The 275,825-nt window shown below is 35.7% G+C and overlaps 4 protein-coding genes across 4 annotated transcripts; 2 read left to right on the plus strand and 2 right to left on the minus strand.

Moving 5' to 3' along the window:
* Nucleotides 1-472: 472 nt before the first annotated feature.
* Nucleotides 473-31,255, plus strand: LOC137387918 (tigger transposable element-derived protein 6-like). Its single transcript, XM_068074432.1, has 5 exons — nucleotides 473-569; nucleotides 1,638-2,282; nucleotides 29,249-30,181; nucleotides 30,325-30,497; nucleotides 31,184-31,255. Exons 1-5 carry the CDS (start codon nucleotides 473-475, stop codon nucleotides 31,253-31,255), a joined length of 1,920 nt encoding a protein of 639 aa, XP_067930533.1.
* A 15,127-nt stretch (nucleotides 31,256-46,382) lies between these two features.
* LOC137386794 (gastrula zinc finger protein XlCGF8.2DB-like) lies at nucleotides 46,383-66,508 on the minus strand. The gene is made up of 7 exons (XM_068072942.1): nucleotides 66,442-66,508; nucleotides 59,314-59,383; nucleotides 57,735-57,791; nucleotides 57,038-57,103; nucleotides 56,547-56,603; nucleotides 54,999-55,061; nucleotides 46,383-47,100 (listed from the first exon to the last, which is right to left on the minus strand). Exons 2-7 carry the CDS (start codon nucleotides 59,360-59,362, stop codon nucleotides 46,574-46,576), a joined length of 819 nt encoding a protein of 272 aa, XP_067929043.1. The 5' UTR covers nucleotides 59,363-59,383; nucleotides 66,442-66,508; the 3' UTR covers nucleotides 46,383-46,573.
* A 21,001-nt stretch (nucleotides 66,509-87,509) lies between these two features.
* On the plus strand, nucleotides 87,510-193,486 carry LOC137386776 (zinc finger protein 26-like). Its single transcript, XM_068072919.1, has 9 exons — nucleotides 87,510-87,572; nucleotides 103,272-103,370; nucleotides 103,818-103,874; nucleotides 104,023-104,082; nucleotides 104,680-104,736; nucleotides 111,045-111,550; nucleotides 190,851-191,769; nucleotides 191,851-191,988; nucleotides 192,130-193,486. The coding sequence occupies exons 2-9, from the start codon at nucleotides 103,301-103,303 to the stop codon at nucleotides 192,396-192,398; spliced, it is 2,076 nt and encodes a 691-aa protein (XP_067929020.1). The 5' UTR covers nucleotides 87,510-87,572; nucleotides 103,272-103,300; the 3' UTR covers nucleotides 192,399-193,486.
* Nucleotides 193,487-218,943: 25,457 nt separating this feature from the next.
* LOC137386788 (zinc finger protein 678-like) lies at nucleotides 218,944-250,529 on the minus strand. The gene is made up of 7 exons (XM_068072936.1): nucleotides 250,472-250,529; nucleotides 238,706-238,768; nucleotides 237,065-237,121; nucleotides 236,914-236,973; nucleotides 232,558-232,614; nucleotides 219,675-220,233; nucleotides 218,944-219,590 (listed from the first exon to the last, which is right to left on the minus strand). The coding sequence occupies exons 2-7, from the start codon at nucleotides 238,755-238,757 to the stop codon at nucleotides 219,170-219,172; spliced, it is 1,206 nt and encodes a 401-aa protein (XP_067929037.1). The 5' UTR covers nucleotides 238,758-238,768; nucleotides 250,472-250,529; the 3' UTR covers nucleotides 218,944-219,169.
* Between the last annotated feature and the right edge of the window lie 25,296 nt (nucleotides 250,530-275,825).

Genomic DNA, 275,825 nt, shown 5'->3' on the forward strand with positions numbered 1-275,825 from the left:
ACTCGAGTTACACAGTGACAACGGTAGTGAGTATCTCAGCAGTGACTTTCAATCTATTCTTACAGAGAAAGGTATTAAACAAACGACTACAACACCGTACTCGTTGTACTAAAATGGAAAATCTGAATGCTCCTGGCGTACTATTTTAGAAATGTCACGCTGTCTGATAACGAGAACTGCATTACCGAAACTGTACTGGTCATACGTCGTACACCATGCTGTGTATATAAGAAACCAATCGTATCAAAGGAGAACTAAATTGACTGCTTACAAACTATTTACCAACATAAAGCCTGATATGACCAAACTACATGACTTTGGTTCATCGTGCACATTCTACACAGAAGGACACAAACAACAACTACAGCCTAGAGGACAGGAAGTAATCTACCTAGGTATCAATCTTTGAAATCAAAGTCACTACATGCTTGATATACAAACCAATAAAATTCTAACGTCGAAAAATGTACACATGTACAGACGACTCCTCGACAACAACACAGCTGAGGCACAGCTCCTGACTGATGACTATGGTACCGACGACCCGCTACGACTACAACGAAAAGGCAGTAAGCAAATAGTAGTAAACGACACCAAAACCACAACTCCAAACAGTACAGAAAACACCGAGACGCCTTGTCGATCTAGCCGTGAAAAAAGCCACCTACGTGTCTAACAGATTACCAACTGATGACCTCAGTAAATTATGCATATGCCGCATATACCTAAAACTTACGATGAAGCAGTAAGCTCAGAAGATGCTTCAAAATGGAAAGCAGCTATGGACGAAAAAACATGAAAACTCTGACACAAAATGAAACATGGGACATAAAACCGCTACCAAAAGATTATATCGAAACAAAAGGCAAATGGGTGTATACACTCAAGCAAGGTACACTAGCCGATGAAGTACAATACAAAACTAGATACGTCGCCAAAGGCTACTCGCAACAAGCAGAGATCGATTATGACAATAAGTACTCGCCTACTACACGCATGATGTCAATCTGTATACTGTTACAAAAGGCTATTAATCACTATGTATCCATGGTGCGCAGTACTGCGATGCAGTCCCCTCCGAAGTTGAGGGGATTTTACGTTTCCATGCTGCGCAGTGGTTTTCAGCAAATTAGCCAGATAAGAAAAATTGTATAAATCGAATCGCCTGATGGAGAAATAGAATCGATCACGGATACCGAACGTCAGAAACGGTCTTTTTATGCTTCTGTCGTCATTATACTTTTATTTACAATACACATTCACAAGGTTTTACAAACCTTAACACAAATTTTACAAAACAATATATTTTTAACAAGAATTTTTAAGTAATATATTATTTAAAAGTTAATTTAGGACTTGTCACCTTTTTTTCGAAAAGTGTTGGCATTGATAACAAAGTCTAGGAAAGTAATCACCTCATCATCTTCGTGGGTGCAGACCATAATTAAATTTAGGTGAAAGAAGATCGGAAGAATAGAAAAAAAAACAAGATTAGCAGGACAACCTTTGTACTAGTTTATCGCCCTCGAAGAATCCGTCTCCACGGCATGAGAGCTATGCGCAGCCACTGCGCAATCGCTGTTTCCTTGATGCGAATTTGCACTGGCTTCGCACTGATCAGTGCGCAGTGATTTCAGTGCGACGACGCCGTTTCCATGATTCGGAGATAGCGCAACTCCGAAGCACTGCACATCATGGAAACGTAGTGAATGACAGGCTACAGCTACATAAAATAGATGTTAAAGGAGCTTACCTTAATACTCCTATCGGTAAAGGCATTTATGTTGAGCAACCAACCAGGTACAAACAGACTGATGACAGTAAACGCCCAACATGCCATCTTAAAAAGTCGCTCTACGGACTAAAACGGAGTGGAAGAAATTGGCATGCTACGCTGACAAACTTTTTCAAATCCCAAGACTTCACACCGAGTAAAACCGACTTGTGCGTATACATCAAACATACCACCGACAACAGCTCTCTAATTTTATTTTGGGTAGACGACATAATGATCGCCGCCAAAAACATAGAAACCATTAACTCTATCAAACAAATTTTACACAGCAAATTTCAACTGGTTGACCGAGGAGAACTAAAGTGGCTTCTTGGTATCGACTTCAAACGTACTGAAGATGGCAACTACAACATGAGTCAAGAAAGATATGCTGAAGCTATTCTAAAACGCTTCAACATGACATATGCTAAAACAGCAAGTACACCCGCCGAAAAGAGCATACAACTACAAAATGCAACCGATCAAGAATATCAAGCCTTCCTATCGAGTAAGTTTCCGTACCGTCAAGCCGTTGGTAGTCCATTCTACTCGAGTGCCAAACGACCAGATATATCTTAGACTATATCCAAACTATCACAATACCTAGATAAGCCGAGTATGAAGTACATTACAGCATTCAAGCACCTGTTACAGTACATTAAGGGAACAAAATCGTATACACTAGTCTACAAACCTACGGACAACAATCTGAAAGCATATACAGATTCAGATTAGGTTGGAAGCATAGAAGATCAACGACTGGTTACATCAGTACACTACGTAGTGTTCCAGTAAGTTGGAAAACACGCAAACAGCCAACAGTAGCTCTATCTAGCTGCGAAGCTGAATATATGGCTCTAGCTGAGTGTACGAAGGAGATACTTTACCTACGAAGCCTCTGTGTGTCGCTACGCATAACTATCTCTACGCCGACAATCATATATTGCAACAATTAGGGTAATCATAGCTGACAATAATGCAGAGCATCATAACCGAACTAAACACATAGACATCCGCTACCACTTCGTAAAGGAGAAAAATGAAATTACTTACAAATGCGTAGAAACTCATAACAATCCTGCAGATGTGCTCACTAAACCACTTGGCAAGCTGCAACACCATTGTGCAATTAGTCTGCTCCAGATTGAGGAGGCGTATTGAGATACAACCTAAAGCTGACTAACTAATTAGGAGTTACCCTCTCCGTATAGACAACTCCATATCAATATCGTTACACTTATATGCTTATCTACATTAGCCAATCATATTCTTAGACTAATTAGCTGCTGACTAATTGCTCTCTTCCTGTTATGCTGCATAAGCCGATAGTTGTAGAAATAAATTCATGATATGCTAATCTGAATATTACATCACTGATTCTTGTCATCTCTATTCAGAATGAGTACACAAACCAGAAAAATTACTCACCCAACAAATTATGTTGTTTTCATAACTAGAAATTTGGTGAAACAGGTCCAACATCGACAAGTCCGAATCTAGACAAGTCCCAATCTCGACAGAGGTTAGTCTGAATTTAGACAAAGGTTGGTCTCAATATCGACAAAGGCTGGTGCCAGTGTCGAAACTTTGCTACAAATTTAAAAGTAGAGGACAGCTCCAAATTAATATCACAGATAGCAGACCCGTACACTCCTGTACACTGTAGGCTGTATACGCATTTACTTTGTAACAATAATAAGGGTGCAGTACAATAGCCAAACACTTTCATATTTTACAGGTTATACTATAGTCAGTAGTGAAGTGGTTTCTAAATAGCATCTAGGCAAAAATTTCAGAGCCACATTTACCTAGACGTTCATTTAAGTAAATTCATATTGAACTGTGTGTGTGTTTAAAAACTGCACTGACTTGTAGTAGATGTATAATTAACTTAATATATCTGTATTGTAACCATAATACAAAGATTAGCAATTTCCACTCGAATTGCTTACATATTCTTTGTTTACACACAGCTGTAACTCAAACACTTTCTGAATGCGAGAGCGTGTCCTGCCATCACGGAATATAGTACAAATGCAATACACGCTGGCATTTTTGATTTTATTTTAAGCTATCTATTATCACACTAATATCAAGGTTGTATAACAGCATCTTATTAATTTTATGTATTTATTGTGTTGTTATAACTACATTGTAGCACTACTTTTATGGAAAAGATGCAGCATAATTTATGTTGCATATTGTCGTTACACCAATAAACATTGTTAATAGTAAAACATTATTTTTCCAGTAATTTGACTATTTCAGCCATTTGACACTAATTTTCAGTAATTGCTGTAGGATTACATGTAGCTTTAATGTTGTTTGAGAATTGTCAACGGACACCTCTGTTTCAAAATCTTATTGAAATAGTATGAATTCTAAAAGCATTCATAGTACATAAGGGAGACATATCTAGAGAGGAAGACACAGATAAAGAGATATGTCTCCCTCTAGATAAAAAGGGAGACACCTACATTTTATGTTTGAAATCAAAGCGATTCTAGCAGAAATCATAACGAAAGAACTAAGTAATTATACGATTACTCAGTTCATTGCATGAAAAAATGTTATAAGTTACAAATTTGAGTAAAACTACTATAACTATTTACGAAAGATTAAGAGACAGTTATTTGAAGGGTCATGTTTTGTAGAGAAACTGAGACCATTTAATAGTCCTCAAGTTTGCTACAACATCATTAGTTTACCATGAATCTTCGATAGAGAAAAGCTTATATTCTCCTTTGTATCGTTTGCCCTCTTGAAGTTAGATTTCTCCTACAAGCATTGCGATAACTGGTAAATGGGTGCATCGTACATATACTTCAATCAGTCTCCAAACATATAGAGCTGCACTAAAGAAGAAACCACTATTCACTAGAACTCTGATAATTTCCAAAAGGTAAGACCTCAAGCTTTAAACTGTGGGCACTGAGTATGGTGGTTAACAACTAGATTCTAAATGAATGAAATATGTTACGGTATCTGAATTATTAATTTTCATTAATACAATCAATGCATATTACAAAGATAGTATCAGTTGTACAAATGAACACTAGTGACTAATTAATTTAATATATATATCATTCATTGTATACATTGTATATATATTCATTGAATTCATATTATCATTGTATATCATTCAAATATTTCTTAACGATTGAGTTTCAAAAGTGTACAACAACAATTTGTTTTCAGGAGACCTTAAAATCTAGTGAATGTGAAGCGACCTTTGATGTTGTACCAGATAATGCTGGAGAGTTTTCAGCCAGTTTATACCAAAACGCTACTGAGCTTGAGGCAGTGTGGAAAACTAATTATGTCTGTAGCTGAAAACCTCTCAAATCTCATAAACCTTTACTATATAATATGTTAGGCCTAAACTGTCTCAGGCTAAGGTAGAGTGGAACATGCTGTTTTTGCTGTAGCTTTACAATAATTTTATCCTTTATTCTGGGCCCTCACACACTAATCTTCAACAAATACTAATTTCCTTTCGCAATTCTGCCTTCACTTCGAAAAATAAAAATCAAAGCTACTCACTGAAGTTTATATTTCAAATAAAACATACTGCTAGCGGAACAATTAACCATATATATTTATTATTGTTACTTATTTTAGCATTCATTCTATACTTAGGTTGGGCACAATATTGATAGGCCTACATAAGCTGGGGAGTGCTGCATTAATTGGATCACAAAATATTTTTTTGCGCAAATAAATATTTTACTTAAAAATCGCTAATTTACAATGAAAATATTAAAAGTTATTAAGAGCATTAATTTATATACCTGCTTCTCTCACCCTACATTTGTACTAAGTTTTGTGGTTGTATTGGAAGCTCTGTACGTATCCAGTAAAATCAACAGATGGTAAGATATATGTTCTGATTCTTTATTAATCTTAACACATCGTGCTGTCAATCATATTAGTAGAGTATACTAGTAAATTGACAGAACAGTTATAATTATAATAAATTTCAAAGCTAGATAAAAATAAGTAAGTTAGTTTTTATTTACAAAAATTACTGGTTTTTTTAGAGTTTGATCTAATTAAGAAAACTGACCAACAGCTACTGACTTAGGCTTGATACTTTAAAACTGAACAGTGTGAGTACGTTGCGCTTTTCTTCATGCTTTAGCATATCGTTGCTTCACAAGTCTGTTTGAGTTCTGCACACAATGAAGTCTTTATTTAATGAGAATGCTTGCTAGCCTCCAACTCAATCGTGTTGCTAGGTGATGAGAACTTCGTCAATTGGAGATATTACTTGCGATAAAAGTAGTGACGATCGTACGCTTTGTAATAGATTACAGTAAACAACTAAACAAAGTCCATGTTTGGCCTACTAAAAATTCCTCCGAATACAGTGATGAAACTTAAATGATCATTAGGTGCTGTAGTAAATTTACAGAACTGTTATTAGTGGCAAGACAATGACAAAACACAGTTATTTGCTAAATATATTTACTTTGACATAAATGCGATAGATAAATATTTTATACTTCAGCGTCAACTCATGGTAAACAGAATGCACAATTGACACCAATCAGATCTTTTAACAGCTTTCTCGGCTCACCTCTCTACAAGTTTTGATCACCCAGAAACTTTCCAGAAACCGTAAATATTTCTTTATCTTTACTGCTTTAGAAGTTTATTTCCTGCATTACATTATACACCTGTCAGCTGTCATGAAAAATCACATGCATTATTTCACTTTACTGCCTTACAGTCCAGTAAAGTAAACGTCATCATCATCGTTTTTCCATGATGACATTTTACGAAGCAATAAGAATGGGGAGTTAGTCCACTTAGATCATATGTCACTTCAGTTTCCGAGCCCACCATATCTCTCAGATAATCACATGTGCATAGATCATACCTCATTCACCATATTATATGTGTTCTTTATCCCATCTATAACAAAATACTCAATACAAGCAAAGTACAAGTATCTTTTATACAAAAGTAATTCAATCATTATGCTTTGCTCCTGATTTGGCATGCTAAAGTCATACAATGTCAGCCTTTTGCTGACATTGCTCGCATTGCTTGAAAATCTTACACAATATGCCATGATAGTTCTGATAGATTTGAGATTTAAATTGGTCTCATTTCATTTTTAGTTTAACTCAGATTGTGCTTCAGGTTATACACGAACACGGAGAGATAGAAAACATTGAAGTGAAAGCTCAGATGGTAGTTCAGGTTATACAAAGACACGTAGAGGTAGAAGACATTGTAGTGAAAGCTCAAACGGTGGTTCGAGAAATATAGAGTACAAGGCAGCATTCCTCAAGACGCAGGTATTTATTTACAGTCATCCACATCTAATTGTGCAAAATTTTGATGTGAACTGCTTTTGACAGAATTGTAACATGCAGTGTTACAAGTAAACTGTATATCAACTACAATCACACAAATTCTGTGTAGTGTAATAATTAAAGCTAATTATTTATAGGCATATTGATCATTCTAGATAAATAATTAAGAGCACATATCACTGTGAATTATAAACACTGGCACCAATACTAGCATAGAATAACACAATATAATTAATTTAAATATATTTTAGTGAAGAAGACATATGCAGCGCTGAGACAGACATGCCACCAGCATATTATGTATTGAGGGAGGGAGTCGGAAAGGAAAAGACTTACTTGTTAGCAAAGAGGGATTTAGCTACGTGACAAATAAAGAAAGATTTACTCATAGCGGAACTGTTATTTATTGGATATGTTCGGTCACAGGATGCAAAAGCAAGGTAACACAAAAATAAATTGGATATACAGTGAAACATGGATAACTCGCCCTCGGATATAGCGAACACATGGTTAACTCGAATGGATTTGCTTCGTCCGTTCCCACGCAATGATAAATGGCTCTATATAACTCGAATTCAACACTGTTAATTCGAGCTGTTTTTTGCCCAACGGCTACCGAAACAGTTGCTATCGCTTTAGAAAATCACTTTATTCCAAGCCATAGAGGTAAACCTCAACTTTTCGTAATTCATAAGCGTCGTTATTACCTCCATCGGCAAAATATTTTTGTCAACGACTTTTCTAAAGGTTTGGTGAAATTTGATTTATACTGCTATACGATGAATAGCACGGGCTAACCGGTTCACGCGCGCAAGGATTTTCGCCATGCACATACAAAAAAAACAGCATGTTGTTTTTGTTTTGTATTTGCGTGGCGAAAATCCTTGAGTGCGTGACTCGGCTAGCCCGTGATGAATAGTTTTCCGACGTTGATTCCGTGTTGAATCAACGTCAGAATGTTGAATGTTTAAAACGTCTTAAAAATTGTTGTAATTAAACGTATACGTTGTCTTAGCTAAAAAAAACTATTCATCGTTTGACCTAAACACAGAATACGTGTGTACATTCAATAAGTATCTATTAAAAGAGCGTGAGTGATATAGAATGTACCGTAAAACCTCGTAAAACTTTTAATTGAACTGCCTCGGAGTGTTGCTCTTAACGAATCCCAGGTAAAGTTAGGTAATCTTTGCATAAACTTCAAGAAAAATCCGCAAAATTGATCGTGGGTAAAACGCTCAAAAGAAAAAGATGTCTTTTCTTTTGAGCATTTCAGCAACGATCAAGTTTTGTCAATGTCAATCTAAAAAATGTCCTGGCAATAACATCACCTCAAACAACAAACCAATCTCAAGTGATAGAAAAATCTCTATACTTTTTGATAAAAACGTTTTAAACTTTACATTAGAAGCATTTAATTTGAAACAAGCCATTTGTGCTTTTGATTTATATTATAGTTTGTATATGTACATGTATCTACTAATAAATAAGTAAATACATGGGCTTGTGACAGTGCTCTGATAGCTTCAACACTCTGATAATTCGAACACCTTTGCTCGGTCCCTTGAAGTTTGAGTTATCTGAGTTCCACTGTATATAAAAGGGAATTTTCCTAACAGACATGGCACTAATAGACAAAGTTTTAAAAAGACGGATGTTTTCAAAGGTAATTTTTTACAATGCCAATAATTATTGTCTCTGAACTAAGAATGCTGTCAATAATTATCATTCACGAATACTCTAGCAAATTATAGTTTATCAATACTGCATTGCAAGTGACACATCCTACATTTTTTAAAATAGTTCACTGCACAGCTCGTACATGTATTATACATAGGAAAGTTAATTCTACAAGTACATTTGTTGGCCTATTCTATTGCTTGATATTGTAGGTTAAGCAGTCTGCCAAAGAAGATAAGTTTTTTAGTGGAGCAACCATAGTCGATCGACTACTTATGGCAGGTGATCTAAAAGGGAGCGAACGAGAATGTTTGATAAGGACAGCAAATAAAGTGAAGCAGCGACTGAGACCTGCTCATTGAAAATATTTTAATTTTGAGGTACATAACCTAAACATCAACGACTAGTCAAACTAACTATGCTGATTGTGATTTTCACATGCATGGTTGATTTTAAATTGTCATACCACTCAGAGAGTATATTATAATATTTGTTACCTAGAAACATAATCTTCAATTACGAATCATACATTGTTGTTACAGCTATTTCAAACAGAAATACAAGAGAAATTCCTAAAGGCTGACATATCTTGCAGCAGAAACTTGATTTTCGCATCGGATGAACAGCTGAATCATATGTAGAAGAGGCCAATCTGGTACGTTGATGAGCCCTTCAAAGCAGCTAGGAAACCCTTTGTCCAATTTTTTTCGATGCATGTACATGTTTCCCAGGAAACTGCAGCAAAACAAATTCCAGCATGCTTCGTTTTGATGTCAGGAAGAAAGAGGGCAAATTACACTGCGGTAGGTTAATACAAGCATAAATAGAAAGCTCACAATTGGACGCAATAATCGTGAGAAACTTGAAAACCACTTTGTGGCATTAAAGAAAGAATGCATGACCACAATATAGTCGAACTTATTCTATAATTGAACCTATTATATTAGCCAGTATGGTTAATATTGTATGGTGTTTGCAAGAACTCTATAAATTTATGACCATATGTGAGTTTAAAACTCTTTTTAAACCAGTGGCATCAATAATACAGTTGATATGTAGACATAATCTTTTAACATTACTATAACATTTATTTGTTTAGGTACTTCAAAAATTAGCATCCTTGAAAGACCATCCGCCAAAGTTCAAAGATTTGTAGCTGACAGTAGTATAGTAGGAGCAGATCTACACACATTTGCACTTAAAGTTGGATTTTGGGTACATTTTAGCCCGAGAACCTCGGAGAATGGTGTTGTCTGATGGAAAGTTTGGGGGGTAGGTGTGTGAGTGTTGGGAGCTAAGGTTATGAAGTTTGAGAGGAATTGTGGGAAGGATGCGGTGCTGGTCGAGAGGAATTGTGGGAAGGATGACGTGAAGAGGGCGATGGTTTCGGGTTTCGATGCGATGGGTTTGGGGTTTGGGTGTCGACGAGTTGAGCGATCGATCGATCGTCGAATGGTTGGGGTTGGGTTGGCGACCGGTGGGGTGAACGGTGTTATGTCGTTTCGGTTGAATGAACGCTGATGTTGGACGAGTTCGGGCGTGTCTATTCGTGGAATCGGTTAAGTCTCCCTTCGTTATAAAACTCTTTAAAGATGAGTAATAAGAAAGGGGAAAGTCGAATGATTTATTCATTATGAAAAATTTCTTTTGAGAAGACATGAAGAGTCTTTATAGAAAACTAGATGATATAATTCAAATTTCTCCAATACTATTTATTAGTTTTGGATTTTTTTCGGTTAACGGTGAATTTTTACGAAATATAATTCAATTAGAACATAACCCTTCGGGTTGTACTTATGGTATAGCTAGTTATGAAATTATTCAAAGGTTGGGAATTACTGAACGACTTGTTCAATGGGCTAATCCATCTTCACGGTTAGCAAGATATTGTGTAGGCAACTCAGCTCGTTCAAGGTTTTGTGGATGGAGAGCATTGCCTATTAAGTTTGTTTGTCATCATCCACAATTCGAAGAAAATAATGGTAGATTTACAGCTCCAATTAATACTTCCACTACTCGATCCACCATCAGAACTACACACACATCCAGAATTCCTACCACCACCACAACTACACTCGCTAGTACAATTCCTACTACCACCACAACTACACTCGCTACCATCATTCTAGCAAGTGGAATCACAACTCTTCCATCATCTGAAAATCTTAAGGAAAATATAACTAATATCCCATTTGTACCAATAGCCTTAAGATTATATAATCCGAATAATGAAGAAAGAGAATATGGAAATGAAAGTTTTTCTGTAGAAAGATCCACCATCAGAACTACACACATTTCCACAATTCCTACCAACATTGCAACTACGGACGTTACCACTATTCCAGTGAGCAGAATGACAACTCAGACATCATCTGAAAATCTTAAGGAAAATATAACTGATATCTTATTCATACCAAGAGCCTTAAGATTATATAATCCAAGTAATAAAGAAAGAGAGTATGGACATGAAAGTTTTTCTGTAGACAAATTACAGGATGTCGAAATTTTTATCATAATCACATGCTGCTGCTAAAGTTGTAATCTAATTTTCATGCTTTCCTAAATTTTTATTCCACAATGAAAATGATATGTGAATATTGTATTGATTTTATTTTAATAATAGTATCTTAAAATATACAATAAAATATAAATTCTCCATCTTTGGAGATGAAGATTTTATTTCTAAAGGTTCTATTGATTTGCATATATATTCATTCAAAAAAAATTCTTTCTTATAAATACTAATTGCCAGTTTTCTGTGGAGTTGAAGAGCTTGTCACTTCAGAATATTGTAATTCTTTCTTATCGAGATAGAAGTATGTGTTGCTTGACTCGATTTTCTCATCAACTTCTTTTTGTTTTGCATCATCACTGTTTAAATATATAAAACATTGAGGATTGAGAAAGGATGAAATAAATGGATAACTATATATCTTTGGATTTAAAATTCTCAAAATCTACTTACCAAAATATACATTGAGCTAAGCCATCGTATACGTCTTGTCCACATGTACAGGAAGGTAATCCGTCTATAGGATAATCCAATGGTAAATCCAATTGCAACTCCGTTTCACTATTTTGAGAGTTTGTTTCTTTCGAGTTGTTTTTTTCATCAGTTTCCTTACCATCTTCTTGATACCTGTTTAATTTTTTGAAATACCATTGAAAATTGAGAAAAGATGATGTATATAAAATGAATAATTATATATTCATATAAAACTTTAGAATTTAAAATTTCAAAATGTACTTACCAATGTACACATTGTGCTAATCCATCATATACATGTCCACATGTACAGGAAAGTAGTTAGTGTGTACAATATTCCCATGGTGTAGCCCAAATTTGAAGACAACTATCTGTACATTTCCATTCTGACATTTTACCCTTCTCAGAATTCTATTAGCTTATGAAGAGTGTTATGATAATAATGATTCGTTCTCGATTGCTTTATATAGTTGAACGTCTGTAAAACGCTTGAGTGAGTTTAATGAAAATTTATAAATAGATTACAAAACATTCCTCTATGCTTACAATTTCGCGAAAATGAATTTCGCGAAATTACACATATATATTATATAGTCAACTTTCGCGAAATTGAATTTCGCGAAAGTGAATTTCGCAAAATTGGATTTCGCGAAATTTCACATTATATATATTATATAGTCAACTTTTGCGAAATTGAATTTCGCGAAATTTGATTTAGCGAAATTTTACATCATATATGTTATATAGTCAACTTTCGCGAAATTGAATTTCGCGAAAATGAATTTCGCGAAATTGGATTTCGCGAAATTTCACATCATATATATTATATAGTCAACTTTCGCGAAATTGAATTTCGCGAAATTGGATTTCGCGAAATTTCACATCATATATATTATATAATCAACTTTCGCGAAATTGAATTTCGCGAAATTGGATTTCGCGAAATTTCACATTATATATATTATATAGTCAACTTTCGCGAAATTCAGTTTCGCGAAAATCTGTTTACTATTTTCACCTCATTAATTCCTTTGGACACACCCATCATTCTTCAATTCACTATATAAGCGTTGCATGATCTGATGGAATATTCTGCCTCCTTAACCATCTCTTGATGCCTACTTATATACGGACATGAAAATTTGGGTCGATCGAGCGTTGATACCATAAGGCTTGTATGCTTCAGCTAGAATTCTGTCAGCCGGCTACTCGCAATTAAGTTCGTTGAGTGTTGCTGTGTTCAGGCTGTTGTGTGGACAAGCGCCTTGGCATTCGACCTGATTGTTTTTCTAGGTTTACCTATGGAATTCTCCTGTTTGGTTTGGCTTAACCATTCCATAAAAGTCTCTCGGATAGTAAATAGATGAAGATGATGAACTAGTAAAAGGGCATACATGGATTAATATGTGGATTATTTTGAGGATAGCTCCAACTCAGCGTGAGTATATCAATATATAAAACTTATATCAAAAAAGTAAATAATATTCGGTTGTATTTGTTACCAAGTTTATTTCGATATAAAGTATATATGTATATTCAATTGCAAAATATAGAAAAAAATTTATGTCAGTTCTTCTAGTAATTTAACAATTTGGGAAGTTCCTTGAATATGTACATTGTCAATACTTTCATTTTCTTCGTTATTAAGACTTTTACTCATTTTTCCATTCCAATCATATCTATCTAGTATAGTTTTTCGAACTACATGATCTCATGTATCTGTTTCAGAAATTTTTAGCATAACTGTTAGAAAATCTTCTATTGAACATCCTCTGCTCCAAAATATTGCAAAGAGAAGACAGTAATCTCCACATGTTGTTGAAAGAAATCCTTGGAGTAGAACATCATTCCATTTAATTAACTTTATTCCAGAAAGTTTTAAGATTTGAGCGACATCTGGATATGTTGAAGGATCTCGTCCTGTTGAATCGAAATAATTAATTTCGGATTTTGTTTGAATAACTCCTATCCAGTGTTCTCCTGGTTGATAAGAATAGTGTGTGTTAAAAATATATATTCCTTCATTCGATAAAAATTGTTCTTTAAATTCATTTCTTGCACAGACAGCAAAAAAATGATTATTAGTCATGTGATCTTGGGAAAGAACATCGAAAATATTTGCTGTATTCATCCTTAGAATATGCTTCCACCACTGAGTCGAACGCTAAAGTCAGAAGCGATTTCCATCATTCCATCTTTTTATATATATGTATTAAGATAGACATTTTCTGGTGTTGCAGCCCGAAAACCGATATCGATTGTTAGTGAAACATGTCTCATTAAATGAAAACCTTCGGATGAGAGATCTCCTGTCAAATCGAAAGCGTATATTGCAAGTCCAGTTTCATATTCAGTCAGTCCAATTCCACTTCCTTCAGAAGAAAGATCTTTTCCCATTGCATTTAGAAGTTGTACATATGGTCGAGTATACATTCTATTTTCAAAATTTGAAGTATATCGTTTTCCAAAAGGTAGTCCATCAATTTGTAGTTCTACATGACTCACATCGTAATGACCAAATTTGAAAGGATTACGATTGTATGATCCATTTTCTCCATCGTGTGATGAAAGTGAAACAAGTATTAAATTTGGTCTAAGTGTGTTATCAGCAATTTTAATTTGAGTATGGGTTAATCTAGTATTCACATTATAAGATCTGGTGTATACCCGAGAAAGAGGATACTTTGCATTAACACCATTAAGTAGTTTTTCGTTATGTAAAAGCTGAATTGTTTGGTTGATTTTTAATTTTCGAAGATGAAGTACACATTTCGTCAACTTTACTTTTTCCTCTCCTCCAGGAGCAGCTGCTGCTGCCATCAAACAATAACTTGGTTTACTTCGGTCTAGTTCTAATTTACAATTCAATCCTGGAATGAGATATCTTTCCTGTTGAAAAATGCTAAGATAGAGTCGTCCAAAAAACTCAAATGTGTTTGATCCTCTAATAAGATTCTTTCTTGCTGTAGTCGCAGTATTATCGAAATCCACACCATCTTTTGCAAGATTATCATCTTGAAACCATCCTTCTGCTTTTAATTGGTATTGTTTTGCTTCTCTGCTATTATTGAGAAGGGTTTCTATGAACGATCTCATAGGATAATCACTTGAATGTTCAACAACGGATCCATTAATTTTGAATGTTGCTGTTTTGATTAGCGAATGAAAAAACGCATCCCCTGGTACAACATTTACGTTAGCAACAGCATTGTCTAAATTGGAACCATCGTCCTTGACTACTTTTCCTTCGATTTACAAATATGAATTACTTAAATTGATATAGTGATCTACATCTCCAGGTATTTCAATTTCAATTGGTCCATATTCACTGAGTCGTGACGGACCTAATTCACTATAATATCCGTGCTCCACCGAACTATGTGTGCCCGGAACAACAAATATACCCAAACTTTCGTTTATCGTAAAAGGAGAACCCGATATTTTTAAACCTGTTGAACCAATCTCTCCAGAGCTCATCTTTCACTATTGATGTATGTCAATGAAATGAACTAAAAAATATTGAGATAATAATATATAAAACATTTCAAATTTTAAAAAATATTTGGAGTGGCTTTTCTCCGTCGCTTTGCAGGTTTGCTACGGTTATTTAATTTTCTTTTCCCAGGTTTTCTAACTCTTGGAATTACTACTTCATCTGTTTCTTCTTCTTCTTCTTTTGGTCTCTCTACCATGTTATTAAGATAATTGGATGCAGCATCTAACCCTTTTTTCCCTAATGAGATAGCCGTTTTTTTTGCTAGAGGCGCAACAGCTTTTGCTAATTTTTTAAATATTCCTGATAGTCGTCCATTTCCCATCACTCTTTTTCCTTTATATGGTGTCAATCCGCCATTTCCTGTTTGATTAGACGTGTAATATTGAATGTAAAAGTTTTTTGAGTCTTCTGGAGTATATGGAATTAATATGGAATTCATTGTTTCTTTCTGAAATGAACCGTTAGTATAACCTTCCCTCCATCAAATGGTACTTTTTCTCCATCATCACTTGTTATAAGGGTCTCTATCACATCAGTAGAAATTTTATCTACTTCAACGTAATGCGCTTGACTGAATTCTGTATAAACTCGAGAGAACTTCTTTCCACTTACTGGGACAACTCGTAACAATCGTACATTTGCATCTCCAACGAGTCTGTTACTTACAATTGATGAATATACGTATAATGATGTAAATCCATAGTTGATATCCGGAGATGTGATGTTTCCGTGTTTTCCCACATTATAAGTTATCTTCGGATCTAATCCTAAGATATTTGCGAAATCTTGTGAAAACGAAACCTGAACACTCAAATCTCTTACATACAACATAGATTTGTTGGATATTTTGTCGTATTCGAATTCTATAGTTGGATGGAGATTGAAGGATTTTAGAACATCATGAGCTCGTTGAATTACTTCATCTATATCTTCGTATCCTCCATTTCCAATTTTTATGTCGAAACGACGAAATCTCCCATTAAGTTCCGCTTTTGTGATGCTTATTATCCCTTCTACTACATTTGGCCAATTATTTGAAAACGATATATCTTTTAGAGCAACTTCCCATTGTCCTTCTGTAAAATCTACATATTTGGCTAGTCTAACTGTAAAGTTTGAATTAGTATTTTTAGGAAAGTTACTAAAACTAGCATCAGAAGGAAGAGTTACGAACTCCGACATTTTCAATTCTTTCAATGAAGTTCAATTCCTTATCATCCTCTTTTATTTAACAAAATCTCTTTCATTGACCCAGCTATTGAATGAATCAGGATATCCCATCCATTTAACGAGTATTTCCTTTGTTCTTCCTCGTTTCCGAGATTTGAGAATTTTCTCGATTCGAAAAAATGCGGGTTTTTTTACTTTCTGTAGTTCATCTTCATAAAAAGTTCCATCAACCGGTTCGTTTGCCAAATCACGTAATTTATAGATAATCGGTCTTTCAAAATCAAGTACTTCTGTAATTTGAAAAACTTCAACCGTCCAATTTATTGTGAAACCTCTTTCGAAAGCTGTTCTAGCTTTACTAATACGAACGTAATCATCAATATTGAATTCGGGAGTACTGTCAGAACTATATTCTCCATTTTCATAAATCCTATTCCAGATTCTTTCTTGATTTTCATAATTTACATCATTCGGTTTTATTCCTAATGTTGTGTGAATAGTATTGTTATATGCTTTTACCATTTGTGGTAAAACATCAATATATCTACGTTCATCCGAATATGTCATGAATCAATACATCTTCATCCGTAATGTTTTGTTGAATCGTTCTATGATGGAAGCTTTAATTTTCTCATTCTCAGATGTAAACCATTTTACTTTATTTTCTTTCAAAACTTTTTTGACATCTCGATTATTAAACTCTTTTCCTTTGTCTGTTTGAAAAACTCTATAATTAGTTCCATCCAATACTTTTTTAAGGCTTTTGCTACCGATATACCTGATTTGTTAACAAGAGGCTCTACCCATGCTTTTCTTGAAAAAACATCAATGATTGTAAGTAAAAATGTAATTCCATCATTTTCAGCTCGATGAAATCTAGCATCCATTAAATCAGCCTGTAATTGTTCACCAACTCCTGCAACAATTGTAGGTCTTCTTCTAAATTTCGTTTTTATTTGTTTGTGTAACGTATAAGCATCTTCACCACTTAACCAATCTCTAACTTCTTGTTCGCTTTCTTTTCTTCGACGTGCTTCAATCAGTTTTCGTGCTCCACCTAATGAAGATGGTAGATCCGGGGTATAATAGAATTCATTTAGTAAGTCGTCCATTTTCCTCTTGTTCCTACATAAGGTTTTCGTGAAGACGATCTATTCGAATTGGATTTTGATTTATTTGATAAATTCGAGTTCGAATCCTTGATAATTTTTTCAAATAAGTTATATTGTTTCTCAAATGAACTTGGAGAAAAGGGAGAAGATACAATTGAACTATCTTTAACTCGAATCTTTCTTTCAAGAAGATTTCGTAAGTTCTCAGGTTTAATCTCTCCTGTAGATCCTGTTATTTTCCCGGTTAAAGAATCATAATTTCCAGACTTTTCCAATTTTTCCAGAAGTTTTTTCGCTTTAGTTTGATCTTGTTTCGAACCGAAGTCTTCAACTATTGAAGAAATGGAATAAGATCTAGAAGAATTTGACAATGGTTCTTCTTCGTTTAACTTCGGTGGTAATAATGTGTCTTCTTTTTTTGGCGAATCTTTTAAAACTGTAGAGTCTTGAGACGAATTATCTTCGGGTAATTCAGGTGTATCTTTCTTTAGAGTTTCTTTTGAATTTTGTGGAGCTGAAGGTGTTTGTGACATCATTGAAATCGGTTTTCGAATAGTCGGAGACTGTTGAATTGGATAACTCCGAATTGAATTCATTTCATCTAAAAATTTTTGAAGTTCAGCTGCATACAAATTAACTTTGTTATAGTCTGAAATAGTGTTATCGTTATTAATTTGACGCATCCTATCTCTGGTCTCCTTAACCTTACTTACTCTTGGATTTTCTAATGGATTAAAATGAAGTGACGAACTATAGCCATCATTGATAATTTTTGAATCCTGTTGACTTTTAAATTGGTTCCTTTTGTACTCGTCTTCAGAAACCAAAAAAAATTTTTTTGTGTACTTAGGAAAGCTCATCTTCCTGCTGAATGATTAATACAAGTTGAGGGATGGCTTTATAATCCGTTTCAATAATCCTCTTCCCTTTTGCAAAATCTTTCGTTTATATTTAAGCGGTTTGTTTTCATCGATAATATTCATCAACTCCTTTTTATGTTGACTCAGAGAATGGTATTGATTTTTCGTTAAAGGTACATTCCCATATATAATATTTTTAACAATTTCAAGTAATGTTCTAATTACTTCTTCTTTCATATGAGGTAAAGCAGAACTTGCAAGTTCATCGGTAAGACTGTTCAGTATTTGCAGAATTACTCTGTTTTTTTCATTCTCTTAGAAAGTGGAGAATTATCCATGATAATTTAATTATCTTCTTTTTCGTGGTTTAAACAATCCTCCGAGCAATGGTTCAACTAATCCTGGGAGTATAGCACCCGCGATCGGACCTAGTAAAGCCGATAAAAACCCTCCTTTTTGCAAAAGTTGTTTCTTTTCCAAATTCGATGTTCTAGGACTAATCAGTCGAGCGATGTTCGTACTTTGTCGACTCAAAGCTTTATACTGAGCATCAGTTAGTCGTTCTTTTCTTTTAATGAGTAATTTCACACAATCAATAATTGCTAAAATTAAATCCGTTTTAGCATTTTTAATAATTGATTGTTGAGAAGAAATAGAATCTCCAACTAGAAATAATAAAGTTAGTAAATTTCGTTGAATTCTTTTTGTTTCATCCATATCTATGTGATAATTTTAGTGATGTTATAGTAATCACTCAGAGGAAGATACAGAAGTAGTATGGTGATTATTTAAAGAGAACTTGGAATATATACTTGTTTTATTTAATTATGGAATACCAATCAAAATCGTTTGCTTAATTAGGCTTATAAATAATCATAGGCGTAGAGTCAACAGGAGGGAAATTTCCCATAATTCTCATTGTATCATCGGTTTCTTGTCGGAGGTCCAGTCTCATGAAGGAATATGGTGAAGATGTTGCATCTCGGTAGGATTCCTGAAAATATTTAACTTGTCCAGGTAAAACTTGTTTTCCTAAAAATGTGATTGATGTAGAATCCCTGGGGTTTTTTCCTATAAAAAATAGTGACTATTCAACGAAATTGTTCTAAGTTTACCAAAGAATAAGTTTTGTGTAATAGTAAAAATACTAATATTTAGATGGTGACTTTCTCGAGTATACAAATTGTTAGCCATCTTGATATTTGATGATAATTCCTCCATTAGATCATCAATGATCATCCATCTATTTTCTCCATCTTTGGGAAAAGTACTCGGATCTTTCAATCCTTCATGAAATTCCACTCCTTTCATATCCTCAAAAACTTCCTGCCATATTCCATAGCAATATATAATTTTGATCGGAGATGGGGTAGATATTAATTGAGATTGTTCAATCAACCGTTTAACGAGTTGAGTTTTTCCTGATCCTGTTGGTCCTGTTATTATAGATGTGAAAGGAGAATGTAACCCCACATCAATTGATTGTAGTCCGTCTTTCTCCATGTTTTGATAATTACTAACATTGAAGTTTTCATTTCAACTAATTATAATGATGAGGAGATGTTTCAAAAATCACACTTTCATTATTCATAAGATTTTGAAAAAATACTTCTACATAGTTCACAGTAGCATTCATCTTTTCTCCTGTAATCCGAATAAAAAAAATATTCAATCAAAGATGAAGCTACAGTTATTGCAAGTAATATTAAAACCACTCCAAAAAATTGAAGCAAACTTTGTCGAAGCGGTTTTGATGTAGATTTAGTGATGTTATCAAAATGTTTATGTAATAATACAGCCTCTTCAACTAATCCATCTGTATTATCTTTTTCTTCTTCACAAGATTTGTAAACTTTAGAATTATCCTTATGAATAGTTTCCATAATTTTATATATTTTTATATTCCTTCTAGTTGAACTTCTCAATGATATATAATGTTCATATATAAAACTCTTAACTTATAAATAGTGAATGGACAGTTAATCGATTCCACGAATAGACACACCCGAACTCGTCCAACATCAGCGTTTTCTTCATTATTCGGATTATATAATCTTAAGGCTATTGGTACAAATGGTATATTAGTTATATTTTCCTTAAGATTTTCAGATGATGGAAGAGTTGTGATTCCACTTGCTAGAATGATGGTAGCGAGTGTAGTTGTGGTGGTAGTAGGAATTGTACTAGCGAGTGTAGTTGTGGTGGTGGTAGGAATTTTGGATGTGTGTGTAGTTCTGATGGTGGATCGAGTAATGGAAGTATTAATTGGAGCTGTAAATCTACCATTATTTTCTTCGAATTGTGGATGATGACAAACAAACTTAATAGGCAATGCTCTCCATCCACAAAACCTTGAACGAGCTGAGTTGCCTACACAATATCTCGCTAACCGTGAAGATGGATTAGCCCATTGAACAAGTCGTTCAGTAATTCCCAACCTTTGAATAATTTCATAACTAGCTATACCATAAGTACAATCCGAAGGGTTATGTTCTAATTGAATTATATTTCGTAAAAATTCACCGTTAACCGAAAAAAATCCAAAACTAATAAATAGTATTGGAGAAATTTGAATTATATCATCTAGTTTTCTATAAAGACTCTTCATGTCTTCTCAAAAGAAATTTTTCATAATGAATAAATCATTCGACTTTCCCCTTTCTTATTACTCATCTTTAAAGAGTTTTATAACGAAGGGAGACTTAACCGATTCCACGAATAGACACGCCCGAACTCGTCCAACATCAGCGTTCATTCAACCGAAACGACATAACACCGTTCACCCCACCGGTCGCCAACCCAACCCCAACCATTCGACGATCGATCGCTCAACTCGTCGACACCCAAACCCCAAACCCATCGCATCGAAACCCAAAACCATCGCCCTCTTCACGTCATCCTTCCCACAATTCCTCTCAAACTTCATAACCTTAGCTCCCAACACTCACACACCTACCCCCCCAAACTTTCCATCAGACAACACCATTCTCCGAGGTTCTCGGGCTAAAATGTACCCAAAATCTAACTTTAAGTGCAAATGTGTGTAGATCTGCTCCTACTATACTACTGCTGACTTTGAAAAAGGTATCTTATTATTAAAGTTGGTAAAATTTAATCAGAATATGTTGGTGGTTAAAATTTTAGACTAAATAAAAACATGGCAACATTTATAATTATTTTCCTTTGATGTTAATAGTAATTTAAACGTAATTGTTTCAGGTCTATGGAAGGCGATGAGAGATGGTTTTTTGGTATAAGAGGACAAGGATGTCACTTTCAGTACTGCCAAGCGGTGTATAGACATGAAAGGCAACTTGGACTTATCAGAAACTACAAGGAGCATGGGTAAACAACAAGAAATATCATACAGAGAGTGTTTGCCCAGCCAATGTTGCCAAATAAACATATTGATGGCGCACTTGAAGATAGAGTTGCCAATTACACTGATGAGCATTTGCAAGAGTTATATATACTACGTGAAGGAATCATGGATAAAAAAATACACTTACCCAGTAAGTTCGTGGTCATTATTTCGGCAAGTCATCAGTACTAACAATGGCGTTGAGGGATGGCACCATCGGTTGAATGCCTTATTGCCCCATGAACATCCCATATGTATCTACTAATAGGAGTTTTAAGTCAAGAGGCCCACCTCAGTAAAGTCTATACTGATCTGGTTGCGGATGAGATACTGCCCAGAAAACAAAGACAGCTATTTAAAACAAAATACTCGTATTTAAATAGACCGTAGGACGAGTATGAAGATGAAACGATTCGTACAACGGAGTATTTTAGAAAGGTGGTAGATATATTCTACCGGAGTTTTAAATCAATTATGTTCGCATCAAATAGTAACATTTTTATGTCACTCATTTCTGTCTCTACATAATATAATTTCAAAGTTGAGCATTGTCTATTTTTTTATTATATACTCTGGAGAGCATGTATAAATAAAATTGAGACCGCTCATAAAAACAATAAGTAGAGAAAGTGTTTTAACCTTCATATATGCTCACACATCATAAATGCATCAGACATTATTGCTAAATTACCGTAACTACTGTGAGATAATTTATTCACAAATGCTCCATCACCTGTTAATGCTATCATCCACTCGTATCATAACAAAAGACTTTATGGGAACTAAGGAGAAGAGAAAAACCAACTTCTAACTCATGTAAATAGTTTACCTCCTGTACATTTATTTATACAGAAAAAATAAAAACATTATGCTGTATTGTACACCACCAATATCGCAGTGATAGAAGAAATTTTAAACCCACACTCTAGAAACAGCTTCCAGCGTTTATCTGATGAAGCATATAGGCCTAAGCTAAACGAGTTTTAAATTGATAGCACGCCTTTGCATAATCATTATCATAATGGTGATAACAAAATTGTGAATAACTGCTCAAGAGAGGAAATTGAGTAAATTAAATGAACACTAAAATAGTAAGATTATAGGCTGTAAGACTATAAAATTTCCTAAATAAAATAATAATGCAAAAATATAATAGTTAGAATATTAATAAATTTACTTATTATTATTATAAAAAAATCTAAGAGAAACCACCATGACCCACTAAGCCACTATCCATCTATGAGGATGGTCATCAACTGCAAATCTTAATAGGCATGTTTTCACTGTCTTGAATATGAGAATAAGTTTAGATAAAATAAAAAATGTAAGATCTATAATTTACTAATTATTTTTAAAAATTTAGCAAAAAAATTTCAGGATTGTGACCAACCGTTGTCGAGATTGGACCAACCGTTGTCGATATACAAACTCGTCGAGCGTCAAATCTGTCGAGGTTCGGACTATAATCCAGAAATCTGTTGTCATAGATATGCATAACTATTTTCACAAAGCTTTTATTTGTCCACTTTTTGTTTAAACACTCATATCAATCATCAGGTTTAATTTTTATATATTCTTAAGCTCTCAGTTTCAACATTAATATTCTAGTGAGAAAATTAATTAGTTTTTTAGTTAGACTATAGTTTTTTTGTTCTTTTTGTTGCTGTTTTACACTGCTTTTAGTTAGTTTACTCGCTGTGGCCCACGGGGTTCACTCTCTTCTATTCACCCCTAAGGGCAAGTCTGAAATGTTATAAAATGCACCCTTCTCACTGCCTTACACATTAATACAAAACGTTCCCTTATCACTTCATCACCACAGACTAATTGTCCTCTTTTTTGGCTCAATCACTGCTCCTACTTGGTACAGGTGTTTTACCCCTTTAGCACTACTTAAAAAACATTTTACTATTACCTGTGGTGCATAGAAATTTACATGTCAAAATGTTGGCGTGAGATCCAAACTTCCAAGTTCCGCTGCACATCAAATTCATTAACAGTGATGAGTGAGTTTAACTCAAGAGAAAATTTAAGTGATCAGCAGCGTTATGTTGCAACTTTTCAAATTATATCTCTGAAATGAAAACTGCTATCATAAGGGCAGCAATATTGTACCTTGGCTACTGCTTGTTACGACTTGCTTCGCCTATGTACAGTTGTCTATGTATGAAATGCTTGGAAGCATTCCTTTCGGGTAGCCATCACCAGTAGCCATGTCATCGTCTGAGCTACCATAACCATAATGGTTCTCTGTACAGTACACCCTCAGGATATGATTACCTTGATATATGATTTTTCACCTTACAAAGTTGAACATGGTGAAACTATCACCTCGCCATATCAATTTTATTTTACTATACAAATTCAAGATAATTTTTGCCTGAGTTCAAATTTGGCAGTCAATGAACTTATTACCTACTTCGAAATAACAAACGTGCCGAAATGTGGTTTGCCAAAAACACTTTCACAACGTTTAGAAGAAACACGATGACCGACCTTTCTCAGGTGGGCATTCCACGTAGGAAAATAAACTTTTATTCAGCACACATTATAACTACAAGTATCTATATTTAACTTGTGTGCTGTAGAATCTGAGACCGATACAAATGTTACAAAAGGAAGGAAAAGTGGTTTCTATGACAACAAAGTTGGAAGTCATAAATAAATAGGAAGAAAGCGCTCATATTGCTAATATTGTCAAAGAATATGGTTGCAACCGATTAACAACTGTGATTATTGTTATTAAAAACAAGAAATTCGTTAAAGCAAACACAAGGAGGAGCTTAGAAGTGGCGAGTTGAGGGAGTTTGATGCCTCTCACAAGATCTGTATACAAGTGGTGCAACCATTTAGTAGTAGCAAGGAAGTAGAGGACACAGAAAAACCTACATCGGCAGCAGAATTTCAAGTGTTTAATTTACTGGTGTGGACTGGTACGTCAAAACGATACTGTGCAATGTATGTATAATGTATATCATTAATTTATGTTCTTTGTGCAAATACAAATCATTGTATGTATGTAACTCATACATAACTAGCTACTCAAGATTGTTGATGCATCCACATTACTTTCTAGAACTTGCTAAAGCCCTGCCTTCTAGTGTATAAATACGTACAACTTCTGCATGTATGGTTACATTGATTCTTGTGTACATTTCATACAAGACAAACTACTGTACAATTGGATCTACTAGGAAATCTTCTTGTATGATTTATTAGATCATATCAGAAAAACTACTGTACATTGTACTACTGGATTATTTTACAAGCGCTAGCTCGCTAGCAATTTTCTGCATTGCACCAGCACTTACACTGCACCAGCAAAAATGATCCTCAATAAGTGATCAAGTAAGCTATCTTCTACATTGCACCAAGCTAGCTTGTTTTTTTAGAGCACTCTCTGTACCAGCAGGAAAGCTGTGTCTTCTGGGCCATTTCTGCTTTTCATGACCATGACGCGTTAAAATTTTTCTTTGAGGACCAGTCGAAAAAAATGAACAGGATTAGACAATTTCTTTTAGCCTAACAAAAAAGTCCACTTCATTACATATTAAATTAATTTTTTGAGGGTAATGTAACATAATTAGCATTGATACATATTTGCCTCTTCTCTGCTCTACTCACTACATGTACCAGCTCAAGTCACGTTACTCCAAAGGTATGTACGACCTGCATAGTAAATAAAATTTCATTTTCCTTTTCGATTGCCATTAAATGGTCAAGTGTGCGAGAGGCCGCTTTTGATAACCGCATCACTCGGCTTTTTTGTTGAATTAGGTTGAAAAAGGTTTTAACCAGACACGGTAAATGTGAAAGTGAAGACAGCAACTGATGTAGAATAACATTTTCGTGATATTAGGTTTAAATTCAGTGAAATAGTTGAAAAATTTGCTAAAACTTTGTTTCAAGTGTAAGTTTAGTAAGTTAAACTTATTTGAAGTGTACTGAAAGTTTATGTTATACATACGTCTTAAAGGTAAGAGCTTTTTACCGTATGGTACTGCACTTAGTACACACATTATGTTGTTGCATTTTACAGTATTGCAGATCATCATCACTACATGCGCTTAATACAATGCAGCTACTGTAGGTAACTATAGTTACTATAGTTAACATACTACTTTGTTACTAATTTTCAATATGTACAGCATTTTTATATAACTTTAGACGATTTTTACCGTTTTTATTTTGCATTGTATAATTACGATGGTTTCTATACGCCTACATACGATTGTTCCACCATACAATGCCAACCTTGGAACGGATCAACATCATATCTCTAGGGTGCACTGTATATATAAAGTCTACAGAGTTTACATCAATTCCATCATCTGAATTATTTTTTTAGTAATCAGACAAAAACCATTAACGATTGCATAATCAAATAAATTTTTATTTTCCCGATTTGAATGTCGAGCCGTATGTTGACTGGTTTTTCCAACTTCCATTTTTTCAAAGGAGTCGCCGTTTCTTTAGCTTTTAACGCAAGGCGACTCCTCTCAGATAATCGTTTGATATTGTAACTTATTGACTAATATCTTGTTGATAAAATTTAAAATTTACTAGCGTTTATATCTTTTGTTTACTGTTACTAGGCAACAGCTTTATAAACGTCTACAGAAAGCGACAGAGAAGTCGTTTCCCTATGCAACAAATAAACCACATTTTGCTCGGTTCCCCAGCCAAAATGTTAAAAATGCTCAAAGCAGTATGTTCTCCCAAGATTGACTTCAACAGCCCTTAAGCACTACACTACAGCTCATGAATACCCCTTTTCACTGTATGGAACTCAATGAGGCAGGTGTGGCCCCTAACCACTTTCCCAAGCTAAAAGAACATACCTTTTTTATGAAAACACTCTAGAGTGTCTGGCCATCAGAAAACATCCCTAAAACGTTCTTTTTTTTGTCGAGCCCTTGAAGATGAATAAAAGAAAGTAGACCTCCTGAGGCTGTGGTACCTTGTGGAAAATGTGTTGTAAAATATGTCTATTGATTACCACAATAAAGATTGCTCACATATATATATATATATATATCATATATACATGTATATATATATCGTATATATGTGTATATATATATCAAAAAGGGTCAAAGTGGCAGTCAAATAAAGGTGGTGTTCCAATAGAGGGTGGCGCTCTATTTCTAACCCTCCTCTCATAGTGGTGATCAAATAGAGGTGGCGCTCAACTAAAGGTGGTGTTCAATTAAAGGTTGTACGGTATATTTATACTAGCTGCGTGCCTGACGTCACCCGAATAATAAAATATTCTTCAAAGAAAATCTAATTTTCGTCAACATATAAAACATTTATCATTGTTTTTTTGTCTGACCAAACAGAGAGAGAATGTAAATGCCCTTCCAATTTAAAATATCACAAACTTCAACTCTACAAGTGAAAACCTTTTAGTTTTTCACAATTTTCAGTGATTGACCTTGAGATTTGTTGAATTCCAAATTTGAATGCAAGTTAAACCACAAATTGAAAATATGAAAATAGAATTTAAAAAACAAATGCTTGATTATAAAAACATTAGTTTCAATTAAAATAAATGAAGAAATAACTTAAAAAACTGTAAATAAAAGAAAGAGGCGGGGCTTACAATCATTAATTGTGGCATTGATGTGAAGCAAAGCGCCCATTGATTGCTTGGTGTAGCAAAACCATAGTATAGCCACTCAGACGGTAATGAAATGATTAGTACACACATTTGTTGAGCTGGAGATTCCGAGTTCAAACTCAGTGCAAAGTGGATTATTATTTGCTAGATTTCAACTGGTAAAACTTGACAAATGACAGACACTCATGCTTAGACCTATAGATTAAATATGTATCTTTAAATACTACCGATGCATTATGGAGCGACAGGTAAGTACTAGTGTTGAGAAATAAAACAGCTCATACAAAATGAGTATGATAGCTGGGACATATGGAAGATGTGATTGTGTCTTGTTATAGGACGAGGTGACAGCACTGACAGGCGCTCTATACAGTGTATTTATAGAAAAGTGCTGTTTTAGAGGTAAAAACTTGTTAGCTGATTACTATATCCTAAAAAACAAATTCCTACTTCTCTTTCATATGTTGGCTTAATCTTACTCAGTGGATGCAGATTAGTATAGACTAAAAGGTTCAGAGGTAAACCTTTATAACAGTTATATATTTATAGTCTGACAGCGCCAGAAATCTGCTGAATGTGAACTAGAGCAATCTTCAGAGCCGTTATACAGTAAATTTCACCTACCATTTTGTCTGCCTAGCTAAGTGATGTCCTGGGATTTTTGTCATACTTACTCGTATGTCATCAGTATTGTTTTAGGCTTCATAACTAGTGATAAGTATCATGTACATACAATTCAATCAGCGTTATGATTTGCTAGTGCAGATAATCACATTATGTAGTACCCCTAATACTTACATGACCGGTGTTTGTTGGTAGCTAAGGTGGCTAGTCTTAGTGAGTTATTAGATGTAGATGAGGTAGCATGGTATATGCTTGCAGTCCAATGAGTATCGATGTACCTGTATACGCAATTCAAAGGTCAAAACAGGTTCAAACTAAAGAGACCACAATTCCACAAAGAGCAAATAACTCAAAAAATTGTACTTGCTGGAAATTTTTGGTGAATTTACTTCGTGTCTGAATAGCCTTGATAAACCAATTTTTACAACTACAGTGAAACATGGATAACTCGCCCTCGGATATAGCGAACACATGGTTAATTCGAATGGATTTGCTTGGTCCGTTCCCACGCAATGATAAATGGCTCTATATAACTCGACCTCGACACTGTTAATTCGAACAGTTTTTTTGCCGAATTCACAAACGTGGTTTCCGCTCAATTTATTTCGAAAGAGTTTCCCTAGTCGCGGAGCTGAGACTACACTGCTTTCTTAACGAAAGCGCTTTCAGTACGCGTATAGTGTACGTATAATTTCCCCCGTACCGTATAATAGAACTGAAAAAGAAATCGTATAAAAATGATTAATAGGGTCGCTAAGACGTTCGCTTAGTTACGGCCAAGCTATACACGTTAGAAGGTATTGGCGATAAAAATTTAATAAAGGTAGGCACAGAATGCAAAATACATGTACATATTGTAACAGCGATTATATGCGGATACATAAAGATAAAATGTCACAAATAGGCTCGTGGCTTGGCGACCACTACAACAGACATCCACTTTACGATGGCATCACGCAAGCAAAGAAAACCGTGGAAACCTTCTGACAAACTTAAAGTACTCGAGGAAATCGAAGCAGGACAAAAGCTATCAGCATTATCAAGAAGAGAAAATCTTCCAAAAAGTACAGTGTCAACATGGATTAAACAAAAAGAAAGAATAAGATCGTTATGTGACCAAAATTCATCAAGACTAAGAGATCGTTCAACGTCGCACGATGATTTGGATGGTGTATTATTGACTTGGTTTAGACAAGTGCATAGTGAAGGCGTACCTATCGATGGGCCAATTTTGTTAGAAAAGGCTAACAAGTTTTTGCAGGGTTTAGGAAAGGATACTACTGTTTCTCGCGGTTGGATCGACAGGTGGAAGAAAAGGCATTCTATTGGCAGTCAGATAGTTGTTGGAGAGTCAGCTGCAGTAAATGTTGGAGAAGTGGAAAAATGGAAAAAAGAGGTGCTTACTCCATTACTTCAAATGTACACTTATGATAACATATTCAATATGGACGAAACCGGGTTGTTTCACAAGCTCATGGTCGACAAAACGTTGCACTTTAAAGGGGAGAAGTGTAGTGGAGGGAAGTTGTCAAAAGAAAGACTGACTGTGGCACTTTGCGCTAATATGTCGGGCACCGAGAAGGAAGTTCCTATTGTAAAAAGAAAGTTCAAAAATCCCCGTTGTTTTAAAAATGTTACTAACCTTCCATGTCAGTATTACCACAATAAGAAGGCTTGGATGGTGAGTGACATCTTTCAAACATGGGTAAGAGATTTTGATCGCCAGATGACCAGAAAAAACAGGAAAGTTCTTCTCATCATTGACAACTGTCCAGCACACCCAACTTTGAATGGGCTTATGTCAATCAGGCTTCTATTTACACCAGCCAATACCACAAGCGTGCTGCAACCTATGGACCAAGGAATCATTCGAACTTTTAAATCTTACTATCGTCAGCAAGTTTTGCAATTCACTGTTGATTACATTGACACTTATGGAAAGAAGCCAGATGCTTCTATCAATGTTTTGCAAGCAATATGCTGGGTGCACAGAGCATGGAGCCGTGTCACAAAAGAAACGATTGCCAACTGTTTTCACCACGGGTTTGGTCATACCAACCTTGATCAAACAGGTGCGACTTTAACTGCTGATGATAATGAAGAAGGTGACACGGTGAGAAATCTAAATCTTCTACTACACACCATAGATTCTACATCAAATGTGACAGCAAGTAAGTAATCTTGAAATAGCCAATGCTGTTACATTATTATGAACTCGACCTAATAAAGGGCTAAATTTATGACTGTCTAAGGTGCCTAACAAATGTTTTAAAAATAGTGTTACTTTAGCTTAAATTCAAGTTTGGTTTTGCAGATGAGCTTTTAGTGGTTGATGCAGACATTACTGTTGCTGAGCATTTGAGTGATGCAGAGATTGTGCAGTCCGTGACATATTGTGGTACTCTTGATGAGTCCGATAGAGAGGATGAGGCTGAGATTGTTGAACCTGATCCACCTACCTTGGCTGATGCAAACAACGCTTTAGATGTCCTAAGACGTTTTATAGATACGAGAGAGTGCAAGGACTATAATAACTGTTTAAAATCTATTTCTACAACAAGTCACACTGTTGATCTTTGTCAAAAAAATACCTTGTCACAGAAAACACTCGATAAGTTTTTTAAATGAAACAACTGATCAGATGTAAAGCATGCTTTTTTGCATTGGTCATAAATGTTTACTTATGTCCAGTTTTAAAAATTATCAGAAAGAATAGATATTTTTCTATTGGGTTGAATTTGTTTGCAGTTTTAGGTGATGTGACTGAAAAGACGTTTTAAGATTAAAATTGGCAAAATTGATCTCGAGTAAAACACTACGAAGAAAAAATGTCTTCTGAGCATTTTAACCGCGATTAAGTTTTGCCAATTCTAATCTGAAAAAGTTCTGGCAGTCGCATCACCTAAAACAACACACAAATCTCAAATGTATAAAAATATCTATACTTTCTGATAAATACTTTAAAACTCTACGTCAGATGCCCTTTAACTTACAACAAACAACCTATACTTTAGTTTTATATATACATGTAGTTTGTATATGTATCTACTGATAAATACATTCACTTGTGACTGTGCTCTGATAACTTGAACGCTCTGATAACTCAAACACTTTCGCTCGGTCCCGTGAAGTTTGAGTTATCCATGTTTCACTGTATTTTTCATAATTCTTAGCCTGACCACCTATCATTTTTTAAAATTGAAAAACGGAATCCTTCAGATCAAAGTGACTCCAAGCAAATTTGATACTTAAAATTAATGTGCCTTTAGGCAAAATTTAGTTGCAGAACTAAAATGTGCGGCACATTACACGGAACAGATACTTTATCTTTTGCTAGTCAAATGACGATGGACAAACAATGAGATATAGTGAGATATAGTGAGCATTGAAAGATAAGGGATGATTCAGTGTAGTCACACATTAGATACTATACTTCAAGGTTGAGGAGTAACTCTGATTATTCTTACTTTACTAGTACATATACAGTGATACTTGATGCTTTCTCCTTCATTCTTCAACACTAAGGCTTTTTATTTGTGAAGATTTGTTTAAAACTAAAGTTTAGGCTACTTTTAGCAAATTTCTTCAAGAATCTTTGACAGTAGAAAAAGATGATGTCGTAGCAACATGCTACTTGCATGGCACCATCAGCTAAGTTGCCAATCAACATGAAGCTGTGCACATTGCTAATAAATTAATGTGAATCAGCAGGTATATACAAGTCTTAAATAAAAATACTAAATAATTAAAAAGAGAACACAAAATCCAGAAAATGTCAAAAACCAGTCTAAAAATAGTAACTAAAGATAATTAATTCATGTGATTTATAGTATTATTTTACAAAAGGTGTACAAATAATTTGCTAGATGTTTGTTTATTGTTGCGGTGTATGAAGGAACATACAATGAATGAGGTAATAGGTTATTTCATAAAGTTATAAAACTTACCAATATTATTTCTATAATTATATGCTGAAACTGTAGTCATCACTTGTCAGGGAACACAACTGCTCATACATCTTCCTAAAAAAATCAGCGTTGCAACCATTTAGTTTTTGAACGCCAAGCCACTGGTCAAATTTCCGCTACAAAGAGAAATAAATGTACAATATCAATAGCATGAGGTGTGAGTAGTCTCAGAATTCATTTTACCTCCATGCTACTACACTTCACGGCGTTTTTGTGTTTAAATTGAGTACAACTTGCTTATAACCAATACTTTGCTCAAAAAGATTATGTTGGTCAAAAGACTGAGTGTGGAGAACTCCAACACCATCTGTTACTACATACTATCAATTCTCAAACTTAATAGCCTTTGATGATAGATAAATATGTTGATGAGCTTATAAATAGGATAAGTTTTAATCTCCCTACAGTTACCTATAATATAGATGTTGATAAAGACAACTCTAGAGGTTGATATCTGTTGAAACTATTGGAGTGATTGTCCTGCCACTGTATGTAGAACGCAGAACTTCAACACCATCTAGTACTACTATTTATTCTCTAACTTGATAGCTTTTATTGATACCTAAATATGTTGAAAAGTTTTAATTTCTTTTAGGAGGGTCAAAGGTACCATAAAATCCATAAAACCAACTCCAAAGGTTGATATCTGTTGAAACTATCAGAGTAATTGTCCTGCCACTGTAGCAAGGATAGTTTATTTTTATACTTTAGAAAACTTGATCATTTTAAACTGTCATATAGACCTGTAGCTTGTCAGTGACTATGAGTCACAACACTCTACCGAGTGTTTGAGCCACAAAACTGACAACATAAGCACAGAAGACAAAGTAAGCTGTAGGCTTTTGCTGTTACTGGTATAAATTAAAGCCAATAATACGTAAGTTCATGGAAGATTAATTGTAATGTATTGTAACAATAATTGCAATGTCAAAGCAGATTCCTCAAATACTGCATCTTGTGGAGTGAGTTGGCCATGAAAATTAGCTATTCTCAGAAGGTGTTTAAAACCTATGAAAAAACCTCCGCTTTTATTATTAAAATGTTTGAACACACATTTTTAGATAAAATGGTTTAATAAAAAAGCCACTTGAATATAATTGAAAAAGATTGCAGCTGTTTTGGTCAGTGTTTTGTGAAGGTCGTACATTTTAGTTTTGTGCACTTAGCTCTTGTATAAATTATTGCGATTTAGGTATTAAAATAATTTATGTACTATAAAGGTTAAAGGTTAAAGCTTTGCTAAAAAATTTAATTACAGATATAATCTATCTAATGTTTCTAGTGTTAAAGGCTTTGGTTGAAAGAACTAGTCCAAGAACATATACCCATTCGTCAATCATGTTCAATTTGGTTCAACCAGACAGTAGCAAAGCTTGTCATTGATCGGACAACATCCTTTCATCAAACATGAAACTATTTTTTAAATAGTAAAATTCAGTATTTTTCATTATATACTTCTATTTTGATATAAACCTGATTCAGCATGCAACATATGTGATCATACAGCAAGGGGACAATTCACTACATAATTTTTACAAAACCAAATCTATATATATATTTCTAAAGTTTTGTTTGTGTATCGTGTCGATGTATGTCCAGTTATAGCTATTAAAATCTTGGACTTTAAAATACTGCAGTTTGATGGAGTTAAACACATGGAGATTGCAACCGCAAGTTTTAAATCTATGCGCTCTACTACTGAGCTATACAAGGTGTATTGATCATAGAAATTATCATATACCGTATAGCGTATGCAGGTGCTAAAATTTGTATCATTTGAAACTCTATGAATTTTATTAACTTTATGAAACACGATCCTTTTTTGTGTTTCCTTGAACTTCTATTTTTAGTTTTTGCAAGGATCAATTGCTATATCCGTGGTCAAGGCCAATTTTTTCACATGGACAATTGTATTATCTGTGTAGAAAGAGCCTCGACATTCTCTTTCTGTTCGGTCAGACAATGTCTGTACGATATCTTATTTTTACATTTGTACTAGTATAAAGAGGTACAAGTATTGTCATATTCAAAGTTTTGATGGATAGCTTCTAGTGGAACAGTAACCTTTTCTATACATATACACCACACCCACTTCTATGCACAAATTGTTATTATTAATTCAACATCTTGAGGATTTTTAGTTTGTTTTCTCAGTTCGTATTAATTGTGTCATTACCAAATCATCTTTTACTGTAATCGTAGCAAAACAGACTTAATTTAACTATTATTTGCTAATTATTTCACCTTTACATTTAATCCCTTTTATTTATTTTTTCTAAATTTATTTAACCTGCGCAAAACATTTTCTCATGATATGAAACTTGAAAATTACAGTTGTTTGACAAAATGTGAAAACCTGTTCAGTTGTTTTAGTTTCTCTCCTAATTAGTTTCTACTACAAAAAACACTTCTCTCATAATAGGTAGTTTAAACGTTAAAATGGCAAATGCCGTTATATGCTAAATACAAATAAATTTTCTGTCTAAAGACCTTTTTATTACCTGGGCAACGCTGGATAGTGCAGCCAGTTAAAGTATATATATACATTCAAATACATACCAACATACCAACATGTATACGACCACATGTTTTCCAATGAATTGGCTTCTCCAAAGTAAGAAGTGTTGTTTAAAGATACTACATCTAATCTTAGGCCTACATCGATATGAATTTTATCCAGAGTGAGTAATCATGTGTCTAGTTAAATGTCAGCAGGGAGCAAACCTACAACTGCATAAATCACATTGAAATGGTTTCTTTCCAGCATGAGTCTTTATGTGACTTGTTAGAATATTACAATGAATAAACCTACTACATCAAAACTTTCACCACAATGGCATCTCTAGTGTGTGTTTTCATGTTTGTCACTCAACTAGTGTGACGATTCCAGCTTCTACTGCGCATCTAACACTGAAACTACTTCTCTCCAGAATGAGTCCTCATGTGGTCTGCTAGACCCCTGCAATGAAAAATTTTGATACTTACCGAACATCTTACATCAAAATAGGTTTTCTACAGTGTGAGTCCTCAAGCAGCTTTTTAGATTACTGTGACGAAAAAACCTGCTACTGCACACATCACATTGTAACGCCTTCTTTCCAGTGTCCGGAGTCCTCATGTGGTTTGCGAGATTGTTGCGCTGAGTAAACCTACTACTGCACATCTCACATTGGAAGGACTTTCTCCAGTATGAATCTTCATGTAACTTGCTAAATCACTTTAATACGTAAACCTACTACTGCATATCATACACTGAAAAGATGATTGTTGAAGAAATGGTGTCTTCAAAGCACTAATATATAATGATTTTTGTAGTGGAACATTTGGTCCCTCTGAAATGATTTTGGTCCACAATATTAACCTACAATGCAAGAAAATGCTTACTCATCAAAAAATGTAAACTTTTGGATTACTACATGAATATTAGAATTTTTACCTTAAAGCAGCAGTTTCATAGATGGCACAATTTCTTTTACACTTTCAGTCAGAAAAGCTAAAACATTGATGCTGTGAAACATCTTAACAGTTTGGGGGCACACAGCTATGTATTACCACACACACGAGTTTTATCATGTCACAAAAGTATCTTATGAACCATATGAATAATGGAAGAAGATTTTTGAGTGCCCATCTCATAGTTGTGTAATTTGGGTAACAATTCAAACATATAGTCTAAGTTCAGCGGGAAAATATCAAAATTTACTATTAATGTCCAAACCAACCATCAAATGTAAAACATTTATTATGAAGGACTATTTTGGATGACTAAATTTAAATGTCACTACTTTTCTACACATATTTCCTTGTGCTGCAACAGCCACACATGTTACAGTTAAGCAACAATTACATTACATGTGTTTTGAGGCAAAGACTTTTTTGTGTGTCAGTCAGTTGGATTCATTCTTTTTAAATAAGTTGAAATAATTAGCACTGTTATGTCAGATATGTACTTGCACTTAGCTGTTACATATTATTAGTTAGGCAAACTAAGAAGTTTATAATAAGTTTGTGCTTGGTGAATTCTAATATAAAAATTGCAAATAATGTCAATAAGAAATTTTAAACTGACAAAAAATTGTTCATAAAGTGTTTCAATGGAATTTAATCCAAATACAGTCCAAAGTAGAGTTGCCTCGATTTTGATATTGGAATCGGTATTGGTGCCGATAAGGGCATCAAGTATCTGAATCGGTATCAGCCGATCTTTTCTTAAAAAATTTGAAATTTCAGATACTTTGCACAGATCAATTATTAAACAGAAAACAATAGTTTAGATTGTTACGCAGATAAAGATCATCAGCTGCAAGCTCATTACCCTTACCTAATGAATTCCGGACCTGCCACACTATTTATTTCATGTGTATAGCCTGATCAACATCGACGCAGCTAAGGAACCTTTTTGCTTTAGTCGGGACGTGATCGCAATGTGTGGTATTTTCTAATTACGGCAATGGGACTTATTGCAGTCAATCACGAACAAGATAGCAAAGAAGGGAAACAAGAATGCAGTGTATTATTACTATATAATAACATTACAAAGGTAATTTAAGCCGGCAATGCATAAAGTAATCTATCTCTTGTCATCCTGAGGATACATAGTTTGGTTGTTTTTCTCTTTTATTATATTTATTCACACATTAACTTTTGAAATTTGTCTAAACAATTATGATCCTACAGACTAAAAATTCCCCTGTCATACAGCCCACAACTAAAGTGATATTGGAAAAAAGAAAGGGAACTGATGGTTGAGAAATGCAATATTAGCAGTCAAATAGCACTGCAGTGCAATAGGATAACCGCAATGGTAGCTGTAATATACTGGGTGTGGGTGTTATTATATACAACAAACAGCAATAATAAAAAGAAAAAATTATATGTTTATATCTCTCCCCCTGCAATAGGAGAAATGCAATATTAGAAGTAAAATGCACTGATATTATTAGAATAACCAATGTTATTAGTATAGTAATACAGTAATAATAGAAAACCAATGCACAATTTTGTTTACATTTCAAAACGTCATAGCTAACAATTTCAAGAAGTTGTGACATTTATATAGATTTTTAGAAAATCTATTTAATAAAACTATTTAGGAAAAATAATAACAGTAACATATTGTCCAACATCTATCACTATATACTTCGATCTTGTAAATTCGAATGCTTATTCTTATAATTAAATCTTATAAAATCGAATAATTATTCTTATAATTAAATCTTATAAAATTGAATAATTATTCTTATAATTAAATATTGTAATAATCTCATAAGAATCGTTAAAAAAATATCATCGTCCTTTACTTTACTTTCACTGCTTTGGACATCAGTTAGAATACCAAAGTACTCAAAAGTGTCCAAAATGTCAGTTACTTGGAAATCGGCAAAAAAACAAACGATTATATTTCTGTACTTCTACATTAATTACAGAAACTTTCAGCAATTCGACAATGCTATAGACTGGTGAAATGGGCATGTTCTTTTTTTGTGAAATGCGCACGACTTAATGGTTCTATTCTCTGTCGCTCGGCATTTCGTTTGCCGATCTTAATTTTGATAAAAATAAGGCTTGGCAAGTTTTAATAATGATTTTAGGCCAAATTATTCTGTCTATTTATGTATAATCCGGTCAGATGGGTAAGGTTTAGGAAATTTTCTACAAATAATAAAGACTTGGTAACATATTTAAATAGGTTTATGTGTTTTGTATCGTTATTATACTTAAATGAGTCCATTGAAAAATGGTTAAATTTGCTGATGAGATTTTGGTAAAAGAGTTTGCGACGGCCGTTTATGAATAATTTTCATGAGTTGTGTGCACATGTGCGTTTATCATAAATCTCCCAACCAATCGTTTCGCTCGTGTTTAGTCGTGGGATCATTTGATGAGCTAGTTCTTGTGAGTGAACTATTGGAGGTCTTCCTATAAATTAAACAAACGCTGTTCTTTCACAATTGCTAACTGTTATGTTTCTGCACAGAAGCAATTAAATAGAGTATTAAATTAGAGGAATGGTTTATTGCACACTCCAGAGACAACTGATTTGATAACAGAAAACCCAAGTATTTATATGTTTGGTCATAGAAAAGCTTTGTAAAAAGCTACAAGCATTATTAATAGCTATAATGAGACAGTACTATATAATATTAGCTTGTATAAAGCTTTAGCTAAAAAGCATAATGTTTGTTGGCAAAGTACCAGTAATACTTGGCACTTGCATGACACCTCCTCACTAAGCTAAAGGTTCTTTCTGGTTCTCTTAGACCTTCGGGGTTTGTCTCTGCTATACTCATCTCCATCAGGTAGACGAGGGTTGCGTGGTCTTCTTCTAGACGGAGGTTGCTCTGTTACAGTTGTAGGGGCTGGTAGTTGCAGTTTTGTCTCCTCTGTTATATCAGGTTTATCTCTAGGGTCTTGATCTTCTTCTGTTGAGTATCTTGGTCTGAGTTGTTCAACATGTCTTCTCCAAGTAGGTCCCTTTGGTACCACTTTGACATTGAGACTACGAGTTCCATATATCTTAGTAACAATGGCTGGAACCCATCTAGGTTGTCTGTTGCGTCTAGGTCCATGATACAAGGCATAGCATGGTGCTCCAAGATTGTAGCTGTGTATCTTGCTAACTGTCTTTTCTGCCGATCGGTTGACTTCTCTGGATTGATGAAACTGTGCTATGTGTGCGGGTGATGGCAATAGGGTGTCAATCTTGCATCTCATCTGTCTTCCATTCAGCAGCTGACTGGGAGAGTATCCTGTAGGAAGTGGTGTCCTTCTATAGTGCATCAGGAACTGTTGTAGTGCAGATTTAGGTGAGAGTGACGATTTCTTCATGGCTTGTTTGAAGGATTGTACTAGTCTTTCAGCTGCGCCATTTGTAGCTGGATGGTAGGGTGCTCCAGTGAGGTGAACAATGCTTCTCTCTTGACACCACTGCTGAAACTCTCCTGAGGTGAAGCTGGTAGCATTGTCAGTGACTATGGTGTGAGGGTATCCAAAGTGTGCGAATATCTCCTCTAAGATGTCTGTGGTAGCTCTGGTAGAAGTAGATGACGTCCTGTGTATGCATGGATACTTTGAGTAGGCATCTATCATCACTAGCCATTGGCTGCCCATGAAGTTCACTGCATGATCTAAGTGAAGACGACTCCATGGCTTCTCAGGTAGCATCCAGGGATGTATAGGATACTTCTGTGGAAGCTTCTGGTGTTCAGCACAGGCAGTGCACTGTCGGCTTGTCTCCTCTATATCAGAGTCAATGCGAGGCCAATAGACAGCCGTTCGAGCTAGCTTCTTCATTCTTTCCCTTCCAAAGTGTCCAAGGTGAAGGATCTTTAATACTTCCTGTTGTAACTTGACAGGAATGACTACTCTGTTGCCATATAGAAGACAACCTTCAGTGATAGAAAGTGAATCTGAGATCTTGTGGAAGAGTGACAGCTGAGTCTCCTTCATCTCTTTGTTACCAGGCCATCCTTCTGCTGTGTAGCGCATTACTGTGGCTAGTGTTGGGTCTTTCTTTGTCTCCTTTGCTAGAACATTGTAGTCTGTAGAGTTGAGCTGTTGTCCAATAGTGTGAATAGTGCATACCGTATCAACATCATCCTCATCTTCTCTTGCATCAAACTCTTTATCAGGTCCAACTGGCAGTCTTGAGAGGACATCTGCATTTTGATGATGCTGGGTAGATCTGTATTCTATGGTGTAGTCATACTGATTTAGTACCAGTGCCCATCTTGCTAGTCTGTTGGCTGCTAGAGCTGGAACTCCTTTGGTAGGTCCTAGAAGTGTGAGAAGAGGTCTGTGGTCAGTTACCAAGATAAACCGTCGACCATACAGGTACTGGTGATACTTCTTTAGAGCAAATATGATTGAGAGAGCTTCTTTTTGTATTTGTCCATATTTCCTCTGTGTGCTGGTCAGTGTTTTTGAAACATTGGCTATTGGTCTCTCACTTCCATCAGGATAACGATGAAATAGTACAGCTCCCAGTCCAGTTTCTGAAGCATCACATGAGATTCCAATGTCAAGATCTGGGTTGAAGTGTGCTAAGACACTATCAGTTGATAGCATATCTTTCAGTTTGTTGAAGCTCTTTTCTTGTTCAGTGCCCCACTTCCAGGTCTCTCCTTTGCGTGTCAGTTTGTGCAATGGTCCTGTGAGTTGTGACAGATTGGGTATGAACTTGCTGTAGAATTGTGTAGCTCCTAAGAAAGATCTTAGCTGAGTTAAGTCTGTTGGGACTGGCATCTGTTGTACTGCATCTGCCTTCTTTCCTTTAGTGATTCTCTTTGAAGTGAGTTTGTGTCCCAGATACTCTACTGTAGGTTGAGCAAAACAGCACTTGTCTTTTCTACATCTGAGCCCTCTTTCTTCTAATCTTTGAAGAAGTCGACGTAAGTTTTGTAGATGGCTCTCTGCATTGGCTCCACTCACTAGTATATCATCTAGGTATACTGCTACTCCTGGGAGGTCTTGTGTCAGTTGCTCCATGATTTCTTGAAAATACCCTGGTGCTGAGCTTATGCCAAAGGGCAACCTCTTCTGTAGTAGTACTCCTCGGTGTGTTGATAGTGCTAGTCGTCGTTGACTTTCTGGTGCCAACAATATTTGATTGTAGGCATCTGCTAAATCAATCTTTGTGTAGCAATAGCCTCCACCTAGTTTTCTGATTAGATCTTCTGGTAGTGGGATAGGTTTCCTATGTGTTTCTAGCTGATTATTGATAGTCTTGGAGTAGTCTCCACATACTCTGATCTTCCCTGCAGCTTGACCTGTTGTAGATTTGCGTACAGGTACAACTGGTGTTCCATACTGGTTGAATTGAGTTGGTTCCCATATGCCTTTAGCTACACCTGCTTTGTATGCTTGGTTGAGCTCTTCTGTCAAGGCAATAGGAACTGGTCTGGGTCGGCAGAAGACTGGCTTTGTTGAAGGTTTGAAGTTTATCTCTAGTTCAAAGTTCTTGAGACATCCTAGCTCGTCTTTGAATATTTCTGGAAATTCTTTGCACATCTCCTTACACTTGATTTGTAACCTCCCATCTGGCTGGTTCTCTGTGATTGTTGATACAAGGTTCTGTTGTAGCTTGTCATCAATAGAGATGCCTAGTTGCTGTATAGCAGTTCTTCCTAGTAGGTTGAGATCTTGTACAGCACTAATCACAAATGGTAGTCTGACTTCTTTCTGTGCATCCAATTGGGCAGTTAGCTCACATCTGCCAAGCGTCTCTATGAGATGTCCTGAGGCTGATTTGTAGTTAACTGTAGTAGGTTTTAGGTTTGGCTTTCCTAGCTTCTCCCATATTGATTTACAGATGAATTTGTCACATGCTCCAGTGTCCAGTTCAAGTGTGAAGTTGTCTCCCTCCAGTTTGATGTTTTCAGCAAGTTTCACCATCTTGGTTGATGTGCATTCTATCATCTTTACTGGTTTTTCTGCTGCAGATGATTTCTTTTTCTTGCATGCTCTTTCTATGTGACCTTGTTTAGAACAAAAGTTGCAGGTGGCTGCTTTGAATCTGCAGTCATCCGCTGTATGGTTAGTTCGGTCACATCTGTAGCATAGCTTTCCTTCCTTCTGCTTGTCAGGTGTAGAGCTGTTTTTCTGGATTGGTTTGTATCTTGATTTCTGTTGAGCAACCTTGTTGACTTTAGACGAGTTTCCATAAACTGTCTCTTTGGCAACTTTAGCTGCTTCTTCTGTTTCCTGTGCTACCTGTATAGCTTTGTTGAAGTTGAGTTCATTGTCCTTGACCTTGAAGAGAGATTTTAGAACTGCTTCATTGTTTACAGAGCAGATAAATCTTGTTCTGAGAGCCTCATCTAATGGATCTGTAATGTCTATGAAGGCACATGTAGTTGCATCCTGACGAATTCTGGCAGCTAACTCTTGAATAGTTTCTCCAGGTTTCCTCTGCATGTCACTCCAATACTTGTAACGCTCTCTAACAATGAAGCGCTTAGGGTCATACTGGTCTTTGAGAAATTCCAGTATTTCATCCATGTTGAGGTCGTTGATCTGCTTGGGTGTTGAAAGCTGAGCTGCCATATTACTAAGCTGCTTGTAGAGTGTAGGCTGTTGGTTGGTGAGAAAAGTGCCAGCAATCTTGTCTTGATGAATAGAATTTGCTGCAATGAATGTGTTGAATCTGTCTATGTAATCTGTTAGTAGCTCTGCTGTTGGGTCAAAACCTGGGAAGGCTGGAACAGCGGTTGCAGCTGTTTCTTGTTTCCGTTGTAGGTTTTGTAGTAGTAGCTCCATCAGTTTCTTATTCTCCTCCATTCTTTCATCTTGCTGACGTCTGTATTCCTCTTGTTGCTGCTTGAACTCCTCATGCTGCTGTTGTCTATGCTCTTCTTGCTGCTTTCTCTGCTCCTCTTGCTGCTGTCTCTGGTCCTCCTGCTGCTTCTGCATTAGTTTGATCAGGTCTGCTACTTCTGCCATTGTAGTGGTGCAATTTTGAACAGTTACTCTTGTAATAAACTAGAACTCTTTGTATCGATTTTATCAATGATAAAATCTGAAAACTCTTTGTAACTGTTTAAAAGAGAAATCCTTGTCGCCAATTAGCTTCTGTTATGTTTCTGCACAGAAGCAATTAAATAGAGTATTAAATTAGAGGAATGGTTTATTGCACACTCCAGAGACAACTGATTTGATAACAGAAAACCCAAGTATTTATATGTTTGGTCATAGAAAAGCTTTGTAAAAAGCTACAAGCATTATTAATAGCTATAATGAGACAGTACTATATAATATTAGCTTGTATAAAGCTTTAGCTAAAAAGCATAATGTTTGTTGGCAAAGTACCAGTAATACTTGGCACTTGCATGACACTAACGTTGTTGTTGTTTTTGTTGACCACAACAATAAATAAATACAAACAAATAAATGCATTATTATTTATATTTTCTATAATAAATAAACAATTATCTGAGCAACACAAAAGATCTGAAACAATATCTGAATCGGATTATTTCTCAATAAGAATCGGTGTATCGGATCGGTATCTGAATCGGTATATCGGATAGGTGTCTGAATCAGCTGGTGAATTTAGAATCGGGGCATCTCTAGTCTAAAGCCAATCCGCTTGGAACAAATAGGTAAGTTTCATCAATTGACAAACTTTCAAAGATAAAATTTTATGTTTTGAAGCGAATAATTATTTTTCAGTTTGAGCCATGAGTTGGTTGTTCATACTGAATGATTGGACTAGCTAAGTAAATCTACAGCACTCTGACAACTTATATCAATAGGAACATCTGTAAAAAACAAGTCAATGCTGAACTAGAAGAATGACATGACAAAAAAAGGAAAATTGGCTATTAGCAAAGGTTTTGAGATGGCAAAAACAAGGTTAGAGTCATCACCAAGTTGGTGCAATTGCAAAAACAAACTGGTTATGTCTGCAAGAGGTACTACGACGAAGGAATTCATTACTGTATTGTTATTTTGTGATGGAGTCAGGGTTCAAAACACACTTAATGTCATGTAAGGATGTGACCTTGACATGGATAAGAAAGCACGAGAGACAAATGAGTATTGGAGACCGGTGAAAATGCAGCAAAACAGAAGGAGACAAAAAAGAGATATACTACAAACCTGATTTACCAAACAATACATGGTATCAGGACCGGGAATAGACAAAGAGCTTTTGGTTAAGTGTTAGTTGAGTCCAGAATATGCTGACTATAAGTGAGAGATTGATTTATTTAGATTCTTACAAAACCACCATTGAATTCCTCAAAATGGGTCTATGACGAAAAAATCTAATAGTATTTTGTGATGGATTAATAGTTTAAAATGCATTTAACAAGTCAATAAACTGAAAAATGTGTTTCTTAGCAAAATGAGTTGAATGCAATTGTCTCATACCCTGCAGCATGTTACCAATGAGACGATCAACTTTTGAGAAAAAAGGATGTACATGTAAATCATGTGACAGCGAGCGTCCTGCAAAATATGGAACCAAATTTTGATGAAGCATCTTAAAAAAGAATGTTTATCTAAGAGAAGATCTGCTAATCTGATTTGACTAGAGAAAACCAAGCTGAATCACAAATTATTTCTAATCTTTATCATTTGCTCAGAAATACACAAATCACAACCAAGTTTTAACTGCTGCCGTTTAGGAGTAGCTAAATGCAAAACAATTGTGATGCTAACTTTATAGAAATGTGGTGTAGAAAAAAAAACAGAACGGCGATTCTCTTTTTCTACTGCCCACTACTCATGCTTTAAACTGAAAGCAATATTACTATCGATAATTTACACCTAGTCATACATGATTATGCTATGAACCACTTTTATAGGCCAATAAAATATTTGAAAATAGTTTAGCGTGAGTTTTAAAAAGTAATATACAATCAAGAGATTCATCTCAAAGGTATGAAAAATTAAGCACCCTTAACTAAATGGAAAACGGACTAACCACTCACACAAACACAATGATTATTAATTAGCTGCTAACAGCATGATACTATACATGTAGTTGTTACCTTGACGCCTAGAAGAATAAGTGTGTTGTGTGTTAGAGCAAGTATATCTGTGCATGAATGTGCATAAAGTTCCGCCTTTATGAAAGCAATTGAATGGATGTTTTAAACGAATAGTTAGTAGCTATTGCTCAAGTGGTATACTTAGCCGCCGGAGATTTGTGGATATTCACTGTGGTTTTGGCGATTATGACTTATGGACAATTCCAAATAGTGATGTGCAGACCTAACAAATCAGGTTCCATGCCATGCAGGTAACATTGAGACAGTTTAGCAAAGAATCTCCTGCATTGAGATGATTTACAAACTAGAAAGTAAAACACGAACTCTGAAAACAAGTAACCGATATGTCATCATTAGTTGTATTGATAGCGAAAAGCCTCAAATGAAGAGTTGCATTCTCTTTTAAATCCGATTGTATCAACAAAGAGTAGACAATCCCCCAATTTATGTTGTCATACTTGAGTTTATGCAGGCATTTTTTATAATTATCAATGATACAACACAATTTTACTCTCAGTGTGTAAGTTAGTATATACATAAATTATATATACAAACAGTCAATTTTTTAGTATAAGTGTTTAGTGATGAATAGTAACTTCAACTAGCTACACTACTCCTCCAATAAAAATGATGCAAGCACATTTGTCAACAATCTTCAGTGGGCAAACACCACTACTTACAGTTCACTCCATACACTGCACTACATACACTGCACTACATACACTCTACTACATATGCTCTACTACATACACTCTACTACGTAAGCTCTACTAAATATGCTCTACTACATACGCTCTACTACGTAAGCTCTACTAAATATGCTCTACTACATACGCTCTACTAGGTACACTGAACTACATACGCTCTACTACATACGCTCTACTATGTAAGCTCTACTACATAAACTCTACTACATCCACTCTACTACATACACTGCACTACGTACACTGCACTACATAGACTCCACTACATACGCTCTACTACGTACACTCTACTACATACACTCTACTACATACGCTCTACTACGTAATCTCTACTAAATATGCTCTACTACATACGCTCTAGTACGTACACTGAACTGCATACGCTCTACTACGTAAGCTCTACTACATCCACTCTACTACACACACTGCACTACGTAAACTGCACTACATACACTGCACTACATAGTCTCCACTACATACGCTCTACTACATTGACTCTACTACATACACTCTACTACACACTACTACATGCGCTCTACTATGTAAGCTCTATTACATGCACTGTACTACATACGCTCTCCTACATACGCTCTACTACGTAAGCTCTACTACATGCACTGTATCACATAAAGTCCACAACATAAGCTTCACTACATACACTCTACTACATACACTCTATACATACACTGCACTACATAGACTCCACTACATACACTGTATACTCTACTACATACACTGTAAACTACTGCATATAGTCTACACTCCATTACATACACTCTACCACATACACTCTACCACACCTACTGAACTTGCATGAATAAGGATTTTGAACCAACAGCTTTGACATCAGGTAGTCCAAAAACAAAGCGATTTGACCATGATTAAAAAAGCATCGCAACTGCTTTCGGTCAAAATTTTGTGAAAGTCGGAAATATTTATTTCATGCACCAAGCAGTTGTGTGTAATTAATCCACTATAGAGATTAAGGTTTTGCTAAAAATAATTAATTATAGGAATAACAAATCCGATGTTTCTAGTGTCAGAAGCTTCTGGTCGAGAGAATCAGCCCAAGTGCCTATATCCAGTCATCAGTCATATTCAATATGGTTCGACTAGACATAACCAAAGCTTGAAATTTATTGGACAATTCATTCTTACCACACACAATACTTTATTTTATAAAAAAGTTAATTTACTCATCATTGCGTATGCAACAGATATGATCAGACAACACAACGACAATTACTTATAAAATTTTTAACAAAGCCACATCAGAGCCCGTGTGGATTCAGATATATGCTAACATGTACAGTCACATGTTTTACAAAGAAATGGCTTCTCACAAGTATGAGGCAATGAGCAGAGCTACTACAGCAAATCTTACATTGATATGACTCTTATTCAGTGTGAGTCCTCATGTGTTTAGTTAAATTACTGCGTTGAGTGAAACTGCTACTGCATATTTGGCATTGAAATGGCTTCTCTCCAGTATGAATCTTCATGTGACTTGTTAGAGTGCCGCTGTGATTAAAGCTACTGCTGCATATCTCACATTGAAATGGTTTCTCTCCAGTATGAGTCCTCATATGAATTGTTAGCGTACCACTGTGATTAAAGCTACTACTGCATATCGTACATTGAAATGGCTTCTCTCCAGTGTGAGTCCTCATGTGAATTGTTAGAGTACCACTCTGAGTGAAACCTCTGCTGCATACGGTACATTGAAAAGGCTTCTCTCCAGTGTGAGTCCTCATGTGTCTTGTTAGATGACTGCGATGAGGAAAACCACTACTGCACATCTTACATTGAAAAAATGTCTTTGTAGTGGGAACTTTTCTTTTTGTCTGTACAGTGGTCGTAGATAATGATCTTATCGGTAGAACATTTTGGTCTCTTTGTAAAGATTTTAGTCCACAATATTCACCTGTAATGCAAAAGAAATGCTGATTCACCAAAATGTAAGATCTCTTCTGAAGACTACAAGATGATGGCCTTTTTTATCTTGAAGCAGCAGTTTGATAAAGCTAGCACACTTTCCTTTTTCCTTTACACCTAAGGCCAATCAAGTTAAAACATGGACACGGTAGAACCTTTTCACAGTTCTGTAGCACAGACACTGTAGTACCACACACACATGTATTGTCATATCACAGAAGTGTCATTTAAACCCTTCAAGTAATAAAATGGAATTGTTTAGAGTGCTCATCTCATGAATGTCCAATTTGGACAACAATTCAAACATGGTCTAAGTTTAGCGAAACAATATTGAAACATACTTATATTGTCAAAATTTATCATCAGATGTAAAACATTCATTATGAAAGAATATTTTGCGTGGTTAAATTTAAACATGTCGCTATTTCTGTACACGTCTTACCTTATATGCTACAACAGTTACAGTCTTGATACAGTCAAGTAATTATATCAACCTCTACATGTATTTTGGTGCAAATAATTTAATGAGTGGTACTCAGGTCTATCTATCCTTATTGTTTAGGTTGATATATTAAAGATTGTTTTGTCGGGTATGTACTTGCAATCAGCTTATATATACTATTACCAAAGTAAACAGAGAGGTTTACAACTAAGTACTCAAAAATTATAATATAAAAACTGCAAAAAGTGCCAACAAAAGATATTAAACAAATGCAAAATTAATTTCGGTGTTTCAACAACACTCAACTCAAATACAGTCAGAAACTGACCAACTTGAACCAGAATGGCAAGCTTCAAGTGAAAAACTGAGAGCGATACAATTCTATTGTCTTAAGCAAACAGCTACATTTCAGCTGGAGCTATCAATTGGTCATCCAAGTTGAAAAAATAGACTGGCTATGTAATTCTACAGCCCTCTGACAACTGGTACTAAAAAGTGCATATGAGAAAAACGAGTCCATGATGAGCAAGAAAACGATATGTTAAAGTGTGAAAAAGAAGCTTAAAACTCTCTAGTAGTTTTTATGTCAAAATTGGCTATTAGCGAAAGTTTTGACAGAGCAAAGTTAGAGTCATTACAAAATTGGTATAATTGTGACAACGAAAACAAACTGATGATGTCCCTAAAAGGTTCTATGAAAAAGGAGTTAATTACCATATTGCTATTTTGTGATGGAGTCATGGTTCAAAACACACTTGATGTAGATTAAAGATGTGAGCTTAACACGCATAAGAAGGACGTTAAAGAGGCGCAAAGAGAAAACACTGGAGACAAACCAGTAATGGAGACTGATAGAGACGCGGCGAGACAGGAGAAAAAAAAACAAAACACAACAAATGTGAGTAACCCAAAAATACACGCTGTCAGGAGTAAAATTAGATAGAGCATTTTGTTCAGTGTTGGTAAAGTGAAAAAATTGGCTGACTGCAGGTAAAAGATCAATTTATTCGTTAAGATTTCATTGTTGCACAAAAATCATAAGTTACAAAAACGTTTTCAAGTTTTGCGTTTTAGGAGTAGCTAAATGCAAAACAATTGTGGTGCTAAGCTCGGAGAGATGTGATGCAGAAAAAGAGATTTGTGATTTCAAATTTCAAAGCCTGCTACCTTCTAAGATGCTGTGACATGTTTTTGCCGGAATAGACTAATACTTACTACAATATAAAACAACTAGATACTACAGGGTGACTATCCTTCTTATGAGTGCTTGATCACCACCATTCTGCATTTGGACAAAGAACCACCAGATGCTATAGCAAAACTGTCCGTCTCAACTTGCTGTCAGGCCAGACCGTCTAACCTACTACCCTTTCAGATGCCATGTGTTATTCTTGCTGGTGAGGCAATGACTACTGGAATAGATAGCCACCGGATAGCCTAATTATCCTTTCTATGACTGCTGGAACACTACCAAATGCTATAGTCCAGTTTTCCTGCAATTTTGTTTCTGGACAAAGAACGTCCATATGGCTATAGCTGAACTACCTGATTCAAGACTGGTAAAAACCCCGCATATGCTAAGGTCAGACCTAAAAATCTTGCTCTTACGGAGACTGGCTAACCTATCCACCAACTTCATCTCTGGAACAAGCATCATCAGATGTTGTGAGAGACAGGAAAAAGGAGAATGAGAGATAGGGGAAGGTGGGAAAGAGAGGGACATGAAAAAAGAGACAGATAAAAAGAGAAAAAAAGAGAAAGATAATTTTACCATGACAATTATATTTCAGGATGGAATACTCTAACCAGACTTTTAGATTGCAATTTGGATGCTCATGAACGCCAGGTTTCTAATTGATGAATAATATAATAGCAATAGCTGACAAAGTGTATGCACATTAGTGCTACTACACTGGTGTGCTTGGCTTTAACTAGCGAACGATGAGCAGTTACGTCAGAATTTTACTCTCAACCTCTAGAATCTGTCAAATGGCTAAAAGTCTGCACGCGTCCTAGTACTTGGTTTGACATCAAGTTTGCAGACTATTCAAAGCAACTTCAGGCTATTTTACCACTACCCACCCATTATACTAAATATTGTGACACCATCACCTTGTCGATAACATAAAAAAATTTATTGCCAAAGCATCTCAAAAATGAATATTAATTTAAGAATAGATGAGTGAATTGACTCTGAGCAGAGAAACCAAGCCAAATGATGAGTAATTCACAACCCGCATCATTTGACAAAACTTGTAAAATGCAACAGTTTCTCGAGAGTAACCTGAGAGACTACTAACTAGTAAATCTAGGAAACCAGACACAACTGGTAAGTCTTGTCTAGGAGAAATGTAATGGTATAAAAAAAGAAAGTATTAATATCACAATAGAATTGTTAAACCTCTCATTGTATTGTATGATGGAATTTGGTGGGCTCAGACTACATTAACGTCAGAGATCACAGTGGTTTTGCGTAGACATGGCAGTTAAAACAAGTAAATAAATCTAGGAAACGACGTAGCATTACACGGTATGAAGGCAAGTAGAAAATCCAGTTTTCCTTTACTACAATAATTGTGAGTGCCTTTCTTTATACAAAGATCAGTCATTTCCTGAGAATCATAGTAAAGAGATGCCAGACCCCAAAGCACCGGTGAGACGAAAGGGTACATATAAACTGTTAGGGAAAGCAGTGTCTGAAGAGGCAGCAGTATCTGTCACTGCTAGAAGAACCACAGTCATTTAGGCCAGCCTACCATGCTGCCTGTAGTGCTCCTTATAGGAACAAAAAAAATTGTGGAAGTGTTAGGAGAGAAAGTGCATTCGGATCCCATGAGAAGGTCAGACCCTCTAATATATTGAATGAAAAAAGTTATACTAAGTGAGTGACCGTGCTAAAAACGTACATGTAGCTGGACCAGTATCCATAATAGTAAATTTGTGCTCTTTTTAACTGAGCTGCCCAACAATGAAATGTTGGACAAAGATAGTTATGAGAGGAAGATAGTGGATATTGAGAAAAGTAAAGGATATATAAAGGAAGGTCGAAGAGAAAATGGTGAGAGTGACAGGAAAGTGTGAGTAGCAGTCACCGAATCACAGAAGATATTCAAGGTAGCTATACAGCAATCAGTCGAAATTTGGAGGCTTATATAAGTAGGTCTGGGCCTACATCATCACCTACGTCTGCGGCGCCACCTTCTGTGCAGTCTTAGATCATCCAAGAGAAGCATTGTCATGAGATGCCTGTCATACCCACTTCCATTAGTGAGAGCAAGGTTAAGACAAAATAGATGTAGCTGAAGATGAAAAGTCATTATTGACCCAACCAATAGGCTGCAGGCTAGGCAGTAGTCACAACAATGACGGTAGTGACACTAGTCATGGTGGCAGTGTTGGTAGTGACGGTTGTCACGGTATAACTTGGTAGTGACAGTTGATCCTGTGGCAGTATTGGTGGTGACGATCAGGTTGATTAAGAAAAGAGTGCATACTGGCTAAGGTGCTGGCTCTAAAAATGTATTTTTGGCAGTGGCAGCGAAATGAACGAGACAGAGGCGCAGCTTTGGAGACAACCCAATGGAGTCGGGTAACGAGCATCGCAAGTCACTATGCATGTTCATCACTAGCTCTGGTGAGGCCAATAAAAAAAGAAAGTACGTGATGTACGATGAGAATTGAGGAGGTTCAAGCTGAATTGACACCTGAAATTACAGCAGTTGCGGCTAGTCCCAGCAGTTATGATTAGCAGATCAAGTCAGAGGATAACCTAGTATCACACGATAGAAAAGCGACAAGAAATACAGCTTTTTTTGCTAGATAAATCTGATTACATGTCTCTAAACAACACAATAAAATGTAAAGAAAACTGATGTGTCCCTTTACTACTTCACAAGCAAACATACCACTTAAGTACAATGGCAATTTGTATTTCCCAATATATAAATAATACAGTTGAGATTATGCAATAAGCAACAACAACTGCATGGTTTGAGACTCTCGGCCCCGACCCTAACATCTCTTGCCACCACACCATCTCCCAGTAAAGGGCATGGGCCCTCCAACTTACAGACATGGATGAGATAAGTTAGGTCTAGAGCCAATGCTTTCGGGTGCCTTGCTCGAGTAATCACACCTCTTTCACGGTGAAGGCTTGATCAGAACTGTTAGGCTTCAAGACCTGGATCAGATTGGCTATCTATTGGACCATCTCTTGCCAGTGGCGGCTGTCCCCATGAGCTGCCTGAGCAGTGAATCCGCAGGTTGGCAACCAAGTATTCACGCCAGTCAGTTCTTGTCAAGCTCTAGGAGTCAAGGAGCTAGTACAACAGTCTTCCTCAAGCTGCCGGGTCAGTCCATGTGTATTTGTGAGATTGCCGAGTCAACACTGGCTCTGGCGACTTGGCGATGTTCCAGAGGGCTGCATAAAGAAAACAGAGTAGGGTTGTCAAGTCAGCACTAGCTTCAGTGACTCAACTGATCTCTTCCTCCGACTCCAGGAAAATGAGCCACTTTGTCACATCTACATGGCACACTGTGTTTCCGCATTTACCAACTCCAGGTAACCCTGGTACGGCAAGACTTGATCATGCGACTCATGCTGCCACCAGCACAGGCACACAAAGATGATGAAACATGGGAGGATATGTTAGCGACTCCTCCTAAAGCTCTTCGTGAATCTACATAATTTGACCGGTTCTGCATGGCCTCCTTCCTTTGGCCCCAAGTTTCTTGCGCAATCAACCTTTCGGTCTTCACGATGGCGTTCTGCTCCATTGGTCAGTCACCTTTTCTAGAGCTTGGTGGAACAGAATTCTTAGTGGCAACCAGGAGAATGATCTGGGTCGACTCGTCTGCCTGCTTGGTCTCCATAACTTGAGAGACCTGAGCCAACTCAGATAGCTTTGCATTTTCCAGCTCTGCCTTTTCCACTTCCGCCAGGCAGTTGAAGTTTTCAAGATTTTCGGTGCCAATGATTCATTGAAACCTGACTGGCTGGTGGCTCAAGATCCCTGCCTTGGGAATGTACCATAGCTGCTAGTTTAGGTCGGCTAGTCGAGGAAGTCCGAGCGCCAAACCAGGTGTGACTCAACCCAGGTTTCTCTACAATTATTACCAAAATCGCTTGTAGAGGCAGCCTGACCAAGACACACCTCAACTTCTTTTACATCCTCTGTGTAGGACCACCCTGCATCGTTTAGGTATGCTGCATCCATGCTTTGACTCGCGATGACAAGTTCCTTGTTGGATTCTAAAATACATTATTAAGTGTTCCTTTTCACTCGCCCTAAAGGCCTCAGCTGGCTCAACATTTCTTTTAATGAGTTGTTATACTCTTAGCTGAGACTCCATGGTGACAGGTTCATAGGTTGTTGTTCGTAGGTTCGAATGTTGTAAAACATTCGGTGGAGTAATATCGATATAGGTTTCAGACAAAACTTGCTCGTTAGCCATCAATTGCAAATGACCTTTCACAGCTATATTTTAAACTTGGTACTTTCCCGTGGCCTTGATATCGCTCATACGGAATCGTATATGATAGGTTATTGTCGTGCTAAGACACGCCCACTCTCACATACCAATCTGGCTTTTTAGCTATGCAAGCTAGCTGAGAGTTATTCTTGATAGCCTTAAAGGTGAGTTCTCCAAGACTCTGGGGCTGCTCTGGCTGTCCCGAATTTTCTAAAGTTTTGTCATTTAGATTAGTCTTTTGGATTTCTTCCAGAAGAGTTTCGGCCCAATGTTTCAGCTCCCCAGTTTTTGTGGCACCTTATTTTGGACAGGACAGATCCATCTTAGCCTCTGGCCAGGGCTCTGGCTCCGCTTTTTGTTCTCTTGTCCCTTTTATAATGGAGCCTCTGTGGTCACTGGTGCTTGTTCCAACTACTCTGGGCATGCATGGCAAAGTTTCAGCCAGCCTTTACTTTGGATTGAGAATTATCCCTGTCATTCCAATAAGTATGTGTAATTGAGCCATCCTTTTATAATTTGGTATGGTTTCATAAACCTCGTTTGTAGGAGGTTGGAGTTGTCCCACTGATAGCAATAGCTATCGAATTATCAAAGAGCAGACAGAGTTCAGCAATAGTTATCACATGACTTGGCAGCTGGTAAAACTATCGTATTATCATGCCTGAGAAGATCAAAGATTGTGGGAAGGGATAGAAAAAGGAGAAGCTGCAGAAAAAAATCAGCAGAAAAAACAACAAAAACTACAGGCAAACTCGGATAACTCAAACTTCACGGGACCGAACGAAAGTGTTCGAGTTATCAGAGCGTTCAAATTACCAGAGCACTGTCACAAGTCCATGTATTTATTAGTAGATAAATGTACATATACAAACTATATATAAATGAAATGCATAGATGACTTGGTGCAAATTAAAAGGCTTCTACTGTGAAGTTTAAAAAAATTTCATCAGAAAGTATAGAGACTTTTCAATCACTTGAGGTCGGTTTGCCGTTTTAGGTGATGTGATTGCTAGGACGTTGTCAGATTAAAATTGGCAAAACTTGATTGCTGTTGAAATGCTCAGAAGAAAAGACATCTTTTTCTTTTGAGTGTTTTAATCAAAATCAACTTTGCCAGATTTTCTTTAAGTTCATTCAAAGGTTAGCTCACTTTTCCTTGCTTTCAGAGGGCCATTGCTAAGCAGATGTTTGATAAAATTTGAACTTTTTGCAAAATTTTAGAAAAGCCGTTAACAAAAATATTTTGCCGATGATGGTAATAAAGACATTTATGAACTACTAAAAGTTGAGGTTTATCTCTATGGCTTGGAATGAAGTGATATTCTAAAGCGATAACAACCGTCGCAGTAGCCGTTGGGCAAAAAAATGTTCGAGTTAACCAAGTTAAGGTCGAGTTATCTGAAGCAATTTATCATTGCGTGGGAGCGGATCGAACAAATCCATTCGAGTTAACCATGTCTTCGAGCTACCCGAGGGCGAGTAATCCGATTTGTCTGAATCTACAAAACTATCGGGTTATATTCTTTTTTATTATTCGATAACGATATATATGTTTTGGATGTTTTGATAGGCTAAAAATAGGCAACATATTCATATCGAGAAGATAACTACCGACTATCACAGTCGACTATCGAGTTATTGTGCAACCCTAATCTATACTCAGTCTGCAGAGGTGTAGATGGGTGGTTCCTCCCAAGGCTTTTGTCAGATCTCCAAAAACCCAGTGTTTTTCCGCAGTTACAGCTAATAATCTTTTAAAAATGACTTGCGCTTTTTCAACTTTGTGTTTAGCCGATGAAATCATTGAGCCAGTTAACTTCAACAGTATTTATATCCTGTAACTTAATCCAGTCAACTTGTTAATATTAATTCATTAGTCATTCAGTAATTCATATTCGTTTAACTGGGAGGCATCTGACATCAGAGCTAATCAACAGAAGTTATCACTACTATATGATAAATCTTTAACTAACCAGTTGGGTAGAGATCCTCAGCACCACCATCATATCCTGGTTCTATTTTCACTTCTGTAACTCCTACAGCAAATATGAGTGTTCAAGAGGAAAAGAAAATAAAAAGTTTCGTGTTCGTACTGTAAAACCTGTATTTGAACGTCACTTTTCCTGGAACATCACATTTATTTGAAAGCCACCTCTATTTGACCGTCGCTATAGGAGAATGGTTGAAAAATAGAACGCTACCCTTTAATTGAACATTCCTTTTATTTGATTGCAACTTTTACATTATTTGATCTTTGTCAACTCATAATAGCAAGTGACCAGTAGAAAAGTGTCCCCTAAATTGAACTAATAATGACTCGGTCACACCAATAACTATTAATTATTTTATTGGTTTCGTTCGTATTGAGGTCTATTTTCTAACTCCAAAGCTTAATGGTTTTTCCGTTAAAACTTTTGAAGAAATACCATAAAATAATTGAAAACTGTATCAGGCTAATATTAGTGCCTTGTTTAACACGATCTTGATCCTGCGACGTAAGTAAAAGACGCTTAGCAATTATGATTATTGAAACTATTTTCAGGCTAAAATTTCTGCTTAGCACGCAGCAAGTTTTATTTCTGTAAAAAGTATATTCTAAAAGACAAGTAAAAATTGTGCTCTGCTAAAAAATTGATTGAATATAATTTAAAATAAACAAAATGAATACATGAATAATATTTACTAGTTCAGCAGAGCTGAAAAATGTTTGAGGTCAGAAGTCACTGTGGAAGGTATTGGACAGAATAAAGATGAAATGGTTCCAAATGAAAGCAACAATCAAAATGCAACTGGCAAACGATGCAAATATTGTGTAAAAAGTTTAAAAAAATTCCTTTGCATGTATTATAAATATGGTTTGTCACTTGTTCTTGAACATATATATTCTTACCATTCAATAAATTGTTATTATATAACTTATAAACATGCAGATTTATAGCATACTACTTGATTGCATCCTTGTGGTGATTCAAACTCGGCCTACAATGGATTAACGCCCATAATTCCTATTATATTGCAGAGAAAAACCCAGTTTTGGCCGCAAACTGTAGCAAACATTTCGATGAGTGCAATGAGCTTTTATGCTACATAGTTAAATGCAGTTACAAAATATGCATTCAAATCTATAAGACCATCGTTGGTTAATTGCAAGCAATAGATATCAACTGGCAGTGATAATTCTCAGCTTCTCAATGCATATTTATTTGTAGATCTACGACAAGATGGAGTTAAGTTACAGCAGATTTCTTGCATCTAAAAAGGATTAATGTCGCTTCACCTGCAGGAGAGTGCAAAATATGGGAGACATTTGCTTAGCCTGTAAAAGGGTTGAACCTTTCTTTTTAAAATTCTGACAAGTTATTTGAAATATGCAACCTCTAATAAAGTATCGCTATAGGGGATGGGTTAAGAATAGTGTCATGGACATTCAAATCAAAGTTTTACAGTATGTAACAAGTTTTCATGGCCAATGTAAAAAAATTCTTCCATTATTACATCAATTATAATAATGCCATATTTACCTCCATCACTGTGGATGTTGTCTGGGCAGCTCTTTGGTTCAGAATTAGGTTCAATATCTACAACATAGACTAGTTAGATACACAAAGATGCATTGAATAATTATACTTATACAAATTATCATAAATAAATTAAATATATGCGACTAGAAACTCAGTTGAATATATTTAATTTGCACAATTTTGTCACAGAAGTCAAAATTTTCTAAAAAAAATGACTCACACTTTTTTAGCACTCATGAATCTGTGTTTAGCAAATAAAATCCGCCAACTCTTCAACCTCCGAACTGTTTCATTGCACTTATTCTTAACCTTGTAACTCAACGCAGTCAACCCCCCCCCCTTCTTCGACACTTCACTTCCACGAAGTGTAGATTGTGCAGATTGATTTCAAATTGATCATACTGGTTATTGTATGCATTTGGCTTGGAGGTCCCTGACATTAGAGTTAAGCAACAGCAGTTATCCCTATTATCTGATAAATCTTAACTAACCTGTTGGGTAGAGAATATCAGCATCTCCATCAGATCCTTGTTCTGTGTGCACTTCTGCTGCAGCTCCTAAAATAAAGATGAGAGTTTATCTAAAGCGGATGATAGAGAAAAGCTTCTTGTACATTGGTATTAAACCATAACTGTCACATACAACTTTTATCGTATTTACTAGGTAAATCAGACACGCTGATTTCGACTTTGTACTCAAAATAAAGATTTATCTACTAACCTTCCACGTCATGAAGGCTTTTTTAAAGCGTTCCAATATCCGTCTCAAAAACAACACAATCGGCATAACAAGCTCCGCCCATAAATATGTGACGTAACCTAGCTTTTTAGGAACGGAAGTTGGGGATGTTTAGTCCGTTTTAGAATAATAGAGATGGGTGCCTTAAAACCCATTATTATCTAAATTCAGCCTGTACAATAATCTCAGTCTTTTATGAAAGGTATATAAACTATTTAACATTGCTCGTAGCTTGCTAACATGATGTTTAATAAGCTGAATGCAGAAAAAATGAGCTCAAAAAAGTTAGTGAACTTTTGAAGTTTGAAAGTTAGTGAACCAATTTTAATTTGGATTGGAAAATCGGAATCAGCGTGTCTGATTTACCTAGTAAGTACAATAAAATTTGTACGTGACAGTTATGGTTTAAGTTGTCATGGTAACTATAAAAAATCCTTCTAATATAATTACCTTCATCACTGTCTGTGTTCACTGACGAATCACCAGGCTCTACTTGAATCTCAATAACTACAATATAATGTAATGATAATTTACTGCCTACAAACACAGTTATAATTAGACTAGACATTAGGGCTAACACCAAAAAAAATGTTTGCTCTAAATGTGTTGGTTAAAGGTTGACTTGCAACAAAATTCACATTGCGTACAGTTATTTGGTATCATAAGATTCACCATGTCTTACTCTGTTGTGTTGTAGGTGCAAATAATGTGGAAATGTGATTACAAGCTCTTAAAAGCTAAAAACGAACAGTTAATCGCAGCCACGCGAGACCGCCGTAGTTTGGATTCGCTTTCCAAAACGGCTCAAATGGGATGTAGTTGTTACAGGATGGTTTCTGTTTACACTTTCATGCAACTTAATTCATCGAAATATTTTCACAAATATACTTCACGCTTTCAATAAAACCATGTCTATTGTTCTTACGCGTCTGTTTTATCGTCATTGTAATGCTGTCACTTTTAGCACTGGTATCTTACTGTAAAAAATCGTTAAACTATTTAACCTTAGCTCAAAGGAGTACATATCATTGTCTGATAATCATGACGAGCCTGTTGGTTACCTGTGATAATCGAAAAGTGCTGCAAAAGTTATTTGCGAAGTATTGGGTCACATGATCAGATTATGACTTGCCAATTAGACCAAACCGAAACAAAGCTGTAAAGTAGCGAGCATCTATACTTGATCCGGGGTCTTCGGTAAAACCCGAAGTGTTTGTCATAAACTAGTGCTACGATAAGTTTTATATTGAGCTTTTTATTGGCCTTTCAATTCACGTGAGAACATCACGTGACAAGACGGTAACCAAGCTGTAATGACTACGTCAGAGAAATAAAGAGATTCCAATCAAAGGCGGCTTTTCGTTTTTGAGCTTTTAAGAGCTTGTAATCACATTTCCACGTATTTGGCACCTGCAACACAGCAGAGTAAGACATGTTGAATCTCTTGATACCAAATAACTGTAATGTGAATTTTGTTGCAAGTCAACCTTTAAATCAGTGTGACATGTTTTATATTACAATATAAGAGATAAGAACTGCCTGCTTAGCATCACCGGTCAGCATTAGCCATGACAGCAATGCTTTAATTGTACCACCACACTATATATGAGAACAAACCCTAAAAAGCCACGCTTACTCTAAACTTGCTAGTTAAAGCATCATAATAGATCAGTATGAAGTTATAATAACCATGGCTATAGCAGGTACGGTTATACTAGACACAGCAGACATGGGAATATAAAACGTGTTTAAAAGGAACATAGCTATAGCAAACATGGCTATAAAGGAAATAATAATAATAGTGGGCAAGCTTATAGAGGACATGGCTGAAGATGAACCAAAAATAGAGAAAATACCAAAAGTAAGCATGACTACAGATAACATGGAAATAGGAAATGGGTACAGAGAACATGGACCACAGAAAATACCTACATGTAATGCTAAAACCCTGAAGGGCAATTACTCTTTACCATATACATACAGTTTGGTAGCACTAACGAAACAGTTGGATAGACACTGTGACTCTCACCCTCTGTTTCTGGATCAACCTTTATTAGCATAGCTTCCATGACAGACATTAAATAGAGAGTTCAGTTTATCTAAATAAGAAACAAAATGAAACTAGATTAGGTACAAATCCATGTTCATACAACACAGTGATTGCAGGGGATGATTTTTCATCAACGACATCTAATTCTAAATGACCAAATAACAAATTAACCCGTTTTAGTCAGATTATAGCAAACATCAAAGTAAAAATATATCATTACATAAAGGACAAACAAAATAAATAGATTGATTTGACGATCATTGATGGCGATTGGTCAGACTTAACTTGTTGAAACTATCAGCAAACTTTATTGATGTAAAATCAAAAACTGACCTTTCTTACAATGGCAGGTTGTTACAAAGCACTAACTGGTAAAATTAAAAAACATCTCGGACTCTGAAAGCAAAATGCTAAGATAGCGATAAACAATCTCTAGAAATAAATCTCAGTTAGTCATCTAATCAGATGTCTGCCTGTCCAGCTATGACTATGAAAATATTGGAATGGAAATTCTGTATCGCAGAGGATTTGAGCTCAGGCCCTCACATTCCCCAGACAATTTGCTAAACCATTGAGCAACACGACATTGATGGATTCATTGGGCAATATATGTCGCTATGTGGGTGAAATTACGCATACCATTTGTGTTACGGTGCATCATCATTTTTTGCTTGCCCTCACGGCTCATATTCATAAGTTTAGCAATATTAGCTCACTCAAATTAGCCATTGGCAATGTGCCGGGCTAATGGTAGGCAACTACATTACATGCAACTGTTTATAAGCTGTTTTTAATACCCGTGCATCCCCGGAAAATCGGCTAGTATTACAATAAAGTCAAAGTTATGTACACTTTACAATGACTCCACTACCATTTGGATTGCTTGAAAGCTGCAAGTTTTGAATGATAAACAAAATAAGAGAAAACCGCATTTGGACCTAACAAGACGTAAAAATAGCACAACCACTGCAAGAAGATTGGCCTGCCACGACATCGGTGTTGGTCAAAACACTCGTGATGTTCTTAAAGTTTCATTAATGACTCAATTCAATTCTCATCGACGTATTAACAAACCAACTACCAATTCTCTGCATCACAAGTAGTGTGAGAATTAATTCAATAAAGTATTTAGGTGCAAAACACCTCAATTCGAGTCTCAATTCTTTAGCTATCCAAACTTAAATGCAACGGTTTGTTTCAATTCAATTCATCCTAATATCTGAAAATCAATTCTCTATAAATTTTTACTAAAAACGAAATATGGCAATATATAAAAATAATAATAAACCACAATTACTAACTTGACTACACAAGTCAAATAGCTGATGAGAGAGCTTGATAAATGGCTGCAGCCCTCAATTGTCTTACATAAAATGAGAAAATATATTTTAATGAAAAAATTGTAAAACTTGTACACAGTTTTCCGACAATCGTCACCTGTGAGTTGAGTATTCTGATAATTTTTTGATTGTCTTTTGGTACAAGTAGGCAGTCCCCAGGTAGAGGTGGAGCAAGACAGGTTTTTCCAGTTCGAGACGAGACTCGAGACACTGTCTTGTAAAAATTCGAGACTCAAGACACGAGTCAGTAAAATAATGAGCATTTGGTGATGATTTCACTACACAAGTACTAGCATACTTGATACATATAAAATTGATAAACCTCTTTTTAAATTGAATTTTTACCTGGTGCAAACGATTTAAATACAACATTTTAATAGTGATATGCATGTATTTTTTGTAAACAAAAGTGACACAAACAGTTCTAAAATAGCGAAGTTATATATTTTTAAGAATTTTGAGCTTGGTTGATAATAATTATTATAAACATATTGCTTTGTATGTGTATATTTTCACCATATATTGAATAGGTCTTACTTTTAATGTAATATGTCATGAAACCGATAGCCGTCGCTCTACAAAGAAATACTGCAACTAAAAGAACACAAGATAACACTTTCATTCTTATTGTTTCATTAATGTTAAGCTTTGTTTGTGTATTAACTGTAGTAAGTGAATTATATTTAAATTGTACTCATGAAATTATATGAATTACTGTATACATGTACATGTATATTCTTATATTGAACTAACAATAATGTCATTGTTAATTGAACATGGACTATGATCGACACAGCCTTTCGTTCGTTTCTCCGTGTCCGGGCAAGTTTTACCCGCAATTGGTATTATATAAAAGAGGCCCGAGTTTTATGAAGGGCAGTAGGTGTTTGGACACGATACGATAAAATACAGACATTTTACCCACAATAGTCTTGTTCATTAAATCGGATTATCCGGAGGGTAATTGGATACGACCCGGTATCTGTTTTAAGGACACAGAACTGAACTACAATATATTAACAGGGCCGTTGTCCGGACTACATGATTAGACTCGGTGGCCAACATAATCAATAGCAGCAGGTAGTAGCCATGTTTTAACAACCGTGTGCAGGCGCTTTAGTACTATTTCCTGTTTCGAGTTTGGCAATAGTTAAGTCGAGACGAGACCGATACGAGACAGGTCGATACTCGAGCGTCTCGTGTCTCGTTCCACCTCTATCCCCAGGATACCAATTTAGGACCCGTTTTATGACTGGTTTATGTTGATGATTTGGAAGTTGATGGCTTTTGTTTTTAAAATAAGTGAATGATACTACATTTTACAAGTCATGTTCAAGTATGAAGGGCTGCAATTAAATAAATAGAGCCATACTCGGTGCGAGCCAGTGGTCCACAAATAATTCCATGCTTTTAAATGCTGATAAGACTGTAATTGTGAATACCTTTTTATCTTTGTCTACTCAATATAATAATGATGTTTTAGTAAATAATGAAGTAGTCATCTCCAAATTACAAAAACAAAGTTTTTTTTAGTAGTTTTTAATTTAATTTAAATAGCCATGTAGACCAATTGATCTCTGAATGTAATGGCTGATTCTTTTTAATGAAAATGAGACAGCTGAAGGTTTTAGATTTCAATGGCGATGCTTTGAAAGTATTTTATACATCTAATATCAGGTCTTTACTATTGTATAGTGCACCAGCTTGGCAAGTGGTTTTATCACCTACGTGTAAACAAAAATAAATTCAAAATAGCGCATCAAGAATCATCTACTCTGACATGTGCTGTGAGGATAGACTAGCTTTGTTTTCACTACGAATGTTGAAAAAACTACTTTTGGTGTTAATGAAAATCATTTTGAACATAGTAATAATCCTGACCATCCGCTGAATCTGAGCATTGTTTTTAATAATCTCAGGTCTTCTTGCATAACAGACAATTTATGTCTGCCCAGCTACATTTAAAGGCATTTACGCTCTATAGGTATTCTCTATTTACCGCTCTAAGATAGCACACACTAAGAAAACATCAAACAGTTTTTCAAGTTTCCATGAAATTTATTAACAATGGCAACATGTATACATAATGAAGTGAATGAGCACAATAACTTCAATACTGTCAGCCATATAAACGTTTTGTTAGATGTGTGGATAAGAAAATAAAATAAATTATAATAATAATGAATGTCTTTGACAAACAAAAAGAACGTTTTACATGTTTTTGTGGTTTAGTGATACTGGTTGCAAAAGGAAAATGCTCTTGTTTATGCAGTTTGACCAAAATGTTGACACATTCTCTAATATAAAAATATTGGTGTCAGAAATATCTTAGGTCCAGTGTTTAAGAATTTAACTAGCAGAAAAATGTTTAGGTCTATGTTTACAATTTTTCTTTTCATTCATACTAAACCAAAAAAAATGGAAACCACATATGTATGCTGTGATTTCCAAGTAAAAAGACAACTGTTTCGTTTTTTGGCTAAAAGATGATCCAATATTCTAAATTTATTTCGGCAAAACTTTGGATAGATCTGTTAGCTCTGGGATCGGTGATTAATGTTTTTGTATAAGCACTAAAGCGAGTTGTTATAAAGGCATTCCAGCAGAATGACTGATATACGCAAACCGTAATTAATGGTTTTCGTGGCAAAAAAGTTAAGGCAGGTACTTATAAATCAAACAAAACAATAAGAGTAAATATAACAAAATAAGTGTGAAAATGAACATACTTGTCTGGATGACTAGCTCGTATATGGTAAAACACATTCAATTGTACCACAATAAAAACGGCATAAAAACATATGGCCAGTGCAGAGGCAAACCATAGAGCTATACTATATTATTGCGTAGTATATATTACTGACCAATGTAAAATACACTGCGATATTGAGCCCTTGTAGAAACATGCCCGGCTGGCAATGTTGAGCTGCACTGATTTATCAGTTTTGGGGCACATTAAAAAACACGTTGGTTCACTTAGGATATCTTTGTCCATGATGGATTTTACATCAACACAGTATTAACCTAAGGTACCAGAAAATCGATTCAATTTATTTGTGAGTTAAGCCTTAAGGCTTACTTAAGTAAGCATGCTAGCTTGAATGCCTATAGCTGCAAAACACAATCTCAGTGCAAATGTGGTGCATTTGCTCATTCTTGTAAACAGAGGTATTATATAGTTAGCACTAAAAATAACCATGATCACCTTAGGTGCTCACTCGCTATTTTACATCAGCTTATATGATCTGCTCACACCAGAACATTGTTTTTCGTGCGTGTCATTTGTTTATATGCGGTTGCAGTGTTGTTGGGAATCTCTTATAGAGTACTTCCAATTAGGTGGGTAATCAGAATAGATGCATTATCCAAATATAGCTAATTTAGGTTTAGTAATATTCAGCTAGTATTCTGTTATTGCTATACAGGCCTTGATAACTTTTGTTTGTATTTTCATCAAAGAATCAAAAAACATAATAGAAAAATCAATCTATATTTAATGATGAGGGCCCACGTGCACAATAGCATAGCTGGTCAAGGTGCAGAGCCCGGGTAGACAGTCAACAAAAACAAAAGTTCATTTACTGCAAAAAAAAGCTATGTCAGAGAGTCAAGGAGCCATTGTTTCAGAGTAGTTCGAAAAACAGTCTTCAGAAGCTGTTCTAATAGCCTACTCTTATTGTTACTATTTCTGTGTGTCTAGGTCATACAACGATTTCAGTTAGCGTTAACCTTCTCTAGACTGATTGTATTAGTGATTGAAATAAATGTCAGAAATAAAATTGGAAGGAACACCTCCCTTGTTGAGGTGTTCTGCAGATGTCATCCAGGTCACTTTGATGAGCTTTGCCCTATCTAGGCCTCCTATTACTATTATAAACATGCTTTTGGAAAAGAGAGCGTTTACTGCCAATCTCGTCGAAATGCTGTTTGAACATAGGCCTTTGAAAAAGAAAGCACTACACCTCTGAAACAACAAGCTGCAATTAATCACCAACCGGAGAAGTCTTGACTTATGAAAACCTAATTATCCGACACCTAAAGGATCATTCCCATTGCTAGGAGATTACACATGCTGCAACTTCGTGAGAGCCAACACTACCATAACCTGCAATTCTACTATCTCATATGCGGTAACAAGAACCGTCCCTTCAAACACCTGAGCTACCAGACCAAGGGTTAGGAGAGACCAAATCCAGTTAATAAAGAATAGCCAGCGAAATACACACCTGAGACGGTGCCTAGGGACTACCTCCCCTAAACGTCCGAACCAAGACCAAACCAAAGCAAGAAATGACCAGCCAGAAATGACAATTTAATATCAGACACAGCCACAAAAGTAACTATTTTTGAAATTTTAATATTCATAATTTTTCCACAGGATCTTTCAGAACATGTTGTAATCTTTTGCACGTCACATTTCTTTTAGACAATGATACCCTGACTTATTTTTATAAATAGTAAAAACAGAATAAATACTGCAGCATTTTTCTAAGTTCAGCATTCAGTAACTGGATCTACACAGAGCAAGGCAAGTTGAGATATTTTACAATATAAAGTAAAGCAGTTGCTGAGTCCTACAATTTTTGGGAGTTATAGACTTATTTTAAAACTTATGTATTCAAGTCTTGGATTTTAATTAATCGGTTAACTTTTTCTCCTGCCTTAATGATTTTTACTTGATTAATTTTGTTTAAACTACTTAATTAGTATCTCACACTTTATATTTTGTGACTGATTGTTCTTTGACAAATTCTGTCTTTATTAAAAATAGAACATTGTGAACTTTGCTGAAACAGTTTAATTATTGAGCTAGTAGGTTACCCCACAAGTTTTGCCTTGGTGGTAATTCGCAAGGTCAATGAACTTTCATGCAACTATGTCGATGCATCAAAATCATAACTGCATGTCTTGAGTTCGGGTTGTTGGTATTTAAAATCCAGACATTACGCAATAGAACTAAGGTTCGTTTTTGAACATTAGTGGAGTAAATGACAATCAGCGCACACCCTCAAACAACTTCACCGATGTATCAGAGGCAAATTCTTTACACTATCATACTTACTAAACCTAATTTTTTAATCGTTTTTAATATGAAACTAGGCAAAAGTTGCAAAGCAGTGCGTGTCGAGTATGTTTAATCTGCAATAAAATATAACCATGAACCACATTTGCAGAATTTTGTTGCATACGTTAACATAACAGGTACATCACCAACTCACGTAGTATCAGTGACTACTGACTAATATGTAGGCCTAATGTATGCAAGAGCTAATACAGTGAACAACATATGACTGGGTCATAGTATAAAAAGTGGATCAAAATATGCAAACCTAAGCTTAATTTTGATACAAAATAAAACAACACTGCCCAACATTTAAATAATTCTTATAGCACTCAGATTTTAGTATGATACGTGATTACTGGCAATACATTAACATAATTACATGTATATGTAATTTCGTAATACGATTTAAGAAGCATTTGCAACGACTGACGTAATGTTCTTCTTATTTGCTGTATATATGTGAATTATCTTCTAAAACACATAAAATTCGTTGCATTTCTGGCCAATACTTTTGTATTATATAGATCAAGACATTTATGATAAAAAATTTAAAAAGGTGTAGAACGAAGACCATTTTAATAAGTGCAAAGGTATTGCCAATTATGCGTACTGCATGCTAATCAAATTTAAATGCACCCTTTGAAATTGAAAAAAATTACTTTAAATTCAGTTTTCCACTTTGTCACGCACCACTGTCCCTACCTTTGTTTTCCTAAATAAATTTACTAAATTTATTCGGTGTTTCGAAACGCCTTTGCGTCAAAATAACATAGACGAGTGTTTGGCTCGCTACGACGGCAAGCTGAAGCTTAATATAGACAGTGCCGTATACAGGAAAGTCGTGCGACCAAAACCGGAAACAGATGTGCTGGCTCTCAAACAAACGGGCTGCAGCTACTGTCTTCATGAAATTTTCAATGATGAGTTCACAACATTAACAAACAAAACTAATTTTCGTTTGCTTCAGCTTTGAAATTAGAATATGAACTATCACAACAAAGTCTGCTTCTGGAAACTCTCAGTTTATAAAATTTTCTTAGCTAATAATAATTACTGGTATTCAAAGGTTAACACAGTCTGTGGTCCTGCATCAAGCTGAGCTTTGTACATATATGGCGGGCTCTCAGTGAAAATAGTATTTGTCATATATAAATGAGCAGCAATAAAAAACACAAAAAACTTGCAAAATAACATAACATAAAAGCATAAGTTATTATAGGTATGCTGAAATAGTTACTACAAAATTGTTTCAATATGCCGAAATGATATTGTTCTGACAGAAAACCCTTTAAAGCTAAATATTGATCAGATTTAGGTGGTGAAGGAATAAGTTCTAAGTGAGCGATGTGGCAAATAACAATAGGTATGAGAAAAAAGCATGACTGATTGAACATATACTCGCAATGAGAGGGCAAGTCCGCATCAACACTCCGCATAATCACCCATTGATTACCTCCATTGATTGACTGGTTCTTTATCAGGAAAACCACTTTTCTTGCAGGATGTTCTAGCTTTTTGCTTGAAGAGACTCCAACCTTAGCCGCGTCCTTCCGCACCCCTTTAGCTTCATCAGTTAGTGCCTTGCTGATCCATCCAAGCTTCCATTGACTGCAAATAAATGTTACCATTTTTAATTATGACAACATCACCTAAAGCTAAGTTTTTTCTATTTCTTTCTTTCTTACAAACTACTAAGATAACCAGTTTTACATTTGTTCAACTATTCATTAGCTGAATTCACTGATGAAGCTCACTCCGCCAAACAGCGCTGACTGTAGCATAAGTATTTCGCTGCCTTACCACAGTTTGGTTGAGCTCGCTGTGTGAGGTGTGACAATATTGGCCTTGGTGCAGTGCTCATTGTTGTATAATCGAGCTGGTGGGCCGCGGGCTACACTAATGCCCGAGGTCATGGAAGGTACGAGAGGTTACGGGAAGGTACGAGAAGTCAAGGCGAGTATAAAGACGTCGGGGGATTTGGAGGGAGTTCTTCTTTGCTTCAACCACATGTGAGTATGCACATTTATACTACATGGCGCAGTTGACAAAATTTTGATTTTTTTTTTAGTGTTAACGTTAGCGATAATTTTTCTGGTTACGGCGTAAGTTAAACGGTTGATTAGACCCTTTCACGGGCGTGCAAGCGAGGTGACGTGAGGTAGGGTGGTGTTGTGAGGTGTTGTAGCGGTGAAGTAGCGGCGCTGTTGAGGTGTAAATATTTATTGCATATTCGGAGGTGGGAATTACACTTATTTTATACGAGTGGGGTAGAGTGGATTGGTGGCGTAAGATATATTGTGTTGGGTAGAGATGGAGAGTGGGTTTCCGAAGCTGGTATTTGGTGAGCACGGTGATGGGTCGTGGGAGAGATTCATAGAGGAGATGAATTTATGTATTGAGAGTGCTGTTGAGAAAAGAGGTTACGAGGGTGAAGGTGTCAATAGATGCCCTATTATGAGAGGTAGAGGTAGGTTAGTGCCACTATTGAGAGCTATTGGGCACAGTGGTAGAGAGGTATTGAAGAGTGCAGGGTTTGACGTAGATGGCGTAAATTCTACTTATGAAGGGGCAGTGGAGGTTTTGCAGGATTACTATGGTAGACAAGAGAGTATGTTCGTAAAGGGGCATAAGTTCCTTACGGCTAGGCAGGCACTTGGGAAAATTGATAGAGAATATTTACAACGGGTAGAGAGTTTGAGCAGATATGCAGAGGTGACTAACAATTATGATAGGGTAAGGTTTGCCCTTATTGTGGCGGTTAACGGGTTGAGAGATAAAGAAGTAAGCAGAGAGTTAATGAAGAATGCCAATCTTACTTGGGCGTTATTGCAGGAGGCATTGAGGGCTCGTGAAATGGCCAACAACTCTGATAGATTTTTGAGAAATGAGAGTAGAAGTACCGATTTAAAGAGTGAGGTTAAGCAAGAAGTAGCAAAGGTATCAGAGTTTGATAGTCGAGCACAGTACAGGAGTAATGATAGAGATAGAAGTTATGATTCAGCAGGTAGATTTTCCCTAGGGGTAGCCCTAGGAGTAGTAGAGAGTATTATGGTAGTGAAGAGCACGATACCAGTAGATATGGGACAAGAGGCCGGGAGTATAACAAGGACAGTGACAGTAAGAAGTATAGAGATAATAGCAGGGAGAGGCATGTCTCTAAATATAGAGCAAGCAGTAGAGAAGGCAGTGAAGGTAGAGTATGCTACAATTGCAAACGTAGTGGGCATGAGATGAGGAGTTGTCCCTCCATTAAATGTTTTTCTTGTGGACAGCGAGGACATGTATCCCGTTATTGTAGGGATAGGAGAGAAGTAGGTTATGACAGGCGAGGTAGTAGCAGGAGGTCAGGAGGTAGCCGAAATAATAGCAATGAGCGATATGGTAGCAGAGACAGTAGTAGGGAGAGGTACAGGGGCCGAGAAAGCCCCCGCGAGGACAACAGTATGGATAGGTTTGAGGGGGAGAAGTATAAGGAGAGGCGCGCGAGGAGCCAGTATGAAGGGTACCAAAATAGTAGTAAGGGCAGAAGTGTTAGGTTCTCTGGTTCTAGGGATAAGTATGAGAATGACAGTTGACTAGAAAGGAGAATTGTACAGGTTTTGAAGGTCAATGGGAAGAACGTTGAATTTACGTTTGATACTGGGGCAGAGGTGTCAACTGTAACCGAGGGGATGGCCGAAAGGCTGAACCTACGGCTAGAGGAGCCATCTACTGTTTTGGCAGGAATAGATGATCGTAAGCTAAGAGTAGTTGGTAAAGCAGGTGTTCAGTTGGAAAATAAATATAGATTTATGGAGACAGAGGTATGCGTGATGAAGGGATCTAGGACAAACTTGTTGGGTATAACCGAGTTGAGGCAGCTGAATTTGTTGGCTGTAGTCAACGCGGTGAGCAACAGCGAGTTTGACCCAGTAAAGGAGTTCGGGGAAGTTTTTAAAGGTCTAGGCACTATGCCAGGTATCTTTAAGATTAAGTTGAAGGAAGGTATAGAGCCAGTGAGGCTGTACTCGCCTCGACCTATAGCAGCAGGGTTAAGAGAGCAGGCTAAGCAGGAGTTGGATAACATGTTGGAAAATAAAGTGATTGAGCAGGTTGAAGAACCTACTGAGTGGTGCTCAGGGCTAACTATAGCGCCTAAGGCTGAGGGGAAGATAAGGATGTGTGTTGATTTAACTGGACTGAACAGATCTGTCAAGCGAGAGGTTTACCCTTTGCCTAAGATTTCAGATCTGCTCAGTGAATTGTCTAAGGGAACGATGTTTTCGAAGTTAGATGCGAATTCAGGGTTTTGGCAAGTTCAGGTGGAGGAGGGACCAAAGTCATTGACGACCTTTATCACCCCTTGGGGTAGATATAGGTTCAATCGGATGTCGTTTGGTATCTTCTCAGCTCCTGAATTTTTCCAGAGAGCAATGGAAAAAGTTATTGGGAGCATGAAGGGGGTAGTATGCTTAATGGACGATGTCCTAGTATATGGAAGGGATGCAGATGAACATTGGTCAAGGTTGAGGGAGGTGCTAGGAAAAATCAAGCGTTCAGGCATGACGTTAAGGAAGGATAAGTGCGAGTTTGGAAAAAGTGAAATTAAGTTTCTGGGCCATTTGGTTAGTGCGGCTGGCATTAAGCCAGACCCATGTAAAGTAGAGGCAGTTCTAGGCTTGAAGTCGCCGGTTAATAAAACTGAGGCTAGGAGGTTTACAGGGATGGTAAATTATTTGAGCAAGTTCAGTAGCGAGTTGGCAGAGTTGTGTGCGCCTATATATAAGGTGTCAGGGAGTAGATCACAGTGGTATTGGGGTCCAGATCAGGAACAGGCTTTCGAGAAGGTTAAGATAGCTTTGTCTAAAGCACCTGTTTTGTGTGCCTTTGATTTGAGTAGGAGGCATAGGGTGTCTGCAGATGCCAGTAGAAACGCAGTAGGGGCAGTATTGCTACAATTGACTGAGGGTAATGTGTGGCAGCCAGTGGAATATGCGTCGAGAAAAATGTCTGAGGCAGAGGAAAGGTATGCAATGATAGAAAAGGAGGCATTGGCAATTACATGGGCATGTGAGAAGCTTGACTACTATCTAGTAGGCAAAAAGTTTGAGGTTGAGACTGACCATAAGCCACCTATTTTACTGTTAGGTGAGAAGGACTTGTCAGCCTTACCAGTCAGGGTTCAGAGGTTTAAAATGAGGTTAATGAGGTATGACTACACAATAGTTCATACACCCGGGGAGCAAATGTATTTGGCCAACTCTTTGAGCCGGCCTAATGGCAAGTTGGACAGCGAAAATGAAATGGGTAGGAGTGAGGATGTAAATACTGCTGTAGTTAGCAGCGTGACTACTGACAATTTTACGGACAGTTTAACGATGGAATTAAGGTCGGAAATGTTGAAAGATGAGGCTGCTGAATGTTTGAAATTTGTTATGGAAGGTTGGCCGAGAGGTGGCAAAAGGTTGGGCAGTGAGCTCCTAAAGCTTTATAGTGCAAGGGAATGGCTTACTGTACGGGATGGTTTACTCTTCTTTAGAGACAGGGTATACATACCTAGGTCTATGAGAAGGTTGTATCTAGAGAAGTGTCATGTTGGGCATCAGGGAATTGATAAATGTCGTCGGAGAGCTAGGTGCCACTTCTGGTGGCCAGGAGTTAGCGTAGATATCTATGAGTTCATAGGGCAATGTGATACCTGTGTCATCCATGGGACAGTCAAGCACCAACCCATGGTTGAATATGAATTGCCAACAAAGCCTTGGGAAGTACTCGGTAGTGATGTGTTTGTATTAAACGGCAAGTTATATTTGTTGATAGTTGATTACTATTCCAGGTGGATTGAGGCACTGCACATCAACGTTCAAACATCTAGGGAGGTAATAGCGGTTATGAAGAAAGTGTTTGCTAGATTCGGTATCCCTAGCATTCTGCGGTCAGATAACGGGCCTTGTTATGATAGTCAAGAGTTTAGAAAGTTTGCAGATTTGTACGGTATCTGGGTAATTACTAGTAGCCCTCGATATCCACAAAGTAATGGTTTGGCAGAAAGTGCAGTTAAAACAGTAAAAAGTTTGTGGAAAAAAGAGCGGGATAAGGATATGGCATTGTTAGTGTATAGAACAACCCCTTTGTCAACTGGGTACTCACCCGGGGAACTAATGTTTGGCAGAGCGGTTAAATCGAATTTGGGGGTGAGCAGTAAAGGGGAAGTAAATTACGAGGAGTTCGAAAGTAGAGAAAGGGAAAGGAAGTTGAAATTGAAAAGTAGTTGGGATATCCAGCATAGGGTATCAAAATTGCCGGGATTAGAGCCAGCACAGGTCGTCTACGTGAAAGCGCCTACTGACACAGGAGCAGCAGGTACGGTGGTAAGGAGAGACAGTACACCAGAGAGTTATTGGATACGGGTTGGTTCGAGTGAGATCAGGAGAAATAGGAAACATCTTTTTCCTCTTAATAACAATCTCTCCTGGGGTTCCTCTAACGATACTATCACCGGTAGTCAGGGTGCTAACCATAACATCCCTAATGATTTCTGTGAGTTGTTTGAGGATAGTGAAGAAGGTGAAACGCAGTACTGCGTAAACAACCAGCCTAGGCCTGGTGGAGGTGGGGAGAGAATAGGTGGTTTAAATGATGAATCGGAGGAACCACCCGGTGCCACGGTTGGAAGTGGCCTAGCCAGTGGGGATCCCGATGTGAGTAGTCGAGATACCCAAACCTCGCAGGGTACTAGAGAAGGGGCAATAGTCAAAAGCACAGTTACAAGGAGTGGTCGGGTCAGTAAACCCTGGCTAGATAAAGATAGTTTTTACTATTAACCGTTGTTAAAAGATGGTTGCCTTGTTGCAGATTGTTGTAAAGAAATTTAATCAAAACTACAATCTCAATGAAAAGCAGTTCAGGTGGCGATGCTAGTGGTGACGGACGACCGAAGAAGAGCATTGAGGAGAGAGTGGGGGAGAGGAAGGACGGTAGTGAGGCTAAGAAGCCTGTAATGTATGGCAGTAGTGGTAAGATTTGGTGCATGATCTGTAGAGTTAAGCGAGATCACTTAGCGGTGAATTGCCCTGGTAATGCTTGCAGGAGGTGTGAGAGAAGTGGACACTGGCAGAAGGACTGCAAGGTACCCATCTGCCAGTGGTGTGGCGAGACCGGGCACGCGGTTAGTGGATGCCCCCGTCGAGGTACAGGTGGTCCAGTGAGCACGGAGGCGGGGAAAAGGAAGGGCAGTGAGGAAGTACGAGCGCCTCAGAGGAAGGTGAGGAGTTATGCGGAAGTGAGTGGCGGTGCTAGGCAAGCTGCTGCACCGGTACCCATTATGGGGAAGGTGAGCTCTTTTTTAGCAGACCTGACCAGTGGTGGGATGATGGACATGAAAGGTTGCCGGAAGAGGATCGCTAGTATTGAGCGAGAGGAGGCGGAGGTACGTAGGAAGTTTGAGACAGAGTTGGTCAGACTGGCTGCCGAGCGCAGGGCAGCGGTCAGTGAGTTTGAGAATGCAGAGGCATTCAGGGCGGCCATTGAGCAGTTGGCCGAAGTTCAGAGGAGGATTGCGGGTAGTAGGCTTGCACCGAAGGAGGGTCAGGTCGAGGTAAATAGGTCTGGGCCTATACCAATTCCCAGCTCTGTGGCGCCACCCCCTGAGCACCCGATTACGGCCCAGGGGGAGACTTCCCAAAGAATGTCTGTTAAGCCCGTCTCCACTGGGGAGAGCGTGGTCAAGACGGAAGGGGCGGAATCTGAGGTTGAGGAGTCGTTACCAGCCCAACTACCAGTTTCTGAGCCAGTTGAGAGTAGTGGTGGTATTGTTGGAGGCAGTGTTGTTGGTGACAGAGGTCACGGTGGTGGTGACAGAGGTCACGGTGGTGGTGACGGAGGTCACGGTGGGGGTGACGAAGGTCACGATGGTGGTGACGGAGGTCACGGTGGTGGTGAAGGAGGTGGAGGAGATCAGGAGAGTAGTGCGGCCGAGTACGACAGCAGCCCCGGGTTGCTCGAGATCGATGGTACGCAGGATGTGTTGATGGACGAAGACCTGGGTTAAAGCGTAAGGTAAACTTCACCAGCAAGGTGAGTCGCTGAATGAGTTCCAATGTATTTCTGGAAGGTTAGTGGCCCATACAAAAAAGAAAAAGAAAAAGGGCATGTTGTATAATCGAGCTGGTGGGCCGCGGGCTACACTAATGCCCGAGGTCATGGTAGTTACAGGTAGTTACGAAAGGTTACGGGAAGGTACGAGAGGTTACGGGAAGGTATGAGAAGTCAAGGCAAGTATAAAGACGTCGGGGATTTGGAGGGAGTTCTCCTTTGCTTCAACCACATGTGAGTACGCACATTTATACTACACTCATCACTTTTGTATTTTGAGCACTATTGTGTCTATGCTAGCATCTGGGTATCTAGTATATTGTGTGATACATTGACTTTCTCAAAATCTGGGAGACAACATAGTTGTTTTATGGCAAGAGGTCAACTCTCATTGGTAATGAGAGTTTTACCCTTGCTTACTCTAAGCTGCACATATGAAGCTCAGATAGCCGAAACAGTTGTCAGATATCAACTCTGGAAAAAAAAACTGGAGGACTGATTTTGCCAAGGAAACCAGAATCTGCTATGACCTATGGTGACAACAATACACGCAAAAAAGAAATTTAATAAACAGATGTGCCTAAGACGAATCTATTCATCTTAGGCACAACACACAGACTACCCTAAGAATGTCAGATGCTAACTGAATGAGAAACCACAAATCACTGTATCTTACCATAATATTATAGGGCCTACATTTATTTATATACTTATTCAGATTGAACAGCACATTAACCACAGAATATTGCATAAAAATCGAAAGGAGAGACGTGAGATGGGAACAGCCATCCAATCCTATAAAAAGCTTATACAGAGTGGAAGAGAGCATACATCCCCGAGCTACAACGGAAAGATTGAGTATGTCACATAAACAATAACTTCATGGCTTGAGCTTACACTTTAATCTTTATATTTTATGCTTTTTACTTCATGTCAGTTTTAAATTTTATGTTTTATGCTTATTTTTACTTTATTATACATTGGCAATGTCAAAGAAATTCTCAGAAACTATCAAACTTATGAAAAACAGTCCTTTTAACAATGTCTTTACGGGATTTCATTTAATCATGGATTTTTCCAAAAAGCTGGCTTCTTGCAGCGATAATAATTGCAGCTTTAATAATTTTTCACAGCTAAAATAATTTTTTTTTAAATATGACATTTAAAAAATTAGAAAGAATAGAGCAAAATACATACTTCAGAGTTTTTCTAGAATTTTAAAGCTAAAAAAAGAGATACAGACACTTTTATAAATTTCATGCTAAGAAAATTTATTAAGTTTTTCAAATATCATGGGCTTCCCAAAAAGATGAGCTCAGAAGCTCCACCGCGGCTGATCAGTTGCGATATGTGTAGTCAGCAGTTGCACAAAAGTTTGTAAGATGCTAACAAGAAACCAATTAAAAATTATTATTCTCAAAGGGCTTGTACATGAAGAGCCTCTAAAAGTGATTAAATCATGAGCAGGCCAGGGAGGTCACATGGGTAAAATTGTGTACCCATTTTACCATTATTTTACCACTATTTTACCATCATTTTACCACCAAAAGCCTTGTCTCCTAACGGAAAGACAAAGCTTTTGGTGAGCACTATGATTATACTAATCATTTCTGATGACACCTTTTTCATCGCTCATTTTGACGAGGTATTTATTTATTGTACTGCCAACAATTTGAATGTTTTTTCTTTATTCGAATTATGCTCAAGTAGAGCTTATTATTGATAAATATACTTTATATAAAAGCCTGAGATAGGCCAATCTATTATTGATATGACGACAATATTCGAGTTTGCATACCGTATTTGAAATTGATCCAAGAGAGAGGCTATATACTGGTAATACAGCCATGGCTAACAATCATACTACAGAGGAACAGACATTGGTGCCCAAGCGAGGCAAGACAACTGCTGAACTGAGAGATAAGTATACAAACAATGAGGAGAAAACAACTTGTGTCAGAATTACAACTAGGGTATACAAATAGAAGTACCTTTCGACACTGGAACAAGTGTAAAAATGGGATATCAGACTACTTTTGGTCTGACTAAACGGAGAGAGAAGGTAGAAGCGATTCCTACTCAAAATAATACAATTGTCTGCATGCAAAGTATTGACCTTGACCGCAATATAACAATTGAACCTTACTAAAAAACAAAAATAGAAGTCCACGAAAACTCGAAAAAAAGCATCGTGTCTCATAGAGTTTGTAGAATTTCAAATAATATGTCATTTATGTGGCTCATGCAATTGGAAAAAGGATGTATAGAGTATATAGTAAAAGATATGACTCATAAAAGTGATCGTAGTCTAGTGGTTAGAGAATTCAGGTGCAAACCTGTGGTTGCAATCTTTGCAAGTTCGAGTCCAGCAGAATGCATAATTTTAATATCCAAGATTTTAATAGCTATAGCCAGACAGACGAACATATATCCTGACAGATAATGAAGACATGCTTTAAGAAATATATGTGTAACAAACTTGGTATATACATACATATATATAGAAAAATCTATACACCGACCTATATAAATATATTTATATATATATAAAATTGTTTCCTCACCCCGGATACCCCGTATGGGTGGTAAATTCTGCTCTAACTCGGGTCTCCTACCAGAGACCTGAGAGTTTGAGCACTCGCCTCAAGATCTTAGCTGTTCTCAGTAGCGCACTTTTCTGCAACTCACCTGAGTCGATTGTTCTTGGTATTTGGGCAAGCCACATTTTATGCGCCGGTGTTATTGCGCCCAGTGCCCCAATGACTACTGGGATTACAGTTGTTCTTACATTCCAGCATTTTTCAATCTCTTCTCCAAGAGGGAGATATTTCTCTACCTTTTCTTTTTCTTTGCTGGCTATATTGTAGTCATTGGGTACTGCTATATCTATTATAGCAGCCCTCTTGTTTTCCTTGTCTACCACCACTATATCTGGTTGGTTTGCTAGGACATGCTTGTCAGTTTGGATGTAGAAGTCCCAGAGGATCTTAGCGCGGTCATTTTCATTCACCTTACCAGGAGCTTCCCACCAGTGTTGTGGTTTATTCAGGCCATGCTCATCACATAGACTTCTATACACAACACCTGCGACATGATTATGCCGCTCAGTGTATGCGTTCCCTGCTAGCTGCCTGCATCCACTGATGATGTGTTGGATGGTCTCAGGTGCATCTTTGCACAGTCTGCATCTAGGATCGTCTCTAGTGTGATAGATTTTCGTTTGGAGTTGCCTTGTTGGGAGCACTTGCTCCTGGGCTGCCATGATTAGCGACTCTGTATTGGCCGTTAGGTTTCCTTTGTTCAGCCACATATATGTCTAGTGAAGATCGCCAACCTTAGATATTTGTTGGTGGTAAGCACCATGACGAGGTTTCGTGTGCCAGTCAATTTCCTCATCATCAGGGCGTAGGTCCGTTGTAAGAGCAGCCGATTGAAATTCAGCTAGCAACTTATCTGAAATGGCCATGGAGGCTGCATATGCTTTGATGCTTTGCTCCTTCTCTTTTACTGTCTGCCGTACACTTTTGAGTCCTCTACCGCCATCTTTCCTATCAAGATACAATCTAGTAGTATCAGATTTTGGGTGGAGTGCTCCATGCATGGTCAGCAGTTTACGAGTTGCTATATCTGTTTCTTTGATGGCTTCCTCAGTCCACTTTATTATGCCTGATGGATATCTTATTACTGGCAGTGCATAGGTATTTATTGCCATGATTTGGTTCTTGGCATTGAGCTGGCTCCGTAAGACCTGCCGAAGGCGTTTCTTGTATTCGGTAATGGCTTTGTGACGTACCTCGGCTTCGTGGTTGATGGTGCTTTGCATAATCCCCAAATACTTGTACCCTTCTTCTATATCTTTGATGGTACCATTTGGCATTCTTAGGCCATCTGTGAGCATAGAATGGCCTTTCTTAAGAATTAGCCTTCCACATTTCTCAATACCGAAGGTCATTCCGATGTCCTTGCGGTATACCTGAGTGAGGTGTATTAGCGAATCAATGTCCCTTTCTTTGTTAGCGTACAGCTTGATGTCATCCATGTAGAAGAGGTGGTTTATCTTGATGCCACTCTTAAACTGGTACCCATATTGAGTCTCCTCCAGCATATTGCTTAGAAGGTTTAGGCATATGCAGAAGAGCAGCGGTGATAAGGAGTCACCTTGATAGATGCCTCGCTTAATTTGTACACTCGCCAGCTTTTTGCCACTAGCCTCCAGTTCCGTCTTCCATTTGGTCATTGACATCTTGATGAATGCCACAAGAGCAGGGTGAACATTGTACATACTGAGGCACTCAAGTATCCAACTATGGGGAATTGAGTCATAGGCCTTTTTGTAGTCAATCCAAGCCATGGCAAGATTAGTTTGCCTTCTCCTGCTGTCTTGACAGACCGTCCGAGCCACCAGTAACTGATGTTTAGCTCCTCGGGTGTTGCGCCCAATTCCTTTCTGAGCACTGGTCATATAGTGACTCATGTGCTCTTCCAGTTTGTCTGCAACTATTCCTGAAAGCAGTTTCCAAGTGGTGGGCAAGCACGTTATTGGTTGATAGTTTTTGGGAATCGGCCCCTGCTTTGGATCTTTTATCAGAAGTACAGTTGGTCCTTTGGTCAGCCATTCCGGATGGTCACCTTGTTCTATTAGGCATTCCATCTGCTTAGCCATTCTAGTGTGAAGTGATGTCAATTTCTTTAACCAGAAGGCTTGAATCATGTCATGGCCAGGTGCTGCCCAGTTCTTCATACGCTGCACTCTGCACTTGATGTCCTCTTTGCTGATGGTGAGTCCTTGCTGAGCCACAGTGTGTTGATGGTTCTCTTTAAGCCTCTTCAGCCAATTTGCAGTGGTGTTATGAGTAGTCTCTTTCTCCCAGATGTCCTTCCAGAACTTTGAAGTGCTAGATCGGGGAGGCTCAGACATTGGCCTCTGCAGTTCACCTTTGAACTGGAAATACACTCTAGATGGATTATTGATGAACAGTTTGTTCATTCTCTTGTTATCCCGCTCTTTGGTGTACCGCTTCAGTCGTGCCGAGAGTGCTACTAGCTGCTGTTTGGCAGATTCTAGAGCTTTTAGAATCTACTAGAGCTACTAGCTTCTATTGTGGCTTCCCTTTTTGGACGCTCCAAACTGTGGTTAGATCTCTCACTGAGCCTACTAACTTTCTTGCGCAAGTCCTTGATCTTATTTTGTAGCCTCAGCTGCCAGGATGGAATGGCTTGAAGCCTTGTTGGCATTGGCTTAACATCCATAGATTAAGGCATTAGTCTCACTGATTGATCCAGTTGAGATCGACTCCAGTGCCATGTTAATGTTTTCTAACAGCTTCTTAGGTATGGCCTTGCTAATTCTTCGTAGTGGTACCCTGCTTCCATAATCATTAGCAGCTGACATCTTGTTGATGATATTTTCCGCAAGCTCTCTCACCCTTGGGTTAAAGTCCAAGTGCGTGTCTTCTTCAACCCTTGCGTCAACACATGATCGTGTATGCGTGATATGCACTCCTCGATGGTTGAGGTTACATGGGTGAACTGTTCCCTAATTTCATCTACCTCAAGTTCCGATATGAGGTGCCGCTTGATTATGTTACTCCTCTGAGCTACAAGTTGCTCAGCGGTTAGTGGCAATTCAGGGCGCATGTCTATCCACAGTTGCCGCATCCTTCCCATATAGCCCCATTTTTGAGGTTCACTCATAAAGTAGCAATGCATGAGGTCCGTGTTATCAGTCCAAGTCCATTTCATTCGTTTTGAACCAGTAGCCCATTTTTCACTGCCTTGTCCTGGTTCAGCTACAGGCAGCGCGGACCTTGTTTGACCGGACGACGTTCGAGCTGGCATGGCTTTGGTTATTGCACTCATCATAGAGGTTGTAGACATTATACAAGCAAGGGTCTTGTCCAAGGACCACCAGAAAATGCAGTTGATGGGGTTTGAACCGAGGACCTAATGATCACGGTCCCGATACCTTACCAACTGCGCTATCTGTCCTATATATATATATATATATATATATATACAGTCAAACATGGATAACTCGAACTTCAAGGGACTGAGCAAAAGTGTTCGAATTATCAGAGCATTCAAGTTATCAGAGCACTGTCACAAGTCCATATATTTACTTATTTATTAGTAGATACATGTACATATACAAACTATAATATAAATCAAAAGCACAAATGGCTTGTTTCAAATTAAATGCTTCTAATGTAAAGTTTAAAACGTTTTCATGAAAAAGTATAGAGATTTTTCTATCACTTGAGATTGGTTTGTTGTTTGAGGTGATGTTATTGCCAGGACGTTTTTCAGATTGACATTGGCAAAACTTGATCGTTGTTGAAATGCTCAAAAGAAAAGACATTTTTTTCTTTTGGGGTTTTACCCACGATCAATTTTGCCATTTTTTCTTGAAGTTTATGCAGATTACCTTACTTTACCTGGGATTCGTTCAGAGCAACACTCCGAGGCAGTTCAATTAGAAGTTTTACGAGGTTTTACGGTACATTCTATATCACTCACGCTTTTTTAATAGATACTTATTGAATGTACACACGTATTCTGTGTTTAGGTCAAACGATGAATAGTTTTTTGTAGCTCAGACAACGTATACTTTTAATTACAACATTTTTTAAGACGTTTTAAACATTCAACATTCCGACGTTGATTCAACACGGAATCAACGTCGGAAAACTATTCATCACGGGCTAGCCGAGTCACGTACTCAAGGATTTTCGCCACGCACATACAAAACAACATGCGATTGTTGTTTTGTATGTGCGTGGCAAAAATTCTTGCGCACCTGACCCGGCTAGCCCGTGCTATTCATCGTATCGCAGTATAAATCAAATTTCACCAAACTTTTAGAAAAGTCGTTGACAAAAATATTTTGCCGATGGTGGTAATAACGACGCTTATGAATTACGAAAAGATGAAGTTTACCTCTATGGCTTTGAATAAAGTGATTTTCTAAAGCGAAAACAACCGTTTCGGTAGCTGTTGGGCAAAAAAACAGTTCAAATTAACAGTGTTGAGTTCGAGTTATCTATAGCAATTTATCATTACGTGGGAACGGACCAAAGGAAATGTTCGAATTAACCATGTGTTCGAGCTATCCGTGGACGAGTTATCCATGTTTGACTGTATATATATATATATATATATATATATATAATCCTCTGCCCATATTGCTTAGAGGGTTATTTATTAACCCTCTAACCAATATGCTGGAGGAGACTCAATATGGGTACCAGTTTAAGAGTGGCACCAAGATAAACCACCTCTTCTACATGGATGACATCAAGCTGTACGCTAACAAAGAAAGGGACATTGATTCGCTAATACACCTCACTAAGGTATACAGCAAGGACATCGGAATGACCTTCGGTATTGAGAAATGTGGAAGGCTAATTCTTAAGAAAGGCCATTCTATGCTCACAGATGGCCTGAGAATGCCAAATGGTACCATCAAAGATATAGAAGAAGGGTACAAGTATTTGGGGATTATGCAAAGCAACATCAACCACGAAGCCGAGGTACGTCACAAAGCTATTACCAAATACAAGAAACGCCTTCGGCAGGTCTTACGGAGCCAGCTCAATGCCAAGAACCAAGTCATGGCAATAAATACCTGCGCACTGCCAGTAATAAGATATCCATCAGGAATAATAAAGTGGACTGAGGAAGCCATCAAAGAAACAGATATAGCAACTCGTAAACTGCTGACCATGCATGGAGCACTCCATCCAAAATCTGATACTACTAGATTGTATCTCGATAGGAAAGATGGCGGTAGAGGACTCAAAAGTGTACGGCAGACAGTAAAAGAGAAGGAGCAAAGCATCAAAGCATATGCAGCCTCCATGGCCATTTCAGATAAGTTGCTAGCTGAATTTCAATCGGCTGCTCTTACAATGGACCTACGCCCTGATGATGAGGAAATTGACAGGCACACGAAACCTCGTCATGGTGCTTACCGCCAACAAATATCTAAGGTTGGCGATCTTCACTAGACATATATGTGGCTGAACAAAGGAAACCTAATGGCCAATACAGAGTCGCTAATCATGGCAGCCCAGGAGCAAGTGCTCCCAACAAGGCAACTCCAAACAAAAATCTATCACACTAGAGACGATCCTAGATGCAGACTGTGCAAAGATGCACCTGAGACCATCCAACACATCATCAGTGGATGCAAGCAGCTAGCAGGAAACGCATACACTGAGCGGCATAATCATGTCGCAGGTGTTGTGTATAGAAGTCTATGTGATGAGTATGACCTTAATAAACCACAACACTGGTGGGAAGCTCCTGGTAAGGTCAATGAAAATGACCGCGCTAAAATCCTCTGGGACTTCTACATCCGAACTGACAAAGATGTCCTAGCAAACTAACCAGATATAGTGGTGGTAGACAAGGAGAACAAGAGGGCTACTATAATAGATATAGCAGTACCCAATGATTATAATATAGCCAGCAAAGGAAAAGAAAAGGTAGAGAAATATCTCCCTCTTGGAGAAGAGATTGAAAAATGCTGGAATGTAAGAACAACTGTAATCCCAATAGTCATTGGGGCACTGGGCGCAATAACACCGGCGCATAAAATGTGGCTTGCCCAAATACCAAGAACAATCGACTTAGGTGAGTTGCAAAAAAGTGCGCTATTGGGAACAGCTAAAATCTTGAAGCGAGTGCTCCAACTCCCAGGTCTCTGGTAGGAGACCCGAGTTAGAGCAGAGTTTACCACCCATACGGGGTATCCGGGGTGAGGGAGCAATTTTATATATATATATATATATATATATATACATATATATATATATATATATATATATATATATATGTGTGTGTGTGTGAGAGGTGCGGCACTATTAGCCTTTGTGCAAAGCTCATCACTTGTGTGATTTGAGCACTCTGGTGCCAGCACATTGGCTTTCTTAAAGTCTGTGAGGCAACCTAGTTGCTTCATGGCAGGAAGTCAACTCTCATTGGTAATGGGATTTGTGTCCCTTGCCTAAGCTCTGAGCTGCACTGGTGAGGCTTCAATAGCCGAAACAGTACTGTCTGTAGCATGATGTATATATATGGGTACATGTATATATATATATATATACATATATATACACTATATATATAGTGTGTATATACATGTATATAGTGTGTATGTAACAGACACACTATATATAGTGTGTCTGTTATAATGTCTGTGATGTCTGTGTCTGTTACACACGTCGTGTGTAACACACCTACGTGTGTTACACACTTACACACCTACGTGTGTATGTAGTTGTTTCATAGCAAGAAATCAACTCTCCTTGGAATTCTCACTTGTCTCCCTTGCTTTCTCTGTGCTGCACTGATGAGGTTTCGATGCCCACAACAGTACTGTCTGCAACATTAGTACTTGCTCCCTTACTATGGTTTGGTTGAGTGCTCTGCGAGAGGTGCGACACTATTAGCTTTAGTGCAAATAGTGATTTGAGCACTCTGGTGTCAGCACATTGACTTTCTTAGTCTGTGAGGCAACTTAGTTGTTTCATGGCAAAAAATCATCTCCCATTGGCCATTGGATTTGTGTTCCTTGCCTGCTCTAGAGGGCGGCTTGATTTGCTGAGGACAAATGATGATGTGAGGACACGAGGAACAATTGTGCCAGAGATACATAGCACCTTACTCCCTGCAAACCAGCCATCTGTCTAGAGACACTGAGTCCAATTACGCTACAATGATACGACACTTTACATCCTCCCAGACTGGTTGCCTTCCATGATGACAATGCTAGTCGGGCTAACCGAACTCCAATTCAGAACCTTGTTAGTATTGTATCGACTGATGATAATTCAGCCTTTCTATATGCCCTATCTGAAACTCACTCCAGCTCAACCGATACCTGAATTATCTCTCACCGTACAACAATCTTGTCAAACACAACAACCACCTGTTCATCTTAAAGATCATGTATTACAGAGTGTTGCCTGTCAGAATCTTGTATGACACTTTCCTAGGAGAGGGAGAAATGTTATGCGCTTATCATCTTGCCTTATTCATGTTATTTGAGTTACATTATTTTTTCATAGATACGCACTCATGCACTATTTAGGGCTTCCATATTGTAGAATAAAGGCCAATAAAGGCAATCACAAGACACAATTAAAACAATCATTTTATTTAACCTGACAGCCTTCAAACACATCTATTGACTTACACCTGTTGACTGTTTAGCAGCAGCACCTCAGAGTTTTACACAGACATCAAAACGTATAATTCTACCAGAAACACAAACCAGACACTGGTAGCAGCTACAAAACCTATCAAAGCTTAAACTATATGCAAATTTAGGCAAAACTCGTGCTTCGACTTGAGCTTTGAAAGGGTTATCTCGCCTTAAATTATCAAAATGTGGGCAGGAAAATGTAGCAAAATGTTGTTTTCTTTCAAATGGTGTACATTAGAGCTAGTAAATGCAAAACTAAAGCAAACGAAAAACACTTTTAGAAAGTGTTTTTAAATTGAGAAACGAGTTAGCTCAGACCAATGATGTCGATAGACAAGCAACGTTAATTGAAGAATGGGTTAATTCTCTTGTAGTTGAATTATCTCCAATTAAACAGTTACGAGTTCGTGGAGACTCTCCACCTTGGTTAAATTCTGATCTAAAAAAACTAGTTGCTATGAAAAATAGGTTTTACAAGAAAGTGGTCAGCTCCGATAGACCTAGGCAGTGTCTAAACAGTGGATGGGCACAATATAAAAAATTCCGAAATTTTGTTCAGCAAAACATCAAACAAGCAAAACGTGATTACTATAACAAACGTTTGAGCACTAATGCCAAGACATTTTACAGTGAAATAAACTCACTACTTAGAAAATCTAAAAAATGTGCTTCCAAAATTTTCCTAGACAATGACGGAATTACTGAAAAAGATCCAAAAAAGGTAGCTATGATTTTAAACAATTTTTTTTCAGATATATATAGCCCAGCAACTAATATTGCACTAACATCGTTACAAACATCTGAGCATAATTTTAAATTCAAATCTGTAACTGAAAGAGAAATCCAATCTGCCTTCAGAACCCTTAAACCAGGAAAACGAGGCGATGTCTTATCTATTCCTTCTGAAATATACATAAAGCATACATAAATTTCCTAACATTTACAAAAAAGCTATTGTCACGCCTCTATTTAAAAAAGGAAAACCTTTGAGCTGTAATAACTACAGACCCATATCTTCACTTCCCATTTTGTCTAAGATTGTTGAAAAGATTATATCTTTACAGATTGAATCATTTTTAGATACAAACCAAAAACTTTCAAGTAGACAATTCGGTTTTCGAAAGTGGACCTCAACATCACAAATGCTTCATTATATATTTGACATTATTGCTTGTCACCTTGATAAAAAGATTCACAATATGTAGCCTTGGTGTCTCTTGACATAAAGAAAGCATTTGACACGGTTGACCACTCCCTTCTAGTTGACAAACTTAGTTATTTCTTTTCATTTAGTTCATCAGCTACTAAATTAATTCAGTCTTATTTGACCAACCGAAGCCAGGCAATGAAAATTGGTAATACTCTGTCAGACTTCTTAGCTATTCGTAAAGGTGTCCCTCAAGGATCTATTTTAGGGCCTTTACTTTTTAACATGATGGTTAATGACATGCTAGATAAAAATCCAAACGCTTACTCCTATGCAGATGATACAGTAATTATTTCTTCAGCAAGTACTCAGATAGATTCTCAGATGCTATCAATAGAACAATTTAATAGAATGCAAAACTGGCACCTATCTAATGGGTTATCTCTATGTGTTGAAAAAACACGATTTATTATTTTCTCGAATCGAGCAGTTGATTATAATAGAACTTTGAAGCTATGCAACACTGAAATCCAAATTGAACACAATATAAAATTATTTGGGGTCACAATTGATGCAAATTTTGGTTTCAATACGCATATAAAATTAACAGTGACCAAAGCAAAACAATGTTTATATGCTCTTCGTAAGATTGACATCTTTTGTCTGTTGAAGATGCTAAATAAATATATACTTCAATAGTCCGAAGTCGTCTTGAATATTGTGCTACTTTGTTTATGTTTCTTGGTAAATGTCATTCAGACCAAATTGAGGCTTGCCAAAATAAAGCGGTGCGAATAATATGCAAAGCGCCTAAATCCTTCTCAGTAACTGATGGTCGTCGATTATTAGGCCTACATACTCTCGCCAGTCGGCGTTCTTTCTTTTACAGGCAGTTGATAGGCAAAGTGGAGGTAGCTACAGTGGCCAGTGCTCTATACAAATATATTCAACAGGATAGTGAGAGACACCAAATCTTAGACAGCCTAAGATCGCAATGCTCATTAATAACACCATCTATTAATAAGAACTATGGCAGACAATTTTTTAAATATAACGCTATCAAGATTATGAAAGAAGAGGTATTAGATCCTGTGAATGAGCTGTCATTTGATATTGATTAACTGGCTGTACTGTGACTACTGACCATTCTATATTTTATTTACTAACACTGATATACTAACAACATTGAATTAAAATTATTAAAAACCATCGGTTGTCACTTTACAACCATAGCTGACATAAGAATAGTAGAGTATTGTGTCACCCGCGTTAAAATTTTTTTAAAAATGACTATATATATGTATGTATATATGTATGTATATATATGTGTGTGTGTATGTATGTATGTATATGTGTATTGTGATGGAAACGTTATGTTGCCATCCCCTTTTTCTTTATATCATTTGGAGTTGTGCTCCCTTTTTCATTTGTGTAACCACGCCCCTAAAGGAGGCTGGCCTTTGCTACCTTATTTGCATAATTGAATGTATTTAAGGCAGAGCCTCGGCTCTTTTATGTTGTTCAAATATATGCATTGCATTTGGAACCATACTTCTTCTGTTACCTTGAGCGATAGCAGAACCACACTAAGCATATAGCTAACTCCAAAGACCTAGTCTATGGACTGTGCTGTGGTGATAAATTCATAGAAGCATCGTCGACCCCGTCGACCTCCGGTCGACCTTGTCGACCTGGTACAAAACCCACTCTGGGAGCTATCCATTGTGCAAGGTGGTTGATGTTGACCGGTGGTGTAAGTCGACCTAGTCGCCTCCGCGTGTTGGTCACGGGCAACCCGCACACAGCCCCTGTGAAGGGTGAATGCAGACCGGTAGAATAAGCCGACCTAGTCGCCTCTACGTGTTGGTCGCAGGATCCAACACAGTATGTATGTGTATGTATGTGTATGTATGTATGTATGTGTGTGTGTATATATATATGTATGTATATATATACTCAGCTCAATCAACAACCTTATTATCCTCTTATTGAAATCATATTATCCAGTATTATTGATAGTAGCCACTATCAATTTTATTCTCAATTATCATATTATACCACATTATATTAGCTTTAATTTTTAATTATGAGGTCAACAGAACACTATTTTTTCATGAAAACCTCAATAAATAATATTCACAACAACAACAACAACAACAACTTTTGTTCGTTAATTTTGTAGTCGTTTTATTAGACATTAAATAAATTATTGGGCGCAGCCTGTTTATTTGGAAACTAGCGTGCCTGCTCCGGTTTGGCTTGCGCGACTTTCCTACAAAGGGCATTGTCTACATCAGGCGTTCACTCTGACGTCCTAACGAGCCAAACATTTGCGTATGTTATTTTGTTGTAAAAGGTTCTCCAAAGGCCGAACAATTTTTAGCAATTGTTTTTCAGTAAGAAAAGGTAGGGAAACTAATGCTCGACAAGTTGGAAAACAAAATTAAAATTTATTTTTTTAACAATATTCGAAAACCCACATATCATTTTATTAGCGTGGGGGACATTGAATTACTTTTGCATTTCGTTCTACCCCTTTTTGAAACTTCTTGTCATTGATCTCCCTTTTTATATAACACAAAAACAATGACCAAAAATGCAACGAGTTTCACGTTTCCTTTTGGTAAGTTCATTCGTATGCATCTAAAAATGAGATGAACATGATATTAGGCATTGCAAATGCTTCTTAAATGGCATTACGAAGTTATATTATTGTTATTCAGCAATCTTTATTTTGGTGATGAATAGTTATATCTTACCATACGTTTTCCACAAGGTACCACAGCAAATAAACTAACTAAATAGCAGTGTAAAAAAGCAAAAAACTACTAAGTGGTGTAGCTAATATAATAGTGTAGGAACTGAAAGCATAAAATATGGAAAAGCAAGATTGAAGATTGATATGAGAATTGTTTAAACGAAAAGTAGACAAATAAAAGCTTTGCAAAAGTAGCTATGCATATCTATGACAACTAATTTCTAGTTATGAAAACAACTTATAATACAAACATGTTAAAGCAGGTGCTGTTGTATAAATCAATGTACTCACAAGTACTGATGTGAAGATGAAGAAGAACCTCTGTCTTTCGTTACACTTCCTTATATCCTCCCCCATACTGCCTTACACTAGCTAATCTACTAGCTAATCTACTACTATTTACCCACTAGCTTTATTCAGCTTTATGCACTCACCGTAATTACCAAGGCCACCTGTACTGCCTTGAGCTCAGACACCAATATAGCCTGAGCCTAACAAATCCCATAATACAACAAGTGCGGCTAGATGGTGAATGGTATTAGTCGTCAAAGGATAGTCAGTGTAGTTTGAGTTTTGTTTTAAAATATTGCAGAGGAGTACTTAAAGGAGCGCAAAAACTATGAAATGAATTTAGCGGATTACAATTGAGTTTGTATTGGTTTATGGCACAAAGTAATTTAAATCTATCCTGGTTTTGTGATCATGGCTTATGGTTTGAAAGCTGTAGCTTTCTGCAGCATGTTCTACCTAGTAATTAAGTAAATCTCCTACAACGATAATCTTCAATATCACGGACAATACGTTTTACAAGCGATAGCACTTATTATGACCCATACAAAAATTGTGTGCTGATGAGTGGCTAAAGAAAAAAGTAGATTTATCGCTCACAGAATCTTTCATATACGTTCAATATGCACCTCACGAATAAAGCACCCATTTGAATTTGAGCGTTTCAAAAATGATCTCGTTTAAACACTTACATCTCTGAACAAGACTTGTCTACAAAGACAAAAATGACATCCAATTGTAGCTCATGTTTAGCCTTATATTAGCCTCAATTTTATTTGAATGACCTCAGTGGTGTGATCACATCTTCAAAAGGATAGTAGCTGCTATCATGTAGGTTAAGGGTATGTACTTTACACCTTATAAATAAATATATATAATATATATTTGAAACCAGAATACGTCTTTAATACCGAACACTAACTCGACATTGCCATTGCGAGGGTTGCATTGACATTGACATCTACACTGAACCTTACAGCCTTAACTATCAATAATTAACCATCTGAGTGGGATTATACACAACAGAGATAAATTATGTAGTTCCACAGTCATAAAGCAGTCGAGGGGTGCACAAATAATTAATTATTTGTCCTGTGCAAGAGCCATCGTGTCAGGGAACTCTTTGAACTAACCACACAACAGTAGTAGCTGTTGCATACATTAGGCCCACATATTAGTCAGTAGCCTAATACCTACTCCTTGAGTTGCGAATGTACTCGTGATATCAGCATATGCAACAAAATTCTGTAAATGTTGGCTAGGTTATATTGATTTTCAGCTAAAATGTACTCCTTTGCTTTTTAAAGTGTTTTGCATTTTTTTACAAATATTTTTCATTTAAAAAAAACCATTATTAGGTAGGCTTGTTTAGTTTTTCAACTGCTGCTATAAAGTTTATCATAATAGGCTGCTGCTCATGTTCTGCTAAGTCTTTAGCGATACGTTTGTTTTATTTTACATTGAATCATGACATAATAAGATTACAGAAAAGTTAGGTGCAATGTGGCGCATATGCGCGATAGTATGGCTGTTCGAGGCGCAGAGCCTGAGTTAGCAGATGATATTGATTGTCAATGAAAAAAACATGGTTGTCTAAGCAATAGAAATCGGAGCAAATCTATCCCAGAGAGTCTAGCAAGTACTGCTTTAAAACTACTATTAGTTCTAGTGAACCCAATATCTTTTGGGGTCATGAGTGGAGAGCTAGAGTTTCTACATGTACAATCATGTACAAAGCTATTTCGCATATGAGTTTGAGGAAAGCACACTACTACAGACTTTTTAGATTTATTTCTTATGCTATGTTGATGATGTTTGGAGTAATTGTAATGTTTATCAACTCCGGCATTTTTATCACCATGCCGTTGAGAGATTTGTTAGTGTGATGTGGTATACTTTGAATGTCTACAGACTTATTTAAAAGAACAAGATCTTGTTCTTCTACTTTATTTTTGATAGCAGGCAAAGACTCCTTGATTAAGCTAAATTCAGATTTAAGTTCATCATTAGATCTAAAATTGTAAGCTATTCTCTTTGATATGCCGGTAAACTTTTCCTCGAGCTGAGTAATGCGATATGTAAAGCCTTGTCTATCTTGATAGCAGACAGTTTGGTAGAACATCATGGGTATATTAATAGCAGACTATTTTGTAAAAAAATGTCTATCGAGATGGCAGACTATAGCACTCCATATCTATATTTCTAACTGACCATATGATAGAATACCATGTCTATAGTGAGAGCTGATTATATGATAGAGCATCATGGCTATATTGATAACTGACTGTATGATAAAACATCATGTCTATATTGATAGCTGACTATATGGTAGAACATCATTTCTATGATGATAGCTGACTATATGATAGAACATCATGTTTATATTGATAACTGACTGTACGCTAGAACATCATGTCTGAATTGATAGCTGACTATATAATAAAGCACCATATCTATATTGATCACTAAGTGTACTATAAAACCCCATGTATCTATAATTAATAGCGGTCTATATGCTGGAACGCCATATATACATTGATCACTGAATGTATATTAGAACACCATGTCTCTATATTTACAGGCCGACTGTATGATAAAACACCTAGTTCTTATTGATAGCTGACTGTATTATAGAACATCATGCATATACTGAAATTCAATTATATGATAGCACATCATGCCTATACTGAGAACTGGCTATATAATAGATTGTCATGTATATATTGGTATCTGGCTGTATGATAGCACATCATGCATATATTGAAATCTGACTATATGATAGAACATGATGTCTATATTGATAGCTGACTATATGATTGAACACCATGTTTATATTGATAGCTGATTGTATGATAAAACATCATGTCTATATTGATAACTGACTGTATGGTAGAACGCCATGTCTATATTGATAGCTGACTATTTGGTAGAACATCATTTTTATAATGATAGCTGAATTTATGATAAAACATCATGCATATATTGGCAACTGACCATATGATAGAACACCATGTCTATATTGATGGCTGACTATATGGTAGAACATTATGTTTCTATTGATAACTGACTTTATGATTGAACACGATGATTATATTGATAGCTGACTATATGATAGAACACCATGTCTATATTGATAACTGACTGTATAATAGAACATCATGTTTATATTGATAGCTGACTGTATGATAGAACACCATTGTCTATATAGATAACTGACTATATGATAGAACACCGTGTCTATATTGATAGCTGACTATATGATAGAACATCATGTCTATATTGATGACTGACTGTATGATAGAAGATCATGTCTATATTGATAGCTGACTATATGATAGAACACCATGTTTATATTGATAGCTGACTGTATGATAGAACACCATGTCTATAGAGATAACTGACTATATGATAGAACACCGTGTCTATATTGATAGCTGACTACATGATAGAACATCATGTTTATATTGATAGCTGACTGTATGATAGAACACCATGTCTATATAGATAACTGACTATATGATAGAACACCGTGTCTATATTGATAGCTGACTATATGATAGAACATCATGTCTATATTGATGACTGGCTGTATGATAAAACATGTCTATATTGATATCTGACTATATGATAGAACACCATGTATATATTGATAACTGACTATATGATAGAACATCATGTCTATATTGATAACTGACTGTATGATAGAAGATCATGTCTATATTGATAGCTGACTATATGATAGAACACCATGTTTATATTGATAACTGACTGTATGATAGAAGATCATGTATATATGTATATTAATAGCTAGTCATATGATAGAACACTGTGTAAATTGAAAATTGACTGTATAATAGAACACCATGTCTATATTGATATCTGACTACATGATAGAACATCATGTTTATATTGATAGCTGACTATATGATTGAACACCATGTATATATTGATAACTGACTATATGATAGAACATCATGTTTATATTGATAACTGACTGTATGATAGAAGATCATGTCTATATTGATAGCTGACTATATGATAGAACACCATGTTTATATTGATAACTGACTGTATGATAGAAGATCATGTATATATGTATATTAATAGCTAGTCATATGATAGAACACCATGTAAATTGAAAATTGACTGTATAATAGAACACCATGTCTATATTGATAGCTGACTATATGACAGAACATCGTTTCTATAAGGATAATTGACCGTATGATAGAACATCATGTGTATATTGACAACTGACTGTATGATTGAACATCATGTCTATATTGATAGCTGACTGTATGATAGAACATCATGTCTATATTGATAACTGACTGTATAATAGAGCATCACTTTTATATTGATAGCTGACTGTATGATAGAACATCATGTCTATATTGATAACTGACTGTACAATAGAGCATCATTTTTATATTGATAACTGACTATATGATAGAACACCATGTCTATATTGATAACTGACTGTATGATAGAAGATCATGTATATATGTATATTAATAGCTAGTCATATGATAGAACACCATGTAAATTGAAAATTGACTGTATAATAGAACACCATGTCTATATTGATAGCTGACTATATGACAGAACATCGTTTCTATAATGATAATTGACCGTATTATAGAACATCATGTGTATATTGACAACTGACTATGATTGAACATCATGTCTATATTGATAGCTGACTGTATGATAGAACATCATGTCTATATTGATAACTGACTGTATAATAGAGCATCACTTTTATATTGATAGCTGACTGTATGATAGAACATCATGTCTATATTGATAACTGACTGTACAATAGAGCATCATTTTTATATTGATAACTGACTATATGATCGAACCCACGTTTATATTGATAACTGACTGTATGATAGAACATCATGCGTATATTGATAGCTGATTATATGATTGAACACCATGTTTATATTGATCGCTGATTGTATGATAAAACATCATGTCTATATTGATAACTGACTGTATGGTAGAACGCCATATCTTAATTGATAGCTGACTATATGATAGAACGTCATGTCTGTATTGATAACTGGCTGTATGATAAAACATGTCCATATTTATAACTAACTATATGGTAGAACATCATGTCTATATTAATAGCTTACTATATGATAGAATTTCATGTCTATATTGATAACTGACTGTATGATAGAACATTATGTCTAGATTGATAACTGGCTATATGATAGAACCAGGCTTGCGGCCACTAGCAGTGCAGTGTGCACTGCACTAGTGCACTGCACTAGCGCAGTGCATAGTGCACTGCAATTTAAAAATAGAAATGTCTAGTGCAATGCTAGTGCAAATTTGAGATGAGTCCCTGAGTGCACTAGTGCAAGTGCAGTGCTTAGTGTGACATGGTATGTGCTAGTGCAGTGCCTAGTGCGGATTAGAAAATTTCCATAAACGCACTAGTGCAAGTGCAGTGCACAGTGCAACGTAAAATGCTCTAGTGCAATGCCTAGTGCGGATTGGAAACTTTTTCATAAATGCACTAGTGCAAGTGCAGTGCCTAGTGCGACATAGTATGCACTAGTCTAAACTAGATTTAAACTGACTGACGCCAACTTTGAAAGGCTAATGTTCCTTCGGTTTAATAAACATCTTCTCTGAACAATATTGCTTATCAATTTTGCCATCAATATGACTTACTGTTTACATGATACTGGTTTATCCAAGGGTAGATTTTCTTGTTGTACATAGTACATTTATGTAATAAGAAGTGAATTCTTCCATTCTACGCTTGCTTAGTATATTTAGTTATTGTAATTGTAATACATTGCACTATTTGATATCTGTTGTCATCTGCACTATTTAATATTGAGCATTATTGTAGGTCTATGGTTTGTTTGAAATTTTAGGTGAGGCTAGTTTATTTGACAAATACATGACTGACATCCTTTGCACGGCTATAATTGTACTATTGCAGTGGATAGCAGTAGATATCTGTTGATTAGCAAGCAATTCTTGCAGCTGCTATAGCAAAAAAGCTCATTGGTCTAGTGCCTAGTGAAGTTTAATAGGGAAGTGCCTAGTGCATTTATGATTTTACACTGCACTAGTGCTGGTGCAATGTCTAATGCACAAGAATTTTTGCTATTGCAGTGTCTAGTGCATTTTTGACTTCACTTTTCGATGCACTAGTGCTAGTGCAGTGCCTAGAGCACAAAAATTTCTGCTAGTGCAGTGCCTAGTACAATTTATATTATTACTATGCCATGCACTAGTGCTAGTGCAGTGCCTAGTGCACCTTACTGTCGTCTAGCCAGCAAATAGTGCAGTGCGCTCAATACTCACTAGTGGCCCCAAGCCTGGATAGAACATTGTGCCTATAATGATAGCTGACTATATGGTAGAACATTGTGTCTATATTGATCGATGACTGTATAATAAAACATAATGTTTATATTGATAGCTATATGATAGAACATCATGTCTATTTTGATATCTGATTATATGATAGAACATCATGTTTATATTGATAGCTGACTGTATGATAGAACATCATGCGTATATTGATAGCTGATTATATGATTGAACACCATGTTTATATTGATCGCTGATTGTATGATAAAACATCATGTCTATATTGATAACTGACTATTTGGTAGAACATTATGTCTATAATGATAACTGACTGTATGATAGAACATCATGTCTATATTGATAGCTGACTATTTGGTAGAACATCATTTCTATATTGATAGCTGACTCTATGGTAGAACATCTTGTCTATATTGATAGTTGACTGTATGATAGAACACCATATCTCTATTGATCACTGAGTGTACTATAGAACCCCATGTATCTATAATTAATAGCTGTTTATATGATAAAACACCATATCTACATTGATCACTGAGTGTGTGATAGAACACCACGTCTTTATATTTACAAGCTGACTGTATGAGCCAACGCCTTGTTCTTATTGATAGTTGACAGTATTATAGAACATCATGCATAAATTGAAATTCAACTATATGATAGAACATCATGTCTATACTGATAACTGACTATATAATAGAATGTCATGTATATATTGATATCTGGCTGTATGATAGTACATCATGTCTGCATTCATAGCTGGCTATATAATAGAGCACCGTATCTATATTGTTAACTGACTATATGATAGAACATCATGTTTATATTGATAACTGGCTATATAATAGAACATTGGGCCGATATTGATAGCTGACTATATGGTAGAACATTGTGTCTATATTGATCGCTGACTGTATGATAAAACATCATGTCTATATTGATAGCCGGCTATATGATAGAACATCATGTCTCTTATATTGATAACTGAAAATATGATAGAACATAATGTCTATTATATTGATAACTGACTATATGATAGAATATCATATCTATATTAATAGATGAATATTTGAGCGAACACCATGTTTATATTGATAGATAACTATATAATAGAACGTAGTCTCTATATTGATAGCTGACTGTATGATAGAACACCGTGTCGATATTGATAGCTGACTATATGATAGAAGACCATGTCTATATTATTAACTTTCTGTATGATAAAACATCACATCTTCAGTGATAACTGACTGTATGATAGAACGTCATGTCTATTTTGATAACTGGCTATATGATAGAACATCATGTCTATTATGTGGATAACTGACTATATGATAGAACATAATGTCTATTATATTGATAACTGACTATATGATAGAATATCATGTCTATATTGATGGCTGAATATATGAGCGAACACTATGTTTATATTGATAGCTGACTATATAATAGAATGTAGGTCTATTTTGATAGCTGTCTGTATGATAGAACAACATTTCTATAATGATAAATGACTGTATGATAGAACATCATTTCTATATTGGTAACTGACTGTATGATTGAACATCATGTATATATTGATAACTGACTGTATGGTAGAACACCATGTTTATTTTGATAAATGACTATAAGATCGAACATCGTGTCTATGTTTATAACTGACTTTAGGATAGAACATTATGTCTATATTAATAACTGACTATATGATTAAACGCCATATCTATATTGATAAATGACTGTATGGTAGAACACCTTGTCTATATTGATAGCTGACTGCATGATTGAACATCATGTTTATATTGATAGCTGACTCTATGACCGAACATCATGTTTATATTGATAGCTGACTATATGACAGAGCATCATGTCTATGTTAATAAATGACTGTATGAATCATGTCTATTTTATTAACTGACTGCATGATTAAACACCTTGTTTATCTTGATAGCTGACTTTATGATGGAATATCATGTTTATATTGATAGCTGACTATATGATAGAACACCATGTCTACATTGATAACTGACTGAGTGATAGAATGCCTTGTTTATATTGATAGCTTACTGTATGATAGAACACCATGTCTATATTGATAGCTGACTATATGATAGAACATCAAATTTATATTGATAGCTGACTATATGATCGAACACCATGTCTATATTGATAGCTGACTATATGGTAAAACATCATCTTTATATTGAAAGCTGACTATATGGTAGAACACCATGTCTCTATTGATAACTGACTATATGATAGAACACCATGTTTATATTGATAGCTGACTATATGATAGAACACCATGTCTATATTGATAACTGACTGTATGTTAGAACACCATGTCTGCATTGATAGCTGGCTATATAATAGAGCACCATATCTATATTGATCACTAAGTGTACTATAAAACCCCATGTATCTATAATTAATAGCGGTTTATATGATAGAATGCCATATCTACATTGATCATTGAATGTATGATAAAACATTATGTCTCTATATTTACAAGCTGACTGTATGATAAAACACCTTGTTCTTATTGATAGCTGACTGTATTATAGAACATCATGCATATATTGAAATTCAATTATATGATAGCACAACATGCTTATTCTGATAACTAGCTATATAATAGAATGTCATGTCTATATTCATAGCTGACTGTATGATAGAACATCATGTCTATATTGATAACTGACTGTATGATAAAACATGTCTATATTGATAGTCGACTGTATGGTAGAACACCATGTCTATATTGATAGCTGACTATATGATAGAACGTCATGTCTGTATTGATAACTGACTGTATGGTAGAACGCCATATCTATATTGATAGCTGACAATACGATAGAACGTCAGCTATGTATTGATAGCTGACTATATAGCAGAACACCATGTCTATATTAATAGCGATCTGTATGATAGAACATCATGTCTATATTGATAACTGACTGTATGATAGAACATCATGTCTATATTGATGGCTGACTCTATGATAGCACATCATGTTTATATTGATAATTGATTGTATGATAGAGCATCATGTGTATATTGATAACTGACTGTATGATTGAACATCATGTCTATATTGATAGTTGACTGTATAATAGCGCATCATGTTTATATCGTTAACTGACTGTATGATAAAACATCATGTCTATATTGATATCTGACTGTATGATAGAACACCATGTCTATATTGATAGCTGATTATATGATACTACACCATATTTATATTGATTACTGAGTGTACTATGGAACACCATGTCTCTATTGATAACTGATTATATGATAGAACATCATGTTTATATTGATAGCTGACTATATGATAGAACATCATGTTTACATTGATAGATGGCTGTATGTTAGAACATCATGTCTGCATTGATAGCTGGCTATATAATAGAGCACCATATCTATATTGATCACTAAGTGTACTATAAAACCCCATGTATCTATAATTAATAGCGGTCTATATGATAGATTGCCATATCGACATTGATCATTGAATGTATGATAGAACATTATGTCTCTATATTTACAAGCTGACTGTATGATAAAACACCTTGTTCTTATTGATAGCTGACTGTATTATAGAACATCATGCATATATTGAAATTCAATTATATGATAGCACAACATGCTTATATTGATAACTGGCTATATAATGGAATGTCATGTCTATATTGATAGTCGACTGTATGATAGAACACCATGTCTATATTGATAGCTCACTATATGGTAGAAAATTCTGTCTATAATGATAACTGACTGTATGATAGAACATCATTTCTATAATGATAATTGACTGTATGGTAGAACATTATTTCTATATTGGTAACTGACTGTATGATTGAACAACATGTATATATTGATAACTGACTGTATGGTAGAACACCATGTTTATTTTGATAAATTACTGTATGATCGAACATCGTGTCTATGTTGATAACTGACTTTATGATAGAACATTATGTCTATATTAATAGCTGACTATATGATTGAACGCCATATCTATATTGATAAATGACTGTATGGTAGAACACCTTGTCTATATTGATAGCTGACTGTATGATAGAACATCATGTCTATATTGATACCTGACTATATGATAGAACATCATGTCTATATTGATAACTGACTATATTATAGAACATCATGTCTATACTGATACCTGGCTATATGTTAGAACATTGTGTCTATATTGATAGCTGACTATATGGTAGCACATCATGTCTGTATTAATAGCTGACTGACTATATGGTAGCAATTATCCCAATAGCTAATTTATGCTTTTTATCCGAAGTTTTACTTAGTTTCAAACCTTTTTCTTTTTTCAGATGATGGTTATTCTTGGTAATATGGTTTATTTTCAGGACATCAATTTAGTTTTATCGGGTTTTTAGGACTATTACAGTTTTTACTTCTGAGCCAATCTTTCTTTGGAAATTTAGAATATGTTTTTATTTGTATTAAGACCGTTTAAAAATACAGTTTTGTTTTAACTTCCTTTTGATGTGTAACTCTATTAACTTCATCATACAAAACTCTCACATTGCACCAGCAAAAATTTCTTTGTGCTGAAAAGTTTCTTTTCAGCACAAGAGTGTTTGTTGACGGCACTGATTTATGATTAGTGTTGAAGAGTAGGTCCTAATGCCCTAGACATGCGCTCGCCAAATTAAATTTAATTAAACATGTTTGTATAGATCTGAAACTACTTCTCCATCTATATATATACATGTATTTTTCAAAGTATGTGGATCTGTTTGTCATTCCGGCCATAGCTATAGCCCACACTGATTATTTTACTGATGCGGCCACCCGTTACGATGCCTCTGTTAAAAATTCTTTTTCCTCAGGTTTAAGTACTATATCTGGGATCAAGGCCCATTTTCCTCACACGGGTGATTATATTGAAATATTTTGGAACCTGAGTATATGCGACATGATGCTGCTCCATATATTTTTCTTCAGGGCATATTTGTTCGGCCTACCGAATCAACAATAATTTATCTCGAACTTGAAATTTGGCGATCAGGGTACTGATTATATGAGTTATTAACTCATTTGCACCCGACCAATTTCTAGGCGATTACCCCCAAATACCGCTAATTTTCCGAAGGTTGTCGTAATTCAAGTTACCACTACAGGAGACAGACTTGAGATAATTTACTCATTCGAATTTCACAAAAACAAGCCGTCTCCTCTTCCAAATTATATTGCATTCATATAGTCAACTCATATCCCTTTTATGTAGATCTGTGCATCAAAGAAGGTAGTTTCAACAAATTTCCAAATTTGAATCAATTGTTTTCTGCTAAAACAAAGTTAAATTTGCACCATAAAGATTGCAAACTAAACAAAGTTTGACTGAAATTACTTATTTATTACATACAATACATAGTTATGAATATTATTTATACATATGCAGTTAGTTAGCTCAGACTCTTACCTCAGACGAAGTAGAACTTCCTAGCGATTTAATTTAAATCTAAAGGGAAGCCTCTATTTATTGGGTTTGTTTTGAGTCAGGGTATAATTTGGAGAGTAGCACACTGCTGCTTAGGATTATTGAGTTTTGGTCGTGTGCCCTCTGATGTCTCGAATTGTTCGAGGCAAAATCTATTGTGGTATATATTTTTGTTTGTTGTTACAGAGTTAAGTTTTTCCCTGGAGGCTCTTCTTGTTGTTATTGCCATATTTTCTCTGCCTTGGTTGATTTCATCATATGCTACAGAGAGGGAATGGTGTTTTTCTCAAGGTAAAGAATTCTAATGAGCAGACAGAGTCGGTGGCTTTTTTGCCTGTCTTCCAGTGATTTTATACCTAGCTGGTTTCTTGCTTTCGAAACACTTTCCCCACGCCCTCTCATGTTACTTATGAACTGTATAACATCATTTTGCACTAGTTCTATGCATTGGATTATGTTTTTATTGGTTGGGTCCCAGACTGCATCTTCATATTCTATAATTGGTCTACATAGACTTGTGTATGCGAGCAGTTTAGCCTCCTTTGGGGCATTATACATCAGATGTTTAATGCCCCCAGTGTCTTCCTTGATTTACTACCTTTGCTCTTTATGAGTTGATCGAATTTCAGATCCAACTGGATGATCACACCTAGATATTTTGTGTCCGCTGTCCAGACAAAAGGCGAGTTTCCTAGATTACACGTGAACTGCTGGCTCATTGTACCAAAGCATATTGCTTGGCACTTCTTCTCATTGAATGGCATTTTCCATTTTTTTGACCAGTTGTACACTTCGTTAATGTTATTTTAGAATATTTTGGCATCTTTTGAACTATTAACTACTCGATAAATTAGTGTGTCATCAGCGTAAAGGTTAACATTGCAGAATAAACTCTCGGCTAGATCGTTAATGTAGCATAGGAAAAGAGTAGGTCTCAGTACCGAGCCCCATGGGACTCCAGATGCTACAGCACATTTTTGAGAACTCTTTCCTTTGAGTACTACAGATTGTTGCCTGTCAGATAGGAAGTCGTGGATCCAGTTAATGAGTTGTGTGTTTATCCCTGGTATGCTTTGTAGTTTTTCAAGGGGCAGTAGATGTAGAACTTTGTCAAAAGCATGAACATGAAAATCATGAAACTCTAACTTCAAACTTTTCCTAATGAGTATCATCCTTCAAACAAAAGCATAGCAAATCTATATGCCAATATATCTCAAATAAAACGTCACTAAAATGTTTCAAATAATAAAAATATGTTCAATAACTCTGTTCTTGACTTTTCAGACTTCATAGACAGCTATAAGAATCAATATGATTCTTATAGCTGTCTATGCCTATAATGTTAGTCTGACTACAGCTGCCAGCCTGAAGAGTGCATTTTATTTGAGATTACCGATTCAAATTGGCAAAATTAAAAGTTAATAAAAACTTTAAAACATTAAAAACAATGTTTTAATTTGATTTATGCAATCTTTCAATGTCTCACCACTTTTGAATCTGCATATTTACTTTGGAGTTGAAAAGAATTTATCACAAAAATTTAGATAAAATTTCAAGTCGGCATGATGATTTCCGGTTTTGGTAGATATTGAGATGGGTGTACTAATTTGGTTATAACTTTTGCCAGAGACGTCATAGAGGTATATTTTTAAAGTTTGTCTGACTGGCCAGAATTTTTTCTTTCTAACTAATCAAAAATATTCTTTTATAATTGGAAAATAACGATGCAAGGAGCTGGTAAATTTCAGACGCGGGTTAACTAGCGTTGGGTGCCTAGAAACGTTATAAATACGCGAGTTAACTCGCGCCTGGGTGCTAATGAGTTGAAAGATACACGTCACTGAATTCGCCATCGTGAGTTATCTGTATCTGTTATGTTCGGTGTTTGTTATAATAAACACGATTCGCTAATGTAAATGATAAAAATTCAGTTGAAAGTTGGAACTTTACTAGAATACATCCTAAAACTTCCTTCAAATATGTTTTTAGTAAACAAAATTCATTTAAGTTAGTTCAGCGTTTAGGTTGCACTTCTGTCTCGAAGGTAAGAACTCTCCACATAGTACATTGCAATGTTATATCTTGCAGACCATAACCACAAAATGCACTAAAGTCATTGTCAGTACCTATAGTTACCAAGGTTAACATAGTATTTTGGTACTACTTGTAATGATGACGATTTTTACCAGGAGGTAATTGCATTAGATAATGACTATGAGTACTATAACACTCTATGTATGTCTATAGCCTACGATATTTTTGCATGAAAATTTTCACATGCCAACACTGAAACGAACTAAAATCGTATAGTGGTATACTAAATAATTTTTGATAGTATTCGTAACCAAGTAAATTATGTTTAGTCCTTAATCTCTAATGGGTTCACATTTACATTTAAACACCTTAACATTTTTTTCCTTCTAATTTATTTCAACGAAACACTTCTTTCAAGTTATGAAATTTTAATTTTACAATTTTTTGAAAATCTTTACAGCCATTTATTTATTTTTAATTAATCAATTTTCGATTACTAACAACACTGCATCCACATAGATACATAGATACATATGACACACATGGAAAACAGGTTATGTAGATTACTGCACAGTAGGAAGGGAAGGAGATCATGGTTATTCCGGATCCTCACTTTATTATACTTCTATGTACAGGGTTTAGCAAATGCGCCACAATTTTACTGAGATTTTACATTTTGGTCCACACTGATCTCTCGACAAGTCAATTGTTCTGCTTTGGTCATGTTTGTTTTCTATTTGCTAAAGTCTGAGATGGTTTTAATTCTACCCGTTAGTGCTACAAATCAGCTTGCCATTGTAGGGAAAGTCAGATTGTGATTTTTTGCTTGTGTATGTATAGCTTACTAGAAAGCCTGGTAACTATAATAATAACACGGGTACAAAACATGGAGGCTCCCAAGATATTGAAAACACGACAATTTTATATTACATCACTTCAAGTCTGACCAGCCATCATTGGTTGGTCACCAAATGTTCACCAACTCAATATAATTATCACGACTCTTCTGTAATAATATATTTTTACATTAATGGTTACTATCATCTGGCCGAATACAAGTTAATATGTTTACATTTATATCTTCATTTACATATGATTTTCATTAATAATAACTACTTCTCCACAATCACTGTGTTATATGAACATAGATTTTAACCTGATCTAGTTAGACGTTATTTTTATTTAGGTAACCTGATCCTTTATTTAACGTCAGTCATGGAAGCTTTGCTAGTAAAAACGGACCCAGACACGTATAATAGTCCAAGTAACAGTCTCTATCCAACTGGTAAGTAGAGAGTATTACCAAACCATGTATATGTTGAAGAGCATTGCCCTTTAAGGATTTTTGCATTACGTTTTCTCTGCATTTCATGTTATCTGCATCCATTTCCCATTTATCAATCTTCTATGTAGCTATTATGCTTGTTTTTGACATTTTCTCTTTTTCAATTCTTCTTTAGCCATATTCTCCAAATGTACCCACTATTGTTACATTCTTGACATTTTGTAGCCATGTTTGCTACAGCTATGTTTCATATAAGCATGCATTATATCCCATGTCTGGTATAACTGTGTCTATTATGCTCATAGTGTATTATGACTGCATAATGTTCTATTATGATGGTTTAACCAGCAAGTTTAGAGCAAGCGTTTCTCTTTAGGCTTATTCTCATACATAGTTTAATTATAATTCTGTTTGTAGGTAATAAATTATCATTACATTATATTGTAGATATTGAGGTTAAACTAGAACCTGGTGATTCATCAGTCAACACGGACAGTGATCAAGGTAATTATATTGGAAGTATTATATCGGTATTATAAGGTATTATATCGGTTTTACATTTGTACAACTTTATACATTTTACAGCTTATTACATTTTCACAAAATCCTGTAATCACTATTTTCCATAGATAGACTCTCATCGTTATTGTAGGAGTTGCAGAAGTGAAAACAGAGCCAGGATCTGAAGGTGGTGATAATCTCTACTCAGCTGGTTAGTTTCGGATTTATCAGATAATAGTAATAACTGATCCTGATAGACTCTGATGTCAGGTTCCTCCCGGTTAAATTAATATTATTAATTACTGTTACTGTTCCTGAAAAGTCTAGGAAAGTGAAGTTCAAGGAAGTGAGGGTTGACTGTAAGTAGATTAATTAATGTAATTAGATAATCTCTACCCAACTAGTTAGTTGAAGATGTATCAAATAATAGTGATAACTGTTGTTTATTAACTCTGATGTCAGGTTCCTCCCAGTTCAATGAGAATGATATATGATAATTATAAATGTCTGGTCAGCTGAAAATTTTGGGAAGTGAAGTCTGAAGATGTGGGTGTCGACTGTATTCAGCTACAAGGTTAAGCATAAGCACAATGAAAACATTTGAAATTTGAATATTTCATAGGTTGAAAACAGGTTCATGAGAGCTGAGAAAGTGTGAGTCACCTGTTGAAAGGTTATTGCTTTTGACTGCAAAAAGCGCGCTAAATTTTTAGCCACATGTAATTTCTATTGTAAATTTGTTTAGGATAATTTCTATACATAAGATTTATCAATGTATCTTTGTGTATATAAGCTGTTTATATTGTAGATAGTAAACCTAATCAAGAACCAGAGAGTGGTTCAGTCAGCATACACAGTGATGAAGGTAAATATGGCAGTAGTATAATACTGGATGCAATAATAGGTATTTAAGATCCTAATGTCATCCTCCACTACGTAAACTTGAAAGTTGTAACCAAGCTCACCACTTCCATCCCTCGAACATGTGCTTTCCTTTGCAGCTAATCTCCCTTACTCAGCGTCTACATCTTCTCCCAAGTAATTTCTACTACCACTCTGTGCACCTCTCTGATCCTCAACTATCATTCACACGCTAGTTTGATGTGCCCTCTGTCTCTCACAAAGAAAATATGACAAAATATTTGACATCTCACTTTATAACTGTGATCTAATGTAGGCTTGCAGTCTCCCAAAGTTGAAGAATGGCCTCCCGTTATAGACTGTTACAATTACCTTTCCAAATAATAGTAGAGTTTTCTCCTCTTTCTCTGCATTCAGTTGACATGTTCACCTATAAATACCCAATATATTCTGTCACTGATCATCTCTTACTGGATTGAGCTAGCCTCATCAAGATATTCACATGTGAGGAGATGATGGGGCCTGCCATCAGGTGAAAACCATGATCATAAAGATCTGGGATTCTGCTGACCACCAACTTCAAACCTGCAGTCGATCTCACCATACTTTTCAGCGTAGCCCCTCTCAGGCAAACAACTCTAATGCGCTCTATCTTCAGGTACCCAAGAATATTATTTCCAATTAGAGTTATCTGACTCTTCATAGCCATCATTCATTTAATCTGGCACCGATCAATATAATCCCTCTCCTATCTATTCAACCATACCTATCTCTCTGTCTACTATCAATACATTTTGTTATCACCTCCCAACTGCCATCACATAAAAACGCCAAATTAATAGCAATGATTGTTACTGTCAGACAGTTTGCTTCACGGGCTAGCCGGGTCACGCACTCAAGGATTTTCGCCACGCACATACAAAACAAAAACAACAGGGTAGACACACTTTTCGCAGTCTTCCGCATGAATATTCAAAAATACTAACAAATGTCAATTCTATCGGCCAAACACAGCCTACTAATGGATGAGCAACTTATTAATGTATCCGAATACTTCATATAAAATAAGCCTACCATGTTAAATAATAGTTAATACCCACTTTTTCTCTGGAAATATGCCTGCCCGCGGTTTTTGGCCAAGAATAACCAGGGTTCATTATACACCAAAATGTCTCTCACGGGTTCCGGAGGTAGCCCGTATTGTAAATTAAGTTCGGGTGTCCATATAAAGACCCGGCCCCAAATGGAGGCTACAATATAAGCCAATCACAACACAGTTCAACAACCATACAATACCCAGATGCTCGTCTGCTTGAATTTACCGCAAACTAATGTTTTGACCGCAGTTGAATATGATTGGCTTAAAAATAGTTTATGTTTCGGTACGGGAGCAATGGACCCACCCGATAATGCCGATAACGGGCTACCTCCGGAACCCATGAGAGACATTTTGGTGTATAATGAACCCTGGTTATTCTTGGCCAAAAACCGCGGGCAGGCATATTTCCAGAGAAAAAGTGGGTATTAACTATTATTTAACATGGTTGGCTTATTTTATATGAGGTATTCGGATACATTAATAGGTTGCTCATCCATTAGTAGGTTGCGTTTGGCCGATAGAATTGACATCTGTTAGTATTTTTGAATATTCGTGCGGAAGATTGTGAAAAGTGTGTCTACCCTGTTGTTTTTGTTTTGTATGTGCGTGGCGAAAATCCTTGAGCGCGTGACCCGGCTAGCCCGTGGTTTGCTTTCTCTATCTCGCTTACTACATTTATTCACATTAGTACTTTCCACATGGCTGGTATATTATTATCAGCCTTGATAATCATGATTTCACCATTATTCCAACCATAACTGACTCTCTTCCTCAAATGATCTCTCGACCTCCTCAACAATCCACTAATAAACTTCTACGTGGTGCTCTATCCTCATACTTGACAATCCTCTTTTTTCCCTGTTCCTTCTTTTTCATGTTGTTGTGGGTTAACTTGACCTAAATCTCATTTTTTGGTTAGGTAGAGGACCCCCAGGCCCGTGGCTTCTGACGAAATCCTTTTGTTTCAACTTCAATTACCTTTCAGTACATTACAACTTTAGCTCCTAGCACTCATTTCTAAACACACCAAACGACACTTCAACTTTTGCACAAACATCAGTTTGTCAGGCCTGTATGAACACCCTGGTAAGGTTGTCTTATATGACAAAAAAATCTTTTCGTTTATTCTGTTCCTTCACATATATTTCAGTCTTCATTGCTTCCCCACCATCACGTTACTCTGGTGGGTATTGGGACTAGTAGTCACTTGCTTGATCTTACACTCTCCCATTAGCTTTTTTCACTCCTTTGACACGAAACAAGGGCCATTATTTGATCAAAAGCAGGGAACCATATCATGCTAATATAGGACTACATTTATTCACTAATGAAGACCCTGTTTGATGAGCCGTCCGTCTGGATGACCTTTATTCCTCTCGAAAAGGTAATCGAGAAATAATGTGTACCACATTGTTTCAAACTCAAACAAGTCAGTGCCTAGCACTTCCCATAATCTTTTTGGAAACTTGCTATTTTAGCAATGGTACATAGCTCATTCTCTGGTATCATATACATGTATCACTATTTTGTACTAGATCTCTAATTAATACTTGGTCACCACGCCATATCTCTTGTCCAACTGGTAGTCTTAATAATAGGCCTATCGTGATACCCTTCATGCAATGGTCTAAAATATCCTGAAACATCACTCTAGATAGATAAATTCTTGAAATTATCACTGTCAGTTCTTCCACTTTGCACAAGCTATCACTCATTGCCTTAACTCTTCTTTACCTCCTTTCGGATAGCTGGCTTGGTGCCATGTATAACTTCTAGAATCAGCTAATTCTCATTATCCTGTTTAGCAAATTCTTTTGCTCTCTCCAGAGACTGGTTCTTTAATGCCCTTATCTGAAAGCATGACAATAAACTTTAGTGAGTAGCACCTCTTCGTTTTCGAAAGGGGGTCTTGACAAGAAATCTTCTATAAACATTTTCGGATCTGGAGTGTGAAAATTTTATAGTCGTTTCTCCTTTTCCACATTTTCAAGCATTTAACATGTAATGGCAGGTCAGACAAATGGTACCAACATCTCATGATCTGTTTTATTTTCAAAAACCTCATCACCAGGTAGAAATCACAGGCCCGTTTTAAAGTCAAAACTTATTTTTTATCTATTCATATTTTAATTAACTTTCTTTGGGCGTAAGTTACTGGCTGCCATGAGCCGGATGGAGGCTTCCGCTGCAATGCTCCTTCCAAATAACACCGCCAAAACAGTGTACTTATGAAGACGTAATGACTTTGCAGCTTCAAAACTTCTGCTGCTTCTGTAAAACACCAATTTTTTTTGTCCAATTCCCTAAAAAAAACCTGAAGTTTATAATAACTTGAGGTTTTATATCTGCTCAAGTAATTGATTATCACCAAAAACTTTTTCAAGCTCTTTATTTTGTTGGGTGCAAGCAACTCATTTATCGTTCACTCTTTCTTTCTGTTCTACCTAATACCTTCCCTACTCAAGACCTGCTCAAGAAACTTAACACCTTTTTTTCAACTTATACAGTACTTGTCTTTATTGAATTTCATACTTGCACCAGTCATTTACTACAACACCAAGGTCACTCATGCTCATCCTTGTTATGCTTCACAACCAGGACAGCATCCATCATACAAATAGCACCGCTCTCATTGCCCAACATCTTTGTCGAGCCTTTGTCATCTGCCTTTAACCCTTTGAACCCTGGTCATTCTTGTCAATGTGTGTCAGTAACCCTCTGCAATTTGTCCACCGATCCAGAGTTTTTAAACTTTTAATAAATATTTGTAAATGTGCTCATAATATAATAGTATGTGGTGAAGCACTTGTAAAAAAGTCGGGCAACGCATAGCAAAAGTCATCAAGCAGAAAAAACAGTACTTCACCATTAGTCGGGCTAAAACTATAAAAGTCGGCACAATTTTAAAAACTTATTAGAACACTTACAGTATCGTCATATTCATTGAGCGCATGTTCATCATCATTTCATGACATAAAATCTACTGGAAAATTATAGTTGGTATCATAAAATTTGTTATTTGCATCACAATTATTTATGAGCTACCAACAAACGAGTTATATCAACTTTTTTCGATATCGTTCTAATAAAATATGTTATTATAATGAAGGAAGTAGATGGTGATATTTGAAAACTGTTACAAACGAAAGTGCAATTTTTGGTCTTACATGCTGTGCAAGAGTTAATTTGATTGGTTTACGCTGTTATTTGGAAACAGCTTTTGTAAACAAAGCCATGTAAATGCCAGAATTCCAGCTGTTAGAGATTCTGACACACCATACGCAATGCCAGCAAACCGGCCATCAAGGCTCAAAGGGTTAAGAAAACCTCTGGGGCAATCAAAATTCCAAATAGCATTGCTTACTACTGGTACCTGTCAAATGGCATGATAAAAGCATTGGCTGTATAATTCCTTCTATTCCTTAATCATCTTCGTCTGACAAAACCTTAAATTGGCCTCCATCCTGCTAAAGAACTGTTCAGCTCTCACCCATCGCAAGCTTGTCCTCCAAACGAAGTAAAGGAAAATACTATCTAATGACACTTTCAATAAATCGAATCAGATCTATGCTCAATCTCTCTCCGCTGTTAGATTTAGGGGCTACCACCATTCTTTAGCACCAAACTGCGAGCATTTCTATCTTCCTTACATATCCTAAACTTTTCATGTTTTCTAATTCATGCCTTTAGCATCTCAAAGCCCTGGGCACATTCAAACATTGAGAACAGCCCCTTCTTTCAAATTTTTTAAACGCATCCAAGAGTACACCAAGTTTTCCAGATAACTGATATGATGCTTATCTCACACCTTATCAGTCACTAGTCCCACAGTTTTTACTATACCTCAACACAGCACTTCCTGTTTACCTAACAAATTCCAACTCACTTTAAGGACATTAAGCACAGTTTCAATTGAGGCTCCTTTCTCAAAAGCCGAGGTACTTTTGTCTTTTTCATCACATCCAATCTCTGTCTATCTGCCCCAATAATAATCTTTGAAGTTCTAACAATCACAGCTAGTCTTCTTGCAGCTAATCTTCTCAGCCAACATCAACACATCTGCACAAGTATCTACTCTAAAACATACATTCCTATCTGCACACTCCATCCCACCTCAAACAACATCTTTCCAGAAAAGTTTTCTCCCTGTTCGTCACAAAAACTTGGTTATGTCTTATAAGTCGACACATTTACTCTCCCTGAAGCCGCTTTTCCTCGATCATTCTTCCGACATACCTTTGATAGTGAGTGCCTCCACACAGAAAAACAGCTTGAAATTGTCACTTTTGAGTGTCTCGATGCCTTGCCAGCAATTTCTAGCCAAGTGGTAACTTTCACAGCTCAGGCAGCATCTATAGCAAATATAACAAAGTTAACTATTTCCTTAAGACAATAAAATTGCATCTGTATCAGTTTTTTTACTTGAAGAATCTTGCTGTTCTGGTTCACGTTGGTCATCTTTGGACTGTATGCAAATTAAGTTTTGTTTAAACACTTGAAGTTCATTTGTAGCCTGTTGTTAGCATTTTTCTAGTTTTTATATTAGAGTTTCCTGGGACCATAGCTCTAACCGTCTAGATTTACTTTGCTAATAATTTGTACTAGCTGTTTGCGAGTACACCCATGACAGAACAGTGCTGCCTTTATCAATTTATTCAATAAGAATAGGTAAGCTTGAGCACCACACAAAAATATTTTTTACGCAAAAATATATGTAGAGATTGCTAGTATTACTTGACTGTATTCAGACTGTTGCTGTTGTACAATGAGGTAAGATGTGTACAGAAATACTAACATATATAAATTTAGCCATCCAAAGTATTCCTTCCATGTTTTACATCTGATGGTTGGTCTTGACAATATAAGTATGTTTCGATATTGTTTGCTGAACATGCACCATATATTTGAAATGTTCCCCAAACTAAACATATGAGATGAGCGCTCCAAGCAGTCCTCTGCTTACTCGAAGGTTTAAATGAGACTTGTAACATGACAATACTTGAGTGTGTGTGTGGTACTACAGTGCCTGTGGGCCACAGAGCGGTTAGAATGTTGTGCAGCATCCATATTTTAGTTTTTTGGCCTCAAGTGTGAAAGAAAGCATGCCATCTTTATGAAAACTGCTGTTTCAAGTTAGGAAACAGTCGTATTGTACATGTAGTTTTCTCAAAGGTTTTTAGACTTTGATGTGTAAGCATTTTTTTGCATTATAGGTGAATACTGTGAGCCGAAATCCTTTCAGATAGACCAATATATTCTACCGATAAGCTCATTATTAATGAGCCCTGTGAAGACGAAGAGAAAAGATCCCACTGCAAAGACATTATTTCAATGTAAGATGTGCAGTAGTGGGTTTACTCATCGCAGCCATCTAACAAGACACATGAGGACTCACACTGGAGAGAAGCCATTTCAATGTATGATATGCAACACTAGCTTTACTCAGAGTGGTACTTTAACAATTCACATGAGGACTCATACTGGAGAAAAGCCTTTTCAATGTACGACATGCAGCAAGAGCTTCAACCGGCGCAGTAATTTAACGATTCACATGAGGACTCATACTGGAGAGAAACCATTTCAATGTGAGATATGCAGCAGTAGCTTTAATCACAGCGGCACTCTAACAAGTCACATGAAGATTCATACTGGAGAGAAGCCATTTCAATGCCAAATATGCAGTAGGAGCTTCACTCAACGCAGTAATTTAACTAAACACATGAGGACTCACACTGAATAAGAGTCATATCAATGTAAGATTTGCTGTAGTAGCTTTGCTCATCTGTTCATATCTTAGAGACTCCATTTCATTGTAAAATTTGTGACCGTACATGTTGGTATGTATTTGAATATACACTTTTACTCTGATTTTGCTTTATAAAAGTTATATGATGAATGGTTTTTTTGTTGTGTGATTGCATTTGCTGCATATTGAACGATAATTAAATTACCTATTTGTATAAAATAAAGTATTATGCTTGATAAGAATAAGTTGTGCAATAAATGACAAGCTTTTGTTTCGTCTGGTTGAACCAAATTGAACAGGATTGATGACTAGTCATTGGTATTTAACTTGGGCTGATTCTCTCCAAAAAACCTTTTCACCCTGGAAACGTTGGATCAGTTATTTATGTAGTCAAATATTTTAGCATATCTTTAATCATTAGTCTCATTACAGTGCATGAATTCTGTTTGACACAATGTTAGACTTCACACAACAGCTAAGTGCACTATATTACGATTTCCATTACAATATTGACTGAAAACAACTACACTATTTTTTAATCATAGTCAAATTGTTTGTTGTTTTAACTACATTATCTAAATGATGTCGGCTCATAATTCTTGTTTATGAAAGCATAGCATACATCAGAGCATATGTTGATAGGTTCTAAACGCTTTCTGAGAGTAGTTATTTTTAATTAACAGCTCACTTCATAAGATGCAGTATTTAAAGGTTGACTTGCAATAAAATTCACATTACAGTTATTTGGTATCAAAAGATTCACCATGTCTTACTCTCTTGTGTTGTAGGTGCCAAATATGTGGAAATGTGATTACAAGCTCTTAAAAGCTCAAAAACGAAAAGCCGCCATAGATTGGAATCTCTTTATTTCGATGGCGTAGCCGTGAAATTTGGTTATTGTCTTGTCACGTGATGCTCTCACGTGAATTGAAAGGCCAATAAAAAGCTCAATATAAAACTTATCGTAGCACTAGTTTATGACAAACACTTCGGGTTTTACCAAAGACCCCGTATCAAATATAGATGCTCACTACTTTACAGTTTTGTTTCGGTTTGGTCTAATGGGCAAGTCGTAATCTGATCAAGTGACCCAATACTTTGCAAATAATTTCTACAGCACTTTTTGATTATCACAAGTGACCAACAGGCTCGTCATGATTATCAGACAATGATATGTACTCCTTCAAGCTAAGGCTAAAAAATTAAACAAATTTTTACGGTAAGTTATAGGATATCACTGCTAAAAGTGACAGCATTACGATGACGATAAAACAGACGCGTAAGAACAATAGACATAATTTTATTGAATGCGTGAAGTATATTTGTGAAAATATTTCGACGAATAAGGTTGCATGAAATTGTAAACAGAAACCATCCTGTAACAACTACATCACATTTGAGCCAATTTGAAAAAAGAATCCAAACTACGACGGTCTCATGTGGCTGCGATTTTCTGTTCGTTTTTTAGCTTTTAAGAGCTTGTAATCACCTTTCCACATATTTTGCACCCACAACACAAAAGAGTAAGACACGGTGAATCTTTTGATATCAAATCACTGTAATGTGAATTTTGTTGCAAGTCAACCTTTAAAGGTTGACGAGCAACAAAAATCAATTCAAATTCAATTTCTTTCAAGCTATCAAAGCACTGTCATAAGTCCATGTATTTATTAGTAGATACATATACATATACAAAATATAATATAAATCAAAAGCATGAATGGCTTGTTTCAAATTAAATGCTTCTATTGTAAAGTTTAAAAATTTTTTATCGGAAAGTATAGAGACTTTTCTATCACTTGAGATTTGTTTGCTGTTTTATGTGATGTGACTGCCAGGACGTTTTCAGATTAAAATTGGCAACACTTGATCGCTGTTGAAATGCTCAGAAGAAAAGACATCTTTTTCTTTTGAACGTTTTAACCAAGATCAATTTGGCTGATTTTTCTTGAAGTTTTTTTTGAATTGTTTGAGAAAAATCAAATTTCACCAAACCTTTAGAAAAATCGTTGACAAAAGTATTTTACCGATGATGGTAACAACGAAGCCTACGAACTACTAAAAGTTGAGGTTTATCTCTATGGCTTGGAATGAAGTGATATTCTAAAGTAATAACAACCATTTCGGTAGCCGTTGGGCAAAAAACTGTTCGAGTTAACTAACCTGAAGTTGAGTTATCTGAAGCGATTTTTCATTGTGTGGGAACAGACCAAATAAAACCGTTCGAGTTAACCATGTGTTTGAGCTATCCTAGGATGAGTTATTCATGTTTGACTGTGTATTTTTATCTCTCTACTGCAATACGAGAAATGCAATATTAGAAGTAAAATTTCAAGCTGCTGTGTAATATACACAGCTTGAAAGTTGGTTGTGTTGAATGTACAATTATGGCGCCTTACAGTGCCTCGGGTTCCGTGTTTTCAACTCGAGTTGTATAACTCGAGTTGTATTTACAAACTCGTGTTTGTAAAATTAAGGTGCAATATTAGGGTATTACGGTAGCATAACTGTAGATCTGGTTATATTAACAATGCTACACCAATAGGCACCCGTTAGCTAATAGTAATTAAACTATGTATGTATGTACTGTAAAACTAGAGCTAATGGTGAATTATAGTGTCCCGAGTTTGCAACTCGAGTTGTACAACTCGAGTTCATCAAAACCCAAGCCGAGTTCTTTCAACAGCAACTGGAGTTCAACAACTCGGCTTGAGAACATAAAACGCGAAGCACTGTACGGTGCCATACTAAACAACTCATCATTTCATTTTCTCTAGCTATATTTTTTACATGGATTTTTTTTGATGCATCATTAAACGTCGTTGTCATAATTTTTATGTTTGTTCATTTTCGGTGTTCATTCAGTTTCTTTTCAGGCTCTAGGAAGATAACTCTTTTTTTCGTTTGAAAAAAAAGTAGCCCGGCCCCCACATAGATTGTTTTTTTTAGTTTGCTTTTTACATTCTAGAATTGTTTTTGTCTTTTTATATATATATATATATATAAATAAATATGCGCAAATATCGCCAATATATATAATTTAAATATGTATATATATTTAAATTGAATAATTTAAATATGTATATATACAATTTAAATATGTATATATATTTAAATTATTATTAATCTATTAGTAAATTTTATATAATATGCGCAAATGCAGTTCTGTAAATGAGACACCCCAATTACTCACTTTGCGTTTTTACAAACCCGGGTTAGTTTTGCGTAACACAACTCGAGTTTGTCAAAAACCTAGGCCAAGGTCTTTGAACAGCAACTCGAGTTCAACAACTCGAGTTGAGAACACGGAACGCGAGGCACTGCAAGGCGCCATAATATAATGGTTTTGACAGCGATATGTAACAGAAAGCAAGCATTAGCATTCACGTATGTCTGGAAGTTTTGTGCAAACCGGAGCAAAATAAAGAAATGTTCTTGCCATAAAGGGGCATTGTAGTTTAGTCCTAGCTTGTACATAAGATCTAAAAAAATTTGGCTAATGTTTTAGATAATTTAATAAAACCTTCAGTAATTGGACAAAAAAGACATAGGCTGATAAACTGTATAACACATTTTTGTACCTGTAAATCTGTCGGCGGTCTACATCTCAAACTGTCTACGTTTATTACAGAATCCTTTGGCAATTGGACAATGCCATAGACTGGTGAAATGTGTACGGTTTTCTCGAAGAAATGCGCACGGTTTTATGGTTCTACTATCTGCCGCACAGCTTTATGGGCGTTTTGTTGGCCGGTCTTAATTTTGATTAAAAAGACTTTTCAAGTTTTAACGGCGATTTTAGGCCAAATTAATCTTTCTAGTTTTGTATAATCCAATCAGATGTGTAAGTTTTAGGATATTGTCAACACTTCAAAGACTTGGTAACATATTTAAATAGGTTTATATGTGTTTTCTATCATTATTATACTTAAATGGGTCCACAAAAAAATGGTTTAATTTTTTGATGGGATTTCAGTACAAGGGTTTGGGTATGCCTGTTGATGAATACTTTATTGGAGTTGCTTGCACATATGCATTTATCATAAAGCTCCCAAACACTCGCTTCGCTTGTGTTTGGTCGTGGGAAAACCTATTACTTCATTCACTGTTCTTCTCTTCAGACACCACAACAATAAATAAATTGTCATACAGTAATTCAACACTTGAACCCTTGCAAAACAATGCCATAAATTATATGAAATAAAAACATTCAAAGTCATTCATAGCTACTATTTTCAGTAACCGCTTCTTGCAGTTCTCTGAGTTTATGTTCCCTTTTTGTAATAACTTGTTTTCTTATCTAAAACTTGTATTTATCAGTTCATTCACATTATTGTTTTAGAACACAGCCTCATATTGATTGGCAGCTTAATTGATGCTGTCATGTAGATAGCCTGTTGCTGCCACATCATTTTCTGCCTTCCATAATTGTTGGAAAACTGAGTTAAAAATAGCCTATGTTTCAGTTAAAAAAATTATAGTCAACAAAAAGTCGCAGTGTTATTGAGATGAAAAAGCATCAAGTATCACGATAATCTGATGAAGTAACTAAGTACAGTAGACGCTCCTAGAATGTATACCTCCTATAACATGAATTCCAGATAAGCTAAACTGTCAACTCGAGCGAGTTCTCAAATTCAATTTGAACGTTAACTTATTTCACCACACTTGCAAAAGAAAAACCATCGTGTGTGTAGCATTACATTTATTATATATACAACTTTAGTGACAACCTAGCTCATTGCAATAGATTGTCAGATGTGTCAACAAAACAGAGTATAAGATAGCTGCGCAATTGTTCATAAATACCAAGGCTACCAAAATAAAATTTTGGGTCAGGTGACCTTTGTCACATGACACCAGTCATGTAAGTATTAGAGGTACCACATAATGTGATCATATGCACCTCTAAAGCATGAAACTGATTGAACTCCGGACACATAATACTTATTACTAGAATTGAAAACTACAAATACACTGGAAGAAGCCGGCGTGACAGCAGCACAAATCAAATAGCAGAAGACATCTAACTAGTCCTTAGCAACAGTATCCTGGTATCCTAGTATCCTGGCAACAGTATAATTTTATATAACTCACAAATTAAACAAAGATGCAATGAACTGAGAAACAAAGAACTGTCTTTCTAGAATTTTAGAATGTTCTTAGCAGTGTTACCTATTAATCGAGTAATAGCTTGTTTTTTAGCTGCCAAACCTAACTTTGACCAATCAAACAAACAAAATAATCAAGAAGAGACTCAGCAGAGACCAGAATAATAGTTTTCTACAGCAATTTTGATGACATAACAAACCAAACTACCCACTGATTATTAATCATCTAAGGTTAGCTTGTAAATTACCAAGATATAACATTATGATATAACACTGCCAACATTGATAGCTGACTATATGATAGAACACCATGTCTATATTGATAACTGACTATATGGTAGCACATCATGTCTATATTGATAACTGACTATATGGTAGCACATCATGTCTATATTGATAACTGACTATATGATTGAACACCATGTTTATATTGATAACTGACTATATGGTAGCACATCATGTCTATATTGATAACTGACTATATGATTGAACACCATGTCTATATTGATAACTAACTGTATGGTAGATCACCATGCCTATATTGATAGCTGACTATATCATGGAACACTATGTGTATACTAATGGCTGACTGTATGATAGAACATCATTTGATAATTTAGTAGAAATGTACCTTTTGTACCTACGCTTACCTAAAACCAAAAATATGTCAATCTTGTTCAATAATTTACTCAGTATTCTTCTAGTACATAAGAACACAACTGGCAAATGTGTACTTATAACAAGAAGACATTTGAGTTTTGGTATAATCCCTTACAAATAAATCTATAGGATTGACACAGTGGTTAGAAATGAATTTCTTGTTAACAAGGCATTGTGTTGTGCGGAGCTAGTTACTTTTACTATCAATTTAGATTTGAGAGTTTTGGTTGATATCAAACGTTTAATATAAATATCATACCTATAATATGAATTACAGGTTTGATATTTATATTCACCAACTACAAGCTTTTTGTCATAGGTCAAATACTATAGAATTTAAAAAACCCTTTGGTGAAATTATCTCTAAAAACCTCCACATCTATGAAGCTTGGATTTATTCTCAATTTGTCATTGTTACAGTTAGGGTTACTGCATAGATATATTATGAGTTTTTGTATTATCCATATAATAAATAACATACATCGATGGTAAGGAATATCGTCAGCTGTGGTAAACAAAATGAAGTCAATCAGGTGAATGAGAGAAGCAGATCTCACGCATGAAAAAAATGGCTGTTTGTTTTGTAAAGTGAAGTTAACAAAGTAAAGGTATAAAAAACTAAACATAAACAATAAGCAGAAGTCTGTATAAATATTGGTCAGGTTCACCAAAAATTATAACTAAGAGTTTTACAGGTTTTCCTCTACTATAGTAATACTTGAAATTAATTGTCAGAAAACCGAAGTTAAATATTTCTGTTTTCTCAAGCTCCGAGCAACTGCAAGGATTATTGTGGAATATCTAGATAATCATCAATTACCTAAATCTTAAAGGTTGACTTGCAACAAAATTCACATTACCATTATTTGATATGAAAAGATTCACCATGTCTTACTCTGTTGTGTTGTAGGTGCAGAATATGTGGAAAAGTGATTACAAGCTTATAAAAGCTCAAAAACGAACAGAAAATCGCAGCCACATGAGACCGCCGTAGTTTGGATTCCCTTTCCAAAACGGCTCAAATGTGATGTAGTTGTGAGAGATGGTTTCTGTTTACACTTTCTTGCAACCTTATTTGTCGAAATATTTTCACAAATATACTTCACGCATTCAACAAAACTATGTCTATTGTTCTTACGCGTCTGTTTTATCGTCATCGTAATGCTGTCACTTTTAGCAGTGATATCTTATAACTTACTGTATAAATTCGTTTAATTTTTTTGCCTTAGCTTGAAGGAGTACATATCATTGTCCGATAATCATGACGAGCCTGTTGGTCACTTGTGATAATCGAAAAGTGCTGCAGAAATTATTTGCAAAGTATTGGGTCACATGATCAGATTACGACTTGCCGATTAGACCAAACAGAAACAAAACTGTAAAGTAGCGAGCAACTATATTTGATACGGGATCTTCGGTAAAACCCAAAGTGTTGGTAGTAAACTAGTCCTACGATAAGTTTTATATTGAGCTTTTCATTGGCCTTTCAATTCACGTGAGAACATACGTGACAGGACGATAACCAAATTTCGTGGTTACGTCAGCGAAATAAAGAGATTCCAATTTACGGCGGTTTTTCGTTTTTGAGCTTTTAAGGGCTTGTAATCACATTTCCACAAATTTGGCACTTACACAACAGAGTAAGACATGGTGAAACTATTGATACCAAATAACTGTAATGTGAATTTCGTTGCAAGTCAACCTTTAAGATCACCAACTCATTAGCTTGAAAACCGAGTCTTGCCAAGATGGCCAGCAAGGAGTTAGGAAACTTAAGAGCAGCTCTCACAACCCACTAAGAGTTTTTATGGATTAGTCAAAAGGAACACAATTTAATCAGAGAGAGAGACTGCATGCATTTATTTTCACCGCCAGGCAGAATGATGAGCGAAACTTGTGTTGATTGCATCAATCCACTCATACAACCCAACAACTCTAAAAGAACGAAGTACATAATCCAATCGATCCATAAAAATAGGTCCATAATCCTATTAATCTTGCAGAAGGAAAGGCCTAATCTATAATAAATTCAGAGAGTACAGTAAATATCCTATACAGTTTACAAGTGAATGCATGTACATTATTGGTCATCACTGGTTATAACTAGTCATTAGGCCACACATTGGCTTACAGCGTAGGTGAAAAATGTGTGAGGCAAAGCCAATCAAAAAGCTTTTGTTGGCTATGATGGTCTATCACTCTTTTTACTGCTAATCCAACTAGCTATTGCCAGTCTGTGTAGGCTAAACAAGATTAACCCTTTGAACCTTAACGGCTGTCTACCGACATTAAAGCACATCAATTACATACTTTTTTATTATATATTTCAATACATCAGAGTCTTGGCTTTCGATTGAGCCATTGTTTGACATGGTGAGACAGACATTGGTTGTTGTTTATAGGATTTCTCCGAGCTCTGTCGCAGAAATGTTCAATGATATAGGCTCGAAAATTGTGGCGTCACAATTTTCATATTCAATGTTGTGTGCTCTTACCGCTTATTTTATCGCTTACTGCTTATATTTGTCAACTACGATAATGACGCCAGTGACAGGCAAAGGTAGGACAACTCCAGAGAACCAATGAAAATGACAAAGGAATCAGTGTCATTAGCTCTCTGTGTACAGATTATTTCTATGATAAATAAATCAGATTCCAAGCACCATACTATGTTTTCTCGATGATATTATGCACTAGCCCTCTTTTTTATTGTGATGTTGAGGGGCACGATTGAGACTGATTAATTTCGAGCATTGCGTGACCTCAAGAAAGTGCGACTGACATATAGTTCTAGGGCCACGCAACTGCAGGTCACAATTTAATTGGTATGATTTTATTACCTTTATCAACGACAGTATATTTATTGAAGCATAATTAATTAACCCAGAACATGTGTTTGTATTGGCCGAGCGTTATCGCTATCCTCTGGCATTGTTGATTATCTAGAAGCCTAGTTTATTAATAGTGCTCTCGGTGTTTAACAGAGTCGATTGCCAAAAAAAAGCGCAGCTTCAATGGCAGCGAAAGGGATCGATGATTTAAGGCTAATTGATAATTATGACATCACATTGTGGGAACCGCAACCAAGTGTTTTTTATTGCAGGACATATTTTTGACACCCTGTTTTTCATAGTTCTATTATTATTTGTGTATTGAATACAGGCTCATTCGAAAGCCGAGACTCTGATGTATTGAACTATATAATACAAAAATTATGTAATTTATCGCTTTAATATGGCTCTATTTATAAGCACTGTTTTTAAGTAACAGGATAAACCTATCAAATTAATTCTTGCACAGAACTTTAGATAACTTTACTTTTATGTGTAACCATTTTCAAATATCTATATCTACTTTTTTTCGGTATAATAACAGTTTCGCTGAAACGATATCACGAACAAAATTGATATAGCGTGTTTGTTGGTATGCCATGGATTTATGTGATGTAAATGAAAAATTATAGGATACTAAACATAATTTTGTAGATTATGTTTTGTATCATTTTATACTATTATATTTTAGTCATAGAACAATGATGAACGAATGCTCGACGGATATGAATGCTACTGAAAAAACTTTTTGGAAGTTTTTAAAACTGTACAAGTTTTTATCGCTTCAGCCTGAGAATCCTGAAATATTTTTTTCACTTGACATCTGCAGTGTGTTTTTAGACTTTTTACCAGTGATTTACTAAATATCATTTGAACATTACCATATTTAAATATATTTATTAAAAGTTTCCAAAACTTCCTATCATTGGACAACTTGCCCAGGGATACTGACATACATTGACAAGAATGGCTAGGGTTTAAAGGGTTAAAACTGATCTCAAATGTAGTCTCTGTGATTGTAGTCAGTTTTTGTCTTCCATTTTTGTTTTTGCTTTTTTGAACTACTACTCTGCTGCAATTATTTGCAATCCTTTTTGTGTGCACATATAAAGCTCAGTGTCCATCTGAGATTTGATCTGTATATCTATAGCTATTAAGATCTTGAGATGAAAAATCCGTATAGCAGAAGATTTGTTTCATAATCCCCGTTTTCCCGACAACTAGCTAAACAATCGAGCTAGGCAAGATGCATAAAATCATGGGCAATGTAAGTCGCTATCTAGGTTAAAGTACGCATAGGGACTGTGTTAAGGTTCAAAGTTGCTAAAGCCTCCTTTCACGGCTCTTATTATTAAGTTTAGCAATACTCGCTCTGTCAAATTAGCCATTGCAATGTGCCAGACTAATAGCAAGTGGCAGACAACTATATAACCTGCAACTGTTTAGAAGCTGTTTTAATACCCGTGCAACGCCGGTCATTCCGCTAATAGCTTTGTATAGCTTAGTTGTGTAATTGTTTGCTAATTATAATCTACATATATATAGAAATCTCTCTGTTTGTCTGTCATCATTCATCTGACTAGTTATAGAAATAAAACTTTAGTAAGGAAAAGTTCGTTTCACTCAGGATTTGAACTCCCAATATTTAAATCATAAGTATTATGCTAATAAGCAAGGGAAACGAATATGCTAGTCAATCCTTAACATTCTGAACTCTTGATCTATCCTTAACATGATTGCACTTGCTAAATGTGTACTTTTTATTAATAAATATTATTGCCTTTTGCGGTTTTTTCTTTAAAAATCTTTTTAAAAGCTCTTTTTACCATTATTCATTACCTATTTCTTAATTTGTAATTTTAAAATGTCCAGTTTCAGTTTCAAATGTGCCATTACACTCCTACTTCCGGTTTTTCCTAAGGTTTGATCGCTAAATCTATAAAGGCAAAATATATTTCACAAAGACAGTTGTATTATCTCTACTAGGAATTGCCTCTACTTGCTTGCCCTTTTTGGTCAGACAAATTATCAAACAAAGACAGCCCTATATCTAACTTTTACACTCGTATCAGTATCAAGGTGTACCAGTATCATCATATTCAAATTTTGATGGATAGCTTTTGCTGCAACAAAAACCTTTGTGTGTCATGTATAGTCATGTCAGTGTCATGGACTGCCAGAGTACAAGTAGCAATAATATTGAGAGCAAAAACAAATTTTTATTTGGTGTTTTATTGTGAGAAAATCTCTTTTTGCTGGGTAGTGACAAACGGCTGCTCAAATTTCTTTTAAAGAACTTTTATCGAGTACTTGGTTAACGTATCATAAACTGTCCTATTGCTGCCTTAGCATATCATTCTGTTTAAGGACTTGAGCTAAAACAGCTGTGCATACTAATAAGGCTTTTCAATGTAAGTATTTACAGAGTATAAGAACCATTTATTTATGCATCTATGATAAAATAAATTATTGTAAAGAACCATTGATGAGCTGGTAGCTACCAATAAACAAACAAGTCAAAGAGGTGATTGTTCATTTTGAATCTTTCAGGGTATTTGCCTGCTCTACTTATTCAGACTTGACCTAATCTACAAGTAGTTGAAATTAAGGAGAATACAGAGGCTGATTACACAAAAAGTCGGCTAAATCACGGGGTAAATCTGTGTAAGCTTTTGGCAACTCGATGCCACAAAGAAACTCTGTCAATGAGTAGCAGGTACCTTTCAGGAACACTCCCAACTTGTTCATACTGTGTACCCCTCTGAGATGATTGGACAGTGTTTTACTTATTGGAGAGGTGGTATACAGCGTGTCTGTAACCATATGAAGATAGAAAAATTGTATGGTCTCACTAACAGTTCATACATGTAGTTGATAATTATGTGTGGCATATAATGACCAAGTTTATTCATGTGAGCAGAGAGAACGAAAAGGCATAGTCAGTGGATATGTTAGATTGGTAATATTTTAAATTTTTAATGAGGGAGGCAGCATGATTGTGGAATATGATAGATATAGTTTTTTTTCTGAATCAGTAACAACTTTGGTAAGTTTGTAGTTGATGATTCATTTCAAACTTTTAAGAAATATGCAGTTTCCCTTTGAAAAAACTATTGTAAAAGATAATTAGTAAACGATATAAAAAATAATAAATTTTGATGGCTCAACCAAAAGCTTTGCCTTGAAGGTCCTTGAAGATGTGCAATAGCCAATTTAATTTTCCTTCAAATTTCATACCAAGAAAGTTCATGGTCCTGGTCTTAAGCAGAGTATCAGATATCTAAACTGTTTAAAACTTCTACCTCATGCTGGTTGAACTACCGCTCATAAATAAAGTCAAATAATGTGGACTGTCTTACAGTGGTTACTAAATTATTAAGTGTAATATATAAAGAAAACTATGTGTAATGTTTAAAGTGGCATACCTTGGACTTATGAGTAGCAAATAATCTGAAATTCAAAAAAGAATGTTCGTTAGTTTTTTGTTTTATTATTAACTCTTTCTCCATATTAATAATTACATTAAAAGGTAGCCAAATTTTTATATCCTTTATTTAATTGTAAATAGTGTTTGTTCTTTAAAAAATAACTGCCAACTTGACCTACAAATTGCAAATACGCTTAACCACCAATCATATATTGTGTTTGCTTCTGCTCATTTATATGAAGAGTTGTTTCTGCATTTGAGAGGCAGTCAGAATTTTGGTTAGTATGGTGAGACGTATAATACTATACTATAAAAACTTTATTCATCTTCTTCTGTAACTTAGACAGCTTGAATCAGAGGGTTGCGCTAATATATACACAGTCCGCTATCAGCTGTGATATATATATAGCCTGAATTGCGGGCTCTTGTTGAAGTTACCCTGTTATTGTCAGTTTGTTATCAGCTGTGATATATAGAATGGAAATTTTTAGGTCTTGTTGGGGTTGCCTTGGTATATTCACAGCCTGCTATTGGCTGTGAGATATCGAGAATATATTAATGGCTTTTATGCTGGTAGTGCCAAAGTATAGTTAATATTTCAAGGTGCCTCGGCTACTATAATTCCATGCATTAGTTCCTGCTTAACCTGGTTCGAAGATTGCCCTGATTTTACTTGACTTATTTGAATAATTTGTTTTTAATTTGTATAGTTAAAGTACACAAAATAGAAATAAACAGACTCACTTTTTCAGTTCAACTCACCTCTAAAATTTTATCTAACTTCTCCCCCATTGTGTTTGAAATGCATTTGTTAGACAATATCAATGCAAACAACTCCAGAAAACCCTTTTCAATTTTTCTTTCCTTTATTTCTTCTGGAAACCTTTTTCTCACTTTAGTTGATGCATAGTATTTTATTGTTTTCTTTTTTGTATGGTTAATGCTTTAACCCTTTTACTGGAGAAATCACATAAACATCGTTTTTAGTAAAAGTTTATAAATTAACCATAATCGGACTGATCGGGACCTGATCGCTGTTAAGCTTGTAGCTGAAATATTTATTTATAAATTATGATAATAAACAATCAGCTGAAGAGCATTTCTCTTTTCTACAAGCCAAACAAATACGAAACTGTGATGCCATTACAAAACGTAATATGGAAAAACCAGTCAGTAAGCAATTAGGCCTTCCGTCGAAAAAAAAGAATTAAACCTTTATTTAGTCCTGCGATGGTCAGTGATCATTTGACTGATCAATACAATAAAAAATTCACATGATAGTAAAGATATCAACTCTAAAACTTTAAATACATAGAGAAAAGTCATAGTTATGGTTGCTTGAACGATGATAATGCTATATCCACTTCTGTTGTTGTTTTTAATACTAGAAAAGTGCTTCATAATAGCAACTTCAATACAAGCAACACCTGTACTACTAGCTTTAATACACTGGCTACTACTACTGAAAGATCAGAAAATAAAGTTTATATAGTTACACAGATTTTTAATAGTTGGAAAAATGCTAATGACTTAAGCGGTGAAAAGCCTTCATCGCTCTACAATTTTTTCTTTCAATCAGGGACCAACTTCACATCACTTGTGGATACTCAACTATAAGAATAATTTGATAACTCCTTCCTTTCTACTGAGCAAGATGGAAGTAACTTGTAAAAACTTATAGTAGCGGAATCTAATAAGTATTACAAGCATACATGGGCGAAGATTGGCGTATCTGCAACCGCAGTCCAAACTGTTTGTATGGGAAAGTGCTACAGTAAAGAAATGAAGGGCAACTATAGGACTGTATCTGAACCAAGGTTTTTGAAAAGCTACAAAAAATGTAACTTGCTCTAATAAAAAGCATCACATGTAGAACCATTCAGTAAATATCGTCTCGAGCCAGGTATGTTCACTGAATGCCAACTTTGCCGAAATGTCAACAAAACATTACATGACTTTCAGGCGTTTTAAGAAGGCATTTACCTGGCAAAAAGGTTAATATGGAATACTTCTATTTTACTTCAATGTTTTAAATAGTGAGGAAAAGTTCAGAGCCTAAATTTTGGTTTGTAAAAATGGCCGCATGGCGAGAGCTGTTTTTGGCATACAACTTGACAAGACTCCGAAATGTAGTAACCATAATAGTTATACTATCTACTAATTCATTAGGCAGTCTATAGTGTTACGTATAATTTGTTAAAGGTCAACACAGCTTCCTGTAATTAGTAATGAATTCAAAAAACTAAACTTGCTCGCAAACTATGGCAACTCTACACTGAGTCCAAATACCATTAAACTTGATAAGCTAATTAAAGGCTTTCAAGACAGGATTTCTTACCTGAACCTTTATCCTTCTTCAGTAAGAAAAACTGAATTCATCAGACCATAGCAACTACAGGCAAAACTGAGTTCTCAAAATTATTGTGGTAAAAAACGGATGGTATATTTTGTTTGTCAGCAATAACTTTAATGAAGAAACAACAGTTTTGAAGAGAGAAAAAACACTTGTGATGCAGGCTCCGAGCTATAACATGAGGCGTAATTTTCAACAAACAGACATAGTAAAGACGTCTTTGGTCAATACTTTGTGAAGGTCGGGAATCTTAAATTTATGCATTTAGCTGGCATGTGGACTATTTTGCTGTAGGTAGTAAAAAACTGGTGAACTGTAAAAATTAAACTATGCAAAAAATATTTGACTACAAATATAATCAGTTTAATTTTTCCGAAAACTGAAGGTTTTGCCAAGAAAATTAACCCAAGTAGCTATAGCTAGTCAGCAGTAATTTTTATTTTAGTTTAACCAAACAGAACCACATTTTGTCCTTTGTTAGACAAGTTATTTTTATCAAACATATTATAGTGTTCTTTGACAAATAATTTATTTGATCACTATTCAAGATGCAACAAGTGTAATCACACAACAAAAACACAACCCACTTGTAATTTTTACAAAGCAAAATCAGAAGATAGTGTGTGTGCATTCAAATACTCACAAACATGCAGTAACTGGTTTTACAATGAATTAGCTTCTCTCAAGTATGAAATGATGAGTGAAGCTACCACAGCAAATCCTACAAGGACACGACTTTTATCCAGTGTGAGTCATGATTTGTCTAGTTCAATAGCATTGGCTAGTTGCATTAGTTGCAGTAGTAATGACATTGTAGTAGTTGCTTTACAAGAAACTACTACAATTTATGCTGAAACTACTTCTCTCTATTACGATCTTTCATGTGGTCTATTAGACTCTCGCGATGGAAAAGTTCGCTGGTGCAAATCCTACATTGGAATGGTTTTTATTTAGTGTGAGTCCTGATGTGTCTTGTTAGATGACTGCGCCGCGGAAACCTACTACTGCACATCTCACACTGAAATGGTTTCTCTCCAGTGTGAGTCCTCATGTGACTTGTTAGATTATGGCATCGAGCAAAGCTGCTACTGCAAATCTTGCATTGAAATGGCTTCTCTCCAGTGTAAGTCCTCATGTAATCTGTCAATTGAAATGACTGAAAATTTATTGCTAAAAATTGTGGACTGAGAAGAAAAAAAAGCTGCTTTCCATTATTAGAGGAGCTTACCGATCAATTAAAACAGCTTCAAGCTATTTTATCGACACCTATCTCCTGATTGTACCAGATATTTTGGCATCAAACTTTTCTCAATAGCACAGTAAAACTTGCTGCATAGGCATCCCAAATGAGAACATTCATTTAAGAATAGATGGGTGAATGCACTCTGAGAAGGGAAACTGAGTAAATGACGATTAGTTTACAACCCTTGTCATTTGGCAAAACTTTAAAAAGGGGCGCTATGCCGGGATTAGTCTGAGAGAATGTGTTGGGGAAAAAAAGTACTAATATGGTTAAATACATGTTGAACGTCCCGATGAACGATCTGTTATCTATGGATGTTTATATGGCTTTAAAAATGACTTGAATCAATTCAGTTCTCATTAAAAAACAAACAATTCAACGCCCAGTTTATTTGCATCATATGTTGTGTAGGATCAATTCAATTTACAATTCATTGCAAGAAACATCGTAATTCAATTTTCAATTCTCTAGCAATCCTACCTTTAACAAAATGATTCAATTCAGTTCTTACAAATAGACAGATTTAAGTCTTTATCAATTTTTACCTCAAATTGGCTCAAGGTAATATATCAAAAAACAGCAAACCGCAATCACATATCTACACACATTAGCTCAGTGCCTTGAAACTGTTTTTGTAGCAAACAACAACTAATTCAGTATGGATTTCATTGCTTGTTCAAATAGAATTACGTCACACTGACATTTTTTTGCGGAATTATAATTAGCCCTTTTGTTGTTAGACCTAGAGTGTGTCATTAAAAATTAATTTAAACTTTCTTAGAATCAGCAAAGAACTCTGCACAAGAGTTAGTACACTGTACAAACAAATGGAATGTTTGATATTTTTGTGTAGTTTAGGAAAACTGGCTGCAAAAACAATGCTATCACCTTTAAATTTGACCATAGTGCAGTTACACACTCTCTACTATAAAAATGTAGTTGATGGAACCATCTTATGTCCAGTGTTGAAGAATTTTACTTGCAGAAATAGGGTTAGGTGGCTGTTTACAAACTTTCTTTTCATCCAACCTAAATAAGATGTTAAAAAATTTGAAGCCACTATTTATGCAGTAATTTTTTAGTAAAAGAAAACATCCTGAAATTTATTGTGGCAAAGTTTTGGGTGGATCTGTTAGCCCTGTGATTCGTGATCAATGTTTTCGTGTAAGTGCTAAATCGAGCCGCCATGAAGACTCTCTATAGGGAAGGAGTTAATGCTAGAGTTAATGTCAATATTCATGAATACAAAACAAATATAAGCATGAAAGTATAAACATAAAAATAAACATACTTTTCTGGATGAATAACATGTATATATGCATAATAAATTACCCCATTGCATTAAAATGGCATAAATAAGCTTATTGTCAGTGCGCAGGCAAATTACAGAGCTATAATATATTAGCGGGTAGTCCATATTATCAATAACATATATGCAGTGATGTATGCATGTTGTGGAAACGTGCGTGACTGGCCAAAATGATCTGCTCTGACATATTCACTTTGACGGACATCAAATAACATATTGGGTTACTTAGGATATCACTGTCCGTAATAGATATCCGTTAACGCAGTAACAGTCATGGAGATAGTAACAATAAAGGGAGCAATAAGTGTATTTTGACTTGAGTCATTTTGTTTATTGCAAATAGAGAATTGAATCATCATGTCTTTGGTTACAATAAGGAGCTGATTTAATTCAATTTTTACTGGTAGGATGTGCCAAGTCATTCCCATCTTACAGTACGTAAAAATACAAAATAATCAATTAAATTTAATTCTTCAGTGAAATGAGCCTTAAGGCTCTAGTGAGAGTGTTAACTCGAATGCCCTTTTTTAATATTATCACATCCATTATACTGCTACCATACTTACCTTCATGACTGTGTGTGTTGACTGAGCAACTTTAATTTTTGGATTAAGTTCAATATCTACAAAATAAACAACTTATATACGCAAAGATATATTAAAAGATCTTATGTATACAAATTATCCTAAACAAATTTACGATAGCAATTGTACATGACTAAGTCTGTGAATTTCCTGCAGTCGTAGGTCAAAGTTTTCCCACACAAGACCTATATTTTTTCAGCTCTCATGACTCTGTGTTAAGTCAAGAAAATCTTCTAACTCTTTAACTTTGCAGTTTTTTCACCGTGCTTATTCTTAACCAGGTAACTTATAAAGTTGTCAACCACTTTTTCGTACTTCCCTTCCCCAGACTTTCAATTGTCCAGACAATGATAATTATCATATTAGTTTAACTGGGAGGAACCTGAAATCAGAGCTAAAAAACAGCAGTTATCACTACTATTCCCACGACCAAACAAGAGCGAAGCGATTGATTGGGAGATTTATGATAAATGCACATGTGCTCACAACTCCCGAAAAATTAGCTGTTAACGGCCGTCACCAAACCCTTGCAACGAAATCCTATCAACAAATTTAACTATTTTTCAGTAAAATCGTTTAAGTATAATAATGATACAAAACGCATATAAACATATTTAAATATGTTACCAAACCTTTGAAAGGTTACCGCAAAATCCTAAAACTAACCCATCTGATCGGATTATACACAAATAGACAGATTAATTTAGACGAAAATCGCCACAAAACGCTTGAAAAGCTTGGTTTAATAAAAGTTAAGAACGGAAATTTAAACGCCGAGCGACAGAGAATAGAACGATAGTCTTGCGCAATTCACAAAAAAATAACGTGCACTTTTCACCAGTCTATAGCATTGTCGAATTGCCGAAGGTTTTGGCAATTAGCATAGGAGTACAGAAATCGTGTCATTTTTGCCGATTTCAATTTTTTTCATTTTCATTTGCCGACACATTTGAATACTTTCGTATTCTAACTGATGTCCAACGCAATGTAAGTAAAGCAAATGATGATGATATTTTTTTAACGGTTCTTATGAGATTATTACAATAATTAATTATTAGTTTGGATGACTACAGAACAATGACTACGTAGTACAGATTTTCTATTTTTAAAAATCTAACGCAGTGTAAGTAAAGGAATGACAATGATATTTTTCTAACGGTTCTAATGAGATTATTACAATAATTAATTATAAGTTTGGATGACTACAAAACAATGACTACGTAGTACAGATTTTCTAAAATTCTATATAAATATTTCAACTTCGCGATATTGTTAGCTATGACGTTTTGAAATGTAAACAAAATTGTGCATTGGTTTTATATTATTACTATATTAATAATTTTGGTTATTCTAATAATATCAGTGCATTTTACTTCTAATATTGGCCAATATTGCATTTCTCGTTTTGCAGGAGGAGAGATATAAACATATAATCTTTTCCTTTCATTATTGCTACTTGTTGTATATAATAACATCCACACCCAGAACATTACAGCTACCATTGCAGTTATCCTACTTGACTGTTAATATTGCATTTCTCAACCATCAGTACCCTTTCTGTTTTCCAATATCACTTTGGTTGTGGGCTGTATGACAGTGGAATTTCTAGTTGATAAATATTTAACTAATCAGTTGGATAGAGATTATCAGCATCATCATCAGTTCCTGGTTCTGTTTTCCCTTCGGTATCTCCTACAATGAAGATGAAAGTTTATTTATGGAGAATGGTTATGACTGGTTTATTTTACATATTTAATAAGTCGCCATGGTTATTATGTAAAACCCTTCCAACATAATTACCTCTGTCACTGCAAGTGTTGAATGATGAATCAACTGGTTCTACTTTAAGTTCTATATCTACGATATCATGATAACTTATAAACACAGTTGCAATTAAACTATTATCTATCTTATATTTCTCAAAGTATGTGTGTCCCTCCAGCTATAGATCTTAAATTCTTGGTATTAAATTTTTGCTTTCTAATAGATTTGAATTCACGGCGAACGCATCGATAAAGCTCTTACACGGACTGACACTCTGCCACTGAGCCAGAATGGCCTGGTGATCAGTTACGTTATCATATCCCGAATACCCCATGCGCGTGCTAATTATTTTAGCTTTGCATTACCGATTTACGATGCTTCTGTTCAGAAATATTTTGGGACCAAAGTATAAGCAACGCGATGCTTTTTCATCTTTTTTTGTTCGAGCTAATTTATTTGGGTCGACGATATTGAAAATAATCTATCTTAAACTTAAAATTTGGCGATTTGTGTACTGATTATATACGTTATTAAAGATATACGTCACATAACTTGCCATGGTGAGTTATCCATGTCTGTTATACAGTATATCCAGTATCTATTAAAATAAAAATGGTTTGCAGTGATAAAACTAATGTTAAAAGTTTAGGGTTTACTAAATTACATAATAAAGCTTTTTTCAAGTATGTGTTTAGTAAACTAATTTCCTTCAAGTTAGATTCAGCGTTGATGCTACACGTTTGTCTCGAAGGTAAAACTCTCTACATAGTACATTGTTATGTTATATTATCTTGGGCATGCAGATCCTAACCACAAAATTTACTAAAGTCATTGTAGGTACCTATAGTTACTAAGGTTAACATAGTATTTTGACACTATTTTTAATGATGATGACGATTAGTACCTATATAGCCTACGATAATAGCCTATACAAGCCAATTTTTGCTAGCCAACACTGAAACGACCTGAAATCATATAATTGTATACAAAATAGTTTTGGATTTTAATCGTAGCAAAATAGACTGTATTTAGCCATTACTTGCTAATGATTTTACATTTACATTTAAACACCTTTACATTCTTATTTTTTCTTCTAATTTATTTCAATGAAGCACTTTTTCAAGTTATGAAATTTTAAAGTAACAGTTGTTTGAAAACCTTTACAATTGTTTTATTTATTTTTAATTCAGTTGTTCTGTACAAAAACTTTTCTTCATAGCATGAAGTTTAAAAGTTACAGTTGTTTGAAAAGGTTTGAAAACCTTTAAAGTTGTTTTTATTTCCTCTCTTAATTTATTTCAACTACACAAAACACTTTTCTCATGATATGTACTTTGAAAGTTAGAATGGCAAATGTTGTTATATGTTAAATACAAATCAATTTTCTATCCAAAGACTTTTTTATTACCCTGGCAGCGCCGGGTGGCACAGCTAGTTTTATATAGCTCAGGTCTAGCCGTATAAACTATGTCGGCTCTTACCATGTCGGCTCTTACTATGTCGGCTCTTACTATGTCGGCTCTTACTATGTCGGCTCTTACTATGTCGGCTCTTACTATGTCGGCTCTTACTATGTCGGCTCTTACCATGTCGGCTCTTACCATGTCGGCTCTTACCATGTCGGCTTTTACCATGTCGGCTCTTACCACGTCGGCTCTTACTACGTCGGCTCTTACTATGTCGGCTCTTACTATGTCGGCTCTTACTATGTCGGCTCTTTTTATGTCGGCTCTTACTATGTCGGCTCTTACTATGTCGGCTCTTACTATGTCGGCTCTTACTATGTCGGCTCTTACTATGTCGGCTCTTGCTATGTCGGCTCTGGCCGAAATAATTGTGCTTAGTCAGCAGGCTAATTTCTTCTTGCTTGCTAGTTACAGCATCATAATAGGGCAGTATTTAGTTATGATACACGATGGACATAGCAGACATGGTTATACCAAACATGGGAATATAAGACATGTGTACAGGAAACATAGTTCTAGTGACAGTTACATAGTTTCAAAAAAGGAAGTAAATATAAAGAAAATAACAAGATTCAGCATGGCTACAGATAACATTAAAATAGGAAATGGGTACTGAAAACACAAAATACAGAGAATACATACATACATACATGTAATGCTAAAACCATGAAGGGTAATAATCTTTACCACATACGTAGAGTTTGGTAATACTTTCTACTAACCGGTTGCATGGAGACTGACACTCAGGCCATCTATTTTTGGCTCCATCTTTACTACCAAACCTGCCATTATTTACGTTAAATGGAGAGATCAGTTTATCTAAACAAGAAACAACATAAAACTGGATTACGTCAAATTCATGTTCATAAAACATAGTATTTATGAGAGAATATTTTTATAAATGAAATGCACTTGTAAATAAAGAGACAACAATTTAACTTGTGATCGACCAGATGATAACAAGCATCAACTAGTATTCTCAAAAAAGATATTCATGATAAATAGGTTGATGTGAGAATCACTGATGATGATTGGTCAGGCTTAACCTGATGAAACTACCATCAAACTTAATAGATGTAAAATCATACTATCTTTCCCTACTATGGCAGGCTGTTAGGGAGCATTAACTGATAAAATTCAAAACCATCTCAGACTTTAAAAACAAATGATAAGATAGTGATAGACAATCTATAGGCATACAATATTACAATAAAGTCATCGATTAGTGTACAGTCTTCAATGGCTCTAGTAACAGTTGGATTGTTTTGGAGCTGCAAGTTTTGAAGTACAAGTATAAAACAAATAAAACAACTTTTGGATCAAAAAGGTAGCAACTAGAAAAAAAGCATGACTGGTGTAGAAAGATTGGCATGCCATGAGATGGGTGTGAGCCGGAAACTAAAATGTCCGTATAATTGTGGCACATCTGTTAAATCCTATCAACAGCCATAGGATAAAGTTAAACCAGAAACAACCATAATCGAGTTAACTAACTCCCTAGCGTACATCAGTTTAAATGATCTGTTTACATCATAATATGGTTTTCTAGCATCTCATATGTATATATGTAGATGCTAGAAAAGAAAGTAAATACCATCTCATATGCATATCATATGTATATATGTAGATGCAGTGTTGTTAGTGATCTCTTATGAAGTACTTCACAGTTAGGTAGGTAAGCAGAGCAGGAGTATCATCGGAATATCAGTAATAATAGTAGTAATAGGAATAGTAGGAATATCAGTAATAATAGTAGAATATTATTCAAATATTGTTGTTGTTATTTTGTTTGTTTAATAATTTTGAATTCCAAAAGCATGGACTATCTTAGTGTATGATTGAATGGAGAAGTAGTTGTGGTTTTATCCATAAATTTATAATGATTCAATGCTGTGAGTAGGTTTCGAGGCCGGTAAGAACTATTTTTCACCGCTAATCATTAGCTATGGTAATCCATGAATATTCTCACACTGAGAAGAAACCTGAACAAAAGTAGGAAAACCTGTTGCCGACGCTGTTCTTTCTCAATCCTCTATTTTCTATTTAGTTGCTACATTGTGAATTTAAATGATCAGCCACAATAAAATAAATCGTGGCTGATCATTTAAATTTAAATTAAATTAAAACTAAGTAATATTGTTACTTAGTTTGAAATTATGTTTATTCCATTTCTTTTAAAAATAAAGTCACCTGTTCAGATTTTGATAGGTTTTGCTGAAATTATTAGTTAGAACTTGCCTTCATCTACCTTTTTAGTCTTAAATAATACAACACATCTTCAGCGATTCTGTTTCACAATAAAGAGTGGTCTACTACTTTACTATAATTACAGTCTCACATTCTCTTCGCTTAGAAGTTTTGTAGAAATATAGAAAATACAAATTTTGCACACTCGCGGATAGTGATTTCAGTTAGAGTTAACCTTTTTAAGACAGATTGCATGACTTATTAAAATAAATACTGTCAGAAATCTGATTGGCAGAGCTCTTGTCGAGGTGTTCTACAGATGTCGTCAAAGTTGCTCTGGTGAGCTTTACACGCTCTGCTATCACTATCATAATTACTGAAACTAAAATTAACATACTCATCGTCAAAAAGTAAGACTACGATGAACGGCTGTCTAATATGATAGCTATTGTTGTAATAGGTATAATGTTTTATTGCAGCACTTGAAAAACTAAACAAAAATACCAAGTAAATGATTTTTTAATTGTTGTTAATAAAACTTTTGACAAAAATACACAGCAATGTGTGCAGGGTATGTTGTAGCTCCAATAAAAAACTAAAACCGCCTGTGTTCCCAGATTTTTGTGACATACAAAGTATCACGGGTACACTTGCAACTCGCTTAGTATGCATGACTAATGACTAATATGTAGGCCTAATGTAAGCAAAAGCTACTACGCAGTGAACAGCCATTGACTAAGCCATAGCAAAATAGGCGAACCAGAAATGCCATTTTAAACTTGATTTTGACACAAAATAAAATTATATCCCTCATACATGTAATTTGCATATTTCTCATATCACAATGAAAAACTTTCAAAAAGGCTCAAAGCGAATTGCGAAAGTAATCATGTGAAGCGTATGCTAATACAATATATGTGGGCTCACCAATGGGGTAAAAATAAGTGTTTATTTGAATTTTCAATTCATCGAGCTTCAGCTTCCCTAACTTTGCCTGTATTTTCTCATCTACTGTCTGCTCTGTGCCAGGTGTGACAGCACCTTCCTAATTAGGTCTCTCCCAGAATTTACTGATATTACCTATCCAAACAAAGTGATGCCATTTATTTTTTATTGTAACTCACATTCTCTATCCACGCAAATCTTTCGTGCATTTTACCAAACTAAAAATTTCAAATGCACCTCTAATGAAAGAATAGCCCTAAACTCAAGGCATCGAGCTTAAGCTTTGAGTTTACCCAACCTAACCTATCTATGGAGGCTTCTCACATTATCTCAAACCATAAATCATCGGAGTATCTAGAAGCATTTGTTGAGGGCTAGTTGGTTAGGCATAAAAATAACTCACTTCAATAGTTTAAGTAGTCCAGTTATTTTACTAGCTAAGAGTTAAGAAAACACTTCAAACACCACACTGAAAGAATATAGAGAATTAAATGGAATGTCTACTAGTTAAGCAAAATAATGTGTAAGAATTTAATCAATTTGTGAAACCATTCTTAGCAACTAGTTTTACTGCCAGTACATAGGGAATGATTACCTTTAGCCTAGGATACCACAAACAGTAGCTTCTTGTTATGATAGGTTGCATAGGGTACCAAACCCTAATAATGAGCAACCATATTCTAGGTTTAGGATATATTAAAACAGTAACATCAATGCTATCTGCTTAATTAACTATTACTAACAAATGATTTTCTGGAAAATTCTTGGGTGTCATGAACGCTTTACTCATCCATGATGGTTACCAGTTGAAATTTATTTCTTTGCTTATGATAAGGTCATGACTCTCCAGTTAAGAAAACTTCAGACAACCAAGCAGAAAATAAATAAAAAAAGGTATTTTGACTTGCCATTTTATTAGAACTTACTGGAAATTGGCTACCATGAATTAGTTATTAATGAAGCTAAATGCTGAAGTTGGAATTTCCATGTTAGCTATGAACGCTGCCAGCAAGGACATTGCGTATGAAACATATAACGATTTTACCAGCAAGTATTTGCACTTGTATCATTGAGAGTTTTTAATCATCTGAGTGAGAAAAAATATCTTGAAAATATAAAAAATCGTAAAATTCTCTTGAATGGTTTTAAATGGTTCTTTTCAGCCAATCATCAGCGCGGAAATTTTATATAGGTCATAATAAATGTTATCGCTAAAAAATTGTTTATCTGTGATATTAAAATTACCGCCGTTAGGGAAATTATCAAGGGGGTTCCCTCTCATCTACTCATCTCCAAGGCTTAGTCTGAGATGTTACAAAATGCACTATTCCCACTGACTTACAAATTAATAAAAAACTACCCCTTATCACTTCATCACCACAAACTAATTGCCCCCTTTTTTGGCTCAATCCCTGTTTCTTCTAAGAACAGAGGTTTTACCACCTTAACGTTACTTAGTAGCGTATTTTATCCCCTTAGCACTACTTAAATGCCATTTTGCTACTGCCTGCAATGTATAGCAAAATATACATGTCAAAATGTTGGCATGAGATCCATACTTCCAAGTTCAGCCGCACATCCATTTTTTAACAGTGATGAGTAAGTTCACATACAAAAAGAAATTTAAGTGATCAGCAGCGTTATGTTGTAGATTTTAAAATTATATCTCTGAACTGAAAACTATTATCATAGAGCAGTAATATCATATTTTGGCTACTGCTTGCTAGACAGCGAACTGTAATACAAATACAAAAACCTTTGAGCAACATATATAATGAGATTTCAAGTTATGTCATGAATAATATAATCGAGTTCATATAAACGAAAAAGAGGAGTAAGATAATATATACTTAGAACAATAGGAGTGGAATCATAAACACTGTGAGCCATGGGAGTGAGACCATGTACATTATGAGCAATAGGAGTGAGATTCAAGAAACACCATAGACATGTTTTAAATGCAGTATTTAAGAAACACTAAGTTATCCACACAACCTACAAGTGGATAGAGTAACGAGTTCTAATTGCCTTTAATATTTAGCTGTAGTATTATGAATATGTTTTGGGAAACTTTATCAAATTTTATTTCTAAAAGCTTCATGTTTTGTTTAAATGCAATCATCAGATGTACAGTGATGATGTCGTTAGAGAACATGATGATATATATCAACAAAATCATAGTAAAGCCTGTACTTTTATGTATATATGTCCTCATGTTCTTTAACGGCATCATCACATTATATCTGATGATTGTATTTAAACAAAACAGGAAGCTTTTAGTAATAAAAATTGATAAAAAAGTTTTCCCTCAAAATATCTTAAATCTATATATAACGATATTCATGTCATGAAGTATAGCACGCTTCAAGTGTTTAGAACGAGCCCCAAGCTGAAGCTCTACTGAAAAGACCAGAGTTCCATTGCCGTTAGTATTACTGAGCTGAACCACCTGTGCTTCTCAATGATATAAAGATTGGGTTGTGTCTTTTTGACGCCTTGTGTTCAGAGATCGACTTTTCATAAGGGCAGTTTGCAATGCATCATCAGCCACATATGTCTTATTGCCAATAACATAAGAAAGATTAAATGCACACATAACATGCTTTATTGAGATTTCTTCAATGTTACTGGTCTTGTTAAGTTGAAACTGAGAACTAGGCAGCGAAGAATACTTCTTGACTGTTAATATCAGACCAGGGTAATGGTTTGATGTGTCTTCTGTAAACTATATAGGCTTGGTATAGTCTGTACTGCATCCTGTGGTGAATCCGTTAATGATCTTGGTGACATTCCCTACCTTAGCACAGATTTGATTCTTGAAAACAACCTCACAGAAGAGCCTGATTGAAGGCGACTCTGTGGTTTCAACTGCTCCTCTCCTTCTTTGATGTCTAACTCTTGCTCTTCTGAGCCTATCAGTGGATGGCTTGACACCAGTATTGAGAAACGAGACAATAGTAGATCTTTGTGACGTTCCTATTAAAACCAAAAGCAAGGCTAAATGTTTGAAAATTACTAAATAATTTGTAATTTTGTTTAGTCCAATGAATTATTTTCCTTCAGCTGCTCAGTAGGGCCAGGCCATTGACTGGTGAAATAACAGTTACACAGAGCAATTTACTTATAAGTTACATAAAGATATCTTTCACAGCTCCTTCATGTGTTATCTTGGGTGTAATTGACTTTTTCTGACTTGCTTTAGAACAACTTTAAGTGTGATTGGTTGACTATCTAGTTCTGCTTACCTACACTTGGTACTGAGCAGGTATTTTGACATTAGAACTATATTCTGCAATAGAGCACATATGAGAGCTCATTTTTGTGAACTCTACCATTGATCTATTTTCATCTGCAATCAAAACAATCTGCTATGTTTTAGAAACCAAGAAATCTGTGAGCAAACACATTGCTAGAACAACTACGATCATAAATGCAGGTAGTTGCAATACCAAAATTAGATTCTTTGTGGTTTTTGTTCTGTTGCATATTATTCACAAACCTACCTACACTAGGCTAAACAATCACTGCATCTGCTTCACCTAGACCACGACCATCGCCATCATGAGATGTATCAGCAAATCCACTCACAGGATTTGACAACCAATCGGGCCAGTTACTGCCTGATACTCCTACAGCCACAAAAATTGTTGCCACATAATTTGGAGTTGTCCAACCAATTATAAGGAAACTGCCTCTAATCAATGATATACAGCCCCCCACGGGTGGGGGGGGGGGAGGCTGTATATCATTGCTCTAATCAACCACTCTTCATTTTCTGTTTGATCAAATGAACAAAATGAAACGTAATACTTTCCTTAGGGACAAAGGTTATATCAGCATGTCTCCTACAATTGAATGACATCAGTTCTGCTTTGTGACAGCTAATACAATGAATATCTATATTTTTTGAAAATATTACGAGTTCATACATGTAACTTTAAAAACAGTTGTTTTATTACTTAAGAGCAAGGGAAATTTCATTAAAGTCTGTTTCAATCCCTGTGTTCGATGTGCAGAAAGTTTCTCATCAGTTGGGCTGTCTGTGAGGTCGGCTGCAACAACAACACATTCTTTGATTCTCTGCCAAACAGCCTCTTGCTTCTTGTGACGTTTCCTGAGAACCAAACCATTTCCCTCAGAGGTTATCTCATTTAGTCTTTTCATCTTGCCGGTGTTGTACAATGTATCAAAAAGGTTGTATGTATGTTTGTTAACTACAAAACTATCATTGGGTGAAAAGTAGTTTTCGCAAACATCAGATCCTGATTTCTTGAACAGCACAAGTTGACCATTAGCAAAATCACAGGGGGACTTGATCAAAACAACTGCAGAATGACAAAAAATCAATACATCCGTGTAAGTTTCCGTGATATGAAGTCCCGTTTCAGATTCTATGAGGCATTATTGCAGATGGAGGCTCTCCAGATACTGAGGAAGTTTGTGACATAACCAGCCTGCTCAACTCTCATAAGCAGGGATGCTGAATCTGATAAGAAAATGTCAACAAAGAGTCAAGCCATGGTCAAGTACACCCTTGCACCAAGAGTGTCCTGAGGCCTTGAGCCTAAAACAGAGCCGAGGACTTGTAATTCTAGTCGAGCTATCAGTGGCAGCAAAAGTGCCGAGCCTTTGTGACTGAGTTACAATTCATGTGTCTCTAAAGAAGCATAGAGTTACATTAGCCAACACAAGCCTGTACCTCTATGCTTTTCAGGGCTACAGGTTTAGAGATTTTAGCTCACACTGGTATATTAAAGGTACTTTTACCTACAATCTTGAAAAACAGTGCTGGTGGGCAGTTGAAAATATCAAATGTGTCATAGAATTATTGCAAAATGACATCAATAATAATTATTGGTGGCATCTAAATTATTTAGATTAGGACCCAACTTGTTTAATCTAAACAACTATTGTGCACGCAATTCACAAAGACCAAGGTACACTGTAATGTAAGGAAAAACGTGGCAGAAATTTCTGCAACATATTATTACTGATTTTTAAACCTTATGGGTGTCTTACTTAACACTCCTTATAACTTGCTGACCACTTTCAAGTAATTTGAGACAGTTTGTAACAGATGGGGCATTAATGTCTGTGTTTTGACGATCTTTCCTAATAGCATCTTTTATTCTTAGTTCATGCTCATGTACATCAAACATCTTCATTACTAGATGTATGTGATTCATGGCCACAAAATGTTCAACTGTAAAATTATGCGCTTGATTGAAAAAATTACTAGTACATAATCATGTAAGAATTTGATTTGAACAAGCTAATTAAAGCATGATCTGACTGTGGAACACCGGTGGGTATCCTGTAAATTTGGTAAACTTGAAACTACTCACCTATATGTAGGTCTTTGGCAAATGAGTCAGAAATATTGATAATTTTTTGTTATTATAGACAAAATCTTTAACCATGAGTCCTTGTGTCTTCCTATCATTGAACTCAAAGTGAGCGGTGAAGTTGAGATTTATAATAGTTTGGACCTCTATCCACCCGATCGAAAAATGGCATCATAGAGCACCTTCTTCTGGCATATCCATCTGATGCATGACCTGAGATTATGTATGAATTTCGACATTATTACTGGATCAGAAGAAATCAGCTTCGGTGTGCCCACCGTTTTTGTACTCCTTCGTGTATAGCACCTGAAAAAAGTGTCCACATCACACAGCAAACCTCCAGTGTGATATATTCCTGACTAGTTAAACCTACATATCATCATGGATAGACCAATGATTAAAACTATTGACATCATATTATCACTCATCTTGCTAATATTTGGGAGCAGATACAACGTGATATAACTGCATAGCATGCATCAATGCATCTACAGCTATAAATAATATCTGTAATTAAAACCTACCAGCTAGTGGGCTGAGAGCAGGATAGAGGTATTGGTCATACAATGACTAGATTGTTCTCCAATCTTTCTTAACAGTATCTGAGGTGAACTTGTTGCAAGTTGCTGTGATATACACAGTGGTAGCTGGGAGAAGATCATGACTACTCATGCCATGAACGTTACTTTTAGGGTGTCAAAACATCTGTTAAAGTGTCATGTGATTCACCAACGGTCACAGTACAGTCATTGACAATCACACGGTTTCCCTACGTTCTGCCACAAAAGTCAACATGAGTATCAGTCTGAGCAGCTCAATGAATAATCGGCTGGATAGCGGTCTCATCCTTCGCTGTCTGAACAACAACTGGTCCTGTCATAAAACAAAAACAATAACTAAATAAACTCCCATCTCATAAATTCGTATTATTTTATCCAGTGATTTTTTAATTAAGGCAGATGAGCTGCGATGGGTTGCTTTCAAACTAGATGAACATAATCTAAGAGGGCAATTTGGGGTTTTTAAATTCTATCTTTTGTGACAAAATGTTTTAAGTTTTGCTATAGTAATACATAATAAACCTGTGATGTCAAACTTGGTTTTGATTTATCTATACACCTCAGCAAGTTCCTTGAATTGGTCCTCTGAAGACACTCTTTGTTTGATTCTATAGTTGGACTTGGGCAACCAATTCTTCATGTTAGATAAACCAGTCAAGAGAATTGAATATTGATTACTATAATGATTGTATGTGTAGATCAGAAATTGAAAATAAATGCTGGTTTTTTGAGGTTTTAAATAGATGCCACCCATTGACATAGTACAGGGTAAGTTGCAGAACAGACTGTGAATGGCAAGACTGTGACGCCAAGTCATTCTCTTACCCAAAATAATTAGCACAATCTGTAACAAATAAACTTGGCACACAGAAGAGTGGAACTTTAGACTCATATGTCCAACATAACTGTGTGAATGATACTTTATTGTTTATTGTTACATCTAATTTTAGGCAACTCCTAAATCTAAGGCTGTATCACAATGATTGTTGCAGGTTTTTTTAATGGCATACCTGGTCCATTCATGTTGTCAGACACAAACTAAGGTACTCTCGGGCTTCCGATGGTTAGTAGTAGTGCCTCATAGAATGGTTGGGTGAGATTGTCATATTGCTTTCCCTGACTTTTGCACAAAAGGTTGGCTGATATGTTGTTCATTAGACGCAGAACTGTAGTTTTATCATTAAGATATTCTTGGTGTCTTCATGGGCAGTAGCCTCAGCAATAATACTAGAAAGTCTTGTTTTCTCTCTTTTCACCTCGTTGAAGCCCGTTAGAAGCATCAGCTTACTTTTGTGACATATTGTATATTGCTGGCGTAGACGACTGACACACTTTAGCAGACATTTCCTTGATAGATATTTGTCATTAGTACAGTACTGCGACTTGTTCATATTGGACCGCTTTAGCGTATGAAAAAACTTGCCATTCTTTTGGAGCTGTTTGCATAGTAGACATATTACATCACCACCATGGTTGAGTCTGGTACAATGTACACTTCTAACACACTTTCCAGTTGGTGAGTATTTGTAATAGTAGTGTAGGTTAAGATTCTCTTTTTCATACAATTTATCTATATAGTAGTGTTGTTTTCTGATGCGAATCTTCCCTTGAAGTCCAATGCACAGGGTGGTTGAGGATTCTCAACCTAGTCATCGGACAGGTTTAGATGGTTGAGATGATTCAGTTGGTTTGAAAAAAGAACTCAGTGACATTTGAGTTTTGTCCTTGTCTTGTGTTTTCTCACACCTCCCTGACTTTTCAATATGTTGTTTTATATTTAATTCTAGGGACCCTCATTGTGGGGATAACGTAAAGAGCTGATAGCAGTGTTAGCGTTGGAGTTTTTCAGCTCTCTTGAGATGACGAAGTTGATATGATAGAAATCGATTGTTGATAGTTGAGGCCAAAAAAGCATCATCAATGATTTTTTCTCTTCTGTCCTTGGCATCTGATTTACTGTTGTATTTGCATAAGCAGTTTCTATGACCTTGTCACTTTAAGTGATCTCTCAAATTTTCCATAAAACTCGACTTTTCTCCACACACAATATTAGCTCTACAGGGCACACAATGTACTGTCAGTTGAGAATACTCACTCAGCCTGAATTCAAAAAGATCTTCTTTGGTGTCAAACTCACCAGCCAGCTTGGTCAGCCTTGCTTAAAAGCAATAGTCTGCTGCAGCTAAAACACAAAAACATAACAATTCGAATGGCTATCAACTATGGCAAGTTACCAATACCAAGAGACTAACAAATCTTGCGTGAGTTATCATTGGTTCAGTAATCCGAATGACAACATTAGTAATGGCTAAAATTGGTGATAGCGATGCTAGATACCATAAACATAGAAATATGTGTAGTAGTGTGCAGTGCTCGGTTTGTTCAAGATCTGTCATGTTGAAGTGAGTAAACTAGGCACAAGTAAAATATTTAATATTTTAGTCGGTTTTCATCATGATCCTTATTCATCATATTGTTTTGGGCAACTATTAAGTTAAGATAATGTTAGCCATGTATTCTATAGTGCCATCACTTTTTCATCAGGATGTTTTGTCACTCAAACATTATAAACAAATAATTACTCAGAAACGTAGTGAGGTGGCCTTGAGCAACTTGAGTTTTATCCTGAACGATAACCACTCCTGGCTAGTGCTTTTCTCTATTCACTCAACTTGACTCAAAGCCGATTGTGAGCTGACTTCTGCAGGTTGAATCTGAAAACAAAAACCAATGAATCAAAACCCTCAAAGAAGCTGGAAATTAATTCTTGTCTGCCTTTAGTAGAATATAGTGCTGTAGTGAGAGAGCGACGCAGAACTTTTTGCTGAATAAAAATCATATAATGGTGTCAATTTCTGGATCTATCAGTCTCCTCACACTTTTGGTGGCCGGAGGCGCTCTTTGAATCATCCATTTCTGAGCCAACTTTTGTATCTGGGCGCATTCTAGGCCTTTATTGTATTATTCACATATATATGTGTATTAAAATTATTTGAGCAAGAATTAATAGCCTATATAGTGAGACTTAGTTCAAATTAGCTTAATATGACTGTTCACCTTCCTGGCATTGAGTTTTCTGAAATGAGAAAGCAGTGTAACCTTTGATCTGATGGAGGTCACCATTATCATCACTTCTCCCAAATTTTCATCCTCAAAAATATGTACCATGTCAAACGTGATATTTTGGTTTGAAAAATAAAGGGTATTAAATTTATCTAATGGGGATTATATGCCGATTAGATGCCAATCAAATGACAACAACTTAGACAAACACACAGGCAATATGAATGCTGGTGGTTAAGGAGACCAACTCAACAAACTGGAGTTGCCATGTGAGGTAACATTACCTACTTTTCAACTTCCCAACTTTTTCCAAGCACACGTGAATCACTCTCTACAGTCACCCAGAGACTCAACCAAGGGAGGGCCACACAGTCACTAAGCATGGCAGTACAATCAATCAAACTAATGATGACATGAAATTGAAATGAGACATAAAGTGTAAACAAAAGAACAACAATATATGTATAAAATATTATATAAAATTTAATGCGAAGTAAGAAAAGAAATATGGAAATAATTGAAACAGTAACTTTAAAAAAATTAATAAATAAATTATTTATTTAAATATTATTTATGTATTAAATTATTTTTTAATATAATTATTATAAGTTTATTACTTATTGATAATCAGAATTTATATTTTTTTATATTATTTATATATATAGTCTTTAACTACAATATAATATACAGCAAAATATTTTCTACTGTTTACATTTGATCCATGTACATGTATGTGTCATCCATGTGTGTGGTGATTGTGTCATGTATTGATTGTATGTAGTTGTATCATCATCATATATGTATGTGAATGAATGAATTCATAACAATGAATTAATACCCTTGAAGTTTCAATTACCAGTCCTTCTCAAGAGTTCCTCTCTAACTTGGAGCATACACGTACATGTACTTACAAACATCCTACAAACATGAATTCAACCACAAACCTGAAAACAGTTTGATAATTTCATCACATGATTTGTGATTGTTCAACACCTTTCTTGTCTCAGCATTCATTTTGCCTAGATCAAACTTGCAGACAGCGTAGAACATGAAATGACATTGAAACTTTTGATAAATATACAGAACAGTGACATACTTGATCTACTTACCTGCATGTTTCATTGTGAGAGGTCACTGAAACTTATAATATGTAGCTTTCTGCCTCCATGCGCAAAAGAGCCGTGTTTCCGGAATGTTTCGTGACAACCATATCTAGCTTATACATAAGTTGAGGAAGAAATAAAAACTGAATCCTGATGGCAAGCTGGCAATCCCCTTTAACCCTTTCATTGACTCTCACTTTCTTATACAAAGTTAGCTATCGGCCTACTGCCAGCCAATTTACCGAAAATTTCCGATTCTGCTTCGTGATATGTATACAATTTTTTTCAACATGAACCTCTATCCAGAACATTTTATTATATATTTTATTTTGTCAACGTGTTAAAAATAGTGCTATGCAAAAATTTCAATGTATCTATACTTTGTGCATTGCTTAAGCTATGTGAAACTACAATTGCTACAAAGCTAAAATGATCCTCTCCAATGTTCCTTACTTTACAAAACTATTACTTTAATTATCTGTGTGATCATAAAAATCTGAATTGGCTAAAACGCCATCAAAATAAAGGGAACATGTGTAATTCTTTGTTTTCTAACTTGCAAAGTATTTACAAAAGCCATAATAGCACTAAAAAATTCAAACATCAGAAATAAAAAATGTTCGTTTTCAAGTGGGAAAGTCTCAATCAAAAATTTTAAACTGCTTTATGATTTTAGGCTAATTTTACAGATAAATCTTTGAACAACACTGTCAATACTATAAAAATCTCAAAGATCGTTGGTTATGTTGTCAACAAATAATAAAGTTAAGTTACTACGCAATTGCTGGAGAGAATAGCAAAAATGCGTTTACAACAGTGCACCATAGATTACGCATAAACACGCCTACGGCAGTGAAAGGATTAACAATTTTCAGGGCAGTATGACCCTCAAGATTGACTTCAACAGTCCCTAATTACTAGGGCTCATGAATACCCATTTTCACTGTGTGAAGCTCAATGAGACAGGTTTGGCCCAATGCACCAAGCTACAAAGCGTATCTGTTTTTATGAAAACGCTCTAGAGCAATGGTTCTTAACCTTTTTTGCCCCATTCTCCTTTTTCCAAAACTAAAGACAAAAATTACCCCTGCCCAACTCCTTCAAATAATGCACTGCAACTAGATAGTGAACTTTATTTACATATGTAACTTATATACATATATATATACATATATATATATGCATTTATTACAGTCATATTTACATGGAATATTAAAAATGAATGTATATTGACACTCAATATATCTATCATTGTAAGACAGTCAGCAGATGAGTGCAATTTCTGCGTTTGTTTGGAGCTGACCAGAATTTTGATGTTAGGAGTTGTTGTAGATAGGTAGGTCAGCTTCTACTTCCAGACGGTTTCTAGACTTGCTCTTTATGGTTAGCATTGCTGAAAATGCTGACTCGCAAAAATATGTGGAAGCAAATGATATGAGCATCCTAAAAGCGGCCAAGCTTATGTTGGGATACAATCTTTGGGCCTGAACCCAAAGTGCTCTATTGATAGCTCCTTGAAGTCATCATTTAATGCAGAGTTGTTTGTCAGCTCCAAAAACTCCTCCTGAAGCTGTTCCCTAATCTTGTGGACATTGCGCCTGAAAGGGTTTCGGGTCAGGCTCATCAATTGCTCTGTCTTAGGATGTAACTTTGAAAAATATCTGTCAAACTCTGCTATCAAGCTGTTCAAGTGATGCTTTATGTCAATTAGCAAAGAAACGGAAAGAGCTTTCTTGTCAACTAATGAATGCAGAACTGGAAATGAAACTCTTACATTCCCAGTAGCTAGTCTTTCCACCCAGAGTTTGAACTTGTTCTTGAATGCATTGATACTATCAGTTACATTCAACACATTTCTGTCTCAACCTTGCATTTTTGTGTTTACTTCATTGATTGAACCAAATATGTCAACCAGGTAAGCAAGACACTGATGAAAGCTTTCCACCTGCATTGAAGCCAGTAGTTTGGGTTTGTTGTGAGTTTTCAAGAACTCATTGACCTCTGCTCGTAGATTGAAAAAACGCAGAAGCATGTTACCCTTTGATAGCTATCGAACTTTGGTGTAGAATAATAGTGATGAGTGCACAGCATCCATATCTTTGCATAACTTGTAGAAGAGACGTGTTTGCAAGGCAGAGCCTTTGATAAAGTTTACTACTTTAATCACTGAAGAAAGGTGTTCCTTCAATCTTTTGGGAAGAGTTTTTGCTGCTAGCGCTTGTCTGTGAATGAGGCAATGGGTACTCACCACTAAAGGATTCTTTCCTTTTACCAACTGTGCAAATCCAGCACGACTGCCAAGCATGGCTGGAACACCCTCAGTGCAAACTCCAATTAGTTGGCCCCAGTCCAGATGTTCTTTGCTGAAGAAGTCAGAAACCAGGTTCATAACATCAGCAGCTGTGATGGTCTCTGTTAGAGGACGGCAGAACAGAAATTCTTCTTCAATTGTCTCTCTGTGTACATGGCGTGCAAACGCCGTCAGCTGTAAAATGCTAGCAACATCAGTGGACTCATCAAGTTGAATGGCGAACATGGGAGATGACTTTATCTTTTCAATAACTTGCCTTTTTATGTCCGCAGACATATCATCAATCCTCGATTTCACTGTGCTGTCTAAGAGGGATAAATCAGCTATCTTATGAGTGACTGTGTCTTTGAAAATAATCTTAGTACACTCCAGCAGACAAGGTTTAACTAACCTTTCACCAATGGTGTGTGGCTTCTTATCTCTGGCGATATGGTAAGACAGAGCATAGGATGCTTCGGTAATAGCCTGTGCCTGGATATGAAAGCTGCCAGAGGAATCCAGTTTTGCCCGCTTGAGTTCTCTCTCTTTAGCTTCAAAGAACGGCTTTGATTTATCCATGTGTTCTGCATGTTTATTTCTTAAGTGTTGCTTAAGTTGATATGGTTACATAGAGTCATTAGCGAACACTTTCATGCATAAAACACACTGTGGTACTTCGATGCCACTTTTAATCATACAAGTGAATCCATAGTTAAGGTAAGAATAATCATATGTTCGTCTTTTTGTCTTTGATATTTCTAACACCTACAATATGGGATATGCAATCAAAATATTTGAATACGTTCAATATCTATATGAGCAAAACATCATACATATGTTAGGCTACAGAGCAAATTGTCAAAATGTTATACGTTTATGCAAACCAAATCGGTAACTAAACAATTAATATTGCTGGTATGTATATGCATGTAGTGTAGCAATCCTTGCCTTTTCCACAGTTTTAGATCTTGGCTTTATTGAAACTACTGAAATTCATTCACTCCTTGCTGCCTTTTGTATAAGACAAATTGGTGCCACCAAAATCCCCTTTGGCAAACTGCCGAATTCCCCCCTTAAAATCCCAAAATTCCCCCTTGGGGGGAATTCCCCTGGTTAAGAACCACTGCTCTAGAGTGTCTGACCACCAAAAGACACCCCTGAAACTTGTTTTATTGTCAAGCCCTTGGGGATGAAAGTTGAGAATGAAACTCCAGGTACTTATAAAGAACATGGGAATAAACGACATGCTTGTAGAGAACATAGGTCGGAAAAAAGATGGTTTGAGAGAACATGATTAAAGAGAAGAACATGACTATTGAGAATATGGTTATAGAGAACATTGCTATTGAATATGTGGCTATAGAACACTTGATTGTCGAGGCTTTGGCAGCAGAGAACACAACTGTAGAGAAATTTGACAGACAACATATTTATGAATACAAGAGCTGTCCCTAAAATCACCTGGCTCTGTGTCCGATGTTGCAGAAAATGGCTGTAGGGAACATTGTGTAATATCCTTTAAGGCGGTAATTGTTGAAACTTAGTATCATCAATTACCTGATGGGTGAAAAGAAGCTGTCCCTAAAATCACCAGGCACTATGTCCGATGTTCCTTCCAAAACGGTCATGACAGTCATTACCTGGAGAGATTAGAATACCTAATCAAACAAACATAGTAGAAACTGACTGCTGTATCTACATGAAAAATCTGATTCCACAGTGACCATGACAAACAATTTGTTTTCATAAATAAAATCAACTTAAAAATTAGAACATAACGTTTTACAAGAGGATAGCAAACATTAATCTGGAAACAGCATGTTAATAACAAAACTGAATAAGGCTACCTTGAAAAATGTGAGACATCAACCTGGTGTGACCTGTTAAAATGCATTAATATTCATCACTTTTGCATTTTTACTAATACCAACTGTGTCTTGTTGCTGAACTGGCATGTGCGTGCGTTTAGTGTTTGCGTGTACACACCTGCACCAGACATAACCGCACCGGATGCGCCTGCGCCAGATGTGCGCTCACACATATATCTATATACATATATAAATCTCAAAGTTTGTGTCTGTCTGTATGGACGTGGGTGTGTAGTTCGACATGTCTAGTTATAACTATTTAAACTGGGGGTCCTACCATACAAAGTTGTCGTCAGAATAGTCACTTTTGAAATCCCTTATGTTACTTTTAAAATCACTGTCACCACAATCGTTACATGATTTCTTAGATAAACCAAATAACCTCTTTCTTCAAATTTGTTTGTTATTTTAATATAAATATCTATTCTGGTGGCACTGGGTTGCATTTAAAACCTGAAACTTGGTCAGCTTGAGCTTCTGCTAGTCAAAAGCATGACCCAAAAATCCACCTTTACAAGCTCATGAGTGATGCTTGGGAGCATTGCTGATTACTCTCAGAGCCATATAGTTTCACAGAGTTTTGCGATCCAATGGCCAGCGGAAGCGTAGATGGGAGTTTGCTCATTCCAAACAAACAGCCTACTATTTTTATATAAGTTATAATGAGAGGCTGCAACATTAACCAACAAAATTACTCTCATTGGCAGCCACTTTAAAATTGATTGCTGTATCATAAACTGTTTGAAAGAGGACAAAATTCCATTTGAAAAAGCTACCAATAATTTTTTTGTAAAAATGTAAAGTAACTGCAGAAAAGAGCGATATTGAGAGCGAGTTATGAGCATTCCATTAGAGATCAGTATGTCGATCGGGTTTTTGGAAACAGGAATTTTTGATTCCGGGTTTGTTCGCGAGACTTTGTACAGCTATGCGACTCTAACGGTATAGAGCTGCACAACTTCACAAAATTTTTCGATTAGCGGAAGCATATATCGGAGCTCGCACGGCTTCAAACAAACAAGCCGCACCCACTATTATTTATATAAGTTATAATGAAGAGGCCGCGACACTTACCAACATAAATTACTTTCATTGGCAGTCCCTCTGAAATTTATTGTTGTATTATACGCCATTTGAAAGAGGACAAAATACCCTACAGGAAATTACAAATAATTATTATTGTGCAATTGTAAAGTTAATGCAAAAAAAGTGAAATGTTGAGAGCGAGGTAAGAATATTACATAAGAGATCTGTATGTTGATTGGGTTTGATTGGAAACAAACATTTTTGTTTCCGGTTTTTGATGCGGTACTCTGTGTAGCTATACGGCTCTGATTACTCCGCGAAGAGTGACAGGCATTTTAGAGCTACACTTCCTGTACTAAAAATAGACCGACATTGTCTTCAATAATCACTGACAGTCACCGACTTAGAAAAAAAGTTGCTGTCAGTGTATTGTAGCATTTCATAGCTGTTTACATAAATTACCTGTCAGTCTACAAATGCTGAACCAGATGCTTTAAACCGAAACTAGTGAAGTTTCATTTGATTGTGCTGATTTATGGACAAATGATAACGTAGTTAGTAATCCTATTTACACAATCATTGTCACCTCGTCAACGTCTCCCAGAGTGATAAATGGTCGTCTCGTCTGTCACTTTTGACAATCGTGATAAAACATAATAGGACCACCAACGTTTTGGAATTGTAAGCTCGCATTCTGCTAGATTTTAACTTGCAAAGAATGCAACCGAGAGTTGGTAATCTAATTGTCTAACAATGAGTGTACAAAGACTCTTACCATTCATAGGTCTTACTATATACTGTATACACCCTTTTTTCAATTGCACACGTTAAATGGTGCACTAAACGAAACTCTATGAACTCTAACTTTACGAAACATGACACTGTTGTATAGGAGTATGAGCAAAAGCAGATAGCGTAATAGAGAAACGCCTAAACACCAGAGACTTATGCAATATTACAATGAATATTGAACCTAATACATTAGAAGACCAGCAATGAAGACAGTCATCATATACTTATCAACAAGTATCTTAGAAACCTCTTACAAAAGTAGCTCATGCCTATGAGAAAAGGAACATCAATTGACATGCCGGTAAACCATTAAAAGATATCAGACCTGTACCAGACACGACCAAAACAATTGGAGTTGGTCATCATTTCTAATCATTACACTACCATGACGGACCTAAAACAAGTTCACTCAATTGCTAATCCTATGCAGCATAAAGAACAAAACCTGAACGCCTTAACACTTCCTCACAGGCTAACAGAGACATCTATAAAAGAGAACTGCTTCAACAACTCAGCGTGTATCTATAGATTTATCTTTCTCTCTCTCAATGACGTGCTGAGGCTATCTCCGCCTGCTGAGGCGTGTTTCTCTGCTTCTGGAGCCTCCATCTCTCTTCCCTCTGCTTCTGGAGACTCTATCGATTTTCCACCTATGGAACCTCCTTCTCCATCATCAGCTGATCCTCTCTTACTTTTCTATCTCACCTACCGAGCCTCTATATACATTGTATAAGGACTGCCATGACTCTTGTTTGACTGTCGAAACTCGTAGCCACTCGGACCGAACAAGCAAACAAGGACGACTGTTCGAGTAAGGGTGTGAGTTTTATTGGCTGTGTTAACCTTTTGTCATTGATATTATTGTTTAGAATTTTGTTAGTTGTGTATTTTAATTGTTGAACTTTTAAATTAAGAAATACTTTTTGCGGGTAAATATCCATATTGCTTACAATAGATTAACAGCTTCACTAGTCGTTGAGCGAGTGATAATCAAATTAATTCCCACGTGACAAATCAAAAGTAGGCTACACAACTGAACATACTCAAAAATAGAACGAAATGACAAAGCAAATTCAACACTGATGTTGTGTGTGGATTCGGATTAATTATGCATAACATAATTTTTCCACATCCATCCATAACAACACTTTTTTGTCCTTGCGGTACATCCCTACTAGGACTAATTTGTTTTTCGCAAAACGATATCAACAATAATTTCTCTCAAAATTAAAATTTAGTGATCGTATCTCAGGTCGGCATCATCTGTTATGGTAAAACGGGTTTGCAAACAGATCAGTGATAAAATTGTGGTTGAAAGTTTACTAAATAACATTCTAAAACTTCCTTCAAGTGTGTTCCTATAGTAAGCTAAATTCATATATGTTACAATAGATTTAGCGATTATGTTCCACGTCTGTTTTGAAATCAAGAACTCTGTATGTAGCACATTGTAATATCACATTTTCTTGCAGATCATAACCAAAAATTCACTAAAGTTATTGTAAGTAACTATAGCTACTAAGGTTAACATTTTGTTTTGTTACTATTTTTTAATGATGATAATTTTGACGATTTCACCAGGCAGTGATTACATTAGACAATAAATATGGGTTTCTATACCACTCTATACAACTATAGGCTATTTTAGCCTAATGATGCCAAGACTGAAACAAACTGAAATCAGATCAACGTATACCAAATGATTTTTTATTGTAGTCGTAGCAAAACATGCTAATGATTTCACATTTATATTTAAAAACCTTTACAGTTGAAACCAACACATGGGAACACAACTCTTGCAAGAACAATAGCTCTTTCGTTATCTATTCATGTATCACAGTTTTGTCCGAGCTCGATGCTATTCTTTTAATAACAATTAGAAATAATATTACCCCAACAAATAAATGTCTTTATTACAATAAGAATATCTTGTGTTTCTTTCAAGAGCAAAACACAAGCTGACTTGCAAAAAAAATTGCAGCAGTATTTATATTACATAAGTGGATAGCCTAGAGATTACCAGTTATTGTTCAAATTGGCCAATCACATTGCCTTCCCGGCTGCTAATTTTGGTACCCTAAACTCTAATAAAGAGTACTTTGTTACAGTGCTTTTACATGTACTTTGAAGGGGCCAACACTCTTGGGAAACAGTAAGACATATTTTGACTACGAAAAAGACTAAATACAAAATATTATTTTGAGAAAACGCCCCAACAAAAATGGAAAAATATTACTTAATTGACTTTAACAGATAGTACTTGATTGAAACAGATACCTAAATTATTCTGACAAATAATTATGAACATAAATAATTTTTTTAAATATGCAAACAGTGAAAATATTATTGTTGGAGATTTTTCATTGCTTACAAGTTTTCTATAAGTCTTGATAAAGGGCATCTGTTGTCTTTCCTTGTTCAATCTCTGCTGCCGAAGTCTTTTCTCGCTGCAGTATATATCGGATTGGTCGCCACGTCTTTTCATCAATCCGATGGAAATTAATCCTTATGGAGTAGCGAAAAATTATAGTTTGTATTGGAAAAAGTTTATTTCCTGTTACAACGGTTCCTTAGTTGACTCGCTGATTGCAGTGAAATATAAGATACTCGCCTGAGTAGTGAACCTACATGTAAGTTACTGTTGGAGTGTCTGGAAACTATACAATTGAAATTTAGTATAATCTTTCAACAGAATCAGATTGAGTGATGATAGAGAAAGTCTGGCAGGCAAAGGAGAAAGCAATAAGAAGGGATGGTGAGCGAATAATGTAGTAGACACTAGAAGTTGTCAATCTCTGTAGGGGATCTACGGTAGCGTGGTTAGTTTGTGTAGACAAAATGGTTCAATTTTTGGAAAATGGAGGAAAAAAGTTAAATAAATTGTGAAACTTTAATTCTTTGATAAAAAATAAGTTTTTTATCGCGTTAGTGCTTATAGTATGCCATATGTTGTTGCGTCTAGTAAAGTATTGAGAGTTGGTTTGTGTGAGCCGATGTCTTTAAGATTGTGAGATTGGAATTTATAGAAAGTTTGCAAATCTTTCAGCTCTCGTCTATGTTTAAGGGATTGCCAGTAGCTACTTATCATTGTAATGAAAATATTATTAAGTCTACTAAAGCCATATATGTTCATATAAAAGCCTTATGATTAATTTTCTCTAGTTAACTAAGTATTTTAGATCAGGGTACCATATCTCTGATGCGTATAAATTATAGGCAAGCAGCTATACCAAGTAAGCAGTTTACTAGCTAGCGTGGAAGCGTCTTTGAAGGTCAAAATGGGTGGCAATTAGTTTGTTTATAAGCGGACTCAAGTCTAAAAATCTGCACATACACACACCCGGCTAAACAAACTTGTCTATCTCTTGAATGACCTCTATAATTGATTAGGTACTATTATTATGACTTGTGTGTGAGAGGTGTGTAATAACATGCATAATATATTGCTGGGTTATAATCTAGAATGTTGTTACAATATTTTGTGGCTAATAAATGAATTTGACATCGGAATGGAAAAGTATTACTGTATATCGCCGCATTTTGCCCTATTTCACATGTAAGCCGCCCCAATAAATTGTAAACCGCCATACGAAACTTGGAAAAGAAAAAGGTTTTAGCAATGGAGTGGCTTTTGCAGACTTAACAAGATACGTTTCTGATTGGTGAGTAGTTGCACAATTAGCCTATCGTGTCTCCGTTTAATTGAAAAGAAACAATCATATGCGTGCTTTGAGTCAATGGAAAACAAGTTAGCATTTCTTGCTGACCTTCAGTTTCGCTTTCTAAGAACACATTAGTAGTATGTAGAAGCAGATCTACACAAAAAAGTGACGGATCCAGCGGGGGGATAGAAAAAGGGGGTTGCGAATTAAATTGGCTAGGGGTGTAGATTGAATTGCGTGGAGTTGAATGAGATGTTGGGGTTTGGGGGGAAATTGTGGTGTAGAGTAGGGGGTTGAATTCGAGGGGGTATGGATCCGCTCCTGGCGTAATCGGCGGATTATCTGTGGATGAGTCATCCGATTAGTGGGGGATGAGTCATCCGATTAAACGTGGATTATCGCGGGATTAGTCGGGGGAATCGTTGTGGATTAGTCGGCCGAATCGTAGCGGATTATCGGTGGATTAGTGGGGGTGAATATCTGGGACATCGAGGGCTGGTTGGTTTTCCGGAGTGGATCTCGCGGATTATCGAGGAGAGCGAGGGATTACCGGATGAGTGAGGGGGTTAATATCTGGGACACCGAAGGGTTGATTTTCTGGAGATTGTTATATATTTGAAACATTGAATATATATGAGAAAGTGTTTATGTACAAAGTTATTTTTTTGAAGATTTGATGTTTTTGTAATGTTGAAGCTCTTGAATGGTTAAGAATTTTAAGGATTTTATTTTCGGTTTTTTTTTTGTATATATGTAAGATTGAAATTTGTTGGAGAAATTAATATGTTGAATGAAAGATCAGTTTTATTACAAAATTATTCACTTTAAAATTGAGAATTATTCCATGAAGTGGTAAAGCACCCATAGATCCTTTAATTAGATTAAACTAGTAGACTTGCTAGTTCCATGCACTGTGAGAGATCATCATGAGTAATCAGTGCATTGAGAATTATTCCATGAAGTAGTAAAGCACCCATAGATCTTTTAATTAGATTAAACTAGTAGACTTGCTAGTTCCATGCACTGTGAGAGATCATCATGAGTAATCAGTATATTGAGAACTATTCAATGAAATGGTAAAAAACCCATGGATTCGTTAATTAGATTAAACTAGTAGACTTGCTAGTTCCATGCACCGTGAGAGATCATCATGAGTAATCAGTATATTGAGAACTATTCCATGAAGTGGTAAAGCACCCATAGATCCTTTAATTAGATTAAACTAGTAGACTCGCTAGTTCCATGCACTGTGAGAGATCATCATGAGTAATCAGTATATTGAGAATTATTCCATGAAGTAGTAAAGCACCCATGGATCTTTTAATTAGATTAAACTAGTAGACTCGCTAGTTCCATGCACCGTGAGAGATCATCATGAGTAATCAGTATATTGAGAATTATTCCATGAAGTGGTAAAGCACCCATGGATCCTTTAATTGGATTAAACTAGTAGACTTGCTAGTTTCATGCACCGTGATAGATCATCATGAGTTATCAGTATATTAAGAATTATTCCATGAAGTGGTAAAGCACCCATGGATCTTTTAATTAGATTAAACTAGTAAACTCGCTAGTTCCATGCACCGTGAGAGATCATCATGAGTAATCAGTATATTGAGAATTATTCCATGAAGTGGTAAAGCACCCATAGATCCTTTACTTAGATTAAACTAGTAGACTTGCTAGTTCCATTCACTGTGAGAGATCATCATGAGTAATCAGTACATTGAGAATTATTCCATGAAGTAGTAAAGCACCCATAGATCCTTTACTTAGATTAAACTAGTAGACTTGCTAGTTCCATTCACTGTGAGAGATCATCATGAGTAATCAGTACATTGAGAATTATTCCATGAAGTAGTAAAGCACCCATAGATCTTTTAATTAGATTAACTAGTAGACTTGCTAGTTCCATGCACTGACACTGAACTACTTGGGAGACTTAATGAGTCAGAGCTGATAACAAATCCAATTGATAAAATTCTGAAATAAGTATATCTTGAAGTGGTGTTCGAGATTTTGCAAATGCTCTATTCGGTTATAAGTCGAAGTTACAGATTATGATTCACCATTCATAAAATGAAGGTCTGAACTTTCATTCGATTGGAGATGAATGTGTTTAACATGTCTTTTGAGGATTGATTTTTTGTTAAATGAAGTCGAACATTCTAAGCAGATATATTTATTAGCTGAAACGGATGATGCACTTCTTTCCCTACTTCTGCTTCTTTCTCTATTATCAATTGAAGTGGAAGGAGTAGAATTTTCCGATGAAATTAAATTATGCTCTCGTGAAATCTTGAACATCTTTGAGGAAGATTTCCAGCTGCCAAGGATTAAAAATCTCATTTTACTATTCTCTCTACATTTATTCATTCATTAAAAATTTTTTCCACCAATTATTGTAAATCAACTTACCGCATCAGATTTGCTCCAGTCTCCTTCTGAATGGGAAGATGCCGGATACATTTCCTTGTTGTATTCAAATTTCGGAGATATATAATCCGGTGAAACAGAGATAATCCAAAGTTCTGAGAGAAGATTATACGTAGATATCCAAATTGTAGAATTAATCCAAACTTTTGTGAGATATATAATCCAGTTAGTTCGGAGAAATATAATCCAAAGTTCTGAGAGAAGATTATACGTAGATATCCAAATTGTAGAATTAATCCAAACTTTTGTGAGATATATAATCCAGTTAGGTATAGAAATAGTTCGAAGTTCTGAAAATTTCATGTATAATAACTCCAGGAAAAAAAAAAAGTCTCGATAATGGTGAGCCCATCAAACTTGGCTGTATTTATACTAGTCAAGTTCAAGAAGGTGGAACCCGGACAAAAGCTATAAATCACTTCTAATCCATCTTGTCTCACTCAACTTTCGCGAAAATTGAATTTCGCGAAAGTGAATTTCGCGAAATTGGATTTCGCGAACTTACACATTATATATATATTATATAGTCAACTTTCGCGAAATTGAATTTCGCGAAAAGTGAATTTCGCGAAATTGGATTTCGCGAAATTATACATTATATATATTATATAGTCAACTTTCGCGAAATTGAATTTCGCGAAAGTGAATTTCGCGAAATTGGATTTCGCGAAATTATACATTATATATATTATATAGTCAACTTTCGCGAAATTGAGTTTCGCGAAAGTGAATTTCGCGAAATTGGATTTCGCGAAATTACACATTATATATATTATATAGTCAACTTTCGCGAAAGTGAATTTCGCGAAATCCAATTTCGCGAAATTACACATATATATTATATAGTCAACTTTCGCGAAATTGAATTTCGCGAAAGTGAATTTCGCGAAATTGGATTTCGCGGAATTACACATTATATATTATAAAGTCAACTTTTGCGAAATTGAATTTCGCGTTTTTCAATTTCGCGAAAAGTCTTCTGATATTATGGATGATGCAGCTAAATTTATCAAAACTCATTAATCATTTGATGAGGAGAATTGTATATAACCAGCAGAATTTTACTAAAACGATATCAATTCTTCATTCAAACTCAGAGAATTAACACACTACACAACTATGGAGGATAATACACAATCTGGAGTGATAAAACCTGGATCGAATAGTTCAGTGAAGATGTCGAAAAAGAAAATTTCACCTGTAACTCTTTCTAACACGACTCCTCCAACGAAGAAGAAGAAATCCAACCAAATCGAAACGAATTTGGAGCAAAGGGCAAAAGATGTGGCAGACAAGTTAAGAACATTAAGTAAGGATACTTTAATGGAAGCAAAATCACTGCAGAAAATGACAGACCTTTCAGTAGGATTGATTATGGAGGTGACAAAAACGGAAGAAGCTCATTCGATCCATGGAGCGTGCTGTATCATTCACTTCAACTATGTGGAAAATGGGATTAGTAAATCTACTGCTGTATTTGCTCCAAAACGATTTCTAGATGAATCGCTGTCTTATCCAAGTATTATGGTATATCTTGGATTAAAACCTAAGAGTAATGGACAGGGAAGTTACCATGACTTAAGACGAGTAACAGAAGGAACCTCAACTCCCTTGGACATGAAACGCACTCTAGCCATTCTGAGAACGAAGAGACTTGAAAAACTTATACAACTTTTCAAGACTCGTCATCTCAAGGAGTTCAAAGCACCATCTATTTTCTACTATCACAATGTTGGAACAAGTGAATACAAAGATGCTGAAGGCAAGGTGAATGTGGTACCAACTGTAGCATTTTTAACCAAAGTTGATGGAGAGGAAGTTCAAGGAACTTTAACGATGCCTTCGAGATATGCCCTTTCGTTGAAAGAAAATTATCCGGGTATCATTATATACAAGGGACTAGTAACATCTCACAATACTTGCGAATACTACGATGTAGTAGTCATGGGACATGAAGAAGCAAGCAGATTTTACGAGAGTTCGGCACAATGCAAACAGGATCCTGCTATCATAGATATTTCCGATGACGATGAGTGATTGATGAACAACTCGATACAAACTTCGTTTTAAAGATTGTACATGATCATTTTCTTATTTATATATTCAATGTTTCATTTATACTATATTATCTTTATTATGACCTATCTACTTGAACATTTTCATATATTTCAAGTTAAACATAAACTATTTTATTTTTATTGAAACAAAATGATGATGGAAATAATGAATAATACATATAAATATATCTTTTAAAGTGAATAATTTTGTAATAAAACTGATCTTTCATTCAACATATTAATTTCTCCAACAAATTTCAATCTTACATACAAAAAAAAAACCAAAAAATAAATTCCTTAAAATTTTTAACCATTCAAGAGCTTCAACATTACAAAAACATCAAATCTTCAAAAAATAACTTTGTACATAAACACTTTCTCATATATATTCAATGTTTCAGATATATAACAATCTCCGGAAAATCAACCCCTCGGTGTCCCAGATATTAACCCCCTCACTCATCCGGTAATCTCTCGCTCTCCTCGATAATCCGCGAGATCCACTCCGGAAAACCAACCAGCCCTCGATGTCCCAGATATTCACCCCCACTAATCCACCGATAATCCGTGACGATTCGGCCGACTAATCTGCAACGATTCCCCCGACTAATCCCGCGATAATCCACGTTTAATCAGATGACTCATCCCCCACTAATCGGATGACTCATCCACAGATAATCCGCCGATTACGCCAGGAGCGGATCCATACCCCCTCGAATTCAACCCCCTACTCTACACCACAATTTCCCCCCCCAAACCCCAACATCTCATTCAACTCCACGCAATTCAATCTACACCCCTAACCAATTTAATTCGCAACCCCCTTTTTCTATCCCCCCGCTGGATCCGTCACTTTTTTGTGTAGATCTGCTCTCTACATACTACTCACATTTTATAGCCATTTGTTCTTTACAACGATCAGACGCATTACAGTTACATAGGTCTTGCAATTTGTTATAACTATTAATAATTAAACTACTACTATTGCCCATTAATTATCTATTGGGCAACAGTAGTAGTGAGAGTATCTATGTTTAACAGTAATAATAACGATGTAAGTTATAGTGGTAACTCGTCTGATTCGGAACATGTATAACTTGTCATCCAAGGTATAGTATTAGGAGAACAAAAAGTATCCAAACTGATTCTGAAACATATTTGTGACCTTTTTTTAAGCATAAAATAATTTAAAGTTTTATGCTAAATTATTTGGTCAAATGTTATGACAACTTAGATGAGCGCCAATATCAAATATTTGGTTTACTAAATATTTGTTTCAATAAAAAATTATTTGGTAGCGAAAGAATTAATGGTAACAGTAAACATTATTGGAATGTTTTACTGTTATTAATAAAGTTAAGTTTTTAAAGGATTGAGTTCGAGTTGTTTAAATTAAGCTAGCAAATTTTCATTTTGTTTGTTTTCAATCAGAGTTAGGCATCATGACCAGTTTCCATCGGAAGCCCTTTTATAAGCCGAACCAGCTAGTTTGGTAAAAAATTGAATTCTAGAATGTAGTTTCATGTGGAGATATACAGTACTCATGAAATTTGTGTCTGCGTTACTGTCAGTTTCTACTCACCATCAATAGTTAAGAAACATGAATTTAGATTAACATCTGCATCTGCTAAGCTGCATTCTATTTGAGCACAGATCATTTATGCATATCTGTTTATCTGGCCAATGGAATGGTGCAGTCAATAGATGATGATATGAAAAAGCTAATACATCAGCTAGTTACACAAGGTGTTTCTATGTGCAGGAGACCTCAAACCCCATCTTGAGACCTACAGGAAAGAGCGATTCAGAGGGCAACAGATACCTGACAGATCCAACCAAAGATTCTGACCTACCGATCACGATTCCAGGAATCATATGCAAGCTGCACTCAAAAATATGCTGTGAGTAAAATTATTAACAACATTTCGTCCAATATTTTACATACATTTGAATTTCAGGAAACTAATTTTGTGTGATTAAAATATCTTATGAGTTTTGCTGAAAAGTTGTGGTGACTGGCATAATTTATACATGATTAATTTAAAACAGTGACCAATTACCACACTGGAGAACTTCTTAGTAGCAGGGCACACATTGTGTTGCTGTTCTGCTATCAAATCGCTTCATGCATTAGTGCTAAGTGCTGTGATTATACAGGACTCTAAAAACGAGCTAAATATTCAACCAATATGATTGGTTTGCTTTTGTTATCATTCAAAATAGGAATGATGCAATCTACTTTGCAAAACCATTATTCTAAAACCATTGACCAACTAGTCTCTCACGTAAGGTCGGGTAGATCGTATATGTACATGTATGCACACATATTTTTATACCAGAAATTTGAATATTATTTATAGTCTATACATATATAAATATACATCTATATATATATATATTTGAAAAATTATTACGAAAAAAGTAAACTTTTAGCATTTGCGCTACAAATTTGTTTCGTGCGAAGCACTCATCAGACGCGATTGTACTAAAAATCTGTTTTAGAGATTTTTAGTACAATCGCGTCTGATGAGTGCTTCGCACGAAACAAATTTGTAGCGCAAATACTAAAAATTTACTTTCTTCGTAATAACTTTTCAAATATTTCATACTCCACTAATTATCTTTTAGGTTTTTAGTGTAGAGTTCTCTTTTTATATGCTTTTGCACTTGCTTTTAGTTAATATATATATACATATATATATAAATATATATATCTATATATATGTTATATATATTCTGCGACATATATGAATATATATATAACATATATATTCTGCGACATATATGAATATATATATATATATGTTATATATATAGACCTTCATTGTTGAATAGTCATCAGAATGAAAAAAAATCATTCAATTATACCTTTATACTGATGCAGTACAAACCTACGATTAGCATATCACAGTATGATTAAATCAATTAGTAAGAGTTATTTTAATACTGATTTAACAGCACGCAACTCTTTAGTCACATGTTACTCTCGGAGTCTAGTCTAAGTTGTATTCAAAGGCAGTTGACTAGTATTTAGATGTGATTTTGACGTAGTTTCTTTTTTGACACAATCATAAACCAAAACAGAATTTCACGTCATCTAGCAGTTTCCAACGCTGCAAGCCATCTTGCACATGATCACATAGAAACTGCACGAGAATCTAACATAAATATTATATGCGTTAAATACTGCAAAACCTCTAAGTTAACGGCGCCTTTATTTGACCGCCACTATAGGGAAAGGTGAAAAAAAAGTGTTATGGCTTTCGAACAGAGATTTTACAGTAATCACTGTGAGTTTCTCTATACTCTTCTATACAAAATTTTTTCTTTACAATGCCAACATGTACATGAATTTATGTGGTTTGGCAGGGTTCCATATACTTTGAAGAGATACATGTGAGATACATATGGTCACAGTTACAAGTAATTAACTCAAACCTTCTCTCTAGATGATAATTACAGCTTGATTTGTTTTTTTAGTGGAAGCATTTTAGACAAGGATAACTGTCAGAAGATGTTTGAGGAATTACAGTTTAAATTTCTAAATGACAAGTATTTATTCCGTCCTTTTATTAGAGATAAACAAATCTGTTGTTCCTACATGAAACCGCAAATCAACGGCATCTCTTGAAGTGGTGATGAGTTTTCTTGCTTGGATGGGACATACAGAACACAAAAATTTGCCATTCAGACATTCTTCATGGTCGTGATGAAGAAACTCAGATTACCAATTACGTATAAAGTTTACTCATGTGCATAAACAAATAATAATAATGCTTTCAGCAATGTACCAGACATTTTATCATTTGACATGGTTCTATTGGATGTGCTACTTGGGATGTCATGATTTGATTGGGATTAATTTCAACAGACAGACATGTACATTTATAACATACAGCATGACACATTTATTTTTTAGGTAGTTGAAACCTTCATCTTGAATGATGAGAAAACTGTCAGCATTCAGGAAGCTCTTGAAGTAATTGAGAAGTGGAACGACTCATGGACACCCCGGACATGGATAGTTGATTATACAGATTAAGAACTTGCTGTCATAGAACACGTGTTTAGTGGTAAGTGTTGTATCTTGTGCCGGATCAGCCAAATGTAGTATTGTAACCATTTCTCACTGTAACCCACTTCAGAGAACATTTGAATCGCTTGAAGCATGATTTTCCTATGTTTAACAAACTCAGGTTGGTGTAATGGCTAAAATGTCTTGTATTTTTTGCTACTCCATATGAATATTTTCGAATTCATGAATCAGCCAGATGGATACGTATTGCATTGTTATCAAGTCTTCCATAGACTAACTATATGTATAGCTGTTAGTAATTAAGTTAATTTAGACGTCTGAATATGTGACAGAGACTAAAGTAATGCTGTGTAATTTTTACTGGGAACAAGCTTGGGAGAGAGCAATCAAGAGGAAAGAGTATAAACTTAGCTTAGTAGAACAGCAAGTTGTTCTCAGTGGCCTTCGGTGAGTTGCCCTTTCAAGGTTAGTTTTTGACTCGCAAAAATTCTTTTATGTTTATTACAGCATCAAGGTTTATTTTACTGGACACAACCAACATAAATTTTCACATGCTCTCAAGCGCACATAGTTTCATTTGATATTAAAGACTGATATCCACCCATGTTTAAGCACACCTGGGAAGATCTGAAACATTCCACCAAGTCATGTAGTCATGTGTGAGAGTCAGTCCTAAATATCCTTGATCTAAAATCTATAACACCTTGATTAGCTAAAGTAGCTAATCAAGGTATTATAGATCAACCTACTAACTGGTTACTTCCAGAACCGAAGTAGAATAAATCATAAACAAGATGGCCGTTGAGAATTCCAGCTGGTTGACAAGAAATTAAAAATAGGATTTTAGAGAATATTTGAAGCAGCACTAGTGGTTTCAAGGCAATTTACTAAATGCAAGTCAAAATAAAAACAGATTGAATTCTAAGGAAAGGAAATACATTTGAATTTTTTTGCTAGCAGGCTTTAGTTAAGTACAGTATAAAAGTTAAAAGTGGTGGAATTTAGATATGTGTATGCTATATTTAGAACCTATCAGTCTTCCTTAGAAAACCATGCTGGTTTCAAACAAAAATAAAAACACATTATTTGTTTTTTTTTATTCATTGCACCTCATGATGTCTTTTCTTCAAGATGGTTTTATCAAAAGCTAAATTCCCTTGTATGTTTCAATCTGGCTTTAACCTCGACATTTTTAATGGCTGCGCAGCAATGCTGCTCAAATGCCTGGTTAATTTGGTGAATGAAACGCATTCAATGTGTGTTTGTGACCTCAAAAGATTTTGTTGCATGAAGTTGTATGATTGTGCATCTACACATGAAAATGTGCAACATGTTTCGTAGCGATGGGTTGAACATTACTGCAGAGATAAATTCCTCTTCTGCGTACGAACCAACAATAGAATTGAACGAATAAACCAATGTTTCAAGCAACAATATTTGCGATACAAAAAATGTAACACACATTTTCGTGTGTTGCACATTCTAGTCTCCCAATTCATCCTAGAGCTTGTTAAAAAGTATGTTCATAAAACTACTGTTTTCAGTTAATTCCCTGCAATGGGCTTCCATTTTGGAAGTCTTACAAGCTCCCCTCACTGGTAGTCAATAGATAGCTCCAAGATTGAATGTGACCACAAAAGACTATTCTTAGTTTTTTTTGTGACGTCATTATATCGTTGTCCTTCAACTTTATGAACAACTTTTATTGTTAAAAAACAGCTTCTGCAATGAATTCTTGCAAACAATATTTTTGTTTGCAAATTTTTTATTTTAGTATTAAAACAACACCGAAAAATACTAATAATCAAGAGAATGACAATCGTTTTCTACAAAGATGGCGGCTTTTTTGGAAACGAGCGCGTGTGCAAACAGGGTGGTGACGTAAAAAAAGAATGCGATGGATTAAGAGCACTGACTGAGACAGCTTTGTTAACAGCTGTGAAGAAAATCATTGGAAATATTGAAAAGTCTTAGCTCTTATGTGTTTGTAATATGGTGTTGAAAGCTTTTCCAGCATTTCTACAGCGATGACAAAAAATCTCTTTTACTAACTCCAAAACCCTGAATTTCTGAAAGCCATGTGCTGCTGCTTTTTTTAGCAACAGTCATTACATGCACATTGGCAATTTGATCTGAATACAGCAATACGCTCCTTATATAACCCCTTACACATCCCTATTTTCTGTGTGGCAAATCTAACAATTTCCGCTCACCTGAGTTTGCCTTTTGCTGCGCGTGTTATTATCATGAAGTTTTGTGATTGAATTCAAAAGGGATTGAAATGTGATATGTTTATCCAGATACAGGTTAATGTCCAGATCTGTTGTTTTAACTTTTGTTATGGTTGGCAAATTTCGGAATGGTATATTAAGTAAGTAATTGATGCTATGCATGTATTCATACATACATACAATGCACTGATATTAACTTTTACATATCATTTCATCACTCTACTGATCATCATATTTTTTAAATTATATAGTATTTATAATATGAAACAAAACATATATATACAGCTTATAAAAATGATATGTACTATATATAGTATATACTGTAAAAGTATAGGATATTTTATATGGTGTTTTGTCCGGATGCACCTAAATCAATTAGTATATTGGAGGAAGAAGTGGAAAATAACTAGTTAACCCTAAAAAACACCAAAAACCCAGACAACCCGAATAGCTTTCCGCAACTCTGTTGAATGTGTATATTTTAATCTCTTGTGTGTTGGCTACTCTAACTTCATGATTATTTTCTTTCTAGGCACCATATCAACAATGACATGTGTTCTAGCTTGCGACGAATGTACAGCTCTGACATACTAGAACACCTTCGAAATCGACCCAAAGAGATCGTCAAAGCGTTTCAAACCAGGAAAGTTTTTGCCAAGGCACTTGCTGGTAATGTGCAACTATTGAGTTCTGAAGCCGGCCCGTACGAGGTTCTGGGTGATTTGGAAAAATAAGGACATAGTTACTCTTGACTCTTCATGTGAATGCTATGACTTCGAGCCGCATCTGTATCCATGTAAGCATGTGTTTGTCATTTTAGCCTATACAATGGAAAGCTTTATAGACCAGCATCATGAATATGTGTGAATTCAATGGTTTTCACTTGATGAAGACATTATGTCATGCACAAAATTCTTTCTATCAAAATGGCTACCATCCTGTTATTCCGTTCCAACAAGCGCATCTACATCTTTTATTGAGAGTGCTCACACTGCCAAACCACTAACATCGCTACCAAGAAAGGTGAAAGGGCAGCTTACGATAGCCAGCGAATGCAGAGAGCTGTTGAAAATGTTGTTGTCAAAAACCTGTCTCACCAGTGACATTGCTGCCCTAGAAGATCTTGCTGCATGACTGAAAGTGCGCTTGAGCTTGATGACTCTGTAGAAAAGGAAAGGGTGGCCTAAATCTAGAGGTGAGAGAGTGCAATTTCAAGTATCATAAGGGTAGGAATAAACGCTATCAGAGAAAATGGAGAACCAACCATGAGTCGTACCGCCATTAAGGCAGATACTTTCCAAACCCAACCACTACCTACAAAGCTAGATTTAAGTCACCCAATAACTTCATACCAATTTGATATTACCTGCATATCTCGCAGGTAATATCAAATTATTTTTATCATTGAAATTTCAAATTGAAAAATTGAAAATTCATCAAAGTTTAGGAAAAGCATTGCTTCTGTAACCAAGATCTGTTAGTATAGTGTTCTTTTTTCTTATTTTATATAAGGGAGATCATCCAACGAGGATGATGAAGCAGAAATTTTCTAGCCAACTGCCAATGATACTAAAAATCTGCCAAAAAGCGCTTTTGGTCCAACAAGTGGATTGGATGTGTTGAAATTGCTGCATCACAGAAGCAACCAGTTAACATGGCTGCATGCAAAATACTTGCTGCTGCATGCAAGACAGCCAATCAGCTGAGAGGAACAACAGCTTGATATGGTATGCCTAATATAACAATCAATCAGCCGATAGTGTTATTGTTTAAATATGTAGTTGCGTCAAAAAATTCAACTTAATGAAATTAAGACCAATAAAAGGCTAAACATCAAAGCTCTACAATTTGATCTCATTTTTGTCTTTGTAGAATCACCCTGTTCAGAGGTGCATGTGTTTGAATGATACCTTCTTTTATAAAGCTCAGATTCTAGCGGGTGCTTCATTCGTGACGTAACTAACGGAGTGATACATGTGAAAAAAGTCCATAAGCGATAAATATAAGATCTCTTCTTTAGCCAATCATTAGAGCAACATTTTTATGCAGTTCATATTAAATGCTCGTAAAACGGGTTGTCTGTGATGTCGAAAACTCTTGTTGTTAGGAAAATTACTTTATTACCCGTTAGTTGCACATCGGCCACTAGTAGATTCTAGTAGCTACATGCATCAACATATTTATTTTACATTAATCATCAGACATGCAGACAGGTTATGGTTAAAGCTGACAGGTGTCAGCAAGTATGCTGCAGAGAAAGATAGGAGAATGGAGGTAGATTTATCTTCAATTTTCAGCATCCTATACATAATATATTCTAAGTTAATGGAAATAATTTTAGTACTCATGAACTTTTCTACCAATAAGTAAAATAATAACTTTTTGCTATCACGAATCATCGTTGCATAACTTTTAATCGTTTCACAGCTTTTTATCATTTCACCTAGCTTTAGCATTTTTTTTGGCATTTTTACCTAGTAAACTAGATTTATGATTAGAATTTATGTTCAGTGTGTACACAGTGAGGAAAATTGAATGATCAATGCTCATCTTCAACTCTCAGAAACAAAGCTCCAAATTGTTGGTTTGGCATATTTTGCTTTTGTTAAACATTTATTCGTTTTGAAAATTACACTCGCAATCTATCCAAATCTCAAATTGAAAGCTTTCAGTAGATACGCTTTCTTTAGAACGAAATATATATACGAATTACATTTATTACATTTGTTTAAGTGTTGCAGGATGTTTATGTTTACAGGTTCACTAGCCATAACTTAGAAGAGAGGCACAATTGCGTGCTGCACAAACCATAGTATGTTGTTTGAGTATACTGGAGTAGCTTAATTTGTCCTATTATATGAACTGAAACTATGTGAATGGCCACGACTTGGCTGGCTGTGTTTAATAGACTTTTGAGCTGGGATGAAAACATTTTGGCTTATAAAATTATATAATAAAATAATATTGTTGAAGACAATGCAAAACATGATTTGCAGAACATATTGAATACATTATAGACCTGTTATCATTAGTGCTGAAATCTCCTCTGATAGATGGATCTATGAAGTGTAATCAGAGCTGTATTAAAAGGTGCTTTTGAATAGCTTGACTCAATTCTAACGGCCCAAATATTAAGCTCAAAATGATTTATGCTTCACTTTACTAAGCAAAAACAGCTGAGTGTACAAACCGCCAACGAGGTGCTAGAATGGTTTTATTAACCCTTTGTCAGAATATGTGGGTTAATTGATTTCGACGAATTTGTTGTTGTTTTCCATTCGCTATTTTGCTAAACTCATAAAGTCACTTGTTTTGTACTTGAATTAACTAATTGAATGGGAACAGTAAAGTTTTCTACAAATTGATACTAATGACTAGAAAGCATAGACTATACATTACTTTTTGGGATGTAGCTGGTTTCGCCATAATTATATTCAAACATATTATTTTCAAAGATGATGGCAGCGTGCCTATTTGATTTAGTAGCTAGTTTCTGGTGTGCATGTAGCAACTGAGAACTTATCTGATGCAAAGGTCGTCATAAAGTAAGTCAACTTGATGACCTAATTACCGCAGACCAGTAGAATTGGTAGTCGGCACTCAAATGTTTACACAGCATTTAGAGAGAGTTAATATGATAAGCTTTAAATTCCTCTTGTTTGAGCCGTATGAAACATTCATAATAATGTATCTGTAGCAGGATTTAAAATGTTATTCTAGCAAACATGAGCAAATACAGAATGGAATATAAGCCAATAAAGCTGGAAAGGACTAGACTTTTATCGCATTAGCCGATGTGAATACGAGATATAGAGACAGTTTGTATCACGCATTATATCATTTTGCGCAAGTCAGGGTTTGTTTTTTTAGCCTGAGCGTTTTTACGGCAATAAATTTTTTTTCGATTTTAATCTTAAAATCTGTTGACAATAAGATCGTCTAACACAACAGACAATCTATCAACTGATAAACAAAAATACCTTGTTATAAAATCAACTCAAATTTGACGCAACCACATCTTTAAGGAAATATTTGACTTATTTAGGAACTACATTTATTATCATATCGCTTAAAGAAAGTGTGCAGCAAGCCTGTACACAATCAGTTTTATCCTTAAGTTTTCTCATAAACTACTTGAGCACATTTGTAAATGTTCAGAGACATTCTCAAACAGTTTGAGGGAGTAGTTTGTTGTGAGGTAAAAGAGAATGCAGCCTTCTGTTGAGGATATGAGTTATAGGTAGTTATCAGTTTGGAATTTGCTTTCAGGGGTTCCATAGGTCAAAGGTCAGACGGATTAGAGCCCACACTATCCGTGACAAGGTTAGACGTTGTTGTACAAATCATAGAAAATAATCACATCACGCTTTTGATGACATAAGCCCAGCCGTCGGACAAAGTGGCACATTATATAAAACACAACTGCACACTGAAAGAACTGTCTATTTTGCAAGATTCTTCCTTGCTACTACTTTAATCTAACAGGCTAAATTTCAGTTAACAAGTTTGCCTTTGCTCAGTGTTTCCATTGTGCACATCTCGTATACCTCACAATGACATCTTTTTGGAAACACCTGGATGGTGAGATTATTTATTGTGGTTCATATATTTTATACCGAGTATGTTTTAGGTTTAGAGTGGATCACTGGCAATACAACAAACATCAGCTTTAGAATGATCGTCATAGAATAGCACATCTATGGTTCAGTGCAGTAATTATGACAAGTGATACCACAGGCAATGTATAACTCTCGAGCCAACATATATCTTCACCTTTGCACTAACAAATAACCTGATGAATATTACTGTAGCTCCATATTGACAAGGACTAGTGCTTGCAGTAGTTGTTTTCATTTTCTTTGGCAGATTTTTTGTTTGTTATCGCTAATCTATACTTTTATGCCTGTCTTCTTGTTAAAACAAATTACATATATTCTGTCTTATGTACCCACTGATAATAAGTGCCATTGTGCTCTATGTCTATTGTAAATGGTAATGCCATACTCAGTGTTGTGCATGCACACCTATTGTGAACAGGTATCAGATACCCTGTGTTAAAGACATACTGTCAATCGTTAGAAGTATTACTTTGTGTTACACATACAGTGCAACTTTGCGTTATACACATACAATGAACGTGTATCACATACTGTTTTGTTGTATGCCTACTGTTACTAATGAGTATCACATTGTCATTTTGCGTTACAAAAGGTTATTTTTGCGTGTTGAAATGAAATTGTGAACAGTTATCACATACTTTGTATTGTTTTACAACTACTACTGTTTAGTAATAGGTTACCAACTACTGCAATAACTACAACTATACATAATAGTTTTCTGTTACAAAAGAAAGGGAGCTTTTTTACTTTCAGAAACCTGTTAAACTTATTGCTTAGCCCAGTACATAGAAACAGGCACACATTTTTGGTTGAATTTTTTAAAATTAAATCGTCGTAACAAGAATAGCGTCTGCTATAAGAAAAAAACAACAATAAATTAATACAATAGGCACAATAAGACAAAATTAGTAACAGTGAATTTCAATTCAGTTTGCGTTTTTGCAGGCTATAGCATTTACAGGTACCTGTATCCATAACAACTAGGGTGAAAAGTGAGTCGAGTCAACTCAGAGCCGTATAGCTTCACAGAGTCCTTTATCAAAAACCAGAAACAAAAACGCTTGATTCTAAACAAACCCGATCAACGTAGAGATCTATAATGGAATACTCTTACCTCACTCTCCACACCACTTTTTTGCATTTACTTTACATTTTACAAAAAAATTATTTGTAGTTGCCCGTGCGAAATTTCGTCCCCTTTCAAATGATGTATAATACAACAATCAATTTCAGAGCGACTGTCAATGGGAGCAATATTTGTTGGTTAGTGTTGCGGCCTCTCCATTATAACTTATATAAAAATAGTAGGCGTGGCCTGTTATTTTGGAATCGAGCGAGCTCCCATATGGAGTGTCGTATAGGGAGAGTTGCGCCAACTGGAGTTACGTCATTTTCAATAGTTCCAAACAAACTCGCTTTGCTATATAAATTTTTGTTCTGTTGAAAATTAAGGTATCCAATCAGAAATATGACTTATACACAGCCGAAATCACCATTTTTTAGCTTTTTTATATACCACAAAAATCATCAGAATTTTCTGATTTTTTTCATGTATAACACGAGCATCTTATCTGTGGTTAGTTAGATTTACACCAGGCTAAAATCAAAATTCCGTTCATCTGACAGCATCGAGTTATTTCGATCTTTGCGTCAACACATTTTCCCTTCATTTTTTATAATTTTAAATTTAATTGTGATTTAAACAGCATCTTCATCACAATGGTTAATTGTTGGGCTGTAAGATGCTCAGGCAGATCAGAGTTAGGCTTACAGGTTTTTCAATTCCCAAAATATCTTGAAAGAAGGAATGTATGGATTGTTAAAGTGGGCAGGTTAGATTCACATTGTTTTTAGTGTTTGCAATTGTATAGATTTAGATATTACTATAAGTTTAATATTGAACTGATTAGTAGGAAAGCTAAGGATAATTGTAGACTATTATTCACAGCCATGTCAGGCCAATGTGAACGGAGTCATTTTTTATTATTTTATTTATTTAAACAGTGTCAATGTGAAAATTACACGTTGGATTCTGGAAGTAGCAAAAGGAATCCAAAAGTTTTTGCAGCCAACTGCTTCTTCTAAACTTTGTGAGGTTAGTCAAAATATTATTTAGAATTATCTTGTTATACGTATATACGTACATGTATATCAGTTTTTAAACCATATTGGTATTCTTATTGTCATTGTAATTATGGCTGCTAGTTGTTAGAATACATTTTACAATTATAATAAATGTTATTCATAAGTTTAGTTGTTTGTATAGTACCACTATTTTTTGTCATGCTTTATTATTATTACCAAAGTTTTCTTATCTGTTGTATTGCTTTGCATTTGTTTTATTATTGAAGTTGATAAAAATAGCATATAGTATGTTGCATTCATTAAGAGAAAGCTGGTTAAAAGTATTGGAAAAAGTTGTATAGGAATAGTAGTATTCATATTACTGTTTCCCTTGCTTACCTCTCCTCTTTTTTGTTTACTTATAGAGTCATTTTGAAGAAAGGTGTTTTACACTGACTAAAATGGAAAAATGTCGACTGACAAGTGATGCCATTCCTACTCTGTTTGCTCACAGGCCACCACCTGTCTCTGAAAGAAAGACTGTTGTAAAAAATACTATAATCACAAGCCGGAGCTCTTCTGCATTCCCCAGAACAAGCCAAAATATGGGTGAGGAAAGTTTTGTCATTAATTTCTATACAATTCAATTTCTCGTTTATTGCTTATGGTATATCAAACTGTGCAGCAGATTTTTGCAAAAGTAATTTTATATTACAATCAGTTTCAGTTATTAATTTAAATGTATGTTTTAACAGGTGACTACAAAGAGGTATGGGAACAAAATAGCTGTGTGATTAACAATTGTATTCTTTATATATGTAGCTTTCTTACGCACTCTAACTTTCCTAATTGACACTCACTTCTATAACATTTTTCCTATTAGCGGTACAGCAGTTATCTTATCAGTTGTTGTGGCCAGTAGAACTTAGGGGCTCAGGTATAAGTTATATGTATGATTTAAATATCTGTCTAACATACACGCATTTACTAATGAATTCAATCCCTCATTGCCAATGATAATGAATTGCTTGCTGCACAATTTTCAATTCACTCAGGCAAACGTTTCTCACATTCTATTCATATTTATTTGCAAGTTTATGCCCTGTCCAGAAAGTAACAGTGCTCCCCATTTGCTGATGCTTAAATATTAAAAGTAACTATAATTGTCATTATTTTAATATGGTATATTTGGGTTTTTAGAAATTGATTCACCGAATGTCTTGGAATCAGAACTAGCAACAAGTAAGCCTACAACTTTGATCACATCCGAAATCGAGAACATAGAACGAATGTTATGGAAGAAGCTTAAGAAAGTATGTTATTAGTGAAAATTATCGAAGACTATCATTTGATATAGATTATTTTTAAAAATATAAACTGATTTACGCTATTATGCATTGAGGTAAGAGCAGTTCATAGTGGTATAGAACAGTTTTATGATGCAGGAGGTGCAGGTAAGATGCAAGAGTCCTGTGCCAACAGCTAGAGAATTTAAATATGCTCTAAAACTGATCACTGTGGCACAGTATCTCAAACCGACCAAAGCTTCTAACTATGTAGAAGATGAGCGAGAGTACTTCGGAGATTTATTGCCATCTACCATAGAAGTACCAACTGCAGAGCCTTTGCTCATAGATGTACCTCTGGCTTCACTTGAGGAAATCAGCGCAGCAGAAGAAAAGTTGTTATACTATCTTGCTGGCTATTGTCTACAGAGTTTGCTAAAGTTGAAGCAAGTATGTGAAGGTTGTTGCACTAGCCTATCTAACACATCTGGTGTTCCGCACTGTAGGTCTGGTTTTCTGCAATTTAAAAACTTTAAAGAGGGTGCTTTGTGTGAAGTTTCTGGTGACACATTCGCTCTGTTCAAAAAGTGGAAGTCTGTCGTGAGAAGCTTTAAACCTCATCTTAAGAACAACCATATAGATACTTTGATAGCTTCTAAATGCATGGAGAATATTGATATTTCACATGAGCTGCCCACTTGTCATGCTATATTGCAGAAACTAGTGAGAAAGTTTGTGAATGTTAGACTTCATATTTTATGTAAAAATCATACCTCCATCTCAGAGTCAGTGCAGTTTGGTAGCAAAAGCATGGCCATGCGAACACTAGTTCAGAATATTCATCATTAAGTGTTATTAAAATTTGATGCTTTCTGTATTTTCACAGTACTCATTCTTGTTGACTAGTATTATATTCATATATGTTATAAACATGTGTAAGTCAGCCATTGCACACAAAATACTATGTTGGCGTATCTTACTATTAATAGTACTAGTACAACTTAGCTTCTTTGACTTGTTTATTCGAAAATAATAATTTTTATTGTAACATTACTATGAAAGATTTTCTATGTAGTATAATATGCCCTTTTAGTATTCAGTTTTTATTATGGAAAGTTGTTCAATTTTTATGTTGTACCTCATACCTCTTGCACGTTTAGTTGAAATCATTGTCCAAAATAAATTTGTGGTTGTCCATTAATTTGCATAAAACAAGCCTGTTTACAATTTTTATGAACAAAAAAATTGGCAAGTGATGGTATTATAAATTTAGTTATCATTGTTAATACATTTAATTGTTTGTTTGGGCGCCCAAAGTTGTGAAATTGCAAGTAAACACAATTTAACTAAAACATTCTAGTGCAGATAATAGGAGGTATTTACTATGAAGTAGCAGAAAACCTGTAAATATGGAGTTGTCACTTTTATAACTGCTATGTGAGTTAGAACAAAGCCTGAGCTTTTTTGTGGTATACTTGATAGTGCTCTAAGGTTAACCAAAGCAGTTTTATTAACTGATAAACAAAGACAGGTAAGAGCAGTCCATTGTAACTCTATATAAAAGTAGGCGTGGCCGATGTTTGTTTGGAACTTCGATGCGTTTGTATAGGCTCTGTTGGTGGCGTAACTTTCCCTATACGACACTGCCCATATGGGCTTCTGTTGGTTGCGGGACTCTGAGAAACATTAATACGGCTCAGGGTCGACTAAAGGAGTCGTTGTAACAAGAAACGAACCTTTTGCCAATACGAGTTACGAACTACTCGTACAGTTTTTCCGGAGTAGCTCAGACGGCCCTTTGATTGATGATCTGTTATTTTTTTTAGTTTACTCGCTAAAATAGCACTAAAGATATTTTGGGCTTCAGGGTCCTTATCGGTATTTTAAACAGTGTATAATATAGCAATCAATTTCAGAGCTTCAGCAAACAGAAGTTAGTTTTGTTTTATGATGTAACAATTAAAAATATGAACAAAATCAGGGCTCAGCTTGTTTGTTTTAAAGCATTATCCAAGTTCGGTCGCACGACATTTCTATACCCCACCCTGTGTCCAACAAGATTTACCTTGCCGTCGCAACGAGCCAAACGCATCACGTTTGTTATTTTACGATGAAAAGGCGTATAAAAGTGTATAGTTCATGGAAAAAAGTGCTTTTGCTTGGAAAGCAAAGGTAAGGAAGCTGGTGCCTGACGAGTTGAAAAAAATCTAATTAACGTTTGTCTTATTGCTAAATCTGAAATATAGAAACAGTATTTTTCTTGAAAAGCTAAGGTAGAACAATGTTGCTCGACAAATTGGAAAACTAGATTAATATTTATCGTTTTACTGTCTCAAGGAGCATGTAAAACGATGTGGAACAATGTAAAACAAACATGTAGGAACATGTTTGTTTTACAGGAATTTATTTTGCTCTACGTTTTACATTTTTAAGATAATTCAAGCGTTTTTTTCGGGAAACAGTCCCAACATCGACAAGTCCGAACCTAGACAAGTCCCAATCTCGACAGAGGTTGGTCCGAATCTAGACAAAGGTTGGTCCGAACATCGACAAAGGCTGATGCAGTTTTAAAATAATTTAATCTTCAACAAATAATAAATGTCTTTTTGCAGTTCTATCCTCATTTCAAAAAAATAAAAATCAAAGCTACTCACTGAAGTTTAGATTTCAAATAAAACATTTTGCTAGCATAACAGTCAACCACATTTATGATTGTTACTTGTTTTAGCATTCGTTCTATATTTAGGTTGGGCAAAATATTGTTAGGCCTACATAAGCTGGGGAGTGCTGCATCAAATGGATCACAAGATATTTTTGCGCAAATAAATCTTTTACATATAAATCGCTCGTTTACTATGAAAATAGTAGATGGTAAAGTAGTAAAACTGCTGTCGAGATTGGACCAACCGTTGTCGATATATAAACTCGTCGAGTTTCAAACCAGTCGAGGTTCGGACTATAATCCATTTTTTTTCTTTATAATACAAAAATATTGGCCAAAATTTCAGCGATTTTTATGTTTGATTTATGGAAGATAATGCAGAGGTCTAGTATAGGCTATGTGAAGACCATTATATTACTCGCTACAAATACTTCTCTTTCGTTATTACGAAGGTAGCCTAAATAAATTTATAACGAAAAATCAATAACTTTGTATCATATCAAAATAGTGGTTATAAAGGAATTATACAAGTTCTGCACAGTATAAATTCATTTTTTTGTCGAAATCACGTTTAAAATGGTATTTCTAGACTGCCTTTTATGCTACGACTTATTCAATTGCTGCTCACTGCGAAGTAGCTGTTGCATACATGTTAATCAATAGTCACAGATAGCTACTACGTGAGTTGCAAATGTAATCGTGATACCAGTATTTGCAATGAAAATCTGTAAATGTGGACTAGGTTATATTGTTATTGCAGCTAAAATTTACTCTTCCTACTGTTTTGTAATTTTTTACTTTTTTTTATCAGAATCTCAACTATTATGTGTTGTTTAATTTTCTACTTTGCCGCACTAAAGTTTATTATGATAGACAGCTGCTCATGGTAAACTTATGTTTTAGTGATGCGTATGTAGATTATAGATTCAATTGAATGGTATCAGTACATAACACGTTGTTTGCCAGATTGACCTTGAAGATATATGAAGAGCAACTTGACAAGAGAGCTTTGCCAATCAGATTTATGACAGCTTTTATTTCAAACAATAGCGCAATCAGTCTTAAGCAGGTTAACTTCAACTGAAACCACTGTCTGGCCAGGCACACAAAAATAATCAGAAAAGTGTTTGCGAACTTTGTACACATGAAATGCAATACATAGGCAGATATTTTGCAATAAACAAACGGATCGATAGTCGTGCAGCACAATACACCATGAATTGTACGCTATTTAGTGCCAATATTATCTAATGTGTAGGGATTCTTGCTCATGTGAAGACAACTATAAACTTCCTTCGACAGGTAGCAATATTTGTATTTTTCTACAAAATCTCCAGACAAAGATAATGTAAGACTACTAGTGCTATGCTTAAAGCAAGAAGTTGTTCCTTTAGCTCAACCAACATCTAATTAGATACTTACAGCAATTATCTTGTACCAAAAATCCTATAGTCAAATGTCACCTTTATTTAAATGCCACCTCTATGTGACAGTCACTGCAGCAAAATGAATGAAAATATAGCGCTTCCCTTTAATTGAACATCACCTTTATTTGACAGCCACTTTGACAATCTTTAGTTTTTACGAACCTAGGATAGTAGATAAGTGTTCACAAAATCTTGCTAATAATGACTCAGTTGCATCAATAACAAATAATGATTTTGTGTTATCTGTTCATTTTAGTCTAAAATTTGTGTGGCAAATAGTTTATCATTATTTGTGCGAAATTTAGCGCGTTAAAGTTTTGCTCTATTAAAAAAATGCTTAGGCGATAATATCAACTAGTTCAACTGTTCAAAAAAGTTGACTTCAGAGGACTTTGTGCGGAAGGTATTGAAGAGCCAGAAGATAAAATCATTCCGTCGACAGCAGAAATCGGGACGCAACTGACCGAGCAAACGATGGAAATATTTTTTGATTAAAAATTTAATTTTTGAAGGTTGACTTGCAACAAAATTCACATTACAGTTATTTGATATGAAAAGATTCACCATGTCTTACTCTGTTGTGTTGTAGGTGCAAAATATGTGGAAAGGTGATTACAAGCTTTTAAAAGCTCAAAAACGAACAAAAAAATCGCAGCCACACGAGACCGCCATAGTTTGGATTCCCTTTCCAAAACAGCTCAAATGTGATGTAGTTGTGCGAGATGGTTTCTGTTTACACTTTTTTGCAACCTTATTCGTCGGAATATTTTCACATAGATACTTCACGCATTCAATAAAACTATGTCTATGGTTCTTACGCGTCTTTTAGCACTGATATCTTATAACTTACCGTCAAAAATCGTTAAACTTTTTAACCTTAGCTCAAAGGAGTACATATCATTGTCTGATAATTATTACGAGCCTGTTGGTCACCTGTGATAATCGAAAAGTGCTGCAAAAATTATTTTCGAAGTTTTGGGTCACATGATCAGAAAACGACTTGACGATTGAATAATGCCGAAATAAAACTGTAAAGTAGCGAGCATCTATATTTGATACGGGTCTTCGGTAAAACCCGAAGTGTTTGTCATAAACTAGTACTACGATAAGTTTTATATTGAGCTTTGTATTGGCCTTTCAATTCACGTGAGAACATACGTGACAAGACGATAACCAAATTTCGTGGTTACGCCATCGAAATAAAGAGATTCCAATCTACAGCCGCTTTTCGTTTTTGAGCTTTTAAGAGCTTGTAATCACATTTCCACATATTTGGCACTTACAACACAGCAGAGTAAGACATGGTGAATCTTCTGATACCAAATAACTGTAATGTTAATTTTGTTGCAAGTCAACCTTTAAACAATAATAAGTAATATAAGTGTGGTTTGTTAATGTCACATGTTTTTTAATCTATATTTGATGGATTATTATTATACAACTTATAAATTAGCAAAATTGTAGCGTATTATTTGGTAGCATCCTTAGAGTTATCTTCACTCAGCTTACAATATTTCAACGCTAGTAAATCCTCTTTCATTGTTCATAAAAAGCCAGTTTTGACTGCAACAAACATATCAATGAGCGCAGTGAGTTTTTATGCAACTTCGTCAGATATAGTTAGGCTATGTGAATTGAAACAAAATTCACATTAGGTCCTGCAGCTATTTGGTGTATCAAAAGATTTATCATGTCTTACTTCGCTGTTTTGTATGCGCGAAAAATGTGGCAATGTGATTAAAACCTTTTAAAAACTAAAAAAAAACAGATAATTGCAGCCATCACGAAAACACAGTAGTATGGAATCTATTTATTTTGATGACGTACTCAAAAATTGTTGTTGTTGTTTTGACACATGATGTTACCACGTGAAATTAAAGGTCAATAAAAGGCTCAATATGAAACGTTTCGTATCACTAGTTTAGGTCAAACGCTTCGGGTTCTACCGGAAAGCCTGTATCAAATACTTTACTAATCGCCATAGATCAAAACCCTTTCTAAAACGGCTCAAATAAGGCGTAGTTGAACACGATGGCTTCTGTTTACAATTTCATGCATTTCATTTGTCGAAAGATTTTCACGAATAAATTTGTTGCATTCCGTAAAACCATGTCTGTTGTCATTATGAGTCTATTTCATCATCATCGTAATGCTGTCACGTTGAGCACTTATATCCTAAAGCTTACTGTAAAAGTTGGTTTAATGTTTTTACCTTAACTCAAAAGAGTGCATATCATTCTCTGATAAATGTGATGAGTCTGTTGATCGTCCGTGATGGTAAAAAATGCTGTAGAAATTGTTCGCACCATTTGGCAGGAAGTATGGGTCACATGATCAGGTTATGATTAGACTAGACTGAATCGAAACTGTTAAGAGCCGAGCATGTATATTTGATATGGGCTTTGCGATAGAAATTGAAGTGTTTGTCATAAAATTAGTGCTAAGAAAAGTGTTATATTGATAAGATAGTGATAACATAGTGATCATATAGATATTGGTAGTGATAACATATAGTGATAACATGTCGTGTTAAAAATACTGTTTGGGTTCATCATCAAAATAAAGAGTTTCAAAACTACTGCGTTTTCTCGATGGCTGCAATTACCTGTTCATTTTTTTTACCTTTCAAGAGTTTTAATCACATTTAGACATATTTTGCACCTACATCACAGCAGAGTAAGACATGCTGAACCGTTTGATACCCAATAACTGTAAGGTGAATTTTGTTGCAAGAAAACCTTGAAAATAAATTAGAAATTAAAAGCCCTAACAAATTGCTAAGCAAGTCACAGGCTATAATATAATCACATGTTTATTACAAGCAATATATATCAACTGGTAAAGATATTTCTCTGCTTCCCAATACATATTTATTTAGAGATCCACGACAACTTAAAAGTAAGTTAGCAGATTTGTTGCATACAAAATGGTTAATGTCTCACTGTTCGGAGAAAAGTGCAAAATCTAGGCAACACTTGCTTCGTCCGTGAAAGGATTAAATTTATTTTCCAAAAATTTGACGAGCTGTTTAAAAAATACAACGCCAACCTCTATTGGAACGTCATCTTTATTTGACCGCCATCTCTATTTGACCACCATGATAGGGGAGGGGTTGAAAACTAGAGCACAATGGCGTTCAAGTATAAGTTTTATGGTACCTACAAGTACCTAAATAAAAGTTCTTTAGTTTAAGTCAGACCAATCATCATCAGTGATCCTCAAATCAAGCTATTTATTATGACTGTCTTTTTTAATAGTGTGTCAATGTTTGCTGTCATCATGCTGAATGCCAACCAAATGGTTACCTCTCTATTTGCAAATAGATTTAGCTCATAAAAATAGTTATCCAAGATCAGGGACATAGATTTCAACCTCGTATAGTTTGATGCTGTTTTCATTTAGACCAAGTGTTCTCTCTATTTAATATCTATCATGGAAAATATGCTAGTAAAGGCGGAGCCAGAAACATATAGTCCAAGTGAGAGTCTCTATCCAACCGGTAAGTAGAGAATATTACCAAGCTATGTATATGCTTATTGTCTTTGATGATTTTTACATTATGTATTCATCCTTTTCATACCCATGTCCTCTTTATTTGTTTAGTCAATAGTCATTTTCTCTATACTCATTTCTTGTTTCTTGATGTTTTCTGTAGCCAAGCTTATTTGCCATTTTTTCCTTTTGTCATTTTTACCTTTCTATGTGTCATAACCAAGCTCTCTATGATCTTGCCGATTATTATTATCGGTTCCTTAATACTGTTTACTATAAACATGTCCGTTATAGTCTTGTCTGTTATAGCCATGTCTGTTATAGCGATTCTGTGTCATAACTACATTCTCATTGTGATGCTTTAACCAACCAGTTTAGAGCGAACATTGTTTGGGGTTAGCCCTAATGCCTAGTCTAATTATAACTCTGTTTGTAGATAGTAAAATATCATTTCGTTTTATTTTAGATATCGAGGTTCAAGTAAAACCTAGTGATTCGTCAGTGAACACAGACAGTGATCAAGGTAATTATATTGGAATGATTTTTATCATTACTATGACAACTTATTATACATACACAATGCTTGTTATTATCATTCCCTTAAGATGAACTCTCATACTTATTGTAGGAGAAGCCGAAGTGAAAAGAGAACCAGGATCTGTCGGTGGTGCTGAGAATCTTTACCCAACTGGTTAGTTAAATGTTGACTTGCAAAAAATTACATTGCATTTATTTGGTATCAAAAGGCTCACTGTGTTTTACTCTGCTGTTTAGTAGGTACAAAATATGTAAAAATGTGATTACAAGCTCGTAAAAGCTCAAAAACCAACAGTTAATCGCAGGCCTCACGAGAACGCCGTAGGTTGAAATATTTCTCTAAAGAGACTCAAATGGGACGTAGTTAACACGGTGTGCTTTTGTTTGCACATTCATACAACATCATTTATCGAAATATTTCCACAAATTTACTTCAATTCACACATTCAATAAATCTATGTTTATTGTCCTTGAATGCGTCTATTTCATTATTATTGTAATGCAGTTCCTTTGAGCATTGATATCTCAAAACCCAACTTGAAAATTAGTTCAATCTTTCAACCTTAGCTCGAAAGAGTGCATATAATTATCTGAGAAACATGAGAAACCTGTTGGTCACCTGTGATAGTCGAAAAGTTCGGCAGAAATTGTTTGCGCCATTTGACAGAATGTACGGATCACATGATCAGATCACGGCTAGATGATTAGACTTCTGAAACGAAACTGTCAAATAGTGAGCATCCATATTTGATGAGGGCTTTTCGGTAAAACTCGAAGTGTTTGTTATAGACTAGTGCTGCGAGACATTCTATATTGATCCTTTTATTCACTTCAATTCATGTGATAACTTCCCGTGTCAAAACAATAACCAAGTCCTGCTGAGTACATCTCTGAAATAAAAAGATTACAACCTACGGCGTTTTGGTTATGGCTGCGATTAACTGTTCGTTTTTTAGCTTTTAAAAAGTTGTAATCACGTGTCCACATATTTGCACCTATAACACAGTAAAACGTGGTGAAGTTTTCATACCAAATAAGTGTAATGTGGATTTTCTAGCCAGTCAACCTTTAAAGATTAATCAAGTAATAGTGATAACTGCTGGTGATTGTCTACGATTTCAGATGCCTTCGAGTTGATTATAAAACATGTAGTTACCTTCATCTGTCGTCTCATGAACTGGTTTGTTATTAAAGGTAAAGTACTTAATACAAAGTTATGTTCAAGCTCAATGAAGAAATTCTGAATTTTGTGTAAATTTTATTGTTTATACAATGACTGATTAGAGCTGGTTTTCCTACTTACAGCCTATTCACTCCTTTAGTCCTAGATAAATACTCTGTTGTGAGATTGATGAGCAATGAGTTTTCCTGTGCTATGGAGTAGGTCATGGGATAGCTAATAAAGCAGACGCTCCTATAGTATATTCATCCTACAACTTAAATTCAAAATGGTATAAATAATTTGTGTAAATGTTTTGCTTCGAATTACATAAAAAGCTCTATGAATTGTAAAGCGTCAAATGTATGCAAACTTTTAAGTCTGTTTTAAACAAATAGAGTTCACATCCTATAGTTAGCTTTAAAAGTATTGGTTTCCTTCTTGCCACGTCTGCGAGAGAAGATGATGTATAGGTTTATCCTCATATGTAAATAATAGTATTATAGTATGTACTAGTAGTATACTTTTATATCACTCTTTTTCTTCTCTATCTTCATCAGTCTACTTTTTAGAAGTCATTCATCCCCCTCCCGCGTTCTCTCCTTATCTGCAATTAAAATAAAAACGTGATGCCCCCTTCGGATCTGAGTTTCAGGTCTCAACCTTACACAATTTAAGTGCATTTTTAACAAGGACTCCATCACAAAGTAGTAATATAGCAAGGGATTTTTTCATAATAGTACTGTTTTGAGGGCGTTATAAAGTTGAAGATATCACCATGGTGTTGCAGTTTAACCCTCGTGGTAATGACTGTGACTGTATTTTTGTCCTCCTAGAACATTTAATAGTAGCAAGTTTTCACAGGAAAGCTAATAAAAACTGTTAGGCTTCTATTTACCTTTTGTTGCGACATTCTCTTGCTCATCATAGACCCTTCATTTTCATTAATGTCCTTTTAAATCTAAATAGTTGGAGGGCAGTGTATTTACTTTGCTAGTGTAATTTTTTAGCATAAAATACGAGCTGATAGCTAAAGTTGAAAGGTAACTAGATGTTTAACATAACAAATTGTATCTCTATCAGTTTTTCACATGATGAAGTTTGCTCGTCTGGTGCAAGTTGGTCAGCTCTAAACTGAATTAAAATAAGTTTTATTGAAACGCTTTTTGAACTTTTTTCTTCGTATGTTTAAAATGTTTTTATTGTAAGTTTTAGCAGTTATTATACTATAACTTTTTTAGTGCATTTATTTACTATATAAATGGCAATCATTATCTGTCTGTGTGTCTATCGGTGTATGTGTCTGTCTGTGTGTCTGTCTATCTGTGTGTGTGCATCCATGTGTGTGTCTGTCTATCTGTGTGTGTAGATGTGTGTGTGTGTCTGTCTATCTGTGTGTGTGTGTGTGTCCGCCTTATAGAGTACCGTACTTTTCGGACTATTAGCCGCGACTATGTATCTAGGACGCATTAATGGGAATCTTCGGTTGGTGTGTCTCTATACATAACGTATTCATTGTTTTTACACAAAAGTCACATGATCTCTGGTTAGCGCGTAGTAATTTACATACAATTAATATTTACTGCCAATGTGTACCGAGAAGGTCACGTAAACGTTAGTTTCTTACGGTCACTGGAAAAAAACGCAGATCTCACCTACTAAATTTCCGCATCAAAAAGGTAAGTACTTCCTATTCAATAATGTATTGTCTATGAATTGCCACACTTCCAATACATAACCCTTTCACTAGCGTCCGTGTACAAATTTAGCTATTGACCTACTGTCAGCCATTTTGCCGATATTGCTTCGTGATATTTTTCCAATTTGAAACTCCATGTAGATGTTAGCAAGCACTGTTATGCAAAAAAATTATTGTATCTATACTTTGTGCATTGATAAAGCGATGTGAAGCTACAAAGCAAAACAATCCTTTACAATGTTCTTTATTCTTACAAAACCATTACTTTCATCACCATCAGAGTTAGTGCTGCTATTGTTATTTTAATTATCTGTGTGATCACAAAAGTCTGACTTGGCTATAATGTCATCAACATAAGTAGTTATTTGTTTTCTAACTCGGATGCCTTTGATGAACTTGCACAAAAATGTTCGTTTCTATGTTGGAAATCCCCAAATGAAGATTAAAATATTAAACTTTAAGCCAATTTTAGAGAGAAATCTTAAAACAACACTGTCACTACCATAAAAGTCCTAAAGACCGTTGGTTATGTTATCAACGAATAATAAAATTCAGTTACTAGCAATTCCTGGTAAAGTTGCAAAAATGCGTCTATGGTGGTTGTGAAAACGCATAAATGAGTCTACTTCAGTGAAAGGGTTGAAAACATTGGATTTGCCACTTTTTTTGATAGTAAACATGTTCATTTCCTTCTGAGTTACTTTTACTTTTTCCAGCTATGAGTACTACAGAACTACAGCTGCTACAGAACTTGCACGGGTACTGCTACTGCGTTTTACCTACTAAATTTCTACGTCGAAAATGTTTGTATTGTTGTATGTTATTGCTATTTACTATGTTATCGCTATTACTGCTATTGATATTTTAATTACAGTGCACCCTCGAGATACGATGTAAATCTGTTCTAAGAATGGTATCGTATGACGGACAAATCGTATGTCGGGGTATAGAAGCCATTGTAATTATACAATGGAAAAATGCAAGGTAAAAATCGTCCAAAATTTGTAAAAATGTGGTACATATTGAAAATTAGTAACAAAATAGTATGTTAATTTATGTTTTAGTATTTATTTTGAATTAGTTTACTGAATTTCAACTTATTATCACGAAACTTTATTCTTCGTAAGTTTCTGTTTTCACTTTCAATAAAAATTTAGCGTGTCTGGTTGAAACATTTTTCAACCAGAATTCAATAAGAAAAGCCGAGCGACGCAGTTATCGAAAGCGGCCTCTCACACACCTGACCGTTTAATGGCTACCGAAAAAAAAAAGAAATTTTATTTACTATTATACAGGACGTACATACCTTTGGAGTAACGTGACTTTAGCTGGTACATGTAGCAAATAAAGCAGAGATGAGGTAAAAATGTATCAATGTTAATTATGTTGCGGTACACTTGAAAGTTAATTTACTACGTAATGAAATAAAATTTTTAGCAGGCGAAAGAAAGTTGTCTAGTCCTGTCCAATTTTTCTTCTGATTTAAAAGAAAAAATGCTGGTGCAATGTAGAAAACTGCTAGCTAGCTAGCTAACGCTTGTAGAAGGATCCAGAGAAGGTGCTACAGTAGTTTTTCTTGTATGAAACGTGCACAAGAATCAGTGTAACCATACATACAAAGTTTGTACATATTTATACACTAGAGGACAAGGCTTTAACAAGTTTCAGAAAGTAATGTGAATGCATCAACTATCTTGAGTAGCTAGTTATATGAGTTACATACATACGATGAATTGTATTCACATAGGAGATGACAAGCCCATCTGCAAAGACATGGTTAAACAAGAAAATACAACATAAAATCAAAAGGAAACAAATAAAATGAATAAAATATGAAAAACGTGCCACAAAAGAAATAAATAATACATATATTATACATGTATTGTTTTAATGTACCATTCAACATCAGTAAATTAAACACTTGAAATATTTCTGCCAATGTGGGGGTTTTCTGTATCTTCTACCTCCTCGCCCTTACTAATTGGTTGCTCCTTTTGAATGCTGATCGCGTGCATGGCCTAACTCCTTCAAATCTTCAATCGTAAGCCTCTTTTTGTGCTTGATTTAATAAAGTTCTTGTTTTAATAATAATTGCAAATGCTGATTGGTTGCGATCGTATTCATTGACAACGTTAATAATACAGGTGCCTTCTTCTTATTTACAACATCCAACTTTGTTGACATAGAAATCATTTTTCCTTCGTTTTGTATCAGTCTAAGATTTCATAGCTAACGGATTAAATGTAGATACTCGTAGTTATATACGTAAGCTGACTAAAAGTTTATAGTAAAAGATATTATAACGTGACAAATGCATATTTCCTCTGCCTTGAGTATTTTACACGAAATTTTCCACGCGGAATTCTGACATGAGAGAAGTCGATTCTCGTGTCTCTTCTAAACATTCTGAAAATGTTTTCGACACACTATGTTTCAGTGTCTTTTTTTTTTCGAAGTGCGTTATGAGCACATCGATCGCCAAATTTTAACTCGGGCGAAACTTTTCTCACAATTGTATGGTGAAATAAAATTTGTATAGCGAGTAGAAGATCTCACAATGTTTGACTTCGTAAGGTGAAAAAATCGTATATCAGGGTAATCGTATCTCGAGGGTACACTGTATCTGTGTAATCACAAAAATCTTAATTGACTATAATGTCATCAACATAAGTAATTGTTTTCTAACTCGGTGGGGTTTTCAAAACTTACACGAAAAATGGTTGTTTTCAACCACTTCGGGTACCATTGCATAATCCAATTTCGCGTTCAGGTACAATTAAATCATGATGCTCTATAGATTATGACATGGGTCAACAAAATGTCATTTTAACCATAGAAGCACTCACATTTTTACATAAAACCCCTATACTTTTTGGAAAGCAGAGAAAATCCTGTATCTGATCATATTATCTTAATTGCAAAAATTAAAAATCATAAATATTGAAAGGAGCATGATATAGCGGTTTTATTAAAATTTGTGTTCTACGAACATATTTGACTAATAAGGGTAGCATATAAATGTATAAACGTATATATAATAACAAGCAATTAAAACATTATACTGTGTATAAAATGCAATCTACAGTCTCTTCTATAGCTGTTAACTTATCTTCGTCACCACTCCACTGGAAGTCGGTCATTTCTATCGCTGAATTGAAACCTATATGCATCCACTACTAGCTACTATGAGTTGTTACTAACTGATCGCGATGTTGAACTCTGAACGCAAATTACTCGCATTTGACCATAGCTGTTTGACCAGTCCAATGTCTGCAAACATGTTTGAAGGTCATGCTTAGCTTTGTAGATATAGTGTTACTGTAAGTAAGCTCTAAATATAGATGGATGAGTAACATAACTACGCAAAGCCTAAAAACCGGCTGATGAACTTGAAAGGAATATACTCGAAGGCGCTATAGCGGCGCATCCACTCGAAGTGGTAAAGTTGGAAATTCTCAAACAAAGATTTAAAATTAAATTTTAGGCTAATTTTATAGAGAAATCTTTGGACAACACTTTCCTTACCATAAAAGTCTTAAAGATCGTTGGTTATGTTGACAACGAATAATAAAATTCAGTTACTAGCAATTGCTGGGAAAGTCGTAAAAATGTGTCTACGGCGGTCGACTATAGAAAGCGCATGAATGAGTCTACTTCAGTGAATAGTGATAGTAAACATGTTCATTTCCTTCCGCAGTTGAGTTACTTTTACTTTTTTTCAGCTATGAATACTACAGAACTACAGCTACTACAGAACTTGCATGGGTACTGCTACTGCGTTTTACCTACTAAATTTCTACATCGAAAAGGTTAGTATTCTTGTTCAATTTTCTATTGTCTATGATTTGCCACACTTAAAAGTCCGCTCATTGAAGTCATTTAATAAATCACGTAACACTACTTAAAACGTTGGATTTGCAACTGTTCGTGATAGTAAGCATGTTCATTTCCTTCCGCAGCTGACTTACTTTTACTTTTTTCCAGCTACGAGTACTACAGAACTACAGAACTTGCACGGGCACTCCGAGTGTTGCGATAGGCGACGGTGAGAAGAAAGCGAGCAGCGTATATTACAAAAAAGCACACCATCTCATTCAATTTCAGAAATGCTTGAAGCAGTACAATGCCTCCCAAAAAGCCTACTGCCCAAATGCAAGAACATATTGATTCCCGTAGAGAAAGGGACCGGAATTCGCGAAGCAGCAGCTAGGCGAGCAGAAACTGCAAAGCAAACACAGCTACACCTACGATGAAACAGAATAGCTACTGCTTCTGCTAGAAGTTCAGAAACTGCAGAGCAAACAAAGCTACGCCTACAACGACATGGAATAGCAGATGCTAGAAGAGCAGAAATGGCTGAACAAACACAGGTACATCGGGAGCAGGCCAGAATAGATGCTGCAGCTGCTAGAAGTGCAGCGACTACTGAGCCGACCCAACAGCGACTCAAATGGCTCAGGGCAGCCGCTACAGCTGCATAAATCTCCTAGCAGATGCAGCGGCAACATGAACATGATGCACTAGCTACAACATCTGCTTTTTCAGAGCAGATGAAACTGCCACAAGAGCAACATGCACTAACTACAGCAGCTGCTACCAGCCGCTGTGTATGGGCAGAAAACTTCGCATTTGACTACAGCCCTGCAACGCAGTATAGGGCCGAATTTTTCTATGGGACAAATGTCCAGAAATGCCCCAGATGTAATGCTTTACGCTCGAAAAGCGAGAGGCCATATATGTAGTTTATATAGTAGATTTTATTGATAATAAATTTTATCAACACAACCACATTGCTGCTGCACAGTTTGTATATACCATGTCAAAACACAGGCTATAGATGAAGAACTAGTGAGTCATGATTAGGGTTTTAAGCATGTAGAAGTCTCAATTCAATAAATGCTGGCGATAGCTTAGCAGTGTAATAGCAAAATACTTTCTAGAATTTCTTCAAATATTTAAATCTTTTCAAAATTAGGACAACTCCGAATTGAGCGGTTAAAGACTGACGCATTGTAGACTAGCTGTAAAACACATTGCATATTTCCATTGTTCTCTCCAACATTATTGACATGTACGACTGCATATGTGTATGCAGTCTGATCGGCACAAAAATTTCAGTAGATTGCATATTTGGAGTTGTTTTACAGTATGACAGACAATTCTCAATAAAACTATTGCTTTACGTAAATCTGTTCCGAACACGGATAATGCAGCTAGTATACTTATAAACCTCCTAGGTTTAATTATATAATAATATGCAGATGCTGATTACAAGCAAATTTCAGACAAAACAATCATTAATATATCAGCTTATATAATGAGAATAGGTAAACCAGAGTATCATACACAGATTCCTTGCACCAAAATACATGTAGAGGTTAATGTTATTGCTTTACTGTATCAAAACATAGGATGTTGTAGTTTAAAGGAAAGCGAGTACAGAAATATTGACACATTTGAATTTAGCCTATCAAAATATTCGTTCATAATAAATGTTTTACATCGGATGGTTGGTTTTGATAACATTAGTATGTTTTGATATTTTTGCTGAACTCGGACCAATGTTTAAGACTACCCAAATTAGACATTTATAAAAATATTGCTTCAAAAAGTATTCTACAGTTAGTTTTAGGGTTTAAATGGGACTGTTTTGATATGATAATACTTGGATGTGGTACTACAGAGTGTGTGCAACAAAACTTAAAATGTCATGGACAAGGAAAGTGTGCCATCTTTATCTTAAGTTTCTGATAGACTTTAAAAGAGATTTCACATTTTATGATAATTGAGAGTTTCTTTTGCGTTTTAGGTGAATATTATGGAGTGAAATCTTTACAAAGAGACCAAGATGTTCTACCAATAAGGTCGTTATTTATGACCGCTGTAAAGACAAAAAGAAAGTTTTCCGCTAAAAAAAAGTTATTTCAATGTAAGATGTGTAATGGTAGGTTTACTCATCGCTGTCATCTAACAATTCACTTGAGGACTCACACTGGAGAGAAGCCATTTGAATGTGAAATTTGCAATCGCAGGTTTGCTCGCCGTAGTGTTCTAACAGATCACATGAGGACTCACACTGGAGAGAAGCCATTTCGATGTGAGATGTGCAGTGGTCGGTTTGCTTACCGCAGTGCTCTAACAATTCACATAAGGACTCATACTGGAGAGAAACCATTTCACTGTGATAAGTGCAATAGAAAGTTTGCTCATCGAAGTCATTTAGTAAGTCACATCAAGACTCACACTGGAGAGAAGCCATTTCAATGTGAAGTTTGCAGTTGCAGGTTTGCTCGCCGAAGTGCTCTAACAGGTCACATGAGGACTCACACTGGAGAGAAGCCATTTCAATGTGAGATGTGCAGTGGTCAGTTTGCTTACCACAGTGCTCTAACAAGTCACATGAAGAGTCATACTGGAGAGAAGCCATTTCACTGTGATAAGTGCAGTAGAAGGTTCGCCCATCATAGTAATTTAATAAGTCACATCAAAACTCACACTGGAGAGAAGCCATTTCAATGTGAAATGTGCACTAGTCGGTTTGCTAGGAACGGTGATCTAGCAAGACACATGAGGACTCATACTGGAGAGAAGCCATTTAAATGTGAGATGTGCAGTGGTAGATTTGCTTACCGCAGTGCTCTGACAAATCATATAAGAAGTCATACTGGAGAGAAACCATTTTACTGTGACAAGTGCAATAGAAGGTTTGCTCATCGTAGTAATTTAACAAGTCACATGACAACTCATACTGGAGCGAAGCCATTTCACTGTGAAATATGCAGTAGTCAGTTTGCTAGGAGCAGTGATCTAGCAAGACATGTTAGGACTCATACTGGAGAGAAGCCATTTCAGTGCGAGATGTGCAGTAGTAGGTTTGCTTACCGCAGTGCTCTAACAAGTCACATAAGGACTCATACTAGAGAGAAACAATTCTGCTGTGATAAGTGCAATGAAATGTTTGCTCATCAAAGTAATTTAGCAAGTCACATGACTACTCACACTGGAGAGAAGCCATTTCAATGTGAAATGTGCAGTAGTCGGTTTGCTCGCCGCAGTGCTCTAACAAATCACATGAGGACTCATACTGGAGAGAAGCCATTTCAGTGCGAGATGTGCAGTGGTAGGTTTGCTTACCGCAGTGCTCTAACAAATCACATAAGGACTCATACTCGAGAGAAACCATTCCACTGTAATAAGTGCAATAGAAGGTTTTCTCATCGTAGTAATTTAACAAGTCACATGACCACTCATACTGCAGAGAAGCCATTTCAATGTGAGACATGCAGTAGTCGGTTTGCTAGGAGCAGTGATTTAACAAGGCACATGAGGACACACACTGGAGAGAAGCCATTCCAATGTGAGATGTGCAGTAGTAGGTTTGCATACCGCAGTGTTTTAACAAGTCACATGACCACTCACACTGGAAGCAAGCCATTTCAATGTGTTATTTGCAGTAGAAGCTTTAATCAGCGATGTAATCTAACAAAACACGTGAGGACACACCAGAGAGAAGCCGTTCAAAAGTGAGATGGACAGTAGTAGGTTTTTTCGCCGAGCTGCTCTAAAAAGTCACATAAGAACTCATGATGAAGACAAGCTGTTGTAGCACAATATATGCAGCAGTAAATTTGTTCAACATTGTTAGCGGCCAAGTTACACGAGGAGTTACAAAGCTTAAAAACATTTCGATTCCAAGATGTGCAACAGTGATTTTTGTTATCACAGAAACCTGAGAGACTATAAGAGGGCCTTACTAGAAAGAAGCATTTTTGGTGCAAGAATTGCAGTATTAAATTTGCTCATCACTATCCACGAAGCTAAGAAGTCACATGAAGACTCCCTAAGAAAACCAACAATTATAATGTAGAATGTAAAGCTGCAAGTTTCTTCATCACAGGGCTTGACGGTTTACTTGAAACAAAATTCACATTACAATTATTTTTGATATCAAAAATGTTCACCATGTTTTACTCTGCGGTTTTGTCAGTGCAAAATATGTGAGAATGTGATTACAAGCTCTTAAACGCTAAAGAACGAACAGTTAATCGCAATCATCGCGGTGTTTTGAAAGGAGATTCCAATTTTCGGCGTTTTCATGATGGCTGCGATTAATTACGTTTTTGAGATTTTAAAAGTTTGTAATCATATTTCCACATAATTTTCACCTACAACAAGGCAGAGTAACACATGGTGAATCTTTTGGTACCAAATAACTGTAATCTGAATTTTGTTGAACGTAAACCTTTGAGAGACCATATGAGGCTCCATACTGGGAGAATTTGTTTCTGTGTAAGATGAGTGACAATAGCTATATTAATTACAATAGTCTAACGCGATTCATGAGAACACACATTGGAAAAATACTATCCGAGTGTAAGATGTGCAGTAGTAGCTTTACTGAACTCTGTCATTAATTAAACACATAGACTCGTACTGGATAAATGCCATATAAATAGAGTACTTTACTTGTTGTTTGATACTGTGAAGAAACCATTTTATTGTAAAACGTGATTGTACAACAAGACCCGGCATTCAATCGGTTTTGTTATATATTTAGGCGCAGAAATATAATCTGACTTGATTCTATAAAAAGTACATAGTGACCTCTTTGTTGTTGTGTGATCACATCTGTTCTATACCAAGTGATGATTAAATTAAGTATTTGTAAAAAAATAAAGAATCATGTTTGACAAGAATAAATTATCCATTAAATGACAATGGTTTAGTTGAACATGGCTGATGATATGTTATATGTAGTTGTGCTGATTCTGTCGACAAAAGCTTTTGACTTCATGGAATGTCAGACCGGATATTTCTATAGTGTCATATTTATAGCCAAACTTTAATCTTCTTGGTATTTTTGGTTTTAATGCTTACATCGTAATGGTACACACAAGAACTACCTTTACAGAATTAAAACTCCGACCTTCACAAAATATTGACAAAAACAATATTTTAATCATATTTAAGATGCATGCCTCTATAACTAAATTATCTAAAAGCTGTTAGCTCAAAATTCTTATTCGCGATGGTAGAGTGAATTTTGATAGGTTAAAACATCTGAGAACAGATAAGTTGTGTGGACAACACACTCCACAAGACACAGTATTCGAGGAATCTGCTTTAGCGTTGTGTTACCACTATCTTACTTTTGGGTAACCATAAGGATGTAGCATGGCAAGTAGATGTGGAAACAAGTTTAAAAATGGTTGCCAACTGAAGTACTTTTGTCTCACGTTCATGCATTGTTTAACCATCAATATAAAAATATGGATTCATAAATCCCTTTTGCACATGTATGTATATCTCTTCAACACTTGGTGTTGCATGGGTAATGAAATAATTAGCCTAAGGATTTAACTAACTGATCTCGTAAACTAGTACGTTAGATCTTTACTAAAACAATAGCGGTGTTTGAAATCAGCATAATAATATTTATGTGTCACATGTAACGATTTTCAATGGTGTTGCTTAATAACGCCAAGTGCTGTAACGCTTTCGCTATCGCAAGCGGTTGCATCGGCTTTCGCGGTAATGTAAGTACAGACAGTAAGCCGATGTATCGGCTTATCAATAGTATTTCACTTTTCTTTTCATAACAAAGTCTACACATTAGCTAGATTAATCAAATTTGGTCTCCAATGAAACAGTCTTGTTGCCAATCATGTGCAACCAACAGAAACACTTTTGGCTCAACAATTCCATTTCTAAGTACTTTTTAAAATGGCAAAAACAGATCGTTATCGTCATTGCAATAAGAAATGCACCGCATTCGTTCAACGCAAAGAAAGCATTAGAAAAATTTTGAGAGTGAGATTCACACAACAATGTTATACTTTTCTTGAAGAGAATTTTTTTGAACACGATGCATGTTACAGTTAAACGATATCTTTTTTTGTTCTCGAGATATTGCTTACATACCAGCGATATGTTGGTTTTTCGAAAATCTGTTTGAAATAAATTGGCAAAATAATTGTATGGTCAGAATTTAATGCTGTTGCGAAATATTTAAGAGTAAGTAATTGAACATTTGAACATTTATAAATGTTCTCAAAATGATTAATTGCTACAGTCCGTTAAACGATTGTTGTGTAGTGTTAAATTGATTGCTGGTTTTCTGACCTAGGTGTTCCGAGATCAAATATTCTGCGAACTGGATTTTCTATCGCTAGATTTTAATTGCTATAACTGGAAACATAGAGAAAAGGGCAACATGACCAGCAAAATACCAGCAAAAGTTCAACAGAAGATCGACTCTAACATTGATACCATATGGGTTGCGATCTCAGAAACCATGGTTACCTCGCAAATCACTAAGTTGAGTTATCGAACTGTGAAGCTGCACTAACTGAATTTATAATATTGGTAACAATTTTTGAAACACGTTAATCCAGACCAATAACAGAGTTTCCTCCTGAATCTGAAGTCAGTTTAGCCAATAGAAATTTCCAACCCTCAGAAAAACCTCTTTAAAACCGTTGCTACGCTAAACAGGATGTACTGAAACATGGAATTTGGTCAAAGCATAGATATATAAACATAGATTGGCCAATAGGGAAAAAGCCTGTCAGACTTGAATAGCATGACGTAACGTCATTGTATTGTACCTCACGCTTGACTGCACTGTTGCTAATAATGGAGCTTATGAGGAGAATTTGACAAAATCACATTTATTTTCACATAAAAACCTTTTTGGATACATAATCCAGTAAACTAAAGCAGTTCTGTTATAATATCTGATAACCACCTTAGATTAAAACTATAAAAGTTATGAATTGTTGCGAACAACTCATGAGCTATCAGGGCTTTATTTCCCACCCTCTCCTATCCCATTCTCTCTTTTCCCCTTCTCCAAAGAAGAAGTGAGAAGGGGAAAAGAGAGAAGGGAAAAAGGAGAGGGGGCAAATAGCCCAGCCACTCAAAGATTCAGACCCTGGCTAGGTAAATAGACTAATATCATGTTGAACAAAACATGACGAAATATATCACGAGCCTGTGAAGTTTTGATCTGATCAGGGAAATGGAATCAATGGCTTTCTTCGCTAGAGCTGGAACGAGACCAAGGAATGCAAGGTCGGACCAGACTCGGGGTCAGCAATGAGGGCCAAGATCAGGTCGGACCGGGTCAGCACGTGCGATTTTTTATTCATTTAAGGTTAAGAGATAATTCCATATCAGCCTAATGTTGTGACATCAATAAACTAAGATAAAAGAAACCATTATCACACCAATCATTATATTTTGTGGCTTGGTTTACAGATGCAATCTACAATTTATGGCTAGACATTGGTGGATCAATGCTATTCAATGAGTGATAGATTAATGGCATGATTTGGCTAGTGTTTTTATTACAGATTTTATTTTCAACTGCTATTATAATCAACAAGAGATTAGTTGAGAAATACTTTACAAATAGAAATAGTAACCCAGCATAGTGGAAAGCGAAAATCCATCACTTCCCTAAAACTTCTGGTATTAGTGAAGGAAACTAAAAATAAAATAAATTTGCTGGATTGTAGGTTCTTAGACGCGCTTTTAATTTCCTCAAGATGCCCTCGTTGTAAATGCCTCAATAGTATTGAGGTGGACCGTTCTTTGTAGCTTAAAGGTTGACTTGCAACAAAATTCACATTACAGTTATTTGGTATCAAAATATTCACCATGTTTTACTCTATTGTGTTCTAGGTGCCAAATTCGTGGAAATGTGATAACAAGCATTTAAAAGCTCAAAAACGAAAAGCCGCCGTAGATTGGAATCTCTTTATTTCGATGACGTAGTCATTACAGTTTGGTTATCGTCTTGTCACATGATGTTCTCACTTGAATTGAAAAAACCAATAAAAAGCTAAATATAAAACTTATCGTAGCACTAGTTTATGACAAACACTTCGGGTATTACTGAATACCCCGTATCAAATATAGATGCTCGCTACTTTACAGTTTTGTTTCGGCATTATTCAATCGTCAAGTCGTAATCTGATCACGTGACCCAATACTTCAAAAATAATTTTTGCAGCACTTTTCGATTATCACAGGTGACCAACAGGCTCGTCATGATTATCAGACAATGATATGTACTCTTTCGAGCTAAGGTTAAAATGTTTAATGATTTTTACGGTAAGTTGTAAGATATTAGTGGTAAAAGTGACAGCATTACAATGACGACAAAACAGACGCGTAAGAACAATAGACATGGTTTTATTGAATGCGTGAAGTAGATTTATAAAAATATTTTGACGAATGAGGTTGCATGAAAGTGTAAACAGAAACCATCCTGTAACAACTATGTCCCATTTGAGCCGTTTGGGAAAATGAATCCAAACTACGGCGGTCTCGTGTGGCTGCAATTATCTGTTCGTTTTTAACTTTTAACCCTTTAGCGACCGGGCGCTTACGGCTGGGAATTCCCCAGCGTTCCAGAGCATTTACTACGGCGATCTGAGCCTTCGACTCGACTGCGTAAAAACTGAATATACGTCCAGTAAACTTGAGGTAGATACATAAATTAACATGCATAGGAATGCTGAGAAATTTCTCTACAAACTGATATATTTTTTATGTAAATAGCTCGCAATTGCTATCCTGCAGAAGTCTCAACTTGTTGAAGCTCCCAATATTTTATTTTCGTACGTCATTTTCAATTGTGTTTTCTAAATGATAGAAGTAATTGAAAATTTTGTACAAACAGTAATTCTATGGATTCATATGTCCACAACAATTTGCAAAAGAAATTGGTCGCCCAAGAGCAATGAAAGTGGAGTTATGATCTTTGATGCAATGCGGGAGCGCCGCTCAAAATGCTCAGCGCGTGGCCCTAATGACAAGAGAAAAATGGAGGCTTGACATGGCCGCCTAAAATTGGTTATAACTTTCATGCTAACTGGCATACAGCCACAAATAAATATGCATTAGAAAGCTTAGAAATTTCTCAAGAGGCTGCCGTTTATTTCCTGCAAATTAGCTGTAAAAATTTTGGTCAGTGTCCTGATTCGACGAAGCTGTCAGCTTTTTACCGTAAAATATCGATAATAAATATTTTTTTACAAGCAATAGCTCTAAGAAAATAGTTTATGATAAGCATCTGCACGGCGGCAAATATGTTTGCTACACACAGCAAAAAAAATTGGTTGTCCAAGTGCATCAAAAGCAGAGTTAGGCGCTCACATGCATTGCGCGTGCAGCTCTTAGAAATGCTCATGACGCCATGTCTGTAAGCAGAGCACGAGAGGGCTGACAAGACCTGACAGCCTGTGCCATCAATGCTATAACTTTCGTGCAAATTGGCATTTAGCTGCAACTGAATATGCATTTGAAAGCTGAGATTATTTTCTAGATATTATGATAGATTTCTATTATTAGATACCATTTCATGGTTTTACGCGCAGCATTATAATAATGCAAATTTTGATCCGATTTGTCAACTCCCCCCATGTATTTGTTGTAATCCAAAACAACAGCTGGTTTGCAAACTTTATCCACTTTATAATTTACTTTGCCTGTATCTGCGACATCCATGTTTTTATGCATAGTTGAAATTACAGAAATATATTTTTTATCTCTCCAACAGCCAACCATACTTTACCCATTAGAAAAGCTTGTTGTCTGACCTTTTTTAATTAATTTTCCATTATACATTTTCAAATCTTTGGGGACACCTTTTCTGTTTGGATGCAAAGTTCCACAAACATGAGTATTATTTTTTACAAGTTTAGCTGCTAACTCTCGCGAATTATAAAAATTATCCATAAATAAACAATGACCTAAATTTAGTAAACCACTTATTAATTTCATGACAATGTTGTGAGTGACTCCTCTACCAGTTTCTTCGGCTTGCTCCTGCTCATCACCAATGTACACAGACAGCTTGTGCACATAGCCAGAGACAGCATCGCAGAGAGCAAACAGCTTTATTCCAAATCTAGATCTTTTAGATGGAATATACTGTCTGAAGCTGAGTCGCCCTTTCCAAGCCAGCAAGCTTTCATCTATAGATATAAATTTACCAGGCAGCAAAACAGAAGATAACCGGTCACATATCATGGCAAAAACACTTCCTAATTTGAACAATTTATTGCCAGCAGGGTTTTCCGAATTGTCAGTGAAATGCAAACTGCTTAAAACCATTAAAAACCTGTTTCTTGAAATCATTTTACTAAACACTGGCGTAGATAACAAAGGATCAGTAGACCAGTAAGACGACAGAGTAGGCTTTTTGACAATACCCATAAGCAAAATTAAACCAAAAATTCGCCAAATATCTTTTTCATCGACAAGCTGCCAGGCATCGCCATGTTTTTGAAGGCCATATCTATTTGTTTCATTAACTATAATATTCATGATGGCCGATGTAATAAACAGCTTTAAATAGCCAAAAATACTTATCTGACAAGGAATTCGGCTTCTTACACCTGCCAAGCTGTCATCAAAATGAAATTCTTTGGGTTTTAAATCGGCTCCTCTCTGAAATCCGTCATGACTCCCTCCTTCAACGCCGGCCGTTTCACTCTCACTTTCGTACTCCGATTCACTCTGTCGAATTTCTTTTTCACTTTCATCTTCTTCTTCATATTCTTCTGCACTGAAATCCTCTGCTTCACTTTCATACCAGTCGATATCTTCCTGTAAACGAATCTTTTTAGCAGCGCTTGAAATATCACGTCCGTTCATGATGATAAGCTTTCCAAAAAGAACGATCAAAGTTTAGCAAAGTGTTCTTTTTGCACATGCGTATAAAGGACTAATTATTGCCTCAAAATAGTAGTGTGATATCTTTTAAAACTCCTAAAAATATTAATTAAAAATTTTAGTGCCGTTTTTAAAATAAATAAATGAATTTAAAAAATACGTATCGAAGACTCAGATCTGACGGGCAATTACGGGTTTGGTACGCTGAGACTGCGCTCTCAGCCCGTCAGATTACGAGAACGGTATTCAAAAGGTGAAGAGCTTGTAATCACATTTCCACATATTTGGCACCTACAACACAACAAAGTAAAACATGGTGAATCTTGTGATACCAAATAACTGTAATGTGACTTTTATTGCAAGTCAACCTTTAAACAATAGCATGATGTTGAACCTCAGCAACTTCTCCATGGTAGCACTTAGTGCTAGCCTGGGAAAGTTTTTCACCAATCTAGCACTACTAAGCAACACTCTCGTCGCTTTCTCATTGTGGTTGCAAACCTCAATCACCACAGGCGAAGACAAAGTCAAGCCACCACGATTCTTAACTGTGATTAGGGAATTCGTTGCTTGGTTTACATCATAGTTGGTAACATCTACGATGCTAGTGATACAATCATTACATTTCAGCTTTGGTGACCTAGCCAGCTACATAGCCAGCTGTAAAATAATCATTCTGTCTCATTTTTGACTTAAGACATACTTGCATACTCATCATATTTAGTCATGTTTAGTTCAGCATGATATTAGTCTATTTACCTAGCCAGGGTCTGGCTCTTTGAGTGGGTGGGCTAGTTGCCCCTCCTTTCCTTTCTCCCTTATCTCTTTTCCCCTTCTCACTTCTTCTCTGGAGAAGCGGAAAAGAGAGAATAGGGATAGGAGAGGGTGGGAAATAAAGCCCTGATGGCTCATGATTTGTTCGCAACTATTCATAGCTTTTATAGTTTTAATCTATGGTGGTTATCAGATATTATCACAGAATTGCTTTAGTTTACTGGATTATGTATCCAAGAAGGTTTTTATGTGAAAATAAGTGTGATTTTGTCAAATTCCCCTCATAAGATCCATTGTTACCAACAGTGCAGTCAAGTGTGAGGTACAATACAATGACGTTACGTCATGCTATTTAGGTCTGACAAGGCAACCGATAGGAATAGCTACTATTGGCCAATCTAGGTTTATACATGTATATCTATGGGTAAAAGTAAACAATATTTTTTGCCGGTTTTAAAAATGACTCTGATATTTTGGACACTTTTAATGGGTACTTTGGTATGCCAACTGATGTCAAAAGCAGTGACAGTGAAAGGAGTGATGATGACATTTTCCTACAGATTTTAGTAATCTTAGTATAAGATTAATTTTTTGATTTTATATGATAATTATGAAATTTAATTATGTTTAAGATTAATTATTCGATTTTACAAGATCAATGTTTATAGTTTTCGATGGCATGCATTATGTTACTACTCTATTTCTAAAAAAGATTTTAAGATTGTTATAAGATTATTACAGGACTTAATTATAAGATTATATAAGATTATTATGTGATGTAATCATAATATTAATTATTAGATTTTCTAAGATCGAAGTTTATAGTTTCCGATAGTGCACGATATGTTACTGATATTATTTTCATAAAGATTCTGTTAGTGATACTATGGCTGTGCTCAAAATTGACAATACTGCCAAGCCGTTTTTAAAGTGAAAGTAAACACATAATTTTAACATTGTTTTATATGATTGGTAATGCATCATACTATGTTAATTGAACGAGAAAACAAAATTTTAGCAGATATTTCTACTAGTTTAGCAAGTTCAAAGTAGAAAATATATTTTGGTGCCTTTACTTCGGACCATCATTGAATCCTAATAGAGCTCTTTCTCGTAAAGATTTCTTTACTTATTCGTTAGTAATTCAACGCATTTTATTTTATTCACAGTCAGTTAATTACGATTGGTAGACATCTCTTTGCTAGTTGTGAATCTGACACTAGAAGTCGTAGCATAACCTTTTTAGAGTTCCTGTCTCTCAGTCGCCAAATTTAGAAAAAATATGGCTGTCTAAGGCTAAGCGCGCCGACTCAACTTTTTGCTAGTGTGCTCATGTGCATTAGACACTTCCATAAGATCCAGCTTTATTCGGAGTAATTTGGGACAACTACAAGATTAAGAGTGAAAGAGGGAGATGTTCCATTCCCTAATGGTGTTGTACCACACAGCAAGAGAGCATCGTCAAACAGGAAAACCTCAACCGTAAGTAATTTATGAAGAATTTTAAATAAATTTTAATAACAAATATATATAGTTATTTTATAATATAAATTAATAAATATAATAAGTCAAAATATGTAGCATTGCACATTAGTACAAAGAAATGGTTTGATATGACTGGGTGACAATGAGACTCAGGCTGAGTTGCATAGGCTACGTTTGATGTTGACCTGATTCACTTGAATTAACTTGGTTAACTGAGTAAAACTTAGTAAGGGAATTTTAATTTTCTATTTGGTCTGAATTGTCAGAAATGCTTTAATTGTTCATAAAATATATGACTAATATTATCATAAAATTTGGATTCCATTATTATTTATGATTCATGCTACCATTACTAATATAGGCTTTACAGATCACTTGAAGCGATTAGCCCGCATCATTATCTTTGTAGTATTTGTGTTGTTTTTAATGTTGTTTCATCAAAAGAAAACTTAATTTCTACAATCTAATTATACAATAATCAATTGCAGATTTAAATTAGGCCTCGGTTTGTTATTGTTTGTGTTGGCATTTATTTTTCCTTTATACTTTTAGCAATCATCCCATGCAAGTATACAAACCATGTCGCTAATATTCACAGGAGCTTTCCAGGACACAACAAGTTCATCCAGTCCTCTCAAGAACCAATTGATCCATGAGTGATGAAAAAATATATACTTTTACCCAATGTTGGCATGAAAGCTGTATGTTGAATCTAAAAATATATTCAAAAATATCAAAGCACAGGGAGATGTGTAATATAATATTTTATATATCACTTAGAATGCCTTTGATTTGGGATATAAGAATATGTAGTCATTTGTTGCATAATAGTAAACAGAAATTGTACAAATGGTTAAATATTCTGCAGCTGGTTGACATTTGAATAAACAAAAACTTTGCAGATTTATAATATCTTGAAAAATAACAACGAATAATTTGATGTTTACAGAGAAATAAAAAGAAAGGTGAAATGGTTAATTCCAGTAAGTGCAGGGCACAAAGTCCTTTGTGATGCGTTAGGACATGCGAGACTGCTAAACACATTGCGTCTGTTGAACTATGGTCAACACACGGGTGCTTTAGAAAACCTCCACAGCCTGTGCAACTTTCTGAAATTACTATGATGGTGTAATATACAAATATTTGAATTGCAGGACAGAGCAGCTCCACTTTCAAAATATCTTATAAAACCAGATGGTAACACAGCGAAAGAAATGCATAGGTGAAGATTTACATAAAAGTTAAACTCAATCCTAGTTTTATGCGAGATATTTTTTGATAAAATTAATATAACAGGCTATTCAAATTATAAATATTATGCAGTTCTTTGTATAACATGATTTAGATTTATGTAACGTAAGCTGTTAAATGTGGTGTTTTTATGTCATGGCGCAAGTCAAATGATTGAAATATAATTATTTCTCAAACCATACATTATTCACTTATTCACTGTACAAGTCATGAAGATCAGCCAAGTAACGTTGCTGTCAGATTCAGTTAAAAGATTTATAAAAACCATATTTTGCTCAACTCACAACTGAACTTACATTAATTTCCTTTATCCATAGTAAAAAGCTCCACTTCATCTGCATAATTCTGATCTTCATCTTCCGATTCCACATTTTTGAAGCCTACATAACTCCAATTTGGATCACGCCACATTGTGCGAATGTAGGCAACAACGCATGAAGGAATAACTTTCTGGTTTCTTCTTCCAAGGTACCCATAGACAAAATCTACATAGTTTCTATAACCATGGTACCTGGAGTTTAAATTAGTCATGTTAGTAAACAGAAGAGCATCCGCTCTGAAGCCAAGATACCTTTGATGCTTGAACCATGAAAGTTGTATGGCAACTTTCCCCAATATCTGATGTATTAGTAAATTAGACTGCAGGATGCAGCTATTTATACCGGAATATACTGATCATCCTGAAAGTTTGTATTAGCCAAATTTTCAGTGTAGCAACATAGTTTTTCAATAGCTGTCGGCAAGTCAGAACAATTGCCACACTTGTAAAATTTATCTGGAGTTGGTAAGACGTCAGTGGAAGTAGTTGTAGGCGAAGCAATTGTAGTTGAAGCAGTGGTAGTAATAGTAGTGCTCGTGGTCGTTGCTTTACTAATCGTTGTTGAACATGACGATGATGAATCTGACTGTCTGTTTCGCTTGCGCTCATTGAATAGTTCACCACTGATATATTTATATTTTTGCCCATCTTCAACTTCGTCATCAATTGGGTAGCTTCTATAAGGAGTGGTTGTTTTAGCTGTGAGTCTTTTAGCCATTGTATTGTAAACGTAATAGAACAGCGACAGAAATAAATTTAAGTAGAAATATTTTAGCGATACGTGTATTAGCAACGACGGTCAAACACGTGTTCTAAATGTGAACTTGTTTCCGGATTGCCACAATTGCGAGAGACGTGCGATGTCCCTCACATTAGATCACGATTCAAGTCAAACGCTATGTGTCTCGTGATTGGATGAATGATTAGGATTCAGTGTTCCCAGTGGCGAGTCCGTTTCACACTCATTTTCGCAATGGCGTTATCTATCCGATTTTTGCAAAATATGCGATTGAAAAAAGAGTCTGTACTCAGTTATATGTGAATGCACGGCATTTTTTGTTTTTAAAATATTATTGAGTATTTATCTGCTGTAAGAAATAGTTTATGTTTTGCTAAACGCAGTAAATTACACAAAACAAATAGGGTAAGAGTTGGCCTTCATCAGTAAATTGTGTTTACTTTCCCTTTAACATATGCTAAATTTAAAATAAGTAACACATTTTATGATAGATATACAGCTATTTCTATGACAGCAAACTGAAATCTGTTTAGGTATTTGAATTCAGCATAGTTTTTTGTTTGTAAATACCGAAATCTAGATAAATATCACAATTCATTGATATTGGTTGCTATGACGTTTTGAAATGTAAACAAAATTGTGCATTTGTTTTTGTTTCTCAAATTTTCACACCAGTTTTTGCAGAACTTGGTTTTTAGCACTAATGGTAAGTGTGCATTCAGTTTATTGGCCATAAAATTTGCTGTACTTAAGGTGAAATAAAAAGTTTTTTCGCAAACTAACTGAGCAATTTCTCCTTCTGCTATTGTAGATAACTCCAAATCGTACACACCCGACTTAACCATGGTTTCTGAGATCATGACTCATATACAGGGAAAATAAATCTTGTCATTTATTAATGAACAGCCAAATAAAATACAGAAAATTGCAAAATAACATAACATAGAAGGCACCAGTTATAATGATGCTGAAATAAATACCACAAAGTTGCTCTAATAGGCTTTTGTCAACCTGAAAACTATCTAAATTGAATATTAGATGTATTCTGTGACGGAAGAATAAATGCTAATTGAATAATGTAGCAGGAAAATATAGGTATAAGAGAAAGAAAGCAATATACTTGCAATTAAAAGGCAACTGTTGATCAACATTTCCAATCATCTGATAATTGCCTAATTTTCACGTTCAATCTTTATCAGAAGAACCGTCGTTTTAGCATAATGTTCTAGAATCTAGATCTCCGCCTGAAGAGACTCCAACTTTAACCATGACCTTTTACATCACTCCATCTCTGTTAGTTGGTGCTTTGAGGAAGCATCCAAGTTTCCATTCTTATTTCTTCCATTTATTTATCACTTGCACTTTTCTCCATTGTTTGCAAAAGTGCAAATCAGCATTAGTCAAGTCTCCAAATAGATGAGTGGTCTCAGCAGACGTTCTTGTCAACAGATGATTTCCTGTAATGTCTATAGCTCGGCATCATTCAAACTCGAGGGTGACAGTGGCCCGCTATTGACAGTCATTATTGCCTCATACATTGCTTGTATGTATTGAAAAAAAGTGTTGATGATGTATGATCACCACATTTTCTAATTGCAAGTTATTGCACAATTCTCAAACAAACAAATGTTAAGGAATTTTGGAACAAATTGAGAGCAAGTCACCTTAGCAATTTTCAAGACAGGAAGAAAAATAGAATTAGATGAAGGAACTTAGCTATAATAGGTAATGTTGTGGAATTTAAATATGCTAACATTTCTTGCAGACAATGGAAATTTAGATGCTAAGCACTAACTTACAAAGAGGTATTGGTGTAAAAGATAATAGTTGTGGTTGGAGTCTTTTCAGATAGAGAGCAAAAAAGTGCTGCGAAAAATGTTATTTTCTTCATAAAGAACAAAGATGAAGTTTAGTTAGTCAAGGAATGATTGGAGAAGTGTTGATACAAAGTAGTTCTTTCATTGGGAGGGATAAGTTCAACCAGCCATAATACTCTAAAATATTCGATGGTTATAAAAATTCGTGATTTCGCAAAGTCAATTCCGCAAATTATTGAATTCCGCGAAAACTTTGTTTCATTTTTATTCACAAGAGAGAATAACTACTGCCTCAAAATTAAAAACTAGCCGCTAGGCATAAATACTAAACGTAGTTGTGTTCCAAAATCTTTTTAAAATCATTGCTGGGGCTTTGAGTAAACCCCATTGCTTATGCATCACATTTCTTAACCAAATTATTCAAGGTTGTCACAAGATGTGCAGAATGGCGTCATTGCAAAAATAGCCGCTAGGCAGAAGTACTAAACGTAGCTGAGTTCCAAAACTTCTTTAAAATCATCGCCGGGGCTTCGAGTTTTATTGCCATTGCATCGAACTTCTTTACAAAATTATTCAAGGTTTTCACAAGTTATTCGCCATGGCTTCGTCATCGCAAAAACCTCTCCTACAGTCTTTTGACATTGAAATCAACTCCATCAATCTCTATTACCATAGTTAAGGACGATAATGATTCTGATCTGGACATTATGGCATGTATTTGATTTGCAGTGCAGATACCTTTTTCCATAATTAACTGTGTTAGTTAGTTCTTTTGTTTAAAAACTTATCGCATTCATTAAATACTTCAGCTATTGTTTTTGTACTTCCTTAACACTTATTAATACTTTCTCGTATTTGTGTTAACAGCAGATTGAGAATGAAATATAACCTATTCTGATTACGAAAACTAGAGACAAGTAGTAATATTCATCAAGGCAGGAATATTGGCAGAGAAGCAACCAGTCAGCCTATAGACCCCTTCATCGACAACAACTTGATATCGCTGCAGCAAACATGATTATATTATATATTTCATTTCATCTATAGATATATTATAATTTATTACAAACTTGGGTGTACAAATAAAATATTTCGAATGCAAATAATATTTTACAAACGATGAATGGAGTAAATATAAACAGTTTAGTTCATATGGCGGTTGTCTAGCAAAAAATTAAACTGGTATACCTACTCTTGATAAGTGAATACTATCGTGTAATGGTGCTCTCTGACTAGTTATTTCGGTAATAGCAGCTCTATATTGCTGTCATTGTCTTGGGTAGATATTAAAGATGATTATTTTGCTACTACATATAGCTGGTAAGGAAGTTATCTTCAGAACTCTCCCCGTGCCTTACTATTGCAAACTTCTGCCAATTGGCCAAAAAATTGGGCTCGTGAAGGCGTTTTTGTTCCTTTTTTAAACAGATATATTCTTCTCGTTAGCAGCTGCGGTCACTTCTACCTAATTTCAAGACCTCTCTGAATGATTGGTGATCTTCTAAGAATGACATATACCACCCTTGCAGTCATTGTGCCGGTGTATGATGAAAAATCTTTCCCTCTCACTAAAACAAATATCGAAGCTGTAGGGATGAAAAAAATAAATATTGCGTTTTACCGAAAAAATAAAGTAAAACTCAACTAATTTAGTAAATGGTTTAAAAAAACTCATTACTTACCACAAGTTATTGGTTCATCAAAGGCCTCCAAATCTATGAATATTCGTGAAAACCTCAGAACGCAGCAAAAAATTTATAGCTTAGCGTGATCTACCCATTGTTGTAAGCTAAATAGAAACTGAAACACGCAATGCGCGCATGCGTGGGGTTAATTCTATTGCTAGAGGCAATAGAGTTAACTCTTCATAGAGAGTGACAGTGTTCAGCCGCAAATAAATTAATCCGTGAATATGCATGAAATGGCAATTTTCACGAAATTTAACTACGCAAATGAATTCATCCTGTAGGGTAGTAGTTTGTTGTTTAATGCCGTCTTGTTACTTTGAAGTACATATATAAAAATGGATTAAATTCACAATGGTATAGGAAATATGAAAGAAACGCCATAGACATACAGTGGTGATACAAATTATGGAACCGCCTCTAATTTTTGTTACATAGCAATGAACTCTGAGTTGTGTTTGTTTTTTTCTATAATCAAATTTTTACATAACTATACAAATTATATATCATTTGAATCGTCACAATGTTGGCTTTTTGATAAACCTAAATTAAAACCACATCGTGTTTTCTATAAAAATATTATTAGAAGTTTTCTGAAAGCTGTCAGAGAGTTACTGTACAGTTGTCATTTCTATTAAACAGTGTCTGACCAAAAGTCATAAAATAACAGATTTATTTTCTTTGAAATGGTTTTTATTGTGAATTAACTTAAAGAATAGAGAAAGCATAATATCATTATGCTTTATTAGTTATCTTGAGGTGTTGACTGATGCTCTAAAAAAAAGAATCAAGAAGATTGACCCTCTAGAAGCTGAGATATAGCCAGCCAAACACAGGTCTACCTAATAAAGAATCAGAGGAAAACCCTTCGAAAATCCCGAAAACTGTGACGTATAAAATCGACTCAATGTTCATGTGCCGGAGTTGTGCACCCTTACCGCCGTTACGTATAATGATTGTTTTGGCTACAAGATGGGAAACGCTTCTCGCGATAGTAAATAATTTACAGACTAGCTCTGGTTTCTCAGGAAAATCAAGCAAACATTGTGTGGTAAAGGCATTTGCCCACAACCCCTCGCCGTGATTTTTCAAAACAAAAGAGCAGATTTTGACTATTGTGCTTCAAATTTTAACTCAATCTCCACGGATATGCTCCGAAGATCCTCTGTTCAACGAACGGCGCCTGTATAGTCTATATGCGACATCCGCGATTGCAGTTCGTTTAGAATAAGAAATGAAAATGTGAATTTTTGTTCATTCATCATTTTTTTATTGTGTATCTACTGCAGCATTTAGTTGATTTTCATGATTATCGTCACTATTAACAGACTGTAAGTTCACTACAGCCATAATCTTAAAAAAGAATAACTTGACCGTGCTGCTCTTGCTGTAAGAACAAAAAACGACAACTTTTGATTTGATTTTTCTATTGATCTATTATCTTATCTATGATTATTTTTTATGATTAATATAATAATCATGATGCATATTATACAAAATAATAATTTAACTGCGTATAGAATAAATGATGTAACTAATATAATTTGTAGAAAGTGATAGCAGAATGTTGCGAAATAATAGATGCATGTAATTATTTTATTCTAAAACTAATCTACACGTCAGAGGGACTGGTTCGGAATTCTCAGAGCAATGATTTTTAGGCCCAATTTGATTGTTCTATACTTCCAGGAATTAAACCAATTAAAACGCCGTGATTGTTATAGGAGAGCGCATTAGTTGGCTTAATTGACCAATGGCACACAAGTCGATTTCATACGTCATATATTGATGATTACCAAAACACGTATGTTTTTTGGGAGACCTGTGTTTGGCTGGCTATATCTCAGCTTCTGGTTGGTCAATCTCCTTGATTCTTTTTTTAGAACATCAGTCAACACCTCAAGATAAATAATAAAGCATAAAAATATTATGCTTTCTCTATTCTTTAAAGACAAGGTATAGTAGCCTTGAAAAGAGCTGTTTTGGTCCTTAAGATGATCAATACTTGGTTGGCCAGCCTTTGTTGTCAATCACTGCTCGGCAGCGCCTGGGCATACAATCTGTTAGCGTCTGAAGCTCTTCAGGTGTAACTATTCGATGCCAGAATTGCAAAATAAACTCCATCAATCTTCTTTTATTTGTTGGTTTGTCTTTAGTTACGAGATTGCCTATTCGGCTACATAAATTTTCAATTGGGTTAATGTCTGAGTGACTGAGACGGCCAAGTCAGAGTGTTAACGTTATTGTCAGCAAACCACTTCTTTACTCTTCTGGCTGTGTGGCATGGAGCATTATCTTGCTGAAACAGCCACTCTCTATCAAACAGACTTCTAGCAGATGGTATCATCACACTTTGTAGTACTCCACAATGTTTTTCTGCATTCATCATACCATCAACAAAATGTAATCTATCAGGACCAGCAGCCTAGAAACAAACCACATCATTACTGAGGTGGGATGCTTTATCGTAGGTAAAATACATTCTGGTTTAAACTCTTCACCAGGTCTCCTTCTTACATAATTGTTGCCAGAGTGATTTTGAACAGTAAATGTGCTCTCATCGCTGAATAATACTGCTCGCCAGTCTTCTGGTGACCAATTCACATGATCTTTTGCTCATTGTAGACGAGCCATTTTTTTGCCAAGATGATAACATATGTTTTCTACGAGCTTTACAGCCTGGTAAGCCATTATCTCGCAATGATTTGCAAACAGTTGATGGTGATAACTCTGTACCTGTTGATTCTTTTAACTCACTGGCTAACAGAGGACTGGTTAGATGTCTATTAACCAAAGAAAGTCTCACTAGGCGTCTGGTCACTCGATATGTTACTAGCTTTTTCCTTCCCCTACCAGCCCTTTCTTCAACTTGACCAGGTTCCTTCCATCTGCAGACTGTTGTAAATACACCTTTCTTAGAGCAATCTACCTTCCTTGCAATTTCCCTCTGCGATTTCCCTTGCTGATGAAGGTGAATTATTACAGCATGTTTTTTTTTCGTGAGATGTTGAGGCATGACGATGAAGTTATTAGAATGACTTTTACTGAGAGCAGAAGGACTTTTCAATACTATTTGGGTTACATTGCGTAATGCACAACGTCTCACTCAATGCAATTGTTGTCTTAGATGATTGTTAAACTGAGCAGATCAAAGAATTTGGAAATTCTAGACATCATTCACCAGACTACTGTTTTTGAAAAAAGTGACTTGTTATGAGACACCCTGACTAGTTGCACTTTTAATAGCACTAGCGATGGAATTATGTTTTGATGCAGAAAAAAAAATTAAACAATGCGACAGCTGATAAAATTCCCTTTCTAATGATATATAACTTTTCATATTTGGACTGAATATAACTAATATGAGAGCCATTATAACGCATTATTTACTAAAAATCAAAGGCGGTTCCATAATTTGTATCACCACTGTAATTAATAGCCATTTCAGGCTAATAGTAGTTCCTTGTTTAACGCGGTTTTGATCCTTCGAAGTACGCGTATATAAAAACTGTTTTCAAATTTTGGGCAAAAGGTTACGTTTAGCAAGCAAAACTTTCACGTGTTGCATTGCTGCTAAATGCAACGCGTAAAAATTCTGCTCTACAAAATTTGTTTGTACGCTAATATCGACTAGTTCAGCAGCGCAGAAAAAGATTTGAGGTCACATGGCATTTTGGAATATGTTGGACAACCCAAACATTTTTGTTTCATCGGAAGCAACAATCCGAACGAAACTATCCTAGCAAACGATGAAAGTATTTTTGTTTTAAACACGTTTATTTCTGCTTCTGCTTGTAATGTCAGTATGGTTCATTTATGACATTTATGGTTCACTTGTTCACAAATATATATTTGCAGCATTTGATAGTTTATCATTATATAAGTTATAAATTTGCAGAATTAGGGCATATTATTTGATAGCATCATTCCGATAATCTGATCTTACATTTGATCAACGCTCGTAACTCCTCTTTTATTGCACAGCTTTTATTTAAAAAGCTAGTTTTGGCTGCAAGCTGTAGCTAACATATCGATGAGTGCAATGATTTTAATGCAACATTGTTAAATATAACTATACAATAAGAACGTTTTCAAATTTAGAATGAAATAAAAATCGAAAGCTCTAACAAATTTCAAAGCAGGACACAGGCTAAAATATCATCGCAGGTGATGGCAAACAATAGATATCAACTGCTAATAATATTTCTTGGTTTCTCTATGAATATTTATTAAAAGATCTGTTACAAGTTGGATGTAAGTTAGCAGATTTATTGCATCCAAAAGGTTCAATATCGCTCTACTGGAATAAAGAGGGAAAGTATAGGCGACATTCGCTTTGCCAGAAAAGGACTAAATTTATCTTCTGAGAAGTCTGACGAGTCATTTGAAAGAAAACACTGCCAGCCTCTACTTGAAAAACGCCTCCAATTCACCACTACTACAAAATAAGGGTTGGAAATTAGAGCGCCTCGGCGTTTAATTAGAGGTTTTACGGTAATTTTAATACTGAATATTATTACTTGTGAACCCCAGAAATTGCCCCTCTTGAATGTCAAAAAATTCTTGTAGCAGCCGTTAGACAGTTATTATAGATGCTATATATATAAATTGGCAAAATGCAGCCTTTTGTTTATGTTTAGTCTGTTATCTCCATGTATAAGTGAATTAGTCCAAATTCAATCCTTGCTCAGCGCATGAGTACAGTGAATGCTGACTAGTGTGTTTAGTAGTGATTGTTTACAATGCATTACACGCTGGACCGGACTACCAGGTTTTGGCCACCACCTTAAAGATGTGATTGCGTCAAAAAAGTTGATCAAATAAAATTAAGGCCGATAAAAGGCAACAAGATCAGCAACAATTTGATGTCATTTTTGTCTTTGTAGACTAACCCTGTCCAGAGATGTAAGCCTTTGAATGAAGCCATCTTTTGAAATGCTCAGGTTCGAGCGGGTACTTCATTCGTGATGTAGTGTGTGATACATGCGATAAGAGTCCACGAGCGACAAATTTAACATATTTTCTTTAGCCAATCATCAGCACAAATTTTTTATATAGGGCATAATAAGTGTTATCACTCGTGAAATGCGTTGTGTGTGATCTCGAAGTTAGGGATTTTACTCTATTATTAGATCGCATTGACATAGATATTTATTAAACTAAATAACATCGTTAATTTAATGCATTACTCGATTGACATGTTTTATTAACAACAGAATTGTAATGATGCTTCCAGCTTTTGCGAAGATGACTCTGAACTGAGTTTGCTGAGCATCTAGTGGCTAAAGTTTGTGACAGACAGCTAATAGTTAGAGCTGACAGGCATCAGCAGCGTTATGCTGCAGAAGAAGATAGGAGAATGGAGGTAAATTTATCTTTGAATTTGAGTCTCCTATAGATATACTGTTGTGTTTACGCTCAGATTATATTTCCCTGTTTGAGACTATAGTGTAATTTCCTGTGCACGTAAGCAAGATGCAGTTGCACAGTAAGTTATTTTTGGCTTCTTTTTGATCTACAGAATCTAGCAATACAATAGGGTGGAATGATGAACAAGTGTTAAACATACGGAAGGTAATAAATTTATTACTCATGAATATATTTACTAATTAACAAAATTATAACTTTTTGCTATCAGCAATCATCGTTTCATACGTTTTTATCGTTTCAACTAGCTAAAATATTTGCTTCAAATTTACTATGGCAGCTTTACCTAGTGAATTAGATTTATGATTAGACTTTATGTTCACCTCTCACCTGTAGAAAGTGAGGAAAATTGATTGATCCATGCTTCTTTAACTCCCAGAAACAAAGCTTCAAATTGTTAGCTTGGCAAACTTATTATTTTGTTAAACATCTATGCATTCTTAAGATTACACTCGCAATCTATCTAACTCCCAACTTGGAAGCTTTCAGTAGATACGCGTTACAACGACATATCTATAAATGACATATGTTTATTACATTTGTTTTATTGATTACCGGATATTTATGTGGTCCCACCAGCGAAGCAGCTTTGCCAGCGTGGAAACTGCCATAAATAGGAAGGAGAGACATGAATACATTGAATACATCATAGCCCGTTGCCTCCTGTGCTGAAATCTCGTCTGATAGGTCTATGAAGTGTAATAAGAGCTGTATTGATAGGTACTTTTGTATAGCTTGACTCAATTCTAACAGACCAAATAAAAAAGCGCAAAACTTTTTATGCTCCACACTACTAAGTGAAAACAGCCGAGTCCACACACTGAGCCAGGTGCAATAATGGCTTTATTAACCATTCTCCAGAATCCATGATTGATTTGATTGATTGACAGGGTTGATTTATTTCAAAGAAATGGACGCTCTGCGTTAACTATTTCGGTCAACTCATTAAACCATTTGTTTAATACTTGAATCAACTAATCAAATGTGACCAGTGAACCTTTTCTACAAATTGATAACAATAATGTCTCGAGAAAGTTGACTATACATCAAAGTTTTATGGATGCGATTGGTTTCGCCCTACATTCAAACAAACTCTTTTTAAACATGTTGCTTGCTTATTTTACTTAGTAACTAGTTTCCGGTGTAGGTAGTGACAGAACTGAGCTGGTACCAAGACCTTATTCTACATAGTTTGCTTGACAGAATTACCGTAGACCGGTAGAATTGGTAGTCGGTATTCAAATGTTTACACAGCATTTAGAAGAAGCTAATATGGCAAGTTTTTAATTTCATTTATTGGAGACATTTCTAATAATGTATCTGTAGCTGGATTAAAATTTTTTATTCTAGCCAACATGAGCAAATACAAAATGAAATATATGCCAATACAGCCGCATAGGACTAGACATTTATCACAATAGCCGACATGAATATGATATATAGAGACAGGTTGTATCACTAGTTCTATCATTTTGGGCAGGTCTGGGCAAGTTGTTTTTTCTGAGCGTTTTTGCCGCAATCAATATTTGTCGATGTTAATCTTCAAATATCTTGACAATGAGATCACCTAACACAACAAACAACTTCTCAACTGATGGACAAAAAAGTACTTTCTTTTAAAAGCAACTAAAGTATGATGCAATCACATCTTTAACCTAGCAGTTGTAAATGCACTGAAGGGTAACAAGGCAATAGAATAAGCCTTTTCAAGCTGTTAAAAGGTGGCGACACACTTTGCTCACTCGCATGGAAAGAGCCATTTTCTAAATGCTACTCAAGATGAAATCCATATGCCAAAACAGCATTTGCTAAATGAATGCTCTACGAGATCGGGCTCAAAATTTAGTGATGATCAATAGCTTTCTTCACCTAGAGTTTGCTGTGAGGAAAGGGCTTTTAGTCAATGAAAAACATACATTTAATTCCAACAGGAGAGGATTTGGCTACCTTGGAAGCCACCACAAGTGCTTTAAAACATGCTGCACTTTTCACTGACACGTTATCAGGTGAGTTCTCTAAACATGTGCTGTCAATATGAGGATTGTCACTACAATCATAAGCATCTACTATAAATGTGTTTTAAAAATTACTACAATGTATACGACCAAATGTAAATTAAACGTATTCTCTGCCAGTATAATTTTCGAAGTCTTTTATTAAAAATTGGATGTTCAAATCACAGACTTTGTGGCCAAAATAACATTTAAGGTTAATTTCAGGAAAAAAACAGAATTACAACATTTTAGTGCTGTGGGGTTGGGAATGGCATGACTATGCCTACTCTATCTCCTAAACTGCTTTTAGAAATATATTAGCAGGTGGTCCTTTAGGTTAGCGACATTGATGCCATACTGTGATAATCACTTACGGAATGCCTGACTTATAGGTGAAGATGCAGTCACCTTATCACTCGTTCAACCCAACATCATACTATTTAACAAACTTGACCTGACAGATCATTCTCTGTCTTAGAATACACATATGAATCAGCACCATCAGCACAATGCTGATTATTGGCAATTGATGTCAACAAGATAAACAAATTCTACTAACATATTAGTGTAAAATGGCTACAAGATACATAGCATACGCTACAGTGCAAGTACAAAGCTTTTGAAACAGTTCTGTATAATACCCTACAGAATAGAAATAAGATTTTTCCACTATACTTTAATCATGAGTACAAAATACAGCATCATAATTCAACATCTTGTTAAGGTTTCTTTTGAAAATTTTAGATTCAAAGCTATCGACAATGAGAGCGTGGCAGAAATAAGACTTGTTGAGTGTGAACAGCTGGCTCCGGACCTACAAGAAAGCATCGCACTAGAGTCGGCCACCACCAGCTGTACTGCTTCAGCAAAACGAAAAAGTTGAGCTTCTCTTAAAGCAATGACTACTCCAGCTCTCACTACAGTAGTGAGAGCTGGAGGTAGTAATAACTGTAGCTATATGTGAGGCAGTAGTAACTGCCAGAGATGACCGGCTTAACAAAGAAGTATCATTGTACACAAGTTTACTGGCAGTGGTGAAAAAATACTTTGACCCATTGACTTGGTGGAGCCAGCATGAAACTTCTTTTTCATGCCTTACAGAGCTTGCTAAAAATTTGTGCATTTTGTGCATTCAAGCTTCCAGTGTAGCTAGTGATAGGCTGTTTCAACCGCTAGAAACATCACATCAAGGTGAAACACCGTAAATCCTACCAAAGTTAACCAGATATGCTTTTTATTCACAAACCTGGCCTCTCTGTCAAGCAAATTCTATATCTGAGGTGTTTATGGAGTTAATGGTGTTTTGAATGTTAGCAAAATTGAAACAGATGCTTTGTCTATAAAGTGATTGTTCATTAACCATACAAAATTGAATTTATAAAGTAAAATGTATTGCAATCGTGCATTTGCAGGTAGTATGGTTTAGTCAATATTAATTGCTCAACTGAACATGGTGTAGATCAGTGAATTTTCTATTACATTTTTAGCCTTTATTATCTGTATGAAGCTTTGGCGTATACCATCAGAGTTTTTGTAGCTGTAAGGTAGAAAAAGGTTTTTTGACTTATAATTTCAAATTAAGTATATAAAAGAAGATTAGCTGGAGAGGAAAATGCTCCACATATCTTGAACCATAAAACAGCACACTATCTAGTTATGTTGATATTCTACAAGTTACTGCTCCTAGTTAGCGTCTATATCTGAAATACTATAATATTTACATGGAATTGTCCACTCTAATCGAAAAACTTGAGTATGGATGACAGTAGATATGAAACCCGTATCAACAAACCCTATACCCGAAAAACCTGTTGGACAAGAAGCACTTGTACCCACTACTACCAACCAAGGTTGGCAGGAATATCGATCTTTTTAAAAATATCATATCACGGATAGATATCATGATATTTATGATATTTTTCAAACAAATGACATGTTTTTTTTAATTTGAAGCTAGGTTGAACTTGTATGGTGTTTACATTGTGATTGATGCAATTTATAGGTTGTATGAGACCAGTCAGCAATGTTTAATACCAAACACTCAAATTATTGTAGTCCTAGTATAATAATAATATTTATAAATATGAAAATGTTAATCAAGTATTAGATTGGAAATCATGACATGAGTGCAAAGTGCAACCTAAATAGTGCAAATAGTGAATACAAACTATGATAGTCCAAGCATGTTCTAATGTTCTACTTTTGTCTAGTTTAGGTATTTGTAAACAAACACCAGCTTGCCAGCCTTCACCACATCGAGACAATATCTCAACTTGCTGTGAACCAGTCCACATGATGAAAACACCCACTCAACACCAGCAGTCAGAGTTATATCATCTTATATATAGATCTTATACTGAGCCAGAATCCTTTGAAGCTATTCATTGAAAGATTTTTACAGAAAATGATGAGATACTCTGACATCTCAGTGAGTCAGTGTAATGTGCTTACAGTTCTGTTTTTGGATGTTAGATTGTTCAATTCAAAATCATGGATTATGAAGTTCAAAGGGTTTTCAACAGGTTGGTCTTCCAAAAAGGCAATAAAATATAACAGTTTAACATGAGATGAGATAATCAGGTTAAGGTGATAGTACTGGAATGAAGGAATACAATTTAGATCTGAAAAACTCTTCTCAACTCAAACGCTAATTAATTGGTATAACCAAAGTCACCTTGGTTTGGTTGTATTTTTTTATCTGTGTTGGGTAAGCCTAATAGGCCCCCCTATACATGTATTTAATGATTTAGGTTTTATTTTGTATTTTTAGACTTGGCAATAGTTTTAAGGTAAAAACGGAATGATAAAATAGCTATTTTTCAAAATCATCAAAATATCAACTTTTTTGACCCAACAATAACCTATCGACGATATATATCAATGATATATATCAAGCAATATATATCAAACCAACCGTGCTACCAACTACTCGATAAACTTGAATAGAAATGAACGAGTCTGATCTAGTTGGCCAAGAAGTACTCGTGCCCAGCGCTAATGTGTACACACACCAAACACGCACACACCAGACACACAGACACCAAGCGCACACACACCAGATGCGCGCATACCAGACGCGCACACGCTAGACAAGCAAACACCAGACGTGTACATTCCAGCCAAGCCCACACCAAGCGCATGCACACATCAGACGCATGCACACATATACACATCTATATTTCTCAAAGTTTGTGTGTATGTGTGTCATTTTGGCTATAGCGCATGCCGATTTGATGAATGAAGTCAGCATAAATACCGGAACATAGCATTCTAGAAATGATAGCAAAGAGTGAGATGGAAACAGCTTGTTACTAACAAACTGTGACAAGCTTAGTTTGAACAATATGAAACACAAGCCAAACGTGACTTGGATAAATACTGATCAATTTTGTAGTTCTATTAATCCCAACAGTGTTTTGTTGTTGGACTGACTGGATTACGGACATAGATATGGAGTTCATGATTATGGAGAGAATAGCCTTGAGTGCCAAAGTAGTGAGGAAAATAACAAAAGTGAATAAGGCTGCAGAGAAGATTGCTATTGAGAATACAAAAACAAGGTTATAGAGACTGGTTATAGAGCAACTAGCTGTAGAGAACTCGGTGATGGAGTACCTAGTTATAGAGAAGATGGTTATGGAAAACATGGTTATGAAGTTTTGTCCATAGAGAACTTGGTTGTGGGGTTGTATAAAGATAAGGCTATACGGAACACGAATATAGAGGTCATCACTATAGAGAACATGGATATAGTGATCCTGGCCCTGGAAAACAAGGCTACAAAGAAAACACACCTGGCTAAGGACATACATCTACAGAACATGACAGTAAACAAAATACTTTTAATGAGTTATATTAAAATGAACAAGACTACAGAAAACATGACTATAGAGCAGCGAAAAGTTGAATTAAAACAATCATACGTACATTCCTAAAAACATTTCATTACAATAGTAATCAAACAGATGTTTCCGACATCGGAGGCTTTGCTCGAGAGAATCGCCCCGATAACCTAAACCCAAAAACCTACAGTCGTCAGTCATGCTCAATTTGATCTAACCAGACTTAACGAAAGCTTTGTCATTATTGAACACCTTACTTTAAAAACTATATACTTAAGGATTACCACTTTGTATTTAAAGATCGAAATGGCTTTTCTCCAGTGTGAGTCCTCATGTGACTTGTTAGAGAATGTTTACGAGTGAAGCAAGTACTGCATATCTCACATTGGAATGGTTTTTCTCCAGTATGAGTCATCATGTGAACAGTTAGCTCCCTTTGACGAGTAAACTTACTAACACACATCTTACACTGAAATGGCTTCTCTCCAGTGTGAGACCTCATGTGAATTGTTAGAGAACTTTGACGAGTAAAGCAAGTACTGCATATCTCACATCGAAATGGTTTTTCTCCAGTATGAGTCATCATGTGTCTTTTTAGATGACTGCGAGTTTTAAAGCAAGTACTGCATATCTCACATTGAAATGGTTTTTCTCCCCTATGAGTCCTCATGTGTACAGTTAGATCCATTGGACGAATAAACCTGCTAACACACATCTTACACCGAAATGGCTTCTCTCCAGTATGAGTCCTCATGTGTACAGTTAGATCATTACGACGATTAAACCTACTAACACACATCTTACACTGAAACGGCTTCTCTCCAGTGTGATTCCTCATGTGAACTGTTAGAGAGCTTTGACAAGTAAAGCGAGTACTGCATATCTCACATCGAAATGGCTTTTCTCCAGTATGAGTCATCATGTGTCTTTTTAGATGAGTGCGAGTTGTAAAGCAAGCACTGCATATCTCACATCGGAATGGTTTTTCCCCAGTATGAAATCTCATGTGTACAGTTAGAGCACTTTGACAATTGAACCCACTAACACATATCTTACACTGAAATGCCTTTTCTCCAGTATGACTCCTGATGTGTCTTGTTAATTGAGGGCGACGAGTAAAGCAAGTACTGCACAATTCACATTTGAATGGTTTTTCGACAGTGTGAATCCTCATGTGTCTTTTTAGATGACAGGGATAATTAAACTTACTAGGACACATCTTACATTGAAACAATGTCTTTTTAGTCGGAACCTTCATCTTTGTCTTTACAGTGGTCGGAGATAATGATCTTGTCGGTAAAACAATTTGGTCTTTTTGTAAAGATTTTGGTCCACAATTTTCACCTGAAATGCAAAAAAATCTCACTTATCATAAAATGTGGAATCCCTTTTGATGACTAAATGCCAATTATGACGTTCACCTCAGAGCAGCGGTTTAATCAAAATGGCGAACTTTCCATGGCAATTTAGGATAAGAAAGCTATAGCATTGCTACTGAATGACATTTTAGGTTTTGTGGCACACAAACACTAGTGCCACACCCTAGTATTTTCATGTCACAAAAGTCTCATTCAAACCCAAAAAGTAACAATACCAGATTTTTTTGAAGAGCTCTTTGCATAAATTTCTAATTTGGGTAAAACCTCAAACATATGTGATAGGTCGTGTCATTTTCAATAAAAATGGCGTGAGATAGCAAAATTGTTTTTTAGCCCGAAGTAATAGAGAAACTTCTCAGCTTTCCAAAGCTGTTTTTACAATTGAAATCAAAGCAATTTAACCTGAGATACAGGTTTTTATCGAAGAATGTGTATGTCAATATGGTCGACGCAGCAAACTGAGAAATTAGTCTTTAAAGATGTAGTTGCGTCAAAATTTAAGTTGATCTTAAAAGAAAGCATTTTTTTTTCTCTATCAGTTGATATGTTGTTTGTTGTGTTACGCGATCGCATTGCCAAGATGTTTGAAGATTAAAACCGAAAAAATCTGATCGCCGTAAAAACGCTCAGGCCACAAAAACGTGCCCAGCCTCGCCAAAAATGATGTCACGCGTTTGGCAACCTGTCTCTATCTCTCGTATTCACATCGGCTATTTGCGATAAAAGTCTAGTCTTACGCGGCTCTATTGGCATATATCTTATTTTGTATTTGCTCATGTTGGCTAGAATAAAATTTTAAATCCTGCTACAGATGCATTATTATGAATGTTTAAAAGGCCTCAAATAACGAAAATTGAAAATTTGTTCTACTCACTTTCTACAAATGTTGTGTAAACATTTGGGTACCGACTACCAATTCTACCGGTCTACGGTAACTCTGTCAAGTCACTTTTGTAGAACGCGGTCTTTGTATCAGCACAGTTCTGCATCTACCCATACAAACGATATACAGCCTCCCATAAGCCCCGCCCACATTATGTCGCCTATTACCTATTGCCTACGTACTCGTTTCTTGCTAGTAGTATTCTTACCGAATACTAGATAAGTGAAATAAGCAAGCCACCTCTTTGAAAAGAATATAGACAGGGATAAAGTTTTAAGAATGAGAAGTCTGCTGCAAACTGGATTTGAACTCACATTCTCCAGTTCTGCGGACACCCATATACCTTATCCGATTCACTACAATATTCTGCAAATCATGTTTTGCATTATCTTCAACAATATTATTTTATTATATAATTTTTACAAGCAAAAATATTTTCATCTCGGTATAAAACTTTTATTAAAAATATTCATCAAGTCGTGGCCACTCAGGTAGTATTAGCTGATACAATAAGACAAATTCATCTACTGCAACAAACTCAAACAAAACATCATGGCTTATGCAGCACGCGTTCAAGTCTCTCTTTCCACTTTATGGCAGTTTCCACACTGACAAAGCTTCTTCGGCTGGTGGGACGACATAAACATTCTGTAATCAGTAAAAAAATGCAATAAATATATGTCATTCTAAAGCGTATCTATCGACAGCTTCCAAATTGGGAGTTAAATAGATTGCGAGTGTAATTTTAAAAACGAATAAACATTTAATAAAGGCACAAGTACGCCAAGCCAACGATTCGAAGCTTTGGTTCTGGAAATTAAAGATTTGCAATGATCAATCGATTTTACCCACTTCCTACGAGTGAAAATAATTTGTAATCATGACTCTAATTTACCAAAGAAAATTCGAAAAAAATATTACAGCTAGGTAAAACGGCAGATAAGCTATGAAACGATGATTGGAGATGGCAAAGAATTATCATTTTATTAATTGGTATATGTATTTATGACTATAAAAATATTACATTTACTAAAGTATAGAAGACTCTAAGTTAATTTACCTCCATTCTGTCTTCTTCTGCAGCAAAACGCTGCTGACGCCTGTCAGCTTTGGCCATAGGCTGTCTACTCTAATCTTTTACTAAAAGTTGCTCAGATAACTCTGAGTAGCGGTCGCTCGAACTTGAAGCCATTTTAAAACTATGTATAACTTAGTAATTGTTGAAACGCGTTGAATCAGTAACGAGTAACGAGATCTAATTAGGAAAATCTTCGAGATCACAGACAACGCGTTTTACGAGTGATAACATTTATTACGACCTATATAAAAATTTCGCACGCATGATTGGCTAACGAATCGACCTCATATTTATTGCTCGTGGTTTCGTTTCAGATACCTTGCTTGTGACGTCACGAAATAGGCACCCGCTGGAACGTGAGCTTTTTAAAAGAGGGCCTCATTCAAACGCATATATCTCTGGACAGGGTTGGTCTACAAAGACAAAAATGGCATCAAATTGTAGCTGATGTTTTAGCCTTTTATGGGTCCTAATTTCATTTTTGACGCAACTACATCTTTAAAGTTGATGAATTGAATTTTAGACAGTGTTATTTGTTGACGTTTTGGAAGGTCATAGACACCGCACGCTACAAACATTAAATGTTCATGAATATTGAGATATATAGTGAAGAGAATATGGCGAACGATATGAAATGGGTCCCAATGATGCCACATGAACTTGAATACATGAAACAGGGAGGTCAAGGTCGCACGTTGTGTCATTGGAAAAGAACACATTAATACACAGTAAAGGAGCTACTAACAAATTGTGTTGCACATTAAACTGATTGTTTTCAGCATAACATTGCTGTGAATGTGTCAGTGTTAGAATAATTACTCAATGCACTCACAGAACTTTTACTGAGATAAATGAGTTAGCATTGTCAGGGTAGGTGATTCAGGGCATCTGAGCCGACGGAGACAATTTGAGATGAATGTTACCTGTTTAGCACATATATTAAGTTTCAAGTTAAAGTAAGTTAAATTTGATTAAAATATTATCAAAACAACATGAATATACATGTAATATAATCATATGAAATAAATAAAAAACAAACTAATATCGCTGCTGGTACTAGCTATGACTGACGTTTAAATTTCCGTATCAGGGCGGTAGAGCTAGCCTTAGTAGATTTTTTAGTAGTCTTTTTGGATTCTGCAGTCGTTGCAGCAGACATATTGAGCTGTGATGGCTGTTGAATGGGCGCTTGGCACACGATATCTCTTTTGCTCTCATCACAGAACTCTCTGATTTCTTTGAAAAGATATTGCTGTCGTTCAACACTCAGACCAGGCGGTGGAATGATTTTGGGCTGCCCTGACCTGGCTGACTCTGCAGACATAAGCTTGATATCTTCACTCTCCAAGCTATTGGCATTCTTTTTTACTCAGACACTGCCTGCAGCAAAACAACGATTACTGCACACACTGTCCATTAGTCTCATGACCAAACACAAGCGAAGCGATTGGTTGGGAGATTTATGATAAATGCATATGTGCACACAACTCATGAAAATTATTCACTAATGGCCGTCGCAAACCCTTGTACCGAAATCTCATCAACAAGTTTAACCATTTTTCAACGAAGTCGTTTAAGTATAATATCGATACAAAACACATACAAACCTACTTAAATATGTTACCAATATGTTACTTAAATATGTTAGCAATGTTTAAACTTAAAACACTACATTCATAGCCCTTATAACCTTGTAATAGTCAAGTAATTATTGTTATATTTTGGGCTATGTGTGTGTTTTTGACAAAAATATAAAATAAGGTTTGCATTTTGTAACAAGCAACAAAAAATATTTTAAAAAATGTTTTTGACCTACCTGCTGTGCATAATCAAATCTCTAGTGAGCAATGGGAGGTCCAATAAGAGGAGTGTAGGCACCGAGCTTCAAACCTTGTGTTAGATATTGTCGTGATGACAGGATGCACTCATTAAGGTATCCACGAGCCTGTCTAGCATGTTCAAGGTGAATCCGCTGCTGATTGATCTCTGCAGCTCGTTTATGTAACTGTTGGCTTGCAGACCTGTTGTAACAGACAATAATGAAAGGTAATGGGCAGCGTGCAAAGAACACTTGCCAGAATATCGAAAGTGCTCAAATTTCACTAGGACTCAAACTGTAAACGCACATACCTCAAGTATGCCAAGTTGTTTTTTTTCTGGCAGAGCCAACACAGATCTGTACTTGGTTTGGTGATGATAAAGTATGGCCGAAGCTCCTTCCAGATTGCTCTGAATGTCAACTTACACTTGAAGTTAAGCGTAGCCTCCTGACACTTTTGCTTATAGAGCTCACATAGTGACTCAACTGTGAAGCTACTAGGCACAATCTTTAGTTCCTCACGTCGAAACCCTATTGGAATATTTTTTATGAATAATGTTCAACATAGCTCTGACACTATAAATAACTTAGGTTAACTAATCGCAAAATAAAAATAAAATAACTGTAATTAAGCTTTAAAAGCATTTTATTTTCAAATTTCAAAACATAGTTGGCTTACCTGAAACTCGGCCAGGGTGGTCAAGAGAGTGAATAGAGGCGATGTGGTCTAAGAAGTATGCAATACGCTTACTGTCATCTTATGTGACAGCCCTCTTATTCCTACCTTGGTAATTGAAACTCCTTGGTACAGCTCCTTCTGTCCTATAGTGTCACTTCAGTGTTTGAAACGTGTTTTTCCCTATTCCGTTGAGAAAAATAAATGTTTCACGGCATATTTTCGGACATACATACCAGAAGGCATTATGTAGCGGTGTGTAATCACAATAACAGCTTTCGATCACAGATTTTCTATAGTAACGCATCAAAAACATCTTACCTTCGTGAGCAAAGTTGCAGCGGTCTCGCTCTGGCCGCATCTATTTGCGTTTGTGCTTTTTGCCAGTCGTTTCTGACATGTCAACTATAGCTGAAATCTTCCCAAAAATGATAAGATCTCTGCTCTCCTCGGCTAGTGATTGATTGACTGCGCGGATCAGGCGTATCTTTGACACTTCGAACCGTGTGATGCAGCCACATGGCGGTTTACATCCTTAAAAGCAAAAACAACTCACAAGCTTAACAATTATCAGTCGGGTCGATAGTCATTGACGGTGCTACCTGATTTGAGGTAGCTATGAATTCATGACACTAAATACATGTATCACACTGAGTGTTAGATTGGTAAGGGAAAGACAAGTTGGTCGTTTAAACCAAACTGTGAAAAAACATAATAATATTACATAATAATATAATACCTACAAATAAAATAATACATAATAAAATCATAATAATACATGCAATACTTTTTAGACTACACCTACCTGCTTGCAGTAGGTACTCATCATCACTGAGATGAAACTCTACATCTGCTGGCAGAGCTGTACCTGTATCATCTGAGGACGACTGAGCAGCAGAATTATTTGTAGAAGATGTCTCTAAATCACGAGTGTTATCCGTAAAACTCGGCTGAAAATTCCCATCTAACCCATCATGCTCAAGATCTAAATCGATCTCACTGCTTCCACAATAACTATCACTTTCTTCTCTACACTGTAAATCTAAATAATCTACATCTACCTGCTCAAATTCTTTCCAAAAATCCCCATCGACATCGCGATAAAACATTTTAAAATGCAATACGTAGACCGAATAACCGGAAATAAAAAATCGCCATTTTTATCGTCCTTATCAACCACTTTAAAGCCTGCAAAACAGTCTAATAAAGCATCCTAGTTAATCAAACACCTCAGAAATCAATTCCTGACATATTATTCGCCCTAGAAAGTTCATGACCACATAACACAAAAGTCTAAGCCGCATGGACAAGTTTCAATTTGAAATGTTCACTTGTTGAAATATTATTGTCTTTTTTGTCAAGCTTTTCATAGCTTATTTCTAGTGTAATGTAATTATAGCTGGTTATTAATTACTGGTTTATGTGTTTACTGTTTAATTTTTTTGCTTTTCTAGCTTGGCTTGCCAGCTGTTGATAATACTTGTTATGGTGTGATTAAAAGGTTGGACACTCCTGTTGTAGCTGACACATTGAACTGATATGAAAAATATACTGTCTCAACTGCCGCTATAGTAATTTATGTTTCAGCTATAAGACATAAACAAACAACAGGTTATGGGCCCAGTTACCAGATTGACTACTGCTTGACTCTTTGTTGGAAAACTGGATTATTTAGTTGCAAAGACTATATTATACCTCCGGAGTAATCACTGAAAATGGCTGAGGAAAAATGGCCGATAGACAAACTGAGTGGAACCAACTACTCAACATGGAAATTAGACTCAGGTGCATCTCGTCACATGACCTCTCACCGTGGTTTAGAAAGTACCATACTTCAGATACCGCGGAGAAAGTCAGCCTGGGTGATGGACACATAGTTGATGCCGTAGGCGTTGGTAACATTCATGTAATGCTCAACCTAGGGCGCAAAGTTTGTAGGACGGCTATTATCTATGACATTTTACACGTGCCAAAGCTAGCTGGAAGCTTGTTTTCTGTAAGATCAGCCACCGAAAAAGGAAAAATTATCCGTTTGGTAAAAGTAGATGTTGGTTAAAGGATGAACAGAAAAGAGTATGCGCTATGGGTACTATGAGGAATAAACTTTATTATCTGGATTGTGAGCCAGTATGAAGAAATACAGACAAAATTGCAGCCACAGCTATCGACATTTGGCATAAAAGCTTTGCCCATGCAAATGAAACAACTCTAAGTATGTTAAATTATAACAATGTATTAATGGGGACCAAAATTCCAAGTGACAGTATTTCCTTCTGTGAGAACTGTGTGGAAGGAAAAATGACTCAAAAACCATTTCAATCAGTGAGAGGTATCAGATCTAAACGTAGATTAGAACTAACTCATTCAGATGTGTGCTCTTTTGAAACTGAATCGATTGGTGGCAGTAAATATTTTGACTCATTCATTGAGGAAGTTTCTCGACATTCTGCTGTGTATTTTTTACGTTATAAATCTGAAGTGCTTGACAAATTTAAGGAGTTTGAAGTTCTAGTCAGAAACTTTTCATGGGAAAAGATAGGTACTCTTAGGTCTGATGGTGGGGGCGAGTATATGTCAAACGAGTTCAATAGCTATTTAAAGACACTAGGAATTCATCACAAAGTAACTTCAGCCTACTCTCCAGAACAAAATGATGTGGCAGAAAGGCTCAATCATACACTTAGTGAATCTGCTCAAACTATGATGTCTCATGCAAAACTTTCAAAAGAATACTGGGCTGAAGCAGTTGCCACAGCGGTATATGTTAGGAATCGTCTTCCCACTAAATTACACAATGACAACATAACTCCTTACGAAAAATGGTATGAACGGAAACCAGATGTTAAGCATTTAAAAGTGTTTAGATGCGCAGCCTATGCCCATATCCCAGATCAAAAGAGGCAAAAGTTAGATATCAAAGCGGAGAAATTACGCTTTATTGGATACAGTATCACATCGAAAGCTTATAAATTGTTCAACGAGCAAACTGGAAAGGTTATCATTAGACGTGATGTTGTATTTAATGAGTCAGACTTCGGAAGTCCGATAAAGATATCATCAAGTAATGTAGCAATAGCCACTGTAGACGTTGTTGTGCCTGCACACTAAGAAGCTAACAAGGACAATATAAGTGAAATCGTTGAAGAGCCGAGGCGATCTAATCGTGTACGAAGAGCACCTGTATGTTACGGCATAGACGAATATGCGGATCAAACATTACAAATTTTTCATACCGCATATCAAGCTTGTCAAATTATTGAACCACAAACATTTGAGCAAGCAAGAGGTAGTTTTGAGGCTAAGGAGTGGCTGTCTGCTGGTAATTCTGAATACCAATCTCTAATAGAAAATGATAAATGGGACCTTGTACCATTACCTCCAGGTAGAACGCCAGTAAGATCTAAATGGGTGTTTAAAGTCAAACTCGCTGCTGATGGGACTGTAGACAGGTTTAAAGGGCGTTTAGTCGCCAAAGGATATGCGCAAAAGGCTGGAATAGATTATGAAGAAACATTTGCATCAGTTGTCAAATTCACATCTATTCGTACGCTGTTGGCATATGCGCTACAGCGCAAAATGAGTATACATCAGATGGATGTTGTCACTGCATTCTTGAACGGAATACTGGAAGAGGATATCTATATGACTCAACCTGAAGAATTCATTGAACCACAACAGGCCGGCCTAGTATGCAAACTTCGCAAATCGCTGTACGGACTTAAGCAATCACCAAGATGTTGGAACACTGTCTTGGATGAATATCTCAAATCAATCAATTTCAGACGCTCTGGCACAGATTCCTGTGTTTATGTTCGAGATAATGATAGTGTTAAAACAATTATAGCTGTGTATGTTGATATCATTATCAGGAGTGACACTGAACAAGAGATGAGCTTGATCAAACAAAATTTGGAAACACGTTTCAAAATGAAAGATCTTGAAAAGCTGCATTACTGCTTGGGCATCAACATTAACCAAGAGGAGGAAAATCTTAGTTTACATCAAAATCACTATATTCTACATATTCTAAACGATTTGGCATGGAAGATTCAAAACCGGTGTCAACACCAGCTGATGTGAATGTTAAGCTAGTAAAGGATGATGGTGTTAGCAAGCCTGTGCAACCGGAGTGCTACTAAGTTATGGTCGGAAGTCTTTTATATTTAACTATAGCAACTTGTCCAGACATTTCTCATGCAGTGGGAGCAGTCTCTAAATACTGTGCGGCCCCAACAAAAGCTCATCTAACAGCAGCAAAGTGCATATTACGCTACCTCAAGGGATCACTTGACATCAAAATCACATATCACCGATCTAGTAATAACAAAGTGTTTGGCTACACTGATGCTAACTGGGCAGGAGATCTGGATGATCGACACTTTACGTCTGGAAACATATTCTTACTATCTGGGGCGCCGATCAGCTGGTTAAGCAAAAGGCAAAGCGAGGTAGCAGTGTCTGCGGCTGAATCTGAATATATTTCACTCTTCCATAGTACTAAAGAAGCAATGTGGCTGAATAAACTCATCACCGACATTGGGCTATCAGAGTCTGCTGAACCAACCAAGATGATGGTTGACAATCAAGCCGCCATAAAAATCGCACAAAATTCTAATGGACATGGCCGCATAAAACATATAGACATCAAGTTTCACTTCACGAGAGAAGCTGTAGTAAACAAGCAGATTAGTTTAGAGTATTACCCTACTGATAGTATGGTAGCTGACATCCCGACTAAAGCGATACCACGTGAGAGATTCACAAAATTACTAAATCTGATGGGACTTACTTGATATTACAAAACCAGTAACCTAGTGGGAGTATTGAAATATTATTGTCGTTTTTGTCAAGCTTTTCATAGCTTATTTCTAGTGTAATGTAATTATAGCTTACTGGTTTATGTGGCTTTTTTTTGCTTTTCTAGCTTGGCTTGCCAGCTGTTGATAATACTTGCTATGGTGTGATTAAAAGGTTGGACACTCCTGTTGTAGCTGTCATATTGAACTGATATGAGAAATATACTGTCTCAACGTTCACTATAGTAATTTATGTTTCAACTATAAAACATAAACAAACAACAAATCAAACACCTCAGAAATCAATTCCTGACATATTATTCGCCCTAGAAAGTTCATGACCTCATAACACAAAATTCTAAGCCGCATGGACAAGTTTCACTTTGCTAGCCTATTGTGCCCTATATGAAATGTGACTTTTGTATTGAAAAACATATGGTCAGAGTTTAGTAAAAACATCCAAACACACTAATGTTATCAAAACCAACCATCCGATGTAAAATATTTATTACAAAGGAATATTTTACATGGCTAAACTTAAATACATCGCTATTTCTGTACACTATTTACTTTAAGCTACAACGACGACAGTTTTGATACAGTAAAGTAGTTATATCAACCTCTACATGTATTTTGGTGCAAGGAATTTTTTGTGTGATACTCAGGTTTATCTATTATTATCATATAAGTTGATATATTAAAAATGTGATTCTGCCAAAAAAAGTCGATCAAATGAAATTGAGACCAATAAAACGTTAAAACATGGGCTACAATTTGATGTCATTTTCATTTTGGTAAACTAACCTTGCCAGAGATATAAGCGTTTGAATGAGGCCATATTTTAAAAAGCTCAGATTTAAGCGGGTGCTTCATTTGTGACGTAACGAGTGATACATGTGAAAAGAGTCCACGAGCGATAAATATAAAATATCTTCATTAGCCAATCATCAGTAGGAAATTTTTTATATAGGTCATAATAAATATTATCACTCGTAAAACGGGTTGTCTGTGATTTCGAAGATTCTCGTTGTTAGGGATTTTACTCTGTTACTAGTTAGTTACGTACATCGACTAGTAGTAGATTCTAGTAGCCACAAGCATCAACATCGATATTTAACTTACTAACCTAATTGACATCGTTAATTTACTGAATTACTGCATTGACACGTTTTATTGACGAGCAACCGAATTGTAACAGTGCTCAGTTCAGCGACGGTGACCTAAAGTTTTCTGAGCGTCAGGTGATTAAAGATGGTTAAAGTTTTAGGGATGCAGTTGGTTTCGCCATATATTCGAACATATTATTTTCAAAGATGGCAGCGTGCTTATTTTGTTTAGTAGCTAGTTTCCGGTGTTAGGAGTAACTGAGAGCCTAGCTGATACGAAAGTCACGATGAAATAAGTTAACTCGACGACGTAATTCCTATACACCGGCAGAATCGCAGTCAGTACTCAGATGTTTACACAGCATTCAGGGAAAGCTAATATGACAAGTTTTTAATTTCCCATAATTGAGGCGTTTGAGACATTTATAATAATGTATTTCTAGCTAGATTTATAATTTTATTTTGGCCAACATGAGCAAATGCAAAATAAATTTATGCAAATAGAGCCGCATAGGACTGGACTTTCATCGCAATAGCTAATGTGAATACGAGAGATATAAACAGGTTGTATCACTCGTTACATCATTTTGGGCAAGTATGGGCATGTTTTTTGGCCTGAGCGCTTTTACCGCGATCAAATTTTTTTCGATTTTAATCTTCAAATATCTTGACAATGGGATCGCCTAACACAACAAACAACATATCAACTGATGGACAAAAAATTATTTCTTTTAAAATCAACTCAAATTTGACGCAACACATCTTCAAGGACTTAGGCTGTAACAACAACCCAGTTTGTGAGACAACAGATTAAGGTAACTGCATGTACTATATTCAACTCGAAGGTATCTAACATCAGATAAATCACTAGCAGTTATCACTGTTATTTTATAAACCTTTAACTAACCAGTTGGATAGAGAAAACCAAGTCAGGACTAACTTGAAGGTTGACTTGCAACCAAATTCACATTACAGTTATTTGATATGAAAAGATTCACCATGTCTTACTCTGTTGTGTTGTAGGTGCAAAATATGGGGAAAAGTGATTACAAGCTCTAAAAAGCTCAAAAACAAACAGAAAATCACAGCCACACAAGACCGCCGTAGTTTGGATTCTCTTTCCAAAACGGCTCAAATGTGATGTAGTTGTGAGAGATAGTTTCTGTTTACCCTTTCATGCAACCTTATTCGTTGAAATAATTTCACAAATATACTTAACGCATGCAATAAAACCATGTCTATTGTTCTTGCTCGTCTGTTTTATCGTCATCGTAATGCTGTCACTTTTAGCAGTGATATCCTATAACTTACCATAAAAATTCGTTTAATTATTTAGCCTTAGTTTGAAGGAGTACATATCATTGTCTGATAATCATGACGAGCCTGTTGGTCACTTGTGATAATCAAAAAGTGCTACAGAGATTATTTGCGAAGTATTGGGTCACATGATCAGATTACGACTTGCCGATTAGACCAAACCGAAACAAAACTGTAAAGTAGCGAGCATCTATATTTGATCATGGGTCTTCGGTAAAACCCGAAGGGTATGTCATAAACTAGTGCTACGATAAGTTTTATATTGAGCTTTTTTATTGGCTTTCCAATTCATGTGAGAACATCACGTGACAAGACGATAACCAAATTTCATGGCTATGTCAGAGAAATAAAAAGATTCCAATCTACGGCGGCTTTTCGTTTCTGAGCTTTTAAGAGTTTGTAATCGTATTCCCACATATTTTGCACCTACAACACAACAGAGTAAGACATGGTGAATCTTTTGATACCAAATAGCTGTAATGTGAATTTTATTGCAAGTCAACCTTTAAGAGAAACGTGATGGTAAAAAGAGAAGTACTAATATGACTACATAAGTGTTCAACATCCGGTTGAAGGACCTGATATTACATTCGTTATATTGATGCTATATTTACCTTCAACACTGTGTATGCTGACTGAACCACTCTCTGGTTCTAGGTCAAGTTCAATATCTACAATATAAATAACTTAGATACATATAGATACATCGATAAATCTTATGTACAGACGGTTCCCAACCTACGAACGAGTTACGTTCCGAACGATTGTTCGTAAGGTGAATTTGTTCGTGAGTTGCTTCAGTGCTATATTTTGTATTATAATTTATGTTTAAGAACTGTATAAGTATATCGAAGGTTTATATAAGTATGTTTAAGGCTTGTATAATATTTATTTGTATATAACATTTAATAAAATGGAGAGAATACGTACAGTATGTATTTGTATATAACAATTAATAAAATGGAGAAAATACGTACAGTATGTATGTATTTTTATATAACATTTAATAAAATGGAGAGAATACGTGCAGTATGTATTTTTAAATAACATTTAATAAAATGGAGAGAATACGTACAGTATGTACGTATTTTTATATAACATTTAATAAAATGGAAAGAATACGTACAGTATGTACGTATTTTTATTTAACATTTAATAAAATGGAGAGAATACGTACAGTATGTACGTATTTTTATATCACATTTAATAAAATGGAGAGAATACATACAGTATGTATTTTTATATAACATTTCATAAAATGGAGAGAATACGTACAGTACTGTACTACGTATTCTATATCATGAAAGGGTCTTCGTCGTCGCTGGAATGGGCTTCAAAAGTTACTTCCTTCTCCGTAACTCCAATGCAGGAAGAAGATGAGGGTTGATGAGTATCTTCCTTAGGGGATTTACTAGAAACTGGACCAAAGAAGCGATCTAACGACGATTGCACCGTTTTCTTATTTTTTTCATCAAAAATGATGCGGTAGCACTGTATGGTATCATTCAATTGATTTGCAACCTTTGTGCAGCGTTCAATAATTGGGTCTTGCAGCTCGAAGAGTGCGATGGCTTTATCTATGAGCAAAAACCCCTCAGCCAAGAGTTTCGTTTCGAATTTCTTTATAGGGACAGGCGTTTCTTCCTCCTCCTCTTCGACGCGTTGCTGAGCCTCCAACTCCATGAGGTCTTGGTTACTCAATTCCTCCCCATGGGACTCAAACATATTCTCGAAGTCCTCCTCCTGCAGGTCAAGCTCGAGTTTGTCACTTAGGCAGACAAGCGTGCTGAGAATTTCTTTATTGATGCCCTCCTGATCAAAGCCACGAAAGTCGTTGACGAACTGAGGGCATAGGAGCCTCCACACGGCGTTGAGGTTGACCTCGGTAACCTCACGCCATGATGCATCAATGTTTTTTACGTAGTTAAAGATGTTATACGACTTCCAGTAGCTCCGTAAGGTCATCTCGCGGTCAGAATCTACTGCTTTCAAGGCCATCCTGTACGTCCGTCGGGTGTAATATTTCTTGAAATTGGCAATAACACCCTGGTCCATCGGCTGCAGAAGAGAAGTTGTGTTTGGCAGCAGGTACACAACTTTGACATCAGGATGAAAATCATCCAAGTGCGGGGGGTGGCCAGGAGCATTGTCCAACACTAGCAAAATCTTGAATGGAATTCTATTATCTCAGCAATACAACTTCACTTCTGGGATGAAATGGTGGAAGAACCAGTCCCCAAATACAGCGAGTGTCACCCATGCCTTTGTGTTTGACATCCATATAACGGGGAGAGAGCTTTTCGTCACATTCTTCAGGGCTCGAGGGTTAGCTGCCCGGTAAACTAGCAGCGGCTTCAGCTTGTAGCTCCCTTCAGCATTCCGCCCCAAGCATTAAGGTTAGGCGGTCTTTAGCCGTTTTATATCCGGGCATCGTCTTCTCCTCACGACTAATGTAGATCTTCTCTGGCATTTTCTTCCAAAAAAGACCCGTTTCGTCGACATTGAAGATCTGCTTAGCCGAATAGCCACCTTCTTCAATGATCTCCTTCAACACTTGGGGGAATCGCTCGGCAGCCTCTGTGTCCGCAGATGCTGCCTCTCCGGACACAGACACATTGTGGAGATTCTTACAATTTACATTTATTTTTAGTCACTTACAATTAATGATATAAATTGTAAGTGACTAAAAACTCAGTACGTTGCCTGCAGTCAAAGGTCAAAGATTTCTTACCACTGACTCATACTTTCTTAGCTCTCATGAATCTGTGTTTAGCCAATAAAAACCTCAAACTTCAGAATTCTTTCACTGTGCTTATGCTTAACGTAACTTAAAGGTAGACTTGCAACAAAATTCACATTACAGTTATTTGGTATCAAAAGATTCATTATGTCTTACTCTGCTGGTTGTACGTGCAAAATACGTGGAAATGTGATTAAAAGCTCTTAAAAGCTAAAAAATGAACAGTTAACGCCGCCATCGCAACACTGCCGTAGATTAGAATTTCTTTCCAAAATGGCTCAAATGGGATGTAGTTGTACAATATGGCTTCTGTTTACACTTTCATGCAACCTCATTCGTCGAAATATTTTTCCGCAAACATACTTCACGCATCAATAAAACCATGTTTACTGTTCTGACGTGTCTACTTTATCGTCATTGTAATGCTGTCACTTTTAGCACTGATATCTTATAACTTACCCTGAAAATTTGTTTAATATTTCAACCTTAGCTCGAAGGAGTACATATCATTGTCTAATAAACATGACGAGCCTGTTGATGACCTAAGATAATCTAAAAATGCTGCAAAAATTAATCTCAAAGTATGGGTCACATGATCATATTACGACTAGACGATTAGACCAAGCCGAAACAACACTGTAAACTAGCGAGCATCTAAATTTGATACGGGGTCTTGGGTAATACCCGAAGTGTTTGTCTTAAACTAGTGCAGCGAGAAGTTTTATATGGAACCTTTTATTGGCCTTTCAATTCACGCGAGAACATCACTTGACAAAACAATAACCAAATGTAATGACTACGTCAGAGAAATAAACTGATTACAATCTCCGGCGGCTTTTCGTTTTTGAGCTTTTAAGAGCGTGTAATCACATTTCCACATATTTTGCACATACAACACACCAGAGTAAGACATGGTGAATATTTTGATACCAAATAACTGTAATGTGAATTTTGTTGCAAGTCAACCTTTAATATAGTCGACACTAGTGTTGGGCCGGTATATAATTTAGTGCCGGATAGGATATCCTTGCACTTTTTTCTCAGTTTTCCCGGTGTCGGTATCCTCGGTATTTACCATCTTCGGTATCCTTTGCCAACTAAGAAAGTTCGGTATTGTCGGTATTGTAGTTCGGTATATGGTTTTCAGAGTGTGTTTAACTTCAGCTTACCTACTGCCCATTTTTATATAACGCAGGTGGGGGATAAATCAAATATAAAATGTATAAATATATCAAACGTATCAAATATCAAATGGGGGTGCGATCAAATATAAAACGTATATTACGTTTTACATTTTATCAATGTAAAACGTAATATAATACTAGATACCTATAGATAAGCGTGGTAATGTTCGTTAAAGAAGGAATTATAATATAATTCGCATGTGTTGTGTTTTCAGAATGTCTGAGAAAAATAGTTGTCCTCAAAGATGCGTTTTTGACATCAATTGACGCGCGATTTTTCTTTTTCATTTTTCTCATTTCTTTCTCATTCTTTTACATAGCGATTGTGGGCGAAACGTCAAATGAGCTCTTTCATAAGCAGCTCATTGTGCAGGAGATTCTCCCGCGCACACGTCGTTGGTAATGCTGTAACCTGTCAAATACAAAAATCTTTCCGGATAACCGATAGGCTTTCACGGATAATTACCGATCGTATCAAAACGGCCGCGGATAACTAGTTGTCACCGAAAATGATTGGTTTTCTGGATACCGATAATCACTAGGTGTCCATAAAAGCGAATACTCCTTACCGGCCCAACACTAGTCGACACTCACTACTTCAGACTTCACTTCCCAAAATTTTCAGCTGACCAGACAGTGATAATTACATGTATATTTATTGAACTGGGAGGAATCGGACATCAGGGATAGTCACCAGCAGTTGTCAGTATTATTTGATAAATCTTTAACTAACCAGTTGGGTAGAGATTATCAACACCGCAACCAGATCCTGGTTCTGTTTTCACTCCTGTAACTACTACAACGAAAATGATAGTTTATCTAGGGAGAATAGTACTGACAGGCTTCTTGTACAAATTTCATCGTGTTTATTCTTAACCTTGTAACTTAGTACAGTCAAATCTCACTTCCTTGATCTTCACTTCCCCAAACTTTTAGTTGTCCAGACAAGACAATAATAATTATCACATCCATTTAACTGGGATGAACCTGACATCAGAGTTAATCAACAGCAGTTATCACTATTATTTGATAAATCTTTAACTAACCTGTTGGGTAGAGATTATCAGCACCATCAGATCCTGTTTCTGTTTTCATTTCTGCGACTCCTACAATGAATATGGGAAGGATAATAAAAAGCTTGTTGTATGGATAATAAGTTACCATGTTAACGATGAAAAATTCTTCACACATAATTACCTCTTTCACTGTCTATGTTCACTGACGAATCACCTGATTTGAACTGAACCTCAATATCTAAAATATAGTGTAATGATAAATTACTATCTACAGAGTTATAATTAGACTAGCCAATAGGGCTACCCCAATGTTTGTTGTAAACTTGCTGGTTAAAGCATCACGATAAAGTTTGTAGTTATGATACAGACAAGGTTATAACAGAAAACTTTCAATTATCTAGACCAGTGGTTCTCAACTGGTGGTCCATAGACCTCTAGGGGTCCACAGGAGGTTTTGAGGGGGTCCACAGGCTGGTTCCAGTATTGGTTTTTCTAGCTAGATATTTACAGCTATTTCTGTCATAGTGGTTGGATCAATGATATAAAACCCTAAAAGGATAGACAACGGCTATCATGTGGGCGGGGTTTAATGATCGAAGTCTGTTGGGATTGTGCTAGCCTGGGTTTTCGGGCTAATGCAATTCCCGCAGGGTGGTCGTGTTGTCTTGCTAGGTTTTGGGTCTAGACTTTTATCACCTATGTGCGTCAATCGCTGGATAGTACCTGATTTTCGGTTAGTGATACAAAACAACACAACCTATAACCAGCAAACACGTAATTCTTTCTTTCCCTCTTCAATTTCAGCGATATACTAAGATCCATGGAAAATAAAACATTTCAACTTACTTATTTTTACCGATTTTCAGATTGGTAGGGGTCTTAGTATATGCTTAAATTTAAATATAATTTACCCAAAATCACCCAAACAACAGCCCCTTTTCCCTAGTTTTTGATTAATATTTTTCCAACTATAATATAAAATTGCAAAGTCTTTTGTAGTTGTCACATTGTTTGACCTGGCCAATAAGATGGGACATCAGAAAAGCTGTGAAGTTCAGTTTCCATACTCAAAATCTAAATGTAAAACTAAATTTGGGTCATTTCACAATGGTGACTATTAATATCATGAATGCTTGTTAATGGCAGCTGACTGATCATCATTGTGACAATATTTGGCAATTATATTTATTTGACAAAAAAATGAAACCAGCAGATCAGTAAAATAACCAAAGATGTTTATGAAGATAAAACCATTGAAGAATTTTGGCCTTCCATGATTCATCCATATCCACAAACAGCCAAACACGCCCTTCGAATTCTGCTCCCATTTGTGTCTACATACTTATGCGAGTCCGCTTTCTTCTCCATGGTTGTTCTCAAATCGAAACAACAAAACCGACTGGGACTTGAAGACGACATGTGGTGCGCTTTGTCAACCATTTCCCCAAAGATTGAGAATTTGGTGAAAAACAGGAAGTATAATCTATCCCACTAACAGACTGAAAATTAACAGTCAAAGCAATTTAGTATAGCATTGCTTTATATAAGTAAATAAATAGAAACATGTCAAATCTACTGACGCTTATATTATTCTAATTTATAATGTTCACCAATTTACAATGCGTTGTTATAAACACCATATATTATGATGTTTATAAAGGGGTCCACGACTTTTAAATAAAGAGCTCAGGGGGTCTATGGCTCCAAGGTAGTTGGGAACCACATCTAGACAATAATAATTATCATATTTACCTGAGAGGAACCTGACATCAGAGCAAATGAACAGCACTTATCACTATTATTTGATAAATCTTTAACTAACCTGTTGGGTAGAGATTATCAGCACCACCATCAGATCCTGGTTCTGTTTTCATTTCTGTGACTCCTACAATGGATATGAGAAGGATAATAAAAAGATCAATTTATTTAAATAAAAATAGCATCAAACTAGATGAGGTTAACATCTTTGTTCCTACCAAGCAGTGATCTTGGGAAACTATTTTATGACATAAATCTACTTGCAAATAAAGAGATAACAATATAACTTGTTTTCAACAAGATGACAGCAAACATCGATATATATAAATACAAAAGACAGTCATGATAAATCCACTAGACACTCCTATAACTTATAATTCCTATAATGTAGATTCCAAAAAAGGAAATAACTTGTGTGAAGTTTTTGTTTTTAATAGGTAAAAACTTCCATATAACATAAAATGTCGAGCCGGACGAATTTACGAATTTGATTTGACTGTTAATTTATGTTGCCGCACTTGCAAAAAAAGACATGCATGTAACGACATATTTATTATACATACAACTTTCGCAACAATTTAGTTTGTCGTGTTAAATTGTCTGACGTGTCGAAAAAACGGAGAGTATGATAGCTGCGCAAATACCTATGTATTGCAAATGGGTCTATCCATAATTACCATTGTTACAATTAGAGCAGAAATTTAATTATAAAATATTTGTATTGCATTTAAGATGATTTTAAATCAGATATTCTCTTACAGCTCAACCAGCTCTTCCGAATGATGTATAATATGCCGGACTAAAGTTAATTTTTACTGAGAAAATTTTTAGTTACTGGGTCACTCGCATTACATCAGAGAAATATGCTAGTTGCTTATATAGTAAGCTAGTTGCTTATCCTTGAAGTTCTCTGATTTGTTGGGAAGCACAATTATAAAAACTTATTTGTCTTATTTTAAAGAAGCTTGCTGACATGCAATAAAATTTATCCAGATATTAGATGGTAGTTGTGAACTACCTGCTTGTGAACATGTCATCGCTGTTACATTCGATTGTCACCATCGTTACGCTTCTTATATTCTGTAAACTTATAAGTATTTAAGTTCACTGTAATGAGATCAATAATGGCATTAAAGCTAATGATTACAATATATATAGACAAACCTTAACTTGAAATGTTTTTATTGGTTTCAAACTATAAAATATAATAATATAATAGTTATAATACATGACAAACATGATTAAGCCAATTAACATAAGATAAAAAAATGAATATAATCATGTAATTGTGAAAATGTACTAACAAAATGTTTTACAGCATTCTGCATGCTCTAAATCTTCTGTAAAACATTACTGACCTATTTTACAGAGAGTAGGACAAGACAGTGACTTGGCTATGTGATGAAATTCTACCCATGCTATATTTTTTGTATTAACAACAAGTGTTTTTTGGCTTCACTCTTTAAAAAACTGCACTTTAGCTTTGAGGGCATCTACACTGTTTACCACTCCTACATAATGCCTACAAGTTTTTTTTTCCAGGCAGCAATGTTAGCACAAAATCACCTTCTTTTGATGTGCTTGCTAGTCGTTTGATGGGTTCGGAATTGCACTCACTTTCTGGATCACTAATTGCATGGTCATCAAGATCTAAGTACAAGTTAAAACTTTCCAACAGCATACTTTTACTTTTCTATTTCTTTGTTTTATTTTATGTTTTATTTTATCTTTTCTCGTCTCTATTGCCATCTTCTGACAATGATAGTCCAACTGTCATTGCTAGTTTATGGACGGTCTGGCGACCTTGGCTTTGGCTGTTTAGAAGTGCTCAATCAATCTTTTTACAGCATTATTTTCAGATCATGGGTTGCCGAATTGGGAAGTGGGTGCTACAAAAAATTAATATAAACTTTAATAACATTTTTTTACAGGATACTTGAAACATTAACTTAAAACATCCATAATGTATGCAGATGAAGTGAAGCATTAATTTTTTTTGAAAATAAATGGATGTACATACCTGGTAATTTTACATTGGAAAAGTTTTTTCCCGATCTCTGTATTGCTTAACTCTAATTCTTGCGTTTTCTCGAGTTTCCTCCAATTGATTTTCTGTAAGTTGAGCTCTTTATTTTGTTCTTTTGATTTTGACTAGAGCAGTCAAATATTGAGTCTATTGTTTTGAATATTGACAAATTTTTTACGATATTTACGCATCTGCTCTGCAGATGTTGTCTTACCCATGTTGAAAGCATAAATGACCAGCAGACTTTTCACCTAACAATATTCTCTTTCAAGCACTTGTTACAAGTTACTACCATGAGTAGATTTGATTAAATTTTTAACCATTCTCAGTATCGGAGTCACAAGTCTTAGTAATACATTTATAAGGTAGCAACCGTTTGCTAACTTGCTAGAAAAAGCTTGTTATGTTCCCACAATGGCTTAAATTTACAATATAATAAGTAATTCATACATGACAACATCAACAACACCACAAATTACTGTTAAATGTGAAATTCACTCAAATTAATCCTATAATCATATGAGTTGAGGGGTGTAACAATGGTGACAGTGTAACAGCGGTGACGCAAATTTCGGAAATATGTGCAACTTCGAGCAAAACTGAAATTAGTTAAAGGTACAGCGTATAAAGTTAGCGTTGAAAACAAAATACTACTAATTTTGCACTAATAATACAAATGTAGTAGAAACTTATTGATGTTTCCTGTCACCATTGTTACTCAAAACATGCTGACTTATAAAAGAGCCCTACACCAATAGATCAGTGCACGCAATACCAATTTATGCATGAACGGGCAGCAAAGTCATTGTGAAATCCATTACAATTAGATATTTGTGTTAAGAGTGATATGTATACCATGTACAAGCATTTCTATCTTGCCATTATGGCCATAAAGTATTTTGTACATATTCACTAACTTTAGCAAACTATTAAAATACGATAGAGGACCACTACCCCTCCAATTATTTTCTATTTTAGGGTTTGGTATGTATACTTCATATGTGAAGCATTATTTTAATGAAATTACTGTTTTGAAATTTTGCCAAAGAATCCATTTATTTATGGATAGACCCAAATACAATTGTTCATGAATACAAAGGCGGTTGATTAGTGCAGGTGTTACATCGTCAGTCCACCAATCCGACTGTCACAAGTTGGATTATCGTCGAATGTTTTCTGTTTTCCTAACTATGACCCCTGAATACAAATAGACGACGAGCAGGTACGATCAATTTTTTTAACTGGTTTGCTTTACTTTTTACAGACATATAAAATATTTTCATTAGCTTTACTTTGCAGAGTAAACTTTGCTGTTTAGAGACAATGAGCGAATGGTTGTAAAAGAACGTCAAAGGTGTGTGCTCTCCATGAACTTATTGTAAAACGATTTCAATCATCATGGTCTCTAATATAAAACCAGTGAGATTGACCATAAGAAAGGAGAAAAGTTGTCAATGCAAACTAATATTGCTGCAGTTATGGTACAGCCAACAAATTAAAAATGTTGCGACAAGTTTTTATGCTGTATGCTGAAAGGAGCGAGTTTGGAAAAACCTTGGAACGAATCAGGCGCTTTACATGTATTTTACTGTTCTTACAACGTAGAATCTCTACATCACAAGCGTTCCTGGAACGAAGTATTTACGTTGTAGGCGTACCTACTGTAGATTGATTTGAAAACCGCTGATGACGATTGGTAAGACTTGACCTAGAGGACTTCTCATTTAGGTATATGTAGGTACCGTAAGATTTATATTTGAACGCACTGTGCTTTATTTTCCAACCCTCCACCAAACATGACAGTCAAATAGATGTGGTGTTCAAATAGAGGTTGGTGTTTTATGTTTCAAATATTTGAAAAATGAATTCAACTCCTTTCAGGCAGTGTGAGTGTTGCCTAAATTTTGCACTTTTCAATGTACGGCAAGACATGTATCCTTTTGTATGCAATAAATCTCCGAGTTCACCTCCAACTTGTCGGGGATATCTAAATAAATTCGCATAGAAAAATGAGAAATATTTTTACCTGTTGATATTATTGCTTGATATTAACCTGCTATAATATAAGAGCCTGGGACCTGCTTAGCAATTTGTTGGAGTCTTCATTTTTATTTCTTCTAAATTTGAAAGCATGTTTTTATTTTACAACCATATCTAACGATGTTGCATCAAGGCCCATTGCACTCATTGATATGTTTGTTAGCTTGCAGCCAAAACTTGCTTTGTATGTGCAATAGAAGAGGAGTTATGAGCATTGACCATTGCAAACCGATTAAAACAGCTGTAACGATGCTATAAATCTTCAATTTTTTAAGTTATGGAATAATAATCTAGCAAATTCTACAAAAATATATTAAAAACAAATGTCATAGACGAAGTATACTTATAACTTGTTATGACTCTGTTCGCATCATGGTTAAATTCATCCATACACACAAACACGATCCATTTATGAAAGCTTTCAAAGATAATACTCAATCAATTTCATGCCTCGGTTTAAAACATCGACAGATTTAACAGATTTATATCAACGATTACCTGACCCCTGCCCAAGCGAAGTTACTTTACAAAACCAGTAAATTCAATAAAGAACATAACTACAAGTTTGACTGTACCGCCAACCTAAATATAGACTCAACAAAGACCAGTGATTTGCCCCTGATTCACATCAAATGTAAAGGTGATCTTAAAGGTTTACTTGCATCATAATTCACGTTATAGTTATTTGGTATTAAAAGATTCACTGTGTCTTACTCTGCTGTGTTTTAGATGCAAAATATGTAGGAATGTGATTAAAAGCTCTTGAAAGCTCAAAAACGAACAGTTAATCGCCGCCATCATAAAACCGCCGTAGATTAGAATTTCCACATATTTTGTACCTACAACACAGCAGAGTAGGACATGGTGAATCTTTTGCTACCAAATAACTGCAATGTGAATTTTGTTGCAAGTAAACCTTTAAGCACCAACATGTAAAATAAATCATGCCTTGAAAGTAATTGATTAGATAGCTCTCTGGATATCATGAATCTGAGTATCACATGTGCCAACTACATGATTGATCAATTGGACCCTATCATGTTGGACTCCATTTTCATCCTTAAACCACAACTGGCACGTACAACTTTTATCATATTTTCTAAGTAAATCCAAAAGACTGATCCGATTTTGTACTCAAAATAAAGATTGGTCCACTAACTTTCAGAGTATTGAAGGCTTTTTTACAGTGTTTTAACATCGGTCTCGAAAACAACACAATCGGCATAACAAGCTCCGCCCATAAATACGTGACGAAACCTAGCTTTTTCAGGAACGGAAGTAAGGAATGTTTAGTCCGATTTAGAATAATAGAGATGGGTGTCTTAAAACCTGTTATTAACTAAATCCAGTCTGTAAAATAATCTGTCTTTTTTTAAAGGTATATAAGCTATTTACAATTGCACGTAGCTTGTTACAATATGTTTAAATGGGCTGAACACCAAGAATGAGCTCAAAAAAGCGTGGTTTTATTTATTAATTTACCTTTCAGAAAAGACAGATTATTTTTAAGACTGACTTAAGATAATAATGGATTTTAAAACACCCATCTCTATTGTTCTAGATCGGTCTAAACATTCCTAAATTCCGTTCCTAAAAAGCTAGGTTACACGTCATGTATTTATGGACAGAGCTTGTTGTGCCGATCATTTTGTTTTCGAGACCGATATTAGAACGCTGTAAAAAGGCCTTCAATACTCTGAAAGTTAGTGGACCAATCTTTATTTTGAATACAAAATCGGAATCAGCATGTCTGATTTACCTAGTAAATACGATAAAAGTTGTACGTGACAGTTATGGCTTAATGCAAATGTACAAAGTCCAAAATAAATTTCAGAAAATGGACACTATGAACTCTCTACTCCACAAACCCTTTGATGTTTTGTTTCGCTGAAACTTTTATTTATGACAATGAAACACCTTACTTTCACCTACCTAACTGTTCTTTTACAGTTGTTCAGACACCAGACCGAGCTGAAAGAGTTGGAGCCTACATACGCAGTGGCGTAGCTGACAACATTGGAAATCGCGAAATAAAAATTACAGGCTCTGAAGCCTCACAGATAACTTTTAACGGCGATATGTTCGGGCAACTTGAAACTAGCCTCACTCTTTTAACCATCTATTGGCTATCATCCTCAAACAAATTAGAATTCTTAAATGAGCTGGATAAATTTCTTGAAAATTATGATGTAATAAAACAGATCGTATTAGGAATAGCAATATTGACATTTAAGAATCTACTCAGGTGAGTAGATTGTACAACATTCTAGCGCATTCCAACATCTCCACACTAACTATTCCTACTCCAAAAGGGCATGTCTTGACCACATTATCATAGGCTTTGCAGAATTTTTCACACAGAGTGGTACCACTCATACTAACATAAGCGACCATTTGTCTTATTGCTCTGAATTCCATCAACTTCAGACCACATTCCTCAGGCAATCGTTTATATTATAGCTCTTTTAACACTTCTGACGAACAAGCTTTGATTTCTGATCTTTTTTACACCAATTAGCGATCAATATATATGAGACAAACTCTACTGAAACAACATATAACACTCTTTTAGACATCGTTGAAGCAATTTACAACAAACATGCTTCTCTCATTAATAGCTTTTCATCACCCAATCACATCACTAACAGAAAACCATGAAATTCAGTTCGTATATATATATAGAATTACATATAATATAATCCTCTATATATATATATATATATATATATATATATATATATATATATATATATATATATATATATATATATATATTCAAGCTTATTTTAAAGCGACACTCCCTCTTTTCTCAAACACTCAACCCACCACTCAACTCAAAGTTAAAACTTCGATGTAAAAAATTGAGGAATCAAATAACCATGGAGATCTGCAATGTTAAAGTAAACTATTTTCGAATAGTTAATAAAAGTGCTTCTGGGCCTAAACACCTCTGGTAAATCTTAAATAATGAAATTGGCAAAACTAAATCATCATCAGCCCAAAGATCTATAATACACAATGAAAAAGAACTGACTGAGGATATTGCTATAGCCAACACCTTTAATAACTATTTCACTTCCATTAGTTCGTCCCTGGCACAACATTTTGAAAAAGTGTAATCATAACCCAGAAGAGCTAACTCAAAGAATATCAAATAAAAGTTTAACTTCAAATTGTCACAAGTCAGCGTCAATAATGTAACAAAGTTTCCGAAAATGGTTAACCCAGCCAAAGCAACAGGATTTGACAACATTCCATCATAAGTAGTTAATGATTCGACAAGCTATTGCTCCTGTAATAACTGACATTTTAAACTCCAGCTTAACCTTTTCTCAAGTACCCAGTAAAATGAAAATAGCTAAAGTAAAACACATGTTTTAAAAAACTCAAATAAAAATTGCTCTAATTATATACCCATTAGTTTGCCACCAGTGCTAAGGAAGATAATTGAAAAAGCTGTAAATAAACAGATTATGGAATATATTGAGAGTAATAATTTACTGCTTAATGATGGGCAATATGGTTTTAGGGGAAAGCGTAGCCCCAAGGATACACTAATTAAATTGACTAACAACGTTTTAAAATCTTTAAACGATGGCAAATGTGTTCTTGGCATCTTTCTAGATTCTAGTACAGCTTTTCACACAGTAGATTATAACATATTGTAGACAAAACATGACAATCTTAATTTTGACATCACCACAATTAACTGGATCAAAGCTATCTAACCGAGCGTAAACAACACACTACTAAAGGTTGACTTGCAATAAAATTCACATAACGGTTATTTGGTATCAAAAGATTCACCATGTCTTACTCTGTTGTGTTGAAGGTGCCAAATATGTGCAAATGTGATTACAAGCTCATAAAAGCTCTAAAACGAAAAGCCGCCGTAGATTGGAATCTCTTTATTTCGATGACGTAGCCATGAAATTTGGTTATTGTCTTGTCACGTTATGTTCTCACGTGAATTGAAATGCCAATAAAAAGCTCAATATAAAATTTCTCGTAGCACTAGTTTATGACAAACACTTTGCGTTTTACCGAAGACCCCGTATCAAATATAGATATTCGCTACTTGACAGTTTTGTTTCGGCATTATTCAACTGTCAAGTCGTAATCTGATCACGTGACCCAATACTTCGCAAATAATTTCGGCAGCACCTTTCGATTATCACAATTGACCAACAGGCTCGTCATGATTATCAGACAATGATATGTAAGCCTTCAAACTAAGGCTAAAAAATTAAACAAATTTATATGGTAAGTTATAGGATATCACTGCTAAGAGTGACAGCATTACGATGACGATAAAACAGACGCGTAAGAACAATATACATGATTTTTTGAATGCGTGAAGTGTATTTGTGAAAATATTTCGACGAATAAGGTTGCATGAAAGTGTAAACAGAAACCATCTTTCACATCAAAGTCACATTTGAGCCGTTTTGGAAAGAGAATCCAAACTACGGCGGGCTTGTGTGGCTGCGATTTTTTGTTCGTTTTTTGAGCTTTTAAGAGCTTGTAATCACCTTTCCAAATATTTTGCACCTACAACACAACAGAGTAAAACATGGTGAATCTTTTCATATCAAATAACTGTAATGTGAATTTTGTTGCAAGTCAACCTTTAATGGTAACACTTTATCTTCCATGCTAGATGTAATATGTGGGGTACCTCGAGGTTTCATCCTTAGTCCAATTCTTTTTTTGATTCACATCAAAGATTTAACACATGTCATCAACTTTTTTACACCTTTGCTCTATGCAGATGACACTAAGTTATTTTTTTAATCCTCCAACATTACCGAGCACATAGATTGTTTAAATAGTGAATTTCTTGCTATTCAAAACTGGTGCACTTTTAACAAACTCATCTTAAATGTTGATAATTCTCGAATTTTACTAAAAACCCCAAAATAACTTTCAGCTAGCTAACACTCATCCCGTATTTATTTTCTACAGCAAACTTTTCCGATAGATCACACTAAATTCTTGGGTTTTTTAAAATTCTAATCTCACTTGGGAAAACGCATCGAATATTTACTAAAACAGCAGACTCTTACCTGTCTTACTCTACCGCACACCTGAATATTTACCCTACAAACCTCAGATTTTACTAGACAATTCTATGGTCAATTCCAAACTTCCATATTTCATTGAGTTATGGAGCAATGCACCTCCCAACCATCTTACGAACTTGGCAACACTTAAAATGCAAACAGTATGAACCATTCACAAAAAACCCGCCTCACCTACGCCAAATCCATTTTCAAATCCTCATCCATACTACCAGTTCACAATATTCATATCGCATAACTTTAGCCCATAAAGAATTGTAGTGTAATTACATCCCTCACACAATATATCAAACTCGATTCTCAAATTTCTATCTAAATCTTCAACAATCTTCTTCCCGTGCAGGCCATCGCAGGGTGGATTGATTACCCATAAGTCATTTTTGTTTAACACTCTCCTTAATACTATAAAAAAAGCATAGAAAAGCTGGCCAGTTTCAGGAAAAAACTTAAATTACATCTTTTAACAAGAGAATAAAACCTATTTACTAATAAAAATTGATCCTGATTATGCCTTGAATTGATCTTGACAAGCCCGACGCCACGACTAGCTACGCTAATGCGTATTATGGGCTTCATCATTCTTCCAGCTTTTTTCTTCTGTTTAATTACTATTGTTGATGCATTACTGTAATACATTCAGAAAAGAAAATTAACAATTTTGAAAGAAAATTATTTGCATTGTTTGCTCGGCCAGTTGCAACCTGTTTGTTTCTTCCCATGGAACGATTCTATCTTTTGGCTGTTCAATACCTTCAATACAATGTCTTCTGACCTCAACTATTCTGAACAGCTGAACTAGTTGATATTACCGTCCAAACATTTTTTAACAGAGCAAAACTTTCACGCACTCTATTTCGCGCGAACAATAATAAATTTTTTGACTTTAAACACGACTTTAGCCTAAAACTAGTCATCCATATACCATCGTAAATGTAAACCATTTTTTACAGACGCCGAAGCATCAAGAGGACATGAAACAAGGAACTACTATCAGCCTGAGACAGTTATTAATCACTGCCATGGCATTGATTTCAAGGTTTCAACAAAAAAACGTTGCATTTGGAAAAGGGACTTTAATACGAACAGATAGAACAAAATAATCACTTGCTATTGATGTAACGGAATCATTATTAGTACGATTTTGTGAACACTTTTTTACTGACAATTGTCTACTATAGGTTTGCAAAGATGAAAGAATTTCCAAGTAGTGGTCCCATAGTGGTGATTTTCAATTAGAGGGTAGCGCTCCAGTTTTCAACTTTTCTTTTATAGTGGCAATTAAATAAAGGTGGTGTTCAAATAAAGGTGACATTCAATTAGAAGTTTTGCGGTGCGTGGTTATCGTTATAAGTATCTAATTAGCTGTTGGCTGAGCTAAAAATAATAACTTCGTGCTTTGTGCATAATAGTATTAATAGTCTCACATTATTTTTGTCTGGAGATCTTGCAGAAAAATACCAATATTGCTACCTGTCGTAGGAATTTTCATAGTTGTCCTCATATAAGCGAGAATTCTTGCACATTAGATGATATTGGCATTAATTAGCAGACATTTCATGATGTATTGTGCTGTATGATTATTGATCCATTTGTTTATCACAATATATCTGCCTGTGTATTGCATTTCATGTGTATGAAGTTCGCACACATTCTGAAGACTATTTGGTGTTCCGGGTCAAACAGGGATTTCAGTTGGAGTTACCTTTCTCAAGACTGATTGTGTTAATGTTCGAGATAAAAAATGTGATGAGTTTGATAGGCAGAGCTCTCTTGTCAAGGTGTTTTACATAATTTACATACGCATCACAAAAACGTAAGTTTAGTATGAGCAGCTGTCTATCATGATAAACGTTATTGCGACAATTATAAAACTAAACAACAAAACATAACAATTGAGTTTTTAATTGTTTTTAATAAAAATATTAGTCAAAAAATACAAAGCAGTGGGTGGAATAAATTTTAGCTGCAATAACAATATAACCTAGATGACATTTACAGATTTTTGTTACACACATGTATGTTGATATCACGAGTACGTTTGCAACTCACGTAGTAGCTATCTGTTGCTACTGACTAATATGTAGGCCTAATGTAGCCTATGCAAAAGCCACTACGCAGTGAACCCCAATTGACTAAGTCATAGCATAAAAGATGGACCAGAAACAACATCTCAAACTTGATTTAGAAACATAATAAGTTTATACTGCAGAATATGTATGATTTCTTTATAACCGATACTGTAAGGTGATACAAGGTTATTGATAATACGTTATAAACTTATATACCTTCGTAATAGCAAATGAGAAGCATTTGCAGCGACTAATCTGATGGTCTTCTCATATGCTAGATCTATATGAATTATCTTTCTAAAAGTCAACATAAAGAACGCTGAACTTTTAGCTGTTTTGGTATTATATAGAAAGAAACCAATGACAAGAAATTTGAAAAACTGCAAAAGAATAGTTTGAATAGTGCAAAATAAAGTATGTGTCTTGAGCGCTAATTCAAACATGAGTAGGCTCCTGGACACAGTAATACGATAAAAATTGATTTTAGTTTTCCAAATTGTAGAGCATCATTTTCTTACATTTTTTTCAAGAAAAATACTATTTCTTTATTTCGGATATAGTGAAAACTAAACGTTAATTTCATTTTTCAATTCGCCAAGCACCAGCTTTCTTACCTTTGCTTTTTGGAGCAAGAGTACTTTTTCTATAAGCTAAGCACGTTTCGACACACCTTTCAGCGTAAAATAACAGGCGTGATTGTTTGACTCGTTGCGACGTTTAGTGGAAGCTTATTGTACACGGACGGGTATAACTGGAGTATCTCAGAACCTGGTCGCAACCTCAGAACTTCTATGTATGCATGCGTACATGCATGTATACATAGCAATTCTGAGGTTGCGACCAGGTTCTGAGATACTCCAGTTATACCCGTCCATTGTACACAGTATAGGAAAGTCACGCAATGAAATCCGGAAACATATACAGCTTCCAAAAAAGCCTGAGTCGACAATTTTTTAAACCACGTATAACCAAAGAGTCATCTCCCCCTAGAGTAATAACTGTGCCTTCAACCATTGAACTAAAAAACCCTGGAAAGGCAAAGGTCATTTGCGAGTACGAAAACCCGCCAGACGCCATTTTCAGGTAGCGTAGGAGTTAATTTCACTGTGTTCACTGTTTGTTTGTTTGTGAATATTATTTATTGAGGTTTTCATGAAAAAATAGTGTTCTGTTGACCTCATAATTAAAAATTAAAGCTAATATAATGTGGTATAATATGATAATTGAGAATAAAATTGATAGTGGCTACAATAATATGATTTCTATAAGAGGATAATAAGGTCGTTGATTGAGCTGAGTATATATATATATATAGTGTATATATATGCAAGCTGAGTTGATTGAGTATTTAGATTCCAAGTTAGTAATTATTAGTATGGTCATTTTTTTTTAATTTTTAACGTGGGTGACACAATACTCTACCATTCTTATGTCAGCTATGGTTGTAAAGTGACAATCAATGGTTTTTAATAATTTTAATTCAATGTTGTTAGTATAGGCCTACCAGTGTTAGTAAATAAAATATAGAATGGTCAGTAGTCACAGTATGGCCAGTTAATCAATATCAAATGACAGCTCATTCACAGGATCTAATACCTCTTCTTTCATAATCTTGATAGCGTTATATTTAAAAGATTGTCTGCCATAGTTCTTATTAATAGATGGTGTTATTAATGAGCATTGTGATCTTAGGCTTATTTGGTGTCTCTCACTATCCTGTTGAATATATTTGTATAGAGCACTGGCCACTGTAGCTACCTCCACTTTGCCTATCAACTGCCTGTAAAAGAAAGAACGCCGACTGGCGAGAGTATGTAGGCCTAATAATCGACGACCATCAGTTACTGAGAAGGATTTAGATGCTTTGCATATTATTCGCACCGCTTTATTTTGGCAAGCTTCAATTTGTTCTGAATGACATTTACCAAGAAACATAAACAAAGTAGCACAATATTCAAGACGGCTTCGTACTATTGAAGTATATATTAATTTAGCATCTTCAACAGACAAAAGATGTCGAATCTTACGAAGAGCATATAAACATTGTTTTGCCTTGGTCACTGTTAGTTTTATATGCGTATTGAAACCAAAATTTGCATCAATTGTGACCCCAAGTAATTTTATATTGTGTTCAATTTGGATTTCAGTGTTGCATAGCTTCAAAGTTCTATTATAATCAACTGCTCGATTCGAGAAAATAATAAATCGTGTTTTTTCAACGCATAGAGATAACCCATTAGATAGGTACCAGTTTTGCATTCTATTAAATTGTTCTATTGATAGCATCTGAGAATTTATCTGAGTACTTGCTGAAGAAATAATTACTGTATCATCTGCATAGGAGTAAGCGTTTGGGTTTTTATCTAGCATGTCATTAACCATCATGTTAAAAAGTAAAGGCCCTAAAATAGATCTTTGAGGGACACCTTTACGAATAGCTAAAAATTCTGACAGAGTATTACCAATTTTCATTGCCTGGCTGCGGCTGGTCAAATAAGACTGAATTAATTTAGTAGCTGATGAACTAAATGAAAAGAAATAACTAAGTTTGTCAACTAGAAGGGAGTGGCAAACCGTGTCAAATGCTTTTTTTATGTCAAGAGACACCAAGGCTACATATTGTGAATCTTTTTTATCAAGGTGACTAGCAATAATGTCAAATATATAATGAAGCATTTGTGATGTTGAGGTCCACTTTCAAAAACCGAATTGTCTACTTGAAAGTTTTTGGTTTGTATCTAAAAATGATTTAATCTGTAAAGATATAATCTTTTCAACAATCTTAGACAAAATGGGAAGTGAAGATATGGGTCTGTAGTTATTACAGCTCAAAGGGTTTCCTTTTTTAAATAGAGGCGTGACAATAGCTTTTTTGTAAATGTTAGGAAATTTATTGGTCTTAAAGCAATTGTTAATCAGAAGTGTTAAAGCTGGGATTAGGCTATGAGCTAATTTTATGTATATTTCAGAAGGAATAGATAAGACTCCGCCTCGTTTTCCTGGTTTAAGGGTTCTGAAGGCAGATTGGATTTCTCTTTCAGTTACAGATTTGAATTTACAATTATGCTCAGATGTTTGTAACGATGTTAGTGTAATATTAGTTGCTGGGTTATATATATCTGAAAAAAGTTTGTTTAAAATCATAGCTACCTTTTTTGGATCTTTTTCAGTAATTCCGTTATTGTCTAGGAAAATTTTGGAAGCACATTTTTTAGATTTTCCAAGTAGTGGGTTTATTTTACTGTAAAATGTCTTTGCATTAGTGCTCAAACGTTTGTTATAGTAATCACGTTTTGCTTGTTTGATGTTTTGCAGACCAAAATTTCGGAATTTTTTATATTGTGCCCATTCACTGTTTAGACACTGCCTAGGTCTATCGGAGCTGACCACTTTTTTGTAAAACCTGTTTTTCAAAGCAACTAGTTATTTTAGATCAGAATTTAACCAAGGTGGAGAGTCTCCACGAACTCGTAACTGTTTAATTGGAGATAATTCAACTACAAGAGAATTAACCCACTCTTCAATTAACCTTGCTTGACTATCGACATCATTGGTCGGAGCTAATTCATTTAAAAATGTATTGTATAAAAATGTGAAAGAAATCTAATTTCAGATTTAACAGCTATGGAAGATCACGAATACACCGCTCAATCAAAGAAACAGACTACTGAGATTACTACTAATAATTTATGTAAGAGAGAGAAGGGTGTAGGTGCACAGTGCTATTGCTATTCCATGAGCTGCAAAAACTGCAAGAATGGACTTTTAAAGGAAAAGGCATGACATTTCACAAGTGAGTCACTTCTACTAATAGTTCTATTACTATTGCTCAAGTCTACGACTACTACTAGTTGTGCTACTACTAGTTAGTACTGCTACTAGTTAGTTCTACTACACTAGTCACTGGGTGAGTGAGAGTCGATCAGTGTCACTACTGAGTGTACGAGTTTGACTGTATTTTGTCGGTGTTTAGATAAATTTATAAGCTAGTGAGTGGAATGTTCTTCCTTCAGAACGAAGGTTTTTTATTATTTAAATTTGGAATTTTTTTATATTAATATTCTGGAACTACAAACCATTAGGTTATTTCTAAATATTTATATTTGAAGGAAATGTTTGTAGTGCCTATAATATTAATTATTGTTGTACCTGGATCTAGCTAGCAGTAAGGAGATAAGAATAATAATACTATTGTTATTACTACTGTTGCTAACTAACTATTACAGTTTCATTTTAATTTTTAGATTTCCAAACAAAGCAACTGAGAACTCTCGTTATTTACAATGGTATGGCAACCTCAGAAGAGTGAATAAGCCTGATCCTTGAGCACTTATCTGCAACGAACATTTCAATGATCCATGTTTTGACAGCAGCTTAAAATGTTCGACTGAAGTCATTTAAAAGTAATATTTTTCAATGTTGAATGATACTTTTCAATGATTGAATTTAAAACCATATTGTCAAGCACAGTGCTGCGACGTTACTCAATTTAAAGTAGATATATCTAAAAAGAATTTGGAAACCTCAAACAGCACGCAAAACAGTGACAGCTGCCACAGCAAGTACCTATGAATATGTCTGCAGCTTAGCAGTTGTGTGACCTGTTCTCTGTGATTCTTCATCTTCGTTTCTGGGATTTAATGTCCAACGCATAAATTATGCTGTCCTTTTTATCGTGTGTTAACTGTGTATATTTTTTTTTCATTTCTTAATTGTTGTAATAAAACTACATAATATCCCTGCAGATCATTTCAAATTGATAGCAATAACTTGCAATTTAGAACACAAAACATCTTTTTGAAAAAAAATCGATTTAAATCAAATAAATCAATAGAAATCTATTTTTTTGATTTAAAAAAATCATCAATTTTTAACAACCCTGCCTACAACACAACAGAGTAAGACATGGTAAATCTTTTCATATCAAATAACGGTAATGTGAATTTGTTGCAAGTCAACCTTTAAGCTTTATGCCTAAAATGGGTTATGAATGACTTCCAGTGGAAATTGCCACATTTTAATTTTACATAGCAATATGGGAGCATTTTGACCTGTTTTATATTTGCTTATTTTATTAGTTGTATTGTTGTATATTAAGGGTACTATGTTTATGTGAATAAGACATTCATTTTTGTTGATTTTATGTAATTGTTATAATTGATGCTTTTGTTTAGGTGGTTGGAATAATAATCCTACTGTTACTCAGTTTAAAGCTACCTTTCGCAAACTTATCAGCAAATGTGGTGCAGAATCAGATGCTAGTAAGACAGGTAATGTTACTGCTCAAATTGAGATTCTCACATACAGGCTACTCCAGAAGTTGATCAGTTTGTGGACCTCAATGATTTCAGTTGTCAAATTTGTGTTATATGTAACAGTATAGTCTATATAGCTGGCTACATTGTGCAAAAGCTAAATAAAGTGCTGTCGTGTCATTGGCTGTCAGTTGCTGGTTACCACTAAGTCAAGTATCCAGTACCGACATCTCTATACTCTACTCAAGCTACAAAACAATGGAGGATTGGTGCCTCCATCAGACGATGTCATCAGGATCCTGCTAGTTGCAGATCAATACTTTCTTATTCATACAAAGCCAGATCCACTCAATTGTGTTGTGTATTTTATCAGTAGTGTAAGATCTAGTGATGTGTTATGCTTTGGGAAACACCTTACGGATACGGCAGATGGCATATCCAACCACTGCGTCATTGATGAAAAACCTTATTCAGTCGTCTTATGATCTCTGATAGCATCATTATGCTAAAATCCTACACTCAAACTCCAAGGTGCATCTTAGTGGCATACAATACCAAAGTAGTACTTTTTAAAGGCCAGTAACAATGTAATCACTGTAATCATGTAATATTCATCTGCAGCTGTTGTTGTGCTGTTATTCCTAATCTGATTTAGTTCTAAGAAACTCTGATGCGCCTTGGCTCAATATCCAGTGCTATACAAATCTCCTTTTACACAGTTTCTGTAAGGTGTATGTATAAGTTTAATCATCTGATTACACTAATTCCTGCATTTCCTTGCATTAGAGTTATCACTCTAGGGGGAGATAACTCTATGCGTATAACACAGCAATCATATCCAAACTGCTGCAAATGGAACTTAATTTTTGTTATTAACATAATATCACTTCGATTATACATTTAATATAAAGGAGGCCCAGTATGTCTGTTTAGAAACTATATCTGTTTCCAGATTTCAACGCGCTAGTTTCCAATACACCGCTCTGTGCCCTTCTAGCTTCCCTTTGATGTTGCAACGAGTCAAACAATTACGGATATTCTTTTATGCCGTAAGGTTTGAATAAGCGCGTAAATCTTATAGAAAAAGCATAGAACCTAAAACACCTGGAATGGCAATCACGTGACTTTTACATTGATAGTGATACGTTATGCATGCGCCATATTGGAGAGCTAAATATATACTAGTTCCGTTTGTAAACAAACAGTGAAAAAATGAGAGAAACATACATATTGAATAGTTATTTTCCAGCTGGGTGTTAACAAAAACTCCTACACAAAGTTTAGAGTGCCCTGATAGAAGAAAGCCTATTTATAACATATTGAGTGGGATATAATAAATAATAAGCAGATGTAGGCCTAAAATAGATTTTTGTGGACCATATTAGTCATACAAACTGTTGTGTTACAGATGCATAAACCCAGCAAATGATATAGTCAGGCAAATAACAACTGCTACAACATATTAAAGATTATATTACATATGCATACACCATAAAGGAGAAACTTAGCGCATGAAGTATTTCGATAAAAACAACACATATGCTGCCAAAACAGAAACCGCTTTCAAGATTTAACTGAATAATAGCTTATGAATGTATGATATGTATAATACAGTATCTGTAAAAAATGGAATGAACTACTGCAACAACTAAACGGAAATTAAAAACAGTTGTAATAGAGGATAATCAAAATAATGCAAACAAGGAAATGTAGGCATTAGTGTAATCAGATGATTAAACTTATACATACACGTTACAGAAACTGTGTAAAAGGAGATTTGTATACCACTGAATATTGAGCCAAAGTGCATCAGAGTTTTTTAGAACTAAATCAGATTAGAAATAACAGCACAACAACAGCTACAGATAAATATCACAGTGATTACATTGTTACTGGCCTTTAAAAAGCACTACTTTAGTATTTTATGCCACACAGATGCACCTTGCAGTTTGAATGTAGGATTTTAGCATAATTATGCTGTCGGAGATCCTAAAACGACTGAATAAGGTTTTTTATCAATGACGCAGTGGTTGGATATGCCATCTGCCGTGTTTGAAAGGTGTTTCCCAAGGCATAGCACATCACTAGATCCTACACTACTGATAACATACACCACACAATGGATTGGATCTGGCTTTGCATTAATACGAAAATATCGATCTGCAACTAGCAGGATCCTGACGATGCCGTCTGATGGACGCACCAATCTTCCATTGATTTGTAGCTTGAGTAGAGTATAGAGATGTCGGTACTGGATACTTGACTTAGTGGTAACCAGCGACCGACGGCCAATGCCACGTGACAACACTTTAGTTAGCTTTCGCACAATGTAGCCAGCTATATAGACTATACTGTTACCTATAACAGAAATTTGACATCTGAAGTCATTGTGAGCTCCACAAACTGATAAACTTCTGGAGTAGCCTCTATGATGAGAATCTCATTTTCAGCAGTAACATTGTCTGTCTTACCGGCATCTGATTATGTACCACATTTGCTGATAAGCTTGCGAAAAGTAGCCTTAAAGTGAGAAACAGTAGGATTGTTATTCCAACCACCTAAACAAAAGCATCAATGATAACAACTACATAAAATCAACAAAAATTAATGTCTTATTCACATAAAAGTAGTACCCTTAGGATACAACAATACAACTAATAAGATAAGCAAATATAAAACACGTCAAAATGCTACCATATCGCTATGTAAAATGAAAATGTGGCAATTTTCACTGGAAGTCATTCACACACATCATAGGCATAAAGCATCATGGAAATTTCTTAATCAAGCATGAATCAAAAATGGGTTGCATCCATGAGATCATTTCAATAGAAATGGCAACAAACAAATTGCAAAATACTGCAAAGAAGTACTAACCATTGCCACATATGCATTACTAGAGACATTCACATCAACATCTTCTGCTAAGCAGCAGACATATTCAAAAGCACTTGCTGTGGCAGCTGTCACTGTCTTGCGTGCTCTTTGAGGTTTCTGATTTTTTTTAAATACATCTAATTTAAGTTGAACAAACTTGCAGCACTGTGCTTGACAATATGGTTTTGAATTCAATCATTGAAAAGCACCATTCAACATTAAAATAATATTACCGTTAAATGACTGAGCGGTGTAAACATTGTGGGCACAGCATCTGGCTTAAGTCAAACATTTTAACCTGTTCTGTCAAAACATGGATCATTGAAACGTTCGTTGCAGATAAGTGCCTAAGGATCAGGCTTATTCACTGTTTTGCAGTTGTGATACCATTGTAAATAATGAAAGATCTCAGTAGCTTTGTTTGGAAATCTAAAAATTAAAATGAAACTGTAGTAGTTAGTTAGCAACAGTAGTAATTACAATAGCATTATTATTCTCATCTCCTTACTTCTAGCTATATCTAGGTACAATAATAAATATTATTATAGGCACTACAAACATTTTTTTAAATATTTATTTACAAAAAATGTGATGGTTTGTAGTTCCTAAATATTAATATAATAAATTTTTCAAATTTGAATAACAAAAAACTTTTGTTCTGAAGAAAGAAAAAGTTCACATACCAGCTTATAAATTTATCTAATCACCGACAACATACAGTCAAACTTGTACACTCAGTAGTGACACTGATCGACTCTTACTCATCCAGTAACTAGTGGCAGCACTAACTAGTAGTAGCACAACTAGTAGCAAGCCTGTAATCAATGATTGCAAGTTGGGGCAGCTAATGTTAGGCGACTAGTTATGAACACCCGCGGTGTGGAGGGAGCGGTGTAAGCCCCCAACAGGTTTCTTTCATGTAGGGCCTCAGCCGGGCCTCTCATGTAAAGTTTTGAAAATTTCTATCAGAAAGTATCAATATTTTTCTATTTTTGAGATTTGTTTTAAATGATGTGATTACCGGGAAGTTTTTAGATTAAAATAAGCAAAACTTGACTGCAGTTTAAACGTTCAGAAAAAAAGACATCTTTTTCTTTTAAGCGTTTTAACAACGATCAATTTTGCCGATTTTATTTTAAGTTCATCCGGAGGTTTCTAAACTTTCGATGGGAAATGGCCAACCAGATGTTTGGTAAAACTTGACCTTTTGCATGTTGAAATATTATTGCCTTTTTTGTCTAGCTTTTCATAGCTTATTTCTAGTGTAATGTAATTATAGCTTACTGGTTTATGTGGCTTTTTTTGCTTTCTAGCTTAGCTTGTCAACTGTTGATAATACTTGTTATGGTATGATTGAAAGGTTGGTCACTCTTGTTGTAGCTGTCATATTGAACTGATATGAAAAATATACTGTCTCAACGTTGGCTATAGTAATTTATGTTTCAGCTATAAAACATAAACAACATTGCAAACTTTTATAAAATTTGTTACTATGAATATTTTGCCGCTGATGATAATAATAATGATGCTTAAAAACTACTAAAAGTTTAAAGTTTGTCTCTATGCCTTGGAATAAAGTGATATTCTACAGCGATAAAAATCGTCTCCATAGCCGTTGGGCAAGTAACTGTTCGAGTAAATGATGTTAAGGTCGAGTTATCTGAAGCAGGTTATCATTGCGTTGGAAAAAAACCAAACAAATCCGTTCGAGTTAACCTCGTGTTCGAGATGAAATGTTACATTTTATCCGAGGGCGAGTTATCTGAGTTTGATTGTACTTAGCCGCGGAAAGTTCCTAAAAATCTGGGGCAGCTCAGCCCGCCAGCCACTCCAGGGAATACGAGCCTTAGAAATAACTGCTAACTGTCTAATGAATGCACTACCAAATTATGCCCAACAAGAACCCTGAAAAAGGGCAGCAGGTAGCCAATAAAATCAAACAAACCGTTAGATATATAACATTTCCAATACCTTTCTCTGATGAGGGAGCGGATATTAGGTAGAAATTGTTAAAGCAGCTTACAATGGTAATTCCAAATAAATGTTATTTATTGGATATTATGCAATTTGTTAATATCACAAAAGTTGAAATAAATTAAAATATGTAACTGGCATGTAAAATGAAGACACAAGCCACAAAACATCTTGAAACTTTTATTTGACGTAAAATAAACATTTCACATAGGTAAAGTAGGAAGATGCAGAGTTTTAGACTTTTTGTAAATGAAGAATGGGTTGACAATTGGCTGACAATGTTAGATTTGGACAAGAAATGAACAGAAATTAGAGTTAATAAAAATGAGAAAAAGAAAAAAAACGGAGAAAAAGGAACGGAACAAAATAGCGATAATATCCTGGTGAAGAATTTATGATGGAGAAGATTGGAATACAATAGTGAGATAAATAATAGAGACTAAATAATAATGGATAGTAATGAGTAATTAATGGTGCTTGCTCTATTCATATTTTTTGCTAGTAGAAGTCATTTGTTGAACGCGATTCTAATAGTTTGAACGGCATGCATATAAAAACCGATTCGCAAGTTTTGGGCCAAAAAATACATTTATTCTGAGCAAAACTTTTGCGCAATACATTAGTGCTAAATGCAGCGCATGAAAGTTTTGCTCTGTTAAATATTGTTTAGACGCTAATATCGACCAGTTCGGCAGTGAAGAAGAAGAATTGAGACGAGAAGATACTGTGGAAGGTATTGGATAACTAGAAGATGCTCGATACATCGACAGCAACAATCAGAGAGCAGCTATCCGAGCAAATGTTGGAAATGTTTTTGTTGTGAAAATATTAATTTTTGTTTTTGCATGTAATATAAGCATGGTCCGTTCATGTTCCTTGTTCATGAACATATATATTTGTATTATTTGATAGATTATTGTTGTATACGTTATCAATATGCAGATTTATAGAATGTTATTTGACAGCACCCTTGCGGCAATCTTACAAGTTGACTTGCAACAAAATTCACATTACAGTTATTTGATATCAAAAGATTCACCATGTCTTACTCTGTTGTGTTGTAGGTGCAAAATATGTGGAAATATGATTACAAGCTCTTTAATGCTCAAAAACGAAAAGCCGCCGTGGATTGGAATCTGTTTATTTCGCTGACGTAGTAATGACATTTGGTTATCGTCTTGTCACATGATATTCTCATGTGAATCGAAAGGCCAATAAAAAGCTCAATATAAAACTTATCGTAGCACTAGTTCATGAAAAACACTTCGGGTTTTACCGAAGACCCCATATCAAATATAAATGCTCGTTACTTTAAAGTTTTGTTTCGGCTTGATCTTACCATCAAGTCGTAATCTGATCATGTTACCCAATACTTCGCAAATAACTTTTGGAGCACTTTTCGATTATCACAGGTGACCAACATGCTCGTCATGATTATCAGACAATAGTATGTGTTCCTTCGAGGTAAGGTTAAAAAACTAAACAAATTTTAAGGTGTTATAAGATATCAGTGCTACAAGTGACAGCATCACCATGACGATAAAATAGACGCGTAAGAACAATAGACATGGTTTTATTGAATGCGTGAAGTATATTTGCGAAAATGGTTCGACGAATGAGGTTGCATGAAAGTGTAAACAAAAAACCATCTTGTAACAACTACGTCCTATTAATTTTGAGCTGTTTTGGATAGAGATTCCAAACTACGGCGGTCTCGTGTGGCTGCGATTAACTGTTCACTTTTTAGCTTTTAAGAGCTTGTAATCACATTCCCAGATATCAGATATCAGTTCTGGAAGAAAACCAGGAGAACCTATTTTGCCAAGGAAACCAGAAACTTCTATGACCTATGATGACAACAATACACGAAGAAAGGAAATTGAATGACCTATTCATCTTAACACAACACACAGACCACCTCAAAGGATGTCAGATGCTAACTAGACAGGAAAACCACAAATCACTGTATCTCGCCGTAATACATACATTTATTTATATACTTAATCAGATTCAACATAAGACATCAAAATATTGCATAAACATTGGAAAGAGAGACATGAGAGCTGAGCAGCCATCCAGTCCTATAGAGACCAGTACAGAGTAGAAGAGAGCCTTCATGCGTACATGCCGAGCTACAATGAAAAGATTGAGTATGTCACATAAACAATAACTGCATGGCTTGAGCTTACACTTTAATCTGTATTTTATGCTTTTACTTTATGTTAGTTTTAAACTTTATGTTTTATGCAATTTTTTGTTTATTATACATTGGCAATGTCAAAGCAGTCCTCGGTAACTATCAAACTCATGATAAACCGTCCTTTCAACTTGGTCTCCACGGGATTCCATTTAATCATGGAATTTCCCAAAGCACTGGCTTCTAGCAGCAAGCAGAGCCTCTAAGAAAGTAAGCTTTAGGAATTTTCACAGCTAAAATAATTTTTTTTCAAATATGACATTTTTAGTAATGAAAAGAATGGAGCAAAATACATATTCCAGAATTTTTCTAGATTTTTAAAGCTACCAACAAAAGAGATAGATACACTTTTATAAATTCCACACTCAGAAAATTGGCTAAGTTTTTCAAACATCATGGGCTTCCCAGAAAAATGAGCTCAGACGCTCTACTACAGATAATCCGTTGCGATATGCCTAGTCAGCAATTGCACAAAGTTTGCAAAATGCTGACTAGAAGCCAATTAAAAGTTGTTATTCTCAGACGGCTTGTATATAAGGAGCCTCTGAAAGCAATTAGAGGGGGAGAGAAGACAGGCCAGAAAAAGGCCATGCCAGACAGGCCAGAGAGCGGGCCAGGGAAGCCAAGTGGGTGAAATTATATACCTCTTTTACTACTGTTTTACCTCGAAGAGATAAGGCCATTTGGCTGAACACTACGACAATACTTTTGCGTTTCTGAGGACACCTTTTTATAGCTCATTTTTGATGAGATATACATTTATTATACTACGAATTATTTGAACGATTTTCTTCACTTGTTTTATGCCCAAGTGAGGCTTGTTATTGATAAATATATTTTATATTGAAGCTTGAGATAGGCCAATCTATTATTGATACGACGACGATATTTGAGTTTGCAACCAGTATTTGAAATTGATGCCCTAGAGAGGCTATATACTGATAAAACAACAGTGGCTAACACTCATTCTACAGAGAAACATACATTGGTGCCCAAGCAAGGCAAGACAACTACTGAGCTGGCAGATAAGTATAAAACATTCAGAAGAAGACAACTTGTGTCAGAATTGCAAATACGGTAACAGATCATACACAAATTTGCAGGATTGATTTGACAATTGATTGATATAGAGAACATTTCTTTGCCTGGCAGGAAGAGCCACTTTGCCAGTTCGAAAAATTTATTGTAATGTGAGAAAATCAGTCAGGAGTGCTACCTTACACAACATTATATAGAACCAAACAAAAACACGATTGCATTTATAAGTTACATTTTATTCAATTTTGAAACCTTCATTTAGTTTAAATAATTATATACATATTTATAAAATATTATTAAATGTTCTCCAGTGACAAAGCTGTAGCTTTGCACCACACTGCGAGTAATTTAGAAAGACATGATATCTAAAAAAAATTTATACAATTTAAAATATATTATATTATATAAATATATTATTTCAACTTTTATTTTTCTCACGTGACAATACGTTGTAAATTTATATACCTTTGTAATAGTAAATGGCCAGCATTTGCAGCAACTAATATAATGTGGTCAATGGTTATCTTACATGCTATACCTATAAGAATTATCTTCCTAAAGGCAATCAGAATAATCGCTAAATTTCGGCTAATATTTCTGTATTATATAGAAAGATACAAATGACAAAACCTTTAAAAAAAGGTTTAAAGCGTTGTGCACAGAAATGATGTGTCCCGAACGCTGGTACTAACATGTTTAGGCTTCTCGCCGCGGTAAAAAGATAATTACTAATTTAGTTTATTAATTTGTCGAGCATCCTTTTTCTATCTTTGCTTTGTAAGAAAAATACTATATTTTGGATTTAGTAAAAATACGTTAATCTGATTTCTCGACTTTTCAAACAGCAGCTTCCCTACCTTTGCTCTCTTAGCAAAAACACCTTTTCTATAATATTTCTGCGCTTATTCACACCCTTCTTCATAATAAAACAATATCCGTAATTGTTTGGGTCGTTGCGATGTCAAAAAAGCTAGATGGGCACAGATCGGTTCATTTGAAAGAGGCGTGATTAAATCTGGAAAAAGATATAGTTTCTAAACAGACAGACTTGCCTCTTTTTTGCTTAATCTATAAACAAAACGCTATTATGTTGATAACAAAAACCAAGTTCTGTTTGCAGCATCTTGGATATGATTGCTGTATTATACACTGTTCAAAAAAAGCTAAATCTGTATCCGGAGTACATTACGTGACGTTCCTATACACCAAACTGTGTACAACAAGCCTCCACTTGACGTCGCAACGAGTCAAACAATCACGCATGTTACTTTATGCCGAAATGTGCGTCGAAGAGTGGCTGCTTATAGAAAAAGTATTTTTGCTCCAAAAGCAAATGTAAGAAAGCTGGTGCTTGACGGTTGGAAAAAATAAAGTTAATGTGTTTTTTTCACCAAATCTGAAGTATCGAAATAGTATTTTCCTTGAAAAACAAATGTAGGAAAATGATGCTCTAAAATTTCGAAAACTAAATTAATTTTTATCATACAACTGTGTCCAGGAGCTGGCACATGTTTGTATTAGCACCCAGGACACAGGATTTTTTTGGCAGTACGTTTTACACTTTTTCAAAATTTTTGCCATTGGTTACTTTCTATATAATACCAAAACGACCAAAAGTTCAACGATTTTCATGTTGACTTTTAGAAAGATAATTCATCTGAATTTAGCATATGAGAAGACCATGATATTAGGCGCTGCAAATGCTTCTCATTTGCTATTACGAAGGTATATAAATTCATAACGTATTATCAATAACCTTGTAATATATTAAAATATTGGTTATAAATAAATTATACATATTCTGCACAGTATAAATGTTGTGTGTGTACTCATTGTTGGTTGCTCGTAAGTACAGATCAGAAAAAAGGAAAAGGAACACGCAGCGAGAAGAAATGGAACTTTATTAAAGTTGTAACCGGAAAAAGGAAACAGGAAATTTTCAGTGTAATAATAACACAAATAGAAAATATTGCTGCATTACTTCTAAGCAAATATAGTATTGTAAACATAATATATTTTTGGATTGTTATTCAACACCCTTCTCAATCCAACATATAATCGTGGCCATTATGTCGGTGAGGGTAGCGTTGGTGTATCAAGCATCTGTATTTTGTGTCGGGATACTGGTTTGGTCATAGAGTCCGCTGGATTACACTGGGCCGCAATATATTTGTAGGTGATATTCGTCTGTTCCTTTACGAAATGATAGCATTCATCTATGTGTTTTGTTCTCGAGTGTTTAGCACCGCTTTATGTGAGGGCGATGGCTCCTTGGTTGTTGGTGTAGAGTGTTGTCTGTGCCGGTTGTCCGATACCTAGTGATGCACATAAACCTCGTAAAAATAGTGTTTCTTTAGTTGCTTCAGCTAGTGCCAAGTATCCTGCTTCACAAGAAGATAGTGCTACTGTGTGCTGTTTTCTTGTCTTCCAGATGATAGGTGCGCTTCCGAGGTCGAATACATATCCGGTTGTTGATCGTCTGTCGTTGATGTCTCCAGCCCAGTCCGAGTCCGTATATCCTGTTAGCGTTCCAGATGTCTTGGTGAAATGAAGGTTGTGTGTGAGAGTTCCTTTGATGTATCTGAAAATCCGTTTAACAGCTGTGGTGTGTGCAGGTCCAGGGCGTTCCAGAAATTGTGACAGTTTAGATACTACTCAAATTATATCGGGACGTGTTGCAGTCATCAAGTATATCAGGCTTTCTATGGCTTGTCTGCAGGAAAATTTTGTGTCTAGGAAAGCGTTATGTTTCTCGTCGGTCGGGTTGGTAATTTGAAGTCCCATTGCAGCTGGTGTGTCTGCTAGCTTACAGTATCCCATGTCGAATCTTTGTAGGCTAGATCTTGCATACCTTTCTTGGCTCATCTGATAAGCACTATCTGAGTGTCTAGTGAAGTCAATTCCCAGAAAGCGTTGTAATGGTCGTTGATCGTCCATTTTGAATCGTGAGTTTAGCTTCTCCTTTACCTGTGCTATTGTGTCCTGATTATCACTTGCAATGATTATGTCATTGACCCAAAATAGAATAATGAGTCGCTTGTCTGGTTTTGTGTAGGTGTAGATACATAGGTCAAGTTTGTTTGGTGTGAGTCCTAGTTTTTCCAGATAGTCAGTCAGTGTGTTGGGCCAGTTTTTACCGCTCTGTTTAAGTCCATATAGTGACTTGTGAAGACGGCATACCAAATTCTTACTGTATTGTTGTGTCTGTTCATATCCTGGGGGTTGTTGGTTGTAGATCTCTTTGTCGATGTCTGCGTTCAGGTAGGCTCCTTTGACATCCATTTGGTGCAGGAATAGTCCATTGTTGCTAGCTTCCTGTAGAAGTGTTCTGATTGAGGTGAAGCGGGTAGTTGGTGAGAAGGTGTCTTCGTAGTCTAGTCAGTGTATTTGAGAATTCCCCTTTGCTACATATCGTGCTTTGTATTGGTTGTTGTTCTTGTCCTTGGATTGTTTGAGTGTGTATACCCATTTTCCTCCTATTGCCGTCCTGTCATCTAGTAAGGTGGTGAGTTCCCATGTGTTGTTGTCGAGAAGTGTTGATATCTCTTTGTCCATAGCAGTACGCCATTCTTCGGAGTCCTCCGAGTTTATTGCTTCATTGTATGTAGTGGGTATCTGCTGCGTTGTGCTGTAGGCGTATTCCACAGTTGCTGTCTTAGTGTGGTAATTAGCTAGGTAGCTGGGTGGTCGAGTTACTCGCTTGGGTCTGCCTTGTGATATAGGTTGTGGCAGAGATGGTGTAGTGAGTGGAAATGATTCAGTTGAACCGTGAGTTGACTCAGTTGAGTCAGTCTGTGGCTCAGTTGAACCGTGAGTGGCTTCAGTTGAGTCAGTCTGTGGCGCAGTTGAACCGTGTGTGGCCTCAGTTGAGTCAGTCTGTGGCTCAGTTGAACCGTGTGTGGCTTCAGTTGAGTCAGTCTGTGGCTCAGTTAAACCATGTGTGGCCCTAGTTGAGTCAGTCTGTGGCTCAGTTGAACCGTGTGTGGCCACAGTTGAGTCAGTCTGTGTCTCAGTACTGTAGGAAGGCTCAGTAGTTTTGTAGTCATAGTCAGGTTTGGTTGTAGTGTTGTGTACAATAATGTTTCTTGTGGTGACAATGCTGTGGTTTAGATTGTTCATTACGTAGAATCCTTTATTATGCCGGTTTACACCTAGGTAGGTGCCTAGTTGGCCTCGATTGTTCAGTTTAGATTTGTGACCTTTGATGTAGAATGTGCATTGTGATCCGAAACGATGTACGTTTCTCATGTCTGGTTGCTTGTCAGTGAACAGTTGATAAGCTGTGCTGTTGGTTCTGTGCTGGTATGCTCTGTTTCTAAGGTATTGAGAGTGTCTAACAGCGTAAGTCCAATAGTTCTTTGGTAATCCTGCGTCAGTGTTGAGACATCTGGCCATTTCCATGAGCGTTCTCCATGAACGTTCAACTTTACCGGTTTGGTAAGGTGTGTATGGAGTGGATGTAGTGTGTTTTATTCCTCTTGCTAGTAGAATGTCCTAGAAAATTTTGCTCAGGTGCTATGTGCCATTGTCAGTGTGGATCTCCTTTACTTTTCCTATCGGTGCAATGTCAGCCAAAAATGCTTGTAGTGTTGGAGCAGTGTCGTCTTTGTTCCTCATGAAGTATGTAAATATCATGCTGGAATATTCGTCGATGTAATTGATGACATAGCGGTGTCCTTTGCGTGATTGTGGTTATATGGGTCCGCATATATCAGAGTGAATCCTCTCTAGTGGCATCGTGGCTAGTATTGTTCGTGTGTCTTGTGATTTTGGTTGTCTAGTTATCTTGTTTTGTGTGCAGGTCGTGCATGTGAGTGGTGTAGAGTCCTTCTGTGTAATTGTCATTCCAGTCGTTACAGTCTCGAGTTTACGTATGTCCTCGTAGTTCATGTGTCCTAGTCAGATATGTCAGTCTTGTAGTGTCTTGGTCATGTAAGCGCCCGTCTTTGTAGCATGTCCAGTTGGAGGTTTGGTATTGCTGGAGGTGGTAGTTGTTGTTGGTTGATGTAGGTAGTATAGCTGTCTTTCTTTGATGATGTTGAAGTGTACGTCGTGTGAAATGAGTTCGGAGTGTTTAGGTGTGAATGTGATCTTGGCGCCCGAGTCAGTTGCTGCCCATACAGAGAAGAGATTAGAAGGAAATGTCGGAGCAAGTAGGATGTCTTTGAGTTTGATCTGTCATTCAGTACCGTGGTTGTCAGTGACTGTGAACACAGCCACTCCTTGTGCAGTAGCCAGTTGGTTCCTCCTTTGTCCATCGGCTAGTTTGAGGTAGTGTTTGTCTGGTACAAAGTTGGTGTCAAATGTGATGAATTTGTCAGGATCGTTGACAATGTGTGAGGTTGCGCCACAGTCAACTAGTTGTTTGTCTGTCATGTGACTGGTCTTGTCAGTAGCAGTGCAGGTCTTAGTAATGAATGTGAAGTCAGGTTGATGGAATTTTGCAGTAGCCGTTTTGTGTTCAGTTGTAGGGTTGGAGTCGTCCCGCTTTTTCTTGAAGCAAACTTTAGCAATGTGCCCTTTTTGGTGGTAGTAGTTGCAGTTCAGTTTAGTCTTAGAGTAGCAGTCTTTTGTTGTGTGAGTAGTGTTGCCACAAGCCAAACACATTTTGTTGTTATTGTTGTTTGATGTAGGTCTGCTTGGTGGATGATGAGGTTGATGTCTTTTAGTATGAGATGTTGTCTTCATGGCGGTAGTAGTAGTAGGTTGTAGATTGTCTGTATTGGCAGAGTTATGTAGTGCTGCTTTAAAGTTCAATAGAAATTTGTGTTGGTTCAGTTGAGTGTGTATGACTATGAATGGTTTGAATGAGTCTGGTAGTCCTTTTAAAATCATAACTATTAATAAGTTGTCAGAGATTGTCTCGCTTGCTGTTTTGAGTCCAGTTGATGCTCTTTCGGCCCTAATAATGTAGTCAGTAATGTGTTCAGTCTCAGTCATTTTTAGTGTTGTCAGCTCTTTATATAGAGTTAGTACATGTGGTGTTTCAGTGCTTACGTAGTGTCGTCGAAGTGTGGTCAGGACAGCTCTGCAATTATTCTTATGGTCATTCATTTTAGTTCCAGCGATTTTTCGTCTAGTACCTGAGTAAGTTCGGCGTATGCTCTTCGGTTCCTGCTGGCAAAGTCCGTGTCGTCTTCTTCATTCTCTTCTTTTGGTTCAATGGCCTTAACCAGCTTTTCGTCTGTGGTATATAGGTAGTTGATGAATCTTGTCTCCCATACGTTGTATGAGTCACTATTACCATCGAAAATTGCCCTCCTGGGCCCATAACCTGTTGTTTGCGTACTCATTGATGGTTGCTCGCAAGTACAGATCGGAAAAAGGAAAGGGAACATGCAGCGAGAAGAAATGGAACTTTATTAAATTTGTAACCGAAAAAAGGAGACAGGAAATTTTCAGTGTAATAATAACACAAATAGAAAATATTGCCCCATTACTTCTACGCAAATATAATATTGTAAACATAACATATTTTTGGATTGTTATTCAACAATAAATTTATTATGTTTTTAAATCAAGTTTAAGATTGTGTTTCTGGTCCACGTTTTATGCTATGTCTCAGTAAATTGTTGTTCACTGCGTAGTAGCTGTTGCATACATTAGGTCTACATATTAGTCAGTAGCCACAGATAACTACTGCGTGAGTTGCAGATGTACTCGTGATATTATTAAATTATATTTTTGTTAACATATAAATGTTTTGCTATTCTGAGTACATAACAAACAAAAACAGTATTTATCATAGTACTGTGGTTTTACATAAATAAATCAGTCAATGATTTTTCAACAGGATGAGTATGACACATTACTTCTATTCTACTCGAAAAAAAAACCACAAACATTATCTTACATTTATGCAAAACTTAAGTGCAGCATCTTACATTTGTGCAACATAATAACAAGTTCGGGTGAGCCTTGTCGTAAATTGCGTCATGTTGTTTAATTAGTGAAATAAAAAGATTGTCCCATTTCTTTGTTAACTTTGCTCATGTATGTTAAGAAAAGTGTGACGCGTTTTCTCTAGAATTTTAACCAGCCAATAAGAGCAGGGCCACGAAATTGCCACGAAATTGCCACGAAATATGCCACGAAATTGCGAGAAAGACCATTGTGGTTCGTTTCGGTCAGAAATGGCTTCGGCCGAACAGTTTACAGCCGACACTGACATCATTTTGCATTGTTTAGCCTGTTTCGGCTCTCGTGTGACCACCCCTTAAGCCGGATAAGGGTCTCAATTGTTTTAGTAAATATTCGATGTGTTTTTCCCAAGTGAATTTAGAATCAAGAAAATACTTAAGAATTTAGTGTGATCTATCTGAAAAATTTGTTTGTTGAAAATGAAAAAGGGATGAATGTTAGCTAGATAAAATTTATTTTGCGGTTTTTAGTAAAATTAGGAAATTAGTCTTATCAAAATTTAGGATGAGTTTGTTAGAAGTGCACCAGTTTTGAATAACAAGAAGTTCATTATTTAAACGATCTATGTGCTCGTTGATGTTAGAGGATTGGAAAAAAAGATTAGGGTCATCTGCATAAAGCAAAGGTGTGAAAACATTGGTGACACGTTGTTAAATTGCTTATGTAAATTAATAAAGGAATTAGACCAAGGATAAAACCTTGAGATAAACCACATGTTAGGACCAGCATGGAAGATGAAGTGTTACCAATAATAGTATGTTTACGCTCGGTTAGATAGCTTTGATCCAGTTAATTTTTGTGATGTCAAAATTAAGATTGTCATGTTTTGTCTACAATATGTTACAATCTACTGTGTGAAAAGCTTTACTGGAATCTGTAAAGGTACCAAGAACACATTTGCCATCGTTTAAGGATTTTAAAACGTTGTTAGTCAGTTTAATTAGCGCATCATTTGTGCTGCGCTTCTTCCTAATACCATGTAGCCCATCATTAGGCATTAAATTAATCTCAAAGTATTCCCTAATCTGTTTATTTACCGCTTTTTCAATTATCTTACTTAGAACTAGCAGCTAACTATTTTATCTATAATCAGAGCAAATTTTATTTGGGCGTTTTTAAAACAAGGGTTTTACAATAGCTATTTTCATTTTATGGTTACTTGAGAAGTTGTTAAACTGGTGTTTAAATTGTCAGTTATTACAGGAGTAGTATCTCTTGCCGTATCATTAACTAACTTTGATGGAATGTTGTCAAATCCGGTTCCTTTGGCTGGGTTAACCTTTTTTTTAGAAACTTGGTTACATCATTAACGCCGATTTGCGATAATTTAAAAGTTAAACTTTAAGTTGATTAGGTGATAAAAGGGTATTAATGAAAAGATCATGCTTTTTGCAAATTGTTCCAAAGATTTCTAAGAAAGTGTTATACTTTGTTTCAGTAGAGTTCGTTTCATATATTGAGCACCAGTTGGTTTGATCCCGTTAAAAGGATCAGAAGTAAAAGCTATAATATTAATGATTGTCTGAGGAATGTGGTCTGAAGATGATGGGGTGCAGAGCAATAAAAGTTGGCAAATGGTGGCTTATGTCAGTATGAACGGTAACACTCTGTGTGAAAAATTCTGCAGAGTTTACGATAATGTGTTCAAGACATCCTTTTTTTGCGAGTAAGAATAGTTACGGTATGGAGATGTTAGAATGCGCTAAAATTTTATTATACAATTTACTCACCCGAGTCGATTTTTAAATGTCAGTATTGATAACTCCTAGTACGCTCTGTATTATTTCACTTTCATTTTCAAGAAATTTATCCGGCCCATCTAAGAATTCTAATTGGTTTGAGGATGGTTGTCAATAGAGGATTAAAAGAGTGAGGCCAGTTTCAAGTTTCGCAAACATACCGCCGTTTAAAGTTATCTGTAAGGCTTCTGAGCCTGGAGTTTTTATTTTGCAGTTTTCAATGTTGTCAGCTACGCCACTGCGTATGTAGGCTCCAACTCATCTAGCTCGGTCTGGTTTCTGAACAACTGTAAAAGAACAGTTAGGTAGATGAAGGTAAGTTTTTTCATTGTCATAAATAAAAATTTCAGTGAAACATAAAACATCAAAGGGTTTGGGGAGTAAAGAGTTTTATAGTGTCCGTTTTACGAACTTCCTTTTGTAGACTTTCTTTGTTTACATTAAGGATAAAAATGGAGTCCAACATAATAGGGACAAATGATCAATCATGGAGTTAGCACATGTGATACTCAGATTCATAATATCCAGAGAGTTATCTAATCAATTACTTTCAAGGCATGGTTTATTCTAGATGCCTAAATGTTGAATTGCAACAAAATTCCCATTACAGTTATTTGATATCAAACGATTCACCATGTCTTACTCTGCTGTGTTGTAGGTCCAAAATACTTGTGGAAATGTGATTACAAGCTCTTAAAAGCTCAAAAACGAACAGTTAATCACAGCCATCACAAAACCGCCGTTGTTTGGAATCTCTTTCCAAAGCGGCTCAAATAGAACGTAGTTGTACAAAACGGCTTCAGTTTACACCTTCACACAACCTCATTCGTCGAATTACTTTTGCAAATATACTTCACGCTTTCAATAAAATCATGTCCATTGTTCTTACCTGTCCATTTCATCGTCATTGTAATGCTGTCATTTTCAGCACTGATATCTCATAACCTACCGTGAATTTTTTTTAATTTTTCAACTTAGCTCGAAGGAGTACATATCATTGTCTAATAAACATTACCAGCCTGTTGGTCACCTGTGATAATTAAAAAATGCTGCAGAAATTATTCGCAAAGTATGGGTCACATGATCAGATTGCGACTAGACGATTAGACCAAGCAAAACAAAACTGTAAAGTAGCGAGCAACTATATTCGATGCGGAGTCTTCAGTAAAACCCGAAGTGTTTGTCATAAACTAGTGCTACTAGAAGTTTTATATTGATCCTTTTATTGGCGTTTCAATTTACGTGGGAACATCACGTGAAACAAAAATAACCAAATGTAATGACTACGCCAGAGAAATAAACTGATTCCGGTCTACGGCGGTTCCGCGATGACTGCGATCAACTGTTCGTTTTCAGCTTTATAAGCTTGTAATCACATTTCCACATATTTTGTATCCACAACACAGCAGAGTAAGACATGGTGAATATTTTAATACCAAATAACTGAATTTCGTTGCAGGTCAACCTTTAAGATCGTTTTCACATTTGATGTGAATCAGGGCAGAATCACTGGTCTTTGTCAAATACATATTTAGGTTGGCGGTACAGACAAACTTGTATTTACATTCTTTATTGCATTTCCTGGTTTTTTAGACTAACATGGCTTGGGCAGCGGTAAGGTAAACGTTGATATAAATCTCTTGAATATGTGGATGTTTAAAACTAAGGTATGAAGTTGATGGAGGGTTTTCTTTGAAAGCTTTCATGAAGGGATTGCATTTGTGTGTATGGATTAATTCAACCATGGTGCGAACGGAGTCATAACAAATCATAAGTATGGTTGGTTTATGTCATTTGTTTTTGAATATATTTTTGTAACATTTGCTAGATTATTTCTATATAACCTACAAATTTGAAGATTTATAGGATAATATTTGATAGCATCCTTACAGTTGTCTTAACTCGGTTTACACTGGGTTGATGCTCGTAACTCCTTTTCTATTGCACATAGAAAGCAAGTTTCGGCTGTAAGCTGTTACAAACATATCAATGTGTGCAATGGGCTTTTATGCAACATCGTTAAATGTGGTTGTAAAATAGAAACATGCCTTAAAATTTGGAAAAAATAAAAATGAAAGCTCCAACAAATTGCTAAACAGGTCACAGGCTCTTATATCATAGCAAGTTAATTCTAAGCAATAATACCAATGTGTAAAAGTATTTCTCACTTTTCCATGCAAATTTATTTACAGATTTCTGACAAGTTGGAGGTGAAAAAAGGTTTTTGCATACAAAAGGAATGATGTCTCACCGTCTAGCGAAGAGTGCACAATTTAGGCAACACTGACAGCGCCTGTAAAGGGGTTGAATTGATTTTTCCAAATGTCTGACACATACAACAATAACCCCTATTTGAACACCGCATCTTTATGACCATTATGATAGGGAGAAGGGTTGAAAAATAGAGCACAGTGTGTTCAAATATAAGTTTACAGTACCTACATGTACCTAAATGTCAAGTCCTCTAGGTCAAGTTTTACCAATTATCATCAGCGGTTTTCAAATCCATCTACAGTCGGCACACCTACAGCATAAATACTTTGTTCCAGGAACGAAGAGAGCTGAAAATTTCTACAGCTGGCGCTGTAGAGATTTTACGTTGTAAGAACTGTAAAATACATGTAAAACGCCTAAGTTGTTCCAAGATTTTTTCAAACTCACATTATAAGTATGGCTGGTTTATGTCATGTAGTTTTTAATATAAGTTTGTAGCATTTGCTAGACTATTTTTTACAACCTATAAATTTGAAGATTTACAGCATATTATTTGTTAGCATTCTTACAGTTGTCCCAATCTGGTTTACAATGGTCGATGCTTGTAACTCCTCCTTTTTTATTGCACATAAAAAACAAGTTTCGGCTGCAAGCTGTTACAAACATATCAATGTGTGCAATAACTCCTGCAGTGCAATGGGCTTTTATGCAACATTGTTAGATATGGTTGTAAAATAAAAACATGCCTTCAAATTTAGAGGAAATGAAAATAAAAGCTCCAACAAATTGTTAAGCAAGTCGCAGGCTCTTATATCATAGCAGGTTAATTCCAAGCGATAATATCAATGGGTAAAAATATTTCTCACTTTTCCATGCAAATTCATTTTAAGACTCTTGGCAAGTTGGAGGTGAGTTAGGAGATTTATTGCATACAAAAGGATTGATGTTTCACCGTACAGCAAAGAGTGCAAAGTTTAGGCAATACTCTCATTGCCCGTAAAGGAGTTGAATTGATTTTTCCAAATGAAACATAAAACACCAACCTTTATTTGAACACCACTCTATTTGACTGTCATGTTTGGTGGAGGGTTGGAAAATAAAGCACAGTGCGTTCAAATATAAGTCTTACAGTACCTACCTATATCTAAATGGCAAGTCCTCGAGGTCAAGTCTCACGAATCATCATAAGCGGTTTTCAAATATATCTACAGTAGGTACGCCTACAACGTAAATACTTCATTCTAGGAAAGCTTGTGCTGTAGAGATTTTACATTGTAAGAACAGTAAAATACATGTAAAACTCCTAATTCATTCCAAAATTCTTCCAAACTCACTCCTTTCAGCATACAAAAAGGAAAACTTGACGCAACATTTTTAAATTGTTGGCTGTAGCATAACTGCAGCAGAAATAGTTTGCATTGACAACTTTTCTCCTTTTTATGATCAATCTCACTGGTTTTATAGACCATGATGATTGAAATCGTTTTACAATAAGTCGATGGAGACGTATTCAGCACACATATTCGACGTTCTTTTACAATGATTCACCTATTTTTCTTTAAACAGCAAATTTTATTCTGCAAAGTAAAGCTAATAAAAATTATGTTATGCATCTACAAAAAGCAAAGAAAACCAAAATAATTAAAATGATAATTGGCTAATTGCTTGTCGTTTATTTGCATCCAAGGGTCAAGGTTAGGAAAAAACAGAACTTCGACGATACTCCAACTTGTGACTGTCGGATTGGGTGACC

The sequence above is a fragment of the Watersipora subatra genome, chromosome 2, assembly GCF_963576615.1.
Source record: "Watersipora subatra chromosome 2, tzWatSuba1.1, whole genome shotgun sequence".
Classification (NCBI taxonomy): Eukaryota; Metazoa; Bryozoa; class Gymnolaemata; order Cheilostomatida; family Watersiporidae; genus Watersipora; species Watersipora subatra.

Coding starts and splice junctions, on each gene's coding strand:
- LOC137387918 (XM_068074432.1), top strand. CDS start 473: ATGTACAGACGACTCCTCGACAACAACACAGCTGAGGCACAGCTCCTG. Junction 570..1,637: donor ACGACTACAACGAAAAGGCA/GTAAGCAAATAG, acceptor CAGTGATTTCAG/TGCGACGACGCCGTTTCCAT. Junction 2,283..29,248: donor ATATCAAGCCTTCCTATCGA/GTAAGTTTCCGT, acceptor CAATTTTGTTAG/AAAAGGCTAACAAGTTTTTG.
- LOC137386788 (XM_068072936.1), bottom strand. CDS start 238,757: ATGAAAACAGAACCAGGATCTGATGGTGGTGCTGATAATCTCTACCCA. Junction 236,974..237,064: donor GAACATAGACAGTGAAAGAG/GTAATTATGTGT, acceptor TATTCATTGTAG/GAGTCGCAGAAATGAAAACA. Junction 232,615..236,913: donor TGATAATCTCTACCCAACAG/GTTAGTTAAAGA, acceptor TTTATATTGTAG/ATATTGAACTTGACCTAGAA.
- LOC137386776 (XM_068072919.1), top strand. CDS start 103,301: ATGGAAGCTTTGCTAGTAAAAACGGACCCAGACACGTATAATAGTCCA. Junction 103,371..103,817: donor TAACAGTCTCTATCCAACTG/GTAAGTAGAGAG, acceptor ATTATATTGTAG/ATATTGAGGTTAAACTAGAA. Junction 111,551..190,850: donor GCAGTAATTTAACTAAACAC/ATGAGGACTCAC, acceptor CTAACAATTCAC/TTGAGGACTCACACTGGAGA.
- LOC137386794 (XM_068072942.1), bottom strand. CDS start 59,362: ATGTCTGTCATGGAAGCTATGCTAATAAAGGTTGATCCAGAAACAGAG. Junction 55,062..56,546: donor CAACATCCACAGTGATGGAG/GTAAATATGGCA, acceptor TATTTGCTGTAG/GAGTTACAGAAGTGAAAATA. Junction 47,101..54,998: donor TGAGGATCTCTACCCAACTG/GTTAGTTAAAGA, acceptor TTTGCATTACAG/GTGAATATTGTGGACTAAAA.